We start from the raw sequence: 236,846 nt of genomic DNA, 5'->3' as shown, positions 1-236,846 counted from the left end.
TTATAGATCGCCATATCTTGGCTTGTTGTGAGACAACAGTATAACTTACCATAAAACTAGAGATTGATGCCCTGCAAAATGATTCCATCAAGAGCATCAAAAAGGGTTATCACAGCTCAAGAATAATTTGCTGCTATAAGACATAGTGATGGACACTAGTTTAGACGGCTTTAAAGGAAGATTAGGTGCATTCAGGGAGGAGAGCTTTGTATTAATGGCTTTTACCATGATAACTAAATTTTACACATTCAGAGACCACAAACCTCTGAAACAGAGATTACAGGACCAATAACAGCCTCCCTATCTTCAGCCTTTCCTGGAGGCATCTAGCTGGTAAAGGTGATGGACCCCTGGATGGTTAAGTCCAGTCAAACTTAAATATGGGGTGCTACGCTCATCTCCCTTTTCAGGCCAAGGGAGCCGGCGTTTGTCCACAGACAGATTTCCAGGTCATGTGGCCAGTATGACTAAACCACTTCGGGTGCAACGGAACACCATGACAAGTGCCAGAGCGCACGGAAACGTCATTTATCTTCCCACCACAGCTGTACCTATTTATCTACTTGCACTGGTGTGCTTTCAAACTGCTAGGTTGGCAGGAGCTGGGACAGAGCAACGGGAGCTCATCCCATTGCAGGAATTCGAACTGCTGACCTTGTGATCGGCAAGCCCAAGAGGCTCAGTGGTTTAGACCACAGCGCCACCAGCTCCCATCTCGCTAGACATTATATGGGCAGTAGAGAAGTGAGATGGCGGTAAGGTTAGTGCAGTGCAGTTGCATCAGCAGAGCCAACCCACACTGCTGCTAGTGCAGTAGCACCACGTCAGCCTCAATGCCATATCACCTCTCCTGCTCTACTTCCCAGTAAGCAGCAAAGATGCAACTAACTAGAACTGAAATGGACACCTTCATCTATCCCTAGCCTCCACTGACACAGCTTTTATATATATATATATATATATATATATATATATATATATATAACTAAACTAAAAGTTTGCCACACTGAGCATGATCCAGATTACATGCCTTAGTCCAACCCTGTATTTTCTGAGAATCCTCCGGAAAAATAATCTCTCAAAGGACCTGTTGATGGCATTTTACCATTGTACTGTTGTACTGTTGAGAGTGTATTAATTTATGGTCTCTGTGTGTGGTTTGGGAGCTGCGTGGTCAGGGGAAAAACAATGCTGTCCAAGGTTGTAAAGACTGCGGAGAGAATAATTGGGTGCACCCTTCCCACCTTGGATCAAATCTACGCTTCCAGGTGTCATAAGAAAGCTGCAGAGATAGTGCAGGATAGTGCGCACCCCAGAAACGATCTCTTTCAGCTTCTGCCTTCTGGAAGAAGGTACAGGGTTATAAAGACTAGGACTAGCCGCCTGAGAAACAGGCAAAATCCAAATGCGATTTTGGTTGTATACGCAGTGTAAGGTAGTCTCTATGTGAGTATACTGCATTCAATTATGGGGGATCAGAGTTTTTAGGGGGTTAACCAGGCTGGGATAGTTGGGATAGCAGGCGTGTTGGTTTTTGAATGTCTGATGTAGATTTTTCAATTTCGTTGTTCTGTATGGGACAATGACAATAAAGAGTATTGTATTGTATTGTATTGTATTGTATTGTATTGTATTGTATTGTATTGTATTGTATTAGAAGTGCAGGATACAAAGGCCAGGAAGCCGAGAGGAAAGATTTGACTGGAAATGCAAGGTGAATGACAGGAAGGAAAAATAAATGGCCAGTGCAGGAAGTTCCTCCTACTTCCCTACCTGAGGTCATGGATCAGCAACAGAGGAAGGCCATGTAGCAAGGATGAGCTCTGGGGTGGAAGCAGGGAATCACCTGCACTAAACAATCTGCTTTTTCTTTTTCTAGCCATCTTCTGTCCTCCAGTCAGACTGTTTGTGATATGGAACATGATGGGGAAATGCAGTGGAAAGTGTGGGATAACACTTGCTTGGACACAATGTCATCTAACCTCCCCGCAAGCAATTTGGAATTAATGTTCCTAAGTAGCCAACTTTGTCTAATCGCTCTGCAAACAAATCAGGTCACCAGGGAACTGAAGGATACACAAGGAGCTGAATTTGGGCCCTGAGAACAGCCTAGACTACTCGGCTGTCTGTCTACCTTGGAAAACTTTTGGGGGAGCAGTGGATTTCAGCCATCCATTTGATTGTTCGAGGTATAACCTCAGCCTATACTCAACCAGGATAGTTGTAAATAAATGCAAATTTTCCATACATGCCAATAAACCTCCAGTGACTTCCTTCCAAAAGAAAACAAGTGTTGCAACCCTGGAACTTCTCGCTGCTCAGAAAAGTGGGGAGGGTGTAACAGTATCTATATTTCATCTAAAATGCAGGAAATTGTTACATGGCATTTTTGAACTGATGTGTCATTACAGTTCAGGTTTGTGACCCATGTTGGAACGTTCTCTTATTCATATTTGTTTCTTTGTTTCTTTGTTTGAAGATTTCTACCCTGCCTTTTAGGACAGATATCCTTTGAAGGCAGTATACAGAAATAAACAAACAAAGAAAAACACTCTTTGCTATCCACGTAACTTTTCTGGAGTTAAATCCATTAGCGCTGTGAATTTGAGCTTCAGGGAAGAGGCCTTGTGGCGATCAAAAATTAACACTAGTACTGGCCCAAAGTAATATAAAACCCAGCAGAGCTGTAAAAGTTCTATGTCTTTGTAAGCTGAATGCCATCATGGTGATATAAACTCCAGGCTTGCCTCTAATTTCAAGCATGCTAAACAGCAGGGATATCCTCTGGGACAAAGGGATGTTTACAGACAAATAAAGAATTCCCTCAGGTGTGGTAAGCATTGACAATCTGTTAAAACCAGAGATGAAATGACAAAGCTTTTGAAGGTCATCAAAGGCTGCAGATTACTGTGCCCTAAAAGGCATAGAAATGTTTTTGGGAACTCGGGATGAAGGTATTTTTTTAAAACAGCAACAACAAAGGTATTGATACATGTATTATTTTATGCACTGTGACTTGCCGTTGTTTTATTGATTATAGTTTAGAAATTACTATAATTGTTAAGAGTGGATTTCTGTTTAATTTTTTATATGCTGATGTTCTATACGATTCTAATGGATAGTTGAATATTACTTTATTTGGTATAAATTGCTTATTTTAAATTTATGTTTTATTATCGCATTTTTGCATTGGATGGGATTGTCATAAGGTGTACATTCTTTGCCTCTTCAGCTTGTAAACCACCTTGGGGACTGTGAAATAGAAAGACGATATACAAATTAAAAGTGATGATGATGCAAGATAACATCAAGACCATACGTTTAAAGTTCATGGGTCCTCCCCCCCCCCCAAAAAAAAACCTTGGAAACTGTTGTTTACAGCTCACATGGGTAAAATTCTGCTCACTCTAAACCAGGGGTTGTCCACCTGGTCCCTACCGCCCACTAGTGGGCTTTTCAGGATTCTAGGTGGGCGGCAGAGGGTTCTATGGCACACGCTGAATTGTCCTCCCATCAAGCGGTAAGGAAATTTTATCATCGAGAAAGATGCATTAGTGGGCAGTAGATATAAAAAGGTTGACTACCCCTGCTCTAAACAAACTACAGTGGTACCTCTGGTTAAGAACTGAATTCGTTCTGGAGGTCCGTTCTTAACCTGAAACTGTTCTTAACCTGAGGTACCACTTTAGCTAATGGGGCCTCCTGCTGCTGCTGTGCCGTCATCATGCAATTTCTGTTCTCATCCTGAAGCAAAGTTCTTAACCCGAGGTACTATTTCTGGGTTAGCGGAGTCTGTAACCTGAAGCGTCTGTAACCTGGAGGCTTTGTAACCCGAGGTACCACTGTACAGTCCCCCTTATTATTTGGGGGAGGTTTAAATGTACGGTATATTGAGGATGTAACTACGAAGAGTCCTGGGACCTGCAGTTAGATAACAGATCTGGGAATTATAGTTATGTGAGTTCAGCACCCTTAGCAAACTGCATTCCCCAAGATGCAAATACTCACTCTAATTAAAAAATACTAGATGAGTCAAGAGGTTTTAATTCGTGCAGTGCTTGGCATTACAAAAATCAGGAGTGTGCAGTGTCAAATGCACATTTCTGGAAATGCCTGGAAGAAGGCAGTTCAGTCACACAAATAGCAGGCCCAACTGTCTTCATTTAGTTTTTTAGAGGGTGGTTCTCCTCCTACCCACAGTGACCCTATTACTAGACCTTGTTTGATCCTGTGAACAGCTGCATTTAAACTTTCAAATGTATGAATAACAAGGCAACCCTGGTCACGGCATGACCCCTGCAGGTAAGATGCAGTAGTAACTTGTACCAGTTAAAGGCAAGAAAAAGTCTTCTGGCACCTTAAATTTGTTACGACATAAGCTTTCTTGGGCCAGAACCGACTTCATGAGATGAGTGAAGTGCTATTGTAAGTTGTAGGTGTATACCAGTTAATGCATTTTGAGGTGGGGTTGGGGAATTCGTTCATTTGGAACTCACAGGAACATTCGGCGTCTTGAATTGGAGACACGAGTTTACAGGAAAGTCAGGCTAACTCACATGTGTTCTCAGCCTGAGCTCTCAACAATAAAACTTGGTCTTTCTATTGTATAATCAACAAACACATTTAGTAATGCTGCTTTGATCCTCCTTCCTCTCTGCAGCAAAAGCAGGAAGAGAAGGAGCCGGCTATTGAAGCCAAGCCACTCTCGGCTTTGTGCTTCACCTCTGTGCTTTTGGGACATTAGGTGGGGGGTGCGGCCCCTACCCCAAAAATATTGGGGAGGGGGCAAAAAGGCTCGGCCCCCAGGATCCAACGCTCCTGACTCTGTGGAAAATGCATAGCCAAGATAAACAAAACGAGAATTGCTCTGCTTTGTGCACCTCTCTCGTAGGAATCATTATATCAGCAAATTTAAACAAAAGTGTAACCTTACGTAGGCCTTAGTCAAACTCTTTTTGCAGAGTCTGATTGCACAATTCTCATTATTTCTGAAGGGTTGTAGACAGGCTTTCAGCAAACACTCTGCTAGACCCTTCAGGAGGCCATAGAATAGTCTACGTGCACATTTTAATTGCAGTCTTTGCGCCGTTACTCAGCAGATCTGAAATGACCTTGGCCGATACTGAGGCTTCAAACAAGCATCTCCCAACCCAAATCAGTGTTTTCCAAAGCAGCCCACACGCCAAACAGGGCTCTTTTTGAAGCTTCAGAAATGATTCTGTACACTCATGACTGGCTTAAAAGCCAGCTGTTTCAATTTGGTTCAAAGCAAGTTTTGGGGGGGGGAAATGCATCAAAGAGCAGTAATTCATAAGAAACAACAGGATAGGTGGACAGCTAATGTCATTTGTACACTACTTGCCCAATCAGTAGTAGGAGCCCACTGGGCACAGAACAAAAGGGAGTGTGCACACAGTTTGTTGTGTCTGAGAAAACTGAAACATCCCAATGCTCTCTCTTATAAGTACAATGTCAGGTGACGGAAGGCAGAAGACAGGTTGCATTTTGTGATTGACAGTTCTAGATTCTAACCAGTGAATAACTTCAACTTTAACTCTCCTTTGTTACTCCAGTCACAGTGTTTTTGGGAGGGATGTAGAAGGAATTTATCAAGCACTGTCAAATGAGCAGGAAACGAAAACAAAACTTCAAACCTGTTTTCCGCTCATTGCAACATTATGGGCACCATTTTCATTCAAAAAAATGTAAGAGCCCCCCAAAATATGATGTTATTAACAACTCCTTTTTGAAAACTCAAAATGTTAAGGCTATTTGTATGAAAACACCTGTTTGTATGTATGAAATTGGCATCGACCCAGAAAGGCCTACTACACTTGCAAATTTTCTGTCAAAGTGTACAAAAAACAACAATGGTATAATCATTTGTGCATTTCCCCATGTAGGTCAGCTTCCTGAAGCACTTAAGTGGGATTCAAACTAAATCTTGTTTTCAGTGCACATTCCCCAATAAATATAATTTAAACATGCACACACAGATGTTGCAGTTACGATAAAGTAGACTAATTTGGGGATTGTTTTTTTCTAGGAGTGTGATTGGTTTTTATTCTAAAAGCTATAATTTTGGTTTGCTCTGTTATTTGCATACCACTGCCTTTGTTTGTTTCCTCTGAGAATTAATGGTATATTCCAGACAGTGTTGCTGAATAAGAAAATAGGATAAAGCAGCTTCCCGGTTCTGGTATGGATCCAGCACAGCAGAGGCAAATAAACAGATTTTTATTTTGTTTTTAACAATGTGTGTGTGTGTTCATCTAATTGAGTAGGAAAGGCTCCTACCAATTGCAGCATGACATGCCTGCTATATGAACGTTTACAGTCTACAAGCCTAATTCAATTCACTTCTGTCCTAAATAATGTTCGATGATGATGATGATGATGATAATAATAATAATAATAATAATAATAATAATAATTTTATATCCCGCCCATCTGGCTGGGTTTCCCCAGCCACTCTGTGGATCAGGACCTTAGAAGCTACATTACCTAGAAGAGGTGGTCATTCTTTTACAGCTATGGATTTGCTAAGAATTGAGAGAAATTAATTAAGTTGATTTGCTCTTCTGTGCAAAATACAGTGGTACCTCGGGTTACATACGCTTCAGGTTACAGACACTTCAGGTTACAGACTCTGCTAACCCAAAAATAGTACCTCGGGTTAAGAACTTTGCTTCAGGATAAGAACAGAAATCGTGCTCCGGCAGCAGCAGGAGGCCCCATTAGCTAAAGTGGTGCTTCAGGTTAAGAACAGTTTCAGGTTAAGAACGGACCTCCAGAACGAATTAAGTACTTAACCCGAGGTACCACTGTAACTGAGTTGGGTGGTGATTGGTTCCGAATGGGAAGTGTATCTTTGCTTATTCCTTTTTAAAACAACAACAGCAACACTCTGCAGAGATTATAATGAACACCTGTTGATGGCAGCTGTTTCCTGTTTAGTCTGAAAAGCTTGCGAGGAAATGTTTCTGTCACTAACTATTCAGGGATTGAATCCAGCAACAGCAAGCATATGGAGCATCCTATGTGAACAAATAAATGGCCAAAATGGACCTTGCTATATACATTAAGGCCATACAGCTTTGTATATTGTAAGATGGCACAGGCATTCCATGTTCTCCACTAATACTGAAAGCAGATACCTTTATGATAATAAAATACTCAGGATTAATTGTCATGTGTGCTGGCTGAAAAAAATTACCAGCTCAGTGATAGTGCACCTGCTTTTCTTATAGAAAGTCCCAGGTTCAATCCTTGGCATCTTCTGGTAGGATTGGGAATGTCTCAAACCCTGTATAATCACTGCCAGCCAGCCAGTAGTGGCTTAGAGAAACACATTCTGCCCCCAAGGCCTGAGATTTCCACCCCTGACTACAGACAGCCCTGAATTTCCTACTGGTTAGTATAGGGAAGATATACAAAATCACACTTTGCACTGGAAAATTCAAAGCCTTGGTTTTTTAAAAAATACCTTGCTTCACTTTGTCTACCCGCTCCATCTGGTACGCAGGCTGAGACCCTATCTCTCTCGCCAGAGTGGTACATGCTCTGGTTATCTCCCACTTGGACTACTGCAAAGAGTTCTATGTGGGGCTACCTTTGAAGGTGACCTGGAAACTACAACTAATCCAGAATGCGGCAGCTAGACTGGTGACTGGGGGCAGCCGCCAAGACCATATAACACTGGTCCTGAAAGACCTACATGGGCTCCCAGTACATTTCCAAGTGCATTTCCAAGTGTTGGTGCTAACCTTTAAAACCCTAAATGGCCTCAGCCCAGTATACCTGAAGGAGCGTCTCCACCCCCATCATTCAGCCCAGACACTGAGGTCCAGCTCCGAGGGTTTTCTGGCAGTTCCCTCCCTGCGAGAAATGAGGTTACAGGGAACCAGACAGAGGGCCTTCTCGGTAGTGGCACCCGCCCTGTGGAAGGCCCTCCCATCAGATGTCAAGGAAATAAACAACTATCTGACTTTTAGAAGACATCTGAAGGCAGCCCTGTATGGGAAGTTTTTAATGTTTGATGTTTTACTGTGTTTTTAATATTCTGTTGGGAGCCGCCCAGAGTGGCCAGGAAAACCCAGCCAGATGGGCAGCGTATAAATAATATATTATTATTATTATTATTACTACTACTACTACTACTATAATTTATTTATTTATTTATTTGCAAGTGAAATTAGGTTTGGTGCTTTGTTAAGGATTCCTCTATAGTTAAATTTTGTGGGGTTTTTTGCCATGTACAGAATTCCCCCCATCCCCCCACTCTGCGTGACATGAACCTTCAAGATTTATGTGCTCCTTGAACCAATTGTCAATTGCTGTTTCCAGGAAAGGTTTTGAAAATGTCTAATAAATATTTTTGGTGACACAATATGGATTCCGAGAATTGCTTTGCAAGGCTTAGGAATGCTGTCCAAACAAGTCACGATAACTTAAAAGGGCAAAGTGGATGTGAATAAACAAAATCGTTGTACGCTTGCCCTTAAAATGGTGATCCAATCTATAAGAATAGGAAATATACAAACAAAATTGAGCATTTAATGAGAACTCTGGCAAACTCATTTCAAAGGCAAACAGTGCCCACTTGGACCAACAGACGAACTTCCATTATTAAATAGTAAGCTGTCAGAGCAGACTGGAATAAATGCTTGGTTTTCTAGATCTGCTTGCTGACATATCACAGAAAGAAAGACCCAGACACACCACTTTGGCTTTTTACCAGATTGCAAACTTAATTTCTTTCCCCACTCCATTTTGTTGTTTCTTTCGTTTATACTGCAGCTTTTAAAGTTCTAAAGAAAAATAAATAAATATCTACACGATACTAAAACATAAAACAGCACTTCTGAAATGTCTTGAATAATCATGTCAGCATGTCCAGACAAAACTAACCAGTGCATAACTAAAGGCCTTTACAACATATAGAATGTATAATTTACAGAATTGCACATTAATTAAAATCACGGAACGGCCATTAGCGACCATTAGTGTACCATTCTCCAGGTGGTAATGAAACATTGGATTAAAATGTATAGTACATTATAATTCTTGGTATTAGTAGGGCAGAACTTCTTAGCTGGCAGTGCAAATTTAGCTATCCGTTGGAAGTTCAATTACCACTTTCTGAGGCGAAAGGTCCAGATACAGTGGTAGAATAAATGACAATTCTGCTGCCAGCCCTAGGCTCCAAATAGAAAGGACAGAACATGAGATGGTGCATAAAATCCGGTTACAACCAAGTATTACATTTCCCTTCTTTAACTGAGATTCCAAGGTATCTTCCATCCAGCTATGCTCAGGGCATTTATAAATTCGCCATGAAAAGATCAGTGTCTCAAAATAAGGGGGCCTTGAATGACTGGTCTTGATTTTGGTGGGAACCAGATGAAAAAACTAACATCAACAATGGATGCTTTGTCTTGGTTCGAGCAGGCATAGGCAACCTCGAGCCTCCAGATGTTTTGGGACTACAACTCCCATGATCCCTAGCTAACAGGACCAGTGGTCAGGGATGATGGGAATTGTAGTCCCAAAACATCTGGAGGGCCGAGGTTGCCTATGCCTGGGTTAGAGCATTGTGATTGAAAATCCAGTTCCTAAAAGCATATGGTCTAAAACTAGCCCTTAGACGAAATAATGGAGGGGAAAAGAGCACCAGAGTCGTGGAAAGAAGCATATATTACACTTGTACCAAAAACAGAGACTGAAAAGACACAGCTTAAGAACTACCGCCCTATATCGTTATTGAATGTGGATTACAAAATTTTTGCAGATATTCTGGCTAAGAGATTTAAGAAAGTGCTGATGGATGAGATTCATAAAGACCAAGCGGGCTTTCTCCCAGGAAGACATTTGTCTGACAATTTGAGGAATATAATTGATATTTTGGAAAAATTAGAAGTGAATATAAACACTAAAGCAGTTTTGATATTTGTAGATGCGGAGAAAGCCTTTGACAATATTTCTTGGAATTTTATGAAGAAGAATCTCCAGGGTATGGGGGTAGGTCAAGGTTTTGAGAATGGTATAGGTGCAATTTATTCAGAACAAAAAGCTAAATTAATTGTAAATAATGTTGTGACAGAAGAACTAAACATTGAAAAAGGGACACGACAAGGTTGCCCTATTTCCCCACTTCTTTTTATTTCGGTCCTGGAGGTTTTGCTGAATATGATTAGAAGGGACCAGTCAGTTAAAGGTATACAGGTCGGAACTAAACAGTACAAATTGAATAATAATAATAATAATAATAATAATAATAAATTTTATTTATATCCCGCCCTCCCCAGCCGAAGCCGGGCTCAGGGCGGCTAACAACACTAAAATAGTGCAACATTATAAAAACATCAAAGAATTAATTAAAATCAAAATTGATGGCAACCATAAACTAAAGTATTGTAAAGATTGCCAAAGGAGGGAGTCAGGCTGCGCCCTGACCAAAGGCCTGGTGGAACAGCTCTGTCTTGCAGGCCCTGCGGAAAGATGTCAAGTCCTGGAGGGCCCTTGTCTCTTGTGACAGAGCGTTCCACCAGGTTGGAGCCGCAGCCGAAAAAGCCCTGGCTCTAGTTGAGGCCAGCCTAACCTCTCTGAGGCCTGGGACCTTCAAGATGTTTTTATTTGAAGACCGTAAGTTCCTCTGTGGGGCATACCAGGAGAGGCGGTCCCGTAGATACGAGGGTCCTAGGCCGTATAGGGCTTTGAAGGTTAAAACCAGCACCTTAAACCTGATCCTGTACTCCACCGGGAGCCAGTGCAGCTGGTATAGCACCGGATGAATGTGATCCCACAGCGAAGACCCCGTAAGGAGTCTCGCTGCGGCATTCTGCACCCGCTGGAGTTTCTGGGTCAGTCTCAGGGGCAGCCCCACGTAGAGCGAGTTACAATAATCCAGTCTGGAGGTGACAGTCGCGTGGATCACAGTGGCTAGGTCAGGGCGAGAGAGGTAAGGAGCCAACTTGTGATGGCCTGGGATTCCGATTCGGAGGATGAAACAGAGGAATCCCAGCCTGCACAGGAGTCCCCGCCTCCAGGGCCGGCTGAACTGGGGCAAGGCCTAGATGCTGAAGAGCCTGCACCTGTGGCAGTGCATCAGGAGCTGGCCCCAGGTGAAGCCCTTCTGGCCCCAGAGGGGCTTGATGACTCAGTAGCCACAGGTGAGCCTCCTCCAGGGCCCAGTAACCCTTCGGCCTCTCCTGATCTGCAGAGGCTTAGGGCAGAGAGGCGAAGGGAACTGGTTGCCCCCAGGAGGAGTGCTCGCCTTAAGGCCAGAGGAGGCGGGGCTCCTGGGGACCGGGACCGCCCCTGGCCTTAGAAGAGGATAAAAGCCCAGTCAGCCCGGCCCCAGGTTGCGGGAGCAACGTCGTTGTTGGCTTCGGACCTTCCTGTGTTCCTGATCCCTGCTCGGCTTCCTGTTCCTGACTATCCGGTACTCCTGTTCCCTGCTCGGCCTTCTGTTCCAGCGTTCCTGTTCCCCGCCCGGCTCTCTGCATCGGACCTCACCCCTCTTCGTGTGGACTCTGCTACACTCACGGTACCTTACCCCCGGGACCAGCACACAACTGCTTAGCTTGGCGGAGATGAAAAAATGCCGCCTTTGTTATAGCTGCAATCTGCGCCTCCATGGAGAGGGAGGTATCGAAGATTACACCCAAACTCTTAACGGACGGTGCTGGCACTAATTGCACCCCCGCAAGAGATGGGAGTTGCCCCCTCAATCCCATATTGTCCCGTCCCAGCCAGAGGACCTCTGTCTTCGAAGGATTTAACTTCAACCGGCTCCCACGTAACCATCCAGCCACAGCCTCCAAGCATCTGATCAGTGTGTCTGGGGCCGAGTCAGGATGGCCATCCATCAGCAGATAGAGTTGGGTGTCATCAGCATACTGATGGCAGCCCAGCCCAAAACTCCGGACAAGCTGGGCGAGGGGGCGCATAAAGATGTTAAAAAGCATCGGGGAGAGTATCGCACCCTGGGGCACTCCACACACCAAGGAGTGGCGGGATGACAGTTCCCCCCCAAGCGCCACCCTCTGTCCCCGACCAGAGAGAAACGAGCGCAGCCATTGAAGGACTGTGCCCTGGATCCCCACGTCGGCAAGGCGGTGGTCCAGGAGTTCGTGATCGACCATGTCGAAGGCTGCTGACAGGTCTAGAAGAATCAGCAGCCCCGACCCGCCTCGATCCAGCTGCCTGCGGAGATCATCTGTTAGGGCGACCAGAGCCGTCTCGGTCCCATGACCAGCGCGGAAGCCGGACTGGAATGGATCCAGAGCCGATGTTTCATCCAGAAACCTACCAAGCTGTTCAGCAACCGCTCTCTCAATCACCTTACCCAGGAATGGAAGATTCGAAACTGGGCGGTAATTGGATAGATCTAAGGGATCTAATGATGTTTTCTTTAAGAGCGGACGCACCACTGCCTCCTTCAGTTCCCCTGGGAATGTCCCGGTGCCAAGGGACAGATTGATGATATCCCCCAGGGGGGCCCGCACCTCGTCTGGACACGCTCTAATCAGCCAAGACGGGCACGGGTCGAGAGGACAAGTGGTGGGCTTTCCAGCTCGGAGGAGTCTGTCCACATCAGCTGGGGATATCCGGTCAAAGTGGTCCAATACTGGACCCGAGGACAGTCGAGGGGCCTCCAGTTCCTTTATTGTATCCAAATTGGCAGGGAGGTCATGGCAAATTGAGAGCATTTGCAGATGACTTAGTATTGACGTTACAGGAGCCAGAATCTAGTACTAAAAGAGTTTTAGAACTGATTCAGGAATTTGGTCAAGTGGCAGGATTTAAATTGAACAAGTTAAAAACCAAGGTTTTAGAGAAAAACTTAACATCGTTTGAAAGAGAGAGGTTTCAGAATGAGACAGGTTTAACAGTGGTTAAGAAAGTTAAATACCTTGGGATCAACATGACAGCAAAAAATGGGAATTTATTTAAAGATAATTATGAAAAATGTTGGTTGGAAGTGAAAAAAGACTTAGAAATTTGGTCAAATTTGAAGCTTTCACTGCTAGGCCGTATTGCTGCGATAAAAATGAATGTATTGCCTAGAATGTTGTTTTTGTTTCAAACTTTGCAGATCGTCGACAAAATGGATTGTTTCAAGAGGTAGCAGAAAGATATTTCTAAATTTGTCTGGCAGGGCAAGAAGCCCAGAATAAAATTTAAAATTCTAACGGATGCAAAGGAAAGAGGCGGATTTGCCCTGCCAGACCTTAAACTTTACTATGAATCAGCAGCTTTTTGCTGGTTGAAAGAATGGCTACTTCTTGAAAACACTGACATTTTGGATTTGGAAGGTTTTAACAATGTATTTGGATGGCATGCATATTTATGGTATGATAAGGTCAAAGCACATAAAGCATTTAGAAACCACATTGTCAGGAAAGCGCTATTTAATGTTTGGTTAAGATATAAGGATTTGTTAGAAAACAAAACCCCAAGGTGGCTGTCACCAATGGAAGCGAAAGCCTTGAAAAAGGTCAATATGGAGGTCAAATGGCCGAAATATTGGGAAATTTTGGAACAAGACGGAGATAGACTGAAATTGCAGAGTTTTGAAAAACTAAAAAACAAAGTGCGAGACTGGCTTCATTATTATCAGATAATGGAGGCATTTAAATTGGACAGGAAAATTGGCTTCCAGGTGGAAAGATCAAAATTAGAAACAGAACTGTTAGAACCCAAAACTAAGAATTTGTCAAGAATGTATAACTTGCTGCTGAAATGGAATACTCAGGATGAAACGGTAAAATCGGCTATGATTAAATGGGCACAGGACGTTGGACATAACATCATGTTTGCTGACTGGGAACAGTTGTGGACCACAGGTATGAAATTTATGGCATGTAATGCCTTAAGAGAGAATATTATGAAAATGATATACAGGTGGTACATAACCCCAGTCAAGCTTGCAAAAATTTATCACTTGCCCAATAATAAATGTTGGAAATGTAAAGAAATTGAAGGTACATTTTTTCACCTTTGGTGGATGTGCCCAAAGATTAAGGCTTTCTGGGAAATGATATATAATGAATTAAAAAAGGTATTTAAGTATACCTTCCCTAAGAAACACGAGGCCTTTCTCCTGGGCATAGTCGGCCAAATGGTGTTAAAAAAGGATAGAACTTTCTTTATGTATGCAACAACAGCAGCAAGAATACTCATCGCAAAGTATTGGAAGACACAAGAACTTCCCACGCTGGAGGAATGGCAGATGAAACTCATGGACTATATGGAACTGGCGGAAATGACTGGCAGAATCCGTTGAAGCCTTATTTACCTAGGGATCCATCAGCCACGCCATCCCCGGACCTTGGAGGGAACAAAAGTACCAGGAAAGCAAAATCTTCTTTGGAGAAAAAGATTATTGAAATCTGTGCACAGAGACAATATCTGTACACAGAGACAACCAGCTGGATAGCTCCTGAAAATATACTGGCTGTAAAGCAAGACACTTCAGCAAACTTTCTTATACTCTCTGAGCACTCTTCCCCCCTCCCATACCTTCTCAAATTATTCCCTTACATGGCACATCTATATTTGCTTGCTAAACACATTTTATTGCTTGCTAAACATTCCTGTCTTTCTATTTTGCTTGCTAAACACATTTTATTGCTTGCTAAACATTCCCTCCCCTCTCCTTCGTACACGTGTCTTTTCTCATCTTTGCATTAGTAAGCATAAGACAGGAAAAGGGGCCTCTTTAGCAGGCCTGGTTAAATCTGCACTTTTGACCCGCCAGCCAAATTTAGCAGGTCTGGTTAGTTATTGCTAACAGCAGCGGTTTCTTGCTAGCTGGCTAGGCAGGAAACGAACTTTTGACCTGTCAGCCAAATTTTGCAAGCAGTCACTGGCGGTGTGCTAACTGTCTGGCCAAAATTTGCAGAAGTAAGATTAGCACAGGATTAGCACAGGAATTTACTGCAGATAGTATTTGAGAGCAACCTTTCTTAGGTACAGAGTTCTAAGCACAGAAAATATTGAGAGAAACCTTTTCCCATCTCCCTTTACTCCCTCCTCTTCTTTTGAACAATCTATTACTTAGATTCGTTCTGGGGTAGGGGTCTATATTCTCTCATTACAGCAATCACGCGAGGTCCCATCATGCGAGACATGATCTTTCCCATCATATTCTGCAAGCATTGCATCAAGCAGGGAATACAAAAGCAAAAAAGCAATAGAAGCATTATTGGGCCTATCACCATACTAACCCTGTTGGGTGGATTGAACTCTCGTGCTGCCTCCCTACTGACCAGAGCATATGGAAGCTGAAATCTTGGGGTGGCAATTCTTACTGGCACTTGTTTAGCAATTTCAATGCACACCTGGTTAAGGCTCCCACCCCTGCAATACTTGCATTAAGATAGGTTCCGTCCCATCTAACGCCTGGATTAAGATTAGAACCTGGTCCATCAGATGAGGTTGGTACAGTAACCTCATCAAACCCCTGTTTCCAGTAGTCAATGAGCACGCCATCTCTTACCACCGGCAAGACGAACCAGTCGTAGCAGAGGCCAGCAGGCCAGTAAGGGCGGTATGGCTCGGTAGGGTCAGGGCTGTGGGGCATAGAGCAAATCAATACAGAATATAACAGAAAAAAAAGGAAAAGAGAAAGTCCTTATGAAAGTATTAAATGTCCTGGTGGACTTCCTGGATCAGTCCCGGCACGGGTTTTCACGTTGGGGACGCTGCCCGCGGGCGTCCCTCCCATCCATTTCTTCAGCTGTGCGTTGAGATATATCAGCAGAGCGGTCATCAGCGGAGGGTCTGGAGATGGTCAGCCGAAGGGGTCAATCAGGATTTAACTGCACAGTTCAATCTATAGTGGTCACTCTGGTGTGGTGGACCCAAGGGGTGATGCCGGCGAATTTCACGGCGGTGGGTGTGGAGAGCAGGACGGTATAAGGTTCCAGCACGGTTGTAGCTGCGTCCGTGCCCAATCGTTTACCCACACTTCATCACCTGGCTCGAACTGATGCAGCCAACACACAGGGGTTGCGAGCCTGGGTCCACCTGTCGAGACAAAAGAAAACTCGGAAGAATATCTGGACTTAATTATTCAATTGCATATCCTGACCAGCATGTGGGGACAACATTCTGACATATGGGACCGGTCTCCCAAGCACAATTTCAAAGGGTGACAGGTGGGTTCGCTTTGACGGGAGACTGCGGACCCTGAGTAATGCCAAGGGCAACATGGTCACCCAATTAGACCCGGTTTCCTGCGTCAGCTTGGACAGCTGATTCTTTAGAGTCCTGTTCATTCTCTCTACCTTTCCAGAACTCTGGGGTCTATAAGCAGTATGCAGCTTCCAGTTGATCTGGAGCGCTTTTGCCAGTCCCTGTAGGACTGCATGAACAAATGCTGGTCCATTGTCAGATCCTATGGACCTTGGCAATCCATAGCGAGGGATGATTTCCCTAAGCAGGCACCTGGTTACTTCAAATGCCTTTTCAGTCTTTGTTGGCCATGCTTCGGCCCATCCGGTGTAGGTGCACACTGCCACCAGCAGGTAGCGGTGTAGTCCACAACGGGGTAATTCAGTGAAGTCCACAACAAGATCTTCCATAGGTGCAGTTCCACTGCGCTGAACTCCTGGGGGAGCTAGTGGTCCGGTTCTGGGGTTATTCTTTTGACACAGCAGGCATTTCCTGGAAATCTGGGCTGCCAGTTGGTAGAGGTGGGCTATATAGAAGCATTTCTCCAGCTGCTTGGTTGTAGCATCTGGTCCTATGTGGGTTGAATCATGGTATCTCTGAGTAACCTGCCGAGAAAGGGACTCTGGAATCCATATCCTGTCATCAGGGGTAAGGTACCATCCTTCTTTGGACAATGTCAGCTCCTGAGCGTCTGCAGTGTCCCTTTCCTGCTTCGTATAAGCTGGCTTGTCAGTGGTGCTTAAAATTTCTTCTGGGACCAGTGCTCCAATAACCGAGGCGGGGGCCAGTTCTTGGGCTGCTTCCTTGGCCACTCTGTCTGCCAATCGGTTTCCTCTGGCCACTTCTCCTGGTCCAGTCTTGTGTCCATAACAATGGATAACTGCCACTGCCTCGGGCTCCCATACAGCATCCAGAAGGTTCAACAAGGCTTGTGGGTGGGCCACCTGGCGTCCTCTGGAGGTAAGCAAACCTCTTTCTTTCCATAAGGCTCCATGGGCATGTAAAGTCAGGAATGCATACTTAGAATCTGTATAAATGTTTATCTTCTGTCCCTTTGCCAGGCTCAGGGCTCTGGTAAGCGCAGTTAGCTCTGCCAGCTGGGCCGATGTTCCAGGCGGGAGTGACTTTGCTTCGATCACCTGGTCTTCCAGGGCTACCACTGCATAACCTGCCTTCCGGTGTCCAGCCTCAATGAAGCTGCTTCCATCCATAAACCATGATGGCCACTGGGGGTCTGCTTCATCTTTAAGGTCAGGCCTGCTAGAATACACTTCATCCATTACTTCAATGCAATCATGCGTGGGCTCCTCACCTACTCCTACCGGTAATAGGGCAGCTGGGTTGAGGGTTGTGGTGACTTGGAATTTCTAACGCGGATGTAGTAGCATCTGACATTTCCTCATTTTAGCCTGGGAGAGGAAATAGGTGCCTTTTGGCAGATGGCACGCTGACTCTTTCCTAAGCGGCCTCGCCCTCCTCTTCTTCTTCTAACGGTGGACCTCCCGTCTTCAGGGCCATCAACTTCTTTGCCTGGTACTTCTCCTTTTTTCTTCTGGGCCTCTTCCTCTCTCTGATTATAAGTGGTTTGGGCTATTTTCTAACATCCATTTCAGGGTGTGGCCCATCTGGATTTTTCGGCAAATATCGGGCGCTGCTTGGGCTACAAAGGCAGTTTTTATGATAGGGGCATGGATATACTGGCGGTAGGCTTCCTTCAGCTTTTTTAAGTAGGCTCCAGGGGCCTCCTCTGTTCCTTGCACTATTTCTCTGGCCTCCACAAAGTTGGTGAGTTTTCTGGCTGCCCTCCTCATGCCATTTAAGACATTCTGGCGATAAGTGGTGAGGGTATTTTGCCCTTCAATGGTCTGATAATCCCAATTCAGTGTAGTTTCAGGATATCCTGTTGCAACAGCTTGATCTCCTGCCCCCTGCGCTCTCATGTGTGCTCGGGCTTCAGCATGAATTCGCCTATCCTCCTCTGTAGCTAGCAGGGCATCCATCAAATATTGCACATCATAAAAAGTGGGGTTGTATGTTTTAAAAAATTCCCTCAAACAGCTTAATGATTTTGGCAGGGTTTTCTTCAAATGAAGGGTTTTGGTTCTTCCAATTACAAACATCTGCACTAGAGAAGGGGACATGTTGAACTGTATAAGTTCTATTGGGCACCACCCCGTTAGGTCCCGCGGGGGCCGGAGGGTCATACACTCTATGGAGAGGCATCACTCTGGCCGCGCCCTCCTCCTGTGTTTTATGTGCCCTATGGAGGGTCACTCTTTTCACTGCCTTCCCCACTCTTTCTGCCACTTTCTTCTCTGTTCCCCTACACATCCCGCTGTTTTTAACATATGGGGACTGACGTCCACTTCTCTCAAACGTTCTGCCTGTTCTTATTATCACCTATCAACTTAACTAATCTTTTTACAAATTCCTCATCCTCACCATCCTCTTCTCGTTCCTCCCTTTCTCCATCCTCGCCCAGGTCTACCAATGCATTGTCCACGGGATTGGGGGCTGGGCCATCTGTTCCCTGTGGCGGGGGTGGTGCCAGGGCTGTTGCCGAGGCATGAGGTGGTGGGGCATCAAAACTTTTATCTTCTTCCCTCTCTGAATCCTGGAGGACTGGGGGGTTGTCCTCCTGTCTTCCTGACTGAGCAGATACGGCTGCCTGAGACTTTTTGGCAGCATGACTTCAGCCAGGAGGGGGGGGGGGTTCTGTTCCACATTGGTCTTCCATGTGGAAATGTAGGGGATTTGATCAGGGTGGACATTCAAAATGTTCTGATATAATGGATTAATGAGTTGCAAATCAAGGGTCCTGATGGACGGCCAATTTGTTATTTTGGGGTGGGCCAATCTAATTTACACAATGTCCTCATCCTCCCCTCTCATCAGCTTGAATCCCCAAAAGCATTTCAAAGGGGTACTTTTACTTTGGCCAGAACCCATTTCTTCCAGATACTTCACACACAACAGACCTACAATCGCTCGGCCAAGGGGACACTAAGCCCTGGCCCACACTTGACAATTCAGCCACTAGAGTATCTTGACATGCAACATACAACATACAAAACACACCAATATAATTTCAACATGTAACACACTAAACACACCAAAATAATTTCAGCATGCAATACTCAAAACACACCAAAATAATTTTCCCTCCTTCTTCTGTTCCAAATTTTTTTGCTGGTGGCACTCTACTGCACAACCAATCCCCTTATTCCTGGTGGCTGGCACTCTACTGCACAACCAATCCCCTTATTCCTGGTGGCTGGCACTCTACTGCGCAACCAATTGAGGCTGATCAGGCCTCGCCCCCCTTTTCCTTGGGGGCCCACGCCCTTTCCCTTGGGCTTACCTTTTTCCGCTGCGGACCTGTCCCCTCGGCGCCGTCCTCTTTGTTTTTCTCCCTCAACAAGATGTCTCCACTGCAGGACAGTGTGGCTGGCTCCCCCCACGAAACAGGTGGGGTGCGCACGGGAGCCTGCAAACGCTGCTGAGCTGTTCACCTTGGTTGAGCCTGGCCCTCCGGTCCGTATTGGGGAGAGGGCTTATCCCGGACGAGCCCCCAAAGAAATGAAGCCTTATTTACCTAGGGATCCATCAGCCACGCCATCCCCGGACCTTGGAGGGAACAAAAGTACCAGGAAAGCAAAATCTTCTTTGGAGAAAAAGATTATTGAAATCTGTGCACAGAGACAATATCTGTACACAGAGACAACCAGCTGGATAGCTCCTGAAAATATACTGGCTGTAAAGCAAGACACTTCAGCAAACTTTCTTATACTCTCTGAGCACTCTTCCCCCCTCCCATACCTTCTCAAATTATTCCCTTACATGGCACATCTATATTTGCTTGCTAAACACATTTTATTGCTTGCTAAACATTCCTGTCTTTCTATTTTGCTTGCTAAACACATTTTATTGCTTGCTAAACATTCCCTCCCCTCTCCTTCGTACACATGTCTTTTCTCATCTTTGCATTAGTAAGCATAAGACAGGAAAAGGGGCCTCTTTAGCAGGCCTGGTTAAATCTGCACTTTTGACCCGCCAGCCAAATTTAGCAGGTCTGGTTAGTTATTGCTAACAGCAGCGGTTTCTTGCTAGCTGGCTAGGCAGGAAACGAACTTTTGACCTGTCAGCCAAATTTTGCAAGCAGTCACTGGCGGTGTGCTAACTGTCTGGCCAAAATTTGCAGAAGTAAGATTAGCACAGGATTAGCACAGGAATTTACTGCAGATAGTATTTGAGAGCAACCTTTCTTAGGTACAGAGTTCTAAGCACAGAAAATATTGAGAGAAACCTTTTCCCATCTCCCTTTACCGTGACCAGGGAGAAGAGTCGATGGAGGAAGACTGGAAGAAATTCAAAGACTATCTTCAGAAACACTGCAAAATTAAAGAATGTTAGAGTGATGTTGGACTGAAAATAAGCGGTTTCCAGCTGTACAGGTTAAGGTTAATGATAGACTAAGACTAAAGATTAGGATTAAAGATGTTTAATGAAATGGAAATTTGACAATTAAGAGGTAAAATTTTAATGTCACATTACATTAAGACTAAAGATTAGGTTTAAAGAAGTTGAAGTTATATATTTCAATATTATATTAAAATTAAAGATTGGGATTAAAAAAGTGGAAAAGAAATTGCTGGACAAACAATTTGGATTGGAATACAAAAGAGGGAGGTATGAGGAAGTCCAGAAAATAAGTAAATTTAAAAACGGAAATGGAAAAGAGATATTGTTTTTAAATTGTTATGTGTTTTTTTATTGTTGATTATTGTTTTTTGTGTTTTTTAAATTTTCTTTTTGAGATTTGTATTGTGTATTTGTGTATCTTTTTTGATGTTTTTCCTTTCTTTCTTTGTTGTTTAATTTTTGATTGAAACTTTAATAAAAATTATTAAAAAAATAAAAATAAAACTAGCCCTTTAGAAATCAAGCATTTTTCAAAACCCACCTAAGCACATAGGCCTGTAGCAGAAACGTTTGGAGTGAAAATGGAATTTAGAAAGCAGAAGAGAACCAAGGCCAATAGACCACTTCTACACTGTGATGCCACTTCAACAAAATCATGGGAATTGTAGCTTTTTAAGCTTGCTGAGAGTTCTCAGGAGACCCCCTTTGCTTCACAGAGCTACCATTCCAAGAATTTCCTGCGAAGAAGGATTTATTGCTAAACCGCTCTGAGAACTGTGGCTCTGTGAGGGGATTAGAACTCAACACCTATAACAAACCACAGTTCCTGGGATTCTTTGCAGGAAGCCATGAATGCTATGGTGCTTTAAATGTATAGTGTGGCTGTCCCCTCTGTGACACTATGACAAGCAGTTCTACTCAAATGAACCACCTGTGGACAAGAAATCCCCGTTTACATGAGGTGAGGATACTGCTCGATCCAAAATGGAGACAAACAGCAGCAGGAGTACTAACACAGAGCTCTGTGTGCACACAAACAGGAAGAAGAGGCCCTCAAACTCAAAGGAAGAGAGATGAGATGGGGGAATGCAATAACAAAAAAACTTGTAAATTTGTCCTTGAACATTGTTTGCAGGGGAAATGTATCAGACCCTCCAAATTGTCCAGGGACATCCCTGATTTAGAGAAGCCATCCTGGTTTCTGATTTGATCCTGGAATGTCCCGCTTTTCCTTAGGATGTCCCTATTTTCATTGGAGAAATGTTGGAGGGTATGGAGTTATCCGGCCCCGGAGCCGTCTGAAGGCAATCCTGTATAGGTAAGGGGTTTTTTAGGTTTAATGTTTTATTATGTTATTTATATATGTTGGAAGCTGCCCAGAGTGGCTGGAGCAACCAAGTAAGATGTGTGGGGTGTAAATAGTAAAATTACCCTTATGGAATGGGATGTTCCCTTTTTTCATCAGAGAAATGTTGGAGGGTATGGCATATTAGAAGCATAAAGGGCAGGCTATTTCTGAAGTCTTTCTTGACTTTGCCTTGAGAAAAACCATAATATTCTGGGGGAGGGAAACCAAATATTCTAAGTCACTGAACATTTAAAGTTTATATCATATGAAAATAGGGATGGAAAATAATTTCATCTAAACTTGAAATATGTCTGATTTTTTGCCGTGACATATACCCAGATTCCTTTTCCCTCTTTTGGTGATGCTGGATTTCCTTTTTGGGCAGGCCAGTCAGGGAAAAAAAGTAATAGTTTTGTAACTTTCGCATTTGTTTTACAATATCCTGTTTTTCACAGACTGTTTACATACAGTATTTCCTTTTATTGATGGTTTTATTGAAATCATTGGTGCATTTTCCAAAAGCAACACTTGGTGGTGCTGTTTTCGACCGCCGGATGTGCTCTCCCATACAAGCAGCCTCGTAAGTACATCAAGAAAGATCAGAACACCAGGAAGCAACTAAACTTTCCAGGTTCCAGCTGGAGGAATTCTCTACCTGGAAGGAAACTTGAATGACTACCAGAAGAATCATTATTTTATTCTGCATTAGGATGGGGAGCAGCTGATGGAGGGAGGGGAGCATATTGTCTGCCACCATTCCGCTCATGCATGGATGCAAATTATAAAATATAAATATAAATCAAGAAAAACTTTCACACCTCTGATCATGTGCCGAGTTTTGAGTGCTTTTGCTTTTGCAAAGCAATAGCCTAAGAACTCCAAAACATGGAAATTACACAACCCACAACATTTGGGACCAATAAAACCTTGCAATGATGGAATAGAATAAAAGGCACTAGATGTTCGCCTTCCTGTGCACTTGCAGTGCAGCTGAAACCCAAGCAAGATTTCTACGTCTCCCCCCCCCCACACACACACTAAGAAAACACCCTGCCCACCCACTCACAATCTCTGCAGGAGAGGACATTGTGATTGGACTATTGGAACAGTAAAGTCATTAAAATATTCCCCATTAGCTAGTGGTGTTGCCTGTGGCTGGACTATTCTGCCAGACAGGTTGTAATGGTCATCATCAATGCTCAATGGTTTCAGAGGTTTCAGAAAGGGATGATGAGTGCTCTGGTCTGCCATAGCATCTGGAGGGCGCACATTGGCTACCCCTTGGCATACTATAGTATCGTGTAAAAACAGGAATCAGGCGGGTGGTAACAGGAACAGTCGTTATTATTATCTAATTGTAGATGGAGCTTTCTGAGACTGCTGCAAGTCTCTACAAATATATAATAATAAATAAAATTTTATTTATATCCCACCCTCCCCAGCCAAAGCCAGGCTCAGAGTGGCTAACAACAGTAAAATAATACAGCATTCTAAAATCAATTAATTATAAAATCAGTTCAAATCAAATTGATGCCAGCCATTGGGCTAGAGTTCTGTGAAGAATTACCAAAGGAGGGGGTCAGGCTGTGCCTTGGCCAAAGGCCTGGTGGAACAGCTCTGTCTTGCAGGCCCTGCGGAAAGATGTCAAGTCCCGCAGGGCCCTAGTCTCTTGTGACAGAGCGTTCCACCAGATCAGAGCCACAGCCGAAAAACCCTGGCCCTGGTTGAAAACAAACTAGGGGTGGCAATGGCAGGAACCCCCTCGTGGTTGTCTTCATACATTACATCATGGCACATTACAACAACAATTAAGCTAAACTAATAAAATATTGGACACAGAACAAAGCAGCAGCAACAAAATAATGATGATGATGTAAGAAAACAAGAATGCACTGGCTTTATGCAGCATAATCTGTCAAATAACTGGGTGGATGTCTCTCATTTGGGTACTGTTTCAGCTACTGGTAACTTATTTTATGGCCATCTGGAACACAACCCATTCTCATCCCAGAAGGCACTGTACACTCTGATAAGCAACCCCTTTTAAGTTCTCACCTCTGTCCACTGTTGGTTCTTAAACAGATATGATTGGATTTTTCAACATCTGGAGAGACGTGCAATGCATTGCATGCCACACCCAGCACAAAACAGGTGATGAGCTGCTGAATTTAAGATGGAGCTGAATTAAACATCCCTACATGCAAGTTTTTGATTCTTGCTCAAATGCAACACATTTCTGGGAGGAAGCCATCAGCTATGGGCATCCAGCTCTTTACCTCTCCTGTACCAAATTAACCTCAAGTGCTTCCAGACCATTGCTATTCGGTCACGTCCCAGGAAATTCAGGTTGCACTATTAAAGTTGATTTGCCTCCCCTCCAAAATTAGCCTTTTTCCCCATAAGGAAAGTGATGAGAAAATGTACTGGTAAGTGTGGGCTAACATTTGCTTGATACCCCAGAAACAAATCAGGATGTATTCTCTATGGACAGGTCACCTGGAAGCGAACCTAATCACTATAAGCAAAGCAAAACAAAGAAAGGCTTACTGTACTACCGAAAGCTGTTCATCCTTGGACTTTGGTTAAGTTTCCAAAGTGAAGGAATTCCATTATCTCATCCAGAATGAACAATGTATGCACTGTTCATGACACGATGCCCTTCAAGTGCAAAAGCAAAAAACCAACCCAGACTTACTACCACAGGGTTTTGATGTGCCTTGGCTGGAATGCATGGCTTATAGCTCAATCCTAAACGCAAGCAGGAGAAAAGAAACTACAATTCATAGAATAATATAGAATCATAGAATTCTAGAGTTGGGGCACTGAGGGTCATCTAGTCCAGCCCCCCGAAATGCAGGAATCACGGCCAAAGAATCCCTTGCAGATGAATATCAGGCTTCTGTTTAAAAGCCTCCGATGAAGGTGTTATATACTGAAGTTCTCACCCTGGGCCAGCAGGGGGATACTGTAGATGGTTTTCACTCAGGTCCACATATGCAAATAAGGAATTGAAAGTGACGTTCAGTGATTGGCTAGTTACAGAAAGTTGTTACTGTTGCTTTGTAGTTGAGCTCTATATAAGCAGGTTGGCCGAACCCTCCAGCCCAGTTCTGTTCTGCCCTGTGAATAAACAAGAACTGTCTGAAGAATCGCTGTGTCGTCTACCTTCCAATGTAGTCCGTTCCACTATCAAACAGCTCTAACCATCAGAAAGTTATTCCTAATGTTTAGTCTGTGTCTCCCATCTGAATCCATTGGTTCAGGTCCCACTCTCTGGAGCAGCAGAAAACAAGCTTGCTCCACCATCCATGTGACAGCCCTTCGGAGATGTAAAAATGTCTATCGTATCACCGCTCAGAATTCTGGCTTACCATTAAGCGTGACCCATCGCTCATGGTTTCTTTCTCTGCAGACCATGAGAAGAAGTCAAACACCAATCTTCAGGATTTGGAAATGTCCCCAGTAATAAACATGGTTAGACAGTTATAAACGGATGATCACCAGTAATTTATGGTGGAAATTGCACAGCAATATTAACACTCGACAATCAGAAGAGCAAAATCGTGTGTGATGCTAAAAGAAAGCACTGCTCAAGTGTAATTAAGAAAGCCAATAACGAAGATGTGAAATAAATGACTGATTGCATTAAATATTATATAAACATAGGACCATGCCATTTGCTGTGTCTGCTCAATAGATCCAAGTAGTTCATTTTTGTCTTCACCGACTAGAGACAAGGCTTTCCTAGCCTTGGAGAAACCGGGGATTGAACTAGAATCCTCCACATTCAAACCTTTGCTTTGCCAACCCTGCCTGATGGCTACATTTTACTTAATGAATAGTGCAGGAGTTCCTGATTATGAATTTCCCATGTCACATCCAGTTGGACTCTTAAGGGTGGCATGCCAATAATTTTTTACTCAGACGAGCACCATTTAAATTAATGGGCCTAATTTAGCCATGGCCATTAATGTTAATGGGTCTACTCTGGGTAAAATGTAGTTGAATGCCACCCTCAAAAAAAATCAGCTTTGTATAACTTATAAATCTATTGCAGAAAAATTTAGTAAGCAGTAACGGGAAAGCTCTCGCACAGTCTGCCAGAAGATCACTGGATGATTGCTTACTCTTTAATCCATGTTATCATTTGTTACGCAGTCGGTCTGCCTCCATTGCCCACATTCTTGTCTGTGCATACACTCTGGAACAACAGAAAAATATTTGCAGCAAGGACAGCAGCTTTGCATTGATGCAAAACACCCATTCCCCCGCCACACAAATATCAAATATAGCCCAGTTTTTGCAATTACCACAAACACTTCCACTTAGCCACGATGTCAGTGTCAGGAAATATCACATTATTAGACAGTCCTGTTCCTCATCTCTCTTGCTCTGTTATTCGTTGTTAATATGCACAGATTGTCTGTGGTGGCACCACGATTATAGAACACAGTCCTTACATCCAAGAACTTTGATTACGAGGGTCATGTGTCAGGTACATTTTATTTGCCCAGGCATTTTTATTCAGTGTTTCATTGCCTGCTGTTTTTTAGATTTCAATCTTATACACACTTAGATGGAAGTAAGACCCTTTCAGTTCAATGAGACTTATTTCTGAGTCTTAGCAGATTTTTTTGGGTGGGGAGGGGGTGGAATTCAGTGCCCAATGGAACAACGCCCCCCTTTCCTTCCCCTGCATGCTGTCCTGGCATTTGAGGGAGCTGTGGGGGTGCATAGAGGTGGAAGGAGGAAGCCCCTGTTGTGCTAGCAAGAGTCCAATAACAGAACCAGGTAGTTGAATCTGGACCTTTATTTGCTGTTCAGCACTGTTTTTCAGATTTGTGTGGATATTTATTATTGTCTTACATTTTGCTTCTCAAAAGCTACCTCAAAAATTCCTCAACTAAGGCAGGGTAGAATAATATCTCAAGCAAACAAAGTAATTGTATATAGCAAATAGTAAAGGTAAACGGACCCCTGACCATTAGGTCCAGTCGTGACCGACTCTGGGGTTGCGGTGCTCATCTCGCTTTATTAGCCGAGGGAGCTGACGTACAGCTTCCGGGTCATGTGGCCAGCATGACTAAGCCGCTTCTGGTGAACCAGAGCAGCACACGGAGACATTTACCTTCCCGCCGGAGCGGTACCTATTTATCTACTTGCACTTTGACGTGCTTTCGAACTGCTAGGCTGGCAGGAGCAGGGACCGAGCAATGGGAGCTCACCCCGTCGCGGGGATTCGAACTGCCGACCTTCTGATCGGCAAGCCCTAGGCTCTGTGGTTTAACCCACAGCGCCACCCACGTCCCTTATATAGCAAATAGCTGCCACTTTTACAGCCTCTACATTTATCCTTTGGCCCTATCCCTCCCTCTTAAGACAAAAATCTCCGACTGAAAACTTGAGAGCCCCAAAGATGAAAACAAAGGGGGAAATTGTGTGTGGAAGAAGATGGCTTTCAGACTTGATGCCGAGTTGAAAATTAAAAGGAGAAAGCATCCTTTTACTCGGTGCTCTTTTTCAAGGGTTAAAATGAGGTGCCGGGACTCATATTTTGATAAAAGTGTAATAGGCAGCAAAAAGAGAGAGGCGATGGTACTCCACCACTGTGAATACTGTCACAAAGAAACATTACTTTTACCCATTCTTGCAATACATCCACATTCTTTGACTCATGTTCTGCAGTGCATTTGCAGGAATTCTGAATTGGCCCTTGTAGCACAGAGAGCCACAGAGAACGGTCAGGTTCATCGTGTGCCCTTCACCTAGGCACAATGTTGCTTATAAAATCTCTTACTGAACTATTTGCCAGTCTTTTGCAAATTGTGAATGAGTGGGCAGGGACTAGATCCTGAATAGTCCTTATAGGGAGTGGAGGATATTGGGATATATTTTTTCCAGAAGGCCTCTAACCCAACCTTCAGAAGACGACACATATCACTGATAAGCGAAGGAACAGTTTGAAAACAGGACAGAGTTGGAAACAAGAGAAGAGACAGTTGGCAATTTCTAACTAAAGTCCTTCAGATTGCTGTTATCATGCTTACACGAGACAAATGCCCCTATACACACACACACCAGTTACGTCAGGGAATATGCCCTTGCGTGGCGAGTTCCCGCCTCCCCCCAGTGGAAATAAAGACACATGACACAGATATTTAAGGTTAATGGGCTAAATATGGCCACAACTTTATTGGTTACAGGTGATGAGCGGTATTGGCTTAGGCATTGGTCCTAACCAACTATCCGGCTTCAGCCTGTTCGCTTGAAGTCCGGGAAGGGTTAACTAGGAACTCCCCCGGGGTCATCGCTCGGGGGCGTGCCTTAGGCCCTCACCTCCATAGGCTTGACTGGGAAGAATATAGCTCAAACATACTGAGGGTTTCCCACTGCAACCTCTGCTCTTTTTTGCCAGAGGGCAGGCTGTTGTCTGTCTGGTGCAGCTGGCTCAGAAACTAGCACTGCTACGAATATACACAGGAGCGCAGCGTAATCATGCATTGTAACGTGAGAGTGCTCATTGCTTGAGAGAGCAAGTGATGAGACAAGAACTTTTCAACAGTTGGTTTTTATTAAGAAAATATAACGACACGGCAATTTAATAGTTAACTGCAAAGGCGACACCCCCCCCCCCCGACCCCAACAGCAGAGAAAGGGATTAAAAGTTATGCTGCAACAAGGTTGCTTGGTGTGAATTGCTTTGCTTTTCAGTGGGAATTGAAAGGCTGGTGTGTGAGAGCACACACATGCACATAAGAGAGAGTTTTACTGTTTCTTCTTTATGCAGAATTATTAGCAATGGGGGAAATCCAACATGAAGTTACGAATAAGAGATTTTACTCAGCACTGACAAGGCTTTGCTAGGCAGAATCCACTGGAAGTGGGAGTGAAGAAGAACACTTAAAACTGGGATGATCCCAACAATACCTCTTCTGGAATCACATAGGAGTTCATAAGAACATATTCAGCTACGAGTTCTAAAATTCGGCATAAGTTGTTACTGAATGTATGAAGAGCCTCTCATGAGTGAGATAGGGGGTGCCACCCCCTAGATACCAAACTGCCTGCTGGCCATATACACAAGCACACCATCAGTTTCATTCTGAAGGCAGGGTTGCAACAGGTGTAAAACTTACAGCGGTCATTCAGTGAAAGGTTGCATTATAGGGACCTGTCTTAAGTACCTGTCCTTCCAGGGGAGCGGGTGGCGCTGTGGTCTAAACCATCGAGCCTCTTGGGCTTGCTGATTGGAAGGTCGGCAGTTCGAATCCCTGCGAAGGGATGAGCTCCCATTGCTCTGTCCCAGCTCCTGTCAACCTAGCAGTTTGAAAGCATACCAGTGCAAGTAGATCAATAGGTACCACTGTGACTATAAGGTCAACAGCATTTCCGTGCGCTCTGGCTTCCATCACGGTGTCCCGTTGTGCCAGTAGCAGTTTAATCATGCTGGCCACATGACCCAGAAAGCTGTCTGTGGACAAACACCAGCTCTCTCGGCCTGAAGCAACATGAGCGCCGCAACCCCATAGTCGCCTTTGACTGGACTTCACCGTCCAGGGCTCCTTTGCCTTTTACCTGTGCTCCCAGAAGGGCAGCCACTAATAAATCAGAAGCAAATGAAGTAACTGGTGTTGAAGTCAGGAAGGAAGGATTGCACAAAAGCTTTACCAGGAAAGGCAGAATGTGTGTAATTTCAAACAAGGTAGTGTTTTTCAAACTGGTGTGGGAAACCACGGATTCTTGCAAGCTGAAAACCTGTAATAGTAAACAAATCTCCCGAAAGGACAACTTCCCGTCACTACTGGTCTTCTTCCGCGACACGAAGCTGCAGGGTGAGTGTTTGAGGTCGTATTATCAGCCCACCACTGGTTTGGCTGGTGTCCCATGTGAACTATTGCCTACAACCATACCCAGAACCCGGTGCAATGCTCAGGGTTTTGTGGCAGATATGAGATTCCCCTGCAGGGAAGAATGATGTAGAAAGGACTTCATGGAATCAGAGTTTTGTAAAGCACTGTCTTAAGACAGCAAATGCCTGAAGTGGTCAAGATGATGATGATACCATCATCTCTTTGTGATTTGGCATCTAGGAATCGTTACTGAAATAAGTATGTTGTCTTACCTCCCATCATATTAACTCAAGCAATTCTTGCTAATTTAACATACTGGATGTAGTGAGGTGCCAGTCTGGTACAGTGGTTAGAGCAAGGTGGTCCATCCCAAGGGCCACATGCGGCCCTTGAGGCCATTTAGGGTGGCCCTCAACAACGTTCCTCATGCTTCCTTTCCCAAGCTGGGTAAGCAAGGCCCTGGGCTTTGGGAAGGAGACACAAAGACTCTGTTGGAGTCCTGGGGTCCTAGAGTCCTCTCTCTTCCTTCACAAAGCTTAGTCAACACCACCCTAGCATTGGGAAGGAGGTGGGAGGGCTGTAGGACCCTAGTGACCAGATAGAGGGTCACTGATCCTCATCTATACAACTATACCATACCCTCCAACATCTCATCTTTCTGATGAGAATAGGCACATCCCAACATTTCTCCGATGAAAATAGGGATGTCTTACCATACTCTCCAACATTTCTCCGATAATAGGGACACCCTTAGGAAAAGCGGGACATTCCAGGATCAAATCAGAAACTGGGACAGCTTCTGGAAATCTGGGACCACCCCTGGAAAATAGGGACACTTGGAGGGTCTGCTATACAACCTTTAGAAAACATCTGAAAGCAGCCCTGTATAGGGAAGTTTTTTTGGGTTTTTTAATGTTTAATCATAGAATTGTCCAGTTGGAAGGGACCCTGAGGATTATCTAGTCCAGCATCCCTACAATGCAGGAATTTCAGCCAAAGAATCCATGACAGATGGCAACCCAACCTGTTTAAAAACCTCCACCAACTTTTCTAAGGTACCCTGCTCTGCTGTCAAAACAGCTCTTCCTTTTATTCTGTTTTTTATGTATGTTGGAAGCTGCCCAGAGTGGCAGGGGCAAAACAGTCTGATGGGCAGGGTATTAAAACAAAACAAAAATGGAATAGGACGCCCCTATTTTCATCAGAGAAATGCTGGAGGGTATGTTGTTTTAAGGGCTTCCTGTGTTTAGTAATCATTACACAGACAGCAAGATCCTTAGGGGCAGCAGATGCCGATGCTGATGTTTGCCTGGAGCGCAAAGCCTTCAACGTTTCTCTGATGAAAATAGGGATGTCCTCTTCCAATAACAGTAATAATAATTTTTATCATTTATACCCCGCCCATCAGACTTGGTTGCCCCAGCCCCTCTGGGAGGCTTCCAACATATATAAAATTTGCGTAACCAAACCAACCGCCTCTATCCACTCCTTATATATATATATACCGTAATTTTTTAACATATAATTTTCAGCAATCATTTAACGCATTTTCATATCTTATACAATTTTTGACTTCCATCAATCACATCTGAAAATTTCTCAATCTTTTCCACTTAATTTACATTTCTTAATTTCACTATTTTAATTTTCTTAACTAAGAACTCTCTTCATAATATTCCTTGCGATGTTTCATAGATTCCTCCTTACAAAACTTCTTGTAATCCTACAATTGTTGATTACAGTTGCTTTTCAGATAGTTCACATATTTATCCCAGTCCTCTGAGAATCTCTGGTCCCGCAGGTTTCGAATCCTTCCTGTCATCTTATCTAATTCTGCATAGCCCAGCCTTTATCCACTCCTAATCTGAAATTCCCCACCAAAGCCAGCGAACCCTCGAGGCAGGGGGGAAAAAAAAAAAAATCACAATTTTTCCTCCTCTTCCCACGCATGCGCAGTGAGCCAGCGTGACCTCACGCCCTCCCACCTCCGCGTCATCTCCTTCCCCTTCCGTCGCCTGGAAATAGCGGGCCGAGCCCGGCGAGGAAGGAAAGGAAGAGCCGCTTTGCCCGTGTGCGCATGCGCGTCGTCGTCGCGGCCGGGAATTGGCTCTCCTCCGTCGTCAGCGGCTGCTGCTGCCGCCGCTGCTGGTGGCGCGGCGCTCCGGGGACGCCGGCGTCGTGTTTTTGGCATATGCTTGTCGGCGCCTGAGCTCCGTCCGCTGCGCCCCGGGCCTCCCTGTGCCGCCGCCGCCCGCCCCGCCGGGGATGCTGAGCAAAGGGGCGCTGCAGCGCGTGCTCTCCGCCGTCAACAGGAGGAGGAGGATGAAGCTGCTCATGGGGCTCGCCCTGGTCGCCTACGTCGCCTGTAAGTGCCCGGGCAGGGTGGGGGCTCCCATTCATTCGCCTCTTCCCAAAATGGAGGGGGGTCACCGCGCGCTTTCCCTCTGTTTTTCATTTTTGCAAATTGCAGCAGCCGAGGGGTTGCACCAAACGCTGGAAGGAAGGCAAGGAGGGAGGAGAGCGACGTGGTGGGGAGACACATGTGACATAGCAATTCCTCCTCCTTCTTCTTTTGCAAAAGGTTCTGGGGGGGAGTCAAGAGTTTCTGGTGGAAGTTTGCAAAGTCCCCGTCGCTTCTTGACGTATTTGTTTTTCAGCGGCAGCCGGCAGGAGGGAAACCTCTTGATGGCGGTTTCTGCCCCTTTGGGTGGCTGGGGGGGGGGGAGGGGGGTGTCGTCCAAACTTTGTTGTTGTTTAGTTGTGTCCGACTCTTCGTGACCCCCTGGACCAGAGCACGCCAGGCACTCCTGTCTTCCACTGCCTCCCGGAGTTTGGTCAGACTCACATTAGTAGCTTCGAGAACACTGCCCAACCATCTGGTCCTCTGTCGTCCCCTTCTCCTTGTGCCCTCCATCTTTCCCAACAGCAGGGTCTTTTCCAGGGAGTCTTCTCTTCTCATGAGGTGGCCAAAGTATTGGAGCCTCAGCTTCACAATCTGTCCTTCCAGGGAGCACTCAGGGCTGATTTCCTTCAGAATCGATAGGTTTGATCTTCTTGCAGTCCATGGGACTCTCAAGAGTCTCCTCCAACACCATAATTCAAAAGCGTCAAACTTTAGCAAAGTCTAAAAGCAAAATGCTCCAAACCTCCGACCGTGAATGTGCCTCCAGGTTAGGCCCCAAGTCCGTATTTGAACACTGACCAGAGTGTGCTTTGAGATTTTGTGGTGTGTATTTGGCAGTGGAGGAGAGAAGCTTCTCTGTGTTCTCAGGTGATGGCAGTGTAATAGTTATGTCTACACAGGAGTAAGCCCTGCTAAATTAAAAAAAGGTAAGTGGAGTCAGCATCGCAGGCTGAATCAAACAGAAAGATAGTTGTGTCCTGTGCTTACGATTTGTATTTACCACAGCTGTGTCTCTTTTTAGCTGGGAAACCTAATAAAAACATTCTGCTGCTGGTTCTCTGAATTAAACTAATGGCTTGTTCACAGGACCTGTTTCCAGTGTCCAGGCTTATATTCTCTCTCTCTCTCTCTTCACCTGCCCTCCTCCCTCTGCCAGGGTTGCATTGTGGCAAATGTCCATCTCACCACCACAAGCAGGGTTTGCCTTTTCACATCCATTAGGAGGTATCGGTCAGTTTGAGGATATTTACGGAAACGTGCTGGAAAGGAGCACATAAGGAGGCTCCTTCTAGACTAAGACCCGCTTGTGGGCTTTTCCCACTGGGTGTGTGTGTGCACAAATGTCACGACAGTAGATCCTGATGTTTTGTACCATTGCAAATATCGGGTTTGACTGGTAGCGAAGTATCTGGCATTGTATGTGCAAAAGAAGAATCAGATGACCTGTCAGCAGTAAGCACAGTTCAACCTGTAAGCACAGTGCCAATCTGTAGAAAAAGTTGTCCGTGTTTGTCTCGGTGTCACATAGGCTGAGGAGAACTTTGTATGCCATCCTGACGCCATGGAGGCAGGGCACTATAAAAGTGTAATAAAGAGAAATGGCAATTTTTCGCTTCCCACAAATAGTTCACAGCCTGAACTAATTAAGTAATAACTTGTACTTTAATTGACCTTGCTGTGGCTAACCTCTTCAACTCTGCTACTGCCTGAAGAGGTTTTCCACAGAGGTTTGCGCAGAACAAACGCACAGAGGTTTTGCGCAGAGGAAACCTACTGGACAGGCAGATATTCCACACATGTTTTGTAACATGAAGGCTGCAGCAGCGAGGAAGTTGAACATAAATCCTGGGAGAACCCTCTTGTCCAGCATTCCCCAACCAAGCCCCCTTCAGGTGTCGTTGGACTAGAGCTCCCATCATCCCTCACCATTCACCACAGTGGCTGGGGCTGATGAGAATTATAGTCAAAAATATTGGAGGAACAACAGATTGTAGAAGATGGATATAACCAGGGCTTTTTTCCCCATCAGGAACTCAGTTCTGGTACCTCTCAGGTGGGTGCCATTGACTTTATAAGAGAACAAGGGAGGCATTCATGGTGGGCACCTCTTTCTAGAAAGACAGCACAGGATATAACCCACAGGGCTAGGTCAGGCAGGTGCCTTCCCCATGGTCTGCTACTGAAGTGATCAAAGATCAAACCTGAGACTTTCTGCATGCAGATCATCTGCTTTCCCACTCAGCTGTAGTTTAACGTGGGCCTTGCTTTAGAGTCTGCACACTGACATGGCTCTGTTGTTTTTGCTGCAGAAGGAAGGCAAGAGTCCATTTCTGCTTTAGGTAACAGTGGTCAAATCCCTGAATGTGGTGGCAGTGGAAGGAAGTAGTACAATAAAATACAATATAGTATTTAAAAGCAACAAAAATACAATTAAAAATTAATATAAATATTTAATTTGATGTGCTGTTCTTTTTTTCTTCTTCAACCATTAATCCACAGACACCCTGCGGACCACCTGAATGACGCTTGTGGAATAATGATGGTCCAAACCGTGGGCCACAGTTCGGAAACCTATGGTTTAGCGCTTTTTGTACATTCAGGCTTACACATTTCAGGGTTGCAATATAGGCACGTCTGATGAACTATCTTGTTGCACCGATAAGGAGCGAGGAGAAAATCCCCAGAGTTTTCCTGGTGGCTCATAGCAGTTTCCACTCCGCTTAAAAGGAGAAACAAACAACAGTCCAGATAGAGCAGTAGGCAAACTAAGGGCACGCTCTTCTTTGCGTAATATAATGTCCCCAGGGTTTCCTTATTTAGGAGCATTGTAGTCATTTAATGTAAGGACAAGCCCTAGGGCTTCAGCTTATTGCTTTAACCGGTGAAGTAATGCTTACATTCTAAAGTATGTTGTAGACATCGCCTCTTGTCTTGGGTGGTCCAGAAAGGCCTAGAAATATTTGAGTAAGTAAGTGGGTAATGAAAGAAAGTATTTGAGTGTGTTTGTTGAAAGTGTGCCTCAGGTTTATTTCAGCTACTTAACTGGCATAGCCTATGTGTGTAGTGGAATGGGCTTGTAATCTTCAGCAAGGTGTGTTAGTTGTTACAGTTGCTGCACATTTGAAAACTTGTAGTATTATTATTAATAATAGTAATTAAGAATAGAAATGTTTCACAAACTAGTACACATAAGCAAGAGGGTGGAGATGTGGAGGAGGGACTTGTATTTCTTGTCCCTAGTTATGGTACAAACAATATCCACTTGGGTGCCTAAGAGGCTGACTAGTTTTGTGACACCGCTCCCATCCAGCCCGCCACGCAAGTGTTCAGTTTTAACAGTGGGGGGGGGGTTTGATGGACATTCTATAATTTGTGTAAATTGCTTAGAGGTTGCGGGTGGTTAAGCAGTATGTAAATTCCCATGAGTAAATAATATTCCCCATAGCAGTCACAATAGTATGCTAGCTAGGCAAAAAGCGTTGCGCTGTCAAAGGCACAAAATATTTCACTTCTGAGTGCTCAGAAATTGCTACTCGGCAAGAAAAGCATTTATTTAACAGAAATAACGCAACAAATTTCTCTTGAAAGCACAGAATCCGAAAGGCCATTGAGGTGAACTTTTAAGTTCCTCTGGAATGGTAGCGGTCTCAGTGGCTTAACTCGAGGTAGTAAATTATGTGTTACTAAGTGGGTGGCGCTGTGGTGTAAACCACTGAGCCTTGGGCTTGCCGATCAGAACGTCGGTGGTTCGAATCCCTGCAACGGGGTGAGCTCCCGTTGCTCGGTCCCAGCTCCTGCCAACCTAGTAGTTCGAAAGCACGTCAAAGTGCAAGTAGATAAATAGGTACAGCTTCAGCGGAAAGGTAAATGGCATTTCCGTGAGCTGCTCTGGTTCGCCAGAAGCAGCTTAGTCATGCTGGCCACATGACCCGGAAAACTGCGGACAAACAGCTCCCTTAGCCAATAAAGCGAGATGAGCGCTGCAACCCCAGAGTCGTTCGCGACTGGAGTTAACTGTTAGGGGTCCTTTACCTTTACCTTTTTAAGGGAGGAATGATCATTGTTCACTGCTGTTCTATATATTGTGTTGTTTTTCTGTGTATGTTTGCTTTGTGAGAGATTGGCCCCAGAGCAACAAATAAATAAGTATTTTCTGAAAGGGTGATATGTTTTGTTGTTGCTTTTTTTCTTCAGTTCTCTGTAGAAGTCAGATAACGCTTAAGTGCAGTAGCTTTTAATAGCTGAGAAGATCGATCCAATTCTGCAGGTCGATGCGCTGGCAATAGCTGTCTTGATGATTCCTTGAAAAATGATTAAGTGGTTTTGTGGCAATGGCCTATCTCCACCCCCTTATTTCAGAATTGCCATTACAGGAATAGTTCTGTGAATGATTCATATTTGGAATATGGTAAAATATTAGCATTTACATACTGAAACAAAAAACTAGGTGCAGTTCATCCAAAACAAAGGCATTATTTAGATTCTAAGGAACATGTACTTGTGGCTGAGTGTTTTTCAGAGCCATCAAGGTAGCTTCTGTACCAGAGCAAGGCTGAAATCCAGGTTCAGAGGTGTCTAGTTAATGGGCTACAGTGGGTAAAATATTGCCTGCCAAGTCAAAGAGACAGATGGTGGGATTCAACTAAATGCGTCCCATCAGCTCACGGATTTCTGCTTGTGCAGTGGGACTTTTACCTTTCTCCCCTGCCAGCATGTCCCCACACCTGCCCCAAATGTGCTCCAGGGGGTTGGAGTGAACCCCTAGAACAGATTTTGGGGGGTATGGGTCGGGGAAGAGAGAGACAATGTTCCGAGGTGCAAGCAGAAATCATTGCACTGACAGAACGATCACCCAGCGCTAAGGTGGATGCAACCCATTGTCATCAACTTTAAAGCGAATGCTTGCTTGCTGAAGCTTGGAGCATAAAATCAAACTTAATCTTGGCCTTCATGGAAAGTATATCATTTTTTGACACGTCTGCTCTCAAAGATAGGTGCACCATGACTTAGTCTGGTGTGGGTAAAGTGCCTGAAATTGTAATGTGCCCAATTAACTCTTATGGTTCTGTAATTAAATCGCGACAGGAACAATTGGCTCATTGTCCGCTGTAGTTAATGGTAAAATGCAGCTAATGGATTCACAAGCAGGGCTTTTAGGGCGGGTTGGTGGCTTTGAAGTTTCTTGAAGTTAATAAAAGAATTGCCTTTCTGTTTATGCAACCCGATAGGGTCTTGTGACTAAATATCAGCTCCATCAGAGGAACTGTTGCCACAGCACTTGTTTGAGCTTTTGTTTCCAGTGTTTTCCGTCAAACAATGCGCACCCGTTTGGCCAGAATGGAGTCGCTTAGAACTATGCAGCAAGGCAGTTTTTAAAGTAGAAAAAATAAATAAATACCTACCTCTCCCCACCCACCTCCAATACGTGGTATAGCAAAAATTTACTTAATTTGGATGCTTTCCTGCTTTCCCAGCTATTGCCCATTAAAGGTAAAGGGACCCCTGACCATTAGGTCCAGTCGTGGCCGACTCTGGGGTTGCGGCGCTCATCTCGCTTTATTGGCTGAGGGAGCCGGCGTACAGCTTCCGGGTCATGTAGCCAGCATGACTAAGCCTCTTCTGGCGAACCAGAGCAGTGCACGGAAATGCCGTTTACCTTCTTGCCGGAGCGGTACCTATTTATCTACTTGCACTTTGACGTGCTTTCGAACTGCTAGGTTGGCAGGAGCAGGGACTGAGCAACGGGATTTGAACCGCCGACCTTCTGATCGGCAAGTCCTAGGCTCTGTGGTTTAACTCACAGCGCCACCCACGTCCCATGCCTTCCCAGTTATTGCCCATTAATTACTCCCTATTGATCACCCATTTCCTATTTTCAGACTGCTAAATTGCTATGTTTCTCATTAGCTGGCTTCTCTCACCTACATCAAGAGAGTTTCTGGCAGCTGCCGTTGGTTGCATCCAGAAGGTGTGGCGTCCGTTGTAAGGTCCTACTGTTTTGGTGCTGTTGGTGGGACACATTTAAACATTTTCAGCATTGACTATGCCCGATTCTCATGAGCACTTGTGCGTGATCTGCTCGCAGGCATGCTTTCGGCTCTCTTTCAGCTGATTTATTGCTCCTGTGCATCGTTCCCTTCTTAATTCACACGAATGATAAGCATCCTAAAAAGCGAGTGTGGGCAGAGCACAAGAGGGAATCCTTACCTGGGGTTTTAGTTCATTTCAGTTACGTTCACTATATCTGTGCCTCCTTTGAAACGAAGTGCTTGTTCATCTTGGCTTGGAGGCTTCTGTTTCCTTTTCCTCCAAGGATCAGTTTAAAAGCTGTTCTATCACCTTTTTCATTTTAAGCACCCATCAGCCTTAGAAAATACCATATTTTCCCATGTATCAGACTGTTTTTTCCTTTAAAAAGCATGCTAAGAAGTGGGGGTCGTCTTATACATGGGTAGTACATAGGGTGGACGTTTGATTGGTTGCTACCACGTCTGTCAGCAGCTATTGCGCGTGTGATTGGTTGCTGCGTCAATGGGTGGTGTTGATTGGCTGACACTCAGGCAGTTGGGCAGGCTATTGGCAGCTTCTGCTGGCAATGGGACAGATGGGAGGCGGATTTTGCGACGTGTGTGGGTGAGCGATTTTCGGCATCCCCCCTAAAGAAAAGCTCAACCCTGAGTATTCTCTCCCCCAAAAAGTTTAACAACCCTGTGCCATCTTCCCCCATTTTCTTAAACCTGAGTTCCTAAAAATAGGGGGCGTCTTATACATGGGGGCGTCTTATAGCTGGAAAAGTACGGTACTTTGATTCTGCGAAGGATGCACATTATTAGGAAGGCATGCTTAAAATCTGGGGCAGGTTTGTTGATTTGTTCCCATGGCTCTTGGCAACCCGGCTGGCTAGCAACCAGTCCATTAAGTGTGTCTTGTGTCGTGAATGGGCCTTGGAAGTGTGTAGACATGCCCTTAAGGCAAATTAAGGTCACTGAATAAATGCTTTGTGGTGTGTGGGTGTTTGTGTTCTGTGCACTCCTCAGGGCAACTTGCAACAATTTTAAATTACAAGGCCATAGAACATACTAAAATGCACACACACACTGTTCAAAGAAGCTTAATCAGGTATCAAAGAATTTGAATGTTTACTGTGTCTGGATTCAGAATACTGTATATTAAAGAGAAGGTTGGAATTGTTGCTTTCTTTCGCACATAATGGTCAGCTTGTTAAATTTATAAAGCCATCATCGAAAGAATAAAATCACACTTTACTGATGATGGTTATTTCAGTTTTCTCCCATATTTTCTTAATAGTTTTAAAGTAATTAAGTGTTTCTGGGTGCTCTTACTGTGATCAGTAGCTTAAAACAACAAACGATTTTTAAAATGCAAGAACACTAATTAAAATGCATTTGATACTATTTTCTCTGTAGACAAATAAGAAAGAGCTAGCATTCTGTTTTCAGTCACATTCACAGCCAGGAAGTGTTTGGAAGCTTGCTTGCATTTCTTGTATATCTTTAAGCCACTCATCCATAGTAGAACTTAATGGTAAATCATCATGCAGTGTAATATGCCACGTGCTGTTATTCATCTGAGTTTGCATTTACCTAATTTTAAGACCTGCCAAGGAACAGATGATTCTGTCCTGATATGTAAAACCATAGAATTCAAAGAAGGCGAACTCCCACCCCCAATGACTGTATATCTGAGTTTCTAACACAGCCTGGCAGAGACATTCCTTTCCACCCAGAACTGCAGTAGTATGGAAAAACCCACTCCCCACTCCCCAGCTGGTTGGCAGAGGAGCAGGGGTGGGGTGCTCTGTATCTATGGGACGCGGATGGCGTTGTGGTCTAAACCAATGAGCCTTCTTGGGCTTGCCAATCAGAAGGTTGGTGGTTCAAATCCCCGCGACAGAGTGAGCTCCCGTTGCTCTGTTTCAGCTTCTGCCAACCTAGCAATTTGAAAGCACGCCAGTGCAAGTAGATAAATAGGTATCACTGCAGCGGGAAGGTAAACGGTGTTTCTGTGTGCTGTGGTTTCCGTCATGGTGTTCTGTTGCACCAGAAGCGGTTTAGTCATGCTGGCCACATGATCCGGAAAGCCTGTGTCTGTGGACAAACGCCGGCTTCCTCAGCCTGAAAGCGAGATGAGCGCCGCAACCCCATAGTCGCCTTTGATTGGACTTAGCTGTCCAGGGCTCCTTTACCATTTTTTGCTTTGTGTCTTCACGTCTGTGCTCTGCACTCAAGTCTCTGCATGCACAAGAGAGAATGTGGGGTAGCTGCTCCCACTTCTGCTTTGGCCATTCTCTGTCGCCACCAGGAGCTGGGTTCTTGGGAAGCTGTGGCCAACAGGGAACATGGCTGTCAACCGGAGAAAGGAGTTGGCCACTCTTAACGATATGTAGAATATTTCCATGTGAAACCACTAAATGAGAAAGCACCCAGGGAGCAAGACAAGTGATTCACAAACATCCATTCCTCACAAAGAAAAATTGTCCCCCCGCCCTCAGTGGCTGTTGACAGTCAATATTTCAATATAGTACTGCCTAAAATAGGCACAGCCCAGATGCGAAAGGACGTGGGTGGCGCTGTGGGTTAAACCACAGAGCCTAGGGCTTGCCGATCAGAAGGTTGGCGGTTCGAATCCCCGCGACGGGGTGAGCTCCCGTTGCTTGGTCCCTGGTCCTCCCAACCTAGCAGTTCGAAAGCATGTCAAAGTGCAAGTAGATAAATAGGTACCGCTCCGGCGGGAAGGTAAATGGCTTTTCCGTGTGCTGCTCTGGTTCGCCAGAAGCGGCTTAGTCACGCTGGCCACATGACCCGGAAGCTGTACGCCAGCTCCCTTGGCCAATAGAGCGAGATGAGCGCCGCAACCCCAGAGTCGGCCACGACTGGACCCAATGGTCAGGGGTCCCTTTACCTTTGCCTTTACCAGATGCAAAAATGAGACCCAGGCCCAGCTCTCAGGTTTTGTAAACTGAAGAGGCAATCTGCACAAGGGAGGTGCAGAGGAGAAAAAACAGAGAGAAGAGAAATGCCTTTGACAATGCCAGAATAAATTAGGGAACTGTAAGCAGGCATTTGTATCTATCTGACATTCTTCCTTGACTACAATGGTGTGAGTTCCTGAGGGGGGTGAAGGTGACTTTGGTCTTCTGGCCAGCAGCAGAAGCCGAAGCTGCTTCACACCTTGCACTTCTTGGAGCAGCTCGGGTTCTTTGTGGACAAGGAACCCGATGTCTGGGGCCAGGCTGGCATTTATTTTACCTCATGAGTTCTTCCTCCCAGGGGTCCTTGTTCTTCTGGGCCAGGAGCAGGGGACACCAGGCGGTAAGGATTGAATGCACCGCCGCCCCGTACTCTCTTCACCGGCTCTGCTTTGCCCCTCAAGCATTTCTGCCAGGTTGAAATGCGTCCTTAAACTGCCACAATGCCTCTTTCTTGCGTGATGAGAGAGATTTGTGTCAGTGCATATGGAAGCTAGCTTACGGTGCAGAGCTGAACAGTTACATCCATTGCGCTGCCTGCTCTTGCCTCTGTGCCACCACCCCTCCCCGGCATGTTGACCCATGGAAGGTTGCCCCTCTCTGACCTATCATTGATTTGTAGAGTGGGAAGAGACCACAAGGCTCATCTAGTCCAACTCACTGCAATGCAGGAATCTTTTGCCCAACGTGGGACTCAAACCCACAATGCTGAGGTCAAGGGTCTTCATGGCTCCCCTTTCAAACATGATGTGTGCTCAGTGGGGCATATGATGCGGGAAAGTGGAAAATTAAGGACCATTTAGTTTGCTAGAGGATTTCTATGCATATGGTACTTCTGTAAATAAAATAACTTGTAACCTGGTGGTATCTAGTCATATCTGATGGCTTTTTTCTGGTGTGCCGCCGCCTGTGGGAAGCTTCACAGAATAGTCTAGTATGATTGTTGTATGTGATGATAATACAGTGGTACCTTGGGTTACATACGCTTCAGGTTACAGACTCCGCTAACCCAGAAATAGTACCTCGGGTTAAGACCTTTGCTTCAGGATGAGAACAGAAGTCACGTGGCGGCGGCGTAGCAGCAGCAGGAGGCCCCATTAGCTAAAGTGGTACCTCAGGTTAAGAACAGTTTCAGGTTAAGTACAGACATCCAGAACGAATTAAGTTCTTAACCCGAGCTACCAATGTATACGTGTTGTACGTTATTTCCTACTTGGAAACCTTCTGAGAAGTAATTTGTATGGGAAGGAGAAGTATATTAAGCACATCCAGATTTGGGCTACCTGAAGCTTGTTGCAGCTTGAAATGCTGAATGTTTTCCTGACTGTGACAATTAACATTCAGTACTTTGGGAGGGCTAATTATTTTGGGATATTTCAGCATCCCAAAAGTCCAATAATCATTTGATATATACAGTATAACTTGTTTTCTGGAATACCTGCTCTTACCCTAATGAAGCTCACCTCGTTAATACTTGAAATGAATGTCTTCTGAATTGATTTAAAAATATTTTCAAGCAACACTAATTAATTCTTCTTCTTTTCCCACAGCTGTATGGGGCAATGTACTCAACATGAGGTAACAACGACTGCTTCTTTTTTCCCTTTTGTATGTCTGTGAGGATGTGAAGTAGAATTATTCTTTCTGTCACAACAACAACAACAACAACAACAACAAAAAGTATCTTTTCCCCCAACCTTCCTTTCCTTTTTCCATGGAATGGAAGATAACGGGAAACATTCAGTTTCTCTGATTAAAAATGTTGTCGTCAGCCACAAATTTTTGGCGTGAGAAGAAAAAAAATGGCAGTTGAAAAGGCCCATCCACAAGTGTGGGACAAGGCCCTATAACTATTCTGCCCTCCCCACCTTTACTATCTCTTCCCCTTTCTCCTTCCTGGGGTGCAAACTCGGGAACAACAGTGGTAGATTTGTCATTAGTGAAGGCATTGCATGAGTCCTACAGGAGCATTTTTTATGCTGGAGTTAATATATGAGTGGCGTGCTGCTGTTTTTGAAAGGAGCATGCCTCTTTGAGCAATATCTCAGTTGGGATTAGCCATGCAAATGTCCTTCAGAAGTTTATCAGAGTGGGGAAGAGATTGTCACTGTTGTCTTTGCAAAAACTATGGGCCTTGTCCAATGTTAACCATTCCATTCACTCTATAGACTTCTGCTTGTCTAATGAAACTTCTTTCTCTTCTTCCTTTGCACCCTCAAAAATCTGATCCGGGGGAATGTCTGGAGCAGAATTTGTGGGCGTGCAGGAAGAGGAGGGGGAATACAGCCTGTCTGTTTGCACAGTGTTAGATACAACTCTATATCCTTGACTTCCTATGCCCCAATTCTTTTGTGTGTGCTTTGCAGTCAGTGTTCCAAAAGCTTTATCAATTATTACGAGATTGCATTCAGCAGAACTGTGTTTCCCAAAATAACTGTATGCTCCTTCCAAAGAAAGAAAGAAAAAGGCCACTCCTGCTTCCCGTTGTAAGTGGAGAGTCAGATTGGATTACTCCATTGGTAAAAATAAACATTTACTGGTGCTAATCCTGTGGCTGAAAGTGAGCTGGGTTCTTTGCTGTAGAAAATCCATATAACTGTGGGGGTTTCATAGGCTCTGATTGTGTTATCAGCACTTGATACCCATAAGATTAAACAAGTTCGGCTGAGGATGTGGTTTCACCCAGTGAACCTTTTCTACAAACGACTCTTAAGGTAACAAAACAGTTTTAACTCTGGAGTAGCTAACCTCTGGCCCTTCAGAAGTTGCTGGACTCTTGACTCCCAATATCCCCTGCCAGCACGGTCAGCAACTGGGGATGATGGGCGGTTGCATACAACCACTGAGGGCCAGAGGTTAATCACTCCTGGTTTAATTCTCTTACTCCAGAACAAGGGCATATATAGCCACAGGTTTCTGGTGTATGAAAGGGCACAGGATTGACTTGTAACTTTCAGGGGCTTCCCACACTTTTTATAGAGCATCATATCTGGGATAGCATTTATGCAAAGGTGTGCATGACCCAAGCTTCAGATCATGCAGGGCATTCTATGTGCAGGAGCTGGGTCTGCACGAACTCAAGAGTTTTTCTTTGTGTGCATCCTACATGCTATGCAGCTGTGTCAATGTGTTTTCCCCAAACCTGGGTCTCCCAACTGTTGTTGGACTACAACTCCCATCATCCCTGGCTAGCAGGACAGGTGGTCAGGGATGATGGGAGTTGTAGTCCAACAACAACTTTGAGATGTTTGAGAAAAACTGACCTATGTTGTGAAACAATTCTTACAGTTTACAAACATAGGAATACTTGCGGAGGGTTTTCCCCCTTTGGTGATTCTACCCATGTAGGGTTTCCCAACTAAGTTTTGTACTCTTTAGGTGTGGCAGAAGGAATTGGAAGTTGTTGTTGGATTCTACCTCGCATCATCCCTGACAATTGGCTATGCTAGCTAAGGCTGATGGGAGTTGGAGTCCAACAACATCTGGAGGTTCCCCATCTCTACAGTAAGTCTGCAACTTACAGTGGTGCCTCGCAAGACGAAATTAATCCGTTCCGTGAGTCTCTTCGTCTTGCGGTTTTTTCGTCTTGCGAAGCACGGCTATTAGCGGCTTAGCGGCTATTAACGGCTTAGCGGCTATTAATGGCTTAGCGGCTTTAAGAAAAAGGAAACAAACTCGCAAGAACGTCTTGCAAAGCAAGCCCATAGGGAAATTCGTCTTGCGGAACGACTCAAAAAACGGAAAACTCTTTCGTCTTGCGAGGCACCACTGTACACTCATTTAACTTGTGCGCATTCAGTTTTACATGCTTGGCATTGTTTTTTTAAACAAAATTTAAAAGGCGGGCAAGCCTCTTGGGGAGGGGAAGACTTTGGCAACCCCACCCAAAATAGCACCCAATGACTATGCCCAATTTTGGCTTTAGGTGTGATCCCCGTAAAGTCACCCCCATGGAAATTGAGGGCTTACTCTATTCTAGCTGAACTTCTATTGCTGGATTTGGTGGCTCTTTGGCCATTTTTAAAGTTTTCCTTATGGTTTTCTTCCCGACAGGTCTATCCAGGATAATAGTGATCAGAAAGTAGAAAATAAGATTGAAGAGGTCAGTACGCTGGATAATCCAGTATTATAATCCTTGCTTTCCCCACAGTCAGCATTTTGCAGACTTTCACTGTTTTACTTTCGGTGTCAGCCTTCTTTCCTTTCAATTCTGTCCCCTCGGTGGAGCTGCCACTTTTATTTTTCTTCTCTTCAAATGTTGCCAAAGCTCATAGTCATTCAGCTCCACACCAGTGTGTTGCTTTGTAGATAATAATAATAATAATAATAATAATTAAAAAAAGATGTCTTCCTTTAACATTCATACTTTGAGATCCTACTTGTTAGCTGTAAATAATAATATATATAGAACAATTTTCGTTTGCCCCCCCCCCATATCTTTGTGGGTGGTTGTAACACATTCATCAGTGTTCGTAAAATATATAAACGCAGTAATAATGCAACCAAAATAATGCAAGCTCCTTCTCTTTGCACACCAAATGTCTGCTTCCAGTGTATGTCAGGATTGAAATGGGTCATGGGAGTAAAATGCTGGTTTCCTGTTGGCATTCTTTATCTTGGTTTCAGTGCTGCTAATATGCAGCTAACTTCAGCACCCACCCCTCAATTCTTTATGGCTGTGTCATCTTGTAAAGCTAAACTAAACCATGACTTAATGTAACAATGGAAGAATGGTTGTCAAAATTAATGGACTTAGCTGAGATAGCAAAATCGACATATTTAATCAGGGGAAAGTCAGTGTTAACATTTACTAAAGATTGGTTTTAAATTATTGTACCCCACCTTACTTGTGCTGATTTATAAGGATTTGATTATGACTAAAGATTGGAAACCTCTCGTAGACTTTGGTGTGAAAAAAGGAAATAATGACGCTTGGATTTGGGGATTGAAGATAAAGTTGGTTCATAGAAAGTGGTTTCGTTGGGTGTTATATTGGAGTGGATGAAGTGAATATTGTTTACATATACCAGATGAAGAATCGGAAGTTCTTTAGTTTCCAAACTTTATCTTTTCTATCTCTTTCTTATTATCTTCCTTTTTTTCCCTTTTTCTCTATGTCTTTATCTTATTTTGACTAATGTTGAATAAAAAAGATATTTGATAGTAAGTTTTGTATTTTTCTCTATGAACATTTTTATTTTAAATAACAAACTGTGGCTTAATGTGAAAGTGCTGGTTCCCAAGGAGGAGATAGCATCTACCGGTACTTTGTTTTTCCCTTGTGCCTTAGCTCAGTGTGGCAACTAAGCCAGAGTTTGGCGTAGGGTGTTGTCTGAACCCAGGATCACAGCCAAAGCTCTCTCTCCTCTTTTAACTACGATCTGTAGTTTAAAAACAAATCTTGATTTGTTGTTCTTGCGGGGAAATATATTGATGCAAGGAAACCACACTGGGTGTTAACTGTCACTTTTGCCTTTAGGTTGTCGCGCCTTTAAGAGAGAAGATCCGAGAACTGGAGAAAAGGTATCTTCTAAAAGCCACGGCGACTGAAATGGCTTCAGATAGATGTTACATAGGGCATTGGGGACGCAGTGAAACCTTGCTTGACCCCACAGCACAGCAGCAGTGGAGCGGACCATAGCTCGCTTAATGCAACTCTTTGGAAATGGTTTTGCAGGTAGTGACAGATCAAGGAGAATTAACTAGGGCACACTCCCCTGTGTGTCTCTCAGTGCTGGAGCAACCAAAGCTGTGTCGGTGCTGAAACCAGGTTGAAATGAATGAATGCAAATTTTCTTGATCTAAGTGTGACTACGGTTCTATGGCTACAACCTTCTTGAGTACCTTTCCCGAATAAAGGATATGTTAATGACTGGGAGGTAGCTGTTTAAATCCCCAGCAGTCTAGGGAGTTTTAAATTATTATTTTTTTAAGTCATCGTGATCTAGATATTTAGAACTGTCACCACCTTCTCTCCCCCACTCCCTTTCATTGCATGTTTATATTTAAAAGTAGCCTAAAATAGAATGTACTGTTGCAGACTGATGGTACATCTGGCATCCAGCACTGTGTACCAGTGAAGCATTTTGTATTCCTGTTTTCATCCAGGAAGATAAGTGAGAGAAGCTGCAGTTCCGTTTACAATGTAAACAAAGAACTCGTGCTTTATGCCACGGCATTCGATATTAGTAACTTCTAAGGAGGCTATAATGTTTGATCACCTAAGTCTAATGTTGGATACAACTCCGTACAGTAGCACCTCGGGTTACATTACCCTTGGGTAACATAAACTTCAGGTTGCAAAAGCGGCAAACCCGGAAATGTTTCGCCGTGCGCACATGCGCAGAAGCGGTCTACTGCTTCTCCTCAGCTTGCGAAAACCTTGGGATCTGGCCGGACCTCTGGAATGGATCCCATTTGCAACCGGAGGTACCACTGTACTAATTTATTAATTCATATGTATTGGCTTCCAGGAGTTAATGGTTTGTGATTCTCTTATGTAATGTTTACTGGGCATCGTAGGATAAACACATGTGCCAGTGATAAGTCTTCCAGCTTCAATAAGGTTTAAAATTTCTCATTCTTCCATTTTGAAATGTTTCATAGTTTTACTCAGAAGTACCCGCCAGTGAAGTTCCTATCCGAAAAGGATCGTAAAAGAATTTTGGTAAGTTGGCAACTTGCTCAGAACTAATCGGTGACCTAAATTTCTGCATAGGTTTAATGAGAAGAAACGACAAGCTGGCCAATCTCTTTGTGGCATGGCACAGATTGAAAAGAAAATTCAGTGTACTTGTATTAGCTTTTTAGCTCTTCCTAATATAATTTTAAATTTTGGACGTAGTCCTAAGGATGGCATCATTAAGAAGCAATAATCAGTATTTGAGTACCCAATTCTGGACTGAGCACCCAGACACTGTGGAATTGTTGAAGCTAAGTGGGCATGGATTGTGTGCTAAGAGAAGCCAAAGGAAACCTCAAAAGGGGGAAAAAAATAAAAGATCACAAATGGTTCCTGTGAAGGAGAAAGTTTGTTAGAAAGAACATAGTTTTCTGTATTAAAAAGCAAAATACAGGCAACAGACTTGTAACTCAGAATTTGAGGGAGCGATGCTCTTACTGGCATAATTTTTCAAAAGATGTTCTTCATGCTGGTCCTTGCTTTGACTTATTTCAGCATCCTTCTTTTCCAGTGTTTTTTTTTTTTCATTTAATAACAATATTTATATGCTGCCCCATAGTGGAAAGTTTGGGTGGCTAACAGTAAATGTTAAACAAAACCATAAAATAAAAGATCATAATGAAGACAGCAGCAGAGGCTAAAAGCAATGTGCTCTCAGAAGCACCAGAAAATAGAAACTCTGAACATCTCCAGTAATTTCAGATTTTTGGAATGTTGAGATTAAAAGATTAAAACACCTGAAGAAGTATAAAGGCCTTCAACTAGTGCTCAAAGGAGTGCTCAAAGGAGTGCTAAGTAGGCACCAGGCAAGCCCCCTTGGGGATGACATTTTTTTAATGGGGTGCCACCACTGAAAAGGCCCCCTCCCCTCCACAATAACCGTAAGTGAATAGAAATTCAGCAGTGGGGCACCCTGGAAAAGCTGGTAGCTGTTTGAAAATGCACAAATTCCAACATACTCTCAAGGTATATTGAATTAGTTGCCAAAGTTTGTGGTGGCAGCTTCGATGGTTTCTAAAAGGCTTAGACAAATCTGTGAGCGCTGTTAGCTGTGACATCGGAGGCAGAGTAGCTGTGGTTGCTAAGTGCTGGAGACAACCTACTTCAGCCGTCCAGCCCAGGATGAAATTGCAAGGCAGAATTGCTTGCGTGAAAGGGACTTCATGCCAGAAGCAGTTTGAATCCTATGCGTAATACAGCCGTACCTTGGAAGTCTAATGCTTTGCCAGTCAAACGTTTCGGCTCCCGAACTCCACAAACCCGGAAGTGACTGTTCCAGTTTGCGAACTATTTTTGGAAGCTGAACATCCGACAGGACTTCCGATTGGCTGCAGGAGCTTACTGCAGCCAATCAGAAGCTGCGCTTTGGTTTCCGAACATTTTGGAAGTCGGATGGACTTCTGGAATGGATTCCAAGGTACGATTGTACATGCCTGTCTGCATGTATATAGTCTTTATGCACACTACCTGCACATTCTTAGAAATAGCCACATGTGCATATATCATGGGGCAAACTGCTACCGCATGATGAAATTATTTTCTACATATAATAATATAATGCTGCTGCTGCTGATGATGTAGTTTTCATTAAAGGTGAAAGTGAGCAACTGATATCGGTAGAATTGCTCAGTGTCAAACATCTAGAAAGCCGTTTGAAATGTGAGCCAAATGAACAGCTGACACCAGTAGAAGAACGTTGGCTGCCTTGAATCTCTAAATCGGGGTTTCCCAAACTTGCGTCTCCAGCTGTTTTTGGACTACAACTCCCATCATCCCTAGCTAGCAGGACCAGTGGTCAAGGATGATGGGAACTGTAGTCCAGAAACAGCTGGAGACCCAAGTTTGGGGAACCCTCCACTAAATAATGTGTAGGAGCTGCAGACCGTAAATGCAGACCTGAAATATTCCTGGTAATTAAATGACATGGAAACTAATTGACTCTTAGCTAAGAGCAATGTGTTGGTCATGAACTTTCCGTTAAAGCTGTGAATCAGAAATTCTGTTGATGTTACTGTGAGCACAGCATTGGACTCTGATTAAAGATTTGGTGGTCCTTTGTCCTTTTGATAAGCACCCTGTTGTTTGATAGAACTGGAGCTTTGTAGTTTTGGTGGAGTAAACCTAATATGTAGCAACCCAGGATTTTTGTGAGGCTTTGACACCCTGATTCTAAACCCATTTACTTACAAGAAGACCCATTGATGTCACCTCTCCCGAATGTGCTTGTGTTCAGCCCTTAAATGCAGTCTGGGGAGAAGTGCAGGACTGTAAAAACTGTGTGACATTGCTCAAGCTAAGAGGGTCTGATCTTAAGCAGTGAGTGTTTGATGTGAGACAGCCGGGGAGCCCATATGTACTGTATGCAAAACTGAAGAAGAGAACGGTAACCCCCAGAAGGTTATTTTTATCAGGATGAAGATGCATATCACACAGTTGCCTAGATTTCCTGAATGAGTGTGCTAACCTTTAACAGGTTGTGTCAGTCAGAATGAGTAGCTTGTGCAGTATGTGTTCATCAGGAATGGTTTTTCAGGAGGTGCGGGGAAGCAGAAAATGGGATTCGGACGAAATCAGGAGCCCTTCTACTCATACAAGCAAGCACTTGGGTTGCAATCCAATTGCTGTGGTGTTGTACAAGAAAGACACTTTCTTTTCATGAAGGTCACGTCTATGGATGGGAAGAACCACATTGTCAAGTAATTCAGTCAGTATAGGCAGTTCTGTGACTACTATTTGTAGCCTCTGGTCTGGTATTGAGTGCAAATCTCTTGGGTTCTGATTAACTAGCTGTTGGGTCCATGACTGGCCTCTGTGAAGAAGCATTGCCTTCCTCCAGGCTGATCCAGCAAACTTTCACTCTGACCCAGCAAAGCTGCTCTTAATTTACTGGGAAGGGTGTAGTGCAGGCTTCCTTAACCTCGGCCCTCCAGATGTTTTTGGCCTACAACTCCCATGATCCCTAGCTAGCAGGACCAGTGGTCAGGGATGATGGGAATTGTAGTCTCAAAAACATCTGGAAGACAAGTTGAGGAAGCGTGGTGTAGTGGTTGCCTCACAACACTTCTAGAATGGTTGGGCTTACAGATTTGGCTTTGAGTGCGAATTCATGAATGATCCTAGTGATGAGGTCAATGGGAGGCAGTTTCTTCCTTGAACACCACCACAGCAATGCATGTGTAAAGGAACATTTGTTTAGTTGTGTCCGACTCTTCGTGACCCCATGGACCAGAGCACGCCAGGCACTCCTGTCTTCCACTGCCTCCCGCAGTTTGGTCAAACTCATGTTAGAACAGGTGGGACCAACGCCATAATAGGTTGCTCGGACACTTTAGGGTATTGCTTCCTTTATGGCTGCAATAATTTGCAAAGTGATACATGGATTGAAGTATAACCCATTCAATACTGTGAATGTAAAATCCAACCTTCTGAGATGTTGGTGAGCTTAAAAGTGGGTGAAAGATTTCTCAGTCTTTATTAGATGGCTGGAGATGTATAGAGTCTCTTGCACACAACTCTCTTACTGATAACATTGTTGTCAGACATTTGAATCAAATAAGGGGAAAGTTAGATTTTAAATTGTTTGGCCTGTGAGGCAAGTTAAAAAAAAAAGTTCTTGGTGTGTGTTTAAAAAATATATGAATTCAGCAAATTTAATTCCCCCATTATGAAGTAAGAATCACTGTTGTGAATATATTAATTAACAAGTAAATAGCCAAGTTAGTGCATCGTTCGGTAGCTGTAAGAGTCTTCCACTGTTAATTGTTCAAAGCATTAGTAATCACTTGTAATCTCACAGCTGCTATTTGGATTGCCTTAGCGGAGTACCGAAATTGGCTGTTATGTAATTGACCCTTACGAAGTTGCCACATCAGACTGAAGCTCATTTGTTTTCTTCAGTGGTTCAATAGTGCTCGGTTATTTTCTATGCCCTTTGGAATGTTGTGTGAAATGAGCGAACTTTTAAGTGGCACCAGCTATGGACCGAGTGACCTATAGTTCAGGCTCGCTGTCTGTGCACTAAGTTGATGAGAGACACTTGCAGGAAAGATTGCAGCACAGGGAAAATAAGCATTTGCTTAAAAAATGCATTCCTTTCTTCTGGATGCATTATGTTTCTCAAGGTCCTAACCCGCATTGTGAAAATGAGGGTGTAGCAACGTTAAACTTATTCTGCTCTACTTTGGCATCTTCCATAGATTTGCCCAAATCGTGCTTCAGTCTGGTGATAACTGTGTCTGTGAAAACCTCCCTACCGCTATGGAAAACACTCCCATGCGTGGAAAGCTAGGCTGTCAGAAAGATGTCCAGATCAACACTTTTCTCCCTTGATATATCTCCCCAGATATATGAAAGTTTTCCAGATGCAGAGAGGAGATGTGGTTGTTGTTGTTTTTTTAAAAAACAAAACCATGGGAGTAAGTCAAATTGGCAATCCCATCATCGCAACCACCTGCAGTCAGACTTCCATTGCTATTTCTGGACATCTGCACCTGCCCTCTGAGTTAATCCACACCAGGAGTAGCCAGCCTGGTGCCTTGCAGATGTTGATGAACTGCAGCTCCCATCATCCCTATCCAATGACTTTGCTGACTGCGACTGATGAGAATTGTAGTTCATCTGGAGGGGAACCACGTCAACTATACCTGGCCCAGACAGATCTGATTTAAGTAGAATGGGATGCAAACCACACTGCACTGCAGGAATGCTTGCTGTTTTCTCACCCATTATTGGAGGGAAGGGATTGTGAAAAGAAGCAAGCATTTTGCATGATGGTCCTTGGTGGAAATCCTGTGTGGATCTTCCCTAGTTTTCCTTATTTCCATTTATTCTGGTGAATTTAGGGTGGCGTGGGATAAACCTCTATTCCTTGAGTTTGGAACATGCTGTTTTACCTACCTAACAGGAGGCATCATCCTTAACTTTTGACCTCCCAGGAACAACTTTGAGTCTCACAAATTCTGTAGTTGCATGAAGCGAGGAGTGAGATGTATCTATTACTACTCTGAAGCTGAATTTAAAACAAAAACAAAATGGAGTTATTTTTTCCCTCCCCTGCCCCTATCAAGATGTAAAAAAACAAAAACTCTGAAAGCTGCTGTTGATTTCATTTCATGTTTGTGGACTTTTTGTCTGGTGTTTTCCTTTTAAAAGAGAAGAAACATTTATATGCAAACTGTCCTAATGCAGATAACTGGAGGAGCAGGGTTTGTGGGTTCTCATCTTACTGACAAACTAATGATGGATGGCCATGAAGTTACAGTTGTGGACAACTTCTTTACGGGCAGGAAAAGAAACGTGGAACACTGGATTGGCCACGAGAACTTTGAACTGATTAATCATGATGTCGTAGAGCCCCTCTACATTGAAGGTGAGTCCCCCCGAGAGGACACAAGCTGGGCTGCTTCATGCATGAACATTAGGGACCTGTTTCTGTCGTCTCGTAAATGGCCACCTCTGTGTGGCTGGCAAATTCTGCCGTTTTCCTTAAGTCCACATGCAGTTGCTTCTGGGAGCATGTAAAGTACCACTGTCCTCACGGGAATTGGGCAGCTGAAGATACCATACCCACAAAGTTAGCCAAGAGGGGAGGACCATGGGCGATGTCACAGTGTTGTACCACACAAAGCTTGCCTGTGAGCACAAGGGCTTCTGCTTCTGCCACAGAACTCAGGGGACCCCTTTCCCTTCCCCATGGGACTCCCGTAGCCCCCCACCCCACCTCACCCTCAGTCTGATGGGAGATTGTGAGGAATCCCCACATTAGATTTGGACAACATGGGGAGGGGAAGTTCTGTTGCACAAATGAGATTCCTTGCACAACCGGAACAACTTAGTTTGAGATACCCTGTGATACCAGGGGCACGTTGAGGCTAGACATCTTACTTTTTTTGAATCTGATTAATTTCAGGCACTTTCTAAGTTTAATCCAATTTAAAATTGGGTGGGAACAGCGGGGAAGGGCTATTTCCCAACCACCACCACACCCCAAAATTCATTCACCTGCATCTTGACATCACAAGTACATAATACTGTGCTTCCTCAGTGAATTCATTGAAGTCACACTGGAATAAAATTGCTTGTGGATGTACTTGAGTTCTCGAATCTGCTCATTACAAAGCAAGTGGCCGTAGGAAACATGAGAACTGGTTCCGATTCTGTAACATCCTCATGGTCAAGCAGTTACAGAGGTTGAGCTGTTTAGTTCTCTGCTGCCTTCCCTTCCCTTTTAACTCTTCACCCATGCTGTTTTCACACTGTGACAATATGGGTGAAATTAAAAAACAACAACAAAAAACGGTGCCTATAATACTAAACTAAGCCATTACTTGGTGTGAATGACTTAATCTGTGGGCTCCTGGTGAAAAGATCACAACTGCTTACCTCCTCCTCTAGACCTGTTGCTGTGAGCTAAGCCATGGTTTGACTTAGTGTTATGTCTGAACCCATACTTGCGCCCCAAGCAGACCATGAGTAGTAACCCAGATTATGAATTTTCTCAACTAAGAAATGAGCCTCGGTTCTGACATAACACTAAGCCAAAACATGGCTTCGTTCACAGCTGTGCAGTAACTTAACATCAGGAGTGGAAGAGAAGCAAAACGCACCCAATCTTTTCACTGGAAAGCCCACACATTTGATTGGTCATGCTATAAACTATGGTTTGGCTCAGTGGTACCTACAAACCAGCATGTGAGCATTGAAATTATGCTATATATGTTGCCTTTTGAGGTTACACATGCCACATATGTAATGGTCGATATTGTCGAGCGAAAAATAAATGAGATAAGTGCTTTTTAGAAGCTGGAGTTATTTCATTAAGAAAGACTGCAGAACTTCATGAATCTTTATCTAAATGTACAGGAGGCACACACTGTCTTGAGAAGCGGGGGGAAACATTTGCCATGTTTGCAAGACTATAATATAAACGGGGGTTAATAAGATTCTCCACCTATCCCAGACTCCAGTTTAATTAGATCCCCTAACGACTTTGTTTCTGGATCATGGGGGTGTAGCTGTGCAGTTGGAATTTGCTAATGGTCTACAACACCTCCCTCGTACAATCAAATGCTTTTGGTTAAATAATACCGGTGGGACGCTATTAAACTGGCAGCCTGTTTTTAGCACGCAATTTCAGCCTTGGCTGGGTATGAATTATATAGTTTCTTTTTGTTGAGTATAATGAAAGGCAATTCCGGTGTGACTCTCTCTCAACAAGAAGATACTTCACAGTTCAAAGTGCTTGCTGTGTGTCTTTGACAAGGAAAAAAATTCCACAGAATGCGGAAATCACATAAGCCTGTTTAAATGGCACCCTTAGAACTGACTAGCCAAACTCTATAAACAAAGATTTCTCTGTAAAATTGTTTTGAAAGTCAGCTTTCATCCCAAAATGTTAAAAAGAAACCAGCGATAACCCATAAGGATTAAGTTAGTACTAGAAAAGTTTTTCAATAATTTTTGCATCGCTTCAGTATAATTGGATGAGAATTTGTCTAGGGAAACAATTCAAACCTAAATCGTTTGTATGTGAAATGGGATTTGGAATAAATATTTAATTGGTTGTACGTTCCGAATTGAGTGGTGTTTTTCTCCTCTTAAACTAAGAAAATGATATTATAAGTTTATATTCTCATCCCATTTATACCCAGCTTCCTAGTTCCGCACCCATAGGAACATGCTCATTGCATGCTTCACCTCTTTAACATATTCTTTGCTGAGTTTGAGATTTGAGTAGCGTGATGAAGGACAGTGGGACAAGCCTGCAAGTTGTAGGTCTCTGGGCTCTTCCAGATGACAAGAGAGATGTATCATACAGTAGTTTCTGGTTCTCTTATAGAGAAGAGCCAAAGAACATCCTCCTTTTGCCCTTTTAACGCAGCCTTCCGGCTATGCTTTTGTCTTGCCTCGCTTGTGAGTAGACCCTTGCAAGTAGGCTCTTGCTCATGAGAGTTAGAAGAAGTGATTGTCTCCAAATCTGGGCTGCTATTCACTCTTGGACTCTTGCCTTCCATTTTCTTCTGTCAGTTCAATTCTCTCATTGGCTCTGTTCCCACATCCAAGTGATCTGGCATGGTGGAAGTGTCCCTGAATACCTACAACTCCTTCCCCCTTTTTTAATCTCCCAACTAAGTTGGTGTAAAATAAACACTCTTCTCTCTTTTTGTCATTGTTTCACAGTGGACCAAATTTACCACCTGGCCTCTCCAGCTTCCCCTCCAAATTACATGTATAATCCCATCAAGACGCTAAAGACCAACACCATAGGGACGCTGAACATGTTGGGTGAGTCAGTGAATGGATTATGTGAAATAAGCAGCTTGACGTTCATTGAGATGGTACAGTGCATCGCTACTGACTTTTACTGGAGAAAAGCGCAGCATCCTGATTCCAGATGTTTGCACCTGTATGTCTGTTTGTAAATGACTTAAATATTCTTTAGAAACACCAGCAGGGCATTCCTTTTTGTTTCAAGTTGGTATCCCTACTTGAAGCTAAGTACTTGCATGCCATAACAGCAAGCCTTAGGGCAGGGGTGAGGAACCTGTGACCTTCTGGAGTTTGTTGGGCTCCAGTTCCCATCTACCTTAGCCAACATGGCCAGGGATAATAGGATTTGTAGTCCAGCCATCATGGCCAATGGCCAGGGATGGTGGGATTTGTAGTCCAGCCATTATGGCCAATGGCCAGGGATAATGGGATTTGTAGTCCAGCAGCATCTGGATCGACACAGTTTCCTTATCCCTAATTTTAAGGGAAGTCAAACAGTATATTTTTGCCATCCTTCAGTCCCAGGGTAGCCACTTTCATGAACAAGTGTGATGGGGTGAACCAGGGATATGCCCAGTGATGCGGACTGATGTCATTACAAAGAAGATGTTCTTGGCACTTGAGGATAGTGCAGGATATTTGCCACAAATAACTTCCTATACCATCTCAAGTCACTTTTCATGCCATTCAGCGAGTTCTAAGAGCTGGCCAAAGATGTATTCTCTTGACTTCCTTTTGCAGAAATTTGGGGTTCTTGGTAGTATCCTTACCTTATTATATAGACGCGGACAGGCCATTAACTGTTTTGGATGCTTGTAGTCTTATACCAAGTAGCAGGGAATTTCTTGAAGCATTCAGAAAATCCTTAACTATGCTTTCATGCCTGTTGTGCTAGACTTCCAAATGGGCAGGATGAGAGTAAGCATTTTTGGGTATTTCATTTTGCATTTCTGTCCCATCTTTTGTTCCAAGGAGCTCAAGGTGTGGCATTAATAATAATAATAGTAATAATAATAATAATAATTAATATTATTATTATTATTATTATTATTATTATTATTAACAAATTTTATTTATATCCCGCCCTCCCCAGCCAAAGCCGGGCTCAGGGCGGCTAACAACACTAAAATAGTGCAACATTATAAAAACATTATAAAAATTAATTAAAATCAAAATTGATGGCAACCATAAACTAAAGTTTTGTAAAGATTGCCAAAGGAGGGACCCTGACCAAAGGCCTGGTGGAACAGCTCTGTCTTGCAGGCCCTGCGGAAAGATGTCAAGTCCTGCAGGGCCCTTGTCTCTTGTGACAGAGCGTTCCACCAGGTTGGAGCCGCAGCCGAAAAAGCCCTGGCTCTAGTTGAGGCCAGCCTAACCTCTCTGTGGCCTGGGACCTTCAAGATGTTTTTATTTGAAGACCGTAAGTTCCTCTGTGGGGCATACCAGGAGAGGCGGTCCCGTAGGTACGAGGGTCCTAGGCCGTATAGGGCTTTGAAGGTTAAAACCAGCACCTTAAACCTGATCCTGTACTCCACCGGGAGCCAGTGCAGCTGGTATAGCACCGGATGAATGTGATCTCGCAGCGAAGACCCCATAAGGAGTCTCGCTGCGGCATTCTGCACCCACTGGAGTTTCTGGGTCAGTCTCAAGGGCAGCCCCACGTAGAGCGAGTTACAATAATCCAGTCTGGAGGTGACCGTCGCGTGGATCACAGTGGCTAGGTCAGGGCGAGAGAGGTAAGGAGCCAACTGCTTAGCTTGGCAGAGATGAAAAAATGCCGCCTTTGTTATAGCTGCAATCTGCGCCTCCATGGAGAGGGAGGTATCGAAGATTACACCCAAACTCTTAACGGACGGTGCTGGCACTAATTGCAATCCCGCAAGAGATGGGAGTTGCCCCCTCAATCCCATATCGTCCCGCCCCAGCCAGAGGACCTCTGTCTTCGAAGGATTTAACTTCAACCGGCTCCCACGTAACCATCCAGCCACAGCTTCCAAGCATCTGATCAGTGTGTCTGGGGCTGAGTCAGGATGGCCATCCATCAACAGATAGAGTTGGGTGTCATCAGCATACTGATGGCAGCCCAGCCCAAAACTCCGGACAAGCTGGGCGAGGGGGCGCATAAAGATGTTAAAAAGCATTGGGGAGAGTATCGCACCCTGGGGCACTCCACACACCAAGGAGTGGCAGGATGACAGTTCCCCCCCAAGCGCCACCCTCTGTCCCCGACCAGAGAGAAACGAGCGCAGCCATTGAAGGACTGTGCCCTGGATCCCCACGTCGGCAAGGCGGTGGTCCAGGAGTTCATGATCGACCATGTCGAAGGCTGCTGACAGGTCTAGAAGAATCAGCAGCCCCGACCCGCCTCGATCCAGCTGCCTGCGGAGATCATCTGTTAGGGCGACCAGAGCCGTCTCGGTCCCATGACTAGCGCGGAAGCCGGACTGGAATGGATCCAGAGCTGATGGCTCTCCCATTCCCCATTAATCCCCGCAACAACCCTATGAAGTAGTTTAGGTTGACAGAGGCACGGTCTAATCCCCAAAAGCCACATGTGAAGTCCCTCTTAGCAAAAACAACAAAGATGGCACCCATTGAGACGAACTCTTGCTAAAGCTTGTGCTGCAATAATGAACCTCTTTATGATGCCACAAGGCTCTCCACATCAGTTCTGCAAAATTACAGGAGGTCTGCACTGCTGGAGTAATGCAGAGCCACTTTAAAGCATAGTTTTTAAGGGTGTTTTTTTGGGTCAGAAGTTAAATTTCGGCCTGAAAGCTTTTACAACAAAGCCTGCTACTGAATGGAATGTGGAACTCCTGGTTGCTTCGCCTCCTTTGGTCAAAATTAAATTAAGATAAGCGTGAGTTCGTTCATTTTCACTAAAGTTCACCCTCTTTTTTTGTTTTTCTTTTAAGGGTTAGCGAAACGTGTTGGAGCTCGGCTTCTTCTTGCATCTACCTCTGAAGTATATGGAGGTAAGAAGTGGACGTGGCAGTGGCTGATTTGGGAGCTAGTCTTTTACTGAAGGGAGAAGGCCTCCAAGCATAGTTTTAAGCAAGGCGGGGAGAGCTGGCAAGGGTTTTTCTCCATCTGCTACGTTTTCCTTCACATTTGACCCCCTGCCCTGCAGTCAATGGATCTTACTATGCTTTTGATGAAGATATTATTTTAAAATGTTCCTTTTTGCTCACCTACACAAACAAAAAGCTTGATCTTCATTTTAAAATCTAGGGGGTATTAATTTCCATGGATAACTGGGCTTGATAGTGTGACTTTTACCTCAGTACTCCAGGATCGATCCCTCCTCTACCTTTTCAATATACTACTATCCTTTTCATTCTTTGGTCCCTATAATACTTTTACTGCATTCAATGAATAGAACACCAGTGCATGGCGTAATATGGCTTAGTTGACGCTGCCCCATAAAGCCTTGATTTGGGAGTTTCTGATGTGTTTCCTTAAGTCATCACTGAAGTATGTTTAGATGCCACCTGCTTGGGGACTATTGCATTTGCCTTAGTTTTTTCCTGTTGTGAAGGTCCTGCAAATTAAGCAGAATGTTCAACTTGCGTAATATGTGATTATTGTACCACTGTGCTAATGGGACATCTGTAGGGTATGTGTCTTCCTGTGAGTTACTCTGGCCTAGCAGTAAGCAAACCTCTGGTCATTTTTAGCAAGTCCCACCCACCTGTCCTACATCTGATGTCATATATGACATCACGTGTGGGGCAAGGAATGATGGGGGGGGGCAAAAGGGCGGTTTGCAGGCACATTCATAGCCCCATGCTTTTTGCAAGCTGATCTTTGGTGCTTGGATGGGAATCATGCTGAATTCATTTTCCTACCCCAGTTTAGCCTTTCTCTAGCCATAAGTCTTTGGGAAAGCATTTTAGAAGCTGAGTGTGTTTCCGTTAAATCTTTTCAGACCGAATAAAAATGGCCAGCTAGTTCTGAATAACTTCTTATGTGACAGACTATAGGAAGCATTGACGTTACTCTGAATGGGCTTCATTTGCCCCTCGTGGAGCTGGTGAATGCCCAAGCTTTGCTCTGTAGTGTCTTCACATTGCATCCCATATGTGGTCCTTGATTGGCTGGGATCACTCAGGGAGAAATGAAATGGGGGAAATGGCATCAGAGCAACAGCAGTGGACCGAACAGGATCTGAAAATAGCCCCAGCAGTAGGAACAAGGCTTTATAGAGGTGGAGAGTGTCACTTCCTTGAAATTGATATTGTGGCAAACAGAAGCCTAAGACTCAACCCTGGTACCCACTACTCTGTAGAGCATGGGTAGGCAAACTAAGGCCCAGGGGCCGGATCTGGCCCAATTGCCTTCTAAATCCAGCCCGTGGACGGTCCGGGAATCAGCGTGTTTTTACATGAGTAGAATGTGTCCTTTTATTTAAAATGCATCTCTGGGTTATTTGTGGGGCATAGGAATCCGTTCATTTTTCCCTCTTTAAAATATAGTCCGGCTCCCCACAAGGTCTGAGGGACAGTGGACTGAAAAGGTTTGCTGACCCCTGCTGTAGAGAGTCCCTTAATAGTAACCCTTTCTGTGCTGCTGAATAGTGAAACTCATTATCGCTCTCTCCCTCTCTCTCTCTTTCTCCCTCCCCCACTCTCAAGATCCTGAAGTTCACCCACAAAACGAAGATTACTGGGGTCACGTGAATCCCATAGGACCTAGAGCATGTTACGACGAAGGAAAGAGGGTTGCCGAAACAATGTGCTATGCCTATATGAAGCAGGTAATGATTGTGACATTTGGCCGGCAGAATCAAAAACGTTCAGAACCTGAGAGCTGCAACACACGATATAGAAATACAAGGTCACTTAGGTGGTGTGAGTGAATGATTCTGGTGAAAATCCAACATTCTCTCGCATGGAAGGATGCTGTACAATTGGTATAGACTGCCTCCTATTCCTGGTAGTGCTTGGGTTCCAAACATGGTTTGCTTAGAGGCCGAACTCTGCAATATTAGTTTTGTTGGTTTGCTTGAAGTGTTTCATGCACCTGACAGTCTAGTACATGGGTAGGCAAACTAAGGCCCAGGGGCTGGATTCGGCCCAATCGCCTTCTAAATCCGGTCCGAGGACGGTCTGGGAATCAGTGTGTTTTTACATGAGTAGAATGTGTGCTTTTATTTAAAAAGCATCTCTGGGTTATTTGTGGGTCATAGGAATTTCTTCATTTTTTAAAATATATATATAGTCCAGACCCCCACAAGGTCTGAGGGACAGTGGACCGGCCCCTGCTGAAAAAGTTTGCTGACCCCTGGTCTAGTAGATGAAAAATAAATAATTAGGAACCCATTTGGTTGAAACTAGGACCTCCTTGGTAAAGACTGATGTCTGAGAAACAGTTCCAAGAACAGCAATATTATGTAGGTAGTATGGAATATGCTAAAACCACGTTAAGTGATTTGGGTATGTTTTTGTCTTATTCTGGCATAGAGGCATGGAAATCGTAAGATAACACGGCAATGTGGGATTCTTCTCCCCCTTTTCATAAGCAAATGCTTTGTGTGTCTTGTTAACTGGCATCTTCTGTCTGGGGTAGGGTAGCAATAGAGAATTAAAAAAAAAAATTTAGTGCATTTTTTAAAAACAAAAAGCTTTTTTCGTATTCTTCCAGGAGGGCGTAGAAGTAAGAGTGGCAAGAATATTCAATACTTTTGGCCCTCGGATGCACATGAATGATGGCAGAGTTGTTAGTAACTTCATCCTGCAGGCTCTTCAGGGAGAACCCTTAACTGTACGTATTTACCATCCTGTCCTCTGAACTCAATTGCTGTTCATTGGATTTATGCGGAAGACCCAAGTAAAATAAATTGTCGCTTTGTGAAATGTCATTTGTATGAATTGTGTAGGTTTAAGAACCTGAACCCTGAACTTGAACGGTCCTGTATGTTCACTAAAATGTCTTAAAACGGTGCAGAACTTAAAGTTCTCCGGATAAAGAATTTGCGCTGAACCACATAATCAAACTATTGTGATGGACAGTCGTTTGATTCAGGTCTTCAGTTACTGTTATAGTGCTGTCTCACTGTGTTCAATAGAACTTGATCTCAAGTAAGTGTGCATAGGATTGCAATCTTAGTAAATATACTAAAAAACAGCTTTCCATACAAATCTGTTTTTATGTCCAGTTGTATTCTGCTTGGAAAAAACCCCATAACATCAGCTAATTTATTTGGCTATCAACAGGAGTTAAAATAGAGCTTCAGTGTAATTATTTGTTTTCCACACAGGACTTGTTCAAACATGCATGTACACTGTTGTTGGTTTTTTACCAAAATGAAATACCTCTTTGCTAAACGTGTGAACTGTCCCAATTGAAAAGGACCTTGAGTTGATATTGGGTAACCCGGCAGTTGTGACTGTGGTCATTTATCTGTGACAGCTATTCATGCATCCAGCCATCCCTTAATGCTACAGTCAAGAAATGGCAAGGATGTATGTGTTGGACCGGTCCTTAATCATGTCTAGTGTTATGAGATAGCATCTGGTAGTTGGGTGCTTGAGTTACTGTTTTTGTATCCAGTGGTGGCTCTGCTGATGAGAGGCATCCATCAATACAATATGGAAGGGGACAACTTTGGAGATTTTCCTCCCTAAATCTGTTCAGGGCTCCCTGGATGCTTAGAGCAGATTTAAGGGAGGAACTAGGGGGAATTGGTCTCCCACAGACAGATGCTTTCTGTCCGTCAAGTTGACACTATTGGGTAAGGTAAAGGTAAAGGGACCCCTGACCACTAGGTCCAGTCGTGACCGACTCTGGTGTTGCGGCACTCATCTCGCTTTATTGGCCGAGGGAGCCAGCATACAGCTTCCAGGTCATGTGGCCAGCATGACTAGAGCAGAGCAGCGCACAGAAACTCCATTTACCTTCCCGCCGGAGTGGTACCTAATTATCTACTTGCACTTTGACGTGCTTTTGAACTGCTAGGTTGGCAGGAGCAGGGACCGAGCAACAGGAGCTCACCCCGTCGCAGGGATTCGAACCACCGACCTTCTGATCGGCAAGTCCTAGGCTCTGTGGTTTAACCCACAGCACCACCCGCGTCCCTACAACACTATTGGGTACCACCCAGTAAAAATAAGAAAATGAAACTTCCTATTAAGTTGTTTTTTTTAACTTAGTGACCATAGTGGATTAGTTTCATGACCAGTTGTTACATTAATACTTTATATTAGTAGGACAGAGCTGGAATGTGTCGTAAAGTCAATAACAAACTTTTTTTCAGGAGGGCTCTCCTGCAAAGATATTTTGATGTGCATTTTGAAGAGCAGTAAAATCTCATGAGATTTACTCCAGAGAACCACAGAAGATTGGCACGCTTTGCTTTCTGGCAAACAACAGTGTACAAGCAGGGCTCTTGTAGCCTATGTGTGTTTTCAGAAGACTGTTGCTAGGGCACAAACTAATGTTACCAGTCGCTCAGCTAGCCCCAGGAAAAGAAAAAGGGTGCGAATTCTTCCAACTCTGCAAACCGTCAGCAAAGGCGCAGGGAATGACTTCAAATCTTGTTTCCTTTTGTCAACCCATATACAAAGATCTGTTCCCTTCCACTTGACAAAACAAAAATAAAATTCATTCCATATGCACTGGAATATACTCTTCCTTTTCTTAAAAAAACAACAATGTTGTTTTGTAAGTGGAACATTGTTTTGTAAGTGGAACATTAAAGATGGTGGAGAAAAACTTGGTGCAGCGATGCTATGAAAAGGAAAGGGAAAAGGGAAAGGGAAATAAAATCTGTAGCTAGATCAGTCTGGATCTGGCCAAACTCTGGATACAAGACTGCTTGGTGAGACTCATTTATGCCACCCTATGACTATCAATGGGGGACGCGGGTGGCGCTGTGGGTTAAACCACAGAGCCTAGGACTTGCAGATCAGAAGGTCGGTGGTTCGAATCCCTGCGACAGGGTGAGCTCCCACTGCTCTCCCAGCTCCTGCCAACCTAGCAGTTCGAAAGCACGTCGAAGTGCAAGTAGATAAATAGGTACCTCTCTGGCGGGAAGGTAAATGGCGTTTCTGTGCGCTGCTTTGGTTTGCCAGAAGCGGCTTAGTCATGCTGGCCACATGACCTGGAAGCTGTCTGCGGACAAATGCTGGCTCCCTCGGCCAATAAAGCGAGATGAGCGCCGCAACACCAGAGTCTGCCACGAATGGACCTAATGGTCAGGGGTCCCTTTACCTATGACTATCAAAATGTTTGTGAGGTGTATATGAGCTAGTTTAACCTGTGCATCTAGCCATAGATAATCAAATTATAGATCAGACCAGGACAGATTTTGCATTCAACACACTTGTCACAAAGGAATTGGAGAGGAGTTATGTGTTTATCAGTAAAAGTGATGGACATATTGATACTTCTTATCAGTAATACTCATTTTATTTTATTTCCCCCTAGGTATATGGGCCTGGGACTCAAACCAGAGCATTTCAGTATGTCAGGTATGTTTGTTTCACCTTCCTTGTTTCAGTATACCTGAGGAAGGGACACTGAACAAAAAAAGAAGAAGAATGAATGTGGAGTGCTGGGGAAGAGAAAAGCGTATTTCAACCTTAGTCATGCAGTGATGTCAGAATGTTTACTTTTTGCTGTTTCCTCTGCATTGTTAACTATCCCAAGTCTACAGATCAGTATTTCTCAGCCCTTACAGCTTGCAGCCCATTATCCCAATGTGTGAAACCAGTGATTTCTTCTATCTTAAAAACCAGAACATAAAGGGTAGCAGTCTGTGACCTTTCAAACCCAATGCCTCTTCCTTGCATTGAAAGCTTGGAAAAGGTAGAATAATTTGAATCCATACTAGAGCCCCTGCTTAAACTTTTAGTGTGCGTCACAAAACAGCTGCTGTCCAGTGGATTCTGAGACTGGATTGTGCAAAAGCACTACTTATGTGAAAAGCACTACTCGCGTGGGAGTAGTGAATTCTTTTTGTTTCATGAATGGGACCGTGCAATGTTACACTGAGTTTATTTCTCCATCCCATAACTCAAGTTGACTCCTTGTGTGAGCAGGCCTTTTTCTCTGCACAATTCAGTTAGAAATAAGCCTCCTTAAGAGCTCTGTGGGTTTCCTGTGTTTCACCTGCTTTTCTGATTTAACTTGGACAATCTCTTCAGTTACTTTTGTAATTGGCACGTGCACAGAGTTGCTGTTGTTTTTTTAATGTGGTATTCAGTTCATGCCTTCCTCTGCACCCCCCTCTTTCTCATTAGCTTCTGATGCATGCAAATACTTGTATGTATTCGATTAGATCGGCATGCAAAAAGGGAATCTTGATGTAATTGCATGATCAATCGCGGTTCCATTTTTTGTGCTGCCATTTTATCAATGGGCACATAGGTAGTTCTGAATGAAAGAAAAAGACATTGACTTGAAAACAGCATAGGTACAGCAGTGTGAATGTTAAGGAAAAAATGATGCATCGTCATCATCACTTGTTGCCTGATGACTCCCACAAAATTATGCCCAGAACAACATTAATACCTTGGTCCTGGCCTGAAAAAACAATGCGTTTAGAACCATAAACTGTTGGGAGAAATTTGGATTTGGAGTTCCTTCTAGCTCTGCCTGCCTCTTGACAACTGGACATATGATAGCCTTCGTCCCACTGAGGCTAATGTCAGAAAAAGGGGCTGCGGACAACACTGGAAACCTTAGTCCTGTTTCAGCAAACGTCCTTTTGCCTCGTTGAGTTTTAAGAAGCTGCAATCGTTCCACCTCTCTGTATTATCTGATCTGACTGACTGGCAATGGCTCTGCGGGGTCTTGGGCAAAAGTCTCTCACATCACCCCAAAGATCCTTTTTAGCAAGATAAGCCATGGTTTGAACCCAGGATCCCCTGCAATGCAGAGCATACTCTGGCAGAACTTCTGTCCACATAAGGTGACACAGAGAGGTGCATATCCCAGCTTTGTAAGCTTTAAAATGCACCAGGAGAAAGGCAGGATACAAATAAAACCCCAGTTACATCATTTACGCAGATTAGGATTCCTACTGATGGTTACAATAAAAACCCAGCACTATCCTATTCCTTCCAGTATCTTCTGCTTTTCCAGTGTCTTGAATGCCACTGTGGTGCTAAATAAACGTCCAATTTTGTTAAAAACAGAATAGCAGACACTAAAGTAGGAAATAGCTGCCTTAGCAGTCTGAAATCCGAAGTGCAGGTTTTCAGAAGACAGTAGTTTATATTTCTGGGTTGAAAAATGATCGTGTTAGAGGACTCGGTCCATTGCTGCCATCTTGTGTTTGCACAATGGATATGCAATTTGTATTTAGAAAACCAGTGATTTGAGCCAGCGGAGCTTTTAAGATGATGGTGCACTGACAATGGTGGTAGGCTCTAGTCTACAAAAGGCACAGTAGATTGCTTAACCTTTAAAGTGCTGCTATAGTCCCCTATTTTCTCCTCCCTCCCATTTCTATCTTGCTGTATATATATAAAAAAACTTTAATAATAATAAAATTCTGCTACAGTCAAATACGACTTTTCCGGAGGTTTTAAATCATTTAGTTGATTATTGTTATTCAGCGGCAGCTTGATTAATTTGGAAACTGAGGTGGAGGAGAGGGCAGTCAGATTTCCCTAGGTTTGTAGCTGAGTAGCAGTATTTGTCCCATCCTGCACATGCCCAAATTTAGTGCGACAAAGACATGAAAGTGCAATTTTCTTAAAAAACAACAAATCAGTACTACTGGAATTCTCTGCCCAGATTAATGAACACTGCATACTTAAGTAGAGGGCAGACACAGATTGTGTTTGTGGTCAAGTAAATCAGTTTTTAGTACTTTTAAATTGGATGTGAACTGTTCACATGGTTCCTTCAATGCGCTACTTGAATGCATCTTGTTTTCGCCTGCTGCTTGGTACTGTATGGAAATGGATAAGGCAGAAATTCATTGCTCCAGTGCATAATGTGCTCTGCTAGAAGCCCACCTAAGGCTGTTAAAGTTGCTGCCGCACGGTTTCCCCCCTAAAATCAGCATTTTGGACAGTCAGGCTGTAAAACACGTGAGGAAGTAAGCCTGCTCAAGCTGTGTTGTCATGTATTGTTTTGTTTTTCCAGCGACCTTGTGAATGGGCTGGTGGCCTTAATGAACAGCAATGTCAGCAGTCCTGTTAACTTGGTAAGCATGTGGTTTTCTTCTTTCCTTTTTTCTCATTGATCTAAGTCTAAGACCCTGTGTTGGAATTACGTGCCCATTCTCTTAATCCATTGAATCCAGTCATGTGAGAAACGTTTGGCATTATGAAGTTCTGAGAATAATGGTAGCGATGTACCCTCCCTCCTTTTCCTCCTTTTGCCACAAACATGCTCAGCACACTGAGAACAATCGGCATTGTGAATTTACTGGCATTCTTCCTCTTCAGATACTATCGGCTTTTGATCGTGAGCGAAGCCTTTGCAAGCCAGAATTTATAAGTTCAGTTCTGCGTTGCAGTTTGTTGACGTCGGCATATGTAATGCTAGAGACTGAGCTAGATTCAGCTAACCCAGTGCACTAGCAGAAACAGCCACAAGGGCACATGCTGGCACAATGGGGCTTCCCCCACCTCGTGTGACCCATGCACACACCCCAAGTCCACTCTTAGGGGTCAGGAGAACCCCCAGGACAGTATGTGGGGTGAAGAGAGCAGAGGTTGTTCCATCCGGCAAGCAGAATGGCTTGCACTGGTGGAAAGATCTTAATGCATTGTCAGATTCCACGCTGTGACTTTCCCCACCTGAGTTTCCTCTCCCAGGATTGTATTACGGAAACAGAAATTGCCTTAAGCAGTTTAGACTCATGTTTGTAAATATTACCTGTGGGCTTTTACTCCTGCTTTGAAATGTGGTAACAACTAGTGACATCATTTTTGGTCGAAGGTTGCTGGTGTGTGGTGGGTTCTTCTATTTGCATAAGGAGTGGGGAATCACGGTCATCTAGCTATTCCTCCTCCCCGTTGAGTATCGCCTCACACAATTGCCATTCTGTTCGTGAGGGTTTGTTCACTCCCACTCTCAAGACAGCTCTTCACAGGAGGCTGCAGAGAGAAGGGGGAGGCAGGAAACCACATCCTGTTCACAGCACAAAAGTTAGGATCTAGTCCAGGCATAGGCAAACTTGGCCCTCCAGATGTTTTGGGACTACAGTTCCCATCATCCCTGACCACTGGTCCTGTTAGGGACCATGGGAGTTGTAGTCCCAAAACAGCTGGAGGGCCGAGTTTGCCTGTGCCTGATCTAGTCCTTTTATTTGCTAGTTACCTTATTTCAAAATAAAGCTCTTTTTTTGTGGGGGGGGGGGGGGTAAAATGTCATTTTAATGGTGCTTCTTATATCCTTAGGGGAATCCAGAAGAACACTCTATTTTAGAGTTTGCCCAGTTAATTAAGAAACTCGTTGGTAAGTATGACATATAATTGCCCTGAACAAACTTGGAACAGCTTGCATACTTGTAGCCGTTGGGGTTTATCCAGTAGAACGGCATGAGTGGAGAAGAGGTTCACCTGGTGGGTGGAGCTGCAACACTAACTTCCCAACAGTGCTGCTTAACCAAAAGGTAGTGCCCGCGAAGTTGGCGCACCAGTAAGCAGCAGCAACCCTTCTGCCAGGAAGCCACTTCTGCTTGGTTGCAGACTTTGGGCTGGAGTCATAATGAGGGAAATTATAAGAGATACATGCATGCCTGGTGCCAGCTTTTTATCTTTTTAAGGTATCAGGCGAAACCTTCCCATTTTACCTGGGCTTTTGGCCTGTAATTTGAAAGGTTTCAGGGATTTGGGGGCCTCTCTTACTTCTGTAAGGCCTAACTTCATAGTAGTTTTTTTTTATTGGTTGGTTGGTATACTTTTAAGTTGCTTTGGGTCACTTTTGTGAGGAAAGCGACTAATAAATATTAATGGTAAATAATGCTATTGCCCTATTAGGGTGTTTTGATTCCCCACACTATTGGAATCACACGAGGTACGAGTGAGAAAACGCATACTTGCTTCCTCCACACCACTTTTTACATGCCTGAGGCAAATGGCTGAACAGGGGCAGCTGTTAACACCTTGTGCAATTCAGAATACAGTGGTACCTCAGGTTACATATGCTTCAGGTTACATACGCTTCAGGTTACAGACTCCGCTAACCCAGAAATATTATTTCGGGTTAAGAACTTTGCTTCAGGATGAGAACAGAAATCGTGTAGCGGCGGCAGCAGGAGGCCCCATTAGCTAAAGTGGTGCTTCAGGTTAAGAACGGTTTCAGGTTAAGAACAGACCTCCGGAACGAATTAAGTTCTTAACCCGAGGTACCACTGTATTACAGTATGCAAATAGTATACTTTCTGCTTCAGAAGTTATCTTTCCAACTTTATGAAGGGTAGCAGGAATTACTGGGGACATGGGGCAACTCCAGCCCTCTCATCAATTCTCTTACCTCAGCAGATGAGAAATTAGAACAGCTGGATGGGACTTAGGATAAAAGGAAGGAAGGAGAAGTATTTACATGGGTAGAAGAGATTGTGTGCCCACAGAACACTGGCTTGCAGCCAGCTAAGCTTCCATGATGGTGTACCCCTGTACCTCAGCCCAGCCCACTTACTTAGCAGGGTATCCCAAACCTCAGTGGAACATTTTTAGGGGTGCATCAGGAGGAGTGGACAAGGAAGCTACTTTCTGCCTGAACTGTTACTTGTGCTTAATGCTAGGTTGGACTTACTGGGTTTCCAACTGCAAGGATGATGGGGCTGCCTTATAACTGCACTGGACCTGTGTGGTCTCTTGACTTTGTACACCATAGTTTAGGGGAGTTGTAGGTGTGTGAAGCCTTTGTTTCAGCCTGTCTTGGAAAACATGTGCTGTATAGGGGGACATTTGAAAACTACCTGTTTTGATTTGTTTCAGACTTCTGAAACTGTTAGTCGATCACCAGAAACCAATGTAGCTTTGTAATATTTGCGAGTTTGGTGTTGTTGTTTTTTGGCAGGCAGCGGAAGTGAAATCCAGTTTCTTTCAGAAGCTCAAGATGACCCTCAGAAAAGGAAGCCTGACATCAGGAAAGCCAAGTTACTACTTGGTTGGGAACCTGTGGTATGTAATTCTAGAGTTAACAGTGTTGTGTGCAAATATTTTTGAAAGGCAACACCATCAAGAAATGAATAATGCTCTGTGTTCCTTGCTGTGCAGGGCAAATCTAATGAAATTCCTTCCATGATGTGCTACCTCCTTTTGGGAAGAGTTCTTCTCCACCCCCACCCCCACCCAAAAAAAATCAATATTGCTGCTGCTCCTTGATAGATAATAGCCACACTTCTGGTATTCATCTTTAAAACAAACAGCTAAGCTAGTTAAATCTAGAGCAAATAAGCAGGGGCCCTTGAGAGCGAAAGTGATTTTAACAAAGGCAGTGAAGGAAAATGTGTGTTTGTGGATCTGACTCTGCTCCCACTGAAACAAGTTTTATTGAACAGTAGGTCATTATAGAGTGGTAATGATTAATGGTGCTTTCTACCTTTCGGACGGAGATGCCTTGAGAATCCTTAACATCCATTTTCTTAGCAGTAGCACTGCCTACTAGGAAAGCAGAATGCTTTTTGTGTGTGTGTGTGTGTGCGCATGCAGGTTGGGTGTAGGTTTGAAATTAAGCCTGTGTGAAGCTCTGCTATTCCTCCCCCCCCCCCCCGAGAAGCTAGTATAGTTTTGTACTATATAGTTCAGTGCAGAGTAAACGCTAGAGGTGTGCAACAAATATCTGTCTGCCTTAGTTCAGACACATTCTTACATGTATAATTTATCATCGTTGTGGTTTTGATTTTTTCAGAGAGCTTCCTTAGGTTGTACCCCACTCTGGTGTTGATTTAATGAAGAGCAGGTTATAAATTACCTAAATAAAATAATAAAAGGGCGGTAGTTCAGTGGTGCATTCTGTACACAAATAACGCCCGTTGAGGTTTTGGCTTGCAGCTAACTTGTTTCTAGGCTGCATATTTTGTAAGTAGGCAGAAGAAAGAGAAAAGTATTGGAGCAAGAGACTGAGAATTCCTTACTCAGAATAGATAATTGCTGCAATCCTAGCTCCAGTTTATTCAAGTGAGTAACAGTCCAAAAATTCTGAGGGAGCTTGATTATTCATTTTGCCAGTCGCATTTTTCATTATCTGTGAGCAAGTGCCCCTGCAACATAGGAAATGGCAGGAAGTAAACTGGATCTGCTGAAAGAGGTACAAAAAGGTAGGTATGGCAAAGTTGGGCATTCCACTTATTATGCCCTCAAAACCCACCAGTTCTCCTCAGGGAGAACTTTGGGAACCCAACTTACCATCTTCCAGGTAGCTTTACAAATTCCTATAGGAACTCTTCACTCCTGCCTTAAGCTATTGGAAGAGGTGGTGCCTGGAGATTGTGATACTTCCAACACACTCCACAGTTTTGCAACTTTTATCACTTTGATGAATGCAGTACTCTAGTCTATGGTTACTGCCAGATTTTAGTGCGGACACAAGTTGAAGAGGTCCCAAACTCATGCCATAGCAGTTTCTTCTTCTCTTTTTCCCCGTGGCCAGGGATGATGGGAGTTGTAGTCCAGTAAAAGCGGAAGAAATAGAAAAGGGAGGTGTGCCTCTCTCCACCTCCATATTTTGCTAATAATGTAGAGGAGGAATAAGTCAGAAGGGCCAATTGAGAATGTTGTACTTAAGGATTGCCAGTTACCTACCTCCAGTGCTTTTTCCCCCCCAGTCCCAAAGGTGTGGGAATGCACCTCTCTGAGAAGACCCATCCCAGAGCCCATCTTTGGGCTGGGGTGTGTGTGTCTCCTCGAGAGCCAGGCTCATGCTCTGTTTGCAGTGCTCTGTTTGCATCATGCTCTGTTTGCAGTGCTGCCTCAGCCGGCTTTGCATGGTCTGTCTTCCTCTTTTACCCAGGAGGCAACTGTGGTGGAGGCAGGGGAGATTGCGGGGGTGATGGAAATGTTCCTTTGCCCGCATGCCTGATCCCCCTGCCACTCATACAATCTCAGGCTCTGTAGTGCTTGCCTGAGCCTTTCCTCTTGATGCATTTGGTCTCCCTAAGAGGAAAGGTGCAGCGAACCTGCTCAGGAGAAGGCAGGCAGTTGCCATCCAGCCCAGACACGTGCGGGCGAAGGAGCAGCCTGCTCCCCGACCCCGTGAACTCTCTTGAGATCACATGGGGTGGAAGGGATTGAGGTTGGGCTACTCCTTCACTCATGATCTCCACCCCATTGATCAGGAAAAGAGGCGGCCTGCCCCACTTTCTCAGGCCAGGGAGGCAGATGGTAGAGTACCTTCACAGGCTTCCCCTGCCTGCCTGTTTTGCTGAAAATCCTCAGCAAAGCCCTGCTGCACCTCCAACTCATGAGGAGACCCTCTCTGAAAGGTGCCAGGACACCATTCAAGCTGGGGGAAAACCCTCCTTCCTGCTTCATAGATTTTAAGGTATGAACAGGCCAATTGACAGAGCTACTAAGTTTTTGCGGGAATTGCCACTGGATGCAAATGCTGTCTTAAGTTATTTGGTGAAGTATCTGTAAATGCACCACCTAGAGCTCCTTGGAGGAACGGTGAGATATAAATGCATTAAGCAAATTAAATAAATAACCCTGTTTGACATACTTATGACAATCACAATGAGCAAATACGCACTTTTATAACTTGACTCATTCGGCTGTATCTCTCTTTGGTAACAGGTCCCGTTGGAAGAAGGCTTAAATAAAGCAATTCATTACTTTCGCAAAGAATTGGAATATCAAGCAAATAATCAATATATTCCTAAACCAAAACCTGCCAGGATAAAAAAAGGAAGAACCAGACATAACTAAAAACTCTTTAAGTCGGAAAGGAATTGAAAACCTTTCCTTGTGTTTGAAAGGTATAATTTGTCTTTTGTTAAAAAGACTTCTGAAACAGGTATCATGAAGAAAAACTGGAAATTTCACTCTGAAGCTTGCTTTAAAGAAGTGGATGTGCCTAAATAAGAAAACTGCAATCTTTGCCTTGCACTTTTTAAATCTGTCTTTTTATGTAAAATAGGATAGAAGCATCCTTTTTTTAGTATCTTCAAGTTTTTATATCTTGCTGTGAGATCATTTTGTTGTGACTGTCCTTGACAGTTTTATTTACTGGTTTCTTTGTGAAGCTGCAGATGGGATGGGAAAATGCCAATTTATTTATAAAAAGTGGGTACTTTAAATGAGAGATACTATGCATAAAGAAAAAAAAGAGCAAGCAGTATTGTCAGATGATTGAAAACACTGGCATCTAGTATTATAGGATTATAATAAAAAGAATTCTGTATGAGAGCTTTATGTATTCTTTTGAAATTGGGTTTTCTCCCCCCAAATGTTTAGTTCTAGTTGCACACTTGAATTTGAAAATATTTTCACTGACTTTCATGGATAAATGCTATTTTAAATCACTACTGTGTTGTGCACAATCTGGGGGAAAGTTAATGTATTATTGGTTACCAGTGGTTGAATATGCTATTTTAATAAAATATTGAAACTTACAAATATCAGTTTTTCATGTAAGAATGCTGCAGCCGTTTGTTGCACCTTCACGCATATTGACAGAGTTACAGAAAACTTACATTGGTGGTCTCTCTTTCTTTCAGTAACTGGTCGTCTTGAGTAGTAACAGTGTATAAGGTTGTAAGCAATTCTTTTCATAAAGTACAACCTAGTCAAAGATAATTTCATGATTTTAAATGAGTTAAGTAGGCACTTATGGTTTATATAGCCTAGTCCATTTTTTTCTGCACTATAGCAAACAGAGGAAACTACATTGCTATTTGCAGTACTAATTAACACATTACTCATTCATATTCCCCTTCATATTCCCCTAATTTAGTTATAATGCAAAATTCCTACACGAAAAGTATTGTACTGTTTTATTGAAAGTAGTAGAACATTATTATAACAGTATAACTTGGTGCTAACATGCTAACTTGGAGGATTAAAGACAAACTATTTTGAGGGCCAAGGGACGCAGGTGGCGCTGTGGTTTAAACCACAGAGCCTAGGACTTGCCGATCAGAAGGTCGGCGGTTTGAATCCCCGTGACGGGGTGCGCTCCCGTTGCTCGGTCCCTGCTCCTGCCCACCTAGCAGTTCGAAAGCACGTCAAAGTGCAAGTAGATAAATAGGTACAGCTCTGGCGGGAAAGTAAACGGCGTTTCCATGCGCTGCTCTGGTTCGCCAGAAGCAGCTTAAGTCATGCTGGCCACATGACCCGGAAGCTGTACGCCGGCTCCCTCGGCCAATAAAGCGAGATGAGCGCCGCAACCCCAGAGGCGGCCACGACTGGACCTAATGGTCAGGGGTCCCTTTACATTTACTATTTTGAGGGCCACCAACTTGGACATCTTTAAAAATAGGATTTGACAAATTCATGGAAGATAGTCCTACCTCCATAGTAAGTATGCTTCTTAATACCAGTTGCTGGAAACCACAAGAGGGGAGAGTGTTGTTGTGCTCAAGTTCCCTTTGCGGGTGCGCCATAGTCATCTGGGAGGTTGGTCACTGTGAGAAGAGGATGCTGGACTAAATGGGTCAGTGGCCTGATCCAACAGGCTCTTAAGTTCCTGTTGCAACCCTGTAAGCAATTGTTTCTGCCGGTATATGAATGTTTAGAGTCTGATTATCAATACACACTTTTGGGGGGCACATTGATTTTACCAAAGCCATATGCCACCTGCTGTCCTTCAAGATAACTGAAATTTCATAAGGTAACCATGCTGTCTTACAATAATTTCACCAAAAGTACTGGGAGGAATACTTATCAAGAAATTTTAATGCTAACGTTTATACATGTTATGCTACTGAGTGGATATAAAAACGTTCCATAACTTTTTTTTTTTTTTTTGTTATTAATGTTTATAACAAACTAGTTAATTTCAAAGAAGCGTAAGAGGCACCTTTGGGCGGTATCCGTCTTCCTGGCGTTCTAATCCAGAGAAGGAAAGATGAGATTAATAATCGTCATAATTGACACTTGCTCCATGCCTAAATGTATGTGGGTTTCGTGGGCCAATAGGTGCGTCTTCATCATAATGGTGATGGTAATAACCACCGTAATATTCATGGCCACTACGGCCTAGGTTTGACCAGTAGGAGACATCATCTTCAAATTTCTGCATACAAGAAAAAAAAAAGTGGTAGCAATTAGCTACTAGCTGCAACTTCGCCATACAAAGGGTTCAGCACCTTTGTAAATAGTAACAACTTCCTGTATTGCATTGGAAGGTTTCTCTTTTATTCATACTGTTACCCAAATCAACTTATGCATGCAATTCTTTTATATGCAGTGCAGAATAATATTTTTTTGTTACGGGTCTGAGAAGAAACAAAGCAAAGCTTTAGGATTTTAAAAAAACCAAACCATTAAAAATGATTAGAAGCCTGCACAATCTTTCACATTTGAAAACATAACCCACAGCCTGATTATGCTGATAGCTCAGTCAGTAAGAGCATGAAACCCTTAATCTTGGTCATGGGTTCGAGCCCCATGCTGGGGAAAATATTCCTGTATTGGAGGGGGCTGGACTAGATGACTCTTGGGGTCTCTCCTATGCTTATCCAGCATCACGTGTGCTGAGGACTCATTTTCACTGCTCTAGACTGGCACCCATTTTGCACAATATTCACATTAAATTAAAAACCTCTCTGTATTTAAGCACTTTGTACCAATTTAAAATTCCTAGACATGAAGATTGATACTTCTCTGTTTTCAACAGGCTGTTTTCAACAATTTACCTAGCTCAGAGAGGTTTCAAAACTTTAGTTTCACATATTAACTTGAACTCTGAAATTCTATAAAATCAACTCTACTTCAAATTCTGACCTATATCCCAAACCCTCAAAATGTTTGCTGTATATTTAATCACTTCTTATTACAGTAGTACCTCATTTCACTGCTCTTAGCCTATGATGATGCTATATCACTCCAAAGAAAACAATCTCATTAATGTTTATGGCTATGAAAGGATGCCAGTTTTGTTTGTTTGTAATCCAAATTATGATATCTTTAAATAAAGCACAATGTGCCTTGTTACTTATGAAGAAAAGCAACTGGATCTATTTATCTGCCCAGGTTTATGAATACTTTTGATTCACAATTGTTTAAAAAGAGATTTAAAGGTAAGTAGATTATATAGTAGTTTACATTTTTGTAGTTTTCCTAGCCTCAATATTTGAGCTACTGTTAGAATATCTCTCCAGTCTAGCAAAACCACACAACAGCCATGAAACTCAATAAATTTTCCTTTGCCATATTCAGGTGCTACAATACATTCAGGCAATACATTGCTGCATTTTAATATGTGGTACCAAATTGCTGTATAAATCCCCAGAGCAAAATCTGTATTAAGTTTTGTTCCACACAATATTTAGAAGAAAACTATCCAAAAGTTTCCCTTTATTGTTACATTTTCTTTTTAAAAAGCGGGAACTGCCAATGCTACTACTAAAGATAGCATTGAACAGTGCAAAAGTTGTATCTTTTACTTCCTGTTGTGTATATACAAAGTTGTAAAATTGTTGCTTTCCTTGAGAAAATGGGCCACAAGATTGCCAGTCTTATCTCTGTGGTGCTGTCAGTTGTCTTCTACATTAAAGTCATCAGGTCAACTGCTGTTTCCTTTAAAAGGAGGAAAACACATCGACCTGCCCTTCTCTGACAGTGTTATTAGGTGTTGTGTGTTCAAAATCAGAAATCTGACATCTTAGATGGATGATGGGCAGTAGGTACCTGGAATCTCAAAGCACATTTTAACCCGCACCAAACTATTTGCAAGCAGTGCAGGGTGATGTCATATGACTGACAGGTGGGTAGTGCCATCCGTCCGTCCAATCTGACTCATGAAGAGTAAGGAAGATGACGATCTGGCCACTGACCCAGATCAGGTTTCCTAGTTCTGTTCTAAGAGCTGGGGTGGACTATCCCATTCCTGCTTCAATGAACTTCACATAATCAGACCCAAGTTAACCACTAGAAAACTCCCCTTTCCAGACCATGCCTGCTTCTATCTGAAAGGAAAATAAACCCTGTTTCATGCGAAGACGACAAAAACAATAATAAAAAGTAAATTAATTGACATAACCATTGGAGGGGGCTTCAGTGAGTTGCCTTTTTGGGTGTTCCAAAACAGAAAACGTTGCCACTTACTGCTTCATCAAAGCCTAAGTAGAGAAATTGCTGGTACCACTGCTGTACATCTGGTTGACTCCTGTCCCACAGCTGCCGCTTCTGACGTTTCAAGCTGCTCAAAAACTCCTTGGCCTTATCTTCTTTGACAGACACATCTGCCTTAACCGGAACAGGAGCTGAAATGCAAGAGACAGCAAACACAAGAACGGTTTAACCTAAAGGTTGCTTACTCTAGATAACGTCACTTGTCGCAAGCAGGGATCAATTACATGTTTTGGATTGACAGGTGGAAGGGGCTGGTAGGAGTTGGGGGTCCAAACACCTGAAGGGTCTATACTCTATAGGCTCCTCAGCCCTGCTCTTAAGTACCCTTCAATGCTTATAACAGGGGTCAGCACACGTTTTCAGCTGGGGGCTGGTCCACTGTCCCTCAGACCTTGCGGGGGCCGGACTATATTTTTTTGGGGGGGAAACAAATTCCTATGCCCCACAAATAACCTAGAGATGCATTTTAAATAAAAGCACACATTCTACTCATGTAAAAACGCCAGGCAGGCCCCACAAATAACCCAGAGATGCATTTTAAATAAAAGGGCACATTCTATTCATGTAAAAATTTCTGGACCGTCCGCAGACCAGATTTAGAAGGCGATTGGGCCGGATCCAGCCCCCGGGCCTTAGTTTGCCTACCCATGGCTTATAAACAACAATAAATAAAACACATAATCCATTCTGAAGATCAAAATGTATAAAACCTTTGCATATGGATCTGTTACGCAACTTTGCATGCTAAATTCTGTGTTGCTTTGTGTGACAAGCACATATACTGTATATCAACCATAACATGAGAACAGGTAGTTACAGGTAGGTAGCCGTGTTGGTCTGCCGTAGTCGAAACAAAATAAAAAAATTCCTTCCAGTAGCACCTTAGAGACCAACTAAGTTTGTTATTGGTATGAGCTTTCGTGTGCATGAAGAAGTGCACATGCACACGAAAACTCATTCCAATAACAAACTTAGTTGGTCTCTTTAAGGTACTACTAGAAGGAATTTTTTTATTTTCTTATGAGAACTGTGATACTGGACAACTGCGGTGAAGTATCCCTGGGTATTGTACTGGCATATGAAGGATGACCCCAGACAAGAGCCTAGAACTACATGTTCTGTCTTCCTCTGATTTCTTGCAACAGTGGTCATCACAGCCTGTAAAAATGAGATTGAAGGGTGCGTTTGACTTTCACTGACCTGGTCTTTCCCACAGTCCCTAATGGGACAGTTGCACAAGGGGAAAGACAGGTGGGAAATGAAGTGTCCCTCTTTTTACAAACCATTTAATCCCTTGAAAATTTCTCCCACTTCTTCTGAAACAGACCCAAGATATGGGCAGAAGGTGGGGCTCTGGTTTGAGTTAGCTGCTGTTTTTCTGGCAAGTAACAGCTGAGGCAGAAAGAGCCACAAGTTGGAGACAGAAAACTTACCTTCCCGTCTTTGGAGCATCAGCTTAAGTTTATTTCCTCTTGATACACCTAAAGGAATTCAAAATCAAAATAAATCAGGATTGAAAGAATTTACAAGGTTTCCTGCAAAGCACTGCTCTCTTAATATGAGTTGTGAATGTATTTGAGAAAGTTGAGCCTGCAGAAAACAAGGTGCTTCTGCCAGTGCTTACTTGCAATAGTAAATCGTAGAAATTTGCCTGTCTGTAGCCTCACTCCAATCCAAGGAACTAAGGGGTCTCATTTCAGACAAGTGTAATGTTAGAAGTTGGCACCTAAACCTGATTAGAGAATTGAGGCAAGGCTAGCCAACCTGGTACCCTTCAGATGTTGTTTGTGTACAACTCCCATCATTTTAATGTATTTTTAATCTTCATTGGAAGCTGCCCAGAGTGGCTGGGGAGATCCAGCCAGATGGGCGGGGTACAATTATTTAATTATTATTATTATTATTATTATTATTATTATTAGCGACCGCTGCCCTTACTAGCTGGGGCAAATGGGAGCTGGAATCCAACCACATCTGGGGGGCACCCCCTTGCCTACCCCTCATCTAAGGAATGTAGCATAATGAACTCTGTTGATAACTGTCAATCTGCAGAGATGGCTTTACTGTATGCTCACCTATGCCTTTGAAACAGACATATCTAACATAAACTCCCCAATTGTGGGGGTGGGATGGAAGCTTTTGTGACATAGAATCGTATAATTATAGAGTTGGAAGGGACCCTGAGGATCCTCTAGTCCAACCCCCGCAATGCAGGAATATGCAGCTGCCCCATACGGGGATCAAACATGCAACCTTGGCAACATATATACAACGTGGCAATATTGGCGCTATCATCAGGGTTATAAAGGGGATACCTTCTGGAAAAAGCGAAGAGACTGTCCTGGGCTGGGAGTGAAAAATATGATTGCTTCCACAGCTGGCTGTTTAGGCAAGGGAACACAGTCTCTTTCCTCCAGCAAAGCAAATCCACATTATATGCGCCGCATCTGAAGTATACCACTTTGCAGAGCTGTGCACTTGCATGCGCACACATTTAATAATATGGAGCATTATTAGCAGCAGTGGAGGAATGGGCTTTGTTTTGTTTTGAAGTGTGTGTCTGGGCATCTGGGACATCCCTCCTGGATGCAAAGCCCAGCCCTCGTTTTTATGAGCAGGGGGACCAAAGATCAGGAGTTTCCTACTTCCCAGCTCCAACCAGAGCCATTCTACATCCACCGGCGTTGGGGAATTTTGGCGGGAAGGCGACGAAGAAGGGGCTGCTGCCTCGCTCAGCCTCAGCGTGCGCCCCCTTGTCTTGGGGGGGGGCATCATCCCGCGTGCCCGCCACCCTCTTTCCCCCCGTACTCCCCAAGCCCCACTTCTCCCGAGCGTGGGGCAGAGCCCCTTTCCAGCGCGCGGGGCTGACTCACCGGGACTCAGGCACACGAGGAGGAGGACCAGCGCGAGCGCAGCCCACGAGAGCGCCCGCCGCCCGGGCACCATTTTGGCGGGAATCTCCGTCCGGCCGAGTTCTCGCCTGCGGGGAGAAAAGCGAGAGGCGGCTGGGGCTCTGGACGCGGGGAGGAGCCGAGGGGAGGGAAGGAGGGAGCGCGCGAAGCAGCGGGCAGGGCGAGCCGGGGGCTGGCGGAGAGGCTGCAGCCCACCTGGCTGCCCATGGACGCTGCTCAGCGTCGGGAGAGGAAGGGGGGGGGGGGAGAAAGAACCGCTCGGCGCGGGGTTTGTGTGTGTGAGAGAAGGGGATTTCTGAAGCAGCAAAGCGGCAGCTGGCGCGCTTCCCACATTCCAGATGTTCCCCTTCGGGGCCACCTGCTCATGGAGCCTCCACGGCGTTTGCATAAAGGTGGTGCGACGCCTGCTGCTTATTGAGCACGTATGCTGAGGGTGTTATCATAGGAGCCAACTCCTTGGGGGCCGAGGTGCCTTCGCCCCCCCCTTAAGATATTTGAGGGGGCTTGCCCCCGACCTCAAGATGATGGGCACTGCCATTCAAATCATAATAATAAAGGTAAAGGTCCCCTGGACGGTTATGTCCAGTCAAAGGCGACTATGGGGCACGGCACTCATCTCACTTTCAGGCCGAGGGAGCAGGCGTTTGTCCACAGGCAGCTTTCCGGGTCATGTGGCCAGCAGGACTAAACCGCTTCTGGCGCAACAGAACACCATGATGGAAACCAGAGCGCATGGAAACACAGTTTACCTTCCCACCGCAGCGGTACCTATTTATCTACTTACACTGGCATACTTTCAGACTGCTAGGAGCTGGGACAGAGCAACGGGAGCTCACTCTGTCGCAGGGATCCGAACCGCCAACCTTCTGATCGGCAAGCCCAAGAGACTCAGCGGTTTGACCACAGCGCCACCTGCGCCCATTCAAATAGTGTGCAGTGCACCACATCATGTGAGGGAATATGCAAGGCAGGGTTTACCTGCATCCCCCCCCCCCAATAAATATTGTTTACAAGTTGGTATCCCTGGTTTATTATTGAGGTGGCGTATAAAAAATGCTGTCAAAATGCTTTTTTGAAAAAACGTTTTGAAAAACACATTGAATTTGGTGTAGCTCACTGTCGCCATCGAGTGTCACATTTGCATATTGCACTTTACAACACATTTGAGACGTTTTATTTGCAGCCGAGTCCTGTCAGTTCCAGCAATTGTCTGCCCACACTTTTCAGTGTATGTAGCCCACACTTTCCTTAATGCGAAATAAACATGAGTTTGGGTGAGGGTAGGCTAAATGCCTGGGACCCTTTTAATTCATGGAATAGCTAGCTTCCTGGTGAGATGATAGCAATGCTGGCTTTAGGGTGCTGCAGGCAGTTACCCCACACCAGGCAACCAACACAGGGCACCATCATTCTGCCCAGACACTGAGGTCCAGCTCCAAGGGCCTTCTGGCGGTTCCCTCACTGCGAGAAGCCAAGTTACAGGGAACCAGGCAGAGGGCCTTCTCAGTAGTGGCGCCCGCCCTGTGGAACGCCCTCCCATCAGATGTCAAAGAGATAAACAACTATCTGACATTTAGAAGACATCTGAAGGCAGCCCTGTTTAGGGAAGTTTTAATGTATTTTAAAATCTTTTTTTGGAAGCTGCCCAGAGTGGCTGGGGAAACCCAGCCAGATTTGGGGGTGGGGTTTAAATAATAAATTCTTCTCTTCTTCAGGGGTGCATTATAATCATAATTATATTTATACAGGTACCTACTGAGAAGATCCATAAAAGCAACTGTACCAAAAGGAATTATTGTGAAAATAATAAATATGGGGGGGGGGGGAGGGAGCACCAAATTTTGTCCTCACTCAGGACACCATGCCACCAAAGTTCACCCCTGGTGATAGGCTACTCAGGGAACAAAGAAAGTGGCTCTGTGCCTGGTGAGAAATGGGTGGGCCCTCTCTCGCCGGGAGTTAGAAAGAGAAAGGCCAGAGTTGAGAGTTCGGTTAGGTGAGCTAGGGAAAGGGCCATAGCTCAATGGTAGAACGTCTGCTTGTCTTTTGGAAGTTCCTGGGTTCAATTCCCAGCATCTCCAGGTAGGTCTGGAGGAGAAGTCGGCCTGAAATGCTGGAGAGCTGCTGACAGTAGACAACACTTAGCTAGATGGACCAATGGTCTGGCTCAGTATAAGGCAGCTTCCTAGACACTATGATCCGTTCCGCACATCATGCTAAGCCAAAACATGACTTGGCATGAATAAGCAGACTCTGGGAGAGGAGATTGCAACCGCTTTGCTTAGCATGGTGTTTTTGCTGCTGCGTATAGTTTGGCTTAGTGCCTTGCCCAAGCCTGGACTTGTGGTTTGGCACTCTCTAGACAAACCAAAAACTAATCAAGGTTTTGTACTGTGGTTCATGGCTCGTGGTTTGTCTGGGGGAGCGAAACGGCTGAGATAAACTGCATCTGGGCAAGAAACTAAGCCGAACTATGGCTTAGCTCAGCACAGCACAGCAGCAAAAAGAAGAGAAAGGCCACGGCCCCCTTTCTGGGAGCCCTCATACTAATGCTAAGACAGTTTGGAAAGCTCTGTATTTGATTTATATACAGTGGTACCTCGGGTTAAGTACTTAATTTGTTCCGGAGGTCCATTCTTAACCTGAAACTGTTCTTAACCTGAAGCACCACTTTAGCTAATGGGGCCTCCCACTGCTGCCGTGCTGCCGGAGCACGATTTCTGTTCTCATCCTGAAGCAAAGTTCTTAACCCGAGGTAATACTTCTGGGTTAGCGGAGTCTGTAACCTGAAGTGTATGTAACCCGAGGTACCACTGTACTACCCTTCATCAAAAGATTTCAGGGCAGTTCACAAGATAAGAACATGAGATAAAAACACAAATAAATTGCATAAAACAGACAGAACAAAACAATCAGTGCATATGTATGTATGTGTATGCATTCATAACCCACAAAGGGGAAATATGTTGGCTGCAAAGTGCATCAGACTGACTACATGCAGGGGCCTGGACAATGTCTGAGTTTTCAATTTACTTGTATTTGTTTAGGTATGATGGACTGTTAAGGCACCAGTGCCATTCTGGAAATAAAAGATAACTCGGCAGGTTTCTTAAACATATCCACACAACAAGAAATCAAGTTCTGAACATAAAAGCAGGCATTCAGGGCAGGGTAGGAACACATCATTTCTTTCAAAGGTTCGCATAATGCCAGGCCTATAATAAAACCACCAGTCACCAGGGTTGCCCCAAATAAAAATAAACACATTTTGCCAGAAGCCTTAATAAGAGAAAACACTTTCAGTTTTGTGAAGCCCAGTAAGGAATTTTCAATGTCCACGAGGGGCCAGAACCTCTAATTACATAGTACATAGTGTCTGACATTCTGCTGCTATTAATTTCTTCTAATGAGCACTGATATATTACCTTAATTGAACTAAGTAGGTTGCAACTTAAATGCACTTGGCATGGCAAATTGGTTTCTAAAGTTAGTTCCAAGAAAACTACAGGAGTCATGAGTTTCTTCCAAATAACAAGAGCATTAAGCTCATCAGTCAAGGCCTCCCGAAGCATTTTGACTTTCATCACTGGGTACTGCAGTTTGCATTTTTGCTGATGCTGAATGGAGGAGGCTAACACTTGACCTTAGGAGGGAAATTACATCTAAACAAGCAATTTGCATCTGTATCTTAATAATGTTCCAGATGTCTGTGCTCAAGCATGTCTGCCTGCCTATTTACATGTCTTGAACTGTTCAATTGGCATAAGCAGGAAAGGTACTGTCAAGATTCTTAGAGGGAGCTTAAAAGACAGGCAGTGTTAAGGTAATTTGATCTTTCATCTGGGAAAGCTCCCCAACTATTCTTAGAACAATTCTGAGGATAAGGTCCAGGCTCTCCAAGTGTCCCTGTTTTCCAGGGATAGTCCAGGATTTACAGAAGCCATCCCGGTTTCTGATTTGATCCCAGAATGTCCCACTTTTCTTAGGACGATCCTATTTTAATCAGAGAAATGTTGGACGGTATGGAGTTATGTGGCCCCCCGACTCAGGAGGATAAGTAACTCTACAACCTTTAGAAGACACCTGATGGCAGCCCTGTATAAAGGTAAAGGGACCCCTGACCATTAGGTCCAGTCGTGGCTGACTCTGGGGTTGCGGCGCTCATCTGGCTTTATTGGCCGAGGGAGCCAGCGTACAGCTTCCGGGTCATGTGGCCAGCATGACTAAGCCGCTTCTGGCGAACCAGAGCAGCCCACGGAAACGCCGTTTACCTTCCCGCTGGAGCGCTACCTATTTATCTACTTGCACTTTGACGTGCTTTGGAACTGCTAGGTTGGCAGGAGCAGGGACCGAGCAACAGGAGCTCACCACGTCGCGGGGATTTGAACCACCAACCTTCTGATTGGCAAGTCCTAGGCTCTGTGGTTTAACCCACAGCACCACCCGCATCCAAGCCCTGTATAGAGAAATTTTTTAATGTTTTATTATGTTTTGATGTGTGTTGGAAGTTGCCCAGAGTGGCTGGGGCAACCCAGTTCTCATTGTGAAAGCGAATTTAAGGCAGAATTTTTCAGACTGAGGACTTAATTCCCTTCCAGGGGGGAACCTTTCTGTGGGTGCAGCCAGAGATAAAAATTGGAGGAGCAAGGAATTTAAATCTTACTTTTATACAGCAGGCTCATTTCTAGTCTGTGTGCACACGCCCCTCTATCCAGGAAAACCAAGAATTGTTGTCAGAGTTCAAGAACTCTTTCTAGCCAGATAAACACACCCAGGAGAATATGAAGCGAGATTGTTGGGAGACATAGCCTGGCGAAAGAGGGGGTGGCTCTGAAGTGTCCCAAGGACAGACAGATCTGGAATGCAGCATTTGTCTTCCAGACTGAAGGACCCCCACCCTGTTTCAGACCCTCAAAATGTCCCTATTTTCCAGGGGTAGTCCTGGATTTACAGAAGCCATCCCACTTTCTGATTTGATCCCAGAATGTCCCACTTTTCGTTAGGACGTTCCTATTTTAATTGGAGATATATTGGTGGGTTTGGAGTTATGCAATGCCCGAACCATCTTGAAGGTAGCCCTGTATAGCGAAGTTTAAAAATGTTTAATGTATATATATATTGGATGCTGCCCAGAGTGGCTGGAGCAACCCAATTAGATGGTAGGGGTATAAATAGTAAGATGATGATGATGATGGGATAGAATGCCCCTATTCTTCATTGGATAAAAGTTGGAGGGTATGTTGTTTTAAGGGCTTCCTTTGGGACATATAAAGGTTTTTTTCCCATGTGCTTCCTAATCATTTCTTTAATCTGTTTTGGCAAAATCAGTTTTGGTTGTTCACTGTGTTTAGCTATTGAAAAGTCAATAGTTATCATTATTATCCCTCCTAATAACTGCATGATGAAAATGTTTTTACAGGTTGTTCCCTGTGCCTGTGTATCAAGATTCAGGATGCAACTAGTGAGGAGATTTCACCCCTCCCATACCCAAGAATCTCCTGATCATCTCCTGATGGTCTCTGCTGACTCTCCAGAGAGGAGGAGGCGTGTCCTGCCTATCTACTTATTCTGCCCAGCAACATATCTGTGTCTGTGTGTGAGAGAGTCAGTCAGTCAGTGTGTGAGAGAGAGTCAGTCAGTCAGTGTATCGGAGAGAGTGAGAGTGTTGGAGATCCTAGAGATAAGACTGCTGTTAGAGCAGCTGCAGACTCTCAGTGTAGCATTGATTTATGCTTAGAATATTCAGCTCTGTATATAGTTTTGTATCATAGTTGTAGTTATAGAATAAAAGGAAGATATTCTACAGAGCTGCTCTCCGAGTGGTTTATACTCTGCAAGACTCTGCAAAACTCTGCTGCGCAACGACTGTATTACTGAGACAGTGAATCCGGTGCTCTCAGCTCTAAGCTGTGAGTCCACAGCACTGTGACCTGTTCCTGTGAGAAAGGAGGTCTCTGGCGGTGCTACCCAGCTCGCCTAGCCCAGTCGGGGTTGAGGTGCATGAGTCCAGTTGGCGCACTGGCTCTAGGGCGATGCTGACAACTAGTTGGGCTTGAGTGTTACTACTGTGCTGTTTGTCATGAAGAAATACGCTTCCCAGCCACTGCCTTCGGGCTCTGCATAGCTGAAGACCTGCTCCTGGTTTCCCCCCACCCCATTTCTACTTCAATTTTCTCGCCATAAAAACAGCAGTTCAAGGCAAAGCTACAGAACCCACAAACAATTACGATTCATTAAATGAATCAATAATGCAGCACAAATATCGGCAACAGAACTATAAAGTTAATATTCTATTAGGACACCAAAATATCACAAATAGATCAATCCTCAAGAGCCCAGATGAAAACGTTTTATGCGATCTTCTAGCGGTGACTAGATTTTGGGCTCTCGCTGAGATTTGGGCATGCCTCATTGGAGAGTGGATGTCACAGATGGGATGCTACTGTTCTGAAGGGCCTGGAATCTGCCCCAGGAGATGCAACTTCTCAGTCAGATGGTGCAGAGAATGGAGTGCTGCCCATCAATTTAAACTGGCAGGAACGTTCAGTATGGGAGCAGCAATTGTTTCAATTATGCTGGACAGTTTGCAGATCTCGTGGACCGCATTGTTCCTGGTATGGAAGGGGGGGGGGCGGATTGAAGGAAGTTTTCCTACCACTGACGAGGAGGGAAATAATATATGTGAGATCAGGCATCCCCAAACTCAGCCCTCCAGATGTTTTGGGAATACAATTCCCATCATCCCTGACCACTGATCCTGTTAGCTAGGGATGATGGGAGTTGTAGTCCCAAAACACCTGGAGAGCCGAGTTTGGGGATGCCTGTACTAGATTCTATTAGGTAAAGGTAAAGGGACCCCTGACCATTAGGTCCAGTCGTGACCGACTCTGGGGTTGCGGGGCTCATTTCGTTTTATTGGCCAAGGGAGCTGGCGTACAGCTTCCGGGTCATGCGGCTAGCATGACAAAGCTGCTTCTGGCGAACCAGAGCAGCGCACGGAAACGCCGTTTACCTTCCCGCCGTAGCGGTACCTATTTATCTACTTGCACTTTGATGTGCTTTGGAACTGCTAGGTTGGCAGGAGCAGGGACCAAGCAACGGGAGCTCACCCCGGCGCCGGGATTTGAACCGCCGACCTTCTGATCAGCAAGTCCTAGGCTCTGTGGTTTAACCCACAGCCCCACCCGCGTCAGACTAGATACTATAGCCTCATTCTAATTATCTTTAAAACCCTTCAGTTCTGCAAGCATGTTTCCCTTAGGATGCATTCTCCCCTGATAAATGGAAGCCTCTACTTAATAAAGCATTTGTGAAGCTGCATTAAGTTTTGGATCTAATACACAAAGCAAGGTAGGACCAGACTAGGGTAATTGTCCGGAAAATGATAGCTTTGCCTACACTTAAGCGCTTCCCATTTCATTCCCATCTCTGACTCTTGTCCTGATGCGGATGCAGAAAGGAATGCCACAGAACAGAGTTGCAGCAGGGGAGTTTATTCAGCGTTCACAGATTCAGCACCAGTTAACTGCATGGTGATGATGTGAAGAGAAGCTGTCAGAGAAGATTACTTCTCTCCCCCCTCCCCCCAATTGAGCATTCTGAAACATGAATGCTTTTGCAGAAGTATCTTCTGCTGCTGATTAGCACATATTTTCGTATCAAGTATGTGACAGCATGTGTGACAGTGTAATTTGGTGTGGGTAATCACTTTGTAAATTGGGGGCAAAAATCCTCTCTGTGAGCAGAAAGCTGGGCAAGTACAAAGCACTCATTCTCTGCCATGAACACCACATTAATATAGAGTAAAACTGCGGTACCCAAGAGGCCACTATATGAGCAATTTGGACAGACTTTACATATTACATACTGAAATGTTCCGGTAAGAAGACTCGTTGTTTTTTTTAATGCTTTTTTAAAAAATCACTGATCATTTATACTGTGAACCATGTTGGAGGGGGGGGGGGGATTTCTCTGGTAGGACATTCGACTTAGTTTTCATCCTTTTTGACATGTGCAAAGAATCTTTGTGCAAATGAAATGATTTTAAAAACAACAACCAAGTGATCTCAATCTTCACCCAAAAAGCCTTGCAGACCACCCTTCCCTCAGGTTTGAAATCTAAAAAGATGCAGCAGCAAGAAATGATTGGCTTGGGAGGGAGCAGGAAGTATTTTTCCTTGCAAATTCTTCTAGTGAACAGTTGGGGGCGGAGGAGTTCAGGAGGAGGGAGGAGGAGGAGCCAGAAGCTGGTGGCCTCCCAGCTAAATTGACAGAATGGCTCTGCAAACTTTTTCTTTTTTTATTACAGACTGATGTGATGCCACGAGGTGGAAGGAGGAGCCTAGCTTCTCAGCAGAGCAGATGGCGGCCCTACAGCTCTTCTCTTTTGGATGGAGGTACAGTAAGATCGGGACACGGGTCGCGCTGTGGGTTAAACCACAGAGCCTAGGGCTTGCCGATCAGAAGGTCGGCGGTTCGAATCCCCGCGACAGGGTGAGCTCCCATTGTTCGGTCCCTGCTCCTGCTAGCCTAGCAGTTCGAAAGCATGTCAAAGTGCAAGTAGATAAATAGGTACCGCTCTGGCGGGAAGGTAAATGGCGTTTCCATGCACTGCTCTGGTTCACCTGAAGCGGCTTAGTCATGCTGGCCACATGACCCAGAAGCTGTATGCCGGCTCCTTTGGCCAGTAAAGCGAGATGAGCGCTGCAAACTCAGAGTCATCTGCGACTGGACCTAATGTTCAGGGGTCCCTTTACCTTTACAGTAAGGGCATTTCAACAGTGCAAGAGAAGTTCAAAGATGATTTTGTAAAAATGGCTTTGAGAGACTTTTCTCTTGTAGTATGAGAAGTTCAAAGATGATTTTGTAAAAAATGAGAAGCATCAGGGCACGTTTGTGCACTGATCCGGCATTTTGCGTATACACAAAGTTATATGGCTTTGTAAGTGAGCTCCATGATGCTGTCCCCAGGTACCCTGTTGGATAACAGAGCACCCACACTTTTCAGCATAGGGGGATTTGAACTCCTCCTGAGGGAAGTTCAGCCCTTGTGTGCTCAACTTGAGGCGGGAGGGGGAGCATACACAACAACAACAACAACAACAACAACAATATGGCAAGCATGCTCCCTGCAGCCTTAAAAATAAAGCCTACCAATCAAGGACTGTGCCTGAAGGAGCTAACCACCTCATCGTGCCCAGCACAGCTTTGCGCCTTTGCACTCACAGTGCTCAAGGTAACAGCAGTGTCCCCCCCTCCATCAGCCAGTGGTAGGGGCATCAAGAAGCTCGATCCTACCAGTTCCCTGGCATATCCAGACAGGAATTTGAATCCTCTCATGTTCCTCGTGAGCACAACACAGAAAAGGGAGGATACAGCGCCTACATTGCTCTCTGAGCAGGAAGCCTGAAGACTCACCTGGGAAAGAAAGCAACTTTTCACAAGCAGGTAAAAGGAGGAGGTTAGGGGATGTGACAGGCAACCAGAGCCACACACTGGCAGAAGAGACCTTCAGAGCCTCACTGCAAAAGGCACAGGATATTGCCAACTCTGTTTATTTGTGGTTTCTCCAGTGTACCTCAGTCAGCCTTTTCTCCTTCCCTGTGGTAAGTCTTACTTACTTCGCCAAACCTTTACTAGGCATTACAAGTATAGGCCATCATGAAACATCCATATGTATAATTTTAAAACATATACACATAAACAGCCATGTAAAATATGTAATAGCGAGGATTTTCATTGGAATTTCTTCCCGCTGAATAGTGCCATTCAACCCTGTGGTAAGTCAAGTTTCTAGCAAGATGAATGTGTCCTCTAGAATTTAGTCTGTGAAAGAAACATTTCTCAAGAACAAAAGTTTACCCCTTGAGCCTTAGGCTAGTAAGGTACAGTAGTCTCTCCTCTCTCTCTCTCTCTCTCTCTCTCTCTCTCTCTCTCTCTCTCTCACACACACACACACACACACACCCTGCTGAAACAGATTACAGTAGTCCAAAGAGGCCCTTAATTGTTTACTAAAAATTTGCTTTTTTCCAGATACACTAACTCACTGTGCAGAATTCCAAACACAAGCATAGCTAAACAGTGCTAATGTTAAGGGTGAATAACTATTTTGCTTAAAATAAACAGTGTTAAGAGAGTATCTAAACCACATGCAAATCTTCATTAGCTGCATTATCTAGTTCTGCTTTTCCTCTCCCTCCCTCCCTCCCTTCCTTTTTGGTTTAGACAGTTTTTAAATTTTACTTTTAGCTAGGACCACAAAATCAGATTGAACGAAGCTTAAAATCAATCCAACCATATCACATTTTTGTTCATCAGTAAATGCCACATGTAAAAAGGGTTTTTTTCTACCTTTCCAGAAACAAATTAAATGTGAATCTGAGGAAAAATTATTGGATATTAAGACCCTGCAGTATGAGAAAGGTAAAGTGTGCATAAGAATCTAGCACAACAATTGAAAAAAGAGAGCAACCACTTATGTCCAAAATGTCTTCCTAAAGAGGAATGATTTGTTGTTGTGGGAACCTGTCTGGCATCTGAGGAGAATTTTAAAAAAACCAACACAGTATCAGCCCTTAAAGATTAAAAAGTGTATTTACACCTACAACTGATATCAGATAAAAGGTACACAGAACTCGTGAAACCCCCACTAAAGTTAAGGAGAGCAGCAAAAAAAGTTTTTTCAATCATGCAGAATCCTATGCATATTTATTTGGAATTGCCTTGGATAATGTTCCGCAACTCTTACCACTGTGTGTATAGGATTCCAGCCTTTAATTAAGCAAGGTCCTTTGGATTGGGCCCAAGAAAAGTCTTCAGTTACTAATGTAAACAATGCTACTTAATAAGGTGCTTCATATTTAGATTACATAATAATAGTGAACAGTTTTTCAGCTATTTAAAATGAGTTAATTTTGCTGCTATATAATTTCTAGCTCCTGTTCAGAGGCTTCTCTAGATATGAAGGAGCTAGAGCAGTTTTGGAGTAAAATCACATTGAATAGGGCAAATGTTATGCGAGTAGGGGGGGATTGCAGATAATGTATACAGAATGAACTAAAAGAAACCTCTGTCACAAGCTATATTTTCCAGAGCAAATAAAATACTACAAGCAAGTCCACGACATTTAAACCACAGTTCCTACAATCAGCCTGCATTTGACCTTTCGGTACAATAATATAAAGCAGTCAATTTTTCTCTTTCTCTATCTAAATTCAAATTGTTGTTGTTGTTGTTTTTTAAAATCCCATTCCTATAGTAAACACATACTCTTATTTAATAAAATTACCTTTCCAGTAATCGGCTTCTTGCCTTCGTGCTTGGCCAGAAAAAGTGACTCTTTTTTGAAGGACACCTTGGACTTCTGAAAGAAATAAGAAACTGGGTAATGGGGGAGTGGAGAGTATTACATTTTTTAAAAAAACACTAGGACCAATGTATGAAGGACATATTTATTCCATTTTGCAGAAATCCAACCCTTTGCAGAAAAAGCTCCACAAAGCACTTTGTGGATGAATTCGGAAGAATCGCATTTCTGCACAGGCAGCAGGACAGCATTTCAAAAGGGAAAGAAATATGATTGCAAGCAGATGCTCATTCATGTTCTCATCTTAAAGGAATGTGTGTGTGTGTGTGTGTGTGTGTGTGTGTTTAGGCAGAATGATGAACAACAGATTTCAGGGTGCATTTAATGTTTCTTAATTTCTTGCAGATGAAGGAGACAAGTATATTTTGGCACATACACTACACAGGCAGTATTTCTCTGTTCTTGCTGGAAATAAAAATTTTGCTTCTGGATATTGCTGTAGACCACTTGTGTCGTGGGATAGCAACCGATTAAGAAACAGGAAGCAGAGAGTAAGAATAAATGGATAGCTCTCCGCTGGAGGAATGAGTTCCCCAAGGATCACTTATTGGAACCAGTGCTTTTTAACTTATTAAGGATTTAGAGTTAGGGATGAGCAAAGTTTGTTCATGATGCTGAACTGTGTGCATTTCCTCCTAGAGGGGCACAAAGAGTACAATATTTAAGAAACCTTTCAATTGCAGCGGTACCTCGGGTTACATACGCTTCAGGTTAAGAACAGTTTCAGGTTACAGACTCCGCTAACCCAGAAATAGTGCTTCAGGTTAAGAACTTTGCTTCAGGATGAGAACAGAAATTGTGCTCCAGCGGCGCAGCAGCAGCAGGAGGCCCCATTAGCTAAAGTGGTGCTTCAGGTTAAGAACAGTTTCAGGTTAAGTACGGACCTCCGGAACGAATTAAGTACTTAACCCGAGGTGCCACTGTAAAGTTAAACAGAGTGTTTCAATCAGCTATATTTGCATCATATTTTGCGTTTTCAGTTCTAGGTGTTATCTGAGTCTGCATCATTATCTATGCACCAGGTACATGGGGCTGAAGGGGCTTCAGCTCCCCCAATATTTTGGGGCAGGGGACAGTGCTTCCCCCAATATTGAGGGGGCCGCCACCCCTGCTGCCACCAGGCACCCTCTATGCACCCCAGAGCCAGGCGGCAGCTGGGACAAGCATGGAGGGCAATCTCCATGCTTGCTCATCACAGTGGCAGCCTGGGAGCTCAGGAGCTGGGCTGCGGCAGGGAAGAGCAAGCATGGAGATCACCCTCCTCGCGTCCCACCACCATCACTTGGCGCATGCCAGTGGCATCACCTGACATGTCACGTGACCACGCCCCCTCAATGTGGAGGACAAGCCTTCGCCCCTGGCCTTACCTTATCCTTGGCTTAATTTCTCTTGCAAGAGAAGTGCTGCACCTGTTTCTCTGCCATTTGCTTACTTATTTATTCCTGAGAATCAAACATTCTGTCCTAAAACAATGGCACCCCTGTATTTTCTCAAATGGGCTTCCATTCCCCTCACACACACCCAGCGCTGTTTTAGCATTTTATGGCGGTGTGAGCACACCCCCTAAAGAGACAAATCAGAATGTTCACTTGTAATATTTTTTGCAGTAAGTTGTAAAGAAGTGCTAGTTTGGACAACAACAACTACAAAACTAAGACATACACACAACCCACCCCAATCTTTGGCCTTTTGGAAGAAGAATTGCAACTTTGATGTTTCCTCCAAGTCATTTCTATCTTCGTTCCTTTAGAAGAATTTTGTCACCCAGTGGAAAGATGATTAGCATAACACTGTAAAAGAAACCACCACCGAGATCTTTTGCTTGATATTACATGCACCTGTTTACTCAAAACTTTACTCTTCGTCAGAAACTAAGGCTGCTATTTGTTCTGCATTTCTCCCCACCCCCATCCTGCCTTGCGTATGGTTCACAAATAACATCTATATTCATTATGCTCTGTACCCAGTGACTGAGCTAGCTAACAGGGAAAGATATGTTCTTCCTGTTTTCTTAGACTCTCCATTAGTGTTGGCCTGCTTCTTTGCATTCCTGTTTACGCAACAGTACTTCACAGCTTCTGGACCAATAACTTAAAACCAGCAGACATTTCTATGGCTCCTTCACTTAGACAAACACACAGAAGTGATGAATGTCTTCTTTGTGTGGTTTTGTAGGTTGAGACAACATCAACAGAGATGAGGCGGAATCCAGATTTTAGAGTTTTTCGGGGAACTAAAGGTGGAATGGCAGAATACTTCTGCCCTTGCTGTTCTGTGCCTACTCATCCTGCTAGGGTCTCTGGTAAATGATTTTCCTTCAAGTGGCTTGGAAGCTGCCTCATCACCTAATACCGAGAGCAAAGTAGACTATAAGCAGCTTCATCCATCACAAGTTTGAAAACCAATAATCGGAGCAAGCACTGCTTTTTACAAGTTGTGCTGGGTGAAAGCTGCTTAAGAAGCCATTTTATCCTCAAGTGAAAAGAAGCCCTCCAGCTGCACAGCGGGCTGCAAAACTTCAGGGATGGGGGTTGCAAAAAAAAGGGGGGATTTGGCTGCAGATTTGAGTTCTGCTCCCACCTGCAAAGGCATGCAAAACCTGAGGATCGAGGGGGAAAGCCAAACCCCACTCCCACTTGGGTGTCTTTGTGGAGTGACAAGGCAGCCATCACATCTGCAGCTCTCCTGCTCACAGCAGTTGCAGTGGAAGGCAGAGAGAGAATGACTCAGCCCAACGCCATCATGCATTGAAACCAACTCATGATCTGGTCGATACTAGGCCGGCTCAGCTTTTTTGCTGACTCATTCCAGTGGTTTTTCCTGAATATTTCCAGTGGGCAGAAGGGGCAGGGATTGTGCCAACAAGGTGATGCTTCTGCTATTACTCCAACATCATGGGGGTTTGGCTAATAATAATAATAATAATAATAATAATAATTTATTATTTATACCCCACCCACCTGGCTGGGCTTCCCCAGCCACTCTGGGTGGCTTCCAACAAAATATTAAAATGCAGTAATGCATCAAACATTAAAAGCTTCCCTAAACAGGGCTGCCTTCAGATGTCTTCTAAAAGTCTGGTAGTTGCTGTTCTCTTTGACATCTGGTGGAAGGGCATTCCACAGGGCGGGTGCCACTACCGAGAAGGCCCTCTGCCTGGTTCCCTGTAACTTGGCTTCTTGCAGTGAGGGAACCGCCAGAAGACCCTCGGTGCTGGACCTCAGTGTCCGGGTAGAAGAACTGGGGTGGAGATGCTCCTTCAGGTATACAGGACCGAGGCCATTTAGGGCTTTAAAGATCAGCACCAACACTTTGAATTGTGCTCAGAAATGTACTGGGAGCCTATGTAGATCTTTTAAGACGGGTGTTATGTGGCCTCGGTGGCCGCTCTGCCTATCCAGGTTGTCTCTGTTTATTTGTTCATTTCTCCTTTCTTCTGTTATTCTTTATGCAAGGCTATCTGCTTTGAAGTATTTATTCTTCCTCAAGTGCCTGGGTCAGTTTACCTGCTAAAATAAGATGGGGCTTTTTCAGTGCTTTCTCCTTTTAAAAGGTTTTTTTTAAAGAAAAATTACATACTTTAATTTTTATTTATTAAATTTGTATGCCACCCTTCATTCGTAGATCTCAGGGCAGGTCACAACATAAAAATACAAGATAAAAACAAATTAATAAATTAATAAATCAATACCCTCCCCCATCTCCCACAAACACATTTGAATTGGCCCCAGAAACTAGCTGGCAGACAGTGAAGGGGGGCCAGGATTAGTGCAATATGCTCAAACTGTCTTGCCCCCGTGAGCAACCTGGCCACTGAATTTTGTACCAGCTGAAGCTTTTGAACACTCATCAGAGGCAGCCCTATGTATAACACATTGCAGTAGTCTAACCTAGAGGCTACCAGAACATAGGCAACATAGGGGCACAATAGGGCCACCATCCCAAGCTGATGGAAGGCACTCAGCTCCACTTTAAAACTCTGAAGCTGAGTGCTTACAGTGTTGTTTTTTTAATTGTATAGAGGCTCGGGTATACAACAGTAGCATTTTACTCAGCTATTGCTGCTAGATTGGAGAAAAACAATATACAGAGTGATTATATTTTCATAATATGTTATGATTCTGCAACAGTCTGCTGTCCCTTGAAAGCTCAAGCCACAAAAACTGATAATCTTTATTTTTGTTTTTTTAAAAAGTAACTTATTTAACCTTTCCAGACACAATTTGCAAAATTTCTGATGCACTTGTCCTCTGGGGGCAGAGCAAGATTGTTACTTTCCCTTCCATGCTGCTCAAAACATTTGGAGCGCTACAATCTGGTTTGAAGATGAATTAACTGTGACACATCTGAAGCTCTTGTTGCCACCACACCATTACTTTCTGCACACATCTGCCGAGTCTGTGTTACTGCCTGGCTCTCACATTTATCTTCATCTGTTCCATATTCTACAACTCTGGTCATAATGCCAGAAACCATTTTCCAGCACTGTAAACATTTGTTAGCAGACAGAGGACTGGCAAGGCTACATGGCTATGTCGTAGCAGCTACTTCAAGAACAGGGTGCTGCTTTTTAAAAAAAACTTTTATTGTATACTCAACCAAGGCATAAATACCAATAATGAAACTGCTTTAAATGGTACCCCCCTAATTTCCACATTCAAGAGTAAAGGTTGAATCCAATGCTGCTGTTCTGGTCACTCTCCTGTACAACTCCCCTCTCTTCTCCTGCAGCCTGCCATGCACTCTCAAAATATTCTCCAGAGGTTTGGGGAACCCTCTGGAGAAGATTGGGGGCACAGGGAGAGTAGAAGAGAGGGAAGTCCTTTTATACAAGCAGAACTCTGCTTGCACAGTATTGAGATACAGGTCAAAGCCCAGACGCTCAAAGAGAAAATAGTGAATTTAATCCTATAAAAAACTCAAGACCAATCCCATGAAGGTTTACTCCATGGGTAGGCAAACTAAGGCCCGGGGGCCGGATCTGGCCCAATCGCCTTCTCAGTCCAGCCCGTGGACGGTCCAGGAATCAGTGTGTTTTTACATGAGTAGAATGTGTACTTTTATTTAAAATGAATCTCTGGGTTATTTGTGGGGCCTGCCTGGTGTTTTTACATGAGTAGAATGTGTCCTTTTATGTAAAATGCATCTCTGGGTTATTTGTGGGGCATAGGAATTCTTTCATTCCCCCCCCCCCCAATATAGTCTGTCCCCACACAAGGTCTGAGGGAGAGTGGACCGGCCTCCTGCTGAAAAAGTTTGCTGACCCCTGGTTTACTCAGATGCAAGTCTCAGTTTGTCAATGGGGGCTTAGCCTAAGTAAAGCCAATTTTTGTCCACGAGTAATTTATTTAGTAGCATTATTCATGCTGCTTTCCTTATGCCTGAAGAGATCATTATTGTTCCTGGATGCCATTTATATGGTGTTCATTTCAGGAGGAGAATAAGCAGCAACGGGATGTGAATTCTACAGGGGAAATTATTTGAAGCTTGTGCAAATATTCTAGCAACCAAAGACCAAAGGGAGCAAAATACTTTTTTTTTTTTTTGCTCACAAAAGCAAATATTTTAAAATAAACAAAATTCATTTTCAGATGATTTCGTCTATCACTATTTGGGTTTTTAATTTTGTTTTGGCAGTTACCCCTTTAGTTATCACAGTGGAGGTGTCTGTCTTGCACTTTAACAAATTGTGACTTGGAGAGTAGAAAAGGCCAAGAACTGTGAATGGGTACTGTTCAATTTAACAGGAAAAAAGTGACTTCCCTTATGGAAAATGTGGAGCCAGTTTGGACATAATAGCCAATAAAAGTGAGGGGAAACATTCCTACTTCAATGAAATGGAATTTGGAGGCAGCTAAAGTTATTTTTCTTCTTTTCGTTTGACTTTTGATTACTAAAAAACGTGCTGTATTATAGCACCAGGAAGCCCTAGGAAGGACAGGAGCTCTTGACTTCAAGACGTTGCAAGCCTGATACTAAACAGGATCTTAAGCTGGCTTTTACGTGAGTCCTTTGTTTCTGGTCCTGTTCATACCCCAAACATGCCTTCAACTTCTCGTTCCTGCTGAAAACATGGGAGTGTTTTACAAGCTGCTGTCTAACAATGCTAACCCTCTACTTTCTGTGAACTTGGGCTGACTAGGTTCAGCTCCACACCAGGAAGAGGGGAAAGAGCTACTTTCTAAAACAAATCTAGGCTTGACAGATAATTGGACAGCAACATGCTTAGGGAGAGCACTGCAGTGTGTAAGGGAAAGTGCTGTATTTTTTACTCCATAAGACGCACCCGTCCATAAGACGCACCTAGTTTTGGAGGAGGAGAACAGGAAAAAAAATATTCTCTCCCTCTCTGTGCAGCGCCTCTCCAGCAAAGCGAAGTCAGGACAGCAAGAGGGATCTCTGCACAACGAAAGCAGTGATCCCTTTTGCTGTTCTGGCTTCTAGGATAGCTGCGCAGCCTGCATTCGCTCCATAAGACGCACACACATTTCCCCTTACTTTTTAGGAGGGAAAAAGTGTGTCTTATAGAGCGAAAAATACGGTACGCATCTGTTCTGCCCCTGACAGGGCCAGACTGTGTTGATGCCAGTGGTGTAGCTAGCTGCTCGGGTGCCTGGTGCGGGGGTGTGTCCTGCAGCTGGGGGCGGGGCGATCTGCCTGTGGGGGCGGGGCGAGCCTCTCTGATGCTTGGAGCTTTTCTGCCGCCTCCCCCTGAGCTGTAGGGCGACTGAGGGAGAGGCAGTAGGCAGACGCAAGTCCCTCACTGCCATTTCAGGCAGCGTGGAACCTGCAGGCGCCTAAGTCACCACGTCACTCCTAAAAAGTTTCATGAGCCCTATTTTATTTTATTAAAACTCATTTTTCACACACACCCCTCGGTGATGACAGCCGGGGCAGCCTGCAGCCCCTTCCTCCGCCACTCGTTGATGCACCTTGAGTTACTTTGTGGGAAGATACTGTGAACAGCAGCTTTGTAGTGACCACAATGGGTCAGCTGTCAAAAGGACACACTTCAAAAAGCACCAGTGCACAAAAATAAACTCATTTACTACCACAGGTTCACGAGTCACTTACCCGAAGCGTACAATTTAAGCAGGGCAAGCTGACTTGGGGGGGGGAGGGGGTATGTGGCAGATTCCCCACCTCCTCTTGCATTTCCAGAATAAGAATGTCCTCTCCCATAAAAGCTTGTTTATGGAAATGATGAATCATACTTAAGTGTTCTGGAGCAGCACCTACATTTGTATGCATAAGGGAAGCAAATCAAAGAAAGGTCTGTTTCTCTGTGCTGACATCTCTTTTATCAGCCAGTTCCCCGAGCCCATCGGCAGCTCCTTCTTTCCTCCAATTTGAGAGGGAAGATTCTGGTTCTGGCACCAAGACATCAACTGCCAGGAGCCAGAAAAGCCTACATTAAGCACCTCCACATATCTAATATAATGCATCCTTAGGTGTTCCAGTTCATATGGGGTTGAGTTTTAAGTTATTGTTGGATTCACAGGGCCACCCAGTAGTAAAACCAGTAGTAAAACTATGTGGCTCACGGCATCAAGAAGCGCTTCACTTTATTACTATAATTTATATAGTAATACACCATTCCATGGGGCACGGGTGGTGCTGTGGTCTAAACCACAGAGCCTAGGGCTTGCTGATCAGAAGGTCAGCAGTTCAAATCCCGGCGACAGGGTGAGTTCCCATTGCTTGGTCCCAGCTCCTGCCAACCTAGCAGTTCGAAAGCATGTCAAAGTGCAAGTAGATAAATAGGTACCGCTCTGGCGGGAAGGTAAATGGCGTTTCCGTGCGCTGCTCTGGTTTCGCCAGAAGCGGCTTAGTCATGCTGGCCACATGAGCCAGAAGCTGTACGCCGGCTCCCTTGGCCAGTAAAGCGAGATGAGCGCTGCTACCCCAGAGTCGTCCGCGACTGGACCTAATGGTCAGGGGTCCCTTTACCTTTACACCATTCTATACCCTTCCAACTCCCTGGCCAAGAGCAGCTTAGATCAGAGGCCCATGGGGGTCATTTAACCGGCCCACAAGTCACCCCCGAACCAAGCCACGCTAAACCGGCACAGTGCGGCATGAGGACTCACTTCTGTGGTGCCAGAAATTGCATTGCTCAGATGCAGACGATGGAAATTGCAAGCACGCACGCAATCCAGCCCATGGAGGGATTCTGCTGGAGTGAACCGGTCCAGGCGAGGTAAACCTTGCCAATCCCTGGCTTAGATGTACGTTTCTCACAGGGCAAAACCCCCTTTCCCCACACCTCTCTTGAAATGAAGGGACTTTAAGGCGCAGCTGGTGGTACAGCGCAAAACCCTGCTGGAATGACCTGCCATGGTAAACTATGAAGTTAAACGAAGAACAGAAAAGCATGGTGAATGCTCAGTTGTAGAGAAATCATTTTACTGGATGCTTTGTATGTTTGTATGAGATCAAAATAACGACAGGTGGAATATTGAGGCCTAAAAAACAATTTTTGGGGTGTGTGTAAAGCAGGTGTCGGGAACCTTTGACCCTCCAGATGTTGGCTGAACTTTAAAACTCCCAGCACCCTTGGCAACTCTGACCAATGGCTAAGGAATTATGGGAGTTGTAGTTCAGCAACATCCGGAGCACCAAAGCCTCCTCACACCTGGCCTTAAACAATTATTTAACTTTTGGTGGTTATGAGTGCACAGACCACATACAGATCTCTGTCTAAGATGGATTTATCTCTAATGCCAACAACTGAAAAAGGAACTCTGATGTGTTTATAGATCTCGGTTGTCTTAAGAGACTACTGCCATACAGAAGATTTGGGCTGGGGGTTGGGGCAGCAGGCCTTTTGTTTTGGCTTAAACGTTTGGCCAGCTAAAGCTGCAAAATATGAAATACATCCATTTCCTCTTGCCTATTTTCCTTCTAACAATAGCCCAAGCGCTTGTGTAATAGAGAGATTGCTATTCAGAAAAGGAAAACTGGCCTTGCTGTCCATTCCTCCCCGTGCACTCATTATTTTCGGCCCTGCTTCCAAGCAAACGCGCAGCCCCTCTGTTGCCCGCTGAACAAAGCTCTTGGTGGATTATAAAGCCATAAGTGTGTGCGGCTGTTCTACATTGTTTTATTCAGTGCCTGGTGCTCTTGTGACAGCCTCGCTCGCTCGCTGCCGCACATGAAAGAGCTGTCTGTGTCCCTGATTCCTCCAAACGGGGCCAGAGCCTGAAGCAGCTATGTGCAATCGCTTAGGTGCCTCGCTCCACGTCCTGATACTTCTCCGTCAGCAAAAGTATTTACCACTGCTTTCGCTGTTCCACTTAGCTCTCAGTGTTTTTGCCAACAAACCCTTGCTTTGCGCTCTCTTTTAACGGTGTGCTCGGAATTGTAATTCAGAGATCACAGACCCCACTTTCAAATCTCAATTTAGCTATAGCTCCGTACTCTCCATATGATTGCCAAAACCTCCAGGTGTCCCGATTTTCCAGGGACAGTCCCAGATTTACAGAAACCGTCCCCAGTTTCTGATTTGATTTTGGACTGTCCCACTTTATTGCAGGACGTTCCTATTTTCATTGGTGAATTGTAGGAGGGTATGGAGTTATTCTACCCCCGAGCCAAGGAGATAAATAACTATACAACCTTTAGAAGACATTGGAAGGCTGCCCTGTACATGGTACCTTGGTTCTCTAACGGCTTAGATGCCGAACAAATCGGCTTCCAAATGCCACAAACCCAGAAGTAAGTGTTCTGGTTTGCGGACGCTTTTTGGAAGCCAAATGTCCAATGTGGCTTCTGATTGAGTGCAGGAAGCTCCTGCAGCCAATCGGAAGCTGCACCTTGGTTTTGAATGGTTTTGGTAGTCGAATGGACTCCTGGAATGGATTAAGTTCAAGAACCAAGGTACCATTGTATAGGGAAGTTTTTAGAAATGTTTAACGTTTTATTATGTTTTTATATAAGTTGAAAGCTGCCCAGAGTGCCTAGGGCAACCCAGTCAGATGGGCAAGGTATTACAGTGGTACCTCGGGTTAAGTACTTAATTCATTCCGGAGGTCCGTACTTAACCTGAAACTGAAGCACCACTTTAACTAATGGGGCCTCCCGCTGCCGCCGCGCCACCGGAGCATGATTTCTGTTCTCATCCTGAAGCAAAGTTCTTAACCCGAAGTACTATTTCTGGGTCTGCGGAGTCTGTAACCTGAAGTGTATGTAACCTGAAGTGTATAACCCAAGGTATCACTGTATTATTATTATTATTATTAGTAGTAGTAGTAGTAGTAGTAGTAGTATGGCTATTATTGAATAGGAAATCCCTTTTTATCAGAGAAATGTTGGTGGGTATGCCATTTCCAGGTCTGCTGATCACACTAGTAGAGCAGCCCCCCTGATGCTGACTTTCAGCCATCTTAGCACATTGGGTTGCTGCTATTTTCAAGAATGATATTGGGGGACCTACAGGATGGGACAGGTCCACAGGCTCATATCCCCTCTCCCTGTCATTCAATGATAATTTGGCAGGGAAGCAGCGGGGTATTGATGATGCTTCCCATGAAATATCCCAAAGTGATTAGCAAAGAACGAGTGAGCAGGGCTTAGGGGCAAACTGGACCTGAGGTTGGCCCATGGGCACACATGTGCCTGCAGAGGAATGCCCTGGCACCCACAAGGTCTGCCCTCACTCCGAAATTAGGCTTTAAAGAAGCATTATGTTGTAGACAATAAGGGCGTTTTTCGTGCTGAATTACATGCTACATGCAAATGTTTGCATTTAAATCCTGACAGCTGCTTTTGGAGCAAAGAGGAAGGCAACTTTCCCCCACTTAACTCTTCTTTCATTACAACTCCATCAAACATTGCCCCAACGTCCAACAACAAAGCAGGATTCTGGATGCATGCTTAACCTCACACAAAAAAGTGGGATTTTATTTGTGCAAGGTTGTGTGCAATGCCTTGCTTTTGAGAAGCTCTATACTGTGAATGTGGCAAGTGCTGGATAGCAGTCAACATGACCACGCTGCAAAGCACCTTGCCTGCTGATATCTGCTATAAAAAGAGGTGAAAGAGTGGGTTAGGCTGTATTCTCGCACTTCCCGCCTCCCCCTGCCACTGAGACTCATTTGCAAACAAGAGAGACATCCAAAACGCTCTAGAACAGGAATGGGAAACCTGTGTAGCCCTCCATCCGTGTCCATTATCTATGTAGGCTGGAGTTGATGGGATTTGGAGGCTTCAGCTGAGCTATCTCTTAAGCACCTTAGCTGCTTGTGTCTCAGCTTGAAAGATTGTGTGCCTGCATGTTTGCATGTCCGCATCACTGACTGGGCAAAAGTTCAGAAAGTTCAGAAACCATGAAGCCCTCCAAATGGATGCTGACTTGTGGTCTACACAGACCGCAACAAGGCAGGGCTAATAGACCCGACCATTTTTGCATAAGCAAGTGCCCATATTTTAATTTCACACTGTCTGTTTTGATGCCCGAAGTTCTTCAATCAAATTTTATGCATGCCAACACCAACTTATGCTGGTTTAACCATCAACATTTCCCCTTAAAAATAGCATCAATTTGATGCCTCCTGGAAAATCCATCATAGGACTCTCAACACTCTGCAGCTCCCAAGGAAAACTGAAGGGGCAAAAATTTCAAAGAGCCAAGCTGGTTTATAAACACCAATTCTCAAATAACTGTTTGGAGACCAGAATATTTGCCCTCTCCCACTCTCTAAGGCAAAACACTTGCAGAACCACATCTGGTAAACATTATCTGAGAAAGGCTGGACAACTTTGATCTCAGAAGGACCTTCTTGACTTGCCTATAAATGCCAGGTTACCTTTCTACTCATTAGAAAACAAACAAGAACTGTTATAAATCTGAATATTTCAACTAACCCCATTGAGAGATCATTACACAATTAAGACAGCGCTCATCAAAAGGGGGGGGGGAATAAAATAATATGTGTTTAATGTAGGCATGAAGGGAGGACAATAAAGTCTAATTGAATGTTAAATTCAATGGTTAAGCACCTCAAAAAGAGATCTTTCCCACCCTAAGAACACCGTGATCTTAATAAATTGAGAGTTCAACCCCTCAGTTTATTTAATGCTAAGTATTTGCTCAATCCATAATAAACTACCACCATCACAAACACAACAACACTGTATGTTAATCTCCTGGTTAAAAATGGCGAACGAAAGCTAGCATTAGGCGAAAAGGAATAATTTCTTGCCTGTATAATTTCTCCTTGCTTTAGTACAATATTTCATTAAAGACCTATTCAGAAGCGGCTCTGCATAAACCAAGTCGGTTTCAATTGCTCATGTAAGAGCTGGCCTAACTTCAGGAAAAAAATAAAATCTTTTGACCTTTGTAAACACATCTGAGCCTCCCTTCCCCTCGCCCCTCCTTCTCTTCCTTTTGGCAACGATTTTTCAGTGCAGCTAAATAAGAATATTTGAACAGTCATTCTTTGTAAGGTGCCATCTAAGCTTTTAGCGTTTCTAACAGTTATCGTAGCTCTATTCATCACACTGTGCAGATTTTTATTTTTTTTAAGGCTGTGAAATAAATTTACAGGGATTAATCAAATCACTGCAAAAAAGGGGGGGAAGCTTGATTAATCCCAGCAGGGGGGGTCTACCTTCATGTATGAACCTGCCTCGAAGGAGGGGGGATTTTCAGTAGCAGCCAGCAGATCATTTGAGTTTGCTCGAGTTTGATCTGCACTTTATCTGAATTTGAATGTTTCCGATACTTATGGAGCATACAGCTGGTGAACATAGGCTTGACTTCTGAGGTTCTGTAATGATTTACAGCATCTGATCAAAAGCCTGGACTTAGTCCAAGAACGACTGATGATGGTTCAACATTAGGTTTCTATTTCTGAAATCAAGGATGTGAATGGACAGTAATAAATGGCTCTGTTGCAATAGGAACTTGACATTTCTCAGGGCAGGATACAGTTCTATGGTTATTGCACTTCTTGCTCTTAAAGAAAAAAACCCTCTCTAAATATTAGAGAAGTACAGAATAATAATAATAATTAGAAAAATGGGAGTGTTTTTTTTTTATTTTTTAAATGGGATCACCGGAAATTTGATTCAACTTGCAATTTAAAGGCAAACTTACAGAACTTGCACCTCCAATACAATATGCAAACCAAAACACAGCTATCCTTCAAAATCGGCACTTCCCCAAATTTTGTAGCACAGATCTCCAGCTAAGAAATGTGCAAGAACTTGCATATACTAGGGTAAAAAGTGCATATAAATGCATTTATTAGTGAAAATAAATATCCAAAACCACATTGTATTAGGCAAAATTGCTTTGTAAAACTGTTTATTAGGAAAAGTTGCATTCAACATGTCTATATTAGGAGATAATATGTTTACTTATGCCTATTCATATGCTTAATTTGAAGTTTTTGATCATTGCAAAAGAAAAAAGTAGGAGTGCAGTTGTCCTGGTCTTCAGTGAAAAATGCTCTATCACAAAGCAGGCAGTATCTCATGAATTTTGGCATCTCAAGGGCAGCAGACCAATTTGCGTTTGATCTTGATGGTAGTTCTTGAGCAAATACTACCCTTTGTGAGACAATAACCGGACTGGACTTCTAAGCACTCCCTATTTCATACCCCTTCTTTAAAATTATAATATTTGTATTATAAGACAGAGCTCTATATACAGCAGCACATTGGGCAAAATAATTAGTAGCTCAATTCATTCAGGCAATTGAGTTATGCTGGGGAAATCTCCAGGTCAAAAGTTGCATCAGCTGCTGAACATTTGATACTGATACAAATAAATTTAAATATTTCACCTGCTTAATCTATTTCTCATGTAAGTATTTGATTTTGGGTGCTGCGAACTTCCAGCACTTCACATAGCTCCTACCAACACAATTAAAAATACAAACACAATAAAATACACAAAGCCCTTATAATACTGTTAAGTGCTCCCAGTCATAGAGTTGCGAGTACCATTGTCAGGTTGCTGAACAACAACATGCAGAGCTCAGTGAAGTGGGAGGACAAGCAAGCAGAAGAGTCTCGGAGGTGTACTTGCCTGGAGGCAGAGGCAGAATCTGAAGTCAGGTCCAGTCCTAGGGCCGAGCGAATGGCAATCCCAGACAGCCCAGGGGTCAGGGAATCGAATGACCATGGGATCAGGGCTCAAGACCAGCAGGAAACAGCAAGCTAGGGCCTGGAACTTACAACTGTAATTACCAGCACCTGACTGCTGCTGGAAGCTCTGCTTGAGAAGGCTGAAGCCAGCTGGTTTTCATCAGTGTCCTCTCTCCTCTGTGTCCTTGAAGGCTGATCAGCCGCAGGTGGAGTCGCTCCACCTTCTCCCCCATTCAGGCTGCTGTTCAGCAGGAGAAACTGAACCCACTGACACCTAGCACACACCTTGGGTGAATGAATGAACTTTATTTGCGTCATCTATTGGCCATAGCAACAAATGAACATTGCAGTATACAGTGGTACCTCTGGTTGCAAACGGGATCCGTTCCGGAGGCCCGTTCGCAACATGAAAAGAGTGCAACCCACAGCAGCGTGTCTGCGCATGCGCAGGTTGCGATTCACCACTTCTGCACATGATGTCATTTTTGCGCTTCTGCACATGCGTGAACGGCGAAACCCAGAAGTAACCCTTTCTGGTACTTCCGGGTCGCCGCGGGACATAACCTGAAAGAATGTAACATGAAGCGGACGTAACATGAGTTATGACTGTACACAGAACAGATATTAAAAGTTGATTATATAAAACACAGTTTAAGGTCCTGAATCAGCAGTCAAATAGTGGACCTTATTTTGATTGCCCCAGCTAAGAACCTTGCAACCTTTGCTGTCATCTGCTCCTCTTGATCTGCCAAGAGAAAAGACACTGTGGAAGAGGTTGGACGACCCGGAATGGACAATAAAAGAGGGGTGATAATCTCATTCCTCAACTCTTTATAAAGAGTGCAAACCAGAAGGGCATGCGCCACTGATTCAGTGCTGCCATATCCACAGGGACATAAGTGTTTTTTGTGTGGATCTGTTGGAATCGTCCCTCAAGTACAGCCGAGGGCAATACATTCAATCTTGCGAGGGTAAAAGCACATCTATATTTTGGAATTGCTAGGTTATGCAGATAGGGTGCCAGGGAATCGAAATGGGAAGGTGGGAAATAGTCATACCATGGACAAAATTTCCTTATTGTGGCCAAGTTGTTCTGACGTTTGATATCATTTAGGCGCTGGCCTTGGGTTTGGTTCTCCTGAACTGAAGGTCTTTGGAGGCCAAGGACCATAATGTAAGAGTCACACACACACACGCTGGACATAAGATGGAAGGATCACAGTATTAACACTCCATTAGAAGCTGCTACCCCATTCTAGAGGGAGCTTTGGATTTTGCACAGAGAGCAAAGCAAGCTACTGGGTCATTTCCATCCCGTCAGTGCCTTTTGTTTTGTTTCACCCACAGACACCTTGATGACATCTCCCTTACTCAGGGGAGAGAGTAAGAAAGACACACTCCTTTCCAGATGAATCATTAGCTCCTTATGGCAACAAATCACCTGTAATGGGCCATCTTTTTAGTGAGGCAGAGGTCAACTCTCCCAGCAAATAGGAACATACAAAGCTATTTACTTAACAAAAGAAGCCAGCCTGCCCATCTTTTTTCTTTTTTTAAGAGGCAACCCTCCTTTTAAACATACTCTGAACGCAAACAGCTATAAAAGTACAAGGCTGGAAGGGACCCTAAAACTCAATTTAAGTCTCATTAGAAAAGTTTCCCTTAGAAATTAAGTTCAAAGAGTTAACATTACGTACGCTCAGAGTTTTTGGCATGTCTGTTGGGATTCCTTCCCACCAAATCCCAGCTGCACTCTCTTACTGAGCAGCGCTAGTCACAAATTGCTTTGAAATAGTCTTTGGTTTCAAAAATGGCACCCAAGAAAGACCAGCTCAAAGCTTCCATGTGCAGCACTAGATTCAGTGCATGCACACAAAAGCTTATACCAAGAACAAACTTGGTCTCTAAGGTGCTACTGGACATTTTTTAAAATTGTTATATATATTTCATGTGCAGTACTAGTTGCCCTGTTCTTTGAATAGGTACTGGGTAAGTACCATGAATGAGGGACCTGTGGCCCTGCAGATGTTGCTGTTCCTATCAGCTGTTCCTATCAGCCCTGATAAGTGGTCATGGGAGTTGGAGTCCAACACGGGCCACACATTCCCCATCCCTGGTACATGAGGAGCACGACTGGTGCAGGATTTACCGCATCATCTCACCCACTAAATATGCTTCTTCTACAAATGAATGTAAAGGGAACAAACTGTTACTACCTCTTCTTAACCAGAAAATCAAAGCATTGTGGGACGGTAGAGCTTATCCGTCTTTGCTTTGTTTATACCAACTTCTTACAAATTAGTGAAAGGTCATGCCCGTTTTAACAAAGCTGGCAAACTGCCGTTTCCCCCGTTATCACTGCGTTTTACTGATCTATCTTACTGATGACTGTGTTCTGTTTATTACAAAGTTGTCACTTGTTCCTCTTGCATGGCTATCGCTCTCCCTACAGCAAACTGAATACAGTGGATGCTCAAGTTGCGAACGCGATCCGTGCGGGAAGCACGTTCGCAACCAGCAGCGTCCGCAACCCACAGCGCCGCATACGCGGGTCACAATTTGACGCTTCTGTGCACTCGTGGGTTGCGATTTAGCACTTCTGCACATGCGCAAGTGCCAAAACCCAGAAGTAACCCGTTACGGTACTTCCAGGTTCAGCGCAGTGCGCAACCTGAAATCATGCAACTTGAAGCATCTATAACCTGAGGTATGACTGTATAATCAATCTCATGTAATGGACATTACAAGCAGTGCTATTTTTCTAGAAAAAGAACGCCATGAATGCCTCTTTTGTTCTCTTAGAATGGCAATGGTGCCCACCTGACAGGTGCCGGAACTGAGTTCCGGCAAGTTCCGGCTGAAAAAAGCCCCGATTACAAGACTCAGAAATCTTTACAGAATTAAAGACATTGAATTCTGTCTAAACACACACACACACACACACACACACACACACACAGCCCTATTCCCCTCTGACTATTCAAGGGCACATGTGTTAGATATACAACAATGATGATCTATTGAAAGAATGCCATCCATAAAGCCCCCGCAGTTAAGTCAGTGGAGGGGAGGGCGAAGCCCATGTTTGACTAAAGAGGCATCTGCTTTTCTCTCTGCATAGAACTTGCTGCTAAATCTCCTGGGGATCCGAGTTGAATGACATCCAAGGACAGAAACGATCACTGTCAGAGTTAATGGCTATGCATCTGCAATTTAAAAAAAAAAAGGGGGGGGGGACAAGCTTCTGCAGTGCACAGCCCTGGAAGGTTACAAAAAAAAGGTCTGTTGTTTAAAAGTATTTATTTGTGCCTTAACGACACCCTCTGTGCCTAATCCAATTAGTAAAAGAAGACGAGGCTGTATCATTAAAGATGATCTCATTAAAAAAAGGACGCTAGTGGGAAGCTTACTTGCATATAAGGTGGCTGTAAATCTAAGCTCCAGTATAGCCTGACTTGCAATGGTGTTTGCTCAGCACATTTTAGTAAGCTCTGATGGAAAGCCAGCGTTCCCAAGGTCCAAATTAATAAAGCAGATGAAGTCATGCATTCCGGATGCTGCATGAAAAAGAGGGGAGGGAGAGGCGGAGAGGCGAAAGAGAGAGAAGATTCAGTGTCCTAATAAAATTATACAATTTTCCATCAAAAACTCAATACATGAAAACAGCCTAACAAAATATTTATGGGCTACCTTGGAATATCGTCCGGACTAAGCTATAGCAGAGGGTGCTGGGAAAGATCCACAGTCTTCAGAGGATTTCAGATTTAAAAGCTTTCCGGACAAAAGCAATACTGTAGAGGATTTCAATTTTTTTAGTGCTTTACTAGCAATAGCTCTGATCCAGAGCTGGAGGTGCGATGCCCGAGGGAGGGATAGCCTTATTGCTTGTGCAGGAGCATATACAAGATTTGTGCTTCGGGGCTGGGGGCAGAGCTTAAGAACACATTTTTAAGAGGTGTGACGAGAGGTCAATGGCACAATTTACGAAGTCCTAAGTTTCTTGAGTGTTCAAAGCCCTTAACACACATTTATGCAACAACGGCCGTCTAAAATAGGCCAGTCTTCCTATTTCAGACAGGGGGTAAAGCCAGGAGAATAGTGCCTTGCTTAAAAGCCACCTAGCAAGTTTGTGACTGGCGTTAAGATTTGACGTGGGCGTGTCTTGGGTCATGCATGTAGCAATGACACTATTCCAGCTTCCAAGAATCTGCACAGCCGGACGATTACACACTTCAGTAATACAACCTTGCAGAGTCCTGAAAAGGTAAAAATATATACATTAAAACATCTCTGAAATTATGACACAGACGAGAGCTGAGGGAAGTTGAGGCTCACCAGTGTCTCAAGAGGCACTAGCCAATATACGCCCATGACAACTGCACAGCCACATTCCATATAAACACTCCCTGCCGTGATGGATGTCATCATAACTGATGGAAGAACCCTTGTTTCCAAGCAACAGAACACCACTTTTAAGTGCTTGAGGGGAGGGAAGAGAAGCAAATTCACTTAAAAAACAAGAATCCCAGAGGTACTTTAGCGAAAGACCACCCACATTTATTGCACACCAACATTTTATCTGGGAGGCCTTAGTCGAGTCAGTTATGGAATGTCTGAGCTAAGGCTGCTGCAACCTATAAACTATTAGCTGCCTTAAATGTCAACATTACTGACAGAAAGTCAGGATATGTATTTTGTTTTTTTTAATGATCAACCAGTGGTCTGAAAGGAGAAACTATGACGCTTAAGAGATTGGTGCCTCCACCACGCCCTATAACAAGAAAAAGACTCACCTGTGGAGAGGTTAGAAGCACTGGCTTCTTCTATTAGCTCTTTTTTTTTTTAATATGATATTTATTAAGTTTTCAAAGGAAAAAAATTACATAAGTAAAAAGAATAGAAAACAAGACAAAAATAAAAATAAAAAAAGAAAAATACAAAATGCAGAAAAAAGATAAAAAACATTTTAAAAACAACAACACATCAATCTTTCCATGTCATATATTCATATCCTTGCTTCCCTGACCTCCTCACACCTCCCTTTTTTTGTATTCCAATTTAGCTAGTTGATTCAGCAATTTCTTTCCCTCTTTGTTTTTATCTTAATCCTTTAACTTAATATACTATAACTTTGAGTTCTCACCTGTTAATAATCCATTTTTCATACACCTTTAAAACATTGCTGCTTAAACCACTTAACTTCATTCTGACATCATTCTAACATTGATTAATTTTACAATATTTCTGTAAATAGTCTTTAAATTTCTTCCAATCTTCTTCCACCGACTCTTCTCCCTGGTCTCGGATTCTGCCAGTCATTTCCGCCAGTTCCATATAGTCCATCACCTTCATCTGCCATTCTTCCAGGGTGGGTAGATCTTGCGTCTTCTTCTATTAGCTCTTTTTTCTCTAGCATTCCACAAGCCTTTTATAGATCTTCTTGCTAGCACAGTGCGCCGAATAACTCATCAAATAAAGTAGAATCCAAATGCACTTCTAACTCAAATGTGTATGGCCCAGCAATAATGTTGTTGTTGTTGATGACGAGGACGATGACAATGTTGTAGTAGTAGTAGTAAACTAAATTTGTATACTGCCCTTCATTTGAAGATCCCAGGGCAGTTCGCAAGAGACGATCCAATACTTTTAAAAAATGATGTAGTTTGCTAAATTTGCAGTTGGAACGTGTTAAAAGAATTGCAAGGAGTTTATGAATTAATATTACAATTGTTATTGCAGTATGAAGTGTTTTTGACAACTACTGTGGCTTAGCATTGAATAGTATCCCAAATTTTATAAAATACAAGTCAAACATCTCAGACTTTAAACGACACTGTGGACTTTTAAATGAAGGAATCCTGCTTTTTTTATACACATACATTATAGGTTATATAATCCCAGATATTCTCTGGCAGGGTTGGGGACTCCCTCCGCTTGCCCTCTTTTCAGGTATGCAAAGTATGCAATCTTTTTAATTGAACAATCATCTCTTGGCAAGTGGACAAGCTTAAGTAATTCACAGAGCTGCAGCCTTCCATTCTATCTTGAAAAGAGCAGAGTGGGGGGAATCAGGTGGTTTGCACATATCAGCCAACTGTGGCTTTGGGTCATAATCAAGAGACAGCAACACTTGATCAATGTGTACAATGAATTCCACCTCTTCCCCCATGAAGAGTTAGATCCTCCTCTGTACACGTTCCAAGCTTGTCAATATCCTTTGTAAACTGTGGCACCCAGGACTGGACACAGTACTTCAGGCGGGGGCCTGACCATGGCAGAATAGAGTGGTACTATTACGTCCCTTGATCTGGGCGCTAGACTTCTGTTGATGCACACCTTCAAGTTGTGTATTAAAAAAAGGAAAGAAAATCAGTTGAGATTCTGCCAACTCACAAAAGGCTGTAAATATTTTCATAATGAGATAAAATAATGTATTTGGACGAAACTTTCTAAGTCACAGGCGCAAAGGGATGGATCAATTGTGGAATTCCTTGTTTCCTTAGCCATTTTCTTTTTAATTTATAGAACTCTCTGAGCAATGCATTTAAATGAAAATGAATAATTGCCCGCTTAACAGAAGTCATTAATCCCCTTTAAGTGCATTCCTGCATGAATCTATTACCATGCATTTCACAAGCTTCAGAGCTAAAATAAATGTTTGATGTAATGTGTGCTACCTACTCTGTTTTAATTAAACAACCTCCTCAGCCTTAGCTGGTGAAATATGTCATTAGTCAGTAGCACATTCATCTTCAAGGAGAAAGCCTTTGAGGGCTGCCTGATAGATACACTTCTGAAACAGTGGGAACTATCAGTTAAGCCTTCCCAAACACTAATGTCCTTTAATGCAATGTGAACTGGTTTCCCTCCCAACTCACCTTCGTTCTGGGCGCAATTAACCAACATGCCATGTTCCTCTTCTCCGAAAGGCAGAAACAAATGATCACTGGAAGCATTTATAAGCTTGTCTTGGGCCTATGACTATGAGGTATACTCCATAACTATCCCATTTATTACTGAAAGTCTGTGGTTTCTCAACCAAATTGCCTTTGAAAGACGCAAACTCTTCCTCAGCCCTCAAAAGGTCCATCTCCTTTGCACCGTGGTTGGCATCCGTCTGTCTTGGGAAACAAGACTAACCCTTTTTCAAACCAACTGTGGGCTGAGTGGGACTTTGGCCTGCAAGATTTTGCTGCAGGTTCCACCTACACCACCATTTAAAAACAGTGAGCTGACAAGAAAATGAAGAAGTGTGCATGCACATAAAAGCCCATACCAATAACTAACTTAGTTGGTCTCTAAGGTGCTACTGGAAGGATTTTTTAAATTTTGTTTTGACTACGGCAGACCAACACGGCTACCTACCTGTGACAAGAAAATGATTAGCTAAGTCCTGAGCAGCCTAAAACAAACACCTGTGAGTTAGCAAACACAAATTTTCAGGTGCGCATTTCTCCAGACAAACATCCAAGAAATTCAAAGTATACTTTAGCAAGTTCACAATATGGTATTGCCTTCTGGCCAGGGAGGAGCTACAGCTGTTGGCTGCAAGTCTCTAGATTTGTAAAGGGAACAAGGGAAGACTTCCTGCCATAGGCTGGAATTAGCTCCAGCTGTTCCCTCGTCTCAAAGGATTTTGATGAGAAGTGCAGCGTGGTACGAGACCAGGGAACGATGACGATGGCAATGGCAGGAAATGCTTCCTGAGTAATCCAGGCTCTCTATAGCCAATATGGAATTTCTGTCCTAGCACAAGACATGAGTGTGGCTTTATTTCTTTTGTAAACTATTTTTAGGGGATTTTGGAGCCATGAAGCAGGATGTTATTTTACACACACACACACACACACACACACACGATAATATCTTCAAGTAAATTCTGGATTCTGTATTGATTTCAAGATTCTGTGTTGACGAGTTTATGAAAACGGACACATATCGAGAAGATACTTGCCCTGTTCATCTTGGGCATGCTCCATAAAGTCATGGCAACCTCACTCTAAGTTTGTAACAGTAGAAAAATGTGTATTCCAAGTGATCAAATTTATGCATTTTGAGAAAATAAGTTTGTTTCAGGATTTCTTGTACACTAAAACAAGTTGGGTCAGCACTCCTCAGTATTCCATTTGGTTCCCCGATATCTGTCACTGCTTCTGGAGGGTATGTAGACATTTCTGTAAGCCTTACAATGTTACTCTTCGCTTTCAGACATTTAATCAAGTTGCATACAGCAATTACTCATATGGTAGCAATCTTCAAGTATATAAAGGGCTGCCACATGGAAAATGGAGCAAGCTTTTCTCCTGCTCTGGAGGATAGGACCTGAATCAATGGCTTTAAGTTACAGGAAAGGAGATTCCGACTGAACATCAGGAATTTTCTGATGGAAAGAGCTGTAAGACAGTGGAATGGTCTCCCCTCAGAAGGTGGCGGACTTTCCTTCCTTGGAGGCTTTTCAGCAGAGGTTGGAGGGCCATCTGTCATGCATGTTTCAGCTGAGATTCTTGCATTGCAGGGAATTGAACTAGATGACCCTCAGGGTCCCTTCCAATTCTAAGATCCTACGATTCTATACAGTGGTACCTCGTGTTACAGACGTTTCAGGTTACAGACTCCGCTGACTAACTAACCCAGAAATAGTACCTCGGGTTAAGAACTTTGCTTCAGGATGAGAACAGAAATCGCGTGGCGGCAGCGGGAGGCCCCATTAGCTAAAGTGGTACCTCAGGTTAAGAACAGTTTCAGGTTAAGAACAGACCTCCTGAACAAATTAAGTTCTTAACCCGAGGTACCCCTGTATTGTGCAACAGTGCTATCATTGCAATAACTGCTATCAATTATATACATGCCATTATACATCAACATTGCTGCTTTTGTGTCATTTTGCAATGTAATACAATGCCCATTTTCCTTGTCAAATTCACTTTGCACCCATTAAGTAAAACCAAGAAGGTTAGATCTTTTGGGAAATTGGTAGATCATCACTTCTGAGGAATGCAAAGAGGTCCCTTCACCTTAATTCACAGAAGAAGAAAAACAACATTTCATTTCTCATTTTCACAAGTAATGTAAGGAAGCAAATTTGTCCAGTAAATTGATTTTTTGATACAAATTGCTGTGGGAGGGAGCTTGAGAAACACTTCAACATTCAGAGCAGCTTCCTTTGGTGCTGTTTTGTCAAACTGAGTGCTCAGAATTCCTGAAAACCCCAACACCGCTAATTTGAAGATAAGCTCCTAACACCCGCGATTCCAAAACTCACTGTTTATCCTTCTCAGAGCAAAATTTTAGTTACCTCAGGATTCTTAAGACAAAAATAAATGGCCCAAGTTATGTTGGTGGCCTAGGCAAAGGAAGGGAGTTCTGTGGTATTTGCATCAACGCAGCGAGTAGCACTGCTAAGGGAGGCATTTCAGATTGTGGTAAGGGAAACTCATCAAGATAACCAGGAAGCTGCGGTACTACCACATTTCATATACCAAGAGGAACACTTCTAAAACACGGACTTACAAACCATGAGTTTGATTTTCTTCTGCTTCTTTCAGCTGTCACTGTTCGTGTGAGATGAGGGAAAGCCATTTTGTAAAAGGACTGCAGCCTCTGTGCCACTCTATAGTAGTATCCTACTACACAACTTGAAAGACTGAAAGGCATCTACTAGACACAGAGGGAACAATGACTGGAATTGATTTCCTTTTCACATCAAGACAAATGAACAGGCTATATCTGAAAAACCAACAATACCATTAAACACTATTATGAGCAATTAAATAAAGATCAAGGAGAATATAATCAAATTAATTTACAATACTGTAAGAGGGACATCAGGCAAGACAGTCAAAGGACAAAAAATACAACTAGAAGGTACTCTCATTCAAGCCAGCAGCTAAATTGTAAAAAGTTGCCCACACAAGCAATTTCCTTGGGAAAAGACAGGCATCCAATTACCAAATACTGTTTCATTTATCGTGCTGATATATTAATCTGTCTAATTCAGTTGTTGGGCTCCAAATCCACAGTGCAAAAAAGGTACCCCAGAATTGTCAACATGTATTTATTTTGGGACATTCTTATACAGTGGTGCCTCGCAAGACGAAATTAATTCGTTCCATGAGTTTTTTCGTCTTGCGATTTTTTTCGTCTTGCGAAGCACGGTGTCGGGAAAGTTTTGGAAAAGCTTTAAAAGTCTTCAAAAACCTCAAAAAAGGGGGGTGCTTGGGAGGGAGGGAGAGGCGGGCGTGGGGCGTGGGGGGAGGCAGGGCAGAGGTTGCTGCCTGAGCCCCCGGGATCAGTTCGGCTCGCCTTGCTCCGACCCTTTGCACTACAGTCGGCGCCGTCTTGCTGCTGCTGCTGCTGTCGCCGCGGTAGTCAAAACTCCTACTGGCCTAAAAGTTGTCTGGTGCAAAATCCCTTCTGCAGCAGCAGCCCGAAAGAAAGCGAGAGCGCCAGCCAGCCAGCCAGCCGCCGCGGGCAGGAGGGAGGGAGGGAGCGTCGGCGACGGTGGATGCCTATTGCCCCTGTTGCTGCTGCAGCCGGCCAGCCAGCCAGAAGCGCGCGAGCGGAGAGGGGTGCATCCAGCCCGTTGGAGAGGAGCGTGGGGGCGCGTCCCCGGTGGCTCCCGAGCTGACCTTGCCTGGCCTGGCGCCTTCCACGCTGCCAAAGGGCGACTCACCTGCTGCCTGCGCTGCGCCGGGACTAACTCGAGCGGGGCGAGGAGAACACACACTCGCGCGCACACACACTGAGAGGCAAACTTGCTGCAGCCGTAGACGTCGCGGGGTTGGAAAGCGCCCGGGCAGGCGCTCTTGTCACCGCCGGGGCGCTGGGGGGGGGGGAGAAGGAAGGAGCCCCGTCCGAAGAGCCCCGGAGCCTGGCCTCCCTAACTGGGAGTTGTGGGGAGGGAAGTGTGCGCGCCTTGCTATTTTTCGCCGAAACAAAGCTCCCTCTCCCTCAGAACCCGCCTTCACGCGTTCTTGCCCCTACGGAGACGCACACCGCGTGCTTTGAGTTGCTCCTCGAAGTCAAGTCGCAACTGTATTAACGGTTTTAAGAAAAAGGAAACAAACTTGCAAGAGGTTTCCGTCTTGCGAAGCAAGCCCATAGGGAAAATCGTCTTGCAAAGCAACTCAAAAATGGAAAACCCTTTCGTCTTGCGAGTTTTCCGTCTTGCGAGGCACCACTGTACTCCAATTTCTTGTACAGAAAGATTGTATGAAACTACCCAGCGTTAAAGTCCTTTGAATAATTATTCCTGTTTGAAACAGAGCCAAAGCACAATTCTTTTATTATGACCCCAACATGCTTTATTTTTACAGCCCCCTTAAAGCATTTGTATTGTTTTATCCATTATGCTCCAAGACAAACTCAGCAAGTTCGAAGGAACGGCCCAAAGGAAAGAAAAAACTGGCATACAAAAAAAGTTGCCTGTCAATCTCACTTCTGTGACAGGCACATGCCAGAAGGAAACTAAGACGTTTTTAGAGGGTTAGATATTATTACAATCCAGCATAAATCCTGGATCGTTTGCTAAATGAAAATATATTTCACATTCCTGAAAAGATAAAAATGTGCACCTTGTGATTCTACCTTATGAAGCAAAATACATTTCACAAAGATACTAGATCTCTACAGATATTTGGTCAAAGAGATGCTCAGCGCACATGTGACAGACCCCCAGTGCTCAAAATGTGGGAGGAAAGTAGGAGGGCCCTATATGAAAAACACAGTCCACATGACAAAAGGTGAAGAAAGTGGGACCTCTCTGGCTCCAAGCAAACCCATGGTTAGTTACAGTCCAAACCATGACTTACAGTATGCATATCACTAACTGCAATGTCATACTTTACTTTCTTCACTAATGTTTTATTCTGTATTGTTTCATCTGATGTTTTAATGCTTTATAAGCTGCTTTGAGATTTATTCGTAAAAATATTAAGCAGTAAAGAAATGAAATGAAAATTAATGATGACACACGCATGCGGAAGGGCACAAAAACAAGGTACCAAATGTTTGGCAGCATAGTTGCTGATTTACTTCCAAGCTAAAATATCATATTGCAATAGCATTAAACGTTGCTTCTCGTGACAACTGACTCTGGATGACACAAAAGCGTAAGGCTCTGCTAAAGTTGTGAGCAGAAGGCACAATGGTGGTTTATTCGCTGTGTAATTTTCTTGTGGACGTCCAGTGAGAACACCTAGCTCAGGCATAGCCAAACTCGGCCCTCCAGCTGTTTTGGGACTACAACTCCCATCATCCCTAGCTAACAGGACCAGTGGTCAGGGACGATGGGAATTGTAGTCCCAAAACAGCTGGAGGGCCAATTTTGGCCATGCCTGACCTAGCTGTTTGACACTGGTAAAATTTTGAAGCAAGAAAAGAAGAGCATAAAGATGAAAAAGATATGGGTGTAGTAAAGTGAATTAAGCTATACGACGTCAGTTCACAAACAGAAAATAACCTATGCATAGGAATACGCCTCCCTCTTGCCACTATTGGAGGCCTCAGGCTCCACCTCCATTGCTCCCCACCAATCTGTCTGCAAACTTATTTTCTTAAAGACTCCACCTTTGTTTCAGCAACAGTCAAAGAAGGGATCACTGCGTCAGAAGAACAGGTTCAAATGCTAAAGAAATAGGTTTGTACATAATAACAGGAGCAATGGCTTCTCTTTTTGAAACCAAGCCAAGCACCTTGCCAACCAGTCTGAAAGCTGACGGAAGGATGAACCTCCCTCCCCCAAACCATCTCTCAGAATCACCAACTGTTAGCGGAAGACTGCCATCCATCACAAAGCAACTGTAAATCAAGCCCGAGGTAACTGCGCTAGCTCTTTTTTGTCTATCTATGTTCCAAAACAAGCAAGCAAACAAAACAACAGGCAGAGAAAAACTGGTGAAGGGTAGTAAGACAACTTTCCATGTCCCTTCAGGCTGGAACAAACTCCATTGTCATGTGGGGAGTTCATAGGTTTGAAAACATCCCCACATCTCCAATAGAAACTTGCTATTGAAGGGAGAATACAGAGAGCCTTCAAAAAACCAATTTAACATATGAAAACTGTTGATGATGCAACTACATGGAAGGACTGCGCCACTTCGATGGCTGAACATGTGAAATGGGCCTCCTTCACCATCATGAAAACTCTCTCTTTTTTTGTAAAAGAAGATGCCACCTTAATAACTTTAAATGTTTTGTAATGAATTTATGGTTTCTATATTTAACCCCCCCCCAAAAAAGAGGCCGGTTTTAAAACCCCAAACCTTTATGCCTGCAAAAAGACCATTTAAAAAAAAAATTTTTTTTTGAGATTGATACCAAAGTGGTGAGGAACACCAGGGAGAATTTAAAAGCAGTTTGTAGATGGATCAACTCAGTTACTGAATTCAGTGCTGACAAAGTCAAGCTGTTACTCACTGGAAGAAATAATCTGAGCTATTTATTTTGCATTTGAGTTGTGATAAATTAAGCTACCAATTGTTCAAAGAAAAAGGATTCACATCTCACTATCAAGAGCTCAATCAATCAATGCATTTTAACAACAAAGGCAAACATTTTGTCGTATTGAAATAGAAAGCAACATGGAGAACAACAGCTCATTGTATAAAACTTATTGCATCCTGTTCAACCCAAGTAATTTATAGAGTTCAGTACCCCAACCTCTAAAGGTTTGCTTTTTTAAGTAAGTGATGAACATAATTAATAAGGAACTACACAAGCACTGTTGCAATAAAGTTCAATAGGGCTGAATCAGAAAGTTTTGGTGCATTGCATTCTTACTCATTCATAAATATTCTCAACTACAGTGCTTACTCAGACTATTCAACTTGAATAAATATAAAATAGCAATTCAAAAAGAATGTATCAGATAAATACAGAAAAAAATGAAATGAAAATAGTGTACTTAAAAGCAATACAATTTAAAACTAGTATTATTATTTTTAAGCAAACAAACCATGGTGAATGTCTGTGGATCTACCTCTGTACGAAGCCCATGAACTTATTCAAAATACATTAGACATTCATAAGACTAGATCACCCACATTCATATCAGTTGAGCTGAAATTGTTTTCACTAAAGTGTTTATTGCATGTATAGCTTAATCCTGTCCTTAAATGGTGGAAGAAATTTGCCGTGTGGAGAAAAGGATCCCCTGTCAACTGATTCTCATGTGCCTGCCACCAGCTTCTGCCAGGCTAAAGGGGCAATTTCCTGGTTTGGCTTCAAAATTTATTTGTTCCTGACCCTTGGCAATGGAGCACATTCACAGCTGTGGCACATAAGAATGGTGATCATACTTGGACTCAAGTCTATTTAGCACCACTGAAGTTTAAGGCTGTAAACATCCAGCCTTCCTTCAACTGTAGGGAAGTTCTATCAACATCAATGTGAGCGCTTCAGAATAAATTACTGTGGCCTAAATATGTTTAGCACACATACTCTGGGCTAGAATCTAAGATGACTCCAGTGAGCTGTGTCCCAGTAAAATTCAGATGAATGTCACAGCTGCTCTGTTGGATTCTACCAAAGGTCCATCTAGTCAAGCATCTTCTTTGAGAGATTGGCCAACCAGATGCCTCCAGGAAGCTTGCAAAAAGGCAATCATGTTGCGCTACCGGTTTGTCCTCCTACCTTTGCACAAGCAACCGGTGTCCAGAGGAATAAGGATGGAATATGGATTCTCCATTTAGCCACTGCAGTAAATAGACCCATTTCCCATGAAATTGTCTAATCCCATTCTAAAGACATCTAAGCCTATTGGAACTAATTCAAGAGTGGTGGGCTTTTAATCATCTTGAGAAGGTAACTTACATATAGAAAAGACCATCAGGTACAATGGCCATTGCTGACATGAGTTAAAAGAACCTGAAAGACTACTGCAGCGAGAGGCCCTTTGACTACAGGCAGCAGTTCCCCAATGTTAGTATGATATTAGAATTCAAAGAAATCAAACAAAGCAACTGTCCATACATTTGGCATGAATTCAAGATTTAAATACAAGAAGAACATTGCAATTTGTTTTGGCCGATCTGATCAAACTACCTAAATCTCACGGTCAGTATATAAGTGGTGACATTTAACCACATTTCATCATGCTATAGGACTCTTAAGGTCATCACCCAAGGATAAATTCAATACTCCATCTTCACATGATACCTTTTTTATTACAATATCCAAAAAGCTGGGTAAGCAAGTTTCTGGGATCATCAAGGTCCTTTTTTTTTCTTTTCAATTTTCAGGAATGTGCCATCAAGACTATATTTAAAACCATAAGAAGGTTAAAAGTAAAGAAAAAGGAAAAAGAAAGCATTTTCTTCATATAACATTCTGTGTGTCTTACTACCAATCACATCACCGTTTGTAAACCCTGAATTTTTGTTCCGTTATGCATATATAAAACGTATGCATGTTATGTGTTGGAAGCCCCACCCGCCCATAATTAGCTATGTTTATTAAATGTCTGTATTAGTGTCAATCAGCTACAGATACATATTACTTTAAGAATTAAATACATAATTGTTTAATTCAAACAAGCAGAAGGGCAAGAAAAGAAAGCATTATGTGGATGGCACATTTGGTTGTAGATTACCAAAACATTCAACCATTACAATTCAATGATTCTCTAAGTAATCAACTTTCAATGAAACATCTCTGTTGCAATTACATGTCAAAGTATGCTAGATAGTTTTCTTATTACTACAATTTTTACCGTAGTAGTTTAAGAAGTACTATTACAAAATGCTTTAGTTAGTGTACTCTTCACAAAGAATCAAGGAGGCAATGTAATAGCTGAGTAGAGAATGTAAAGAGTGCTTCTAGAAACTAGGTATTTCTGGAGTATACTACTTGGTAAAGCAAAATAGCTACAGAACTCACAGCCACAATTGTTATGTCTACTATATTTCACTTAGTTAGCTGCAGGTTCAGTGCATTCAAACTGTGCCCAGTCTCTTAATGATGAGTTCTGCCAGCGTGAGCTATCTGAACAAGTTAACACTGTTTTTTAATTGAGAAAAAACCCCTTGTTTATGTGAACTAACTATGTAAACGTACACAGAAGAGAAGAGCGTAGAACCCAGGGAAGAATGGCCACTTAAGTGATATTTTCAACCTGAGGGAAACGTGAAGCAACCAAATTTTCGAGAGAGAGGAAAAAAAGACAAAGTAAGCAAATAAGAGAGAGAGAGAAAAAAAAATGGGGTGGGGAAACAAAAGAGAAAGAATATAATCAACAGAGCACATACTTTAGAAAGAGGTCATTCTCTGAAGACTGTCTCAGACTGGCGTAGACTGCTCTGCTCTATAAAAGTGAATTTAGGACCTAAGGCTTGTAAGTTATAAGAGGCCCCCAATAGGCCCAAGTCCATCTTCAATGTCACTGAAGTGCTTTCACAAGATATAACTTTTCCCCATGTTCACTGGTGAAGATAGGAGCCTTTTTGTAGTGTTCCACCAACTCATCCATAGTATTAAATCGACGCTGCCCAATGCAATAGACACTGTCCACCAGCTGCACCTTGAAATGTTTATTCTTCCCCGATGCCTTTAGAGATACTGAAAAGTCACTGGGCTGCAAAGAGAAAAGGGAAAGGAAGTGTTTAATGATAATATCAAATATGCAATTTTAAAGCCTGCTATGTAACGAGGTGAATGAGCTGCGAGTGAGCTTCCCCCCACTGGGCTCAGCGCTCTGGGTACTTTAAAATACGAATTACTATCATCATAATCAGCATCTTTAGTTAAGCGAAAGAACCTCAACAGCACCATTTACAGATATAAATTATGCACCTTGAATGCAAACACTGTTGGTTTAAAAGCCAGAGGCCGACAAGTGTCAAGAGAAGTATGTCTACATGCATTCGGAAATACCAAATATTCCTATGCAGAAGGAGTCTAGCTAAAGCAGCGTGCCATTTGAATCCATGGCCACAAGAGGGCCTTTCTTGATTTATTCTGTAGCAAGTAGCTTTTATACATATAAAAAGAGCTAACAGTTCATCCTATTTAACTTTAAACAACATGGCACATCTGCAGTATTGTATTACTCACCAAAAAAAGGTAGTTAAAATCGGTATCTCTTATTCCACCATAAACTGAGCTGCCAACATTTCTTCAGGAATGGGTGTTTCAAACACCTGCTTTATTTTTTAGTGTGCATATTATACACTTGTGCAGACAGAATTTATTCCCTCTGCTTGGTCACCAGCACAGCACCCCTTTTTTCTGCCTCTTTTTAAAAGTATACGAGTTCCCGATATGCATTTCTGTGCCAGATTTATTTTGTTTACTACAATTAACTTCCCATCTGGTTTTACACATTTAAGGCCAATGTATTAAGCAAGGGTTGTATAAATGAGCAGAAGAAATAGCAATGTTAAATACTAGCAGACAAAACAATTCATTTAAGTTTGTGTGCCCAGCCATGGACTGCCAAGAGCTTCTTTCAAGCTACAGAACTAGGTAAGAAACAAAAGAATATATCCATTACTTGGGATGCTTAGAAGGTTAGGATATAAAGAAGCACCTTTCCCCCTACTAATTTCAATTGGCAGCAACTACTGAAAAACACTGCGGTGTTAATTGATAATTGCCTATTATTTCAAATTGTTAGCCCCACCTTAACAATGAGGTCGACCGAGCTATATATTGCTCTTAGCTAAAAAGCAGTAACATAAATTTTACTGGCAGTTATTTTGGATTACACTCGGTTCATGGGTGGAGGTTTTCCACTACACTATCCAGGCAATCTGGAAATTCCAGTGATTTAGACCCCTCTGGTTGTAGCTGTCTGTTCCAGACATTTTGTCTTCCACATCCAGCCCAATTTTCCTAAATTGCCAGCCAGCCTACACACTTCTGGCTGATTCCACACACCAGGAGGAAATAAGTACGCTTAGACAACTACCTGGAACCAAGGCAGAGAACATGAACTGTAACATCAAGTTATAGTTGTACCTTGGAAGTTGAACGGAATCCATTCCTGAAGTCCGTTTGACTTCCAAAATGTTTGGAAACCAAAGTGCGGCTTCTGATTGGCTGCAGTAAACTCCTGCAGGAAACTCCTGCAGCCAGTCGGAAGTCCCGTCGGATGTTCGGCTTCCAAAAACTGGAACAGTCACTTCTGGGTTTGCGGCATTTGGGAACCAAAATGTTCAAGAACTAAGCTGTTCAAAAACCAAGGTACGACTGTGTTACCCTACTGGTGTAATCCAAGGTGGTGTGTGTGTGTTTCAAAATATGAAAATGAGATAGGAAGTAAATGTCTCAGAAGAATCAAGAAAATTTCTAGGCTTTTCTATTTAAATAACTAAAACGGCTTAACAATCTCTGTCATTTTCCAGCAACAAATTCTATTAGAAAAAAAACATATCACTGAAATTACAAGGGATTAATTTATGGAAATCATAACTTAAGTACGAGAAACGACATCACTGGCTACTGGAACCTAATTTTTATATTATATTTATGTGACAACAAAAATGTAAGTTATGTGTCATTTGTCAAAATAGGAATCTGACAGATGAATAGTAGGGCAAAAGCACAGCTCCCCCGGTCCTCCCTTCGAGAGCTGACTGGGTATGAACTGCCTTAGTGCTCTCCCGAAGACTGTGGTAGTTGGAAAGCCTTAGAGCAGCCATTTATAATATTAAAGTAAAAGTAATTATAGGCAGAGCTGTAAGGAAACAAGACTGCAAGCCAGAGACACCTGCACCACGATTGCACTGTATTTCCCACGGTATTAGGGCAACAACATCAGCACTGTGCTGTGGCTGCTTTCTATGGTGGCAGCAGATAATTGTCTGGGAAAGAGGGTGGGAAGGGAGAGAGAGAGAAAGAATACCTTGAACAGGAGATGTGCAACTCCCCCAGCCTAATTATTAACAAGGCAGACAGGGAAAACGTAATAGGGCTTTTCTGTCACTTGAAATGAGTTCCTACTCAAGGACTGACATTAAAGCAATGATCGTCTTCCCAGATCCAAGATTTACTACCTAAATTTACATATAAAATACAAGTACGTGTCACTTTTCTTCCATCAGGCTACAAAAATGAGATCCTTTTGGGGTCCTTACGCATTTTTTTAAAAAAAGCAGCGAAAAGGCACTTTAGTTCTTTCGAGAGAGAAGCACAGTCAAATAGGGGAATCTGAAGAACTTGAACAGCTGCTGCAAAAATGTCAGGCTCCTGCTCTCCTCCTCCCCACCATGGGCTCATATTTTAGGTAACACAGGAAACTTGAAGAAAATGTAAAAGTAATTCAGCTTGTTTATTACTGTTTTCCCCTACAATTCAAATAGTTCCATTAAAGTCTAAAACCTCTTTTTTTTTTTTTTTTTTTTTGCATCTTAGCACTGTCATCCTATATACTGCACTGAAGTTAAAATGCAGCCTAAAACTATTCCCTGCTGTCTGCCTTGAACTTGTTCCAAGAGTGTTTATTTTTATATTTTGTGTCTGTTTGCCTTTTTCGTTTCAGCTCTTGGCAGATATTTCTGCTCCTTTTCCCACTGGACATAGCTGCTACAGTCGGATGGCTCGCACGCAATCTTTCCCATGCTTGGGCTTCTGGAGTTGTAGAGTAGCTCACAGGCACCTTTAAGGGCACATCTGAACTGGTTATTTGCTAGGGGTCAATGCTTCTAAGCAGCACCTAGAAGACTTTGCCTGCACTATAATGAAGAGCCGACCTGCAACATCCACACTGGCATAATAACCTAAACAAATATGCATGATGATATTGTACAAGGATTAACTAAAACACAATGAAAACCCACCACCTGCTACTGTAAAAGGAAGTTGCTTGATAATAAAATTGTTGGAAAGTGCTTGAATATTTTAAATCGTATGGCGCAAAAGGCACGCGGGTGGCGCTGTGGTTTAAACCACAGAGCCTAGGGCTTGCCAATCAGAAGGTCGGCGGTTCGAATCCCTGCGACGGGGTGAGCTCCCGCTGCTCGGTCCCAGCTGCTGCCAACCTAGCAGTTCGAAAGCACATCAAAGTGCAAGTAGATAAATAGGTACCGCTCCGGTGGAAAGGTACACGGCGTTTCCGTGCGCTGCTCTGGTTCGCCAGAAGCGGCTTAGTCATGCTGGCCACATGACCCAGAAGCTGTACGCTGGCGCCCTCGGCCAATAAAGTGAGATGAGCGCCACAACCCCAGAGTCGGCCACGACTGGACCTAATGGTCAGGGGTCCCTTTACCTTTATGGCGCAAAAGGTTACTTACGTACCTACATTTTCTGCATTCACTTTTTTACACTCACTTTTTCATAGAAAAAAGGTAATGCCAGTCACATTATGATTTTGCAGAATGTGTGCCCTATTTTGCACCCCTTCCCGCTATTTCTTGTAGACTAAGGTAAAACAGAAAATTTCATGCCAGCCCACGATTCTGCTGTCTGCTTTCTCACATAACCATGATCTTTACAGCTCTTCTCAGCAAAAGCCTCAATCATTTCCTCATTTTGTAGACAAAGTAATTCACTAAGTCACTTCTGGAAGAATCAAAACACTGAAATTTGCATACTGTAGTCCAATCCACTCAGTCAAAATGTATTTAACCTATATCTATGAACATTTAATTCCCCTCATCTGTGGTATGAGGCTTTACTGTAGATCCTTCCAGTGTATGTGGTTCTAAGATGTAGAATAAATCTTTCCCCTCCATATTATTTTAATGAAGGGAGCAGCTACTGCTCTCTGTTCCGTTTTTGAGCAGTGGACAGTTTTTGAGTTACCAGAGTATACCATGGCCCGACTTCCTACAGAAAAGAACATTGAATTTGCCTTTGTACTTAGACTAATTTTTAGACTAATTTCCCAAACAACAAGCCACTTTCAAGGAAGTTCCTCTTGATAGCTGTCCATCACGATGGTTGTGCAATGTGCATCTAATTCGTAAGAGCGGGTTCTGAACTTGGTCGTTCCGCATTTGGAACACGCTGGTGACATTCTTAGTCAGCAGAGAGAACTGAGAATTCATAGGTAGCCCTGTTGCCTGAAAAGCAAATTTGGGAACTTGGAGCCACAGCTGGTTTCCTGCCCTTTCTGAAAGTCAGTGGGAAGGTTAATTTGCCTCGTAACTAAAGGCCTATGGAGGGATTATTCTTGGGGGATTGCAAATGCATGGACGGGGGCAGAAGAGACGCATGAGGCAGAGACCTAAGATATGGTGAGCATCAATGGATAGAAAATGCTCACCACTTCATACAACTATCTTTTGAAAGGCCATGGCGAGGGGAGGGGGAGAGGAGGCAGAGTTAGAGCATACACACAAATGTTTAAGGTCTCCTAACACCTCCACAGATCTTGAGCTGCTGGCAGGGACTCCAAGAAGAAGTGAAGGACTGTAGACACCTCCATATTCCAGGGTTCAACTCCCCCACCTCACATTCTAAACCCAAGCTCACAAAAGGCAGCATTTTAATTATATTATTTATTTAATTCCATTACTTAATAGTTTATCAAGAATGGCATACAGCCTGGAGCTATGTATGAACAGCGAATGGCAACTTAAATGTCATCTTAGCCATGAACTCGCCATCTACTGCTGTCTTGTTCTCCTCATCTGAAAGAAGGGGTGGCAATAAAAATTCCCCTTACAACAAGGTTGTAAGGACCAATAAGAGGATGTACGTTAAAGTGTGCTGAACACAAAAAGCTGCAAATATTATACGTTGCATAATACTTTTGGAGGGGTTTAGTAACAAAACGGCAATTGTTGTTCTCTCACAAATGCTGCGCTTGTGTTGTTACATGCAGTAAAATGTGCATTTAAAAATTATTTATAATATTTATTTTACTTAAACATTTATTACATTGTTTTAAAATATTTAAGTTAATCTATTATTTTAATTTGCACATGGAATCATCTATGGAGTTTACCAGCCCGCAAGGTCAATAATAATAAGAATAAGAATAATTTTATTTATACCCCACCCTCCCTAGCCAGGGCCGGGCTCAGGATGGCTAACACCAAATATAAATTACAATAAAAAGTAATGGGGGGAAAAACAGTTAATTAAAATATGGCTTAAAATGCAGCCTCATTTTAGTAGTAGCCCAGTAGCTAGAGGAACACTAGCTTGACCATAAGGAAAATCCTGCCTCAGGGGCAAAATGAACTGCTCCCTGAATCACAAAATGGGATAACCTGTGTAGTCAACTACAAATTTTACTTTACATCTGACGAGAGATGCTAGAGCAAAATTCTAAAAGGTTTGCAGCAGTGCTGCACAAACAGCTGGTTAATTAATCTCATATTTTATAGGTGAGGAACATGTATGAGTGAGAAGCAATTAGCACAAGGCTAGATTTTTCCTTAGGGGACGCAGGTGGCGCTGTGGGTTAAACCACAGAGCCTAGGACTTGCTGATCAGAAGGTCGGCGGTTTGGATCCCCTCAACAGGGTGAGATCCTGTTGCTTGGTCCCAGCTCCTGCCAACCTAGCAGTCCGAAAGCACGTCAAAGTGCAAGTAGATAAAAAGATACCGCTCCGGCGGGAAGGTAAACGGAGTTTCCATGCACTGCTCTGGTTCACCAGAAGCGGCTTAGTCATGCTGGCCACATGACCCGGAAGCCGTACGCCGGCTCCCTCAGCCAATAAAGCGAGATGAGCGCCGCAACCACAGAGTCGGCCACGACTGGACCTAATGGTCAGGGGTCTCTTTACCTTTACATTTTCCCTTGTTTTTCTAGCTGCCCTAGAAGGTTCTGGGGAGCCTCAGTATCTTGCGGTCCTACTTCATGTCAAGCATAAGATCTAGCTCCTTCCTTATCTACCTTCTGCCATCCCTTTCATAGGAAGCTGAAAGTATAACTTCAGATACCAATGTAGAAAATATATTTGATTTTTGCCTTGGAATTTGTAAATTTCAGGCCAACGTACATCCTCACACATTTATTCTTACTCCTTTATATCGTATCCTTTTTATTGGCATTGTATACTATGTTATTTCACCTTACTTGTTTTAAAACAAGCAGTTAAAAAGCTAAGTATAATTATTCACCCTGGATAGGGGAATGCAAAATGAAGAGAACGGGGCTGTCCCACCCTGCTTCCCCAGGAAGCAATCTTAGGCTGGTACAAAGCACATCTGTTGCCCCTGGGAGGTTGAAAGGGTCAAAATAAGATCTCTTGTTTATATGCTCCATTCTCTTGCTGTGGAATAGAAGCCTGGCAATTTTCCCCCCTTGATTGCTTCTACTGCGGCTGGACTCAGTTTCATCCCCTGACCAGTCAAGCACGGCTATCCCCTTAAGATGACTTCAAAAAACAGAACACACAAAGTCTCATGATGGGAAAAGCAGTAAAACTAGGCCGTTGACTATTTTAGTAACTCTGCTAGTGCAAAAAACCCAAAGCAAAAAGATATGCAGGGAAGAAGAATCAGATTGAGCTGTCTTGTACACAACTACTGAAAAAATATGACCAGCTGGCTCATACATAGGGCAGCTTGTGCAGCGGGTCTGGCAAACTAGTTGCCTGCAGAAATAGTTAGCTGCCCTGGGCAAAGAGCTAATTGCAAGGTTGCTAGAGAATGGTTATTAAAACCACCAACTGCTGCCAAAGCCAGCAGCCGAGGAGACACACATGATAAATGATACAGGAAATTCAGTAATCCGTCTTGACACATGAGAGAATATCTTCTGTTTATAATATACAAACAAAATTCTCGAGTGTGATATAAGGTGGCTAGAACAAATTAAGAAACCGTATTAAAATAGCTTCTGAAATAAGCGGGGGACGTGTACAGATTTGTAATCCACCCAAACATACTGGCTTTTTCATTCATTGTTATTTGAGATCCAGTCCATCTCGAAGTGGTAGCTGGGGAAAGCCTGTGTGAAACCCACAGGAAGTGGCGAGAATAAAAAGCCCATCTGAAAAAGAGCTGAAGGTTATTCAGCTGCATCCAATGACAGCTGTTGCTGCAATAAATTACAGTGGTACCTCTGGTTAAGTACTTAATTCGTTCCGGAGGTCCGTTCTTAACCTGAAACTGTTCTTAACCTGAAGCACCACTTTAGCTAATGGGGCCTCCTGCTGCTGCCGCGCCGCTGGAGCACGATTTCTGTTCTCATCCTGAAGCAAAGTTCTTAACCTGAGGTAATATTTCTGGATTAGCGGAGTCTGTAACCTGAAGAGTATGTAACCAGAAGTGTATGTAACCCGAGGTACCACTGTAGTCCGTTTTGAAAGGTGCCACAGGACTCCTTAGCTATGTGTAGATTTCAGGAAGATTACTCCCAAATATGCCTAAGATCATAATTCTACTCTTTGCTGCAAGAGACCAAACAAGGCTGTTCTCTTAGATCAGGAGTCAGCAACTTAAGGCCCATGGGCTAGTAGCGGCCCACGAGGTTTGTCTAACTGGCCCATGGTGACCCCTGCTGCCCCCCGCTCTTACCGGTGCGGGGAGCGACTTCCAGGTAGATGGTGCCTGTGCGCATTCGCACAGGCGCTCCTCCGACCCAGATGTGCGCTGGAAATAGTGTGTGCACACGCATGCAGGACGCAGAAGCGCTCGTGCGAATGCACACACGCTATTTCTGGCACACCTCTGGGTCGGAGCGCAGGAAATAGTGTGTGTGTGCACGCGTGCTCCTCCGACTCAGATGAGCGTGCGTGCGCCCACACTCCGGCCCATCCTTGGACGGACAAGCATCGGCCGGCCCATCCTCTGATAAGGTTGCTGGCCTCTGTCCTAGAAGCTTTCAAAGTTACTTCGATGAAGAAGCCAGAAGCAGAGGAGAACTTAACTGAGAACTTTTACACAGTCTGCTCGCATGTAGAACACACAGCAATATTGGAATTTCATTTGTATTAAGGAAATAATTCTAGTAGAAACAAAACAAAACCAAGAAAATTGTATTAACAATCCAACTCAATTAAAATTTTCACACAAATATTTTGTTACGACCTCAGGTGTATCGGCATAGTTAAGAACTTGTTTTGCGAAATAATTTGTAGACTCCGAAAAGTCACCGTAAAAGCTTTTAACAGAACCTCTACCTGCATTCAAATTTTTGAAAAGTATAAAATGACCATGAAAATTCCATTTGCATTTCTCGTTTAAGATGTACTGCACATTATATACTAGATTGGTTTGCTCTGTTTTTCTGTGCCTGTGCATATAACAAATATATTTATATATTAGTTTTAACCAATATAAGGTATTTTGAGATGTAGGTCACTTTCTTTAGCGTAAGAGAAATGGTCACTTTCTGTACTCCCCCCCCCTCTCTCTCTCTCTCACACACACACACACATATATATATTGCACGATACATTGCAAAATTGAAATACAGTACTTCGCAAAATTTCAGATTCTGAAATGGGTGCCACTTACCGAAGATTCGCTGTCTCTGACAAGGAAGTCCCCTTCCGCTCCCCGTTCGTTTAGAGCACATTCTGCCTGATGCCGAGTAACATTCCCATAATACCATTCTCTTCCTGCAAACCGTCCCGTAGTAGAGGGCCCTGTGTAGCTTATCGGAGGCGGGTGGGAACTGTTACTTGTAGGGCCATCACTTAAGATTACTACATAGTTTTTCGGAACGAGGCCAATTTGCCCTCGGGAATTTTTACATTTCCACCATTCCGGGTCATTCTCAGGTTTCTCTATCACTTCCATGGTTTCGCCTTTCTCGAAGTTGAGCTCTTCTTCTGTGACAGAACTGAACGGGTACAATGTCTGAACAACGTGAAGTACTTTCATGGCTTGGCCATTGCTCATGGAGGCCCCCTTCCTCAAGCTGAGAAAACTTGGCGAATCGGCAGTCGCTTCCTCGACTTCTTCTACCACGTAGTTTGAAGGAAACCATCCAATTTGTCCGTTGTAACTCCCTCTCCACCAGCCATCGCTGCACTTTTCCATAACAATGACTCGGGATCCTTTCACAAGAGAGAGTTCATCTTCCCTTTCTGCCACATAGGCAAATTTAACGTACGCTGGGATGTTCAGATCATAAATCCGATCGGCGTTGCTACCGTTAGATGGGTACTCTGCATCAGTACTAGGGGTCGGTGAGGCGTCTCTGGCACTTGTCTTCCGCTTTGTTTTCCCCAAACCTGTTAAAAAAATAAAATAAAAGTTTCTAAAAAGCATTAAACAAAACATGGTTAAACACATTGCAAACTTTGCATGAGAAATCAGGTTGGCAAAAACAGAACTCCACAGCGCCCTCTGGTGTCACCGTGTTAGAATGCATAAATAACGCACATAAAATGTTTTTTCTTTGCCAATGTAGTCGAGTCCTAGATGTGTCAACAAAATAATGAAGACATAGAGGAATTGTTCTATGATGCCAGAAAACTGCCAGAGGGGGAAAAAGTAACTTTTTAAGAAGCTTCTTTTCTTCTCAGAAGGGTAGCTACTAAATGAAGCTTTGATGTGCCCTTTCAGTGCATTTTTTTCCGAAGTCACTAGAGAATGAATACACACAGAACTGTTGGCAGCATAGAGAAGGAAATTACTCTTTTTATAACCAGTTAGTATTGCACTGTGGGATTAACAATTCTTTAAAAATGCAACCAACCGATTTTCAATCTATTTTAGTTGCAGAGAAAGAAGTTGAAACAAGGTACCAAAAGTTGGTTGTCTAAAAGGTTCTGCGTGGCTCCCATTAACATTCAAACCGATTCCACTGCAATTTCATAGAATAAAAACCATTTAAACCAAGAAATGGTGTGATCGTGCGCAATACATATACGAAATTATTTGTGCACATTTTATTGGTAAACATACTAAAATATGTACATGACCTACATTGTGACATGCAGTAAATTCGTGCAACTTGCTAATGTGCAGCCAAACTGAGATCTCAGTTGCAGAGTACAGCAGTAGGACAATTCACTAGGTATGGTTCTGGATAGGAGTCAACACAGGATATTCAATGTCACAGCATTTCAGATTTTAAAGGTACTGTGCACCTAATAATCTCCTATTCTGCTTTTAGTTGTGTCTGATCTGCAGCAGCCAAAGGAGCTCACAATTACTTAAAATAAAATAAAACCCACAGGAGTCCATTGTTTTGAAGCACAACACTTTCAGAGTACCAAGGTATTTATTAAACAGCTAGCAGCATAAGGAGTAATACAGTTTTCACCAGCTCAAACAATAATATTAAATTCAAATGTTACTGTGATAAAGATCTAACACAGGAACTATTCTTTAATGCTCCCTGTACACACACACACACACACACACACACGTTATTTTGCTTGTAAACCTCTGAAGGTAGTGAATTTCATTATGGAATTTCAATTAGGTTGCAGGCTCAGTTTATCTGGGACAAGCAGAATTCAAGCGCTGTTTGGGATTTCAACTGTGGAAAAACAAGGACAACACATAGAAAAAAACCATCCAGCCATAATCTTACACATATATTTGGACTACAACTAGAGTGGGAAAGAATCCGACCCCTCCCCAGGCTTTCAGTTTGATACAGGATCTAGTTAAAGTGCTTTGGTTAACATAAAGGAAATCATTCTGATACGAACAGACAAAAACACAAGGTATTTTAAAAATAAATCCTATTCTAAACAGTTGTCTCTCGCACATGCCATTTTGGGTTGACTACATCACTGCTTAATTACACACCGAAAATAGTTCAAGTTAAATGCCTGTCTAGGGGTAGCTGAACATACCTGATGCATTCTGGCAGATTATTCACCTAAATGGCATAAACAAAAATCTGCTGTACCAAACCCAAGTTGAAACTGCAGCAGGAGGAATGGGGTGGGTGGGAATGACACACAAGGATGCTTGTCAAATTAATCTACGGAGCTTCAAGTGTCACATTAACTAAATGAGGAAAATGTCAGTGATTCCTCCCGATACGTTCCACAGCTAACTCCCTTTCGCATCTTTCCGTGTGCTTATCTAAAGAACTGTAACTAAAGACTTCCCTCTAGCCTAAAAGTCAGTGGCCATGCAAGCTGGCAAAGTGACAGCAAAGAAACCAAGCTATTGTGGTGTGTGATACAATTGCAGGAAAACAGTACTTCAGTCTGCAGTAGAAGCTGGCCACGGTCTGATCTATGATGAAAACTTCCCGACCGCCACTGAACAATGTTTTGTGTATCAACATACACAGAACTATTAAAAGGAACCAGAGATGGTAACTGGAGAGATATTACTATCAAGAGAATGGGTAGTAATTGGACAAAGTACATATCTCAGGTTAATGACCTCATTATTTCCGCATTCAATGGCAGTGACTAAGCCATTTTCCACTTCAATGTACACTCCTAGCAATTAAGATTTCCAAATATTTATAACAAGTCCCTTCTAACAACAGTGAGAGAGTGCAATTAACATCAGGAACCAGCCCTAAACCAACAACAAAAACCCATGAACCAATTTCCACAAAACAAGGCACTTGATATGTTCCAGTAACTAACAATTCAATAGTGAAATAATGCTTGAATTGAAGATTGCAACCTACCTTCTATTAAATGCCTCAACATCTGCAAACATTTGACCACTGTGAGGACTACTTTTTAAACTTTTCAACATGGAAGAGAAGGAAGGAAACTCACTGCTTGTAAAGATTTATGCAATACTAGCAAAATGCTCAACGTTATGACAAGCAGAGCAAGAGTTAAGAACCAGAGGCCTAGCATACTGCAAGGACCATGGTGGGATTCTGGTCAGCTCTGATGGGACCACACACTGTCATGGAAGGGAATGCAGCCCATGGCCATGTTTGCTTCTGTATTACAAATAAAAGGCCAACATTTAGCTGAACTGGAAGCAGATGCATTCAATAAGAATTCATGAAGGCTTATAACAAATTTCGTTTGTTAGTACTGAATCTTCTTACGAGTAAAGTTTCAAATACATTACAATATTGGTTCAGAATCTGGCATTCAGGAGTCATAATATCTGAAATGGGTTGCTGTCTGGAGCAGCATTCAAAATTTACCAGGTGCATTTTGCACCTGGCTATCAGCCACTTGTAACCAAGTGAAGATGCCCGGGCGCCATGATGTGCCTGACATCTCCACCATCTGGAGATACATGCCTGGGGATCCTTGGATCTTGACTGTTTTCACACACTAGCAACACATCCAGTAGAATTCTATCCATGGTATTTTATCTGCCCAATCAGAACGAATTTCAGGAACCAAAAAGTTGTACTGAAAAATAGGAGTTTTGAGCCGTCTGGTCCCCAAATGGCAGCTAGACATTCAGCTTTGGCGACCGTAACCCTGGTTTAAGGAGCCATTTGGCACCCAGCTTATATATCGGAGTTTCTAACACTGGTCGAGAGTCAGTGCCTCCTGATCAATTACCCCCCAAAACAAACAAACAAACAAATCTCAGCAGCACTGACATAGCTGGCAACATTCAGCGCTATGAAGAAATCTGTACTGTTCATTCCATATATTTTGGCAGAAGATAAAGATACCTGTTTCTGCAGACTTCTGCCATTTTCTAATTATAGTTTGCAACACTCGATTTGCAACGAAAGCAGGTTTATACCAAGCCTTCACATGTTTTTGCGCATTCACAGGCTCTGCTGATTAGTTACTTCATTTCAGCAATTTAAACTCTTGGTATTCTCTGGATGAAGGAACAGAAATGCTGAAAGCAGTGGCTCTTCTGTTAGCCTATCTGTTATATAGGAGAAAGGCTGGCCAGGTGTTTTATTATTGAGTCATAGTTTTGGGTCATACAAGTCGGTACTGTCAGTTAATTGCAAAAGTTATTTGCCGAATATGGTGATTAGGAATAGACTTTCCCCAAATGCAATTCAATACGTAAAATTCCAAAAAGAAACAGCTGAAAGGAAATCAGTAAAAGGTACTTTATACTTGGGCACCCAGCAACAAAACCGGCTCAAGGAACACCCCAATTTGCAAACTTGGTCCATGAGAAGTGCACAGCCATCACAAACAGATGGAATACAGTGGTGCCTCGCAAGACGAAATTAATTCGTTCCGCGAGTTTTGTCGTCTTGCGATTTTTTTCGTCTTGCGAAGCACGGTGTCGGGAAAGTTTTGGAAAAGCTTCAAAAATCACCAAAGTCTTTAAAAACCTCAAAAAAGGCTACCACACCGCGTTCTATGAGTTGCTCCTCGAAGTCAAGTCGCAACTGTATTAACGGTGTTAAGAAAAAGGAAACAAACTTGCAAGACGTTTCCGTCTTGCGAAGCAAGCCCATAGGGAAAATCGTCTTGCGAAGCAGCTCAAAAAACAAAAAACCCTTTCGTCTAGCGAGTTTTTTGTCTTGCGAGGCATTCGTCTTGCGAGGTACCACTGTACCATCTCTCTGAATCTGTGAACTGTTTACCCACAGAAACTCCACGTTGTTAGACCTGAGTTTCCCATTACTGACCATCATCCAGTTTTGTTTTGTTTTTTACAAAGTCCAGACTTCCAGCACTTCACCTAATTCTGATGTCAGCCAAACCCCCACATCTCTGAAAGTACAAATGACAAGTTGAGGGTACACCACAGCAGAAGCGTCAAGCAGGGAATGAAGCAAAAAATCCCTACTGGAAACAGCCCTGCAAGTTAAGAACGGACCAACTATATCACCATGCCCCAAACTTCCAAATCACAGAGCCAATTCAGAAACTTATAATCACTAGATGGTATGGTATCAAAAGCCACAGCTGGACCACACTCCCTCATCCCTTTCCCAGCATTGTCCAGCCATTAGGGGAAGGGGTGGGGAACTGTTTTAAGGCAGAAAGCTGTTCGGGGAGGGGGACACATTTCAGTAATTGGCAAGGCTGGCTCCAAACACGAAATGCTATTATCCGCAGAAACAAAGCCCTATATTTAATTCTTAGTAACTCCACTCAAGTTTCACCTTCCCTTTTCTCCACAGATTTCTTTTAAAACTAAGTTTGGGTGATGGGGTCCCCCCCGCAGTTGGCGGCACTTTCGCAATCCTGACAGGACTAAAGACAAATATAAACTCCATATTCCACGAAGCAACGTGTAACGTGCAGCTGAACTGCAAGCCCTGCTTTAGAAATGTTCAAAGCCTCCAATTCTGCAAATGCAATTGTATCCAGAAAAAAGTGCATGCTTGCAGCTGAAAAGTGCATGGATGGTTTTTGCATATCTCTTGCTGAGGTATTTCCCATCTTTGGGGTAGCAAATAAAGTGTTATATGCTGACAATATTTTAACCAGAGTGATTCTACTTCTCAGGAGTATAATTCCTCCGATGTATGGAAGTGAGAGCTGGACCATAAAGAAGGCTGATCGCTGAAGAATTGATGCTTTTGAATTATGGTGCTGGAGGAGACTCTTGAGAGTCCCATGGACTGCAAGAAGATCAAACGTATCCATTCTTAAGGAAATCAGCCCTGAGTGCTCACTGGAAGGACAGATCGTGAAGCTGAGGCACGAATACTTTGGGCCACCTCATGAGAAGAGAAGACTCCCTGGAAAAGACCCTGATGTTGGGAAAGATGGAGGGCACAAGAAGAAGGGGACGACAGTGGACGAGATGGTTGGGCAGTGTTCTTGAAGCTACCAGCATGAGTTTGTCCCATGAAACCTAATTGAAACAGGCTGCAATTGACAGGACTCTTTTTTGAAGGGGGAGAGGAAGCAAAATCGCTCCCACTACGGAACTGGGATTACCAAGTTTAGCTCCCATTTCAAGAAGTGGTGCTCTGCATGTGGTAGCAAATCTTGTTTATCATGCCCAAAATTAGGAAGTAGCCTGGGTTCCATAGACAGAGAAGCCAAATGGCCCAATATTTCTCTGCTGCAGAAGAAATTTTCTCTCTCTTCTCCGCCTGAAATAGACATATCTTCCAGCAACCACTCCTTCATTCTATACTCTCCCCATGTCCTAGGTTTGCTTGAATTATTTGTTGTTGTTTAGTCGTGTCTGACTCTTCGTGACCCCATGGACCAGAGCACGCCGGGCACTTCTGTCTTCCACTGCCTCCCGCAGTTTGGTCAAACTCATACTGGTAGCTTCGAGAACACTGTCCAACCATCTCGTCCTCTGTCGTCCCCTTCTCCTTGTGCCCTCCATCTTTCCCAACATCAGGGTCTTTTCCAGGGAGTCTTCTCTTCTCATGAGGTGGCCAAAGTATTGGAGCCTCAGCTTCACGATCTGTCCTTCGCTTGAATTATTAGGCTTACTTTATTATGCTACTTTAAACAAACAAAAATTAAAATGGAAAGAGAACTTGTGGTGCGTGAGGGAGAGCAGTCGCAATAGCCAGACCACTATTCTGAGCTTAGATGCGGAAAGAGAGAATTAGCTTATGCAACCTCAGTCAGGGGAAAGTCGCTTAGAAATTCTTCAAAAAGCTGTTTGCATATGGTATTCAGTATTTGACAGTTTATCATGCTACACTCCATAAATAGAATTGCGTGTTTTATATCAGGCAACCATAACTTCCAAAAATGTCATCATTAACTACCATACAGAGCGATCGAGAGACTGGCATGCTTAATCATCTCTTTATTATTTTCTGCAGGGCTTTTACTGCATCTGGTTGTAGGGGGCACAGGGACACACAAGAAACAAAACCCAGATTTAACATGTTGCTATTTCTGTAAATCAGGCTGGTTTAATGTCATATCACAACTTCATTGATCTAAAAGCAGATTCTCGCCTCACCTTCCATCGTTCACATAGCAGCTACAACACAACATTTAATGCTGCCCCCCCCCCCCCAAGTCTAGAGCAGATGGTGTTTTGGGATAAAGTTTGCTGTTGGATGATAGACAGATGGATAGATAACAAACTTTACAATTAAAGATCCTTAAGGCTATGATTGACTGCGATGGCTGTCACTGGTTTACAATTTCAATTCAGTGGAGGAGGGTCAAGATATTAACTGATATGCATGAAATTTCAGATATAGCTATATAATCCCTAGTGTAGTAAGATAAGACCTTTGGAGCAGGCATTTTAAAAAAAAAATTATGAAGGGACAAAAGTTCCAGAGCATCCCTACTAGGAACCGAGGCTTGCTGAACTCAGCAGGAATTTATTTCTGGGTAAATATGAAGAGAATTTCAAAGTGTTATATTCCACATTTCCACCAAATATAAGTCTCCAAGGCAGCCCACAACAAATAGGTGCAATCCATTACAACAAAATAAGAACCAGTGAATAGAAGCATAAAACAACAGCAGATCTAACAGCTGAACACCAAGTAAGCGAAACAAAGAAATTAACTCCAATCAGATGCTGCCAAAGGTCAGGGCAAATAAACTTTTAGGTTGCAGCTAAAAGATAACAAATGTAGGAATCTGATGAATATATAGTATGTATATAGTTTTTGTTCGGCATATGCCACCTGCATGTTAACTGAGTCGGTATCATTATTCTCAGAAAAATTAAGCCAATTTTAGCTGCTGAATAATGGCAGCAGAATGGAGGGTGCACGTGGGCACGCAAGATTATTTTCTAAATAGCTGTTATGAACTAAAGCTTTAAATACACATAAAGCATTACGAGCGTCACTGGTACAACCAGTTGACAATCGGAAGCAAAAATATAAGACTACAAAGGGCGAAATGAAGTGAAAACAAAAACAAAACTTGACTGTGCAGAGAAAATGAGTGTGTTGTAAATCTGACTCTTCCCAGCTTCAATGAGGATTACACCACATTTCACACCTGTACACTTCCATTTTCATTAGTGATCTATAGGCGTTAATTGTCAAGCGAAAAAGCATTTGGTACTCCGGCAACACAGAGGGCCAGGGTCAGACTTAGGTTATTTTGTTGCCTCAGGTGAAGGAAAAGATGGTGTGTTTGCTTTAAGCATCCATATCTTGCTGTTCATCCCCTCATTATGCAAGAACATTTCCTAAGGTTCAGCAGTGTCACGAAGTCATCCTGACATCTGGCTTAATCATGGCATCTCTTTTGAGATCTCTACAGAAAGTAGCTCTTCAGAATTTATCTGTATGTACCACGCATCACAAGCTCTATTTTGTTCATAGAAATATGTGTGACCTGTTATCTCTTTGCAAAATGCAAAGCCAAAGCATGATTGAACAGCTGAAGAACTCTTAATTTTTATTATGTTCACTTTGGTTTTGAATGAAGCGCAAATTATAACTGGTACAATTAACTAACCTTGGTCAATTAAGACTTCTTTCTCCAGACTCAGGATAGGAAAATTAGTGCCAATACAAAGGCCTGAATAACTTTTGTGCGCTTTTAGAGCAAGATTATTCACTTTTCTGCCTTTACTTATGACTTTACTGATTTTTTTAATTGTTGGCTATCCAACAAAACCCCACACATATTCCCAGTTTTAGAGTGACAGAATCACGCTGTTTCCAAATAACTAATTTCTTAATATTTCAATAATTTAAATTTTGAAGTTATTGCAAATCCAGTTTTACAATTTTTTAAAAAAGAAAAATTCATTTTTGGTGCAGAAAGTGAAAGAACTTCATTTTAATTAGTAAACATTTTAAATAATGTCTATGTTTTAAACTTCATACAGCAGTAGCAGTTCCCACACTAGGACAACCTGCCACACTTCACTCCTATCTTAGAAGCTGCTTGATGTACGTAAACACAAAACTTTTTTAGCGAATTGACTGTCAAATAAAAATTACTCATTTCAAACCTTACTGGGAATTTCCCCCTTTCACCCATTTGCTCCTTGGTTCCCAGGGAGAAATATGGCAACGTAAAGATCACTAGGAAATGAGGGAGTCTGAGGGAGTGGAAGGGGATTGTGTAGGTGCTGAAATGGGTCTTGTGCATAGTCAAGTGTCATATATTCCCATTGGCTGATAGATCTGTTATGGTGATGGAGTGCAACTAGTAGAGCAATCATGGCTTCAGAAAGGCACTCCAAAATGCGACTCTGCCTCTGTAGCAAGGCAGCTCTCTTGGCGATGCACCGCCCAAAAGCTGCATGTGACTGCCCCGTAGCTGTGTCCATCTGTTCACCGAACACTTGTACTGACATGCCTCATGCACCAGGTTGTAACTTGTCTGTCCTGAAATCTGTGCTCAGCTTCACATTTGTCCAGCTCATAAAAAGAGCTCTGACCGCCCTATTTCCTGCGTCTGCGGCAACATTTGCTAAGTTCTTTGTGATCTGTACACAATCACAGTCTTCTTCCTGTTCCTCAGCCTTGCTGTCCTCTGTGCATTGGTTAATGGCACCTCTTCTAGCACTAACTCATGTTGCTGTGTGTGATTCTTGCCTTATAAGTGTGGGGGAAGGGTGAGAAGGGAATTGTTAGAACTCTCTTTTCTCATGAGTTGGGTGCGAAGTTATGCTGGGAGAGTAAAGTTCAGTTGGGCTTAGGCGGGATAGGAACACACTGGCAGTGGGTGTGTTGCCTCTTTGCTTGAAGTGGAGCCGGTAGGACCAGACATTTCCTGAACAGCAGCATCAGCTATAGTGACCATTTCTTTCCTCTACTCACAGCCTGAGAGCCAATTTGTAGGGAAGGCCTTAGTGAGTCACATGTTCCTGGGGCAGCTGGAGTCTGGTCTGGATGTAGTCACGGTACTGATCTGGGTCTATTCCACCGATATTGGTCAGAGACACCGATACCAAAAACCACAATATGGAGGACCACCCTAGGTTCCACTCCCAAGTGCTTGTGAGTGGTGACCTTCTTCCAAACATTCATTTTCTTCTAACAGTAGGTGGCACTGCAGTGGCAACTCCACGGGCACATCTCCTTGTTGAGCCAGGCAGAAATGATATATCTTGGTGAGACCAATGTGCTAGTCCCTCTGCATGTGTGGCAAGATTCAGAGATCAATGAACACTGAGTGCTCTTCAGATGGCCAGAATTCTGCTCTTACTCTCTAGGATGCCATCTGTTGACAGCCATGGACTCTCATGATGGCACACCTGCTGGTTCCTTTTTTGCCAGGGAGATGATATAATATCTCCCTGGGAAACACAGGCCTGCGAGCATTCCAACTGGAGAACAACCTTTACCAAAGGTGTCATTGGTTTTGAAGACGCTCAAACTCAGGACGAAAGGGAGAAACGTGCTAAGAAGAAGAAGAAGAGTTTGGATTTGATATCCCGCTTTATCACTACCCGAAGGAGTCTCAAAGCAGCTAACATTCTGCTTTCCCTTCCTCCCCCACAACAAACACTCTGTGAGGTGAGTGGGGCTGAGACACTTCAGAGAAGTGTGACTGGCCCAAGGTCACCCAGCAGCTGCACGTGGAGGAGCGGGGAAGCGAACCCGGTTCCCCAGATTACGAGTCTACCGCTCTTAACCACTACACCACACTGGCTAAGATGAAGGCACATCTGGCAAATCCTCACCGTGATCAACTCCCACCCGGAAACCTACGTCCCCACTGTGGAAGGACATGTGGATCCAGAATTGGCCTCCACAGTCACTTACAGACTCACTGTTAAAACCGTGTTTATGGAAGACAATTTTACTCGTCTAAAAGTGATCGCCAAAGATGATATCATTATCATCATCGCCATCATTTATATCCCATCTATTTTTTTGCCAAAAACATGGTATACATGGTTCTCCTCTTCCTCATTTAATCTCCACAACAGCCCTGTGAGATAGGATTGAGAGGCAGCTGTGCTGAAAGGTTTTCACTCTAATTCTACTATGGGTCTGGCAACCCCATATCTAAAAGTATATACAGGACTGCACATGTTCCGCATTTTTAAAACTTTCTCAGTTTTATCCATGTGAATGCGTGATTTTATTTCTTCCAGATGACTGCACGTATAAATTGTTGCTACCATTTAATAAGGTTAAGTTGGAATATCATTATATCCTGTTCATTAAACTTCATTGCTTTGCTATTTATTCCTCTACGGGTGTTAGTAAGAAGTAGTGAGCTATGCCTGCTTTAGGTTTTAGGCAAAGCACCATTGAAAGTCACTTAGACTTGAGCGTGATTTTTGTTTCCATACTGCTCTTGAAGCCGGGCTCTGTAGTTTGGCACAAGCCTGGGGAGGGGCAGGCAAACAAACCATGCTGACGACATGCCATATTAGGACACGCCACAGTTCACAGACCAACAACAAACCATAGTCAATGGTTTGCATGATGAGACAAACCACAGTTGGGTAAAAACCAGCTGTGTGAACCAGCTCAACATCTTCATTCCAATATCACTCCATTTGACAATTGCTTACTAGAGATTTCTGTAATCTTTGCTTATCCTTTCCCGAGATAGAACTCGATAAATACATGTGTGTGAATCAGCAACTGATAGCTTATGATGCAGCAGCGCCATTAAAGACTATTGAAGAGAGGGCCTTCTCTGTGGCAGCCCCAAAATTGTGCACTTCCCTCCTCCTCACAGAGGTGTGCTTGGCACCAATATTACGCCATTTCCACCACAAGCTCTCTACCTGGGCTTTGACACCATATCAATACATAGGACCCACCCTACTCTTGAGAGTAATTCACTTTCAACTGTTTTAGCTCCATAAAGCTTGGTTGACTCTTACTCTCAGGGTTGTGGGTTTGAGCCCCACATTGGCCAAAAAGATTCCTAGACTGCATGGGATTAGACTAGATGACCCATGTGGTCCTTTCCAACTCTACAATTCTATGATATTGTAATTTAAGCAACTGTAACACTCCATCTTTGGACCCCAAAGTAAATGGTGGGGTTGTTGTTGTTGTTATGCCTGAGCTAATGTCAGGGGATGTTCAATCTCAGGCTTCTTGACTATTGAAGGATAGGAGCAAATTTTAGAAACAAGCAAATGAATTACTGCATGCTGCACCTATTTACTGATATCTATCCATGCATGCATGCAATTTAATAATGCCAGTATCTAGTGATGACATCCAGTGTGAAGCAGCTCTCAAAATCAATTGGAAAACAAGAATCCTGATTTATTTCTGTACCTGAAACCAGATATCAGAACCGTTTCTTCTGGACACCTTGGAAAGAGGCCCACAAAACCAATCAACCAATAAAAATAAATGGGTGATTTTGAACTGAAAAGGCTAATAATAAACTGTGTACAAAATGGAGGACCCTCCAATTTAAGGCTGTAGGCTCAAGAGTTGTTTGTAAACATTTGGTCACAATCCTATTAACTCCAGACAGAATGGCCATGCAAACCAAGACATAAAAGGGGGGAGTGCACATAACAGGATAAAAAAAGCCCTTTGGGGAAGGGTATAGCTTAGTGAAAGTCCTCAGACAACAAAGCCAACATCTAAACAAATGCTACACTTCCTTTGGTGGTGAAATGGGGAGGGGTGGCACCTGAGGCATCCTGGCTGCTAACAAAAGCACGTTGCTTCAAAAAAGGAAATAACTGACAGTTTCCAGCAAACTTTCAAACAAACAGGAAGCTAAGTGAAAAAAGAAAAAAAGAAAAACCAAGCGACAGGCATACGGCGTATTTAGCTTCAAACAATCATAAAACTGTAAAGACAAGAACTGTGAATATCTGTGCTACCAAATCCAAATATTGCTGAAATAATCGCCATTCTCAGTGTATTGGTGCATTTCAGTGCTTTTAAAAGGCAGCGACGTCCGATTATCAACAAAGACACCACAGCAAAAATTAGAAACAAATTCTGGACAAAATTTTTAAATATATATATATCTCCAAAGTGTTTCAGGTACGGTTAATTGTTGTGTTTTACTGTCACAATATCTGACAAAACCTACGGTCAAGGTTTCAAAGTGCTGAAAGTCAGGAACAATTTTCACCGACACTATCTAGCTTTCAAAATTCATATCAAGCAATTGTCATTCATGCCCTCATGAACTCAAGGCTATAAATATATTTTGAGCAAGGCTGAAGCTAGTGATAAATGTGGTGAGCCTTCTAACCAGAGAGGTCATTGCGAGCACACAGTATTGGCACGCTGAAACTCTGGCTTCCAGGCACAATTCATGAAACTTAGATTTGACCTATAAAGCATTTAGACCTAAATGGCAAGTGCACATAAAGAGGAACTTTCCATGGCTGACCTACCATTTACAGAATTCACTCCCCTAGAAGCTAAACCTATCTTGAATGTGGCTGAGCTGGATGGAGACAGTGAAGTGGGCAGGAACACAGGTCAACGGATGGAGCCTTGCCATTTTTATCATTCCTTCTGTCTTGCTGCCCTTCTTCACATTTCTTAAAGACGCAAATACATGTGATCCATTAGGATCTCCATTTTTTAAAAAAACACAACCCAAGGAATTTATTAAGAACCAAGTAAGACTTTAACATGATAGGGACTGCAGGAAGCAATTAAACCTTCCCTCACTTCATGGTCTTCCTTCTGCTATCTATTAACTGGCATGGAGGGCAGGTGAGGAAGAAGATTGGCATCATTTGCCAGTGCCAATCCAATTCAGGGACCAAGTAGCCATTATTATTTAAAAAAAAGAAAAAGAAAGAGTAGATCCTAATCATACATCTCCCATCACATCTATTAGGTAAAGGGACCCCTGACCATTAGGTCCAGTCATGGCAGACTCTGGGGTTGCGGTGCTCATCTTGCATTATTGGCCGAGGGAGCCGGCGTACAGCTTCCGGGTCTTGTGGCCAGCATGACTAAGCTGCTTCTGGCGAACCAGAGCAGCGCACAGAAACGCCGTTTACCTTCCTGCCGGAGCGGTACCTATTTATCTACTTGCACTTTGACGTGCTTTAGAACTGCTAGGTTGGCAGGAGCAGGGACCGAGCAATGGGAGCTCACCGCGTCGTGGGGATTCGAACTGCCGACCTTCTGATCAGCAAGTCCTGGGCTCTGTGGTTTAACCCACAGCGCCACCTGTGAGGACACAGGTGGATAGATCAAATCTATTAAGATAAGGTAAAAGTTCACTTTTTATTTTTTTGAAATTATCATTCCCAATTCATTGAAAAAGATATCTAAAATTGATGAAGCCATGGTTTATAAATAATTTGTACGCTGCTTGGATGAATACACAGTACTCTTTTTGGTGCTATATATTATCAGTTTACATACACATGCTTTGGTGAGCATTGGGATAAATGTGCCTTTTAATTTTTTTTGGTCAAATTTTCAGGAAATGAACTGAGAGTGAAAAAGGAAAAGAAGCTATGTTGCTATAAAGAGGTAAACAAATCTTTTTTTTTTTAAATAATATTTATTATTTTTCCAAAAACTTAAACACTAAAAAGACAATACAATGCAACACATCAAATTAACAAAACAAAACAAAAACAATAAAATAAATCAAACAATTTCATTATCCCATCTTTCACTCACTTATTTCCGTGACCTCCTCACACCTCCCTTTTTGTATTCCACTTCTGTTAATTATTTCAGCAATTCCTTTCCATCTTCCTCTGTTTTCTATCCTATAATTATCTTAACTCATTCTAACCTTATTTTTTCCTTTAATGCTCTATTAACCTATCTGTACTTAATTCCTTATAACATTTCTACTAAAGCCATATAACTTCATTCCAACATTTTTCTAACATTCATTAATTTTACAGTATTTCTGTAAATAATCTTTAAATTTTTTCCAATCTTCTTCCACCGACTCTTCTCCCTTGTCTCGGATTCTGCCAGTCATTTCCGCCAGTTCCATATAGTCCATCAACTTCATCTGCCATGAGGTAAACAAATCTTTGCTATTGGGCAAATGCTGTTAATTCCGACATTTGCTCGGTTTTTCTGTTTAAACAACTATCAGCAACTACAATCAAAGCACCAAACAGCACAATGTGTTCTGTGACATCAGCATCTAATTATACATCAGAACCATGTGTCTGAAGCCTTACTGCCTTCAAAGATATACAGCCTCATTTTCATTAAATGGAACATGAAGTCAAGACCTTTGATTGACAAGGCACCGATCACACTTCACGCAAGACACTCTAACCTAAAAAAACACGTCTCTGTTCCGATACAAATTCACACTCGGTTGCACATCTACAATGGAGTTCTCACCTAGGCCCTGTTGGATTGTGTGTGTGAGCATTTTGAGGTGGGCAGGATCTGTTTCCCCATTCCAGATTAATAGTCACCTACCACTAGGGTTAGAGATGGATCATGATATGGTTTTTGTCTCACTATCAACAGGCAAAATTAAGCTGGTTCACTGAAATACCAGGCAGGGGCATAGTGGGTGGGAATGATATCTTAACTGGTAAAAACTCTTGCTTTGTGTCATCAAAAGGACACTTTTTTAACATATATTTTTATTGGTAGACGCTGGGGCATGGTGAATTCTTACAAGGAAGATAGGGGCACCATCTCTACAGGATCGTATGCACATGAAGGTTGAAGGCTGGCTAGTGAAGGACCCTGTGTGAGAGGCAGGGAAGGGAAGATTTCCTAAGGTGAGGGGGCTGGGAGAAGAAAGAAAAGCTCCCAGGTGAAAAGGTTCTCCCAGGTGAGAGCCAGTGTGGTGTAGTGGTTAAGAGCGGTGGTCTCGTAATCTGGGGAACCGGGTTCGCGTCTCCGCTCCTCCACATGCAGCTGCTGGGTGACCTTAGGCCAGTCACACTTCTTTGAAGTCTCTCAGCCCCACTCACCTCACAGAGTGTTTGTTGTGGGGGAGGAAGGGAAAGAAGATTGTTAGCCGCTTTGAGACTCCTTCGGGTAGTGATAAAGCGGGATCTCAAATCCAAACTCCTCCTCCTCCTCTTCTGAGTGAGACAAACATTGAGATCTACCTTTGAGTGAGGGCCTTTTATTTTATTTCCTCTTCTTTGTTTTTGCTTTCAATTTAGATTAATTTGGTTTTTTATTGTATTTTATGATGAAAAGATTCAATAAAATTTATTGGGGGATCTAGGAAAACTTATTATCATTACCCCAGCATCATTATCCTGTCTATTTTTCCATTCTGCCAATTATGTGAAGCGGAAGTGGAGGAACACGGCAAAATGATATCAGGAAACTCCGTAAGTTTGGCAACTTAGTCTAGTACATTTAAAGCAAGCAATGAGTTGCATCATAAATAAGAAATCCCATATGCGAGAGAAAGACTATGTGCTTCTGGTACATATTCGCAAATAATCACATGAAATGCACCACCTCTCCCACCACAGATTTGCATTTCTGCTCACTCATGTAAAGATAAAAAATTAGGTCTCCACTAGGCAGTAACTGAATTCGGCAAAGGACAAAACATAGCAGCAACTAAATGGTAGTAATAAATATAGAAACATGGAGAGGAAGGAACACGCAAACAAAAGGTATAGGATTATAACAGACAGGGAAACAGGCATCACTTAGAAGAGTGATTTTCAATCAGGGTGCTGTGGCACCCTGGTGTGCCTTGAAGGGTGGTCAGAGGTGCTGTGAGCAACACTGGCCCCTGCCCCTCTTTCCTTCCCTCCCTCTTCTGATGCCCTCTTACGTCTCTGCCTCTCAACTAGGATTGTGGGGAGAAGTTCAGAGACCAGGGGTGGCAGCAGTGGCTGCCCAGCGGGTTCTCAAGGAGAGGAGGCTGAGGGAACACTCCACAAGGGAGGGTGTTCAAAAAAGGGTGAGGGGCTGCCAGCTCTGCAGGCAAGGGGTGACATAACTGGGCTCCTGAGCCCCACAGGGGTGCCGCAGAAAGAATATAGTTGGTCAAGGGAGTCATGGACTCAAAAAAGGTTGAAAACCTCTGACTCATATTCACAATATTTATCCTCAAAGTACAAAACAAGAACTGCTCGGCTTGACGATCACATAAATTGAGCAAATGCCACTTATGGTTAAAGTAGAACAAAAAGCGTAACCTGAGGATTTTAAGTAAAGAAATTCCCGATGTAGCAATTGGAGGATAAACGGAGATCATTAAACTCTCGCCATCACTTTGGTACAAGACTAGAGAAAATTCAGCATGCTATAAAACAAAGGAGCCAACAGGCTGCACACACGGAGGTAGCTGGGGAAGAGCTAAGAGTGATATTCAAGGATGTTCAACTCAGAGTAGAGTCACTGAATGTAATGAGACCCACAGACATTAATGGGCCCAAGTATAACTTAGTCCAATACCACTCAAAAGTTTCAGACGAGTCTAACAAATTGAAAGTTACCATGAAAAGAGGATCACCAGTCATTCTTCTTTAATCAGTGAAGTCCCCATGAGAAATTAAAAAATAAAGGCCATTAAGAGATAAAAGCTTTTGTAAATTTCACAACAACTGCCCACATGCACGACTCGACACAAGTATACCAACAAAAAACACAATCCAAAGTGTTGGCGCTACCAGTGCACTTGACATACTTTAAAGTCTTTGTTTTTGTAGGGAAAAACAGGGAGTGTGGCGTGTGCATTCTTACAAAAATCTGATAAACAGATTAAGGACAAAAGAAAAATTTCTCTCTACTTGCATTTCCTCTTGATAATACAAAAATAGCTTCTTACAAAAACAAATTCTCTGCTGCTTAAAATTATGAGCTCCGAATTAAGAGCAAATATCCACACTCCTTTTCATATGCAATGCTGACATGATGTTCGCCCTACAGGCGTTTTAACATAATTGGTTTCTGAAAAGAATTAATGCAAGACTCCAAAAGGACTTACCCAATGTGTCTTTCAGATTTTTAACCAAGGAACCCTTCTTCAAGCTGTTCTTCCTCTCAACATAATTTGATGGCACATATCCTGTTTTGTTGGCTGCGTTTCTTACCCTCCACCATGTTTTGGAATCATCTAACAGCCAGAGGCGTTCATTCTTCTTTATGTCAAGTTCTTGGTCCTGTTGTGCAGTGTAATCCCACTTTGCTATAACAATAACTTCTTCTGTCATCTTTCATGGAGTCCCTCTGTCATGAAACAAATACATTCATTGAAAAACTGCACATACTCCTCCGTTTCACCACTGAAGACTGAAAACATAGAGCAAGCTTTAAAAAGTAAGAACATCCTTGCAGAGCAAAAACGCTACGTTTCTGATGCAGCGCTAAACCACATTCCCGTAGAATAGGTCCAGATCAGCCCCTCACCCTTTTTCTGATCTGCTTCCAACAACTTTGTGCACATGTGGCACAGTTTAAGCAGAAATTTACCTTGCTACCACACAGGTTGACTACTTCAGGATCCTGCCTCAAGGTTTCTCATCACACTGCATCCAATTTGTTGGGCTGCAATTCATTGCAGATGCTGGAAGTTTAGTTTCATTTTAGGGGAGAAGAGATTATAAGCTTCAGGAGGATGTGAAGATTAGAATCAAGACAATGAGAGTGAAAGGAAATACAACTTAAGAACAGCAAGATCAGTCATTTTTGTTTTAATGGAACTCCCATAATATACTACTTGAAATCTAACCTGAACAATGAGTGTGGATGAAATATTTTGCTGAACTTCTCTAATATGATTGCCCATCCTTGACTGTCCACTGCTTGAATGAACCTGTTGTCATTCTTGGGTAAGTTTTAATCGGTTGCTAATGTAATGACTTAAAATACTCCAGAATTACTATTCTGATCCAAAATCCAAAATTTTGTTTTATTTTTTTCAAATTTTGACAAAGTAATAATCATCAATAAATAATAATAAAAATGTGCACCCCACCCCCGAGACCATTCCATTGTAACTATTCAACCTCCCAAAATTTCAACACCTGTTGCAATGGTTTGACCCCTTTCTGTTTCAACAGTACAAATTCTACAAACACCCTCCATATCTCCTCAAAATAATTTCTCCTGTATATTCCCCATTTGCCTTAATGGCACATGTTAATTTATCATTAACAGCTATATCCCACACCTCTTTATACCATTCTTCCATTTTATATTCTGCTTGCCCCTTCCACTTCCCAGCTATAATAATTCGTGCAGCTGTCAATAAATCTGTGAGCAAGTCCTTCATAGCCTGTAAACCTTCCGCCCCATCGTAAATTGATAATAGTGCTACCTCTGGACTTTTGGTCAGCTTTAACTCAGCGATTTCTTTTGTTTGTTTTCTTTCATCTGAGAAGGAACACATAAATCACAAGAGTCGAGAGTGCTAATGAGCACATTGAAATCCCCATCCCATTCATGTGACAATTGGTTTTCCCCAGCTAGGATAGTTCATTACAATTTCTTTACTATACAGCTAGTCAGCATGTAGAACCTTTGACCCTTGCCCTCTGTCAGAATTCTGCACTCCTAATCGTCTACTGAAAAAACAATGCAAAACATTTCTGCAACCTGAAATGGGCTTTTAAAATGAGGTGATGCAACTCAACGCAAGGGCTGATAAGGTCTCCAAAAGAGCCCCAAAGAAACAAATACTAACTGCTACTAGAAGAGCATATGGCAAAGAAAGAGGAAACAAGAGGCAGGTAAAGATGGGGAGGTGTTTGGAGCAAAGAAATTGATTTAAGGATTAGTGTTTAGGATATTGTTCGTAGGCTATAATAGATCATAGCAAGAGGCATATGCATATAACACCCACACCCCCACACACTTCCTTTTCATGCAGACAGTCGTCCATGTTGGTTCATTAGGGGATAAATCCAAATCCAACTGTAACATGCGTTTATTAGGACCAGATAAAACACCCAAGTAGCAGGCATGGTTCATCTTCGTAAGAAAATAACCTTCTACCGCCATGATGGTACGTCGTTTGTGGGGAAATCAACAGGCCCGCTAACCACCAGATCACATCACACAATTGGCTTCTGTTGACTCTATGCACCTAAAATTAATATCTAGTTTCGCTTATAGTCCTTTTGCTCTGTCTTGCAATGTACTATTGCTGTGTAATAAATGCAAGAGGAAGATCTAAGTAACTGTGGAGTCATTCCACGTCATGTCAACACGGTCATGTCACCCACCATCTTGGATTTTGGTTGAAGGAACCCCCCCTTAAATTCCCCCCCTCTATCTCATCCTCTTATTGAGCTCTGGGTAAAATTTCAAAGAGATCTGATCATTGGTTATGGAGGGGGTGGGAATGTACATGTGCCCCTCGGCACTGTCTCAAGAGGGACAGACAACGCAGATTTCATGAAATTTTGAAGTGTTATAAAATTAAAACCGTTTAAGATAGAGGAAAAAAAACATAAGGGGGTTTCTTTCAACCATAAGGGAAGGGTGTACACCAAGTTTAATCAAAATCCGAGACGGTGGGTGACAAAACCCTTTTTTTTTGCATTGATTTGATGTGGAATGACCCTGTGACTTATCTTTTCAAAAGAAGAACAGATGGACTCAGCTCGCCTCTGCTTTATACAGGTTTTGGTGCCACTCAGTATTTTGTTGCTACAGTAATGGTCTGTAAGTCTGTAAGCACCTCCTCAATTAAATCTTAATGTAGTAACAAATTGCAGAAATGGGCTCCCCATCATGCCTAGTGACATCAACCGGCCCCCCATTCCTGCTTTCCTGACAAAAGGTTTTAATGGACTCAGTAACACCTTGCATTTCAACATAGCAGCAACAAAACTATCTGCTCAGTGAAGGAATGGATTGCAGAACAGCAGACAAAATAGCTGTACTCTAGCTAAAATGACTGTTCTAGTTTTTAGGGTTTTTTCCATGGGAGTTACGCAGAGCTAACACACAGTAATCACAAAATAGTCAAACCACAGGTCAATAAAATGACCTGGCCACAGGGAGATTACAATTGTGCCTGCTCTGGATCCTCTTACTGTCAATACACATTTAGATTAATTTAAATTATTCTGAACATGGGAAGCTGAAATTCTCCCATTAACAACTAGACGGTCAGCATGAACAGTTGCTAGGTTGTCCCCTGTAAGGGCATCCACTCACACGACCAAAACAAACTTAACACTACAGTGGTATCTCTGGTTATGTACTTAATTCGTTCTGGAGGTCCGTTCTTAATCTGAAACTGTTCTTAACCTGAGGTACCACTTTAGCTAATGGGGCCTCCCGCTGCCGCCACGCGATTTCTGTTCTCATCCTGAAGCAAAGTTCTTAACCTGAGGTACTATTTCTGGGTTAGCGGAGTCTGTAACTTGAAGCGTATGTAACCTGAAGCGTATGTAACCCGAGGTACCACTGTATAACCAAAACCAAAAGCATTTTGCGTATTTTAAAACAAAACTTTTAAAAAAGAAAACAAGTTGCAATGTAACATAGCACTCTCAGTCGAACCAAGGACACATAATTGTTAACCTGAGCAGTCAGCCACATTTGGTCACTGCCAGAATTTTGTGATGGGACACAGGTGGCACTGTGGTCTAAACCACAGAGCCTAGGGCTTGCCGATCAGAAGGTCGGCGGTTTGAATCCCCGTGACAGAAAAGCACGTCAAAGTGCAAGTAGATAAATAGGTACTGCTCCGGTGGGAAGGTAAACGGCATTTCCATGCGCTGCTCTGGTTCGCCAGAAGTGGCTTAGTCATGCTGGCCACATGACCCGGAAGCTGTCTGCAGACAAACGCCGGCTCCCTCGGCCTATACAGCGAAATGAGCGCCGCAACCCCACAGTCATCCAGGATTGGACCTAATGGTCAGGGGCACCTTTACCTTTAGAATTTTGTGATGGGAAGAGTGCCTAGTCTCCAACATTATTCTCAGCTTTGAAGGTGCTTGCAGAATCAATCCACAAGCTCCTTTTTTGTGAGTCCCCATACAATTGCTGTGCCACCACATTATGGACCAAACATTTCTGTGGACACATTCCCTTCAACCTGATCTAGCACAGATCCTGATCTGAACAAGCAAGAGTGTAGTGCAGAAACACAGAGACTATATACTACATGAATGGTAAAGCAATATTAATGCTTTGCTGCTGCTACAGCAAAGTGACTGGGCAAAATCATATAATTGTAGAGTTGGAAGAGATCCTGAGGATCATCCAGTCCAACTCTCTGCAATGCAGGAATATGCAGTTGTTCCCTTACAGGAATCAAACCTACAAGGATAAGGTCCCAAATTTCCAAGTGATGCTAGTATTATTCATTTCTGGAAAAGGCACTCAGCTTTGAATGGCTACTTAGGCATATCAGAACATAATTATTATTTTTTTAAGTTAAAGGCACAGTTTATGCAAAATTAATTTATGCAAAAACAGGCCAACTCCCACCATGACTTGGTGAAACATGCCACTAGCTCCCTCTTAACAGAATTTCAAATATGGATGCTCCCACCGCATAGGACTGAGCAATCTGCGAAACAAGTTTTCCCTCCCTAAACAGTTTGTTGACCCAGATTAAAGCAGAGCAGGATCTCTTCAAAACCATGGTTTGAACTGTAGCACAGAAATAGGTCAGAAGTCGGCTAGCAGAGTTGGAGGAGCCTAAGTTAAACATCAAGAGACACCTGCAAAAACTCGTCCCTTTTTCCAATGTTGTCCTATAATACTCTCCACTGGTATAATATGTCTTTTGGCATGCCACCACATCACTATTAAGATACAGCTTTTTGATCTGACGCTGGAGCAATGGAGGGGGTTACAGCAGAGACAAGAAAATTGAAAGACAACATGCACACAAGCTTTGTGTTCGTACATTTGAACCTGGTATACATTACAAATATTTAGCATCCCGATACACTGTAATATCCACCACCATATTAGCAGCAATATGAATATGGATTTTATGAATATGAACTTCATTTACTCTCTTTTAATGCAAATACATCGAGAAAGGTCTACAATTGCAACAGATAAAATTTAGACAGGATTATATCCTCCCTCACCTTTACAACTCTTCCACAGTTAGATACCATTCTAAGACTAAAAATTCCCACAAATGTGCCACCCATTTTACAGTAACATGGTTGGACATACCGTGTCAAGTATCCTAACCCTGTTCACATTGTTCCCCTGAAATGCAGGTGTTGGGTATGTAAAAGCCTGCTCTTTTATCAAAGTGTGCAATGCAATGCGCACACAGCAAGCAGCCACTCTAACTTACATATCCTTTGTTTACAGGAAACCTCAAGTTATGGGCTACCTCAAAAGCTAAATATGCAGTTTCCTTACAAGACGAAAGGGTGTTGCACACACTACTACTGGCACAGAAGCTATACATGCACATTGCATATATGTGGTTTTAAAACAGTATTGCAAAATGCATTCTGTGCATCATATTGTTCAGCCTTAAATCTGTTGTTAATCATGAAATGATTCATCACAGAATGAACTTTTTTTGGGGGTATTCTGATGTGTGACCAGAGTGAAAAGGGGGAAAAAATCTGACCGCAGTACCTTCTTGACCGTATTTCGCCCAGTTTTAACAGAAAAACTAACCAATCCTTATAACAGTTAACATAACCCCAGCTCACACAAACATACGACTGCATCACCAGCTGACCTTTCCTTGGCCAAAATGCATGGTTTCTGCCCATGAGTTGTAGGACAGCAGAGAGGAATGAAAGTTAAAAAGCACTCTGAAAAAATAGGTGTGCTGGAGGTCAATGAGAAGGCAAGACAGATTCCATCAAGATGACAAAAACAAATGTTTTTTTGGAGGCAGTGAAGATGTTTTAAAGCAGTAACAAAAATACACTTCTGTACAATCCAAAACAACAAGAAGCTCCCCTATCCCTTCCAGCTAATTATCTGCAAAATCAACAACATGCCACCTAGAATACACATTGTTCTGGTGCTCTGTTTGCAGAATTAACTGTACAATTGAAATCAGTCAAATTTAAACTTGAAGTCTCCTGCAATATGCTATTGTTCAAAGAAAGCTTAGAATCACAGAATTGTAGAGTTGGAAAGGACCTCATCTAGTGCAGCAGGAATACGCAGCTCTCCCTTACATGGATTGAACTTGAAATCTTGGTGTTATCAGAACCATGCTCTAACCCAGCTGACTTTAGTTTAGAAAATATTTCTTCTTCATCTTCTTTGGCAACCACTCATAGCCGCGTAAGATTGTCTCCCATGAACATGGTCTTAACAGTGAGTCCATAAGTGACTGTGGAGGCCAATTCTGGATCTAAATGTTTTATGCAAGCTACTCGCAGGTCAGGGCTCACGGCCAACTCCCTTTTCTACTTGTTGCACCACTCCTCCTTCAACCCCACTCAACTATACTACCACTTATCCCACTAGTCTCAGCCTCCAAGGCCATCCTAGGAGTCTGTCCTGACTCAAGATGAACCATGCACAGCGCAGACTGGCAGTCTCAAAAGCCCCATCATTCAGCCCGGACGCTGAAGTCCAGCGCCGAGGACCTTCTGGTGGTTCCCTCGCTGTAAAAAGTGAGGTTACAGGGAACCAGGCAGAGGGCCTTCTTGGGAGTGGCGCCTGCCCTGTGGAACGCCCTCCCAGCAGATGTCAAGGCAATAAACAAGTATTTTACCTTTAAAATACAACTGAAGGCAGCCCTGTTTAGGGAAGTTTTTAATGTCTGACGCTGCATTGTTTTTAATATTCAGTTGGAAGCCACACAGAGTGGCTGGGGAAACCACTCCACAGATGGGTGGGGTATAAATAATAAATTTATTGGGAAGTTCTGCCACTTCCCAAGTCATCCCAAGTTCTAGCACTGGCTCAAAGGACAGGTGGCTGAACAAATCCAGAACGCAGCTTCCACAGTGCTACCCTGTATTAAAGGAGGCAGTGCTACGGAAAGTGCACACAGTTCTGCTTCCTGCTACAGGAGCAACATTGCTATGGCATCTGAGTATAACTTGCAGGGAACCTGTTAGGTGCTAAACTACAAAGGCTGTTGTGGCTTTTTAAAAGGAAGAATGCATGAATACTGATTAACCAGATGTTCCTTGTCAAAATTATCACAGCTGGGAGAAAAAAAATGTCACTGATAAATATCAAACTGCCAAAAAAAGCAACCACAAGCACCTAATATATGCTCATGTTCTCAGGCAGGAAAAAAACACTCCTAGAAACTTTGAACCTTTGTATCTTCTGAAGAAACAATGAAATGCCACTTAACAACAACAACAACAACAACAACAACAACACACACACACACACACACACAAAAATATACTACAAGATACAACTTTATCCCAATCAGAAAAGATGTTTCTATATCGGACTATCTTCAACTTATTTCTATGGGTGATAATTCAACTAAGTCATGCTGCCGTTCTGGCCAGCAGAATTCTGTATCAATTCATTTTCAGTTCTAATTTAAGATTCTGGTATTAGTCTTTAAAGTCCTAAGTGTGGGTCATGGTTATCGAAACAACCACCTGCACCTATATGAACCTGCCTGGCTCCCTGCTTAGAGCTGTTATACTGACAAGCATTAAAGGACAAAGCCTTTTCTGTGGTGACCCCATATCCTTGGAATCACCCGCCCCCCCAAAAAAGAAAATACACATGACATCTTCTTTGTTAGTCTTTAGGAGAGACTTGGAGACTTTTGTTGTTGTTGCTCAAGTCTTATTTTGGGTAATTTTATGGTGCTGTACTTTAATTATAGCTTTTACTGCTGCTGCTGCTATTTTAATTTTGTTTCTGCAAGCAGCTTTGAGACCCAGATGAGGTAGTTTTAAAACAAATAAATGATCCGGAGTTTTTAGTATATAGTTATTTATTACTGACTATGTTGTGAGATGCCATTTAAGGAAAGATAACCTTAAAGGGTGAAAAAACCAACAAGGCAAGTCTTACTAGTGAATATGTAAACAAATTTAACAACTGCCATACCCTGACAATTGTAAAAACCTGTTACCTGAGACCTTGTGTCACTGGTGGAACTGTTGCAGAATGAGACTATTGAAAATGAGATTCTAAATTAGTTTATACGAAACACTAGAAGAATGCTTCAGGAGTGACCTAGCCAAACCAGGTACCTGTGACTCCTGTCCACAGACTTGCCACTGTAATACCTTGCAACTACAATGGAGTCCTACCTGTCAGCATCGCCCTAGAGCCAGTGCACCAACTGGACTCTTGCACCTCAACCCCGACTGGGCTAGGCGAGCTGGGTAGCACCGCCAGAGACCTCCTTCTCACAGGAAACGGTCACAGTGCTGTGGACTCACAGCTCAGAGCTGAGAGCACCGGATTCACTGTCTCAATAATACAGTCGTTGCGCAGCAGAGTTTTGCAGAGTCTTGCAGAGTATAAACCACTCGGAGAGCAGCTCTGTAAAATATCTTCCTTTTATTCTATAACTACAACTATGATACAAAACTATATACAGAGCTGAATATTCTAAGCATAAATCAATGCTACACTGAGAGTCTGCAGCTGCACTTAGCAGCAATCTTATCTCTAAGATCTCTAACACTCTCACTTTCTCCGATACACTGACTGACTGACTGACTCTCTCTCTCACACACAGATATGTTGCTGGGCAGAATAAGTAGATAGGCAGGACACGCCTCCTTCTCTCTGGAGAGTCAGCAGAGACCATCAGGAGATCATCAGGAGATTCTTGGGTATGGGAGGGGTGCAGTTTCCGTGTGCCAACAACCTGCTGCTTGAACTGGCTCTTATGGAGCTTGCTAGAGTGCGGCAACCGAGAACAGCTCTCGTTCAGGGGAAACAACTGCCCGTCTGGGCAGTGGTGCCTCTACTACAGCTGCCACGTTGACAACACAAAGCAGCAGCCCATCACTAAACAAAGCATTGTAATGCACAACAAACACAAAAGAGAATGTCTCATGGAGGCCTAGGCAATTGATCTGCCCCTGCACAAACTACAATTCAGAAGGGAGAAATAGGCGACACCATCAGTATGCACACATCAATATAAAGAGCCAGAAAAGATTCACAAAAGAACAAATGAGATTCTCCTTCAGTTTATGCTAAGGAAGGATGTAAATGGCACAGTCAGGACAAGGAATTGTTCTGTTGGAGATGAGTGCAAGCTCTGCCACTGCCAACACCATGGGTAGGCAAACTAAGGCCCGGGGGCCGGATCTGGCCCAAACACCTTCTAAATCCGGCCCGCGGATGGTCCCGGAATCAGCATGTTTTTACATGAGTAGAATGTGTCCTTTTATATAAAATGCATCTCTGGGTTATTTGTGGGACATAGGAATTCATTCATCCCCCCCCCCCGAAAAAATATAGTCCGGCCCCCCACAAGGTCTGAGGGACAGCGGACCGGCCCCCAGCTGAAAAAGTTTGCTGAGCCCTGAACACCCTTCTGTCGTCTCTCCTTCCTGCTGCCCTCTCCTCCTTTTTGCAGTGGCATCCTCATTATTTCAATCGGAAGCCACGGCTTGGTTCTCGAATGTATTCGAAATACAGTCGTACCTCGGAAGGCAAAGGCTGAAGATTACTATCTAATATGAAAAGGGAATACCGTATGCTCAACAGGCCAGAGAAAGCCTGCTTGCTTAAGTCCACAGTACGAAAGTCTAGCACTAGGAGCAACAGAATTCACACAGCCTTTCTAAGAGCAGGATGGAAAAGGATGGAAAAACGTGTGAGTGTGGCATGTAAAACACAAAACTACTCTGCAAATTTGTAAGAACAGACCAGCAATTTGGAACATGAAAAGCACTGAGATATAGGCTGCCATAGGGCCACCACTACTAATCACCTGCGTGAATGACGTAAATATTAATTCACATTTATCAAAGCAGGGTTACCAAGGAAGCTTATCTAGCTGCAATACCAATAAATAGCATTTTCAATTACTTATGTTGCAGTAATGCAGTAATGTGGGAGACAGTAATACACCATTCCAAGGTTATCACACCAGGGCTACGCCTCCCATCTTCCCCTTCCAGGTTTGTGAACAACTGTTGACATTTGAGTGCTGAGCAAGGGCACCGTCTAAAAGATTGCAACCATGTGAAAGGCACTGGCTTTTTACCATTACATATTGCAGGTAAAGGTAAAGGGACCCCTGACCATTAAGTCCAGTTGTGGCCATGTTGTCAGTTGTTGCCTGCTTTCATTTACCTTGATGAGCAGCAGGCTGGGCTGGCTGGAATAAAAAGAAGAGAAGGCTCCAAGCTGCCTCACCTTCTTCCCAGATAGCCAGCTGCTGTTTCCTTTCTTGGAAAAGAAAGGGTCAAAAGGGGTTGGGGTGGCAAGGAGAGAGGGGAAAAAGAAACCAATATGCTCCATCTTGTATCCTCCCACCAAATCTCTTCAGATAGGACCCTGCCACTGGGGAATGAATGGGAGGCACTAGGATGCAAAAATGAGTGCTGAGCTTGGAGGGGTTTCTTTTTGAAGGTTTTCTTTGCGTTTTGCCTCTCTTACTTAATTCTGGAGTAGGCGTGTGGGTCTTGGCCTCTTTTTTGGGTTTTGAAGTTGGGGGGGGGTTCCTTGTTTTGGGGGAGGGGGTTGTACTCATTTTCTCAGGCAAGTTATCTGCTCTCTGGGACCAGATAGGCCCTCCATGCAGTCATCTTGTTGTGGTTGGAAAACTGCCCCGTGCACACCAATTTATGGCGGTGCTCACAACAGTTCTTCCGACTTCCAAACGTGCCCACAGTCCCAAAAAAGACCCACAAAAGAAGAAGCGGAAGGTATACAGAATAGCGTGGGAGACATGAAAAGTGTGAAGTTTGATGAAGATAGCTACGGCTCCTTAGCGCAATGCATGAGAGAGATTCCTCTGCTGAGTTTTAAGGGAGCAGGAAGATTTAGATTAAGTGAAGGAAAATTTTACTTTCCAGTTCCCCAGTTCCAATGTCAGCCCACATCTGTCTGCTTTAAATAATGAGCCTTCAGGGCATAAAATTACCTCTTTTACATAACACTGTAAACTCCTAGGATTGGCTTGCTCCAAAATTATAAGGTTTTCTCTCTTTCTCTTCTATGTTAAGTATTGGAGTATTTCTTCTTTTCTTTCTTGTGCTTTATCTTCAAATATTAAACAAACATTACTTTAAAAAATATTTCAAGAGGTGTCTCTCTTATAGACTATCTGACTTTTAGAAGACATCTGAAGGCAGCCTTGCTTAGGAAAGTTTTTAATGTTTGATTGTCTTATCGTATTTTTAATATTCTGTTGGGAGCTGCCCAGAGTGGCTGGAGAAACCCAGCCAGATGGGCAGCGTATAAATAATAAATTATTATTATTACTTTAGGCACCCCAACCAGATCCTGAGCAGACCACAAGGGTCACAGGGTAGCCTACTTAATAGATTGGTTCTGCCTTACTCCAAATGTTCCTCACTGCTTTGTGGAGCAATCTGCTGAACAAACCAGGATACTCCTTCCTTGATCCCTTGGAATTCAGCTTTTAAGAATGCCCATTGTCCTTCCTTCCACATTTCTAGGCAGAGAAAGGCAATGAAGAGCATTTGGCCACAGGTTCCATATAAACAAAAGAAGAAGGTGGAACTGAGAAATAAAAATTCTGCTTGCAAAAGTACTTCTCCAAAACAGAATCTGTGGCATTTTGGATATTATATAAGAAGAGGGGAAATGAGTGGTGTGTGCGAGATCAACCAAGTCCCATGGATTTCACAGTTGGCAAATATACACTGCATAAAAACAGAAGAGAATATCATGTTTACTCGCCTTTCCAATTCAATGTCTAAATCAAGACCATCGTGATCTGGGAATTTCCATGTTGGGTGAAGAATCACTGATCCTTTGTCTATAAGCTATCGTCACAGAATTTCAGTGTTCCACCCATCTAGGGTGGCAAGACACAATCCCTTTACAACAGCTAAGTCCTATGTTTAAGGGAAAAGAGAAATAAATATCCGACTGGTCACCTGGTGCCTTGCAGTTATCCCCTCCAGCGTGCAGATAATATATAGTGCAAGTCACTGCCAGTCTCAAAACTTTGAAGTTTGTATGAGATCTGGCCCTATCTGTTCTTTTGGCCTATTGATTTTCACATGAAAGAGCCGCTGCTGTTCTCAATTCACTTTTTCCAGAAGCATCACAGCGCTTCTATCATTTGTGGGGGTGGGGGTTGGTTTCTAAACTGCGCAAATTTAACCTTGATCTTACCTACAAAGGACAAAACTCTGAAACTTCTAATATTGCAAACCCGATGACTAATCCCCTAGAAAGCTATTACCTACTTTCTAAGGGAGTCTACTGTGTTGCTGTCTGTAAATGCTATTACAGACCCTTCTGTCCTCTGAAAGGGAAACATGTATTCCAATCTGTGTTATCAGAATACTGCAGATATTTTACAGTTCAAATAAAATTGCAAATTGGGCATTGGGGGGGGGGAGGAATCTTGCATGGATACAATGCAATCGAGTTACTTATTTAGTTCGGACATCATTATGCATATAATGCAATACATATCCAAACACCATAGAAACAAGTACCACAACTAGTAGTATTCATAATTTTTCTACTCTTTCACAATCATAAATCTGATTGAGGAAATTGAGAGGAGTTAGGATTACCAACTGGCCAATGAAACACAGCCTGCCCATGTCTCTTTAAGAGCAACTTGATATGTGTGAATAACATCAAGGCGCAGTTTAAAACACAGCTACGAAGGCTAGTTAAAACTTTGGCAACATTACAAGAAGAAAACAAGAGAAGAATAGATTAGTGAAAGCCAGGCAAGGTTGAGAGTCAGGGATAAGGGAATGTAAATAAACTGGATTATGACTCGTGCCTTTTGCCCCTCGGTTGAAGAGCAGGAGCAGCTATTTAATAAATGATATGGATAAGGCAGGAAAAGCTGATTTCTTAAATGATATTGAAGGGCACTTTAGCAAGGGATAGGGTTAGCCTTACCAGATTTCTATCCATCATGTAACATTACTTACAATAAATAAATAAATAAAAAACAGGACTAGCAATTTGTTCTATGTTTGGAATTGCTTAAAAAATAAATAAATCATATGACTCGTGACTGCAGCCCACATAAGAAACAACAGGTGCAGTTTTCCCACTTAGCTTCAGAGACTGTTGAGAGCTGATCTCTTTCATCAACTGATGACGATGGTTTATGTATCATAAAAAAAACTGTATCAAAATGAACTTAACAAGCATAACACTGCTTTGGTGCTGGCTAGTACCTGTAGAGGGATGCGGGTGGCGCTGTGGGTTAAACCACAGAGCCTAGGACTTGCCGATCAGAAGGTCGGCGGTTCGAATCCCCGCGACGGGGTGAGCTCCCATTGCTCAGTCCCAGCTCCTGCCAACCTAGCAGTTCGAAAGCACATCAAAGTGCAAGTAGATAAATAGGTATCGCTCTGGTGGGAAGGTAAACGGCGTTTCCGTGCACTGCTCTGGTTCGCCAGAAGCGGTTTAGTCATGCTGGCCACATGACCTGGAAGCTGTACGCCAGCTCCATCGGCCAACAAAGCGAGATGAGCGCCGCAACCCCAGAGTCGGCCACGACTGGACCTAATGGTCAGGGGTCCCTTTACCTTTACTTAGTACCTGTAGATGGCCCCTGGCTACAAGACAGAAAGTCCACCTCTATCGTGAAAGAAAACGTCTGCAGTTTCCCTTTCACCTGAAACAAGCTGATCATGCACCTTGGAGAAAAGAAGGAAGCTTCTTCCTTTCCACTTCTGGATCTTTGGAGCTGGCAGAATTTACCAGATAAAATGAAGCCACATTTTTCTAGGTTGATGGAAATCTACACAGGACTACTTAATTCTAATTGGTGCTGCTCCAACTCCTCAGAATCTTGTTTCCCAGAAGAAGACTTATCCAAGTGCAATGCACCCTCAGATCCATTTTGCTTCTTTCCACTCCCTCCAGACCAGAGATCTCCATAATGGTCTTGTCCATTTGGTACAGTGGTACCTCGGGTCAAGTACTTAATTCATTCCGGAGGTCCGTTCTTAACCTGAAGCACCACTTTAGCCAATGGGGCCTCCTGCTGCCGCCGCACCGCAGGAGCACGATTTCTGTTCTCATCCTGAAGCAAAGTTCTTAACCCGAGGTACTATTTCTGGGTTAGCGGAGTCTGTAACCTGAAGCATATGTAACCCGAGGTACCACTGTATTTCCTTTCAGAACATGGCTACCGGCACAATCAGCTTCAGAGTCAATTGCATCTTCCCATCTGAATTACGGGGATTATTAAAAGTTACACTACAGTAATTGCTTCCCTTCTTACTAATGCCGGTGTTACAAATCTACTTACTCGGAATTATGGCGACAACATGAAGATAACCAATGATACCACAACTAACACTGTCTTCTCATCTGCAAATCCAAGGATGCACAGATAGACAATCAAACTTTGCTACTCAGAAAGGAAGCAAAGCCAATTATTTGATACACTTGGTTAATTTTATGGGCACCAGAAACTGTAACCTTATGGAGAGGTAATGGAAAGAAAATATGTGAGGAGGGAGGACAGAAATCCTTCCAAAGGAAGATTTTTGTCTTCCCCTTTCCAAGGGGAGAGGACAGAAATCCTTTCCAAGGTCTAGACATTTCTAAGATGGTTCCATCTCCACTGAGTAACACAACTGGTACGGCCTCCATTGCTGTTCACTCAGGAATGCATGACATTAAAGACCTCCTGGACTACATCTTGGAACAAGTAGTTAAGGAGGCTAAGTTAAGGATTCCTTCCCATATTTAAGAGTGAACGTGACAGAAGTCACCATCCTGGAACTGATAGTACGGTTGCAGCCTTAAGCATACTAAATGATAAAAGCACTTGAGAAATGGAGGCAAGACACAATTAGTTCAGCAATTTTAAGTGGGAAAGAGAGAAGTATTCTTAGTTCAAATGAACTCCATGTAACTTACCTTTGGCACAATTCAGGATCCAGACACAGAAAGTTAAGACTCTTGAGCAAAGTTACGCTTGCGAGAAGATTCTGAAACAAACGAAAACACGCTTTTAATTAGAACGCTAAAGACAACACATGCTTTTAATCACTCTACTTTACTTGGTGCATGTGTTAATTTTAAATTAATGTAAACCAAAATGTTGATACGATTTCCATTTTCACAAGAAAAAAATTACACAGAAGAAATGTTAGGGAACTGTAGCCGGTTGAACTCAAGCAAACTTTATTGAGTGATCAGCCTTTGACAACACACAAACACACACACAGTTAATCCCAAAGGGTGTTCTTGCATTTAGTCTCAGGTAAACTACATTTGCTCACATTCATGCCATAATATCCACTGTCTCACTTTCTCCTCTTTCACTACAGCTGGAACCAGCCTTTGTAGCAACAGACCAGATAAATGGCTTCAAACTCAAGAAAGTTCAGAACCCATCAATACTGTAGACATATTGGATGGTATCCAAAGATGGCATTGCCATAATAGAAGCAGTTACTGATCCATGCTTTTCTGAGCTTTGTATGTCCTCACTTCTGAGGGGACTTCTGGGGACTACTTCTGAGAGTCATGGGCCGTTGGAACAGAGTAAGATTTCATGTAGAGGGCTGCAGTAAGCAAATCAAAACAAAACCAGGTGCCCAACTATTACTATTACAGTGGAACCTCAGTTGTCGAACGTAATCCATTCCGGAAGATCGTTCGACTTCCGAAATGTTCGACAACCAAGGATCAAAGGGCTGTCGGCAAATCTCATTGAAAAAGAGAGAGAAACACGCCTCAGAAGCCGTTCGACATCTGAGGCGCGTTCGAAAACGGAAGCAGTTACTTCTGGGTTGTTGCCGTTCAGTTTCCGAAACGTTCGGCAGCTGAGACGTTCAACAACTGAAGTTTGACTGTAATTCTATTTCTTACACACACACACATCCCTTCACCATGAGGTCCCATGGCAGGTTACAGCAATGTAAAAAAATACGTATTAAAATCAGTTAAAAAAGAATTACAGTCAAGAGACTAGGGTGGATGCTAAACCATATACCTCAGGTGCCAAAGGAAAGAGTAAGGATTTATGTCTTCAGTATACAACTAAAGCGATACCATTGAAGTGCCGGATGCACCTCTGTGGTGAGGGAATTCCATAGCTGAAGGGTCTTCTGAGCCACCACTGCCATAATTTCCAAGGGCAGTAGTGCTACCAGGAGGACCCCCCTCTGCACATCATAACACTGTAGAAGAGGTGGTCTTTCAGATTGCTGTTAAAAGTTTTAGTTGAAAAATACCTAATAATCAGTTACTGAGTGCAACCCAAATGCTTTTCCTAAAAAAAGGAAAAATATTAGAGGGACACAGCTAATCTTCCTCCACCCCCAGGTCAGGTTAATCTTAAGGTACTGCAAGCATATTATTGTGTATATGAAAACAGTCCATGTTTTATAATTAAAGGCAATGGACTCTTAAATTAAGGCCATGGCTGATACGTAGCTTTGTGGGGAGCTGGTAAAAGAGAAAACTTCTCCTTCAGAGTACTTCATTCATTATAGCACCAAAACAAAGAAACAACTATACTAATTGAATGTAAAAGGACCAGACAGGAAGGATAAAAGAAACTGACAGCTTGTGGGAATGAGAGTAAGGTACATGGAGAATGGGAGAAAAATTACAGGAGATGGGTAAAAATATATTGAGAGACATGTTGGGGTGAGAAGGAAAAGAGTTAAATGAAAACATCTCCTTGCAGTATAACTTAAGGAAAGCCAAGTTATTGAACTCCCTGTGACAAGGGAAATGCTTTGGCGAAGAATTTAGCAATTTCTAAAGATGGATTAGAGATCATTTTTAAAAAATGCTAAACACTGCCTCCATCTACCACCAATTTTTGAATGGCTCTGCCACTGCACCACCATTTTGTGACTAGTTGACCTCAGTAGTTTTCAGCTGCCTTAAGTGGACCCTGAGGATAGGTTTTAAAACCTTCTGCACCTGACCTCTTCATGATCAAACATAATAATAAAAAAAACTGTAAAAAGGATTAAAGAAACTGGAAAGCATGTCAAAAGTTCTTTTAAGTATTTGGAGATGCTCTACAAAACGCACATATGCTATAACAGTAATATACCTGAAATGAGGCATTTGCACTAAAAAACAAACATTGCTGTGATGAATGTTAAGTTGAACATTACAGGTACATTTGGGATATTATTTCAACCATGATAGCTTTTGCAGTGAAAATGCACCATTGCATTCAAAAGGAAGAAGATACTAAAACTCATGCTACATCTTTTTTTCATGACCTTAACAAAAAGGAGATGCGTACTCAATTAATCAGCTATCTTCCTAGGGAAAAGACCACATAGTTGCCCCAAAACAGCACTGAGAAACTGTATATAGAGTATTAGAGCATTTCAGATCCTACGTAAGTCTACTCGGAAGTAAGCCACGTTGTTCAGTGTAAATTACTCCTGGGTAAGTACATATAGGATTGAAGCCTGAAAAACATACTGGATGTTGCAGAAGCACTACAGATTCACTAAGAAGGAGAAGTCGTTCTCCCGTATTATTCAGGTCTAGCCAAAGATCAAGCAAAAAAACGTTTAAGCTTGAATTGGTGTAGCTTAAGAAACATAAGAATGATTAAAAAACCAGGAACTGATCATAAAGAATATTAAGCAAGTTTAACAATGTGATTCTTTATGCTGACGTAGTCAACAATAGCTTATCATACCCTAAAAATAAACACAACAGGGTTAGAAATCCAGCAGCAAATTGGAAAACCCCAAATATCCCGACTGTTAAAGATTGGCAAATTAAATTATTTGAATATATGGATTTGGCAAGAATGACACAGAATATCAGACAGCAAAAAGGTACAAAGTTTATTGATGACTGGAATAAATTTATAATGTACAAGGAAACAAATTCTAGAGATATAAAAATCACAGTAGGTTTAATATAATCCTTGCGATGTTTAGATGATATAAAATGAAAACTGCAGAACAGAATTACTACTTTACATAATCCAAAATCGAGATGGAGGGAAGTCAACTTTTATTTGTGTTAATTGATGTTTGTCTTCTGGTTTGTTTATATTTTCTGTTTTGGTTGATGTCTTTCTTTTTTCTTCTCATTGGTGTGTTCGGTTTGTTTTTCTTTTTTCTGTTGTTGTTTGGCTTAGAAAATTAATAAAAAGAAATTAGAAAAAAAAAAAGAAATCCAGCAGCAATATGGACTATGGCTTGATTAAAAAGCAAACTTACCCCTATCGTTGGACTTCCAAGGCTCCCTCCTTTTTAAATTTTGCTATATTGTATTTTGATTGTTGACTGTACTACTGTGTCAAAGACTAATGACAGAATGCTATAAATTGCTAAACAATATGCTGTTGCAGACTTGTCAATCTAATGGCACCTTCAGAGCTATCTGAATACAATATCTGAGCAAGAATCCAATCATGTCGTTTCTGCTTTTAAAACTCAAATAGAGAGTCCTGCAGGATTAGATGTGGAAATCATTCAAAAATATGGATTAGTTTCATAAATAGTTCCAACTCTGACACAAACCCTGAGCTACATCCTGGTCTGCTCTCAACGTGGGAGGAAAGGAACATATTTTGTTCCAGCAAGAACGAGCCTAGCTGCTGCCTGAGCTGTCTTTGGTCCAAGCCCCATTAGCATGGGGTAAAAATCTGTCTCACATGATTAATTATAATTTAAAAATGCATATGTATACAGAAAGAGAGAGAAAAAATAACAACACAATCCTAACTATGCCTACTCAGAAGTCCTATTGCATTCAGTGGGGATTACTCCCAGATTAAGTAGGGTTAGGATTTTCATTGTATAAAAACAATACAATGGTACCTTGGGTTAAGAACTTAATTTGTTCTGGAGGTCTGTTCTTAACCTGAAACTGTTCTTAACCTGAGATACCACTTTAGCTAATGGGGCCTCCTGCAGCCGCCACGCAATTTCTGTTCTCATCCTGAAGCAAAGTTCTTAACCCAAGGTACTATTTCTGGGTTAGCGGAGTCTGTGACCTGAAGCGTCTGTAACCTGAGGTACCACTGTACACTATAATCATAACAAAGGTTACTAAAATTTGCTTACAAAACATAATATTTTGTAAATTCTACACTGGGATAGCCGATGCTGTGGACTATAACATTCACCAATCCCAGCTTCCATTGCTAATGGTCAGGGAGGAGAGTTGTTCTGGAGGGCACCATATTGGCTATTTCTGTTATCTACTATATATTTTGGAAAGTGGTTTGTCTGTTTGTTCTTCATAGGTTCAGCCGCCTACCCAGACATTGTTGCCAAACTTGTGGGGGGTGGGGAGGGGTCAGTGTTTGAGTGCCAGGCACCATTATGAATCAAGACGGTGCACTAAAAGGTGACTTGAGTGTGACGGTGCCGCTTTATTGACATAGGTTTGGCCACCTCTAGAGATAACATTTCCAAACTCTGTGAAGACATTCCCCAAGGAGGGGGAAGCAGACTTCATTGCCATTGGTATGCTGGCTGCCATTTTGAATCAAGATTTCGAATCAAAAAGTGACTCTTGCATGATGGGTCTAAAGTGGCCAATTACACAATCCATTTAAAAAACACAGTATTTGGTGGGTTCTTTAAAAATCCCAGGCAGTGTTGGTTACTCCCTGTTAATATATCTTACTTTCATGACGTTAATGAGAAGAACCCAATATTTTTCACAACTTTGACCTGTCTATCCATCCTTATTCGCACATACTCCTCTGAATATTTTGCAATTTGAGAAACCTTCCAAACATACATTTGTATGCCACTGATTTTCATTAAGCATGCCAGAATTTACTACTGTTAAAAGATTCCACGCTTGGTCATAATGCTCTTGAGTGAGCAATTGATTAAAGAATACATGCCTAATATTAATGGAAAGCTGGGGATGCTGTTAGTATCCTCCCATAAAGAAAACTCTTATCTTGGAACAATCCTACCAAATATATAAAATCTGCCTTTAGTTAGAGATTATATATAGCATTTATGCTGCTGGAGCCTGTGTATCTGGTTTTATGTGGTACTGAATACCAGCAATATAAAATTTTATATGACTTTTCTTTCACATTAAAACATTATCAAGGCGATAATGCCAGTCCTTTTGTAAAAATTTCCTACCAGCTAATTTCTGCAGAGGCTATATTGATTCATAGAGAAGTCCTTATTAGTGAGTATACTTTAATAAAATTGTAAATCCAGACTTCCTTTAGTTAACAGACTTATACATTTAATTTTTGAATGTCACATAGAGCCTAAGTGATTCTGATGCTCAGTAAGAGTCTAGCCTACGAATGTTATAATCTAGATTGCTCACAGGAAAATCCTTCCACAAAGGATACTGAGATAAAATTAAGTTAGCTAGCTATGGTCACACCTTTCCTTCAAACCTTTTCAGAAAGCTTATTTCTACAGTGGTACCTCAGGTTAAGTACTTAATTCGTTCCGGAGGTCCATTCTTAACCTGAAACTGTTCTTAATCTGAAGCACCACTTTAGCCTATGGGGCCTCCTGCTGCTGCCGCGCCGCCGGAGCACAATTTCTGTTCTCATCCTGAAGCAAAGTTCTTAACCTGAGGTAATATTTCTGGGTTAGCAGAGTCTGTAACCTGAAGCGTATGTAACCTGAAGCGTATGTAACCCGAGGTACCACTGTATTTCCTTTGTCTTTCTCAAGCCACTCCCTACTTTGCGTGTTTTGAAATGCGTCCTGAAGATCAAGACCATGCTTAGCTTTCCTTACTGACACCATTGCCTATAGAAAGCTTTAAACCCTGAATATCATTAAATCCTAGGTGGAAATGAATGCTCAAGGTAATTTGTTATCCAAGGTGCACATCTTAAGTCACTAAGCAAATAATGTTTTGAGCAACAGTCAAACCATAGTGCTTAACCGTTAAGGCACGTTTCACAAAATTTCCAAGCACTTCACTTTCAAGTCATTGTTGGCGTACACTTCCATCATTTCTGAGAAACACCATTCAGAAGGGAGATTTCTAAAAAGACAGTATCTTCTGTTAACAGACACCTATGGGCTTCACCTGAAGTAGCAATGTTCAGCAACAGACCAAATTTAAGCAGTACACGAGCAGCATGGGACAATCCTTACAAGAATAAAGATCAGTAATTTGTTCCCGGGACTTGCTTGAACTCTGCATAACTGTACCAGTAGAAACTACAATAATCAATAAGAGATGGGAATTCGTCTTCATGCAGTTCTATGTACTGTATTGTCTACCTGTGGCCCTCCAGATGTTGTTGGACCAGAACTCCCCAGCTAGCATCACCAAGGGTCAGGACTGATGAGACGCCAATAACACCATGGCAGACCGCCGGTGCCCCATCCCTGATTATTATTTTTTTTACAAAAAACAAGGCTCTACACAGGAGCACACACATCCAAATGGAAAGTACTCCAAAACAGTTCAATTCCACAAGCCCCACTAGAATTTGAGGTGCACCTTCTCCAGTTGTCACCATCTTCAAAGGTTAGGTGGCTGGTGAGCCAACCTTTTCAGTGATGGTTTTATCAATAAAACTTTGCGGATTCCTTGTGTCGATAGGCCAAAGTCTGAGGGCAGAAGACAGGGTGGCAATTTAACGGAAACCAAGTAGGAATTCTGGGATATGTTCTTAAGATAGTTATACTGGCTTTTAAATTTAACAAACACACATGCTGAAGATTATTCTGGTTTATCAGACTGATTTGCTGAAGCATTCAGCCTCACAAGAGAACAGGGAAGTTTTGCATTCCCTGTCCTTCTGATATTTTGGGCAGCCAGAAGAAAGCCATTTAGAGTTTCCGTCACCCACCTGAATCCAGCCTAAACCTTTTGGGGAAAGAAAGGCCTTGGAAACAAGAGTCTGTCTCCAGGCACGACCAACCTAGAAAACTGCCTTCTTTACATGCTGTTCAAGAGTAGCTCACGTTGGTGGAATTCCTTCCACAAATCCTCCTTGCAAGCGACTTCTTTCTGCCCTTGACCACATCAATGCAAGCGCTTGTTCTGTCCTAGGGCAGTACAACAAACCTCTCAGTGGTATGCATAGTTTCATTTGAGATGTTATATTGCACACATTCCACTCCTAGCAGAGCATCAGTAAGCTCCAGAATTTGAATGATGTCTGCTCCATCAATGAATATACATAACAGTGGGTGACTCATGCTGTAGCTGAGAAGTCTTCTATGCATTACATTAAGTCACTGTTTTATATCCGGGGGCATTCTTACCGCAAAAGATAGTGAAGGAGGGCATACCTAACTTCTGCGTTCAGAGAAACCATCAAAATTCCTACCCTGTGTTTGGCCATCAAGTTATGAAGAGTGCACTACATGCTTTTTAAATTAATGCCAATCTTTCTTTCTTTCTTTCTTTCTTTCTTTCTTTCTTTCTTTCTTTTGACACCCTGGTTGTTTAGCTACAAAATAATGTTTTATTGTTCTGACTTTTGTTCACTTTTCTCCATAGTTAAACATCTCCATAGCAGAAGGCCTCCAATTGTCTTTGAATAGATGGTCTCTTCTTTAAAGGAAAAGCTCTTCAATCACTTCCACAAGTGAACAAAAATCTTTAGCAAATGCTGTCTGCACACTAGACATCTGATCATAACAATGTGTTTCCATTTGTTTTCTTGTGTGCTGATGGGCTTCCTTAAATTCTGTTATCATTCTGGTAATTCTGGGTCCAACTAAACATTGTTATGACTGAGGTAAAGTACCACAGCTGGGATTCTGGTAAACTACCTAGGTTCAAACAGATCTTAAGACCTCTTAAAGAGCCACCGTGAAATATTATCTAGACTGTTGGACTTGAGATCTAGGAGACCCAAGTTAAAATGTCTGCTGAGCCATGAAGCTCACGATGTACCGTTGACTCAATCACAGTCAGGGCTAACCTATGCCACACAACTGTTGTGATGATAAGTCAAGACTTCTACTCTTCTATTTCCTTGGATAGGAAAGCAAGATTAAAAGCTTATAAACACTATACAGTAATACCTCTGGATGTGAACGGGATCCATTCCGGAGCCCCGTTCGCATCCTGAAGCGAACGCAACCCGCATCTGCGCGAGTCGCGATTTGCCGCTTCCGCGCACAACGTCATTTTGAGCGTCTGCACATGCGGTGAAACCCGGAAGTAACATGCTCCGTTACTTCCGGGTCGCCATGGAGCACAAGCCGAAAATGCTCAACCAGAAACTACTTCAACCCAAGGCATGACTGTACAGTGGTACCTCGGTTTTCAAACATAATCCGTTCCGGAAGTCTGTTCAAGTTCCGAAACGTTCGAAAAATGAAAACCGAAAGCGGAAGCCTCAAAACAGAAAACTCAGAATGGAAGCCATGTTTCCTGTTCGAGTTCTGAGGCACGTTCGAAAACTGAGGCATTTCATTTACTTCCGGGTTTTCGGCGTTCAAGTTCCGAAACGTTCGACTTAAAAGGCGTTCGATAACCGAGGTACCACTGTATGTACATATAAATATGCAAGCTCTCCCTCCTGAAAACTAAACCCACTAAAGGACCGCTACTGAATTAACAATCTTCTCAAATATTACTGGTTGAAAATATAAAAATGGGGTTGTCTTCAAAGAAGGTTGCAGGTTTGATCCACATGTGGGACAACTGCATCTTCCTGCATTGCAGCAGGGTGGGATAAGATGATCCTCAGGGTCCTTTCCAACTCTATGATTCTATTATTCAAACCATGCTTACAGAGGGGGTGGCAGTCCTTAAAAATCACTCCTGAGGCTCAGAAGGAATTTCCTAAAAAGGCTGTTTCATGCTAAACTGAAGCAGGGGGAATCACTAACCTCAACACACTATAGAGCCAACTAAGTGAATGTACATAATCAGAACACTAATTCTTTAGGATCCTATGCACAGAGATCCTATGTTACCTTCATTAAGTTACCGCTGTCTTTCAAACTAATGTTATTATTGTGTTATAGATCAGTTTTCACTTAAGGAAAGTCAAGTCCATGAGAAAGCCTTCACCCACCACCACTACTATTCATTTCTGCATAGCAGTTCCGACCCCCACCCCCCAAAAACCGAATCCTCAGGCAGAATTCCTGAGTCTCTGACTTGCCTTGCCCTCCCAGAGCAAAATAATCATGATGATATAAAAAGCTCAGAAAAAGGCAAATTGTTTTGAATATTTTATTAAAAAACCGCTTATAAATCACCCCCTGAATCTAAAGAGACAGCAACATTCTGAGATTAATTAAAGCGTTATAGAATGAAATCTTATCTGACTCTGGAGTCAGCATACGTCCTAGGTGTTTTATCTTCTTAAAATTCCATTACATGCTTTGCTTTTATTGTGATATGTGATAATACCAAATTCCTAGCAAGCAGAATAGTAGCCCAGGGGCATAGCAGAAATGAACGAAGACCAGACACTAAATTCTGCATCTAACCAACCCTTACGCAACGGCCCCAGGATTAGGCTGCTCTGCTGAGCAGTATAGTTACTTCTGAAAGTAGTGACCCTACATCTCTTTCTACCCCAGTATCCTATAGGTAAAGGTACCCCTGACCATTAGGTTCAGTCGCGGACAGCTCTGGGGTAGCGGCGCTCATCTCGCTCTATAGGCCAAGGGAGCCAGCATTTGTCCACAGACAGCTTCCAGGTCATGTGGCCAGCATGACTAAACCGCTTCTGGCGAACCAGAGCAATCCACGGAAACGCCGTTTACCTTCCCGCCGGAGCGGTACCTATTTATCTACTTGCACTTTGACGTGCTTTCGAACTGCTAGGTGGGCAGGAGCTGGGACCGAACAATGGGAGCTCACTCCATTGCGGTGATTCGAACCACGACCTTCTGATCGGCAAGCCCGCATCCCTACCCCAGCAGCCTAGTAACTCACAAACACACAACATGACTTGCTGGGGAGAGAAAATTTGTAAAAAGGCATCATGGTATGTCATGTTGACCAGGCAAAAGGAGGCCTTTGATTAAACCAGGCAAACTATCGTTCCATTTCGTTTGCTTGTTTAGTTATAATATGACAACAATGAACATCAAGATACCAGAATGCAATCCGGAAGACAATGTGTGCTTCAAGTTCAAACCCACACCAGTTTTTACAAGGCAGGGAGAGCAAATGCAATGGGCAGGATTCAGTCCCACTGGTGGAAGCCTGAGCTTCCACGAGTGTAATGGGGTTCCCACTCTCCCTTTCCCACTGAAATTGGCTCGGGGTGTGGGATGCGCTGTGAGAAACCCCGGAACAGTGCCTGGGGGCAGGATGATCGTGCCATCTGACAAACTGAAATGGTTGAACCAACCTATGTATTCAAGGAAGCCGGAAATACCAGATTGAAAATTAGACACATGCTCAAGATTCCACTCTAAATATCTGGTTCAAATCTCAAGGGATGGACCACAGAGCAGTAGTGGAGCACATGGTGCGCATCAGTATTTTTCAAATCCTTGGCATCTCCAGTTTTCTTTTTTTAAAGCAGGAAGGAAGGAACATGAAAGATTCCTGCACAAGATCCTGCTGTGCCACTTCCAGTTGGATAAGACGTTATTGGCTGATATGGGCAAATACAGTGGTACCTCGGGTTACAGACGCTTCAGGTTACACTCTGCTAACCCAGAAATAGTACCTCGGGTTAAGAACAGTTTCAGGTTAAGAACAGACCTCTGGAACGAATTAAGTTCTTAAACCGAGGTACCACTGTAGTCTGGCCTAGTATGAGGGAGTTTGCAGCATGTGTTCTCACTGCAGTGGTCCATATGAAGTTCAAACCCTTGCTCTGTGCTCATTTTCAGGTTGGGAGGAGTGGTTTTTGTTTTTAACAAAATAGAATGTTTTCCTAAGGTAAAGGTAAAAGGACCCCTGACCATTAGGTCCAGTTGTGACCGACTCTGGGGTTGCGGCGCTCATCTCACTTTACTGGCCGAGGGAGCCAGCGTACAGCTTCCGGGTCATGTGACCAGCATGACTAAGCCATTTCTGGAGAACCAGAGCAGCGCACGGAAACGCCGTTTACCTTCCCGCTGGAGCAGTACCTATTTATCTACTTGCACTTTGACGTGCTTTAGAACTGCTAGGTTGGCAGGAGCAGGGACTGAGCAATGGGAGCTCACCCCGTCACGGGGATTCGAATCGCCAACCTTCTGATCGGCAAGTCCTAGGTTCTGTGGTTTAACCCACAGCGCCACCCGCGTCCCGTGTCCTGAGGTAAAACCCTTTAAATGCTTTGCCAAAAATATTAGACATTACCAGAATAGAGATGATATGGCAATAGGGGACTGCTGTTTTTAGTGGCAGCCATGAGGCTCATATAACATCGGGCTAGGCCCTTACACATAAACTTTCTGCAGTCCTATGCACTGAAAGTGGGGGGAAATGAAAAGGACTAGCTTAGCTTGTACCAACGCATACATGGGGAGTAGGAACCTCTGGCCTGTGGGCCAATCTTGACTTGGCTAGGGGTCCCTGTTGGCCAATGTGGCCATCTTCTCCAAACAATGTCCACCTGCCCATCAACTTGACATCACTTGCAACATCAGCCAAAAGCAGGGGGTGGGGTTAAGCCCAGAGTTGACTGCTTGCCTATTCTCAGAAGGGAGCAAAGGCATACAACCGTATCTGCAGGATTTAAGGTGATGAGCAGGGAGTTAAATCCTCTTTAGTTTGGCAGGATTTCATGCAAACCCTTTCATGATTCAGGAAACGTTTTGCATGAAATCCCCTGCTAAAATGAAGGGGGTGACACTGCCTTTAAGAAGGACCTTGCAAACTGCATTGAAGTCCATGGCCTTCAAAACATTTTGTACCTGATGCTGCTTCGACGCCAGGTTGTTTGACAGGTGGGCAGCCCAGATCCACTGTCATAAATTTTACCCACAAGACCAATCTGGGCCACGGAGCCTAAAAGGTTAGCCACCCCTGACATACATGAATGGTTCAAAAATAAGCTGTAAAGATTAAATGGGAGCACATAGCCAGCACCGTACATTTCACTGGTGAGAGGAGTTTTGTCAGCTATAAGGAACTTAAAAAGCAGCTACTCCTTAGTGCATATACAGATGAAGGGAGCCAATACTATGGTCAGCCATCCTAGTTCAATCTGTTCCCACAAGAAATCCTCCATTTAATGGACTGTGAAAGTGAGTTATGAAGATGAAATATTGACATAGCTTTAAAGGAATTTGGATTTCTATAGATTCTTCCTTGGATAGAAGGGTAAATGCCGGCCAGCTTGTGGATGGCATACATCTCTAAGTTCCCTGATCCTTCCAAGCATTTCTGGAATCCATATTTACTCACATCAACATGTAAGGAGAGGATTTCTTGTTCCTGATTTTAACCAATCAAAACAAGTGGCTTGGCATCTGCATTTTTATCCCCAAGGCCTATCAGGTGAAACAATCATTTTATCTTCTTCTCAGCTAAGCAGGCTTGTTAAAATGTTCGTTTCTTCCCAGTATCTGTCATTTCGGAGCAGCTTTGTTACTCCCGCAGAAAAAGACTGCACAAAATGCACAGTGAAAAATAGTTTACCAATTGAGACCAAAGAGAAATGAGGTTTAAATATGAAAGACAATGACATACTAAGAAATTAAAAGGCAAAACAAGCTCCACAAACAGCTGGAGCAACGGTGTACTGACAATTTACTGTAAATAGATCACAGCTCTGATACTGAGTGGGGGAAGGGAAGAGAGAAATGAAAAGGTGGAAGCAGCATTCGTTTTGATGTAAAGGATGAAAAAAGTTATTAAAATATTTATATAACCTGAACACTGTGGAGTGGAACTCACCACCCAGAGAGCAACCTATGCACTACTGAAAGCTCTTAGCTGCAGTATCTATCATTTTCAATTCACTGCCTAATTGGAACACAATCTCCTTGCTTGTCTAAATTTAGGAACAACTTTCACAATACTTTTTTTTGGCGGGGAGGGGGTAAAACGAATTCGCACTAAACACCTACCTTGCGGCAGGCCTTTTCAGTATTATTGGAAAATCCCCTCCAGTTTTTATCTGCAATGTATTTGCCCAACCTATTTTAAACAAGTACGCAATTCCAATAATGTGGCATTTATACAGGGCCGTCACTGTACACAGATGTGAACCGTACTAAGTAAATATCAAACATGCATAAAATGATACCAAGTGATATCAAGTTTCATTATTTACGTGGACATTTTGCACATGCAAATAGCAGCACAAGGCCATGGTGGTTCAAAACCCAAGTTAAATAAAGCACGTTGGGATGGGGAACTTTAATTAATCCACTGGTAAATACAAATTAAGGGACACTGGTGGCGCTGTGGGTTAAACCACAGAGCCTAGGACTTGCCGATCAGAAGGTTGGCGGTTCGAATCCCCGAGACGGGGTGAGCTCCCATTGCTCGGTCCCTGCTCCTGCCAACCTAGCAGTTCGAAAGCATGTCAAAGTGCAAGTAGATAAATAGGTACCACTCTGGCGGGAAGGTAAAGGGCGTTTCCATGCGCTGCTCTGGTTCGCCAAAAGCGGCTTAGTCATGCTGGCCACATGACCCGGAAGCTGTACGCCGGCTCCCTCGGCCAATAAAGCAAGACGAGCGCCGCAACCCCAGAGTCGGTCACGACTGGACCTAATGGTCAGGGGTCCCTTTACCTTTAAATACAAATACAAGGGCCCTATTTTTTCTTTTTTTAAAAAAGTATGTGAAGAGCCTACCTTATTTATCAATTTTCATGCATACTTAAACACTGCGCAAAAAGAAACAGCATTTCTCTGTGCTGGAGGTACATGTTTTAACAGTGGCTGAGGTTTCACAGGAAAAATTTATATCCAGAATTCAATTTTAAATTCATTTTTCAAGAAATAAAGAATTTGGGGGTGGGGGGACAGAGGCTGAGATGAAACCTCTTATCGGCACAGTAATTTATACTTTTATTCCCAAGGCAGGCAAGGGATTCATGATGAAGTGAAACAATCCTTGATCAACTTAATATTTTCTACATGACAAAGATCAATAAGTGGCAATCAAATTACATACCATTAGTTAGGGCTTCAAAATGGAATTTTTCTACAGACAGGAATTTCACAAAGAGAGCCCTCATCATGAAGTGCACACATTTGACGGCATCTAAATGACAGGCATCAGGGAATCCTGAAGAGAGATCTGCTGTAGCAGAGTTCTTCAGATTTGACACTCGAGTGCTCATATTACTCCGATCAGCACAGTAAATTAATGTAATAAGGCCTCAGGTTATTGAAAAGATTCAGTTTCAATTACTAACTTGGTTCTTTAGTCTCATCATTCAGGTCAGGTGATCCTCCAACTTCAGCATAACTTTGGGACTAACACGCATATTACAGTTGCAAAGGTGATGGCACCAAAAAAAGCCAGCCCTCAGGTAAATTATCCTCACTCCAGCCAAAAGGCACCAACCTGCTAATCGCACAAATCTCCATTATATGTATTTCTTAAAAAATAATAATAATAAACCACCCATCATCTAAAAATAGATTTCAGGGTGGTATATAAATTTAATGTTTCATCCAGAAACCTACCAAGCTGTTCAGCAACCGCTCTCTCAATCACCTTACCCAGGAATGGAAGATTCGAGACCGGGCGGTAATTGGATAGATCTGAGGGATCTAATGATGGCTCCGCCATGACCTCCCTGCCAATTTGGACACAATAAAGGAACTGGAGGCCCCTCGACTGTCCTCGGGTCCAGTATTGGACCACTTTGACCGGATATCTCCAGCCGATGTGGACAGATTCCTCCAAGCTGGAAAGCCCACCACCTGTCCTCTTGACCCGTGCCCGTCATGGCTGATTAGAGCGTGTCCAGACGAGGTGCGGGCCCCCCTGGGGGATATTATCAATTTGTCCCTTGGCACCGGGACATTCCCAGGGGAACTGAAGGAGGCAGTGGTGCGTCCGCTCTTAAAGAAAACATCATTAGATCCCTCAGATCTATCCAATTACCGCCCGGTCTCGAATCTTCCATTCCTGGGTAAGGTGATTGAGAGAGCGGTTGCTGAACAGCTTGGTAGGTTTCTGGATGAAACATCTGCTTTGGATCCATTCCAGTCCGGCTTCCGCGCTGGTCATGGGACCGAGACGGCTCTGGTCGCCCTAACAGATGATCTCCGCAGGCAGCTGGATCGAGGTGGGTCGGGGCTGCTGATTCTTCTAGATCTGTCAGCAGCCTTTGACATGGTCGATCACGAACTCCTGGACCACCGCCTTGCCGACGTGGGGATCCAGGGCACAGTCCTTCAATGGCTGCGCTCGTTTCTCTCTGGTCGGGGACAGAGGGTGGCGCTTGGGGGGGAATTGTCATCGCGCCACTCCTTGGTGTGTGGAGTGCCTCAGGGTGCGATTCTCTCTCCGATGCTTTTTAACATCTTTATGCGCCCCCTCGCCCAGCTTGTCCGGAGTTTTGGGCTGGGTTGCCATCAGTATGCTGATGACACCCAACTCTATCTGTTGATGGATGGCCATCCTGACTCGGCCCCAGACACACTGACCAGATGTCTGGAAGCTGTGGCTGGATGGTTACGTGGGAGCCGGTTGAAGTTAAATCCTTCGAAGACAGAGGTCCTCTGGCTGGGTCGGGACGATATGGGATTGAGGGGGCAACTCCCATCTCTTGCGGGGGTGCAATTAGTGCCAGCACCGTCCGTTAAGAGTTTGGGTGTAATCTTCGATACCTCCCTTTCTATGGAGGCGCAGATTACAGCTATAACAAAGGCGGCATTTTTTCATCTCCGCCAAGCTAAGCAGTTGGCCCCTTATCTCTCTCGCCCTGACCTAGCCACTGTGATCCATGCGACGGTCACCTCCAGACTGGATTATTGTAACTCGCTCTACGTGGGGCTGCCCTTGAGACTGACCCAGAAACTCCAGCGGGTGCAGAATGCCGCGGCGAGACTCCTTATGGGGTCTTCGCTGCGAGATCACATTCATCCGGTACTATACCAGCTGCACTGGCTCCCGGTGGAGTACAGGATCAGGTTTAAGGTGCTGGTTTTAACCTTTAAAGCCCTATACGGCCTAGGACCCTCGTACCTACGGGACCGCCTCTCCTGGTATGCCCCACAGAGAAACCTACGGTCTGCAAATAATAACATCCTCAAGGTCCCAGGCCTCAGAGAGGTTAGGCTGGCCTCAACTAGAGCCAGGGCCTTCTCGGCTGCGGCTCCAATCTGGTGGAATGCTCTGTCACAAGAGACTAGGGCCCTGCGGGACTTGACATCTTTCCGCAGGGCCTGCAAGACAGAGTTGTTCCGCCAGGCCTTTGATCAGGGCGCAGCCTGACTCCCTCCTCTGGCAACCTGCACAGAACTTTGCTTAATTGGTTGCCATCAATTTGATTTAATTAATTTTTATAATGAAATATTTTTAGATTGTGTGATTATTTGATTTTTTGATTATTTGATTGTTGTTAGCCGCCCTGAGCCCGGCTTCGGCTGGGGAGGGCGGGATATAAATAAAATTTATTATTAAATTTATTATTAAAGTTACAAAAACCATTAACCCACAAACCACCAATGCAATAAAATTAAGCAAAATAAAACCACTCAAAATTCTTCTGTTGCTTGTGGTAAGGTAAAGGTAAAGGGACCCCTGAGCGTTAGGTCCAGTCGTGGCCGACTCTGGGGTTGCGGCGCTCATCTCACTTTATTGGCTGAGGGAGCTGGCGTATAGCTTCCGGGTCATGTGGCCACCATGACTAAGCTGCTTCTGGCGAACCAGAGCAGCGCACGGAAACACCATTTACCTTCCCGCCGGAGCGGTACCTATTTATCTACTTGCACTTTGACATGCTTTCGAACTGCTAGGTTGGCAGGAGCAGGGACCAAGCAACGGGAGCTCACCCTGTTGTGGGGATTCGAACCGCCGACCTTCTGATTGCCAAGTCCTAGGCTCTGTGGTTTAACCCACAGCGCCACCCGCGTCCCCGTTGCTTGTGGTAGCATAGCACCAAAAATAGATTTTGTATTCCCCCCATTCTATGTTGCTGTCTTGGTGTTAAACACTACACCAAAAAGAGCAAGCCTAAAACTTGAGTATGTGATGTTTGGGGAAGTCAAGGGCACTGCCACTGTTTAAAAAGGGAAGAGCTAAGATTGCTAACAGCTTTCTCTCCCTCCCGCCATCTTCTCCCAATCATATACACACACATTTCCCCAATGAATAGTATAAAAATAGAAGGAAATTTTCTTATCTTTGCTGCAGAACGCAGCTGTTTTGCTCCATATGGTAAGGCGGACAGTCACACCTAAAGATAATCTCTGCGCTGCTCACTATTTGTTGTGAACCAAAATAATTGATCATTTGCATTTGTTCCTTCTCTAGATCATTTGTCAAATGACAAATTCCAAGTATCTCTCTATCCCATCCTGAATTTGTGGGATTGCCAGATTTTATAAGTAATATTTGTTAAGTGACAAACCGGCACGTTAAAGAAGTCCAAATTGATTTTGGTGGATGATGGGAGAAAAAGGAAGGAAGAAGAAGAAGAGGAGGAGTTTGGATTTGATATCCCGCTTTATCACTACCCGAAGGAGTCTCAAAGCGGCTAACATTCTCCTTTTCCCTTCCTCCCCCACAACAAACACTCTGTGAGGTGAGTGGGGCTGAGAGACTTCAGAGAAGTGTGACTAGCCCAAGGTCACCTAGCGCTAGATGGGAAAATGGAAGATAGAATCACATCTTAATAGTAGAAACGTAAAAATCTCCAGAAACATTTAAAGCTGTGGAGAAAAACTTGTTTTCCCATATTTCCCCACCACATTTCATTGGGAGGGAGGGACACACACAAAATGGGTAGTGGGGGAGATATGTGCAATATTTACTTCCTTATCCACATGAAACTTTATTAGTTGCTCGAAAAAATGAAATGCATCACTTTTAACTTAATTAAAATATAAAATGGTACCATTTGGCCTATTTAAAACCATAAATGACTTTGTTTCATACCAACAAACTTGTGAATATACCCAGTTGTGCTCCACTTCCTTGTACAAGTCACCCAAAACGGATGAATTTTTTCCTCTGAGGTTTTGCCACCCATAAGGAGAATTTCTGCAGTTTCTGCCCTGCTTTCTTCTGACCTTTTTATTACCCAGCAAGGCAGGGCAATAACCTGATTGACTCCCAATGTGTAGGAGGGTGATTAGGAGACATGGAAAAGGTTAACCAGGAAGACGTAGGTCAACAGGAAAGCCGAAGCAGGCTATTTGCTTCCAGCATCTCCAAACTAGATCAAAAGTCACTAGAAAAAGGCAATAGGCACTTCATGTGCGATGACGGCTTTTTATACTCCTGTCAGGAAGAGGGCAGGACCCTTTAGGTACAGAAATGCATCTTTGACTAGTTAGCTGTATGCCAGGATTGTGATTCTCTAATGCCATAGAGTATTTTACATTTTTAAAAGTGTTTAAAAACATTGTACTCATTCTAAAAATATGTATTTCAAAAGGTTTTTAAGTGTTTCCCCAAACTTCCAATTTTTCCAATAATTCTGAGAAGAAACACAAATGAGTAAGGACCATTTCCCTCCTTGAATGTTCCCAGAGTTTATTTCCCAGGATTTCATATCTCTACTCAACAGATGTGCAATAAGTTTGGTTTTTGTTTTTAAAAAGCAAATTGGCTAAACAGTCAACTTAAGACCCCTTCAATGGCTAAAGTATCCGTCCCTTACTGCTTGTGATACTGTTCGAGAATGGAGTTTTGTCCTTCGCTTAATTAAAAGTAACACATTTCAGAGGCCTATACGCACTTTAAGCAGGATAAACTTTTCCCCACAGCTGAAGACTTTGGTTATTGACTTCTGCTGTTTATCCTTGGACATTTGCCAGGAAAATGTTTTGACTGTAGTTAAGAGAAATGATACATCGCTACATTTCAACAACAGCAGCATAGAGGAATGTGGCTTTTGGTGTATTATTAAACTCGTCACTGTTAGCTATACATGAAAATGTATTGCTTCACAAAATACCCATTGTTGTAATTTGGCCATGTCACACACCGGCGATTAATCGCAACAGAATACATTCTAGAGGTCTAAACACAATATTGCAGCGGTTCTCAACCTGTGGGTCCCCAGATGTTGTTGGACTACAACTCCCAACATCCCTGAGCTCTGGCCTTGCTAGCTAGGGGTGATGGGAGTTGTAGTTCAACAACATCTGGGGACCCACAGGTTGAGAAAGGCTGCAATATTGGAACTGGGGTGGGTGTGGGGGGGAATAGACATGCCACTAGAACTTAAATCCCCTCTGTCATAAGCTAGTTTAGTCAACTACTGACTTTTCATGAAATTGTTCATGGCATGAGAGCAGAAGGTCTGAAGACCCAGCAAAGGTCCAGGGCAGACCAATAGCCTTGTATACTTTCTGTCACCTCCTCCTGTCTCTGAGCCACTGCTGAGTCACTGTCCGAGAGCCAACAAGGCAAATCTAGGCAAATCCACCATGACCTTTGCTCTTGATGCCCAAAGGCAAAGGGGGAGAATCAGAGGATCTAAGCAGGGCTCAAAATTATTGTGGGAGCCAGGCAACAGGTCCTCCAGCAAATATACCTTGGAAGTCGAACGGAATCCGTTCCAGAACTCCGCTCGACTTCCAAAACGTTCAGAAACCAAAGTGCGGCTTCTGATTGGCTGCAGGAAGCCCTTGCAGCCCATCGGAAGCCCCGTAGGACGTTCGGCTTCCAAAAATAGTTCGCAAACCGGAACAGTCACTTCCGGGTTTGCAGCGTTCGGGAGCCAAAACGTTCGAGAACTAAGCTGTTCGGAAAGTTGAAGGTTGCAACATGAATATAAAACCTAGGGGAACCAGAGATAGAAAACCTCACTGTGTGACGGGTCAGCAACTCATTGCATGTATGTGCACATGGCAATAAAGACTGTCTGCCTTTTATCACAATCTTTCACATTTTACATTAGCACTTATACAGCATATCTAACAGTACATTCATACCTCTTGTTTTGTTTAATTCAGGTTACAGTGGTACCTGAGGTTAAGTACTTAATTCGTTCCGGAGGTCCGTTCTTAACCTGAAACTGTTCTTAACCTGAAGCACCACTTTAGCTAATGGGGCCTGCTGCTGCTGCCACACCGCCGGAGCACAATTTCTGTTCTCAACCTGAAGCAAAGTTCTTAACCCGCGGTACTATTTCTGGGTTAGCAGAGTCTGTAACCTGAAGCATATGTAACCCAAGGTACCACTGTATAGTGTTCTATGCATATATTACCCTCTTTCTCCTTCCCTTAAAATGGGATGACAACGGTAGTGGCAAAACAACCACTGAGGAGGCTAACTCAACCTTCAAGACAATGTACACCTTCAAGTAGCTTTATGAAGGCTGTGTTCAGATGGCACTTTTTATTAACCAAAGCTCTGCCAGTCATTCATTCATTCGAAGGATCATTCTTCTATTAAAGAACTAGTCCAGGCACAAATCACAGCACCCCACAGGATTTCTTGGGAGCTGTTTGCAGGTACTTGGACTTGTCTTGCCTAGTCTTGTCTTAAAGGGCTGTGCAAAAAAGCACCTACAAACAGAAGTAAGCTGTAAAAAGAGCAGTAAGATTAAGCTATCTGCCAGGAACATATTGTAACTTGGGAAGGTGACAATCCAAGTTGCACTTCCGTATAAAAATAAAGGCAGTTCCTAAAATAGGTGTGCTTTGGGAAATAGTTGCAGCAACGGTGCAGATCTGAGGAGGAAATAATAGAAAGGATAAATTGCAGCTTTTAAGCAGAAAACAAAAACAAAACATAAGCAAGCAAAAATAAATGATGAAGGCAATGGAGAAAAACGTCTGCTGAGAAATTATTCCTACATTTCTCCCTAGATCAGTGGTTCCAAATCTTTATGAGTACAAAGACCCCTTTCTCACCTAAAAAATGTTTTGTGAACCCCCACATGCTAACTGTTGCAATTTCAGACTCTGTTAATTGAGAAAATACATAACGACAAAAAAAAATCTGCAAGGATCTGTGTTACAGAAAACGCTCTGTCTGTCTCTCAGTCTAGATTTTAAGGAAGCAGAGGAAATGTAAATAAAATAAAATAAAGGTGTTCCTCAGGAAGGTTATAAGCACTATCAGCAGTAGGATCCCCCAGACATAAAAATTCCTGATATTTAAAATTGTACTTTAAATATTCAGGCTTGAAGTAGAGTTCGGTGTAACTCCGCAGTTCAGTGGACACTAGTTTGATCAATTATCTAACGAAAGATAATTCTTCTAACTTACCCTAATAATTCTGTTGCAAGAAAGACTGCCTTATTTTGAGCCACATTTCCTCAAAACCCCAACCCATCAGAAGGGTCTTCCCCACCAAACCCAATCTTCTCTGTGACAAATGGACTATTATTCCTCTTGAATAATTCTTCTCTCTGCTCAACATTTTATAAGGTTTTTAAAAGGCTTCTATCTGACACACACACATATCATCACTAGGGATTTGCATTAATGCTAACAACAGTTTATATTTAAAATAAAATAAAAATACACTGGTTGGTCTAACTAAGGGATCATTTGAGGTAGGTCTATGAATGCTATATTAGTAGCACCTGAGTCCACTTGCTTTTATTGTGCTTATATAGAGGAATATTATACCTGTATTAGTCCATAGCAGCAAATCCCATTTTAAAAAGCATGGAAGTGCCCTTCAGCTGACATATACCCCTATCATCAAACTTTTCTATTTTTCTCTAATTTTATAGATAGTTCACTGAACAACCTATCATTCCATCAGCAAATCAGGCTCATTGGGTTGGCTTTGGACTAGGCTAGCCACCAATCATTGGGGCAACCAATTTCACCAATCCTCCCCTACCTACGAGAGCACCTTACAATATCCCATACTGCTGCAACTTTCAGGAGGTGCAAGGAGCAGTGAAAATCAGGGGCCCAGTCTTGCACAAGTGTTTCCCACTAGCACAAAGCAGCCATTGTGTACCTTTGTGCACATTCTATTTTACCTTCTGATAAAAACAAGACTTGATCAGGAAATCTCTCAAGCTTTCCCATCCATTTCAACTTTGGGGTTAAGATTTCCGAAGTGTATTTAAGATGGAGGCATTTGAACTGATTACAAAGCCAATAGACATGATTACATCCCCCCCCCCATCTCCTCCAAACATAATAAGTGTAGGTGGTGAAGAGAACAAAATGTATTGCCATGCTCAGCTGTCAGGCTAGAACACAGTCTTCTCTAACTTCTAATTCTGGATCATTTCCTGGCTAACTATGAAGATGATTCTCTACTAATCAACTGCAAAGTATCAACTGTTAACAGTACCACAGATTAACTTGAGAGTTCATTGGATCTTTTAACTGGTAATTAGCGTGTTAATGGTACTGAAAAGCACCTTATTTTACTTTCATTTGACATTTCAGCCTATAGATTTATACCTGCTGATATAAATTTATCAACACTCTTTCAAATATATACAGAAGAACACTCTTGGGATCCTTGCTTAGCCATACTTAATAACAGTAAACTTTCGGGCAGTACGGTAATTCATCAACAGACTAAAATACTCCTCAAAAGTTAATACAGTCGTACCTTGGAAGTTGAACGGAATCCGTTCTGGAAGTCCATTCAACTTCCGAAAAGGTTCAGAAACCAAAGTGGAGCTTCTGATTGGCTGCAGGAAGGTCCTGCAGCCAATCGGAAGCCCAGTTGGCTGTTTGGCTTCCAAAAAAAGTTCAAAAAGCAGAACAGTCACTTCCAGGTTCCAATTGTTTGGGAGCCCATTTGTTCAGGAGCCAAGGCGTTTGAAATCCAAGGTACAACTGTACTGACATTAACAGTAACAACCTACAAGTAAACGAATTAGTTAAAATTTCAGAACCGCTTAGAATAATATTTTATAGACCACCAGATACAGTACCTAAATACCACAAAAATGTACTGGGCGCAAATAACCACGAAGGAATTATTCAGCAAGCGGGGCGGGAAATATTGTTACTAACAGAATCAGACAAATTCTTACTTAGCATATGCAAAGCTGCAAATTTATTCTAGGACGCCGTTTTATTCAGTTATGCATACGTTTTGCTTCCCTGATTGCTTCGAGCTTATGTTGGTTGATTGGCTGTTCCCATGCGTCATATTAAACTGTACATAATGTTTGATGTTCTGAGGATAAATGGGCGGAGGCAAGCGGGGGGAAGAAGAACCAGGGGTACCGTCTTATTGTAAGAAAATAAAGGTCCCTGCGGAAAGGTGGGACAGAAATGTAATAAACTTGTCACTGGAGAAACAGTACCCTTTGTTTCAACAATACTGAATGGAAAATGCATCCAAATGAATTGGGGATATTTTAGGATTATCGGGTCTTCTGCAAGAGGCAGCACCTATGCGTTTCGAAGAATTAAGCAAGGTTTGAGCTCACTTTTCTTCTCTGCTCTCACTTGGAATGGGAGGAGGGTAGAGTGAAGTGATTTGCTGAGAAAAACAGCAGGAGGTGGGCTGGAACCACATTCAGTCTACTTAGAGGCATCACCTTTGGGTAAAGACCAGAAAGCCTTGGTGAGTATGCATTATATGGTGGTACCTCGGTTCTCGAACGTCTCCGTTGACAAACGTTTCGGAACCCGAACGCCAAAAACCCGGAAGTAAATGCTTCTATTTTCGAAAACGCCTCAGAATTCGAATGGCTTCCGCTGCGTGTTTTTCAATTGAATTTGCAGGCAGCCCTTTGAGCTTCGGTTTTCAGGCGTTTCAGACCTCAAACGGTCTTCCGGAATGGATTATGTTAGAGAACCGAAGTACCACTACTACCTTTACAATTCAAATAAAAGTAGTGTTGTTAAACTGGGAGAGACTCCTTCACCGAACACGCCAACTTGAAGTGTGCACTACTTTGTTTAAAGCACCTAAGCCTTGTGAGCCATCTGTGTATAAATTTTGAGTAAGGCTTCAAAAAGCTAAAAAATCTCTGATCATCTGGGCACCTGAAAATCTGTTTTCCCACTGTTCAGTTTTGTCTTCTAAACCCTAGCTCAGACACATAAAATTTGTAATATTTTCTAATCCTGATTTTAATGTTTTGCTCCAATTAGCTGTCTATTATTTTGATAAAAGTGGAAAATCCAATACTTTGTATCTTCCGCGAGACGGCAAGATTATCGCAATGCAACACGTAAAGCATAGACTGAATCCAAAGAAAAGTTATCTGTTTAGGTTTACTGTAAAACACTAGAGAATAATGCAGTGCATGACAAGATGATTAAATGTAATTAATTAAATCTGCAAGCGGATCTGGGTGAGTAGAATACACAAAATGGATGCTCATTCCTCGGTTCATGCCTACTAACTCTGAAAGTATTCTAAGGCTGCAGTCCAAGACGACACGTACCTGGGAGTAACCTGTATACGGTTGAGGTATTTCAATAAAGACCATGGGTGCTGTAATCACTCAGATCAGGAGAGCTCAAGCGCTTGACTCCTATTTATCTAAATAGGGCCACATCAGGTTTACCTCTGGCTTGCACAAACTTGCATAAATTCTATCCAGGGCTTCTCAACAGTGCTATGTTGGCCTTTCAAACCCATTGTTGAAAGTATTTAAAACACTGCAGAAACTAAAGCAAACCACAACAAGTATGTTCAAAACTCATTTTGCTAGTTCAAGCAATAAATTCCTTCAATAGCATAAGGACTTACTGCAACAAGAAGTTTTGAGAAATACATTCCCACATGGAAGACTTTTGTAGACAATTCCCCCTCTCCCCGCAACATAATTGCCTCCCAAACAATGCAGGTTTTCTTTAACACAAAAACAATTTTGCCACATAATACCAAGCTTTTACCTTCATAGGAAAAATAAGTTTCTGTCACAATGGCCTGGTTCATGCAACACAGCCAGCCAAACTATGGTTTATGAAACAAGGCCAGCCAAACTATGGTTTACTGGGACAAACTGAAGGTGCAGACTCCTCATACTGCTGAAATCACATCCAACATTTTCTCCCTCGGGGAACATAAACCAGAGTGCTGGATTAATGTCACGTAATCCAGCTCTAAAGTTTGTTTCTCTCAAATCCAAAGAAGGTAACAAAAATAAACCATGGTTTATTCCAGGCTTATTCTCATGGTTTGCAGAGAAACAAACCCAAAGTGCTGGTTTTCACGAAATAAGGAACATCCTGGATTGTCTGTTCCCACTGTGGCAAAGGGAGAGGGGTCCTGTGTGATTTGAGCAGTGGGCACAAGCAAGCTTGCTCATTCCTGGAATGCCATAGTTTAACTGAGGCTTACTGTTATGCGCAAACCAGGCCATAATCTGCTCATTGGAAAAATCGCAATCTTTAAGCAAAGAAATCTAAGCACATATACAATCAACTTTAACAGCATTTATTTTGTTTTGAGAACATAGGTTGAGAGTCCTCTGTGGACATCTGTTTCCTGGACTCCCCCCCCCCCCCCCATTTCCAGAAAAGCATTATAGCAAACTGCTCAAGTAAGATGCAAACTGTTTAGAAATTAACAACACAGTAGAAAAAATGTCATGTGAAGCACCTCCTTAAGATTCAAAAGTTTCAGCTCTAGCTAGGTCAGTAGCATAGCGTTCTTGCTTTATTTCCATTCATTTTTTATTATTTATACTTCTGTTAATTTCGTATTTGTTTCTTGTTTTACAGAACGTTTTCCCCATCCCATCCATCACCTATTTACTAGCATTTTTCAATACTATTCATTATTCTTAGCAGTAATTTCCATTATTCTTGGCACTATTCTCCATCGCCAAGTTTCAAACCATTATTTACCAGTTCCAAATTGTTGTCTGATTATCCTTAAAACTTATCTCCTTTTCAATCTTTCGCTCATGAAGATGTTCACCAGCCCATACCACATTAAAACCATCAAATAGTACTATTACTACAATTCATTGCCCTTTAATAACAATCAATACCAAAGAGTGTCTTAAGTGCTAGATGGAGAACAAAGAAATACTATGGTACCTGCTCAAATGGCTTATAATGAATTCCATATTGTTTTGAGTAAAGTAGCTATTATTTTACAGTCACCCGTCCTAAATATAATTTACTTGTAAGTCCTACTAATTTCAAGTAAGCGTGCATGGGGTTGCACTTGTAATATAAAAAAGGTATACTGCTGGAAGAAATGATTTCCCTTCTACAAAAACCTGCGCTAGATTGTTAGCTTAATAAATCACTGAGCAAAAGTAGCCTAGGACAATGTCTTGCAAAGCATTACCTAATGTTCGGTAACCAACTAGAGGCTATATATATAAAACAGCATTTCAACGGATCATTGAGAACTAATGAATTTAAGTGAGTTAACAGAAACAAATTTGGAAAAGAAACCAGGCTTCAAAACAACATAATGAAGCAACTTTGAATAGCTGTTTTCAAGTCAGTTGATGAATCCCGATATACAGGCCATAACTTTTTCTTTTTTAAAAAATGCATTCGTTCCACGCAGAAGAGAATATAAAATACAACCAACATTACATACCAATATACATCTGAAGTTCATATATAGCTACAAGGTGTGAAAGAAGTCCCTCAAAATCAATGTAGTTATTCCAGAGTACACAATCTGGTGAGTGCCTTAGCCCCTAATCCTATACATCTGCACTTGTTATAGGAAGCCTGTGAAATGGGTTTTACTGAAGTGTTGCACCACTGCAGCCATATGCCCCTTCCTAGTGAAGTACAGTGGTACCTCGGGATGCGAACGGGATCTGTTCAGAGCCCCATTCACATCCTGAATAGAACATAAGACGCGACTGCGCGTCTGCATGTGCGCGGGTCACGTTTTGCTGCTTCCACGCATGCGCGTGACGTCATTTTGAGTGTCTGCGCATGCGTGAGTGGTGAAGCCCGGAAGTAACACGCTCCGTTTCTTCTGGGTTGCCACGGAGCGCAACCCGAAAGCGCTCAACCTGAAGCACATTCAAACCGAGGTATGACTGTTTTCCAAATATCACACCAAATTCCTTAAAAAGTGCTTTTTAGTTAGAAAATATCCCTAAAAACTCAAACGAAAACCCAAGTGAACTGATCTATGCTTTATAAAAGCTACATTAAACAGGCACTAAATAATACATGTCACTGAACATATGCCCTTATTTACTAAACTAGCGAAATCATATCTGAGGAGAGCAAAGAGAGGAGAGTTACTTTCCTCCAAAATCCACAATGACCACTGGATGACATCCTCACTCATCACACCACACCCACTCCTAAAGCAGAACAGCTGTCCTGACCTCACTTCCAACAACAGTGTTCTGCACAGTTCTTAATAAATGTTCATTACGGCAGGCAGGATGTGTATGAGAAGGGCCAGGTAAGTTACCTGCTACGAGGTACATATTTTTAGGACTGCTTGGCACAATCCAGTCCTCAAATGCAGCCCCCATTCTCCTATATGGAAGTAAGTAAAAAGACACCATCGGTACAGTGGCAAACACCCTCTGGTTACTCCTGGCTCTGGTTACTCCTGGCTCTAGGGAGGTATTAAACCAGTTCTGGATAGGGCAGTAAAGAACCAAATTTTGGGGGGGGGGGCACACTCCTGAAAACATAAAGCAGTGGCCAGATGTGCCTTTTCCCAGTGCAGGCTTGTACACCAGCCCTATCTCAGTTACCCATGAATCAGCTCCTCCAAGATGGGACTACCTGTGTTGCAGGACTGTCGGGGAGGTTTGGAAACTCAGGTCATTATAAAATGTAGGTATCCAAATGCTAGTGGGGGCCATCTGAACCTGTAACACTTGTGTTTGCCGCCTCTCTAATAAGCAATGCAACTGATGCAAACTGTCTTCAGCTCAAAGCTCACTAATCCTCCAAACAGCCACACACCAGGGGTGATCATGGCCAAAATGGCCAACAAAACATGCACCTTATGTACCATACATGCAGGTACACTCATAAGAGGTTTAAACATCTCAGCCTAGCACTGTAATGGGATGGTCTCCTGACGGAGAAGATAGCAGTTGGGAGATCACTAAAAAAGACTTTGTGGACATCATAGAGACCACAGGTTTACTGCTATGTTTCCGGGCCCAACGTGCTCATATGAACCTTTAAATCAATTTGGAAATAGGTTAGCTTGCACCTACACCAATATCAAAAGTCTTGCTGATGTAAAGATTGGCATGCATAAGAGACAGGGCCTTCTCAGTGATGGCTCCAGAGTTATGGGGCTCCTTTCTGGTTATGCCTGGCTCCTTTTAAGTACAGGCCTTTAAGTGGGGCTTGCAAACTGATTTTCACAGCTGCCTTTTCTCAAGTGTGCAAATGATATGCATGCCTCAGAAAACAATTTTCTCATAATAATCGTACCCTATTTGATGTGTCTCAATTTATCTTGTACCTTTTTATATATGATGCTTTGAGTCTAAAAAGTGATTTATAAATACTCTGAATGAATGCCTTAAAATAATCAATAGCAAATCACACTTATCTGCTGACATAATTTATCTTCTGAACGTATCACCATAAAGTAAATGAAATTTACAACATCAGAATTTTTTTAAAAACCCAAGATTCCAGAGTTCTATTGCTAATAGTAAAAACCATCAAGGCTGATTTAGATACCAACTCTTTACCCTTAAGTTCCCTATAGAGCATCAAAGCTATTTTCACATAAGTGAAGGTAAACAGAGTCGGCTATTTATGTGAAGATGACTAAGCAGTGTGCACTCTTTTATGCTTTATTATTTACACACATATTAACTACTCCGATATCCAGTTAGATAATGATCATTTAAGTCACGTGAATATATCCCAAGGTCCCCTGTTTTCTAGAGAAGTAGTAAATCATCTTCTCTATGTTGGACAGAGGCACTGTGGGGAAAACCAAAGCAGAACTATTCCAGTAATGTCCATATTAAGGAGTACAGTATGGTTATAATTTCTTCCAAGCAAATTCTGCAGTCTTCCTCACTTTAATTCCTTGTGTAGCAAATCCAAAACACTTTCAGTATGATTTCAAGAAGTCCAACTTGAAAGAAGGGCCATTTATGAAACACCTTTGAGGTGCTTCAACATTAGGGAAAGTAGCTGTTAAAATATTATGAACCCTCCTGAAAACTAAAATTTGAATATTCAGCTCTGCCCATCCCTGATACATACCCACAGACAAAACCTAGACTGAGCCAAACTCCCAACAATGCAAACTGATACATGCACCTCTCAATCCATGTTTTGAGAGGGTGCTATTGCCCAAGACTGGCATACACCTAAATATGTGAATGTAGCAAACATGTATATCATACAGGTGTACTTGTCAGGGATTGGCTGCAGCTTCCTGCAGAGTGTACCTGAGCTTGCCTCTGCACAAAAATCTGAAATGGCGCTAAGTAAAAGCTAACAAAGAATACAGATTTCAGTGTTTTAAGATGATCCATCAACTGTAACATGGAAGACGAAAGTAGTAAGCATTACACCCAAAACAGCTCAGCTGAATCTACCCTATGCACAATTATAGGCCTTACTGCAAGTAGACAAGCTTCAGGACTGACTATAATCACACTAAGTGACTATCTACATACAATAATAAAAGTAGCAGTAGTACTTAGCAAAAGGCAGAGGTGTCTTAATAGTGGTGCTTAAATAAAGCAGGTGGGGCTAACCTGAAGCCCTCCAGATGTTGCTGAACTAAACTCCTATCAACCCCACCCAGCGAATAATAAAAAATGATGGGTGTCATAGTTTAGCGACATCTGCAGGGTCACAGGTTAGTCACCTAGATGTGAAGCTTTAGAATGCTCTGTTGCAACCACCCTATATTGTTCTTCATATACGGGGAGTAACATAATGCTCTTGAGACATCCATCTAATTTATGCTTAAAAGCTTCCGGATACAAAAATAATAATAATCAGCTAGTATAAGCCACTGCTTCTCTCTCCATTTAAAAAACAGCTCCCCCGCGCCCCCCCTTCAGCACTTCTCTAGAGCCACCACTCTTGCCATATATTTAATCCCTCTGTCCCGCTCCCTCACTTCTTCCAGTCCACAAAGGAGTAAAAAAAAGAAAAGAGCTAGACCTGGTGCCTCGCCCCCCCTTTTTTTGCAAACAGCAAATGATCTCCTATGCAGACCGATGTGTGGGGAGTTAACTCCCACCTCTACTTCCAGCCTCATCGTCCCCCCCCCCCAAAAAAACACACACACCTAGATTCCGCCCCCCCCCCAATCTCCCCGCCCCACGCAGTGCTTTGCAACACCCAGCACTTCTCCGTCTGGACCACCCCGCCTCTTCTTTCCTCCTCCTCTCTGTCCCCCCCCCGCCTGAAAACAAAACAAAACAAAACCCGAAACCTAGTCCCTTCTTTCTTTCGAGATGCCTGAGATTGCCCCCCCACCCCATGGGGTGGAAATAAAACCCCTATTCCCAAACGCACCCTTTTCCATTTCTCCCCCGGATTCCACAATAGTCGTCCATAGTTCCGAGGGCGGGGGCAGGCGAAGGCAGCTGCTTCCCCACTCCCCACCCCCCGAAAAGTCCCTCCCTCTCCGTCACGACCCCTTGATTTATGTGATCTATAAATCAGAGCGGGGGGGGGGATTTAAAAATGTTGAATTTTTTTTTAACCCACCCACCCCCGCCTCTCTCTTCCTCCCCCACCCCCACCCCGCCGTCGCAAAACCCGGCGCTGGAAAGAGACCGAAGGGAGAAGAAGGGCGGAGGCAGCCCGTCCATAAGCAGGCTGCCTTCTCTCCGTGCGCCCTCCCCGCATCCCCAACGGGGCGCGCCTGCTAGGCCCCGCGGCCACGGGACGGGCGTGGAGAGCGGGTCCCCGAGGGGGCTTCAAACCCCCGAGCCCGCCCCCCTCAACTCCTCCAAGTTTATGGCGGCTGGCGATATTCTTGCTCGCTCGCTCTCGCCTTACCTGGCTTGGCGGGAGGAAGGGGAGACCCGCCGGTGGTCCGCTCCTCCGGGCGCGTCGGGGCTCCCCGGGCCAGGCGCGCGGGCGGAGGATTAATAATGGCAGGAGGCGGCGGCAAGGAGCAGGCTGCTCTCCCCGGCGGGCTCCGCTCTTTGTCTCGGCGGCGGCTGCTCCTCTTTCTCTCCCCGCTTTGACTCCGTGCGCGGCTCGCTCGGCTCGGGGAGCTCCTTCTCCTTCTCCTTCGCCCAGCGGGCCGGGCGCTCGGGGGCCGCCGGCGTCTCCGCGCTCCCCTCCCGGGCTCCTCTCCGCCTTCCTCCCGCGGCTCGACGTGTCCAAGGCCCCAGCGCTCCTGCCGCCGCTCAGCCCAGCAGCAGCAGCAGCAGCGGGCCCCTCCCCCTCTGCCCAGGCAGGCAGGCAGCTCCCTCCCTCCTCTCCCTCTTTTCCTTTTCCTCCTCCTTCCTCCCCTGGCCGCCCCTTCCCTTCCTGCCGCCGCCGGGATCGCGTAGGGCGGGGAGGAGGAGAGCAGCCCTCCTCTCCCCTGCTTTCCTTTTCCGTCTCCTGGGAGGATCTCCTTCTCTTCCTGCTGCTGCAACAACCCCCCCTCCCTCTTTTCTTTTTTAATTCCTGCTCTTCCTCCCCACCCCGAGCAGGGAGGGGGGGTGGACACACACGATTTTTTATTTTTGGAGCAGCCGGTGCAAGAACCGCAGCCTCTCTCTCTCTCGCTCTTCACACCTACGCGCCTCTCTAATTTGGGGAGGGACTTTTTCTTTCTTTCTTGCTCTCGGTCTGCAGCAGCTTCGCGCACTCTTTCGCTTTGATTATGATGGTGATGATGATAATAGGAATAAACCCCCGAGATTCAAACTCTTTATTTCTCTCTCCGGGACTTCTGGAGGAGAGAGAGAGAGCACGTGGGGGGGGGGGCGCAATGGGCGCAAAAGCGCACCGGGACCGCATAGAAAAGTAGCCCGGTCCTTGCGCGGGACTTAGGAGCCCCCTAACCCTGTGGAAATATTAGGGAGGTGGGGGTCACCTAACGTTAGGGAGGTGGGGGGTCACCTAACTCCGCCAGATCTGGCTGGGGGGGCACTTTTCAGCCATTGACTTATATACCCGTGTGCCTGTATTTTAATTTTTGCGCCCTCCCCCGTTGGAGAAGGTTGCCCCTCGATTTATTTGTTTCTTAAAAGGCCCGGAGCGGCTTGTAAATCTGGGCTTCCCTGCCAATCCTGTCCCGATTCCAGCCTGCGAACTTTCTGGATTAGCTATCAATCCAGGGAAGAGAATCGAAACCGTTAACACGGGACTCGGGACGCGCGTAAATGGAGAGCTCGGATCCGCGCCCACGGTTTGCTGCGTGATTCTCACCCTCTCTATTTTAAGGTGGGGGTGGAAAACAAAACAGCACCGTGGAGGAAAGTGCTTCTGATGTTGCTTGTTTTTCCTAGGCGGGGGGGGGGGGCATAGATCCAGAAAGAAACGGGAGCCGGTTTCGAAGACGTCGGATTTTCTGCGGGCGCGATGCTGCACTTGCACCGCCAACTCAAAAATGGAAAGGAAACCGGCCAATGTTACCATTCCCAGAAGAAGGGAACTTTCGGGCGCAGCGTCACAGCCTCCGAAGAGGCTGATTGGGCAAGGTCGTGATGTCACTCTGGAAGCACCGCCTTCACTCTGGAGGGCAGGAAAACTACCTGTGTCAAAGATAACAGATGTCTAAAGAGTGCAAAACAGTTGCAGCGCCAATACCGGGCTGAATTGTTAATATTAGAAAATCCACAAATGTTATGCGTTTCGTTGGTTCAATGCCTTTTATTACCCGGTGGGATTAATTATGTCTTCATTTGATAGAATTAATCTTTTAGGACTGTCTGGCAAAGGCGGCTAACAAATAATAAAACAGGTTAAATAAAATAGGCAAATATTATCTGCATTGTAGACAGCAGCAATAAACACTAAAAGCAGCGGTAAACACCGAGAACAGGGTGGAACAGCACAAGCCTTTGCTTGTTTACTCATGAGTAAGTCCAACTTCGTCCTATGCCCTTTTAAAATGTGTTTTTTTTTGGGGGGGGTTATTGTTTTTATTTTGATTATATGTTTTGTGGTTTTATATTTTGATTTTGGTCCGTGAACTGCCCTGAGACCTCCAGGTATAGGGCAGAATATAAATTCAAATAATAATAATAATAAATAACATAACTTTGTTCAGTGTGGTTTAATTCCAGGTAAGTGAGCATAGTATTGCAACCTAAAGCAGGGAAATAAAACAGGCCAGCAAAATAAAATTAATCCATTATGGGGGTTGAACTACAACTGGCAAGGGTGCCACCCCATAGAAGGCAATGTCTCTGGTTGCTACCCACTTTGGTTCTCCAGCTGGCAGAACCTGCAGCAAGACCTCTGAACCAGATCATGGTGAGCAGGTAGGTTCATGTGGGGGAAAGGCACCATTACCTCGATCCCAAGCTATGTAGTTTTGTAGACTGACACTAGCACCATGAATAGCCTCCACTCACAAATTGGAAGCTGGTGAAAAACAAATTTCTGTACTGGCAGTGTGTGTTCTGAGCAGTCAGGCCCAGGAAAAAAGGTATTTCCTGCTCTATCTGCAGTTTTTGAATAGTTTTCCAGGGAAGCCCTATATGCAGGACATTGCAGCAATCAGTTCTCCAAGGTACCAAGGCATGAATGACTGGCAAGACCCCTCTGTCCACAGCTAGCAATCCAACATAACTTGGTTTTAAAAAATGCTTTGTACTAAGGTTGTAACTTGAGCATTCAAAGTACTCCCAAGCTGCAGACTTGATTCTTGGGGAAGTGGACCACCAACCAGATTAGCTTTTGCATCATCAAAACAAGGATTTTCAATATTTGGAATCTAAAATTGCATGGAGGTATAGAACGTAACTGGGGTGCCTATACTCTTGCATGGTTTACTTTCTTAACTAAATCTCCCAGTGTGTTCAGAGTTTTCAAACAAAAATGACATAGTCAAGCTCTCTTAAAGTTAAGGCATAGCTATGCTGTGTTAAGTGATTCTGAATATGAGTTTTTGCTCAAAACTTTAGCAGTTGCCTCACTGGTCAAACCAAGGTCTGCCATGTTCAGCAATAATCCCAGTCATCAGTAGGTATTAAGTGAGAGGTCAATGTGAAATTAGCTTGCGATCCGCTATGAATCTCAATTTTCCTTTTGTCCTGGTACAGAGTGAGTGAGGAAATCTGATACACAGGACAAAGGTTAATTAGCAGACTCATTGCTCTCTCAGTACATAAGGTTCTCTCTCACATTTTCTTGAAATGCTATGTATGCTTACTTGAAAATACATCTTACTAAGTTTAATGAGGCCGATAGCCAGGTAAGTGAGTTGGGTAACGCTACAACCTGTGTGCTGCACACTTATCTCAAAGTGAGCTCCTAGGGTTGAGATTTAAGATGACAATTCTATGCATACTTACTTGAGAATAACTCTTAGCAAATTCAGCTAGTTCTTTCCTAAAGACAGCCAAAAAGAACATTTCAATTGCTTAATTTAGATGAATATAGCACACCCGCCGTTCACGTTTGCACAAGCTATTCTTAGACTCTCTTAAATATAATTTTGAAACTGTGAATGGACTTTTCTTCCCTTCCCCCCTTCCATGTTGAAATATTTATGTTGCAAACAGTCACAGCCCATTTGTGCATGTTTACAAATTTAATAAATAAATAGTTCCACTGTGTTCACTGAGACTCTCAAGAAAGTGTGTTGACGACTGTAGCCTTAGGGTGACACTGAGCACTTTTAATTCTCAGTGGCTGAATAATAATAATAATAATAATAATAATAATAATAATAATAAACACAGCTCAGTCCTGTGCAGAGCTGGGTGACGTAGGTACACCTAACTTTGCAAAGAATCAGACTGTAAATACCCCCCCCCCATGGAAATTAAAAAGATTTCAAAATGCTTTTGGCTGGCTCATACCCTTGAATTCATATGTATAATTCACCACTTTAATTAGTTACCACTGAGTCACTTGTGTATCCTTGGCAATGTGTTTCTAATTCAGCCTGAAAGTAACATAGCTGCTCTTCTCACTTACTGCCATGACTATTGAATTGTCAGTGACATTTACTAAAAACAGACTGAGAGAGGAATGATATCAGGACTTGGAAATGCTTTCGCGTTCCTGTCCTCAAGGCAGCAAAATGATCAGAAGGTGCTTTTAACATCCTGCTGTAAATTGAGATGCACAAATTTAGATTCTGTTACAATAAATTATTTTATTAATAGCACCTCATCTTCCTCACCAGTAACCTCAAGGAATGGGTGGGAAAACTAAATGTAAACGTGGATCTACGTAACTGAGGGCCCATTTACATGAAATCACTCCGCATGATAGCTGAGACAGTATGCAAGGAGTGATTTGTGGATAGTAGCTCTATGTGCATGTCTAGTTTTCACCATCATAACACCCTGAGAGATTTTATTTTTTAAATGAGGTAGAATGGTGAGCACTGCCAAATCCATGTGCACATGAATACCTTGACATAGTATTATGGCTGGCTCCATAAGTGGAATTTGAAACATCCTTTCATGGATAGCCCAAGTTCAAAGTCTGCTGAAATTACTTGGAAATATTCATCATTGAATTTAGTGAGCCTTTCTCCTAAGAAAACATCATGCTGTGCATGATCAGCCCTGATATATAATTGGTGAATTTAGGATGCTGCAGCATCCTTTATCTTTTATTGTTTTATTCTTCTACCACTTCCAAAATTATCTCAAACAGGCCTTCTTTTCCCCTTGGGATGTTTAAACAAATATTGTATCATACTATGGGTGATTTCCAGCATTAATCATGCTTGGGGTAAATCCACTGAAATCAAGTCCCTTTATTCCAACCTGTCTAATCTGAATATGACTAAAGTTTGACTGTCACCATGTGTTCATGAAGTTTCTTGGACCCCATGATCTACTTAGTTGCAGAAATATTAAATGCAGACTAAGAATGGTTTCGCAGAGTAATACACTGCACATAAATAACATTAAGAAGTTCTGAAATGGTTAATTCTTTGAGCAAGTGTTAAGACTGAATCCTTTTGTCTATAAACTATCATAAAAATAAAAATGTCTGGGGTGGGTGGGAAACAGGCACAGATGGCCAGATTGTGGTTTAGTTCACATGATCATTAAAACCTTCACAAACCACGGTTTATAGAGCCAGAAACGAGCATTAAGGCTGAGTGTACCTCCCTTGTGCCACCTATTCCAATTGCACACTGGTTGTATTAAGCTAGAGTTCCCTATTATGTCCAAACTGGCTCAATGTTGGATTCAAAAAAACATGAAAGTAAGCCAGAATGTAGTTATTTTGTGGGTTATTCATCAACATTAAGCCAGAGTCCCCCAGTTTAGAAACTGGGAGGGAAAGGGAAGTCAAAATTTCCCAGTTTAGAAATGGGGGATTTGGGCATGATACAAGCCAAGAGCTTCATGCCAAACCAGTGCATGACAGGGAGGGAAAAGGAGCACATGACTGATGTTCATTGATTCAGCTTTGTCATCGCTTTAACTGAAAGAACTATGCAATAGCTCAAGCCAGCTTCCCTATCCAACAACGAAGTTAAGAATCACTTCCTCATTTAATCGTGATTCTTATTCTTTCTGTGCCTTGTGGGTAAAGCTCATAATTAAACCACAGTTTCTTTTTAGAAGACCTCGATTTATAGAAGTTCCATGGAACGGTGTTGATTTAAAAAATGGCATATGCTGTTTCTTCCGTGCCACTGATAAAAACAAAGGAGGTCACTGCTGGGCTGGGATTCAGCAGTAACTATGGAGTTGTGGGCTCTGGTTAACTGAAAGGAGTTTTCCTATGGTCCTGCAAATAAACAGCATTGTGAAGTTCCCATTTTTACTCCAGACTGAAGGCAACAATAACCGTAAACATTGCACAAGAACTAGCCGGTCCTGAAGTTGGTTTCGTTTTCCATCGTCTGCGAGGACTGATCTAAATGCATCTTCTTTTACAGAAAGCAAAAACTGATAACATAAATGATGATCGATCTCCCTGTGTGCGTGCCCTTTCAGGTGACAAGTGTGATATCTTAGCCTCTGTTGTCGAACGTAATCCATTCCGGAAGACCGTTCGACTTCCGAAACGTTCGACAACCAAGGCGCGGCTTCCGATCGGTTGCAGGAGCTTCTTGCACTCAAGCGGAAGCCGCGTCGGACGTTCGAGTTCTGAGGAACATTTGAAAACCAGAGCATTTACTTCCGGGCAGTGCTTCTTTTTCTAAAAAAAATGTTTAGGGGTACTCTCATATTTTCCTACTTCTATTGAAATACTGCCCCTCAATGGAGCCAAACTTAGATTCACAAAATGTTTAGGGGTATGCGTACCCCTGCGTCTCCCCAGAAAAAAGCACTGCTTCTGGGTTTTCAGCGTTTGGGAACCGAAATGTTCAAAAACGGAGCCGTTCAAGAACCAAGGTTTGACTGTACAATAAAGCTTAGTCGTTTGCTCTATTTATGCAATCATTCAAGTTTCAGATTGATGCAAACTACTAAAATTTATTGTACAGTCAAACCTCGGTTCTCGAACGGCTCCGTTTTGGTGGGGCTGTGGGTTAAACCACAGAGCCTAGGACTTGCCAATCAGAAGGTCGATGGTTCGAATCCCCGCGACGGGGTGAACTCCCGTTGCTCAGTCCCAGCTCCTGCCAACCTAGCAGTTCGAAAGCACGAAGTGCAAGTAGATAAATAGGTACCGCTCCGGTGGGAAGGTAAACAGTGTTTCCGTGTGCTGCTCTGGTTTGCCAGAAGCGGCTTAGTCATGCTGGCCACATGACCTGGAAGTTGTACGCCGGCTCCCTCAACCAATAAAGCGAGATGAGCGTCGCAACCCCAGAGTCGGCCACGACTGGACCTAATGGTCAGGGGTCCCTTTACCTTTACCTTACTGTTCAGATTTGCTGAAATGTTTGCCACATCATCACACTGAGCCCTTTTTCAAGCCCTCGCCATAAGTGCCACGCATCACATGACTGTTCATCATGGCCACTATACTTTGCTCAGCAGCTGAAACTGACTTGGAAATGCTTCATTCCCCGTCCCGTCTTAACGTGGGGCATTGAACTGATACCATGAACATCTCTAGAGTTCACCTGGGACCCTTCTCTGCTAGAGCATCTCAAATTAGCAGAAGTTGTTTGAAATTAGCATAAGTTGGCTCCCCCCAACTTCCAAGTACTCAAGCGTGATCAAAGGCTAAATAAGAGGTGGAGTCAATAACAACAGGTTCTCCTCCTCCTGTCATCTGGCTGTGTAGCACTACAGAGGAATCATGAGAATAAAAACCTGCTGTGGGCTCATCACAACAGATCTTGATGATGCCAAAATGTTAATGCTATTCTGCTGTTCTCCAGTTTTCCAAAGGGCAGGAAGTTCCAGGGGCAGTTTTTTCCCCAGCTCTTTTTCCTTGTGAGAATAAAGTCCTGAGGTTTTTAAGGTCGGTTTTGTGTTTTTTTTAATGACTGTTTAATTGCACCTACACACACTGAGCATGGGCCACAATGTCAGTCACACAGCTTAACAACTAACAACTTGTTACACTAGTGGAATCCAGTACAACGATTCCAGTGCCACATTTAGGGCAATATGGGTGGTTGCATTAGCTTCATCGGGAACTCTGCCTGAAATATCTGCTACATTAAAAGAAAACTTTGGTCTTTAGCAGATTGTCTATCATGACCCGAAGAGGGAAAAATCGAGGGACACATGTTGTCTGGCTCAAATCATGATGTCTTGCAGGTCTGTTTACTGCACAGACTTTTTTAAAAAAATAACAACAATTAAGTAAACCGCTTATAACTAAAAGGGGGGAAAATGGCAATTCAGGCATTTCTCCTATATCATTTCTGAGACCAAAGCTGTTGTGCTGTGTTCTCTCTGTTGTCAACAGTCCGTGAATAACCTTGGTCGCATATGCAGATGCAACGAGCAAGGCATCGGTACAATCAATGGCTGCTGTAATTAATTAGTCCTGGAATTAACTGGAAAACATAGTCTAAAGAAATAGCAGCACAGGGCTGAAATTGATATTGCCTCCTAATGCTATTGATTTCAATTTAAATGACTAATCTAATCTATGAAAAAGTAGAAATGTATCATACTAACAAGAGAATTATAGCAAGCTATTGGGTCAAATGGAAAGGCTTTCCAAAGGGCAACTTTGGCTGCAATTCTAACCCCGGTTACCTGGGAGCGGGCAGGGGGCAGCCCCAGACCCTGAATGCCTAAGCTGGCCAAGGACCCCCACCAGGTGCCAGCTGTGTTTTTGTTTGAGTTTATAACTTTATTCTAACAAGGCTCCCACACCAGGTCTCAGGCAGGCTCTACACAGACCTTCCTGGGAGTAAGCCCCACTGAACTCAACAGGACTTACTTCTGAGAAGAGATGGTTTGGGTTTCTCTGTAAGTGCTTATAATCTGGATGGAGGTCTATACTACAGTCCTATACTCACCTGGGAGTAAGTCTCACTGAGGATTACTCAATAGAACTTACTTCTGAGTAGACATATATAAGATTGGCCCGGAGGTGTATAAAAAAACATGAAATATTCATTGCAGGTCCTATTGGCCTAAATCGTTTCTTTTTTAAAAAAAGAGAGATTTTGTTTGAAAACCTAGCCATTAAAAAATACTAATTATATAAATGTATCCCGTTACTTTTGAAAGTGAATCCAATCTTCATTGAGCAGTCACAGAAAACCATAGGCAAAGAAATAATCAGTTCTTGCAGAACATACTAAAAACATTGATATTTAACATGACCTCTCGGCCGCACTTCTCTCTTTCTTTGCAGATATATAGTTCCTGGAAGTCAGAAGCAGAACTCAGGGAAGACCAATTCTGCAAGCTCCCTGAAATGGCAAGGTCTAGACAACCCGAGTTCTTCATGAATGGGAGCTTCTTGTGCACTGTACACAAGCCTACACTTTTTGATGAGTACAAAATTGTCTGAGCCTTTCAGGGATGGCGAACCTGTGTTCCTACAGATGCTGTTGGACTACAAATCCTATCATCCCTGTCAATTGACTGTGTTGGCTGGGGCTGATGGGAGTTGGAATCCAACAACATATTGAGGTCCCCAGGTTCCCATCACTGCCTGAATATAAATTATGAAGGGTGTGATTCCTGCCCCCGCCCCCAGCAATTGGTGCATTAGATCATCAGCAACAACAAGTGCCTACATACATCTAGCCTCAAAACTGACTTAATCCTCTTGGAGGTCATTGCTTAATAGAACAACCACAAGAATGAGGCCAATGTGTAACTCTGCTGGGGATCTTCTGAGAACATCATAGCTGCCTGATTGCCTTCTTTCGGCGGCTTCATAATCGGCCTCTGACCTTTGAAACAGAAATAAAATCCATCTATCGCTGAATGATCCACTGAAATCATATCTACTGAGGATACATAATTTACACGTTTAGCCGTCTTGTATTTGGAGAATGCAGGGAAGTTAAGAACTTGAGGGAAAGGCAGCTATGTGCAACCAATGCACAGACCTCAGAATGGATTAGCTCTTTTGTGTGAACACTGCAAACGCTTGAAAAACTGTTTTCTCAAGAGCAATCCAATGGAGCTGACTTTGATACAGACATCTTGGCACATGGCGGTCAACGTGCACAGCAACTGCCATATCACAGTGGCTCAGTGCTGGAGGTCCCAGGTTCAGTTGCGGGACAAACCCTGCTCCATAGCCTCCTACATTTCTCCGATGAAAACAGGGACATCCTACCATGCATTCCAGTGAAAATAGGGACATCCTAAGGAAAAGCAGGTCATGCCAGGATCACATCAGAAACTGGGACAACTTCTATCAATCCGGGACTGTCCCTGGAAAATAGGGACACTTGAAGGGTCTGCAGAATCCTGCAAGTCAGTGTAGACCAGGCATAGGCAAACCCGGCCCTCCAGATGTTTAAGGACTACAACTCCCATCATCCCTAGCTAACAGGACCAGTGGTCAGGGATGATGGGAGTTGTAGTCCCAAAACATCTGGAGGGCTGAGTTTGCCTATGCCTGGTGTAGACAGAATTGAGGTAGATGGATCAATGGATTCACTCAGTTTAAGGCAGATTGGTACATTCCTATCAGGGAACAGATTAGGGGAATAAGGCCTGACACAGCCCTGCGCAAACAGAACTGCACATGAAAGCAGCACAATTCAAGACTGCCCACCCCACCCCACTGTTTACATGAAGGTGGCTAGGCATGATTAATTGGGTATTGTTTCCCCACTCCACTCCAATCCCCTCCCTCCACCCAGAACTGAGCAGTTAAGGTGTATAATTATAAAGCCCTGGTGCGGTTTCTTGTGTCTGTATGTGTGCATTTCAGAATTGTTACTTTGGTTGTAAACAAGGCAGCCATGGCAATTTTCCACGGAATGGAAGCTTTCTGTGTGCCTTTGCAAGAATACACTAGATAGCACCCAGAACTGGAAATGCTATTTAGTGTCAGCAAAAGGAGAAAGGGAGAATTTACTCTTTAACAGGAGGGTTTGAATGTTACATCTGGGAGCTGAGGAAAATATCAATGTTGAAACTACCGGGCCAGTATGAGTGTGCAAATTAAATTTGGGTACTGTATCTTTCGGACTTGTTTAAGCTAGTAAAGGGGAGACTGGGAGGAGATATGATAGCCATCTTCAAATATCTAAAAGAGGATGAAGCAACATTTGTTTGATCTTGCTCCATAATAGCTTCAAGTTACAAGAAAGGAGATACCGACTAAACATCAGGAAGAATTTTCTGACAGTAAGAGCAGTTTGGCAGTGGGACACACTCTATGGGAACGTGGTGGATTCACCTTCCTTGGAGGGTTTTAAGCAGAGGTTGGATACCTATCTGTCACATATGATCTAGGTGAGATTCCTGCATTGCAGGGGGTTGGACTAGATTAATCCTTAGAGTCCCTTCCAACTCTTCAGCTCCATGATATTTTAGACTGGCTCCTATAATTCAGTTTGATAAGTAGCAGGTAGCCAGTTGGAAAACGGGAAGCTCCTTTATAATACTATTTTAGTGTCTCCCAGCCCTACCTGGAGGTGATGGTGGAGATGCCAGGAATTATACCTGAAACTTTTTTTGCATGCAAAGTATGTGCCATACTACTGAATAACAGCCCTTCAAAGAAAGGCATCAGAGAGCCAGTGTGGTGTAGTGGTTAAGAGCGGTAGACTCGTAATCTGGTGAACTGGGTTCGATTCCCCGCTCCTCCACATGCAGCTGCTGAGTGACCTTGGGCCAGTCATACTTCTTTGAAGTCTCTCAGCCCCACTCACCTCACAGAGTGTTTGTTGGACATGCATTTTCTTTCGGATAGTTGACAGCCCTACTCTGACCATGACTTTAAATGTATGTTATGTACCAATGGCATAGCTAGAATTTATTTTAGCGGGAGCAGGCTTTACGTTAGATGGGGGGCAGAACTGAGTTATCTGCAGTGCAATTGGTCAGTTAGCTTTTGGGGTTTTTTACTTGATGAGGGTGGCAGCTGCACCCCCTGCCTATGCCCATGGTGTGTACCTAGCTAAGTGACATTGAAATTGCCATATTCCATCACTAGGATGGGGTGGTTGTTGCACGTATTCACAAGGGGCTGTACTGTATACCCTTCTCTGGTTGTGCTAGTCCAGAGTTTGGAACATTTCTAGTTTTAGCATATTTATACTTGTACATGTGCCTTGCGCAGTCATCTCCTTTGTGCCAGCCCTGCAAAGTATACAGAGCCGTCTGTCTGTCTGAATAGGTGTGTGTTTATGATCCTAAAGGTAGCAACTAGGAGGAGAAAGATTAAATGAAAACAGTATACTTTTGAGCACAAAGGTCATGCTATGTTTATAATGGATAAATATTCCATTAGGGAAGTATTTCCCAAACCAGTAATAAAGGCAATGCAGCTATTAAATGCAGGGAACACACACACACCCCCGCCAACACACACTCTCTGCACATTGGGCTTCTGAAGAATGGAATAGATTAGGTGTCAAGGCAGCAAATGAGATGTAAAAACGACCAAAATTGAATTTCTCCCCAACTTCATAATTCACCCATAAGCTGTATAAATGTCTATTCATTAAGCAAAGATCTGAAGGCAGAACTTTTTGCCTCTCCATTTTTCCATTTTCATTTTGAGTTATGCTGTAATTCTCTGCAAATAGCCCACATATACTGACATGTTGTGAAATGTCTTAAAACTGGATTTGCAATCACAGAACATATCTCACAGCGGTATGTTTTAAAAATAATAATTTGACGTGTTCCAAGCAAATAAAAGATGCAGGGAAAACATTGGCATGTTATCTGAAGTGATGATTCTTCAGAAGATAGCTTCCTTTGCATGTCTTGGTGTGCTCATTTTCGCCATGGAATTTTTGTTTTGTTTCTTAACCACCCTCTTATCTATAATAGTAAGACTGTGTGAATATTAATCAATGTGACAAATACAGGGGAATCACCCACAAAAGACAGCATTTGAGAGTTTAAGGGCTCCTTCAGACATGTTTCTGTGGGTATATTCTGCAACATATAATAGTTCATTAGTGATGGATTTATACTGGACTGTCTACAAATCATTCCACCTTTTTAATTGTTCTGCAGTGTTTCCTCAATATTTCCTCATTATTGCCCTCTGGAGGGATGCTCTTCTGCTACAGCACAACACAAGGGGGACAAAAACAACAACACCTGGAACATTTGTGGTATGAAAAGTTTCAGGAATTAAGCTGGAAGCTGTGAGGTGTGCACAGACTGGAAACAATGCAATACCGGTATATCTGCCCTGAAACTTTGGCAGATACAAATAATGTTGAAAGCAGCATTGTGCATAACCACCCCAGTGAACAAAAGCTGTCATGAGCGCACAATAAAATGGTCACATGGAAGAGCCCAGCAGCACAATCCAATGCAAGTCGACTCAGTTCCTTGGGCCTAACTCCCAGGTAAGTGTGCGCAGGATTCAATGGTTTAGCATTTGTAGCATCATTTGTTTAGCTCATTTGCAGGTAGACAAAGAATGGATAGTTCCTGGTGGGATCACAAGAGAGTTCAGTAGCAAGAGAACGGGATCTGAGGGTCTTGCACAGCTCCCCCCCTTCCCCATGATTACCAAAAGCAACCTACATAAATATATGCAAATGTTCCGATCCCTGCATTTGGAGCCTCTTAGTAAAGAATATACCGTATAACATAACATAACATAACATAACATAACATAACATAACATAACCGCACGCTAAGTGTAAACAGTCCTGATGAACGTTAAGAATATCTATATGATTTTGTAAAAATAGTTGTTATTAAAGAGAACGTACATTGTCTCTGTTTTCAGGTCGTAGGGTCTTTTCTACAGATCAGTTAGATTCGATGTGAGACATTAACGTTGTATACAGTGGTACCTTGGTTTTCAAACGTAATCCATTCCAGAAGACCGTTCGACTTCCAAAATGTTCAGAAACCAAGACGCAAAGGGCAGTCTGCCAGTTTCACTGAGAAAACTGAGAAACACGCAGTAGAAGCCCTTCGACTTCTGAGGCGCGTTTGAAAATGGAAGCATTTACTTCTGGGTTTTCGGCATTTGAAAACCGAAATGTTCGGCAACAGAGATGTCCGAAAACCACTGTACAGTATAAGGTTGGGGGAGAGAAGACAAGAGAGGACTGGTGGAAAACTTACATTATTTTAGTTAGTGTATGTGTGAGGTTTTGTGTCAGCATCGTCTGGGAAGGTTCTTTTTCTATTCACCTATATGAATTTTAGTGCTTCTGAGTGCTTTGTGCTGGCTTGCTGTGACTAAATGAATCATGCATGGTTTTTTTTTAAACACACACACACACACACGATATTAAGTTTCAGCTACTACTTCAAAATACTATCTTCAGAAAGGACATCATGAATAGGGAGAGAACCCCATGGGATATGCATACAGTATGTCTAAAAACTATAGAGGAGAAAAGAAAACCCTTTTACATTTACTGTTGCGCTATATTCAAAAATGCAGAGATTTTGCAGAATGTTTAGAATATAATACAGGCTTTAAAATAGTTCAGGTCCCTGGAGAAACGCTGGCCTGCTTATCATAAGCATAAGAACGTGCATTTAGTAACCGACTTTTAAAGGTAGTTCTGGGCCTGTGAATGACGAAAAAATTGATTCCAAGCTTTCAGTCTTAGCACGGAAAGCTTCGTTTCAAACCAATACCAACACCTCATTGTTACATATGTTGTCTTAGAGAACAGGTTTTCAAAAATGCATAAAATGCACTGTTCAAAGAAATGGACAGGAGCATAATGCAAAAACATGAGGCAAGGCATGAATCACCAACGTGGCTGAAATCTTAAAATAGAGTAATCTTTGTAATCTCATTTTCTCTCATATAGCAGCCCATGACTCAGTGCTTATTATTTTGAAATGGGAAAGTCAGACTTCCCAACTTGTTCCCTTGGGACTGATCTGGAAGAGATGCTTTGTACATAGATCTTGCCCCTGCCTCTCTAAAGGATAACTCATTCTGCTGCATGAACTCTAGTAGGAAACAGGGCAATTCAGTTGCAGAAGAAGACTCAGATTGCACACTCTACTACCGCAGTGGTTTTCAGACTTCCTGGCTTCATAGAATTCTTTCCACTTTAGAGGAAGTGGTCATCGCTCAGTGGTATAGCGCCTGCGTTGTGTGTGGGGATGATGGGTTCATTCCCTGGCAATAACATGTAAGCCTGAGGTCCTGGTGAGCTCATCCCAGTCATAGACAATGGCTAGCTAGATGGACCAGCAGCCTGACTGGCATAAGACAGCTTCTTGTGACTCACCAGCAAAGGAACTCCTGAATGTCTGCTGGGAAACCTGTGTTGCTGAGGGTTCTGGGAAGCAATTTAGGGTGCGGACTTACTTCACAGAGGCCACTGTCCCAGCCTGTTTGATTTCCTCTTCTGCATGAGTGAAATGTTAGAAGAGGGCACCAAAACCCCTGAAACTGTGCCTATTGGGATGATCAGAGGAGGAGGACAAGCCAGAAAGATGGGTTGCCATTAATAAGCTTCTTTTTGGGAATGGATTTAGCCACTAGGAGAGGATATACTATGTAGTTATTATCCTTCCTTGCTCATCTTTGTGAGCAGCATCCTTTGCAGCTTTAAACTTGGAAGCTAAGTTTCCAGAAACAATAATCCATGATGCTTTAAGGCAGACTGGATTTTCCCTGGTATTACCCCTTTCCTCCCTCTTAAAAATAACAATCATACATGTTTTGTGAAGAAGTAAAAGCAGAATTTACTTACATATTCTAGGTCTTGAGCAGCAGTTACAGTGGCAAAATGAAGGCAGGTTTATAACTACTAGCTAAGTTACAAAAGTACAAAAATTAAGTTCAAAATGGTGTCTGAGCTGCGTAGCTCAGACATACACGTGTGGTCAGCTTGGAGACATGATGAGGAAAGAGGGAGATGCCCAGGCAGGAAGGAAGTATGTGGTGTTACAGCTTCCTGCCAAGGCAGACAAAGGAAGTGATCTCACAGAGTTCTCTCTAGTAATTTTTACAGGAAAGCTCTGTGAGCTTCAACACCTTCATGTGCCTATCTGGTAAAACATCAATTGTTGGCTTGACTGCAATATTGTCCCACACTTCTCAGCAAGGAAGAAGATTGTTGAGGAGCACCAAGCACTCTAGAATACGTTTTTTAAAAACTACTGCTGCAGTGGAGCAACTCAGTCTTTGGGGTTCCTAAGATGGCTGCAGCCAGAATGCTCTTCTAGTAAATTGTCTGTCATCTTTAAGGGAGCTAGGGTCATTGCCCAAGACTTGCACTGATGCTTTACACTCATCAAATTTAGGTCTGAGCTCTGCTACCAGCTTTCAAAAGGGCAATGGACTTTTGTACCTTCCAGTGGACCTTTGTACCTCTTGCCACCAAGCTCACTTTCTGCTATTTTTAAAAAAACCATTAAGTTAATAAATGGGAGAATTGCATGAATGGTGCCTTGTTGAATCTGGTCCTGTGTCTCTATTTAATTTCAAACTAAGACTGGCTGTTTCCCACATATGTACATACCTGCAGAGTAATTGTCTCAGGGACACCATCTCTGTAGGTGAATTGTGCACTGAGAATAATGTTTTCTTTGTCGGGACTGGTCAGAGCCAAGCCAGACAAATCTCTCTCTCTCTCTCTCTCTCTCTCTCTCTCTCTCTCTCTCTCACACACACACACACACACACACACACGGATAGCTCTTCACATATTGCAGATGCATTTCTCCATCACAAATAACTGTTTTCAACCTCCAGACAAAATTCTGCCTCTCAAACATTTCCTTTTTGAGATTCAGACCCTTTTCCCAGCCCCCTGCAATGCAGGCATAAGCAGCTGTCCCATATGGGAATCGAACTTGCAACTTTGGCATTATCAGCACCATGCTCTAACCAACTGAGCTATCCAGACTCTTTCATTATTGGTTCGTTTTGGAGCCCCGTGTGCAAGACGTTCTTCGCAAGTCCCCTCCTACAGATTCCTAGAGGAAGGATCCAAAAGTAAAACGCAGAATGAAGCACGGCTGAAGATGGCAACATAGCAAGCAAGCCAGCACGCAAAAGATGATGCTTCAGGGTGAGGGAAGGAGGCAAAACTGGACTGTCCCCTCCCTCCACAGCTGGGCTAATGGATCACCTGGCCTGTGGGAAGGAAGAGGAAAGGATGGGAGGTGGACAAAGACAACCTCAGGGCCTGCCTTGGTTGGATTGTCTGCTCTTCACCACAGGACCAACTCTACATTTGATTTCATTTGTTTGTTTTAGTATTTTACCATTATAAACCACCTTGGCAGAAATATGGTATAGAAATGCAATACATAAATAAGAAATATGAATCTGTGAAGGTAAAACCCAGGGCTATTTGCGTGTGACATTACCAGTACCTATGTTTTTATATTTTGGTTACCCATGGCAGCCATTTTGTGCCGGTACCCACAGCATTTTTTATCAATATATGAGTCCTGGCATCACAATTTTAACCCCCCCACCCCACCCCAAAAGCATTGGTCCAACCTAGTCATGAAGCCCCCTAGCACATTTATAAAACTTTCTTTGTATGGCAATGTAAAGCGCTGAGTTCGTATTACTCTAGAAAGGCGGTATGTTAGGATAATAGTTTTACTTGAATCTTTAAGGGCATCTCCATAATAGATTTCTGGAAGTCAGGCCCAAGGGTCAAGAGGGTCAGCTCTCAGTAGGTTCAGGCAGTAGGAGAGAGAACAATGGTTCTTACAGATTCTTAACAAAATACTGTTGTATTTAAGACCTGTTGTTGCCTCTTTCCTGGAGCAACCATTAAACTGTTCAGTTATATCCCTGATGTCTCATTCACAATGATCAAGCCAGACAAATCCATAGCAAAATGTAACGATACGAAGGCTTTGGCACTATATTTATCCCCTGCATGTCCCTGGCCAGCTGCACAGTGACAGTGATGATCTAACCAATATCAGCAGAGGACATGCAGTCTTCACAAATAGCTTTCTGCTATTAAAGTGGGTTGAGGACGCAAAGTCCTTTTTTTCACTTAAGGAATACTTCACAGTGTTTAAGCGCTGAACTGAATCTGCTGCAGAGGACACGGAACAGCCCAGCAATGAATGAATAACAATGAAGCCACTGTACCAAAGCTCCTGACACATTATACAATAGTCACTTTTCATATTAACATAATGCCAATATTTATGTTTCTTCTTGCTAGGCAGTCCATGGAAATGAATAATTTGCTAGAGTGGTTTATAGCTTGAAGCTTTTGCTACCACATCAGTTTACGGGCAAAATATAACACTTTCAGTGGAAGATCATGGGTGAAAACACTAAGACATCTCACGCCAATGCTATATTGAGCTGCCTTTCAGTCCACTGAAATGGAAAAGAAAATTATTAATTTTGGAATGTGTTTTGGAAAATAAGTCAGAAGCAACCAACAACTTTGCTGCTAAGTAATTGGGTGGTGCTGTGGGTGAAACCACAGAGCCTAGGACTTGCCGATCAGAAGGTTGGCAGTTCGAATCCTCGTGACAGGGTGAGCTCCCGTTGCTCAGTCCCAGCTCCTGCCAACTTAGCAGTTCGAAAGCACGTCAAAGTGCAAGTAGATAAATAGGTACCGCTCCGGCAGGAAGGTAAATGGCGTTTCTGTGCACTGCTCTGGTTCGCCAGAAGTGGCTTAGTCATGCTGGCCACGTGACCTGGAAGCTGTACGCCGGCTCCCTCAGCCAATAAAGCGAGATGAGCGCCGCAACCCCAGAGTCGGTCTCGACTGGACCTAATGGTCAGGGGTCCCTTTACCTTTTTAATAATTAGAAATAATTAGGAGGAAAAAGCCAAGGCCACTATTTATCTTGTGATATATACAATGCTAAGCCTGGTTTATAGGAAACTTGGTATTGGACTACATGCCTATTTTATTTTATTTTTGGCACAAATGGTGGCTCTGGTGCTGCCAGCTGAGTTTGCAAATGGCTAGAGCAAGGGTTATGTATAGCCTTGTTTTCAAAGTTAAACACTAAATCCACCTTTGCCTTGGTGGATTATGCTGATAATTATACCAATGTCCATTGCATACGGGGTTGACCTGATTAATGATCTTCAGTTGATTAACTGTCCTGCTCAGTCAGTTTAATTGATGAATTAACCAGCTTAAGCAAACATCAAATTATCTCCAAACAGGTGACATTTTATGGATAATACTGAACGTGTCTCTTGGCATAGTATCAGAGAAATATAATTTATTGCCTGGAACACAGGACATCCATAATCTGTTTCACGACAGTGTACTTTATTAAAATACAAGATATGCTGCAGCATAATAGGGACTAGCATAATATATGTGTTCTAACAAATTAACCAATTCACTACATCCATTACTTAAGTGTTGCTTTTGTCTCTTACTGTAGATCTGTAAAAAGATTTTACATTTTAAAGTATGCACATGGAAGATAGTTTGTGTGGCTTCAAAGAAGAAGAAGAAGAAGAGTTTGGATTTGATATCCCACTTTATCACTACCCGAAGGAGTCTCAAAGCGGCTAACATTCTCCTTTCCCTTCCTCCCCCACAACAAACACTCTGTGAGGTGAGTGGGGCTGAGAGACTTCAGAGAAGTGTGACTAGCCCAAGCTGCATGTGGAGGAGCGGGGAATCGAACCCGGTTCACCAGATTACGAGACTACGGCTCTTAACCACTACACCACACTGGCTCTCCAATGTGTGTTAGTCTTGACTTGCTTGTTCCATTGAGTTCAATTAGGACCTGGTCTCACTTTGCTGGTTCATGGACCAAGGTAACTTCAGAATGGTTCCATCAAAATGGTGGCGGGAACAAGGGTGGAGTTGCAGATTGATGATGCCACAAAACCAAGAGTAGTGAACTAGAGATTAAAAAGCAAAAATGTTATGATTTCCGCCTTTAAGGTTTCCAAGGTATCATGTTTTCACTTCTACTGTATATTTTAGAAAATTGCTGTGTCTTTGGACACCTGTTCAGATATCATAACCAATTTTGTATTATGATTCCTGAGATCAAGTGGCAGGTTTTCAGCTGAGTTTGGATATAACTGGATGCCATTTTGAATAAAGATGGCCGAAGGAGCATGTCAAAACTGCCCTGGTTTTTTGTTAGTTTGTTTCATAGAACTCCCAAGCCACATCTTAGCTCTGCAATTGACTGTGTTATGAAAAGCATATTAACTCTGCACTTGACTGGTTATGTAGCCTCATGCAGATTTTCAAATCTCAGTCTATGATTTCTAAATATTTAAAATGGATATGTTACCTGGTCTGTACTTTTCAAAAGTGTCATAAAATGCAGGCAGAATACCTATAATTAAGCAGATGAAAGCTATCAGAAGATTTATCTTTCTGAAGGCTATTTATATTACTTACTAGTTTATGAGGTAGAATGCTAAATCAAATAGAGGACTCACCTCAGGTATTACAGCTGTTCAGGTGTGCATCTATATGTTTCCACCCAAGCTCCAGAAATACTACTTTTTGTTTTATGAACCGTCCTTGTAATTTGATTTGTACAGGCAGCTTAAGCTAACATGGAAAAAGAAGTGAATAGATGCTGAAATGATGAGTAACTAGAGTTCAAGAGGAAAGGCGTTGATGGAGTCATTTTTGGCTTGCTTTCAAAATCTGGTTTGTCAAACTAGGCTGTATGCAGTAGAGCACAAGCGAAATGCAGTAAGCATTTCTAAGCTAAGAAGAATAATGCACACCTTTATTGAGTCTGAGCACAAATACAGCAAAGTTCTCTTCTTTGCCAGGTTTCAGCCAGTTTACATAGTCACACTTTATTTCCCTCCCTCCCCCCCCCCCCGCTTTACTGACAGAAGGACTGCCAGAGGAGAGGGTTTTTATAGTGTTGTAGGACTGGAGGGTTGGTTTGGATTTGTAAGATGGGAGTCTGTAGCCGAATGAACTTCTAAAAAGGTCAGACCATTCTCCTTGTTAAGTTTTTTGTTGTTGTTGTTATTATTTATATTCTATTGAAGTGATTTCAACTAAAAGAAATAAAGTGATACAGAAAATGAAGGAAAAGTAATGGCCTCACCAGGCCTGTTAAGCACCCTTTTTACATTTCTAAAGAGTTGGTCAAGTACCGGTATGTTGCCATGGAAACAACTAGCTGGTGATGATTCCAGAAGGAGGGGGACAGGCCTTCCCTATTGACCTGCCTGGAGGCCATGTCATCCTAAAGGCAGGAGAACAACAGACCCGGGGCCAGTCTTTGTCTAGTCTTGCCTGGGCTTAGAAGACACAGGCTTGACCTGCTCACTGTTCTGAAACCAAAGCTATGAATTTGGGGGTCATCCTAGAAACCTAATGGGGGAACAAGATCTGCTGGGGTGTTCACACTATGAGCACCTCCATCTTATGCTTAGCCTGTACGTTCAGTGGTAGCTCAGGTTAAGTACTTAATTCGTTCCGGAGGTCCGTTCTTAACCTGAAACTGTTCTTAACCTGAAGCACCACTTTAGCTAATGGGGCCTTCTGCTGCTGCTGCGCCGCCAGAGCCCGATTTCTGTTCTTATCCTGAAGCAAAGTTCTTAACCTGAAGCATTATTTCTGGGTTAGCAGAGTGTGTAACCTGAAGTGTATGTAACCTGAAGCGTATGTAACCCAAGGTACCACTGTATGTGTAAATAAAACTGTACATTACAAAGATAACGCAGTCTCCAGTGGCCTCAATTCCAAGGAAAGCCACACTGAGGTATGGGCTGATACATCTGAAATCTCTCATCAATTGGATAATGGAGGTGATCTACAGCAGGGGCAAAGTATATTTCTAGATGGACGACAAAAAGAATACCACATATGCTAATTTCTGGAGCATAGAAATGGGGGCAAATGGAAGGTGATCTCATTGGGGTGGGGGGCAGATACTTGTCCTCCTGCCCCACCACCAATGTTCATGGCAAATATAAATCTCCTTCTGTGATTATCCTCAGTCCATATTGGCTTTTGTTTCTGAAGGCAAAATCTTCAACTGTTCTTCTGCAGGCAGGTACAATGTTCTTTCTTTTCAACAGCTGATTTGCTCTTTTCTCTCTCTCATGCATAGAAATTGATCAGGCACTGTTCTCTATTAAGTCAGAATTTAGGTTAGTTTTACTAGGCAGTACTTGCCATAACGGCTACTTCTCCTGTTAAACTACCGCATTTTTTGCTGTATAAGACTCACTTTTTCCCTCCTAAAAAGTAAGGGGAAATGTGTGTGCGTCTTATGGAGCGAATGCAGGCTGCACAGCTATCCCAGAAGCCAGAACAGCAAGAGGGATCGCTGCTTTCACTGCACAACGATCCCTCTTGCTGTTCTGGCTTCTGAGATTCAGAATATTTTTTTTCTTGTTTTCCTCCTCCAAAAACTAGGTGCGTCTTGTGGTCTGGTGTGTCTTATAGAGCAAAAAATACGGTAATTAGCAAAAGATTTACTTTCCCCATCTGCTTGTGTATTTCTCCCTTTCCTCTCAGGTTTCGAAGGAATAAACATTGCTAATTGCTAGTTAATTTTGCTGACACTCTGGGATGTATACGGCCGGGGTCAGGCCTGCTGATTAACATACATTCATTCTTTTCTTAGTTACTCTTTATCCACAGCTACAATTCCTAATTGAATCTATCACTTTCCCTTATTTTTCTTGCTAGTTCAAAAGTACACCCTATATCAACAGTGTTAATTCATTATGGTTTCACTTTTTCTGAAATATGTTATATGCTCTTTTATTCTCCCTGCCTCTTTGCTGAGCACTTGCTAATCTGAGTTTCAAGAATTCTTTTTCCCCTTTATCATTCCTAAAGACATTTATTGCCAATACTTACACAATGCCTCATAGCTGATACCAAACTGGTTTTCAACAGGCTGAACGAGCTAACAAGGTGCTCTTATGCTCTTTGACAGATTCACAATGAGCCTCCTATAGTTAGTAATGAACAACTGACCTGAGTCAATGAATGTACATATGCAAATGAGAAAATGGCCAGAATTTCTTGCTCAAGGACCATTAGACCATCTCTTTCCCATGCCTTGATCATTCTCAGCTAAGAGAGAGTAAGGGTCAAGGATCATTTACTGGGTGGTACATTTAACAGTATGTAGCATAATCATGTTGTAAGCTGGTCATCTACAATGTCCTTTGTAAATGTTGAGAAGTATTTGCCGGCAAGATCATGCTGATCAGAAATCTGTGCAAGAAGTCGTGTCATCAATGTCTTTGCCTCTATGTTGGGGCAATGCAAACAACCTCCTTACACTACTGAGCCTCTTGGGCTTGCTGATTGAAAGGTTGGCAGTTCGAATCCATGCAACGGTAGTGAGCTCCCTTCACTCTGTCCCAGCTCCTGTCAACCTAGCAGTTTGAAAGCATGCCAACCCAAGTAGATAAATAGGTATCACTGCAGCAGGAAGGTAAACGGTGTTTCCGTGCGCTCTGGCACTTGTCACGGTGTCCCGTTGTGCCAGAAGCAGTTTAATTATGCTGGCCGTATGACCCAGAAAGCTGCCTGTGGACAAACGCCGGCTCCCTTGGCCTGAAAGTGAGATAAGCGCCACACCCCATAGTCGCCTTTGACTGGACTTAACCATCCAGGGGTCCTTTACCTTTATATCCACAAAGTGGTAAGTCACCACTTGATAAAATGCCCTCTGCTTTCCACCCATTGTTTGGTGTGCTTTCAGGATATTGCGGGCTCCTCGTCCCCCAACACAAAATCCTTCAAAATACTTTCTCATACAATATAACTCTTTCGCCCACCCCCAATTAAAATTGTTTACTTTTGAGTGATCTCTCTGTTTGCTTAATTCTAGAAAGGCATGTGGACCTACGCTGCTGCCAACAGGTTAGCTGCGGAAGCAGTACAAATGAAACAGCAGGCCAGCGATGAGAGATGTGGAGGAGAGGAAACTACCCCCAGAGCTTTGCCATTTGAGGCAAGGTAGAACGTACTGTGCACATTGATGGTATCATTTAGCCATCAATACCTCTGTGGAGCACCACCCCTTCTCTATCAGTGCTTTGAGTCCTAGGGAATGATCACGTTCCATTAGCCAGGCAGCAGAATGATAGCATGTCATTTACCACTGAGCCACAGCCACTGGCCTGACTTAGTTTCTCTGTACCAGGTAGGAAGTAATTGTTCTGCAGCGGCACTCCCTGTGTTTCAGTTCTCTATTATCTAGGTCACAGAGAAACCCTGAAAATAGTTATAAGAAACTTCTTTAATGATTCATATTTAGCTGTAGCTGTCATTTCACAGATGTTTCATCGAATCCCACATGAGTCCAGTGGTTTCAAACTCTTTGATAGTTCTACCATTTCTTCCCCCAGGTCTGCTATTTGCTAGTCCTTTGAGTCTGAAACAGCTGCCCACTGTAGTTTCTTTTCTTCTTCTTCTTCTTTGCCATTAAAAAACCCCAACACCTTCCATCCAATGAAACTAGGCCCAACTCTTCTCATAACAAAAGATGCTTACTGCTGCCATCCATGTTTTTCAAGTGGCTGCTCTGAAAAATGGGCCAATTCATTCAACTGATGGATGAGCAAATGATCCACACCTTGTGGTTTTATGGTCTGTCCCCTGCCCAGCTGTTCTGAAGGTAAATCCAGGGTGGATAATTATTTTTAGCTGGAAGGTTCCATCTTTTCTAAGCCACCTTCCAGGGGCTAAATTCCTAAACTGGGCAGAAACAATGCATGTAAATTTTATCTTTGTAGAGCCACCTAGTTTCCAAACACACTCACCTTATGCCTCTCTGCCCCCATCAAGGCAAGCAAGGGCATTATCACAGTTGAAGGCTTCATTTCAGCCTGGCAAACGCATTTATAATGACACCTCTGTACCATGTTTATAGTACAGCCTATGCTGAACAATAGACCCTGGGCCATCCACCACAGTTGCGCTGTGTTTGCTGCAGGCTAGGCCTCCTGATACCTTCATAATTACTCTGGGCAAGCACACTTTGAAACTCTTGTTTTCAGTCATCAATTATATTTAGAAAAGCGAGTATTGCACGGTTAAATTAGAAACTCTATTATTGTGGACTGGAGCCAGACACCACAGCTGGACATTTCTCCCTTGTTATTTTTAGGTTCTGTTCTGTGTTCTTTCCAGCAATACAGTGACATGTTCTTTGGCAGGCAATAGCCGTGAGTGAGCAGCCCTCCGTGCAAAAATCAGAAACACATAATTCTTCCCAGCCAATTCCAGTATGATATCAAGAAAGCCATTCGCTGCTCAACCCGCAGTTTCCAATCCATAACTGTCCAAAATACTACGTTCAATTTTGTCTTCCTGTCGGAAAGTTCTGAGAACCAGGAAAATTTAGCAATAACCCCATTGCTGATAGCCTGAAGATGTCACTTGGCACTCAGTTGAGCAATGTCCAACAAGAAATATCATATGGATTTCCAGAGAAGTGTGGGAATTGTTCTCAGACTTTTGCACACCACCCTAGAGATCTTTGGATAAACAGTGAGTTAAGAAATACTTTAAAGAAAATAGTTAATTATACCGTGGAGAATTTGAGGGTATAGAATATTAAAATTTTATAATATTACACAGATGGGGACTTGGTTACCAAGGTATATAATAGATTTTTTAGTTTCAAGTTGAACATTCAGGGTGTAGTTTTCAAGTACTCATTACACACACAGAAATCTCAGTACTGATTCTTTCACGGCTGCCCATACAGATAAGATAAAGGATGCACAATGAAAAACTGTTACATAATGAATAAACATACATATAGGAGCTATATAATTAAACACTGCTGCATAATGTGTGCACATAATTCTGAAGGGTGGAGTGGCTTTTATTTAGAACAGTCATTAGGAATGGATTAGCTATTACGCTAAATAAACTATAGCTCATGGCTCCACCCAAACTGGTAGTAAGAGTATTTTATCCTGCTGTTAAAATGGGCTCCTTTACAACTCGGTTCACTTTGGAACATGGCACTGATTCCTCAAATGCTGAAAATTAAAATACTGGTAGCCTACCCAGCATGAGGAAATGGATCTGTTTGCATATAATAATTCAAGGACAAGACATGAGATGTGGGCGGATGAATGCAAGGAATCCTGTGTTTACCCCCTACAAACATACTGGACTAGGTGAGTTTCTAAAGGGAGTTTAGGGGCATGAAAGGGTTCTTCCCAATCCTATATTAGATTTCTGCAGCACAGGAAATTGCTTGACGTGTTGCTCTCATATCTCCAAACTATAATACAGATGCCTGCGTGTCCACATAAACTTGGAACTCATTGCAGGCCTGAGGAAACAGGCAATGTCTCTCCCCTACAAGCATATTACTGTATCGGCCCAAAGTCTACTGTTGGTTCCTTTCCCACCCCTTGAAGCCTTGTTGGGGAGAAGTTTGAGATGCAGACCCTGAGAAACTTCTGTATCTTTGAGGTTACTAGGAAAGTGTGAAATATACAGTGGCATGGGGGGGCCCACAGGGGCCTTTGTCTCAGGCACAAAATTGTTAGGGCTTCAAAATTTCAAAACAGCTGCACACTTCTGTTACTGGGCTCCATCGAAAATGGCTTCTCTCTGTCAACCTCTCCAGACAATGGAATGACTCTTATTTTCTTATCTCTGTGGCTGCGATCTCCTGGGTGATGTGGATGCTGCTGGGCAGTTGAATGTGCATGCGTATTTTGTCTATTTCCCTTCTTCACAGCTCCACTCCATATGGCCCCGGGCACTGGCAACCCATGCTACGTCACTGGAAACATACAGTTTTTCCTCTCACTGCAGCACTATAGGGAAAAGCTGTACCCTGATGAAGTTCATAGCAACTCTTAAAGATACAGGAGACCCTTTCAAGATCTTCACCTGGAAATCTTCCTTGTACAGTTTTGTAACTCCCACATGGGGCAATGCCCATAGTTTAGATCCTCTGGGTAGAAGCCATTCTGAGAACGTTGGTCCCTCTAGGAAAGCCTCATTACCACTGAGCTTCTTCTGAAATCAAGTAAGCATGGTTACACATCTAAATACACATCTGTGGACTATGTTCAGGTGACAAGTTCTTTCAGAACAAGAATGGTGGTAGTGGGGAGGATTAAAGTCCAATGTGCTGGGGGATTCCTCTCCCCCTGCAACCCTGGCTTTATTCTACTAGAGGACAGGCTGATGTCTGTCTAGTACAGGCATTCCCAACCTTCGGCCCTCCAGATGTTTTGGACTACAATTCCCATCATCCCTGACCACTGGTCCTGTTAGCTAGGGATCATGGGAGTTGTAGGCCAAAACATCTGGAGGGCCACAGGTTGGGGGTGCCTGGTCTAGCAGAACTAGCCCAGAAACTAGCATAGTTTCCAAATACAAAGGAAGACTGAATCCATAGTCTTGGGTAGGTTAGTAAAGTAGCAGAGTGCCCTTGTAAGGTACTCAGAGACCAGGAGAGATCAGGGCCTTTCCAGAAAGCAAAGGTTATTGACAAAATATAACAAAATGACAATTAAATGATTGCCAAGAAGGTGTCCCAGATACAGAGGAGGAGAGGTGAAGTGGTTGCCAGCCATCGAGGCTGCCTGGTGACTGTGTGGTTTCTGAGTAGGGGAGAGGAAAAGACTTGAAAAGGGGAGAAGGGTTCCATCCGTCCTCTCTTATCCTTTGGGTCCGGGGCTCCTGAGTGTCAGAATAAATCCAAAAAGTTGGTAAAAAGAAGAGACATGCCTAGTTCACAACCAGATGGAGCTCACTAGAAATGGAAGTGCAGAAAGAAGGAACCCAAAAAAGGCCCGTTTCAGCCAGGCTGCGTTTATCCCAGCAAATATTCACCAGGAACCACATGGAATTTAGTAGTTCAGGGATGCAAGCGCAGGCACTTTGCCTGGAAGTCCCAAACCTAGATATGCAGAGTGAATGCCAGCAGAATGAAGGATACAAGGGAAACACAGGAGACTTGTGGCGGACAGGAAACTTGCGGAGTCCAGGAGCTCTGAGGCAGTTATAGCCTTTGATGGCACAGGAAGAGATGATTGCCTTGTTACTGCTTAGCAAAAGAGATGGTAGCCTTAGATTGGAGTTTAACGTACTTATTGTAAACGGCACTGGACCATACCCTCCAACATTTCTCCAATGAAAATAGGGACTTCCCACTCCATCATGATAATTTTACTACAGTGGTACCTCCGGTTGCGGACGGGATCCTTTCCAAAACTCCAGTCAGATCCCAAGGTTTCTGCAACTGGAGTGACAGCTTCTGCGCATGCACACACGGCAAAACACTTCTGGGTTTGCTGCTTTCACAACCCAAAGTTTACGTTACCCGAGGGTAACGTAAGCCGAGGTGCTACTGTATTTGTACCCCTCACATCTTACTGGGTTGCCCCAGCCAATCTGGGCAGCTTCCAACACATATAAAAACACAGTAAAACATTGAACATTTAAAAATACCCTTCTCTATACAGGATTGCCTTCAGACGGCTCGGGGGTCAGATAACACCATACCCTCCAACATTTCTCCAATGAAAATAGGGACGTCCTAAGGAAAAGTAGGACATTCCAGGATCAAATCAGAAATCGGGACGGCTTCTCTAAATCAGGGACATCCCTGGAAAACAGGAAGACTTGGAGGGTCTGCTGAACTCTCCATAGCCAATCAATAGGAGACATTCTGATCTCACACCACAGAGGGTGTGCCCAGTGGATATTCCCTTGTCCATGTCAATAGAGGGTTTGGGTGGGTCATTTTCAAGTGTACTTGGTCCTAGTTTGCTAGATTCTTAATACAGTGGTACCTCAGGTTAAGAATTCGTTCTGGAGGTCCGTTCTTAACCTGAAACTGTTCTTAACCTGAGTTAACTGTTCTTAACCATTTTAGCTAATGGGGACTCCCATTGCTGCCATGGCACTGCCACGTGATTTCTGTTCTCATCCTGAAGCAAAGTTCTTAACCTGAGGTACTATTTCTGGGTTAGCGGTGTCTGTAACCTGAAGCGTCTGTAACCCGAGGTACCACTGTAGACAACACATAACCTATTGCACCCAGGTTATTTGGAGGAGGCCTGGGGGAAATAATGCTCTCCAGCAACATTTGACCTGTCCGTGCCTTTCCTGAAAATAGTTGTGTGTCCTTAACCCATTCCATATTTTAAGAATCTGCTAGACATAGTAAATTCAACTTGTCTTGTTGCAGACAGGGTTAGGTGGCCCTAGGACTCTTCAGTTCATAAGCCGTCTGCATGACATGAGGTGCTTAAAGTGAGGAGTCCTGAGGATTCTCTCTCAACTTTCTAGCTGCTGTGTGGGTCCCCCCCCCCCCCCCGGCTTCCACAGTTTAGATCTAATTTCCTGGCTGATTTTGTCTGTGTTTCAGAATCTACCTTTGAGAAACAAATCCATACTGTGGAGTTTCAGGCTCCGAGCACGTGGCGAGTTGCTATGGCAACCAATTTGCAAGAGTGTGCGGAGGGGCGTGTGCGTTCCGCACGCGATGGCTGCATAGCTGCTGGGCCACTAGTTCTGAGATAGAGCCTGATGAAAGAACAAGCCCAGTTAATAGGCAGGAGATCTTCGCCGGTCAGAGAAAGAGAGGAAGCCAGAGGAGGAAAATCCTACAGGACAGCATCGGAATGTGACAACTGGGTGAAATCTCTGCCGTTACTAAAATTAGCATTTGTTGAATTGGGCCGAGGTAAGCATTGGACCAGCAGTTCCGAGGAAGAAGGGAACACAGAAAGAGGTCAATCGCAATGAAGGAGAAGTGTCTATCATGAAAATAGTTCTGCTGTCAGACAGGGAGGTGCATACACTCTGTGGGATGGATCTCAGGAGAAGGAGGGGAGCAGGAAAAGAAGATGCCAGCTACCACCAACTGCCCTGAGCCTACCTCAGCTGCACTGTCTCCTCCCTTCACAGGGCCATATTAAATAAATAAATAAATAAATAAATAAATAAATAAATAAATAATAAAACCACCAGCTGCCCCATGGGAAGGATACTAGAAAACAGAAGCAGGAAGGCAGAGAAGAGCTTGCTCCTAGCTCACTCTCTCCACTATTAATGATTGTTGATGAAAAATGCAGGGCAGCAGGAGGTGCCGTTTACGACAGACAGTTGGCAAGTACCTGTTGTGAATGGCAGCTGGAGAGCTGCTGCGGGAGACAAATGAATGGGATGCAGAGGAGAATGTAAACATAGGGGCAAAGAATTAGGATAGCTGTTAAGGGGGAGAGCCACTTGTGTTAGGTTCAGATATTAGATCTTTTACATCAGTAAAGGTAAAGGCAAAGGGACCCCTGACCACTAGGTCCAGTCGTATCCAACTCTGGGGTTGCGGTGCTCATCTCACTTTATTGGCCGAGGGAGCTGGCATATAGCTTCCGGGTCATGTGGCCAGCATGACTAAGCCGCTTCTGGCGAACCAGAGCAGCACACGGAAATGCCGTTTACCTTCCCACCAGAGCGGTACCTATTTATCTACTTGCACTTTGACGTGCTTTTGAACTGCTAGGTGGGCAGGAGCTGGGACAGAGCAACGGGAGCTCACCATGTGGCAGGGATTCAAACCACCAACCTTCTGATTGGCAAGTCCTAGGCTCTGTGGTTTAACCCACAGCGCCACCCGCGTCCCTTATATCAGTACACGGCACAAAAGGACTACTAGTTCTGGGCATTGTTTTCTATGAATATAGGTTTACTGCTTCAACTATTTGTGTATGGCTGGATTATAAGGTCAGCCTATCTCACCCCATGTGGTTTGTGTGGGTATTCGTAAACAAGAACATAGAGGGAGAGTCCTACATGTACACCAGTGTTAGAAACTGGGGTAGAAAAACTAGGAGCCAAATGGCTTCTGGGATCTGGGTTGTGGGCGCCAAAACAAAATGTCTAGTCACTGCTTTGGGAGTAGGGTGGTTGGCAACAGTTTTTATTTAATATTTTGATATGCATAAATTAATATGCAATTCACATAAGTAACACATTTTAGCAATATAGGTACCATACTTCAGTTTTCAAAACACTCTATTCTTTATTGTTAAACTCCTTAGTCTATACTTCAAGGCTTCAAAGGCTTAGCCTACACTTCAAGCCTATCCTTAGCCTATACTTCCTTAGCACATACATTTCAGTAATCCTTGGGTGTCAGCCAGGTGCAAAAAATGACTTTTGGAGATGCTCGCAAATTGAGAATCCATCTATCATCTATCTATATCTATCATCTATCTATCTATCTATCTATCTATCTATCTATCTATCTATCTATCTATCATCTATCTATCTGTCATCTATCTACCTCTCTATCATCTATCTATCTATCTATCTATCTATCTATCTATCTATCTATCATCTATCTATCTATCTATATCTATCTATCTATCTATCATCTATCTACCTCTCTATCATCTATCTATCTATCTATCATCTATCTATCTATCTATCTATCATCTATCTATCTATCTATCTATCATCTATCTATATCTATCTGTCTATCTATCTATCTATCTATCTATCTATCTATCTATCTATCTATCATCTATCTACCTCTCTCTCTCTATCTATCTATCATCTATCTACCTCTCTATCTACCTATATCTATCATCTATCTATCTATCTATCTATCATCTATCTATCTATCTATATCTATCTATCATCTATCTATCTATCTATCTATCTATCTATCTATCTATCTATCTATCTAAATTTTTATTAAATTTTATGCTTTACAGTTTATAATATTCATTTAAACAACCTTAAAATATCAATGACTCCCCTTCTTCTCTTTCCATGGTTCATTTTGCATAACATAAATTCCTGCATATTTTACACAAACTAAACCATTCAGCATTCCATTATTACATCCATCCAAACTTATTTACACTGTTGAATTTATCTCAATGCTGCCAACGTTTTCAGGTGTACACAATTTCCCCCCACATATTCAAAACACATTTTCCAATCTTCTTTAAACGTATGTTCTTCTTGTTCTCATATTCTATATGATAGGTCCGCAAGCTGCGCATTTTCCATCAATTTAAGTTGCCATTCTTCTTTGGTTGGGACCTCGCTCGTTTTCCATTTTGGGGCTAACAAAACACGGGCCATAGTAGTGGCATACATAAATAACATTTCTTTTTTTAAACCTGGAGAATCTTTAGGCACAAAATGCTCCTGGCACCCTGCTAATTTCGAAACCTGCTGTAGACCAGGTTTAGGGGAAGGGACATGTCTCGGTGGGAGAACACCTGCTTTGTGTACAGAAGGTCCCAGGTCCAGTTTTTTCAGGTAAGGCAGGGAGATAGCTTGGACTGAAACTCTGGAGAGCTACCAAAAGTCTTTGTAGGCAATATTGAGCCAGGTGGGCCAATGGTATGTCATGATGTGAGGCAGCATCCTCTGGGCCTCCAAACAGAGAAGTTTACAAAAGCACAATCCTATCTCTCTAACCAAGCAAGAAGCAGCCTTCGGAAGTTGAAAACTATTATGTTATTGTAAACTGAGCTAGACTGACAGCATTTATTGGACAGCATTTGCAATCACTAGAAAACGAGACAAAGAGGTTTGTTTTGCTCTTCTTCGCAACAATGTTCCACTGACATTTACAGAGAGCTTTACCTTTTCCCCTTCAAGGTCAGATTTTTAGTTCTGGAAGCTGCTAATTCCTGCTCTTGCAGCCATGTCTAGAGCAGCCCGAATCCCTGAGGGCACTGTCAAGCAGTACTTCCAAGTTTAATTGATTAAGACCTGTTCACACTTTTCTTTTTGCGGGCGATTGATGGATCTAGTCGTCCGAACTGCGCAAGGCAGATCAATTGACCAAAAATGATGTAATGACAAAACTTCCAAATATATGTCTACATTCATCACTGCATGAGAACTGTGGAGACAACACACTCAATTAAAAGAATGTCACCTGATTGTGTGCCACACCAAGCCCTCTGGCTGAGCTGCAGGCTCTCTCTCTACAGCGAATGCATCAAAGGCATAATACAGCCTGGTTTCACAAAATGAGCTTTTCAGGGAGGCTGCAGGGAGGGCTGCAATGTAGGTTTAGTTTTAAAACGTTGCGGATAATGGTTCTCTGGCATCAATAAGTAACGTTTGTGGTGTTTGAGAGTGGATGTAACTGTCTTTTGAAGCTATTTGAAGCATGGGTAGGCAAACTAAGGCCCGGGGGCCGGATCCAGCCCAATCGCCTTCTAAATCCGGCCCGTAGACGGTCCTGGAATCAGCGTGTTTTTACATGAGTAGAATGTGGTCTTTTATTTAAACTGCATCTCTGGGTTATTTGTGGGGCCTGCCTGGTGTTTTTACATGAGTAGAATGTGTGCTTTTATTTAAAATGCGTCTCTGGGTTATTTGTGGGGCATAGGAATTTATTCATCCCCCCCCCAAAAAAATTATAGTCCGGCCCCCCATAAGGTCTGAGGGACAGTGGACCGGCCCCCTGCTGAAAAAGTTTGCTGGCCCCTGATTTAAAGTAAGGATCAGGTTGGATTAAAAAACCTGACATTTTTGGACCATTTGTGTCTAGGATTTGTACCATCCCCTGTCGCTTGGGGGGAAAAAGCTCTGTCCCTTCAATAGCTGCACAACAGATTCTGCTTTTCCTGGCACAGAGAAGGTGTGATGGGTGGAAAACTTCTTGATGGAGGATTTCATCCTATCACTAAGGATGGGGGAGACATTTGGTTCGGTTTGCATTTTAAAGGCAAACCTACCCAATCCACATTTCCTGAAGCAATATGGGAACTGAAATGCAGTTACATCCTTCTCTGAAATTTGCAGCACAGTGCTCCAATGAAGCAACGTGTACAAAAATGCATATAATCTGTGCACAAAATGCGTATAGTGGGGAAAACAGTGCATGGAAATGCATTACATTTCTTGCAAATTTGCTTTCAAAAATCTGTATACAGTAGGCCCGCAACTTGCACAAGAGTTGCATTCCGGGGATCACTCCTAAAGGCAGAATCATGCATAGTCAAGACGCATTGGGTTCAATGGCGGATGGGATTGCCAAATTTATTTTTTCCGGAACCCCGCCCTATTCTTGTCCCCTTTTTCTTTATTTATATTTTCTTTGCTGTATGTGTAAAGCTGAGTGCGCACAAGTTAAATGCGTGTAAGTTGCTGGCTTACTGTATCAAGCAAATTGCATTCCCAAATATGTATGTTAGGAGAAATTTGGAGTAAAATGCTTGCATTTTTTTAAAAAAAGGAGTTTGCAAACTGATGTGGAAAAATGAAAAGCTAAAAACCAAAATTGACAGATAAGCCCATTTCTACTTGTTGTGGAGTTGTTAAAAACACAACACTTTAGTTAGAAAAAAAGTGGCAACCCTACAAACATAAATGTTGCGGCACATTCCATTAATGTGAATGTTGCCATTTATTGACCGAAAAAGAAATGACAGAAGCCAAATTTCTTCTTAACCTTTGCACCATATAGATCCAGATTTATGTTCTTCATAATGCTCTACACGGTTCTGAATGCAAACAAACCCATTGAGTTTTGCAGACTTCTGTACTTGCGTTAACCCATCTGAACTCCTTGTCAAATCTTTCTTAAACTTTCAGAAGTATTTTAATATTGAATGTTGGTTGATTAATAGCAACCACCCTCAACTTACTTTGGGAAATAAGATTATGTGAAGCCATTATTGGGTTACTTACTATGACCAACCATCAGAAGGGGAGCCACTTAAAATTTGGAACTTGTGTTAAGATGCAGGGTAATATTTCATCATCTGAAAATAATCCTTCAGTTCATTGTGTGCTGTTGACTTGTAGCTGAAAGGATTTCTCTGCCTCTTCACATGTATCTAGGCTCAAAACTGGATTGCATTTGATAAAAAAAGTGCTTTCTGTCTTGGTCTGAGTTTCTCCTTAGGTTTACAAGCTGCAACCACACCAACCTATGCTGACAACGAAGGAAGTCGTTTGTCTCCAGGTCATTGGTATTAAACAGTTGTGAATCAAAGTCTGAGAGAAATAGCTCTTAATTGCATGTGCATCCATGAATACTGCTTTAGGTGACACTACATACTGAGTAATGGCATATTTTTAAACCCCGGAGCTAACGCGTGTCATTTACAATTCTAGCATTCAGGTTGGAATTTCACTAATTCAGCGCTGCAGAAAGTTTGGCTCCATGACAAGTGGTTTAAAGCAACCACAAAGAGACATTGAAATGAGGGCTTTGATTCCCTTCCTCATGACAGTCCACAAGGAAATTTATCAGCTTGAATAAAGACAACAACAATTCAGTGGTATTCAAATATGCCATTGGAAGGAATATCTCTCGCATCTCAAGAACAAAAGATCTTGAGCATAAATAAAACTTTCATATTCAGAGGCATTCTATGCCAGTATACTGGGTATGCCCAGGCTTCCTCAATCTAGTGCCCTCCAGATGTTTTAGACCACAATTCCCATCATCCCTGACCATTAGCCATGCTGGCTGGGGCAGATGGGAAATTGTAATCCAAAACATCTGGAGGGTACGAAGTTGGGCAAGTTTGGTATCTAGAATCATTGGAAGGGACCCAAGGGTCATCCAGTCCAGTGCTTCCCAAACTTGGGTCTCCAGCTGTTTTTGAACTACAATCCCCATCATCCCTGACCACTGGTCTTGATAGCTAAGGATGGTGGGAGTTGTAGTCCCAAAACAGCTGGAGACCCAAATTTGTGAAACATTGATCTAGTTCAACCCTCTGCAATGTGAGACTATATACTGTCCTTTTTGGTGAGCTTCTCAGAAGCATTTGGCTCAACATAGTTGGAAACAGGATGATAAAGTAGATTGCACATTGGGTTGATCTAGGAAGCTTTTCTATGTTTTTTAGAATTCTGAGATTTTCAGAGCTTAAACATATGAAGATACGAAGCTATCTTATACAGAGTCAGACTAGCGGATCCATCAAGCTCCATATTGTCCACTGACAATGGCTCTCCAGGATTTCATAATAATAATAATATTATAATAATTTATTTTTTATACCCCGCCCACCTGGCTGCAAGCAGTTTGTTTGTTTTTAAGTTCCATTTTATTTCAAGTGCAAGAATTGCTTCACACACCTGGAGACTAAGAACAACCTAACGAAACTAGATGACTAACCCGTTCATCTGCATTACCAAGAGACAGGAATTAAGCCTCTTTTCATAGCAACAAGGATGCTCCCTTATACTGAATGAGATCATTAATTCGTCTAGCTCAGTATTATCTGACTGTTAGTGCCTCTCTAGGATTTCAGACAGAAGTCTCTTCTGGTCCTCCCGGAAGTCGCTGAGGATTGAACTTGGAACCTGCCAGGTTCTGCCACTGAGCTATTGCCTTGCCCCCCAAATAAGTCTTCTGGTGCCCTCAGAGTTGTTCTTAGACTGAGGCAGGAATAAAGGTAGAAAAAAACTGATTGATGTAAGCTATGGGAATTGCTTATTTTGCCCAAAGAAATAACTGCAAAGCAAAATATTCTGCCTTTATATCCTGTGGTGTATTTGACATTCGTGCTCCACACAGAACCTACAAGGAATGCAAGAAATACTTGAGAAAGGGTTAGGGTAACCTCAATGTGGAGAGGACCCAGGATAACAGGAAGCAAGTGGTCACAGACACAGGAAACCTTTGGAGATGGGAGCTTGAGGCAATTAGAGCTTCACCCAAAGAGAGGAAGTATTTCCTGGCAGGTACTGGGAATGACACTGCTTGAGATGTGTCTATCCAGAGTCTGAGCCGTGGAGTCTAAGGGAAAGTTATGAATGGTATAATAAAGTTACGGACGTTATGATAACACCCTGAAGCATCTGCAAATAAGAACCCTGAGAATGAATGTAAGACTATTGTTTCCAAAGGAGAAAACGTCTATGACAATTTATTGCAGAGGATCAACTGATGTCAAATAAAAATTAACTCAAAATTTTAAACTGGAACTGCAGCAGTGAAAGAAGGAAAACAGAATGTCAGGGATTGGGCAGAGGAGGAATGGTGGAAACCGCCTCCCCATCCTGACCCTTCCAGGGAGGAGGAAGACAGTATAGATTTACAACAGCTGTTTGAGGTTAAAGTGTTGGTGTTGACCTTAAAAACCCTAAACGGCCTCGGCCCAGTATACCTGAAGGAGCGTCTACACCCCCATCATTCTGCCCAGACACTGAGATCCAGCGCCGAGGGCCTTCTGGTGGTTCCCTCATTGAGAGAAGCAAAGCTACGGGGAACCAGGCAGAGGGCCTTCTCGGAAGTGGCGCCCGCCCTGTGGTACGCCCTCCCATCAGATGTCAAAGAGATAAACAACTACCTGACATTCAGAAGACATCTTAAGGCAGCGCTGTTCAGGGAAGTTTTTAATGTGTGACATCTTGGTGTATTTTTGGTCTTTGTGGAAGCCGCCCAGAGTGGCTGGGGAAACCCAGCCAGATGGGCGGGGTACAAATATTATTATTATTATTATTATTATTATTATTAAGGTCACAGCTCAGAGGCAGATGAGGGGGAAAGTTGGGAAATGATGGGAGAGCCAGAACAGCTGACTGACACGTCATTAGAAAGCATTCCAGACCCACTATCTCCCAGGACCTGGTGAGCCTTAAAAGTAGGAGAGCAAAGAGCCTGAAGACAGAGGGCACTTAGCGGCATCCATAGAGGAGATGATGATAATGACGAATAAGGAAGTGGAAGAGATTGGGGTGTGTGAAGATTCACTTGGGACAACGCCATTATCCAAGAGGCTGGGTTCTATAGCCTCTCTCTGTAAAGCTTGAAATAAAAAAAGGACTGCAAGCAACTTTTCCCTGTCTTTATACTTTCCTGGGCAACCAGCCGGGAGCCAATGGCAGCATCCTGACACAGAGACAGGAGGATATATTGCTGTAACAGGAATGTAAGACCTGTTTTGCTGTGGAGTGCAGGTGGCATGGAATATTCTTCTGTTATTGCGGTGGTAAAATGGGTTGCCAAGCTACTGAGAGATTGGCGCAAGTTGTAGCTGGAAATGCGGGCACCACTGCACAGACTGGTTATATGGAAATGGGAATAGAGATCATGGGAAAGGAAGTGGACCATCAAGGAGATTGCTCACTATCAGAGCTTCCCTCAGTGTTGTAATAGGAACTAATGCACCACAGCATTATTAGGAAGATGCGGAAAACATAGCAGTACTGCTTAATGAGGGTAGTTATTAGGAGAAACTGGAAAGCTGTGCTAAATGTTGTGATTGAGCAACAGAAAAATTTAGGAGAAGCTCACGAAGAGGCAGCTGTGATAACTGAACCTAATATAGAAGAAAGAGTTTCAGGATGGACAGGTAGAAAATTTCAACAGGTACCAGTTTTGTATCTTGTGGAGTCCTGGAAGGATCAAAAATGGTTTTACAATTCCAGTTTGTCTTCCATGCTGAAATGGTTTTACAAACCCTGGCTGATAGACTTGCTAAGTGATTGATCTGATAAACTATCAAAACCAACATGACCAGACAAGGATAAGGATCGGCAGCTCTATGTCCTCGCATCCTGATAATCGACCGGTGAATTAGAGGGTGCTCTCATTCCAATATCAGATTGATAGTGCAGCTGCCAGGACACATCAGATGAATACAGGAACAAGGGAGATGTACCTAAAATAGCAGAAGATGCTTCAGAACCTTCAATTATTTCTCATATATGTAAATATGAAGTGCTACTTCCAAGAACATTGCGGCAAAGAATAAAAGGGGGATTGTTACACTGCAGTCAAGGGAGATGTGAACAAATTAAGTGATTATTAATACATGCCTACAATTCAACAGAACCCAACAGTTACAGATCAACCTGCCCAGTTTTGGCAGGTGTTGTCTCAGGGTAGGCCGCAAGCCTCCAGAGTCCAATAAATCCAACGAGATTGCAAAACACTGGCATGATAAGCATGCAAAGCCAAAGACAAATATGGGGAAGATGCAAATAATCAGTAGGAGTTTAAAACGTGACCAAGGGGAAGTGTCAGGAGCTGGTAGCCCAGAGGTCAGCAGCAGAGGAGATCTAATCTAGGCAAGACAAGTCCAGTGGCAGTAAGTTAGAGACTTGAATAGTTCCAGCCATTGGGAAGCTAAAAGTAAAGGCTGGAAGTAAACACTTCTCCGCACAGTGCATAGTTAAACTATGGAACTCGCTCCCATCAATCTAGAGTTGATGGCCACCACCAACCTAGATGGCTTTAATATCTTAGAATCTTAGAGTTGGAAAGGACCTGGGGGTCGTCTAGTCCAATCCCCTGCAATGCAGGAATCTCAGCTAAAGCGGCCATCTGCCATGGATGTCATGGTCCCTTCCAATTCTAAGATTCTATGATTCTAAAAGAGGATTAGACAAATCCCCGGAGAAGAGGGTTATCAATGGCTACTAGCCGTGATGGCTGTGCTCTGCTTCTGCAGTCAGAGGCTGCAATGCTTCTGAATACTAGTTGCTGAAAACTTCAGGAGGGGAGAGTGCTCTTGTGCTCGAATCCTGCTGGCATCTGGTTGGCCAGGATGTTGGACTAGATGGGCTATTGGCCTGATCCTGCAGGCTCTTCTTATGTTTTCATAAGTATACCTAATCCCAGCTGCCGGTGCTCACAGGTGTTCTGACAGGCCTTCCTCTCACTCACAAGGAGCCATTTTAATACAAATCTCCTGTATATATACCTATTTTTTCCTTGCCACTCACAGATGAGAGGGGACTATTTCCATTGCACATGCAGAAGTCTGCTGCACAAGTAGAACAGCAGTGTTGGATACAACACAGTAAGATGGATGCAGCTCATCTTGCTTTTATTTCTTGGTTATTATTACTTTTCTTGGTGAAGTACAGTGTGTTAGAATTACAAGCTGCCCATGCATATGCTGCCCTTTAAATATAAACACACACACACACACACACACACACACAGATACACATATATATAGACATACACACATACATACCCTGGGTTGAACGGAAGGATGAACACTATGCTTGCTGACTCGTGTAAGTCAACAGCAGGGTTGTCGTATCTGATCAGGGAAAGAAAACATTGCCTTACCTTCTCTAGAGATTTGATAGGAAGTAAGTAGGAGGTGAAGCTTTTCATGGCATGGTGATAAACACTGGCATATGCCTTAGTTTGATAGAAAGCAGCTGAGAAGCACAAGGAGATGAGTCCTTGTGGCCATGGACAATGCTTGGGGTCAGACTGGAAACACATGGGGGTCTGGCCCCAAGACCTCAAATTTCCATGCACATCATATAAAGGATTTTTAAAATATATAAACAGATGAAAGCAGGTGCAGCACCATAGTGGTTTATTATCATGGCACTTAGAAACCGCAAATGGAAAGTTGGCTAAAAACTAATTTGCAATGCTTATTTACAATGGAAATACAACTGGTGGTGCTTTTGCCTGAAAAGGAGAGTTAAAACTGATCGAGCCAGCTTCCCACTCTCACTTTTCCACCATTCTCCTCAGTGTGGGAGGAGTGAAATGGTTTCTTGATAATATGCATAGGTAAGAAGTAATTTACCTAGATGTTAGAAGAGAGTGAACCATTATCTGATACTCAAAAAGGCCTCTCTGCTCTGCAAGATGTGCTTAACCTTACTCTTCTGAGATGTAGCATTTTAATATGGAGGATGGTAGTTTGGCTTGTTATTTTTCATTTTTCATTTTTATATTTCCCCCCGACTTTAAAAAGCCCTCAGTTGTAAAATATAAAACCATCACAATAACATATCGGGAAAACAGAGTGAAAACCAGAAAACTGGGATAAAAACCTATAGCAGTCATTCACTTTCCCCAATATAATAATTTTTAAAAGGCTAAGGAGAAGGGGAAGTTTCTTGAGGTGTCAGTCTAATCAACTTTTCCACCTGGTGCTGCTATTAACAAATACTTTGTCAGTCCATAACAAAGGATAAGTCAGCCATGATTCAATTGTGGATGACCTGGTATGTATTAGCATGACCTGGAATGACAAGATATCCCCCTTTCTGGTATATATTTTTTAGCAATTGTGTTAGCAAGTGAAGACACACATCTTTACACATACATATCTGGGAGAGAAATCTGAGTGCATTTGGGTGTTTTTAGGATTGCTGTGTTGGTTGGTTTTTTCTGACTTGAAGGCTGAACTGCTTTTTGAGGACTTTTTAAAAAAATAACTTTCTCAGGGATGTTCTACACAGTTGTTCTTTTCTGTTTGAATTGCACATTGCCCTGAAATCCTAATGAACAAAGAGTAGTTTTAGAAATATGCATGCATGGCTATCGAACCACACTGAGATTCCCTCAGCTTCCTGGAATGATATGGCCTTCATTGAGATCCAAAAGGCCATTGCTGAATGGGACTGTTTAATTTCTCCAGGGAAGGTGGCGTCGACCACCAAAACAAGAAAAAGCACACAACATGATTTGTGTTTATGCCTTTAACTTGGGGATTTCTGCAGATCGAGCTCCTGTTAAACCCTTCACGATATAAAGATTAGTGCCATCTTGTTCTAGGCAGGGAGTGGGGGGACATGTGGCCCTCCCCATGTTGTTGGACTCCAATTCCCACCAGCCCTAGCCAGTCAAATATTACGGGAGCTGGCAGGTTCCCTGACCTTCTTCTCAAATCTGCAGATCAAGCTTCACTTAAGGGAGCAGAGGTTGGGAACCTTATTAAATAGACTGTTCAACCAAGATTCCTGCAGGACCCACGAAGGCAAACTTTTGCTGAAGGACACAAGGCACACTCGCCGGTTTACCTCAGGAAATAAGAAACAAATTATGTAAATGAAGTGGAACATTTCTATGCCATCGAGATGCCAGTAAAGATAAGCAACAAATCACAGGTCTGTTGTTTTATGGAAGGGTTCTTATAGTTGCAAGGTGAACAGAAATTTGGCAGGGGAAGCTGCTCCCGCTTCTCTGTGGGAGAAAAAGCTTCATCTGTTGAATTGTTGCTTACTAAAAGCACAGGAGTTCTGTAAGGGGGGAGGGAGTAGCAACCCTAATAGGATTGAAATATTAAATGGTTATTGGACTGATTAAAATGAAGATAACTACATGTTGTATACATATGGAAAATGAATAATAAAACATTTAAAACGCAAAAAAGAAAGAAATATTTAATGGTATATAAATGCTTTTAAACAAATAAACCAACAGTACTGCACTTGATAGACATAGAGAATTCTGTACCAGAAAACAGTAATTATGCATTTTAGTTTATTTTAAAAAATCCACACCTTTTTGTATGCTTTTAAAGATAGTAAG

The 236,846-nt window shown here is 43.1% G+C and overlaps 3 protein-coding genes and 1 long non-coding RNA gene across 9 annotated transcripts; 2 read left to right on the top strand and 2 right to left on the bottom strand.

Moving 5' to 3' along the window:
• The first annotated feature begins 31,888 nt into the window (after positions 1-31,888).
• UXS1 (UDP-glucuronate decarboxylase 1) lies at positions 31,889-73,673 on the top strand. Of its 2 annotated transcripts, none has more exons than XM_081003184.1 (15): positions 31,889-32,167; positions 42,746-42,773; positions 45,249-45,297; positions 46,675-46,718; positions 47,802-47,862; positions 53,065-53,245; positions 56,056-56,160; positions 59,064-59,123; positions 60,783-60,904; positions 61,792-61,911; positions 64,576-64,619; positions 67,246-67,306; positions 68,508-68,569; positions 70,139-70,238; positions 72,852-73,673. In XM_081003184.1, exons 1-15 carry the CDS (start codon positions 32,068-32,070, stop codon positions 72,981-72,983), a joined length of 1,269 nt encoding a protein of 422 aa, XP_080859310.1. In that variant the 5' UTR covers positions 31,889-32,067; the 3' UTR covers positions 72,984-73,673. The 2 variants fall into 2 exon arrangements, with proteins under 2 accessions (XP_080859310.1, XP_080859309.1); XM_081003183.1 differs by having other exon boundaries at positions 31,892-32,167; positions 68,508-68,565; positions 70,135-70,238.
• Positions 73,674-74,924: 1,251 nt separating this feature from the next.
• Positions 74,925-110,168, bottom strand: ECRG4 (ECRG4 augurin precursor). 2 transcript variants are annotated; one of them, XM_081003265.1, is made up of 7 exons: positions 110,064-110,168; positions 109,139-109,285; positions 91,531-91,628; positions 80,225-80,331; positions 78,785-78,832; positions 77,325-77,482; positions 74,925-75,291 (listed from the first exon to the last, which is right to left on the bottom strand). In XM_081003265.1, exons 1-7 carry the CDS (start codon positions 110,154-110,156, stop codon positions 75,130-75,132), a joined length of 813 nt encoding a protein of 270 aa, XP_080859391.1. In that variant the 5' UTR covers positions 110,157-110,168; the 3' UTR covers positions 74,925-75,129. The 2 variants fall into 2 exon arrangements, with proteins under 2 accessions (XP_080859391.1, XP_080859392.1); XM_081003266.1 differs by lacking the exons at positions 109,139-109,285; positions 110,064-110,168 and adding an exon at positions 93,305-93,376.
• A 6,748-nt stretch (positions 110,169-116,916) lies between these two features.
• Positions 116,917-125,554, top strand: LOC308475947. Its single transcript, XR_013985570.1, has 2 exons — positions 116,917-118,544; positions 125,206-125,554. It is a non-coding gene; the product is annotated as an uncharacterized lncRNA (long non-coding RNA).
• NCK2 (NCK adaptor protein 2) lies at positions 120,873-195,455 on the bottom strand. Of its 4 annotated transcripts, XM_081003211.1 has the most exons (6): positions 195,064-195,455; positions 164,134-164,204; positions 160,960-161,117; positions 149,168-149,409; positions 131,082-131,803; positions 120,873-122,298 (listed from the first exon to the last, which is right to left on the bottom strand). In XM_081003211.1, the coding sequence occupies exons 4-6, from the start codon at positions 149,391-149,393 to the stop codon at positions 122,104-122,106; spliced, it is 1,143 nt and encodes a 380-aa protein (XP_080859337.1). In that variant the 5' UTR covers positions 149,394-149,409; positions 160,960-161,117; positions 164,134-164,204; positions 195,064-195,455; the 3' UTR covers positions 120,873-122,103. The 4 variants fall into 4 exon arrangements, with proteins under 4 accessions (XP_080859337.1, XP_080859335.1, XP_080859336.1 ...); XM_081003209.1 differs by lacking the exon at positions 160,960-161,117; XM_081003210.1 differs by lacking the exons at positions 160,960-161,117; positions 195,064-195,455 and adding an exon at positions 194,575-194,598.
• Positions 195,456-236,846: the final 41,391 nt, after the last annotated feature.

Source organism: Podarcis pityusensis (assembly GCF_964106645.2).
Source record: "Podarcis pityusensis genome assembly, chromosome: 4".
Classification (NCBI taxonomy): Eukaryota; Metazoa; Chordata; class Lepidosauria; order Squamata; family Lacertidae; genus Podarcis; species Podarcis pityusensis.
This window is presented reverse-complemented; position numbering and strand designations above follow the sequence as displayed.

Coding starts and splice junctions, on each gene's coding strand:
- UXS1 (XM_081003184.1), top strand. CDS start 32,068: ATGCTGAGCAAAGGGGCGCTGCAGCGCGTGCTCTCCGCCGTCAACAGG. Junction 42,774..45,248: donor GGCAATGTACTCAACATGAG/GTAACAACGACT, acceptor TCTTCCCGACAG/GTCTATCCAGGATAATAGTG. Junction 56,161..59,063: donor AGGGACGCTGAACATGTTGG/GTGAGTCAGTGA, acceptor TTTTCTTTTAAG/GGTTAGCGAAACGTGTTGGA.
- ECRG4 (XM_081003265.1), bottom strand. CDS start 110,156: ATGATGACATCCATCACGGCAGGGAGTGTTTATATGGAATGTGGCTGT. Junction 91,629..109,138: donor TACAGCCACCTTATATGCAA/GTAAGCTTCCCA, acceptor TATTTCTTTCAG/AAGTCCAAGGTGTCCTTCAA. Junction 78,833..80,224: donor CCTCGTGTGCCTGAGTCCCG/GTGAGTCAGCCC, acceptor GAATTCCTTTAG/GTGTATCAAGAGGAAATAAA.
- NCK2 (XM_081003211.1), bottom strand. CDS start 149,393: ATGACAGAAGAAGTTATTGTTATAGCAAAGTGGGATTACACTGCACAA. Junction 131,804..149,167: donor AAATCTGAAAGACACATTGG/GTAAGTCCTTTT, acceptor TTTTTTTAACAG/GTTTGGGGAAAACAAAGCGG. Junction 122,299..131,081: donor TCAGAGACAGCGAATCTTCG/GTAAGTGGCACC, acceptor TTCTCTTTGCAG/CCCAGTGACTTTTCAGTATC.